Source organism: Mustelus asterias, chromosome 18, assembly GCF_964213995.1.
Source record: "Mustelus asterias chromosome 18, sMusAst1.hap1.1, whole genome shotgun sequence".
NCBI classification, from domain to species: domain Eukaryota; kingdom Metazoa; phylum Chordata; class Chondrichthyes; order Carcharhiniformes; family Triakidae; genus Mustelus; species Mustelus asterias.
In genome coordinates, this window is record NC_135818.1 from 65,185,762 (window position 1) to 65,416,618 (window position 230,857).

General features: G+C 42.7%; 2 protein-coding genes and 1 non-coding gene across 10 annotated transcripts; 2 read left to right on the forward strand and 1 right to left on the reverse strand.

Moving 5' to 3' along the window:
- Nucleotides 1-9,492: 9,492 nt before the first annotated feature.
- Nucleotides 9,493-29,236, forward strand: ttc8 (tetratricopeptide repeat domain 8). Of its 3 annotated transcripts, XM_078234197.1 has the most exons (14): nucleotides 9,493-9,609; nucleotides 13,475-13,538; nucleotides 15,245-15,404; nucleotides 15,512-15,601; nucleotides 18,026-18,070; nucleotides 20,941-21,026; nucleotides 21,291-21,378; nucleotides 22,574-22,684; nucleotides 22,814-22,953; nucleotides 24,446-24,620; nucleotides 25,951-26,073; nucleotides 26,175-26,258; nucleotides 27,780-27,926; nucleotides 28,027-29,230. In XM_078234197.1, the coding sequence occupies exons 1-13, from the start codon at nucleotides 9,525-9,527 to the stop codon at nucleotides 27,894-27,896; spliced, it is 1,368 nt and encodes a 455-aa protein (XP_078090323.1). In that variant the 5' UTR covers nucleotides 9,493-9,524; the 3' UTR covers nucleotides 27,897-27,926; nucleotides 28,027-29,230. The 3 variants fall into 3 exon arrangements, with proteins under 3 accessions (XP_078090323.1, XP_078090322.1, XP_078090324.1); XM_078234196.1 differs by having other exon boundaries at nucleotides 27,780-29,236; XM_078234198.1 differs by lacking the exon at nucleotides 18,026-18,070 and having other exon boundaries at nucleotides 27,780-29,236.
- On the forward strand, nucleotides 18,242-18,313 carry trnac-aca (transfer RNA cysteine (anticodon ACA)). The gene has a single exon. It is a non-coding gene; the product is annotated as a tRNA-Cys (tRNA).
- Nucleotides 29,237-49,779: 20,543 nt separating the features above from the next.
- Nucleotides 49,780-224,768, reverse strand: rtn1a (reticulon 1a). Of its 6 annotated transcripts, XM_078234199.1 has the most exons (10): nucleotides 223,979-224,757; nucleotides 168,704-168,742; nucleotides 143,967-144,644; nucleotides 139,336-140,139; nucleotides 67,127-67,334; nucleotides 64,898-65,036; nucleotides 60,343-60,412; nucleotides 56,517-56,563; nucleotides 56,336-56,394; nucleotides 49,780-50,421 (listed from the first exon to the last, which is right to left on the reverse strand). In XM_078234199.1, exons 1-10 carry the CDS (start codon nucleotides 224,196-224,198, stop codon nucleotides 50,379-50,381), a joined length of 2,307 nt encoding a protein of 768 aa, XP_078090325.1. In that variant the 5' UTR covers nucleotides 224,199-224,757; the 3' UTR covers nucleotides 49,780-50,378. The 6 variants fall into 6 exon arrangements, with proteins under 6 accessions (XP_078090325.1, XP_078090326.1, XP_078090329.1 ...); XM_078234200.1 differs by lacking the exon at nucleotides 168,704-168,742 and having other exon boundaries at nucleotides 223,979-224,768; XM_078234203.1 differs by lacking the exons at nucleotides 139,336-140,139; nucleotides 143,967-144,644; nucleotides 168,704-168,742; nucleotides 223,979-224,757 and adding exons at nucleotides 97,023-97,261; nucleotides 97,911-98,002; nucleotides 99,462-99,698.
- Nucleotides 224,769-230,857: the final 6,089 nt, after the last annotated feature.

Genomic DNA, 230,857 nt, shown 5'->3' on the forward strand with positions numbered 1-230,857 from the left:
GGCGCGCGGGAGGGCAGGGGGAGGAGGGGGGCGCGCGGGAGGGCAGGGGGAGGAGGGGGGGCGCGCGGGAGGGCAGGGGGAGGAGGGGGGCGCGCGCGGGAGGGCAGGGGGAGGAGGGGGGCACGCGGGAGGGCAGGGGGAGGAGGGGGGCGCGCGGGAGGGCAGGGGGAGGAGGGGGGAGGGCAGGGGGAGGAGGGGGGCGCGCGGGAGGGCAGGAGAGGAGAGGCGGCGCGCGGGAGGGCAGGGGGAGAAGGGGGGACGGGGGGGCGCACTGGAGGGAGGGGGGGCGTGCGCGGGGGCGGGGGGGGAAAGGAGGGGGGGCGCACGAGAGGGCGGGGGGGGGGAGGAGGAGGGGGCCACACGGGAGGGCGGGATGAGGAGGGGAGGCGCACGGGGGGGAGGAGGGGAGGCGCACGGGGGGGAGGAGGGGAGGCGCACGGGGGGCAGCAGGGGGAGGGAAGGAGGAGGAGGAGGGAAGGAGGAGGATGGGAGGGCAGAGGGAGGCACGGGAGGGCAGGGGGGGAGGAGGGCGCACGGGGAGGATGGGGAGGCACGGGAGGGCAGGGGGGAGGAGGGCGCACAGGGAGGAGGGGGGTGCACGGGAGGGCAGGGGGAGGAGGGGGGCGCACGCGAGGGCGGGGGCAGGAGGGGGGCGCACGCGAGGGCGGGGGGAGGAGGGGGGGCGCACGCGAGTGCGGGGGGAGGAGGGGGGGCGCACGCGAGTGCGGGGGGAGGAGGGGGGGCGCACGCGAGGGCGGGGGAGGAGGGGGGGTGCACGGAGGGCGAGGGACGAGGGGGGGCGCACGGGAGGGCGGGGGGAGGGAGGGGCGCACGGGAGGGCGGGGGGAGGAGGAGGCGGGGGCGCACGGGAGGGCGGGGGGAGGAGGGGGGGCGCACGGGAGGGCGGGAGGAGGGGGGGCGCACGGAAGGGCGGGGGAGGAGGGGGAGGGGGGGCGCACGGGTGGGCGGGGGGTGGAGGGGGGGGCGCACGGGAGGGCGGGGGGAGGAGGGGGGCGCACGGGAGGGTGGGGGGAGGAGTTGGAGGCGCACGGGAGGGCGGGGGGAGGAGTTGGAGGCGCACGGGAGGGCGGGAGGAGGAGGGGGGGCGCACGGGAGGGCGGGGGGAGGAGGGGGGGCGCACGGGAGGGCGGGGGGAGGAGGGGGGGTGCACGGGAGGGCGGGGGGAGGAGGGGGGGCGCACGGGAGGGCGGGGGAGGAGGGGGGGCGCACGGGAGGGCGGGGGGAGGAGGGGGGCGCACGGGAGGGCGGGGGGAGGAGGGGGGCGCACGGGAGGGCGGGGGAGGAGGGGGGGCGCACGGGAGGGCGGGGGAGGAGGGGGGGCGCACGGGAGGGCGGGGGGAGGATGGGGGGGGCGGGGGGAGGATGGGGGGCGCACGGGGAGAAGGGGGGCGCACGGGAGGGCGGGGGGAGGAGGGGAGCGCACGGGAAGGCGGGGGGAGGAGGGGGCGCGCACGGGAGGGTGCCCCAATCTGCATTTGAGATTAACTCCATCCCCCCCCAACAAGCATTAGGGTAACGCACCCCACCCCCATCAATCAAGTTTTTCTGTTGTAAACCTTGCCGATGTATGAATATTCAGTGAGGGGGGTGGGGGAGCATATGGTGGGGAAACTTTTAATCATGTTTAAATTTATTACAATTTATTGAAATGTATCACCAGCGTGGGAAATGGAAAATCAGAAAACAAGATCTTGCCAGCGCGAATCTCGTTTTCCTACTCTTGTGGAATTTTGGGCCTGCGTCGCCATTTATGCTGATGACTAACGTGGGCTCAAAATTGTCCCTTATATTTTTTTTCTATGGGGAGAAACATGCTCTGTCCCATTGTTTTGTTGGTTTTCCCCTCCATCAGTTGTCTCCCTCAACCTAGTGTTCACAATTTATAATAGGAACTGGAGGTTATGGCTCCCCTGGAGAACAGAAGCCACAGAATCAGGAAGTGTAACAAGATCTGGGATTCAGTCATAACCAGGAGCAATGGTTGTCGCAGACGTTAGGGGAGAATTAAAACAAATGGAGTGGCAGATAATGTTTGGCTTAATTTCTGCAGAGGAGAAATGCAATACATCTGAAAGATGATACCGGGCCTCCAGAAGAATTACATTCCTAAAATCATAAAAATTAAACTGATTATCAAATAGACTTGAAGTAGAGGAAAAGTTACCACCTAAAATCTTGTACAGAAGAAAGGATAATAATACACAGGAAGACATAAACATTTGATCAGAGAAGCAAAATAAAAACTCAAACGTTTATACAGATGTAGCTGAAAAAAATCTTTCAATACTGTAATAATGAAAACTGTCAGAGAAAAGATAGTATTAAAATGGGTTTGGGAGGTTAATTTAGTGCATTATGATAAATATCTTGAATACCTACTTCCTAAAAGTACTCATAAGAGAAAACATGAATGACATGTTGTCTTGGGGGACAGAAAGAGCACTGCGCCAACATTCTGTATTTCCATTTAAATGAGATGATGATGTGGATATATTAACAAGACTTGAAACAAATAAATCAGATTGGATGTGATTTATGAGATATTGGCAATCATTTTGAGGGAGTTACTGTAAGTAAGACAAAATTTATATTCCCTGTTACTGCAAATTATATTCTGAACTAAAATATGAATCCCAAAGCAGCAAAGGTAAAACAGTAATGGCACCCAAAGGGCATCTCATGAGCATCCTTTGGTAATACATGTTTGTCAGATAGCTAATTAAAGGGACAAGTTCCTCTGTCTTTTATTCACTGGCAAGGGTGTACACTTCTTACTGTGCTTACCCCAGTCCAATGCTGGCATCTCCACATCAGGGTGTGTACACACAGGCATTTGTTACCTTCATGATTTTTCACTCAACCATTGCTTTGAGTATTTATATAAATTGATATGTAATCCATACAGTCCAAAACCTTCACTTGGGACTTAAACTAATAGCAGAACAATCATGATTAACAAGTCATTCATGATGATATATTTCAGGCACTTGGGTTTAAGTATTGAATAATTGTTGAGCTTAAATAATTTGTTATTTTGCATATAAACTGCAGATCTAAAAGTCTTCCTTCAATTCTGTGCCACATAATGGAATCGATTATCTGTGTCACAACCTAATAAGGGAAAAATTAGGTCTCATTTTGATTTCCTTGAGGAAGTTTGACAAGCTGTCATTGTGGCAAAAGCAAGACATTGACCTGGATTTCGCAGTTGTAATGACAGGGAAACTGACAACAACATCTGACATCTGCACATGTGCGGTTACACACACAAATCCAGAAGTTCTTGTCCCAATTTCCTGCTCCTCCACAGCGTGCACTTTTGAAATCCTTGCAGATGGAAATCATCCCGGAATCACTAAATTGATTTGAGCTTCCACTTTATATGCTATTATTCTCATTCTAAAATCCCTTCAAAAAAGTTGCATCTTTTTGAGTGAGGTGTAGCTGGATTTAATAATTATGTAATATGGCTAAGTAACCTCCTGAAAAGCTATTTTATATTTGTGAAACAAATTTCTCCATTCCTTCATAATTCTGCAAACTTTTAATTTTTTCAAAGTGTATTTTCAATATTTCTGTCTTAATCCCATATGTATGTCCCAATCTTATTTGATTTCTGTAGTTAAAAAAAGAATGTTAAAACATGCTTGTTACTTCCCAGTTTGCTGATTGTGAGAATTATTCAGTCTGATTGGCTGCTTAATGTTGCTGAACAATAGCTGATGCCAAAATGAAGTTAACATCAGAAAAGATGAAAGCCTTATCTCACTAGATCTTTATGGGCAGCTTTCTTTGAGGTCAGCAGTGAGCATAGTCACTTCCCTGGTGATTGCAAATCTAGGCCATTGTGCATTAAATGTCCAAAAGGGATTTGATAAAGTTCCATGTGAAAGGCTACTAGCTTAAGTTCAAAGCTTTGGTGATTGGGGGTAAACCTCAGGGATGGGTTTTTAAAAAAAGTTAAGCATTGGCACATTAAATTTAATGCAAAGAAATGTAAAGTACTGTACATAGGGGGGAAAAAAGAGATGACGTACATACATCATGAATGGTGTTGATGCAGGTGTGGACCTGGGAATTCAAGAAGGTACTCTGCTTCATTTGTTCAACCTATGTGGAGAAGCTAACACAAAGCCAATAAAGTATTGAACTAGATAGTTAAGAGTAGAATACAAATCAGGGCAAGTTGTAATCTTGCCAGACTGCAACCTCAATTGCTGTTGCCTAGAAACAAGGGAAACTGCCTAAAAGAGCTGTAAGGCTGATCCCTGGTGAGAGGGATGTGAGCAATGAGAAATACTGGAAAGACTTGGGCTTTTCAGACTCTCAGAAGCATTTAGAAGATGTATAGGACAAAAGAGACTGGAATACTACTATATATTTAAATTGTGGAAGTAAGACCGGGAGTAAAGATTCAAGCAAATGAAAGGCAACCAGGACTAATATTAGGGAGCTTTTCTTCATGCAGTGAATGATGAACACTTGGAATGGACTTCAGGGCAGTATTGGAAGTGGAAACCCCCTATTTGTCTAAGAAATAATTAGGTGTAATTTTGGAAGACTGTGCTGCCCTTTTGAGTGGATTAACTAAAATATGTAAATCTATCACTTTCCAGTTATAATAATCATTATTTTGAATTAAAACAATTGACCACTATTGTAGAAATATTGCTTTAATTTGAGGACATTTTTATCATAGTGTAGGCGATGTTTTAATAAATCATAATATTAAATGTTGTTGAAAAGAAATGATTTTGAACAACAACAGTACTAGTGGCCACACAGGTGAGTTTGGATGCTAGAAAAATGTAAATACAAAAACAGTAAAGTATACAATATTTTAACATTATTTTGATGTATTGATCCAAACATTTCTGTATACTGATGATCCCAAATGCTATGAGAACTATGTCACTGCTTCTTTTGCAATATAATTAATATTTTCAAACTTTTTATTTTCCTGCAGATTTATTTTGGAAATTTTCTTGAAAGATCCTTCCTCTAAGTTCCTGTCAGCATTCACACAACACACCATTTAATGTTTCCCACTTTGATAAATATGTTCTTGCTTGCTCTTGTGAAGCTTAACTTCTCCAACATTCCAAAAGAAACAAACTAAGCTTCCAACTATTGTCTTTGAGAATTCTTGGCCAATACTCGAATGCGCCACAATTGTTGGCTTAAGAGATAAGATGTGGTTTCAGCTTTCCGCTTCAGTTAATTATACACATTTATAAATGAGGTACTTTATGAAGAGTGATTATATGATGTAGATGAGATTGATGTGAGGTGAGATTGTCTTGCTCAATAAATTATGGCATCCCAGATCATCGAAGATATATATTTTCATATTTTTCATTTTTGTTTTTTTTAAGTGATACATTTTTATCATTAGGACATGTAACAATAAAATACATTTGCTGCCTCAAGGTAACATCCTGTCCACATTCCAAACAATATAGTAGTCATGTCACTTTATAAGCAAATTGGAACAATGCTGACTACCTCTACAATCAATTCCTTTGCTCCTTTCTCTGTGATAGTTGTTATAATATATGAATATACAAGAATGATATATAGGAAACAATGAACTGGGCCTTCCAACCTGCCCCACAAGGTCATGATATCGTGAGCATTGGCACTCACAACACCCATACCCAGCTTAGATGGAAAAATCAGAAATATCCCTCTTCAAAGCAATTGATATACTCTTTTTACTACAGTTTACTATGTTCTGTTACAGTTAAAATGATTTCTGTTCATTTATTGGTATTTTCTTTTTCATGCTTCCCAAGGAAACTGAAACTAAAATCATTATAACGGAGGTAAAACACAAATCTAGGTTCTCCCACATTTCTTTTCACATGCTCCCTTTTGTACAATATTTAGAAAACAATCCTCATGAAACTAGTTATGCTGAACATAATTTCAGTAAAATATTTGGTAAACATTAGTGGATATCTGGGAGCATTGCTCATTGAGAAAGCTATTGAAAAAAAAAGTTCGTTGTTTACATGCTTTTTTATGTTGCACTAGCATATTTCCTCCCTTGTTTAGTGCCATTCTTTCAATTACTTTCCCCTTGCTTAAGTTTTTTTTCTGGCTTTATTTTTTGCTTTCTTATTTGAGTTTAATGCATTTTGTCTGTTTAATTTTGCTACTTTAATTGTGTTTTGTCTTTTCCTGTTGTCAGTTTTGTTTTAGAATTTTATCTTACATTTGGTGATACTGGTCTGTTATGTGACAAGGAAGCAGGAACCGGATCTTGATGGGAGGAAACTGCAGAGAGGAGAAAAAAAAATGGATCAGTCCATGCTGACCATGTAATTGATAATGCCCTGTAGTAAGCACAGGTCAATCAGATAATGCATTCTTAAGACATAAGTATTGTTATACAATATTCTTCTAAAAAGGAAAATTAGTAAATGCTGGGAATTGGAAACAAAAGCAGAAAATACTTGAAAAGCTGAACAAGTTGGTCTGCAAGTGGAGCTATGGTTGAGAGATTTAGGTGGGATGCGGTCCAGACTTGACCAACAATAGCACAGCCCTACTGGTAGCACCTAAAGGTACATTGGTGTTCACATCCGACATAAAATCACAGCAAGATTGCAATTAGGATAGCATGGTAGCACAGTGGTTAGCACTGCTGCTTCTCAGCGCCAGGGACCCAGGTTCGATTCTAATCTTGGGTGAGTGTGTGGAGTTTGCACGTTCTCCCCGTGTCTCCGTGGGTTTCCCCCGGGTGCACCAGTTTCCTCCCACATTCCAAAGATGTGCAGGTTAGATGGATTGGCCATATTAAATTGCCCCTCAGTGTCCCAGGATGTGCAGGTTAGGTGGATTAGCAATGGGAAATGTACAGGGATAGGGTGGGGAGTGTGGGCCTCGGTAAGATGCTATCTCAGAGTCAGTGCAGACTTGATGGGCTGAATGGCCTCCTTCTGCACTGCAGGGATTCTATGGTTCAATGGAGTCCTGATGTACTATATTGACCAGCTTGACTGTGTTCAGGCAGAGTCATGAGCTAGGTCAATCAGTATCTGTAGTGAGAAAAGACAAATTAATGTTGAGGGAACAACTCTTCTCAGAAAAATAAATACACAAGCCATTTCATAGAAGTGCAGAGACTGGGAAAGGCTAGTAGAGAAAAACAAAATGCATTGCCCATATTTTATCTTGCATTAATCCCTGACCACTCAATCATCTATCCTTAAGATGTTCGCTAGAGCATCTGTGGCCTCACTCCGCCTTACCTCTGCAATTTCTTGCATGCATCCACCTTTCCATTTTCAGCCTTTTGGATCTGGCCTCCAGTGGGTTCCCCTTCCCTTTACCTCCCAATTGGTGGACCGAGCTTTCAGCCACCTGGGAACTGTGCTCTAAGCTTCCCTAAACATTTTTGATTCTCGCAACTCCTTAGAATCGTTTCAAAGCCCCCATTTGTGCATTCAATTACAGTTTCTTTGCCTCTGTGTTCCTTCCCTCTGATAATTACTCTAATGTGCCTTTGGTAGTGGTTGTTGTTTCCTTTAAGCAGGTTTCGGGTCTTCCTTCCTGGAACTGAGTGTCTGTTATTTTTGTTGCCAGTTCTCTCTTTTTCTGATTCTACGAGAATGTTTGTTTTCAGTTCTGAGGAATTGTTTTAAATGAAACATTAATTTGTCTTTTATCTACACAGATACTGATTCACTGTTGTGTATTTCCAGCATTATCTGCTATACATGAAGTATAAAGCAAAATTAGTCATATGGTTTTAATTTCTATTAAAGGGAGCTGGGGTCCTGGATTTTAATATTTGTAATTACATTTATTTAATATGGCTGAGTGGTTTAATTTCAAAATGCATTTAAAAGTCCCAGGCTAGACCCTGTACTTAGCAATAATTGAAAATGTTGGGAATGTTCAGGTCTGGCAGTACCTGTGGACAGAGAAACAGCGGTAATGTTTCAGGTCAGTGACCCTTCATCAGAAATGAAAGTATTTGGAGATGTAACAGGTTTTAATTAAGGAAAGGAAGGAAGGGCAAAAAGAACAGAAGGGAATGTCTGTGCCAGGTTGTAAGGCAGGAGAGGACTAAAGGGATGTTAGTGAAAGATAAAAAGAGATGGTAATGGGACAAGTAAATAAAAAATGTGCCTAGAGGAGATGTACACGTGAAAAGCAGGATCCTCGGCAAAAGCTTCCATCCAAAAAAAAGGCTCTGAAGTTACGATCTGAAATTATTGAATGCAGTGTTGAGTCTTGAAGGCTGTAGATGCTTTTCGTCAAGCTTGCATTGAGTTTCTTTGGAACATTTGTAAGTGAACAAAAACAAGACGGTAGAGTAGAAGTGGAGAATTGAGATGTCGGTGACCAGAAGTTTGTGGACTGAACAGTGATGATCCAGAAAGAGATCAGCCAATCTCATTTGTTCTCTCCAATGTAGAGGAGATTGCATTGTGAACTGCAAATACAGTGCATAAAATTAAAAGAAGTACAAAGATAATCATTGTTTTACCTGGAAGGAGTATTGGGGCCTTGGTCAGGGAGAAGGGAGGAGGTAATAAAGTTGCATCTCCTCTATTGCATGGGCAGGTGCCCTGGGAGAGAAAGGGGTGTTGAGGATGCTTGAGGAGGTGTAGAGAAGTTGGACATCCATGGAAAGACAGGAAAGTGGAATAGAGGCCGCAGTCTGATCAGAAAATGATCTTATCGAATGACTAAGCAGGCCCAAGGGGCTGAATGGCCTACTCCTGGTTCTAATTTTCTTGTTCTTGTGCAACGGGTAACCCATCTTCTCCCTTCCTTTCCTGATTCACAGCAAGCTGACTCATGAACATGAGAACTCTGCTTTTCTGTAAATTATACAAAGCTCACCTGAAAAATAATTTATTGATGGCATGTGGATGTAACTCTTTCTAAACTTGCTACCAAGTAGAAAATAGCACAGAAAAGCGACATTACATGATACAGAGCAAAACCTGATTTTCCTAAATTGTGCCTTTTTTTATATTGGTGGTGTTTACAGGTAGAATGCAGTATTTAACAAATTATATATATGGTAGTACATATTCTTCAATAATACTTGCATTCATTATTGAAATAATGTCCAAAACAAGTGAGTAAAAAGTTTTACTCATCAAATGGTGAATTACTTTATATAAAAAGAACTAGGATGAGGCGATACATAAATAATTAAATTTAAGCTTCTTTTAATCTAAGGTTCTTTTAATCTAGAGTGCACTTAGATTGTCAATTTGAATTTCAAATAGGTGAAGAATCTCTTTCAATACTAAATATTGTATTTAATGCAGTGCACATCAGTGTGGCAAAGGGAGCCTCCTTTTATTACTGCTACCTAGTTTCCTTAAACCATGACTTGCCTACTTTTTTGTCTCCCACCTATGTGCTCCATTCCTCTAATTGTAATTGATGTAAATTTGTAATCTCAAAACTTTTGAAATGATTATTTACCTATTCTGTAGGCTGCATGGAGTTTGAAAACCCGAGCTTTGACAGAGATGGTGTATGTGGATGAAATTGATGTAGATCAAGAAGGAATAGCGGAAATGATGCTGGATGACAGTGCTATAGCCCAGATTGCTCGTAAGTACATTAGAAAATCCGTTTTATTAGTTTGTTGAATCAGGTCTGACTTTAATTCAGTCAAACCCTCATATCAAAATTTGCTGTTAACACAAAATAGGAGGTTTGCCAAGGACTGAGACAGACTAAAAGACTTTAGCAGGACGAAGACAGATTAGTGGAATGGAGAGACAAGTAGTAAATGTGGTTTAAAGTGAGGTGTGGGGGAGGGCACAGCGGCACGTGGTTAGCACTGCTGCCTCACAGCGCCAGGGACCCAGGTTCAATTCTGGCCTCGGGTCAATGTCTGTGTGGAGTTTGCACCTTTTCCCCGTGTCTGCGTGGGTTTCCTCCTGGTGCACTGGTTTCCTCCCACAGTCCAAAGATGTGTGGGTTAGGTGGATTGGTCATGATAAATTGGCCCTTAGTGTCAGGGGGATTAACAAGGTAAATACGTGGGGGTTACGGGGATAGGGCCTGGGTAGGATTCTTGTTAGTGCAGGCTCTAAAGAGCACTGTAAAGTTTCTATGATTCTGTGATTTCTATGATTCTGTGATTTCTATGATTCTATGATTTCTGTGATTCTATAATGTTTTTTGAGAAGAAATGAAAAGAATGGGAGAATACACACAAAGCATACATAATAAATGAAGGATATGGACCAACAGAGATGTCGAGATATATCTATACAGACTTTGACTTATATAGTTCCTTCAACATAATAAAACCTCATAAGGGATTTATAGGAACATTATAAAACAAAGAATGATGCTGAGTCACATAAAGATGTATTAGATCTGATGACCAAAAGCTTGGTCAAAGAGCTGTTTTAAGGATTGTCTGTAAATAATAAAGTGATTTCGGGAGGTAATTCCCGAGCTTCGGGCCTCAGCAAGAGAAGTCTCTGCCACTAATGGTGGAACAATTATAATTAGGAAGAATTAAAGGACGACATTCACAAGAATACAACACAAGGGAAATCAACTTGAACTGGACAACATTTGTTAAATATTCCTCTGTGTGCTAAGAGTTACGCTGCCAGTCAATTTTAGATTGTCAATCCAGCTTGCAGTGTGGCACATTTGCATGTACTGAAAGCTATATATATGAATACATAGGGCCCTGTTCTTTGCAGACAGAAACACATGTTGCACATGCTTCAGCTAAGCAAAATAAGTGACAGCCATTTGCTGATGCATTCCTCAGGGCAATGAGTCAAGCTGCCTGGTTTAAATTTCAAACTATGTTTGGCTGTTAACAGTCAATTGTCATCAACTGGTACATTCTCCATGGCAATCAGAGTCCACTTACCAACAATCAGCCCTCTCTTCTCATAACAGTGTAAATTTGCCGATTTCCCTTGCATTGTACTCTTTCAAATGATGAGTGCAAGATGAAAGGCTTTGTCAAAAAAACTCTCTATTTTTTCAGCAATACTCCATCATGATTCAAAGATAAATTCCATGGATTAAAAAAAAGTTTATCCCATTAATCCCATGTTTATGCACTATATTTTACTCCATAAAATATTTTTAAAATTAAGGATAACCAGTGGTTTTTATTTCTTTATTTGAGATCTGTGATTTGACTGCTTAGCCTGTTTGACAACATCACTGTTGCTGGCTGCATGAGCCCCCTTCTAGCTGAAACTGGAGTCAAAGTAACATTGAGAGAAGTGAAAGCCACATCACTGAAATTGCTCGAGTTTTGCAGGCAGTTTGCTTCAAGGTCAATAGTGAACACCATTGCTTTGCTATTAACCACAAAATCTGGGTCATTAAAACCATAAAGAGTTTAGCGCACAAACAGGATGATACCAGAGATGAGAAACTATTTTTATGAAGAAAAATGAGATACTGAGACTAATACTGCAGGAGCAGGAAAAGCGAAGACTGGTTGCAAATGAAAAATCTATTTTCTTCTGTTTAAGAGTCAGTGATGAGGAAGTCATTCATGTCACTGGAATTGAAAAGAAAGGTTAGGAAAAAGTATTGACATAAGTGTTGCTGGAACAAGGTATGTTTTTCCATAGGCAGTGATTGATGCAGGGACCACTGCATGTTTTTTTAAATAAATATTTGAAGTAGAGGAAGGTGCAAAGATATGAGCAAGGAATGTGATTGATGTTGGATTGCTTTAAGAAATCAGCTGGGACAGACATGGGCCAAATGGCCTAATTCTGTACTATAAAGATATATCTTCAGTGGTGACATCAAGTGAATAAGAACTAGTGCAATGTATCATTATTGTTTGAACGTCTCATCCAAAACTAGTGGCTGCATTGAGGTATCAGCCATGATTAGGTGGTCGGGTGACTGGAGGGACCTTGAACCCACGTCCGCCTAACTCCGAGTTAATGGTAGAATCAATTCCAGCCTCCCGGACTACCTGGATCCACTACAGTTTGCCTACCGCCACAACAGGTCCACAGCAGACGCCATCTCCCTGGCCCTGCACTCAACCCTGGAACACATAGATAACAAAGACACCTATGTCAGACTCCTATTTACTGACTACAGCTCAGCCTTCAACACCATTATTCCCACGAAACTCATCTCCAAACTCCATGGCCTGGGCCTCGGCTCCATCCTCCGCGACTGGATCCTGAACATCCTAACTCACAGACCACAATCAATAAGGATAGGCAACAACACCTCCTCCACAATCATCCTCAACACTGGTGCCCCACACAGCTGTGTTCTCAGCCCCCTACTATACTCCTTATACACCTATGACTGTGTGGCCAAATTCCCCTCCAATTCGATTTTCAAGTTTGCAGATGACACTACCATAGTGGGACAGATCTCAAACAATGACGGGACAGAGTACAGGACTGAGATAGAGAATCTGGTGAACTGGTGCGGCAACAATAATCTCTCCCTCAATGTCAACAAAAGGAAAGAGATTGTCATCGACTTCAGGAAGCGTAGAGGAGAACATGCCCCTGTCTACATCAACGGGGATGAAGTAAAAAGGGCCAAGAACTTCATGTTTTAGGTGTCCACATCAATTACCTGTCCTGGTCCCCCAATGCCGACACTATAGTTAAGAAAGCCCACCAATACCTCTACTTTCTCAGAAGACTAAGGAAATTTGGCATGTCAGCTACGACTCTCACCAACGTTTACACATGCATCATAGAAAGCATTTTTTCTGGTTGTATCATAGCTTGGTATGGCTCCTGCTCTGGCCATGACCACAAGAAACTACAAAAGGTCATGAATGTAGCCCAATCTATCATGCAAACCAGCCTCCCACCCATTGACTTTGACTACACTTCCCGCTGCCTCGGCAAAACAGCCAGCATAATTAAGGACCCCACGCACCCCGGACGTCCTCGCTTTCACCTTCTTCCATCGGGAAAAAGATACAAAAGTCTGAGGTCATGTACCAACTGATTCAAGAACAGCTTCTTCCCTGCTGCCGTTAGACTTTTGAATGGACTTACCTTGCGTTAAGTTGATCTTTCTTCTCTTTCCCCCCCCCTCTCAAGCTATGACTGTAACACTACATTCTGCACTCTCTCATTTCTTTCTATATGAACGGTATGCTTTGTCTGTATAGCGCGCAAGGAACAATACTTCTCACTGTATGCTAATACATGTGACAATAATAAATCAAATCAAACCAATCAAATCAAAACCACTGAATAATGAGTACTCAGCTTCCAAGGTTCATGTTTTACCACTGTTACCACATAAACAACTCCAATTTAGACCTGTGTAAAAGTGTTAATGATCACAAAATTTATTAGAATGTCTTCCAGATTTTTGATGATTTTCTTTCCATTTTGCTGAGTTAGCAAAATTTAAGTATTATTCATGCATGATCGGATGTTAAATTTAAACAATGGAACTATAGTTGGATTTTTGCTTTTGTCTGCAGGACCTGGAACCTCTTTAAAACTCTCAGGAATCAGTCAGGGAGGAGGTCCTAGCCCAGCTGTCAGGTATTAAGAGCTTTAACTATGATCCTCTTGATGGCTTAGTGAGCAAATGCACTGCATGTTGTGCCGCAGAATCATATGCACCAGGAAGGTCTCAATGAATTACTTCTCAAGTGTAGTCACTGTTGATGGGAAAGTATCGCTGAATATTAGGTGGGTCCGATGATGCAAGCTCATGCTTGTGGTTATATTTTGCTCAGTTTGGTGTCTGACACCTACAGGAACAGCTATTTAAGGCTCTCCAAACTAAGTTAATGAAAAAGCAAATACAAAGGTTCCTATTTCCCTTTAAAATTAAATGCACAAACTCTCCTTATGGGAACATGCTGCACTTACTAAGTCTATAGCAGTTTGTTATGGTTAGGTATTGCCAGAACTTAAGGATAATACTGGAGTTTAACCATCTAACAATATATCATATTAGAAAAGAACAGTTATCTTTCCTGCTTTGACAAAAGGGACATCTGGACTCATAACGTCAGCTCTTTTCTTTCCTTACAGATGCTGCCAGACCTGCTGAGATTTTCCAGCATTTTCTCTTTTGGCTTTTATCTTTCCTGCTGTTTGTCCAACCAATGATGCTTTAGATGATTAGCTTGGATGGTTAGCTGGAACTAAGTAGGAAGAATATTGGTCCCAAGACAAATCTAACCACAAATTGCAAAAGTAGCTGTTCAGTTTTCTATAGTAAGAAGTTTAACAACACCAGGTTAAAGTCCAACAGGTTTATTTGGTAGCAAAAGGCTTTTGCTACCAAATAAACCTGTTGGACTTTAACCTGGTGTTGTTAAACTTCTTACTGTGTTTACCCCAGTCCAACACCGGCATCTCCACATCAGTTTTCTATAGTCATGAGCAATTACCATAGTAATGCTTTCAGATGAAGATTGAGGAGGACTTAAGTATGATGAAAACCAGAGTTAAGAGATTGGAGAAAAGCTGATCTTGAGGGACTGAGAATAGAACTTTGAGACAATAAGATGAACAACAATATTGGCAAACACTGACGTGGAACAATAATGGGAAATATTTAAAACTGTGTTTGACAGAGTGCAAAAAATATATTCTGCTAAAAGGAAAGAACCAACTAAGCAATAGTGAGATGCAATGCATAAAAATATAAGGGAATAAAAATGAGTTAGGAAAAAGGCATGCATTAAGTACATAGAAAACGAGTGTATGATAAGAGAGAATATGAAGAGATTAGGAGAAGTCAAAAAATCAATTTGGAAGACAAAACAGAACTATTAAATTAAATTAGCGAGGAACATACTAATATTTTATAGGCACATCAATTTTAAATAAAGAAAGGCTGTGATGAGATTAAGACTATTGAGGGATAAACAGGATGCTACCAGAGGTAATGACGGAGTGACGGCAAATATATTAAATTATTTTGCTTCTGTATTTAGCAAGTGATGGATCAGGTAGACATGGCATTGAATGATGAGATGAGAAATGGGATAGATGCAGTAAACATTTTAAAAAGGAAATGTGTGGTATGACATCTATACATCTATCCCTGGATATTATTCTGTTTTAATTGTCAAGTCAGTCAGCTCAGCTTTAAGGAGTGAAGCTAAGCCTACTCTCACAAGTAGCAGTTTTAAAGTTTTATTTAAAAACAAATGTCAACCATACAAGTTGTGCATAAATCAAGAGTTATTTTTCATCATGTTTCTGTTCAAATTGTTTATCTCTTTTCATAGACCCATGTCTCAATCAGGAAGACCCATCACTGGGTTTGTTAGACCAGGCACCCAGTCTGGCAGACCTGGCACTATGGAGCAGGCTATCAGGACCCCAAGAACTGCCTACACTGCCCGACCAGTAACAAGTGCTTCTGGAAGATTTGTTAGGCTGGGGACGGTAAATTTTGTAGAAGCATAAATGTAAAATTTGAATTATTTTTCAGAATCATCAATTTTGTTAACAAATTCTGTTGGAATCGCAATTTAATATTTTTTCTCTCTTAGGCCTCCATGCTTACTAGTCCTGATGGACCATTTATTAACTTATCCAGATTAAATTTAACCAAATATGCTGGGAAACCAAACTTGGCTAAGGTTTGTGCAAAATTATATATACATAGGCCTGAGCTTTCTGCTACGCTTCGCTAATCTTTCCATTGCAATTCACCCTAAATCCACCAAACTAGCATAGAAGATTGGGGAATTTCAAATTGCGGAGGGTGAGGGGGGAGGGGGGGAGGGGGTGCCACTGCCAGAGGATTGGTGGCAGAGGGAGTGAAGGGGGTGATCAGGGCTGGCCAACCGGGTTTTTGGCGAGGGGGGGGGAGAGAAGGGTGGAGAATCAGGGCTTGGAGGGGGGGTGGGCAGGTGGGAATGTTGGAGCTTGCCCGGAGAGATCCAGGAGGCCTGCTAGCGAGGTGGGGGAGGGGATGGAGGGGCAGTGATGTGGGATCGCAGGACTGGCCGGCGATTGGGAGGCCGGCAGTGCAGGGCCACTGCGCATGCGCTAATCTATCAGAGCGGAGATTGGTACATGCGTAGTGGCCTGCTCAGCACGCTACTGCTCACCTCTCCAGGAGGAAGAGGCCCCATCACCTTATTTTCAGAGCGAATCACGCTAGGGCACTCTGCAGTGCTCAGAGTATTGGAGATTCTTTCTGAAAATCCCGCTAAAAAATATTGGCGGGGGTTACTCCAGTTTTCACGCAAATTCGGCACTTAGAATGTTTTTGGGAGAATCGCCCCCTGGGTTTATGAGATGGACCTATTTTCAGTTATATCGGTAAAACTGGACCAGGTTACTGCTCTTGAATGTATTAGGTTTCATTAAACTGGAGGAAAAAGTTCTAAAATGTTGCCCAATTGTGCTGTTAAGTTTGAGCAGAAGCTTGAAATTGTTGGACGCTTTAGACGTTAAACTCCCACTTTAAAGATTTTGGAAATTTGTTTTGTTTTTAAAGTTAACCATTTTAGTATTTTGTGCTTGGTAAATGTAATTATGTCACTTCTACTCCAGCAGTTCCTTTCACAGAGCCAAGAATTAGGGTCTCCCACCAGGCCGTAATTTACTTCTAGGGTTTTGAGGGGCATAAAAGGTGATTGCCACAGACAGACAAGGGTCTCAAATATTCAAAAGCAGGGAGTCTATGATGCAAATACAACCTTGCTGTAATTCTAACTCTCAGTTGTGCACATTTAAATTAGTGCCAAAGTCCAAGAGAAATTTGGCAGCCAACAGGATCGGGGCCATTAGAAGGCCAGAAAGATGAGTATAAAATATTTTTTAATGGCGTCCTTGTGGGCCAGAAGGAGCAAGCTTTCTTCAAGTCCCAGAAGGAAATTTCGGTCCTCACCTTCTTGCTTCACCCCCATTCCATGGTCACAGTTGTCTCCAAACCTTAGTGCTGTTCTCTTGTATCCACTGGCAGCTCCTGTCACCCAAAGTCCTGTTAGTTGTGACCCAGCATATCTCTGGAAGTCATTGAGGCAAACGGATTTGCAGGCTGGGTCTCTCTTCTCTTGAGAAAAGGAGGCAGAGGGGTTACCTAATAGAGACTTTTAAAATTATAGAAGGTTTTTATAGAATGCATACAGGGAGAATGATTCCACTTGTGAAAAGAGCCTTCCTAGAGGCCATCAATATAATGGCACTCCAATAGGAAAATCAGAAAACTTCTTTATGCCCCAAGAGTGGTGAGAATGAGCAGCTCGTTGCCACAGGGAATGGTTGAAGCAAATAGTAAAGGTGCATCTAAGGGGAAACTAAAGAAGCATATGATGGAAAAGGAAAAAGAGGCTTAGAATGGCAGGTTTTAGATGAGAAAAGATGGGAGGTGGCTCAAGTGGAGCATGAACGCAGCCATGGCTGGTTAGACTGAATGGCCTGTTTTAGTGCCATATTTCCTATATAATCTGATATCAATAAGGTATTTTGCTTTTTAAATATTTGTTCACTGCTGATAGCAAGGCCAGCATTTATTGCGCTTCAGAAGGTGGTGGTGAACAGTGCAGATAAATGAAATTGGACCCAACCAGTGAGGTCCTGATGAAGGAATTAGCCTGGGGCCCCGAATGAAATAAACAAAAAGAAAGCACCTTTTATGACCACAGGGCATCTCAAAGCGCTTTACAACCAGTTAAGTACTTTTTAAAGTTACTATTGTAATGCAGGAAAGATGCAATGAATAAGTCATTCTTAACTAAAGATTATTGACTGAACATGGAGCTTCCTTAAACGGTCAAACCACTAGTGTAAAAAGCATGCATAATGCAGTTCTTCTGTAAAAATACTGAAAATGGACTAGGTGTCTATAATATTCTGCCATTTGTTATGATACTTAAATAAAAGACTTGTGTGCGCTGAAATAATGAAATGGGGACCCAGCAAAAAAGGATGCCTGCCAGATTTCTCCATCCTCCTCCAAGCAAGAGAAGAGGTGTTCATTTTTTCTTATTCGAGTGTATAAATGTTGGATTTGAAAAATGCTAAACTATTGTGCGTTAATGTGTATTTTTCAGGCACTGTTTGAATATATTTTCCATCATGAAAATGATGTCAAAACCGTAAGTTATCTATAAATACCTATCATAGATTAAAACCATAGAATCTCTACAGTGCAGAAGGAGGCCATTCGGCCCATCGAGCCTGCATCAGCAACAATCTCGCCCAGGCCCCCTCCCTGTAACCACAAGTATTTACCCTGCTAATCTGCTTAGCACCCTGCTAAGGTGTTTGGGGGCATAGCTCAATGGTAGAGTATTTGATTACAAGTTAAGAGGTCCCTGGTTCAGATCCAGGTGCCCCCTATTTTTCACACAGAGGGTGGTGAGTGTCTGGAACAAGCTGCCAGGGGTAGTAGTAGAGGCGGGTACAATTTTGTCTTTTAAAAAGCATTTGGATAGTTACATGGGTATGATGGGTATAGAGGGATATGGGCCAAATGCGGGCAATTGGGATTAGCTTGGGGGTTTTAAAAAAGAAAGGGCAGCATGGACAAGTTGGGCCGAAGGGCCTGTTTCCATGCTGTAAACCTCTATGACTCTAATCCCCCTGACACTAACCTAACCCGCAATCATAGAATTGCAGTTTCTATCATGGGTTTATTTCAATAATGTATGGGCACATAACTGATAAAGTTGAACATAGGAGCGTGGCTGAGTGGTCTTTGTAGTGTGACTGTGTGGTCTATGGTGCTGGGTTCAAGTTCTATTTTTAAGGGGCAGCACAGTGGTTAGTACTGCTGCCTCACAGCGCCAGGGACCCGGGTTCAATTCCGGCCTTTAGTGTCCCAAGATGTGTAGGTTAGATGGATTAGCATGGTAAATGTGTGGCATTATGGTGATAGGACGGGGTAGAGGACCTGGGTAAGATAGTCAGAGAGTTGGTGCAGACTCAATGGGTTGAATGGCTTCCTTCTGCATTGTAGGGATTCTGTGATTCTATAAGTATGCTGAAGGACAGACAGACAATAATTCATTTTCTTCAATTATCACTCTCATTTAGTGGGAATGCATATTAGGAATTACAGCCGGGAGTAATTGCACCTCTACAATTTTCCACATGTAATGGTGCAAATTTACAAATGTTCCTTTGCAATTTCTGCTCCCCATTTACAACTAGTCACGTTTGAAGCAAGTTTTAAATTTCAAGCCAGATTATATTGTCTTGTGATATCACTAGGGTGAATGATGATTTTTACTTTGCTTAGAGACTACCCTAATGCTCTAAGATGTTACATAATTGTACATATTTAATGAAACGACTCTAATATTTTAGCTCTTTCTGGTACATAATACATAGGCACATTCAACTCCTCGAGCTTGTTCTGGTATTCAATTAGATCATAGCTGATGTACTTCCAGTTACTTACCTTTTTTTGTTCCACGTCCCTTACCCTTTCCCAACAAAAATCCATTGATCATTCTTCAAAATTTCAATTGATCCAGCATCAAAAGCCTTTTGGAGGTGTGTGCTCCAAGATTCCATCCCATATTGCATGAAATAAATTGATTTCTCATTTCATTTCTAAATGGCCTCGCTCTAATTTTGAGATCACACCCTCTTTTTCTGAATTTGCCCACCCGAGATAAATGGTTCACTTTTAAAAAAATCTTTTAAAATACTTTGATTCAATCGTCCCTCAAGATTCGAAACTCAACCTGATCTCATAATATACATTTTTAAATTCAGGTATCTTTCTCGAAAACCTGCGCTACCAAGGCCAATAGATCTTTCTTAAAGTTCAATGCCTAAAAGTAAACACAATACTCTAGGGTAGGCGCTGTACAACTGAAGCATCACGGTTTCACTTTTGATAAAGTCAACATTCCAGTAGTCTTTTTGATTACTTTTTGGACCTACTAGCTTTTCGTACATATAAATCCCTTTGCTCTTCCACAGCTCCGAGTCAGAGTATATTCTAATTTCTTGGATCCAAAACCTCTCACTTACCCACTTATAACTTTTGTCTGCTGGTTTTGCTGACAGTCTATGTCACTGCAAATTTCTACTCCATCTACACAATTTACTGTGCCTCCTAAGTCGCTGTTATTACAAATTTGCATTATGTAAAGCAAACAATTTATTTTATACACATCTTTTTATTAAAAATCAATATATCTGGTCATCATGAAGAGACATTACCTCTTTCTCTTTCTTCAGTTTAATGTGGTTGCTACTTAAACCAACACAATACGCTCCATAAACGGTCTTACTCATTCCGTATCCCACAACAACCAATACTGAGCCATTATAGATTCTAATTTTTCTGCTGGCTGTGATTTAAGAACAATTGAAAAGGTCACTTTGCTCTTTTAAAATCTGTCCTATTATGCTTTGATCACTGGAGAATATTATTCATCGCCCACGCTCCATAGAAGATGCTTGGGTTTAACAGAGAAAAGGAAAACATTCCTTCAGGTGATATAAGTAAAACCTCCCAATAAATTCCAGGAAGTACTCAAAATATTCCTCTCTTAATCATACCATCAGCATCACTTATAGTATTTTCAGATTCTATGCTTTGATTTTTTTTTGTAATTAGAATATTCATTCTTTAAAAATCTTACATTTATAATGGAAACTGCCAGTATAAACTTTTCAAGTTGTACTTGCACTTCCCACTACTAGTAATCTGTAGCACCTTCCATTTATCATGGAGAGGTTGACCAGAAGTGTGTACAGATGTAAGATTTTAATATAAAGTAGTTCAATAATGTTAAATCAAACATTAGATTAAAAATGATGAAATGTATGCTTTTAAAACGAATAACTACCTTATTACTTGGTGCAGTGTTTGAATTACCCCTACCCTGTTTCACCTGAAGATTACACCAATATAGGGCGATTAATCAATGCTTACTTGTTAAAATATTTTCAAATTATTAGCTTAATAAAGCTTTTCAATAAGAATTGGAACATTTTGTTTTGGCAGGCTTTAGATTTGGCAGCCCTAGCGACTGAACATTCCCAGTTTAAAGATTGGTGGTGGAAGGTACAAATTGGAAAATGTTACTACAGGTAAATTGACTTAGATTTACATCTGTGTCTAATTAAAGAAGACTAATACTTTGTATGTGATTGTTATGTTCACTGTTTTGTATATTATGTAATGGGGGAATCACTGATTCATAGCTACCATGCATCCATTATTATATAAACATTTCAATAAAACATCATTTTGAATACAGGAAAGAGGTAATACAAAGCATGACAAATGAATGGATACTTTTAACACATTCTACAATTTTAAAACTATATTGTCTGATTCTCTGTTCCTGAAAGATTGGGTTTGTATCGTGAAGCAGAGAAGCAGTTTAAATCTGCATTGAAACAACAGGAAATGGTTGATACAGTTCTTTACCTGGCAAAGGTAAGCAGCAATATGATCTATAGAGCACTTCTCAATGTCTGGGCCAGATAAAGTTAAAGTTTATTTATTAATCACAAGTAAGGCTTACATTAACACTGCAATGAAGTTACTGTGAAATTCCCCTAGTCGCCACACTCCAGTGCCTGTTTGGGTTCAGTGAGGGAGAATTAAGCATGGCCAATGTACCTAACCAGCATGTCTTTCAGACTGTGGGAGGAAACCCATGCAGACACGGGGAGAATGTGCAAACTCCACTCAGACAGTGACCCAAACCGGGAATCGAACCTGGGTCCCTGGCGCTGTGAGGTAGCACTGCTAACCACTGTGTCACCCCACGTTGTGGTAACAGGATACTTAAATCTTCTTCTGTTAGTTGGTTTTGTTACAGCACCCTTCAATTCAAAATAAATCTTCCCACCAATTTGCTGAATGAGCGAACTGGTAATGGCACAGTGAAGGAAACAAGACATCTCGGAGCTGAGCGAACAGAGTAACCAACGGACAATCTGTCTCCTTAACCTGTCGTATTTAATAATTGGGAAACACAAAGGAAGCAATGAGGAGGAGGAGGATGAGTTAAAGGAGGTGAATTTAAAGTAAAATTAGGTACAGAAAAGGGAAACAGACTGAAAGAAATATTGGATTAAGAGAGAGAGGGAATAGACTAAGAAAAATAAACTTTAAGATTAGCGCATTTAAAATCTCTGAAAAATTCAAAACCTGAAGGATTTAGACTCCACTGTTTCATTAGTTAATTTTCAGTGCTAGAAAGATTGATCAGCAAGCATTAACACATGCAGATCGTTAAAGGGTAATTGTGCGACTAATTACTAGCTCTAAATATCTGAGATTTTAGTTTGTATCTATGGTGCAAATACAGCAACATCACAACATTCAATGCCTGTTGGTGCTGAGACAGACATTGATATGCCATTTTGAAAAGCTAACAATTGAATGATGCAATTTGGGCAGCGACCTTCCAGTGTTCACTTCAATCTATATATCTGCCCTTTGCCTGAAGATTTTTTCAAACCATTTATGAATAAGTTACTACAAGTGCCATTTGTCTCACCAGGAGCAGCACATTTAGCCACATGTTATTAAAAGTAGTTATCGGACCAGTTCTGAAAAGATTAAAGGAAGTTGCATAAAAATTCTTGTATCTGCTTAAATAGTTCTCAATTCATTTGAACAGGTTTATATTCGTTTAGACCAGCCATTGACGGCATTAGGCCTTTTCAAGCAAGGACTAGATCGTTTCCCTGGAGAAGTTACGCTGCTCACTGGAATAGCTCGTATATATGATGTATGTGCTTCATATAATTTGTCTATTCTGTATTTGGAATTTAGAAATCTTTCCAAAACCTACTGCATTGACACTTTGTCTTACTTTTGACACTTTATAATAAATTGATGTTATTCTTGAATTCAACAGGAAATGAACAACATTGTATCAGCCACTGAATATTACAAAGACGTTTTAAAACAAGATAATACTAATGTAGAAGCCATTGCCTGCATAGGGAGTAATCATTTTTATACAGACCAGCCAGAAATTGCACTACGATTCTATAGGTAAGATCATTAGATGTATTAATGCATGTATTAACTTAGCTACAGATTTTGACTACCAAATCACTCAAATAAAACAGCTAGAGTTAGGATGGGGAGATTGATTAGGTTTCCAGAGATGTTTGCCTTTGTGATACCTGCTTCTCAGTGCATTGACCTGGATTACTGAGTGATGATGATTTCTGGATTCAGACTTGGCTTTGGTGGAACCTGTGGCCTAAAAGCTTATCGGAACCCACTATCTATGCAAAAGTAATCTTCAATTGGGGAAAAGAATACAAGAGTACCAAAATGAAGGCATTGCTGAGGTCAGAAACATGTCTTCACCTGAACAGTAACCTGACAAAACAGATCATTGAACCCTTGTAGAACCTGCCTCCTTCATTCCTTTGACCTTATATTGGACTTGATTTTAATGGGCGGTAGGGAGACCAAACACAGCAAAGTAAGCACCTTGGCCACCTGGAGGTTCAGCAGATTTTGATAGCCATGTCTGATTTAAGACGCTGTTTAAATCCTAACCTGTCTGACCCATGAAAAAACAGAATTGTTTTTATTAATCCTGTCTCACTAGGACTCTTGGCTTTGGTCCACAGCAAATTTGATTTGATTTATTATTGTCACATGTATTAGTATACAGTGAAAAGCATTCTTTCTTGCACGCTATACAGACAAAGCATACCGTACATAGAGTAGAGAAGGAAAGGAGAGGGTGCAGAATGTTACAGTCATAGAATAGCGTTTTAGCAGCATAGAACGAGCGTAAAAGATAGAATTAGAGGGTATGCTGGGCACAGCTCGCAAGAAGTCGCCTCGGTCTGGTATGAAAAACTAAGTAAGAAGTCTAACAACACCAGGTTAAAGTCCAACAGGTTTATTTGGTAACAAAAGCCACTAGCTTTCGGAACAGGCTGTTCCTTCGTCAGGTGATCTGAAAGCTAGTGGCTTTTGCTACCAAATAAACCTGTTGGACTTTAACCTGGTGTTGTTAGACTTCTTACTGTGTTTACCCCAGTCCAACACCGGCATCTCCGCACATCATGAAAAACTAAAACAGAAGTGGACAATGGCCGGTACTCCCGACGTGGCTGGGAATCTGCCACTACTCACCCACTCTAGCTTCAAGATAAAATGGCAGCTTCGGCCCCTGATGATGTCAAGAGATGTTTGCTCACAGGATAGTGGAAATAACTTCACCTTGAGCTCTTCAGCTCACTTCCTAGCAATGTGCCAGAGCACAGGCAAGTTCTCCCCAGGAAAACCTTGTGGAATTGCAAGAAAATAAATGCAGATTATTTGAATATGTGACATGTTGTCATAAATTCTTCCTTTGAATGAACAAAAATCACAAATGGGCAGAATAAGTACTGAAATGTAATGATTTACTATGAATATCAATATCGAAAATGTGAGGCTTGTTGCAGTTTTTGTTTGGTATGGGGAGAGTTCAAGAATTTCCTTTTAATTCCATTGAAAATGATTCTTTTCTCTTCAGGCGACTTCTCCAAATGGGTGTTTATAATTGTCAACTCTTCAACAACCTGGGTCTCTGCTGCTTTTATGCGCAACAGTATGACATGACTCTGAGTTCGTTCCAAAGAGCACTCTCACTGGCTGTAAATGATGAGGAAGTGGCTGATGTTTGGTACAATCTTGGCCATGTGGCAGTGGTATGGAATGACTTTATTGTAAACCATTCTCATTTCTTTCTTTCCAGTAACATAGAATATGCAGTAAGAAACTGACCATTTGGCCGAGCCAGAACATGCTGCTCTTTATGCTGCACTCTTCCCGAAGTGATAAACAAATGGGTTCGGAAAAATTAGATCAATGAAAAGTTATAAAAGAATTTTAATTGATAATAAAAAATGATGGTGATGTAGTCAACTATAATTTTTTAAAAAATAATTGGTAATTTGACAAACAAATAGTAATAGTCTTTTTCAGACTAACGCTATCCTTTTCTGTTTGTATCCTACACATAAATCATATTCAGATGACTGTTCATTAATGTATTTACAGCAGCACTTCAATATTTGTTACTGAAGATTGTTACTGAAAGTATAATATAGCCATGTCCTTGAAGATTTTCTGAATCATTTTGCATCTTAACCTTTTTTTAAAAACAGATTGGTTGCATACTGCTGAAATGCACTTATGATAATATTGACCTGCAGGTCAATTGATTTTGTCAAAGATAGCATTAAGTTGTCTATCAGCATGCATAATATGTTACAGTAATTTTTTACATCCACGATTTTAAATCTGAGTCAGCATTGGTTGGGGGAAGTGACATGGGGAAGAAATTTGCAGTCCCTTAACCTTGCTGGCACCGGGCCTGGATGATTCTAACTCCTGGGCATCATTCTGATATTTCTTCGAGTAACTGTCCTCCTGATCACTTCAGGAAATGGACAGTGGGCTAATTTTTGTGGTGAAATTTCCAGGGGATGGCTCAAGGCCTATTTAAAGCAACAATGCACCTCTTAAAGTGGTGTTGCATTCCTTGCTGTCACATGCTATACTGTTTTGGGGATTTCAGAGTTACAAGCTGCCATACAACATGGACGTCACTCACAAGGCCAACATTTATATCTCTTGAGATGGCGGTGGTGAGCTTGACTTTAACTGAGTGGCTTGCTAGGCTAGTTCAGAGGGCACTTTTGGGCCAACCACTAATTTCATGACCATTATTACTGATGCTAGAGTTTTATTTAGGATTTATTTAATTCATTGCATTGAAATGCTAGAGAGCATTAATAGCAGAGCAACAAGCTATATGGCCTAATATGTCGCTGTCACATTTACATGCACGCAATAATGAATTCCTATGCATTTTTTTAAACCATCTAATAAATTATTTAGTAAATTGCAGTTCCAGATTGGTTTATAGGATAAGTAAGGTATACATTTTTGATCATTTGTTGTCTTTCTGACTGATCTCGAGCCTTGCTTTGTGTGTTTTTATTTGTAACTGGATATCATATTGCATGTTTTTAGGGAATAGGAGATATGAATTTGGCCTATCAATGCTTTAAACTGGCTCTAGCCAACAACAATGATCATGCAGAAGCTTATAACAATTTAGCTGTCCTGGAGATGCGCAAAGGTCACCATGAACAGGTGAGCAGCCAGAGTTATAATGTCATGTATGTAGAAAAAAATAATTTAGAAATAGACCATTACTTTGTTCCATGTATCTAACTCTTGGTTCATGTTTTCAGGCCCGGGGATTTCTGCAGACAGCTGCAGCACTGGCTCCTCATATGTATGAACCACATTATAACTTTGCTGCCCTTTCGGATAAGGTAATCAATATTTTTTAAAAAGGAATTGATCTTGAGATTTAACTGCCAATTTTACAATATTTAGTTCCCGTCTGAGAGCTGCCATCAGGAGTGCACATTTGTGAAATGCTTATCTCATTGATCTCAACCAGGGCGCTGTAGGGGCACCGCCATTGCCCACAACACCCCTAAATTGTGAAGTTTTAAAGACCTTTACCTTTAAAAGAACATTGTGGTTTTTAAAGAAAGTTCTGAATGATTTTGATATCCATGGTTCAAAATTATACAGGGAGACTTGGCGACACGGTGGCACAGTGGTTCACACTGCTGCCTCACAGCACCAGAGACCCAGGTTCAATGCCTGGTTTGGGTCACTGTCTGTGTGGAGTCTGCACGTTCTCCCTGTGTCTGTGTGGGTTTCCTCCGGGTTCTCCAGTTTCCTCCCACAGTCCGAAAGATGTGCTGGTTAGGTGCATTGACCATGTTAAATTCTCCCTCAGTGTACCCGAACAGGCACTGCAATGTGGCGACTAGGGGATTTTCACAGTAACTTCATTGCAGTGTTAATATAAGCCTACTTGTGACGATAATATATAAAGTCTGGAGGAATCACATTGGCAAGAGATCCCTGTCCCTATGTGTAGATGTTAGAAGAGGTTTGGGTTCAGCTCGGTCATGATGTCAATTCATGTTTGCATTACACTGTGACACTCTGGGGTAAGTAATCAGCAGGCTGCCATAGCTATACCCAAGTATGAGTCAACACTTTAGAAGAAAAAATATAGTCTCTCCAAGGATGGTCAAATGGGCTTTTTGGAGCTTTATGTTCTTTTATTTTAAACCATATTGTCTAGTAGCAATTGTTGGATTCTGTCTTCTGTTATTTCACTTGCACCTATCTCCTTTTAGTCCAGTACTATTGTGCATTGTGAAAATTCTTGATGTAACTTAAAAATTATAGGTAATTCTGCTTTTCGAAGATTTACCAAAAACGAATTTAAAGAAATTCTCATGCATTTTTAAGGATCCCATCACCTTCCTACTGGGTGTCCTACCCAAAGGAGCTGGTTAATATGTGAGCCTGTGAGTAAGGCAGCCAGATCAATGAAGATAAGTGTTGCCCATATTTTGTTACTCCCCTTCCCAACCTCATGGCATGATTTCCACCAGACGGGGAAAGGTTTCACATTTGAGCTTTTGAGCACATTGTCAAACAATGGAAAATAGACCAGCACAAGTGCCAGAAATCAGATGAAAACACTCTAATCTCCCAGGTCAGAACCACTCAAATCTAAGGTGCTCAGCAAATCAGTCATCTAATCTGCAATTTGCTTGATTCAACAGAGGAGACTGCAAGACAAACACTAAATGCTGGTTACCTGATGATACTTTAAAAATGCAGAGATAACCCTTGACAAGCACTTTATTTAGAAAGTAAAATAAGACCAGAATATTTGCTGGTACCTGCTTTTGAACATTTAGCAGTGTGTGGTACCTTGATGGATGATTTATATTACGGCTACATCTGTTTGTCTCTTGCAGGTTGGAGACCTTCAGAGCAGTTATGTGGCTGCACAGAAATCAGCAGCTGCATTTCCAGAACATGTTGACACTCAGCAATTAATCAAACAACTGCAACAACACTTTGCCATGCTTTAACTGTCACCATTACGTCATGATCTTGGGATGGTATATTCTTTGTTGTGAAAGAAGAGATGTTGCATAATTTAAATATTGCATGTTGTGACAGTACAATTGTTAATTTAGTGATTTTACCTTTCTACCTCAGATATTCTGAGAAACAGGACCGAACTTTCACCCTGGAGTTGGGAAACAGGTGCCTGGACTGTTTACGTGTCCCAAATCCACCCTGAGGTGAAAACCACAACCCTTTGGGATTTGGACTTGGGCACGCCCTTCGTTGTTATGGAAACGGGGTTCCCGGTCCAATTATAATGGTGAGCAGGCTCTCAAAGCTGGAGGACCAATCAGAATCTTTTCAGCTTGAGAGAAGCATGAGGTAACTGAGAGGGCAGTTTCAACACAGCACAAATTAAATAAAACAACAAAAAACAGAAAAGGCAGCCAGGCTATCACTGTGGTGGCATGGCTGAATCTCTTGACCTGGTGGCCTTTGGCTGCACCTGCACCCATGCAAACAGAAAAGGCTTGTAGGTTTACCTGGACTGCTGGCAAACTGGCCAGCTGCTGGATATCCACTGCCAGGCAGTTAAATGGCCCCTGTTGCATCGGGAAACTGGAGACTGACTGGAAAAACCCAGGCCCCTGGACCCACCTCCCCTCAAAAATGCCAACACTGGGAACAGAGTTGAGAAATCAGCATTTGACCAGTGCCAGAATTTTCACGCTCAGTCTGCCACTGTTTCTGACCTCAGTGAACCCTGGAAATTCACTCCCCAGTGTTTCATACGTTATATTAGTGGAGCCACTCAAACTATCCTGTGTTCACTCGGTGTATATGTGAATTGGTGCAAGACCTCCTCCATGGAATTGTGTGTCACTGACATCTGCAATTTCAATGTGTTGTACTGTACAATAAAATTCAAATGTCTGATCCTTTGTGACAGATTCTACCCGGTACAGGGACAGAGCAGTAAACTTCTTAATACACCTGCCATAACCTGCTGACAGGATGGTAGTTGGGCCGTTAGTTAAGGGTGACCTGAAAGTAGATTTTAAAATTAAAAGTATTTTGAAAACCCGAGAACTCATGAAACAACAAAGATGAATAACAATGTTTATAGTTAGATACAATATCAGAACATTCCTTTTAAAGAAAACAACTATTTTGTTAATGTTTGTACGTGAAAATGACAAAGTATCTATTTATAGCCCAAAAAGTAAAAAATATTATTTGTGAAGGTCTTTCAACCTGATTTATAAAGGAAGTTGTACAGTAATCAGCAAGTTAAAAACAGCAAATAGGAGTTGTTTTTTACCCTGTCAGAGGCAATATTAAAAATGTTTACGGCAGATGGGTGTTGCTGCAATGTTTTCTTTTACACACACAATCATTTATAAAGCTCTTTTCATGTTCCCTTGCAGAACGACCCAAAATGCTTCACAGGCAGTGGATTACTCTTGAAATGTAGTTATTTATACAAAACCATATCTGAAAAGCAATAAATAAGATAAATGACTAGTTAATCTATTTAGTATTCATTGAGGAATAAATGTTGGCAGGGATGTTATTATTCAAATGGGATAATTTTTATTTATATATTATTTTAGGCACAATAGGCTAATTGTGTGAATTCATAGAAAAGAAATCATAGAAACCCTACAGTGCAGAAGGAGGCCATTCGGCCCATCGAGTCTGCACCGCCCACAATCCCACCCAGGCCCTACCCCCACATATTTTACCCGCTAATCCCTCTAACCTACGCATCCCAGGACTCTAAGGGGCAATTTTTTTTTAACCTGGCCAATCAACCTAATCCGCACATCTTTGGACTGGGAGGAAACCAGAGCACCCGGAGGAAACCCACGCAGACATGGGGTGAATGTGCAAACTCCACACAGACAGTGACCCGAGCCGGGAATCGAAACCGGGACCCTGGAGCTGTGAAGCAGCAGTGCTAAACACTGTGCTACCGTGCCGCCCTTACTACTTTCATTTCTACTTTCATTCTACTTTCTACTTTCATTTACCCTTGTGGATTAGGGTCATTTCTGACTCTTTCCCCCATTTTGGCTATTTATTCCAACATCATTTTTAATTTGCTCTTCGCCTAATCTTGACTCCAGAGTGACTGGCCTATTTTTACGACATTACCCATTTCTAATCATACTTTACTATTTCTGGCCCCCTGCTTTTATATCTATGTTGCTGTTCTTTTTCAGCAAGTATTACATTTTGTGTCTGTTACATTGCATAACATACAAATCTGAAACAAATTCTTAACTGCCCCATTTCAGTGGTCTTCCTTTTTGGATTATAACTGCACATTTAAGAAGCATATTATGTTCTGCATCCAGGTCATTTGTTTAAGAAATAACAAAGATCCATTTATTGACCCTTATGGTACCTTAGTCAATACCTTATCACTGTCTGACATTACTCTTGTGAGCATGAGCTGTGTCTCATTTGGTAGTACTGCTGCTTCGAAGTCACAATGTTCCAGGTTCATGTCCCACTCCAGGCATTAAGAAAAAAATAAAGGCTGACACTACATTGAACAAAGAAAAGAACAAAGAAAATTACAGCACAGGAATAGGCCCTTTGGCCCTCCAAGCCTCCACTGACCATGCCGCCAGACTGAACTAAAACCCCCTAACCCTTCCAGGGATCATATCCCTCCATTCCCATCCTATTCATGTATTTGTCAAGATGCTCCTTAAAAGTCTCTATCGTATCTGCTTCCACTACCTCCCCCGGCAGTGAGTTTCAGGCACCCACCACTCTCTGTTTAAAAAACTTGCCTCGTACATCTTTAAATCTTGCGTCCCACACCTTAAACCTGCGCCACCTAGTAATTGACTCTTCAACCCTGGGAAAAAGCTTCTGACTATCCACTCTGTCCATGCCCCTCATAATCTTGTAGACTTCTATCAGGTCGCCCCTCAACCTCTGTTGTTCCAATGAGAACAAAGCAAGTTTCTCCAACCTCTCCTCATAGCTAATACCCTTCATACCAGGCAACATCCTGGTAAATCGTTCCTGTACCCTCTCCAAAGATTCCACATCCTTCTGGTAGTGTGGCGACCAGAATTGAACACTATATTCCAAGTGTGGCCTAACTAAGGTTCTATAAATCTGCAACATGACTTGCCAATTTTTAAACTCAATGCCCCGGCCGATGAAGGCAAGCATACCGTGTGCCTTCTTGACTACCTTCTCCACCTGCATTGCCACTTTCAGTGACCTGTCCACCCAGATCCCTCTGCCTATCAATACTTTTAAGGGTTCTGCCATTTACTGTATATTTCCTATCTGTATTAGTCTTCCAAAATGCATTATCTCACATTTGTCCAGATTAAACTCCATCTGCCATCTCTCCGCCCAAGTCTCCAACCAATCTATATCCTGATGTATCCTCTGATGGTCCTCATCACTATCCAGAAATCCACCAACCTTTGTGTCATCCGCAAACTTACTAATCAAACCAGTTCCATTTTCTTCCGAATCATATATGTTACAAACAGCAAACGTCCCAGCACTGATCCCTGAGGAATGCCACTTGTCATAGCCCTCCATTCAGAAACGCACCCTTCCACTCCTACCCCTGACTTCTATGATCGAACAAGTTCTGTATCCATCTTGCCAACTCACCTCTGATCCCATGTGACCTCACCTTCTGCACCAATCTGCCATGAGGGACCTTGTCAAAGGCCTTACTGAAGTCCATGTAGACAACATCCACTGCCCTACCCTCATCAATCATCATTGTCACTTCCTCGAAAAACTCAATTAAGTTAGTTAGACACAACCTCCCCTTCTCAAAACCATGTTGCCTCTCGCTAATATGTCCACTTATTTCCAATTGGGAGTAAATCCTGTCTTGAAGAATCTTCTCCAATAATTTCCCTATCACTGATGTAAGGCTCACGGGGCTGTAATTACCTGGATTATTTTTGATACCCTTCTTAAACAAAGGAACAACATTGGCTATTCTCCAATCCTCTGGGACCTCCCCTGTAACCAGTGAGGATACAAAGATTTCCCTCAAGGCCCCAGCAATTTCCTCTCTTGCCTCTCTCAGTATTCTGGGGACTTATCTACCTTGACATTGCATTACTGAGGGAGTGCTGCACTGTCGAGGATGTCATTTTTTGGCTGAGATGTCAAACTGAGACCCCATTTGTCTTTTCGGGTGGATGTAAGAGATCCCATAATGCTATTTCAAAGAAAAAGGAAAATTTCCCTGCTGTCCAGGCCAATATCTATCTCTCGCTCGACATCCCAAAAACAGATTATCTGCCCATTGCTGTTTGTCACGGATTTTGTGTGTGAAATTGGCTGTCACGTTTCCTACATTACAACAGTAACTTTACTTCACGGCGAGTAAAGAACTTTGAGTCATCTAGTGGTTGTGAAAGGTGCCACATAAATGCAAATCTTCTGAGTATGGCAAAAGAGCTTGAATTTTTATAGCATCTTTCATGTCTTCAAGATTCCCCAGGGTGCAGAAAAGTGAAGTACTTTTGAACTGTATTCATTCTTATAAATAAACATGCCAAATAATTTGTGCAAAGTGAGATCCCACAAACAGTAATGTGACAAATTGGCAGATAATCTCTTGTGATGTTGGTTAAGGGATAAATGTTTGCTCATGGCACTGGGAGAAGCCCTTCTCATCTTTAAGTATTGCCATGGGACTTTTTTTACATTCACCTGAGGGGGCAGATGGCAGTTTCAGTTTAACATCTCATCTGAAAGGCAACATCCCTGACACTGCAGCACTCCTCCATATTGTACTGAAGTGCTAACCTAGAATATGTGCCCAAGTCTCCATAGTGGGGCGTGAGATGTGACCAGCAATCTGTGGCTGGCATGGAATTCTCTGCTCCCTGTCTTATGTGCAGATTCTTATCCCAGTCCTGTTTTCACAGATAGATAGATCTTCCCCCACGTTGTCAGCATTGTCCAGGCTAATATGGAGGGGAATAATAAAAGGACAAAGACCTTTCAAATGTGACATTTTTTATTCTGTATGAAATCAACTGTTTGCACAATAACCCATAGAGCATCCATTTTTATATATTTACACTGACCAAACTAAACATACTAAACCCCAGCAACACTGAGCACAGAATAGTAAGCATAGTTAATAATGCATTCACATGATGTTGTACTGTCCAATATTTAACAGAGGTACTAACCCATTTATTTCAAATCCATTCTCATCTCGGTTTAATAGCAAGTAAATGTCAGTTGTATTTCCTCTCTGTCCATTATCTCACTGGGTCTAACCTCTTTGTACCTGTCTGGAACACAACATTGCAAAGAGATGAAACTTAAGCGACTAATGGAAGCAGCAGCAAAATCTCACAGAATGACATCCGTGATGCAGTCTTTTAAATGTATTACAAGGATATGTTTCATATATCCCAAAGAAGAGTCATATTGGACTCATCATTAACAGCTTCTCTCCATAGATGTTGCCAGAGCTGCTGAGTTTTACCTGCACTTATCTGCAGTATTTTTACTCCTGTGTCTCGGTTGGAGTACTGCTTAATCACTAACATCAGCCAAAACCAGTAGAAATGTGCTCCGCAGCCTCCAAGATTGTAAGTTTGGCTCAGGAGTATTCCTCCAACTCCACATGCACACATACAGGTAAATCCCATTTTAACGTCGTACCATTTTACCGGAAATGCCGGTTTTACTGAATGAGAGGGATTGGGTTGTGAACTGACAGTTATGCTTCTGTGGCACTGGCTTCTCCCCTCAAGCACACAAAATCACTTGTATGTAAACCTCCCTGTTCAGTAATTAACTAATTGCAATGCCCTCCAATGTTATTAATATATTTGTGTATTTTACTGCAATTCAAAGGGCGAACAACACAATACCTGTTTTTAAGGAAAATCCTTTTCTACAGAATGAACTCAGCCCCACACCATTTTGTAAAAATTGGATTTGCCTCTATATTACATTATATAATTAGCCCATTTTTTCCAAAGCTTACAGAACTTTTGATCATAAGAAATATGAAAAGGAACGCAGTAAATTCATGGCTCATCAGGTTGGTGCCTTAACTCCACTTTCCTGTCTGTCCCCGTCTACATCAATGAGGACGAAGTAGAAAGGGTCGAGAGCTTCAAGTTTTTAGGTGTCCAGATCACCAACGAGCTGTCCTGGCATGTTAGCTATGACTTTCACTAATTTTTACAGATGCACCATAGAAAGCATTCTTTCTGGTTGTATCATGGCTTGGTATGGCTCCTGCTCAGTCCAAAACCGCAAGGAACTACAAAAGGTCATGAAATGTAGCCCAATCCATCACGCAAACCAACTTCCCATCCATTGACTGTCTAAACTTCCCGCTGCCTCGGAAGTACAGCCAGCATAATCAAGGACCCCACGCACCCCAGACATTCTCTCTTCCAACTTCTTCTGTCAGGAAAAAGATACAAAAGTCTGAGATCACGTACCAACTGACTCAAGAACAGCTTCTTCCCTGCTGCCATCAGACTTTTGAATGGACCTACCTCGTACTATGTTGATCTTTCTCTACACCCTAGCTATGACTGTACCACTACATTCTGCACTCTCTTGTTTCCTTCTCTATGAATGGTATGCTTTGTATAGCATGCAAGAAGCAATACTTTGCATTGTATACTAATACATGCGGCAATAATAAATCAAATCAAATCAAAACCATGACATCCTTGTCAATCAAAAATCAGTCTATTTCAGCCTTGTATATATTCAATGACCCAGCCTTCACTGCTCTCTGGGGAAGAGAATTCCAAAGACTAAAGACCCTTAGAATAGAAATTCCTTCTCATCTCCACCTTAGGTGGGGGACCCCTTATTTTTAAACTTGCCCGCTAGTTCTAGGTTCTCTTCATGAGAGGAAGCATTTGTCTTGTCATTACCCTCCCAGTATCTTATGTTGCAACACATTTCACAGAACTCAACTGAATGAAAATCGGGCATGATCTGTAAAAGGAGGGCCATCCGCCTGTTAGATTATTGCCCAGGTTGTGACAGTATATACCTACCCAGGCAGGTTTTGTTACCAATTTGGGACCGGGTGGCTAGATGGAAGACTTCATGATAGCAAAGGCTGCTGTCAAGGGAGTTAAAAAACAGAGGGCAAGTCAGAACCGGGGAAAAAAAGTCAACTCCCTGGAGGCAATGAACTAGTTGGTAATAGGTTTCTGCACACATTGAAGATCAGTAAAGGCAAAAGCGAAATAAAAATCCTCACAACAAAGTGTTCCCTGTTTTCAACAGAATTCATGATGAACTGAACTGAATATTTCACTCAAAACAATAAAGTGGAAATGTGAATATGAAAAGCGTTATGATCTTATTGATATTTCAACTGTGAAATAATGATGGGTCAAATGGATTTTCATTCAACCTGGAGAATTCTGTTCCTCAAAAAAAATTGGATGTAATTTGTAAAACTTTGATAAGATACTTCTAAGTAGCAATGTCAAAATTCACAAGTATACTCATCCTTTGCTGTTATGCAAAATCTCACTTATTTTAATCTTAAGGCTGCAACGCACTCTTTCAAAATAAATTTGCAAGTCTGTTTTGTATATTTAATCATTACCAGCTGGTGCACTCTCTCTGCTTGACTTCATTTTGTTTATCCGGACTGTAGTAATTGGATTGTGCAAGGGAAGAATTGAATGGTAGAATGACAAAAGACAGGCAGCTGTCGCAGCTGGTCGGAGAGCAGAGTGTGGTGGTGAGGTCTTCAGGGATCACTGGTCAGCCTGGATAATGGTCTGACTGATTATTAATGGACATTGAATAGGAATGGAAATAACTTATAAAGCAAAAATAATGAAAGAAAATATGCAAGAATATATTCAGATGACAAAGTACCTTTTTAGCAGCCCTGTAAAAATAGGATATTGCAATCTACAAATGCTTTATGTTTGTGATTAAAATTGTAAAATTAAAGTATATAAGGAAATATATTTGCTTAAATTAAAATCCTATTGGATTCAATCAAAAATTAATTATGGAATTTCTGACATTTCATGGAGGTTTTCCTTCAAATGTCTAATTATTTTCAGCTTGGTTCAAATGAAGTTCAGCTTTTCATTTGAACTGTTCAGTTCTGCAGTGTGACATATATTGTCATTTCACTTCCAAGTGTATGGAAGATTACAACAAACCTGCCTCCAGGCAATCAATGGAAAGTTTTACAAGGTCACAAGACATCGATGAGGAAGCTATTCAGCCCATTTTAAGTCATCCTTGACTGCACTCCTTCCCATGGCATACTCAGTCTTTAACCAATTCCAGATTTTATTTATTTATTAGTCATAAGTAGGCTTACGTTAACACTACAATTAAGTTACTGTAAGAATCCTCTAGTCGCCACACTCTGGTGCCTGTTCGGGTACGCTGAGAGACAATTTAGCATGGTCAATGCACCAAACCCACACGTCTTTCAGACTGTGGGGGAAACTGGAGGAAAACCCGCAGGAAAACCATGCAGACGTGGGGAGAATGTGCAGACTCCACACAGACAGTGACCCAAGCTGGGAATCGAACCCAGGTCCCTGGTGCTGTGAGGTAGCAGTGCTAACCACTGTGCCACCATGCTGCCCTCCACAAGCCCTTCCCAGGACAGATTTCAAGTGTTGAACACTCTGCATGAAGAGAAATGAACAGCCATGAATCCTAAAATTACCTTTTGCTGGTTTAGACCTGTTAACACTGAAAGATAGAGGATAGAAATGGTGAAATGTTCTTTGTCGAATTCTGCCTGGAGGGAACAGAAAATCCCATTTCCCGGAACTGCCAGATTGTCAGTAGACTGAAAAAGGGCTGGGAGTAATTGCAGGGGATCAGATAGACTGGGAACAGGGATGGGGGGGCGGGGAGTAGGGGGATGGTTTGCAATTGCTCAGAAGCTCCGATCATTGATTGAGAATCCAATGGCATGTAGCATGAAATGTTTATTGGGGGGATTGGTGGGGGGGTGGGTAGGGGGAGAACTCCAGCTCCTCCTGGCCTACAAGCGGTGCACTCAACCTCTTCCCGGCAACAGTCCCTACTTCCCTTTAGCTGCAGGGCTTCCCAAGGCTTGGGAAGTGTGGCCACGCAGCATTGCAACTGGAAAAGAGATAAATTCTGAGTCGTAAATTCTGTAGCCTTGTTAAAATATTTAAATCATAGAATCTCTACAGTGCAGAAGGAGGCCATTCGGCCCATTTAGTCTGCACCGACCACAATCCCACCCAGGCCCAATTCCTGTAACCCCACATATTTACTCTGCTAATCCCTGATACTAGGGTCAATTTAGCATAGCCAATCAACCTAACCCGCATACCTTTGGACTGTGGGAGGAAGCCAGAGCACCTGGAGGAAATCCACATGGACACGGGGAGAATGTGCAAACTCCACAAAGACCCGAGGCCGGTATTGAACCCGGGTCCCTGGCGCTGTGAGGCAGCAATGCTATGTGCTGCGAGACAGCAATGCTAGGGGCTGTGAGGCAGCAGTGCTAGCCACTGTGCCGCCCTGCTACCAGCCTCCTGGGGATGAAAGCAGTGAATGGAAGTTCTGACCTAGAGCCTCCAGTGTTTTTGATGACACACTGGAAACATCTCGGCTCTTCTCTGTAACACAGGGGAGAACAAACAGAATGAGAATAATTCATTTAATCCATTGAACCCATTGCTTCCAAGAGAGTGTGTATTTCATGCTGTTAAAATTTCTCTCTGATTTTCCAAATCGGCTGCGGAAGCCATTAACCAATAATAATCCTTCCATGAAGATAAAACTGTGGGGATAATTAGATCATTCGCTATGTAGGAAATTATATAAGACAAATCTTCCAAAGTTTAAGCTACAACACGTGACAGGATATGCCACCATTTGGCATACATTTGCTCTAGTTGGCAGCCTGATCTGGAGATTAACTATCTCATGTTATGCTTCCATTTCTAAAGTAATATACATAAGATTTTACAACATAAAATATGAGATAAAATTAAGCTATTATCCTGGCATAAAGATCACCGGGCATTGGATTTACGTTACACTTTGAAATTATTTTTATCTTTAAAATAGTTATTCCAGGTAAAAACACTTACATAGATGGCAAATTGTGATTTTTAAGTACTGTTCCACCCTAAAAAATAATTCTTATTCCTTTGAGCTTTGTGATTTATAGGGACTTTGCATCCCCCTTGTGGCTGGATATGAATACTACTTTATTTCACGAAATCACTGCAACATGACAATATTCCTGTTATTCACTATTCTAGCCAACTCAGAACTGAGCTAACCAACCGCTGGTTCGCGATGCGGAACAATGCCAACAGCACGCGTTCAATACCCGTACTTATTCCATGAATGTTCCGCCTTCTCAACCTTGCCCCTCGCCTGAGGTGTGGTGACCCTCAGGTTAAATCACCGCCAATCAGCTCTCTCAAAAAAAGGGGGAGAGCAGCCTACGGTCCATTGAGATTTTGGCAACTTTTTTATTCACTATTACATCAATGCTTTTGTAACATCAAATGGAAATAAATGTCCAAAACATCCTCAACAACTTATATTTAGCGAATTTAATGGCTAAAAGCCTAAAGTGCTTCACAGGAGCGTTATAAATCAAACAAGCCAAACAAGAAGTTATTAGAGCAGATGAACAAGGACCCTAACACCTGTTTCAAGTGTAGCCTGGGTTAAATTTAATATTGACCTGAATGTACTGCTCTTTGTATCGTGTGTCTCCTGTGCTAAAAAATGGGTGCATTGAAAACAAATAATGCAGAAGATTTTTTGGTATCTTTTGGTACTTTATTCCTAATCAGAAAAGCCAATTGCGTCCAATCAGATTCTCCACATGAGGGACAAATCAGATCCAGGCTGACAAGACAAGGAAATACATCCCATCTTGGGCTTGATCAAAACAAGATCCAAGTTGACAGGATGAGGCATTACATCCTCTCCCGGGCTTGATCTGACGCTTCCTCTTAGCCGAAAGGCCCAAGATGGCTTTGAAATAAATTGTATCAGGTAAAGCCTCGGTTTAACCTCATTGGCTATCCTGATTGCTTACTCTACCCAGGGTAAACCACAATGGCTGGCGTCAGCACACCACAAGTGCAATGGGCTAGCCTCGTCCCCTGCTTGATCATAATTTCACCCCTGAATAATGCAGAAGATGTGATCCCAGCAGCTTGGGCCACACCCACTGAAGCCTTTCAATTGAACACACGAGTTTTGGGGGTATGTGGGAGGGTACCTCATTTGCATAAGGCCGATAGGGTCAATGTCGCTATTGACACATTTCAGGTGCCATCTCATCTCCTGCTGCCAGAAACCTGGAGGCATTCACCAATCAGAGGTGGGGATGCCGTGTGCAGGGATGCCATTCTGCTTCCCTTTCAGGCCCTTGTATAAATTGTATACTTATTTAATTTGTATACTGAAATTGGTGAAAAAGTAATTTCATCATCTTTGAGAGCTGTTTCATTAGCCTGGCGTCTCCTGCGTTTGCCTGCTATTTGGATGTCTCGTTCCGTGATTACCAATATCGTAATTAAGGAAGTTTGTTTTTACGAGTTGGGTCACCTCCCACACCCTATTCCCCAGCTCTAACTCTCAAACAACATTTGCATCGTGGTATGTATTACATGCTTGTCTCAGTCAAACAAGCTTGTAATAATACATCATAGTACATCAACAAAATATAGTATGGGCATGATTTATATAGTGTTGTTGAGGGTATCCCAAAGCTTTACAAACATAGAAGTGCAGTCACTGCTGTCATACAGGGAATGGCAGCTAATTTCACACGGCCAGTTCCCATAAGCAAGCACTGTGATCATGACCAGGTAATCTGTTTAGGTAATACATAGAATAGAATGATACATAGAATCCCTACAGTGCAGAAGGAGGCCATTTGGCCCATCGAGCCTGCACTGACAACAATCCCACCCAGGCCCTATTCCCCTCACCCCTTGTATTTACCCTGCTAGTCCCCCTGATACTAAGTGATAATTTAGCATGGCTAATCAACCTAACCTGCACATTTTTGGACTGTGGGAAGAAACCGGTGCCCCCCAGGGGAAACCCACGCAGACATCGGGAGAACGTGCAAACTCCACACAGGCAGTGGCCCATGTTGGGAATCAAACCTGGGTCCCTGGCGCTGTGAGGCAGCAGTGCTAACCACTGTGCCACCATGATGTTGGTTGAGAGAAGAATATTAGTCAGAACACTGAGGATAACTCCCCTGCTCTTCTTCAAAGTAGTGCCATGGGAACATTTAATATTCTCAAGAAGGCAGGCTCAGGTTAATGTCTCACCTAAAATATGGCACTTCCAACAGTGCAAAAGAATCATAGAGTCATAGAGGCTTACAGCATGGAAACAGGCCCTTCAGCCCAACTTGTCCATGGCACCCTTTTGTTTTAACGACTAAGCTAGTCCCAATTGCCTGCATTTGGCCCATATCCCTCTATACCCATGTAACTGTCTAAACGCTTTTTAAAACACAAATTGTACCCGCCTCTACTACTACCTCTGGCAGCTTGTTCCAGACACTTTCCACCCTCTGTGTGAGAAAATTGCCCCTCTGGACCTTTTGTATCTCTCTCAAAAGGGTCTCCCTCAGTGCTGACCTGGAGTTTCAGCCTAGATTTCTGTGCTTAAGTTTCTGGAGTGGGATTATTTGGAGACAAGATTACAATCAACTGAGCCATGGCTGACACTCAAATCTGAATTAAATTGTCCTTCATTCACCCTTTCCAAGCCATGAATAATGCACCTCTTCAACGCCCCCTGCTTCATTTAGTTTGTTTACAGGGTGCTGCAGTGCTGAGATCATCCTCAAGTAATACAAAACAAAATTATTGTTTAGTTATTCATTGAATGCAAATTAAGCTCTAAATTTTAAAATATAGATAGAAAATTAAATTAACACCAGGGTTTAAAGACTGCTGAATTATTCAGAAAGTTACTCTGATTAAGGTAGAGCTTATCTGTTTGTAATAATAAATTCCACATTCATTAAAGTTGACTTTCTATGATAAATCATTCATCTTTGTTTTGAAGATTATGTCATAATTGTTAAGGTAGCATCGTTGTCTGTGTATAACTCACAGTGCTTAGCATCACTGACAAGATTTCTAACGTTTTGTTGTTGATGCTCATTTGGCGGCATGGTGGTTAGCACTGCTACCTCACAGCACCAGGGACCCGGGTTCAATTCCCAGCTTGGGTCACCGTCTGTGTGGAGTTTGCATGTTCTCCCCGTGTCTGCGTGGGTTTCCTCCGGGTGCTCCGGTTTCCTCCCACAGTCTGAAAGATGTGTTGGTTTGGTGTATTGACCTGAACAGGTGCTGGAGTGTGGCGAATAGAGGAATTTCACAGTAACTTCAATGCAGTGTCAAGGTAAGCCTTACTTGTGACTAATAAATAGACTTTACTTTACAACATTTCTCCTTCCACTAATTGTATAAAATAGTTAGAAATCAAGGCCCCAAAATTTCTCGGGCTGTGATTTCTGCAATAATGCTGGGATGTTCCCTACCATCCTGGATTTGACCACCTGGAGTTTAGAAGGTCAGTGAAAGTCCACCTCATCATCTTATCTTTGGGTCTGTATGAACAAGATGGGCCGAATGGCCCCTTCTATGCTGTATCATTTCTATGGTTCTATCTGCATATGAGTGAAAAGCACCCATGATACTATGAGCACCTTTTGCATTGCCTCCCTCCCACCATGATACAGCAAAATACAGTTCCAGTACACAGGTCACTGGGGGTGGGGGGTGGTGTGAATGTGGGAATGGGTGCTTTTGTATTTAACCGTACCAAATAAATTTCTCCTGAATTCCCTGTTGAATTTATTAGTGCCTATCTTTTATAACTGGCCCTGAATTTCAGTCTTGACCCCAGGTGGAAATGTCTTCCCTACATCTAACCTTTCAAAATTTTAAAGACCTATGTCAGGTCACCCCTCAGCCTTCTCTTACCTAGAGAAAAAAGCCCCAATCATGGTGACATGGGATCTTTCAATATTCCTGAGAGAGAGCAGGCAGGGCTTCAGCTTAACATAGAAACTAGAAGCTGGAGTAGGCCATTCGGCCCTTCGAGCCTGCTCCGCTGTTCACCTTGATCATTGCTGATCATAGAATTCAATATTCTGATCCCCCCCTTCCTCCTATATCCCTTGATCCCTTTAGCCCCAAGAGCTATATCTAATTTCTTCTTGAAATCAGACAACGTTTTGGCCTCAACTACAATAGAAACAGATGGCACTTCCAGCAGATTGACAGGATGGATGTGAAGGGGAGGTTTCCTCTTGTTGAAGAATCTAAAACTAGGGGTCACTGTTTAAAAACAGGGGGTCGCTCATTTAAGACAGAGATGAGGAGAAAGTTTTTCCTTTCAGGGGGCTGTGAATCTCTGGAATTCTCTTCCTCAAAAGGCCACGGAAGCAGAATCTTTGAATATTTTTTAAGGCAGAGCTGGATAGATTCTTGATTAATAAGGGGGTGAAAGGTTATCGGGTGTTAGGCAGGAATGTGCATTGAGGTCGCAATCAGATCAGCCATGATCTCATTGAATGGCAGAGCAGACCCAAGGGGCCGAATGGCCTACTCCTGCTCCTAGTCAATTGTGTTGTATGTTCGTTCTTCCCTGATAATTATAATCCCCAGTCCTGGCAAACCTTTTTGTACCTTCTCTAGTGCCTCTATATCTTATCCACAGACTGATGCGTCGAGTGGTTTACTTTGGATACCTGCCATTTATGGACGCTCCCATTGCAGCGAAGTCAGAGAATTTTGCGGCCAGCCAAATCTCCATTCACTGCAGCGGGATGGGAAAATCCCGCCAATGTGAATGGTAATAAGATTCCAGCATGGGTCTTTTTGCTGCAGCCTTCCCGTTTACCTCCCCCTTGGTTATTTATGACTAACTTCCTAAGTGTTTTATCCAGTATGTATCCCTCTGCTGTGAGATATGAATCAGAAAGGAGATCTAACAGGAGAAAGATTACTGTCAGTTTACAGTAAATGGAAGTGAAGACATGTCCCTGATTCACAGCCGTTGCCTTGGTGATCTAGCTGAGTACAATGCTTTTCTTTCTATAAAAAGGGGATGATAAAATCGTTCAACAATGTTCCTGTTACTGGCATATAAAATTGGATCATTATCGGTGGAGAAAAAATTTGAAGGGCTACGGGGAAAGGCTGGTGGGTGGCATTAGGTGCATTGTTCTTACAGAGAGCTAGCATGGGCATAATGGGCCAAATGGCCTCTTTCTGGTGGTGTAATTTTTTAAAAAGTTATTCTTTCATGGGATGTGGGCATCTCTGACAAGGCCAACGTTTGTTGCCCATCCCTAATTACCCTTGAACTTGCCAGAGCATTTCAGGGAGCAGTTAAGAGTCAACAACATTGCTGTGGGTCTGGAATCACGTGTAAGCCAGACCAGGTAAGGACAGCAGATTTCCTTCCCTAAAGCGCATCAGTGAACCAGGTAGGTTTTTACAACAATCAACAATGGTTTTGTGGTCACCATTATTGAGACTAGTTTAACAATTCCAGATGATTATTTAAATTGAAATAGTGGGATTTGAACCTTTGTCCCCCCAGAACATGAGCCTGGGCCTCTGGATTACAAGTCCAATGGTATTGCCACTACACCACCATCTCCCCATTCTGTGATTGTGAGATTCTCTTTGGAAATTCAGGACCTGGAGGATTTTAGTAGCAAGTCCACTCAGTAGAAGAAGGCATACTGACTGCTCAGTTTTTTGTGTAGTGCGTGGGTATCACTGGCAAGGCCCGAGTTTATTGTCAACCTCTAATTGTCCTCGAGAACATGACGGTGAGTTGAGTAGCTTGCTCGGATATTTCAGAGGGAAGTTAACTGTCAACTGCATTGCTGTGGGTTGGGAATCACATATAAGCCAGACCAAGTAATTAGAGCGAGTCAAACCTTCTCTGTAAGATATTTTTGAACAATCCAATAGTTACCTATCACCAATACTGTTACTGGCTCTTTTATCCATCTTAATTAACTGGATTTAAATTCCCTGACTACTGTGATGAGCTTTTAACTCAACCCCTCTGGGTAACTACTGCATTACTATAACTATTAGACTATCATAGCCATCTTAGTAGCCTCTGGAGATCACCTTGCTAAGACATATAACTTGCACCACAAAAATAAGGAATCACATGAAGATGGCAAATGGGAACATTTCTAAGATGCTTCAGTGGGACCAGCACGCCTGTCCATTTCCCATCAACCATCACTGCCTCCAACTGAAGGTATCTCTTTACCTAATAAAGGACATACTTGTCCTGGAGGGAATGTAATGAAGGTTCACTAGACTGGTTCCTGACACTGTTCCAGGGGAGCTGGTGGGCAAGAGGTGGTGCCAACATTCAGTGAGAAGAAAATGAGGGAGCAGCAAAAGGTGGAAAGAATCAAAGGAACAAAGAGGAGCAGTCTTGGAGAAAACGAAGGTAAAAGAGGAATGTGGTCAGTTCTCCAGTCTCCATTCACCAGCTCCAAAGACAGTATGTGCCACAGCAAGCACTTCCCGGATCAGCTCACAGTAATCAGCGCTTGGTTTGACTTTTACAGCTGTCATCTGAAAATATTTTTCCGGATATTCTCCTGAAGACGTGTGGCAACATTCTTGAATCCTTGTCAAATCCGGAGGATGTTATTCATGTCACATTTTCCTAACTATCACAGTCGTTCTCAGAATTTAAAATTAACTATAATATCTGCTGACTTATGGAGACCTATTGTCATTCCACACATTCAACTTTAGATTTCACACAACTGACATTCCAGTTTCAGGAAGTTAAATACTTACCATTCCATCAGTTCAATGCAAATTTAAGCCCAATTTCCAGATTGTTTTACTGAATGAAGTTCTCCTATATTCGTCTCAAATCATTTTGTGAGGTTTATTAATTATTTTCTTTGTATAAGCAGCAGGTTTACACCCTACAGGATCGTTGGAAACATTAAAACGACAAGAAAGGGTCCACTGTGCAGTTGTCATTTTGGAGGCCACACAGTTATTTTTTTTCTCCCCTCTTCTCCTGAAGGTACGAATGGTTGCTGCAGACTCTTTCTACAGGTGCAGCAGACTCCTGGTATATAGGAGATAACAGATGGGTCTTAGAGGATTTAATCTGCTTTCAGCGAAAAAAAACTGGAGGGCCACAGGGTCTTTCACTGAAGGAGTCAAAAGGAGCAGATGGAATTGTTCTGATGTGACATTTTGAGAGAGAGACCACATTCGGTGGCGAAACGATGTGAGGATTTTTACTCCTTGTGGAGAAACATATAATATACGTTATAGTTAAATAGTGAGAAAATGGTCACCATAGCAACGTCTCAAAAAATAAATCTGAAGGAGCCTTGGAGAAGCTCTGCGATTTTTTTTGATGATATTTAAAGCATGCATCTTGTAATGTCTGACTTGCAGGGAAAGCACATACAACAAGATGCATTTTATAAATCAACGTCCATTGAAAATTTTTAGGCCACAGATGAGAGCTCAGCCCAAAATACATAAATCTGGACAAAACGCTTACTGGACTGGAAAAGCTTTGGAATGAAAGCTGAAATTAATGGCTGCCTGAGACCTGGATGCTGCATCCATTTCGACACTGGATTTTCGCCTCTTGTAGTTAGGTTCAAATTCAGCCCACACTCAAGGAATGGCTGCTCCTACTTGAGTGTTTTAGGCAGTCTCAGTTCAGCCCCTAACGAGCTTTCGCCTGCAGCACAAAACAGCCTGTACTTTTGCAGCAATTGGTCATTAAACTCATAGAATGGTCAATTTGGGAAATGGAAAAATGATCAGACTGCATCGGCCAGAGCTCTACTGGATCCAGAACTGCTCAGTGTATTAGTTTGAGTTTAGTTTGAGTGCAGGAGCAGGGATGCCTTGCTGCAATTATACAGGGCCTTGGCAAGGCCACACCTGGAATATTGCATGCAGTTTTGGTATCCTTATCGGAAGAGTCATAGAATCCCCACAGTACAGAAGGAGGCCATTCGGCCCATCGAGTCTGTACCGACCACATCCCACCCAGGCCCTATTCCTGTAACCCTCATTTACCCTGCTAATCCCCCTGATAGTAAGGGGGAATTTAGCATGGCCAATCCACCTAACCAGCACATCTTTGGACTGCGGGAGGAAACTGGAGCACACGGAGGAAACCCAAGCAGACACGGGGAGAAAGTGCAAACTCCACACAGACAGTGACCCGAGGCCGGAATTGAACCCGGGTCCCTGGTGCTGTGGGGCAGCTGTGCTAGCCAGGAAGGATGTTCTTGCTTTAGAATTGCAGAGAAAGTTTACCAGACTGATTCCTGGGATGGCGGGACTGGCACATGAGGAGAGATTGAGTCGGTTTGGATTGTATTCGTGGGAGTTCAGAAGAATGAGGGAGGATCTCAGAGAAACCTATAAAATTCCAACAGGACTAGACAGGGTAGATGCAAGAAGGATGTTCCTGATGATGAGGGTGTCCAGAACCAGGGGTCACAGTCTGAGGATACAGGGTAGATCGTTTAGGACAGAGATGGGGAGAAATTTCTTCACCCAGAGAGTAGTCAGCCTATGGAATTTGCTACCACATAAAATAATTGAGGCCAAAACATTGAATGTTTTCAAGAAACAGTTACATATAGCACTTGAGGTGAAGTGGATCAAATGATATGGAGGTGGGGGTTAGTCAGGATCAGGCTATTGAGTTGGATGATCAGCCATGATCACAATGAATGGTGAAGCATGCTTGAAGGACTCAAGGCCTTCTCCTGTTTTTCTATGTTTCTATGAATGGACTAGTTAGTATAATGCCCATTTCTCAGAACTCACTATCTTGATAACGATGAGTCAAAGAACGAACATAAAATTGTCATTGCGAATCAGGCCTGTACCTGATTACACTTACAGTGTAGAAGAATGCTAAAATTAAAATATTACAGCCTGATTCTACATGGTAGCGATGTCGAAACAGGCAGTGTTCGACATCATTTCTCTGATAGCAACTTCAGGAGTCTGCATATGCTCAGGATAATTCGGGAATCCCAAAACTGCCATCAATGAATCGATGCTCCTCCAGAATGTGAGTTTTTGTCTCCATCCATCCATTCAATCCCTAAGTAATCTGTGAACTGATGAAAACTTCCACTTCTTAGTTAGTTTCACTGTAATGGTTGTATTTTATTGCACGAGGTGTAATTGTGTTTTAACAGTGTCCTAAGTTGCTAATTACAAATCCTCAATGGCCCTGAAAATTCATTTTTTAAATTGTGGAGTGCAAAATTTCTCAATTAAGGTAAAACTCCATGTCTTTAAAAAAAAGTTTGTTCATGATATTTTAGCTTCTCTCTTGATCCAATCATAGTCATTTATTTTGAGATCTAAAAATTTAAATAAAAACTGAAGGCCCACCACCAATGCCATTGACTTGCTGGTTTGCTTTCTATGAGAATACTGCAACATGATTGGCCACACATTCTGCTTTCTCACATCAGTATTGCTGAAGGCCTGGAGGGGCCATCAACTTGGCAACACATTTCGACCAGCACTGGGAATGGGGCAATCCAACCCACAGAGATCAGCAGATCTTTGTAGTCAGTTTTCCTGGGTGGCGGCAGGGGGGGGGGGGGGGGGGGGGGGGGGGGCGCGGGGGGGGGATCAGTGGTGAGTGCTGTTTCTTCCCCATTGACCACAAAATCCAGCGTACTATTTTTCATACAGGCTTTAAGAATTATTCTAGTCCTCCTATTCTTTACATCTGTAATTACCACAAGATTTGGCTCTGTGGCAGAAAAACATGGAGAAATGTAACTACAGGGACATTCCACCACGCCTTTGGGCACCAGGATCCTAATTTCTCCTGCGAAAATTGATATTGATAGAATGATGAATCATAGAATCCCTTTAAGTGCCAAAGGAGGCTATTCGACCCCTCAAGTTTGCACCGACTACAATCCCACCCAGGCTCTATCCCCATAACCCCATGCATTTACCCTGCTAATCCCATTGACACTAAGAGGCAATTTAGCATGGCCAATCAACCTAACCCGCACATCTTTGGAGTGTGGGAGGAAACTGGAGCACCCAGAGGAAACCCACGCAAACATGGGAGAATGTGCAGACTCCACACAGTGACCCAAGCCAAGAATCAAACCCAGGTCCCTGGCGCTGAGAGGCAGCAGTGCTAACCACTGTGCCATTTTAAATAGAAGTTAGTTACATCACCTTTGAACTCATTTTCTCTATTTCCTGGATGATAGTTAGCCAGACTGGATGGCTGCTTTGTTGGATGTCAGCAGGAAGGTGATGCAAGGTTTGGAGAGAAGGGCAAATGACTCCTGCTCCTCATGGCCCCCAAATAGCTCTACAAAAACACTTCCAAATTGGATTCTGTTGTTCACCTTTCCTTCAGCTATTGGATTTCTTGAGCACTGGTAAACTGGGGTTGGAGGCATTAAATCTATAAGGCCACATTTTAAGCACACAGCCTAAAATTTAAAGTGTATTTACCAGAGCCACAAGAAGATTTACATTAACACTGCAATGAAGTTACTGTGAAAATCCACACTAGTTGCCACACTCTGGCACCTGTTCGGGTACACTGAGGGAGAATTTAGCATGGCCAATGCACCTAACCGGCATATCTTTGGACTGTGCGTTGAAACCGGAGCACCCGGTGGAAACCCACGCAGACATGAGGAGAACGTGCAGACGCCACACAGACTGTAACCCTAAGCCAGGAATCAAACCTGGGTCCCTGTGCCGTTAGGCAGCGGTGCTAACCACTGTACCACCATACCACCCCTTATTAGCATCTTTAAATAACTGCCCAACCTCTTGAGTGCAGCCCCTAACCTCGTTAAAAACTGCAACTGAGCACATTCAAAAAGGGTTTTAGATTCTTGGAATTTTAATCTAGAACCTCCGCCCTCTGACCTTTTCCTGCCTATCATGGAAACTAAGAACTACCTCTTAGGATGCACTCATGATCCTCCTTCCAGGATTCTTCCTCCAAAGAACAGGATCTCAAACTAACCTGAATGGAGGAGAAATCAAATCTGCATTACACTCTCTCTGGTCCCTGCAAACTTTCTCAGTATAATGTTGCTGTAGTTAGTTAGAAAGCATAAATCCTCTGAGGAAAGTTTAACACTCCCAATCAGCCACACACGAACAGGGCAGCAGTTAAAAAAAGTGGTCCCATTTTCCATTGATCTGTGATTTGAACACTCCTGAATTTGACATCAGAGACCCCTGCTGGACACCGATGAAAGCTTAATTGATAAATGGGGGCACCATGAAGCATGTGTGATCCTGTTGACATTCCAACCCATTCGTGTCAGGAGGACTAGCTGGGGTAAATGTATGGGTTATGGGGAAAGGGCCTGGGTGGGATTGGTGTAGACTCGATGGGCCGAATGGCCTCTTTCTGCACTGTAGGATTCTATGATTCTATGCATTGGCTGCCTTCAGCAGACGCACAGCCAGGCATTTGTGTCGGGAAGTCAAAAAAGGCCCTCAAAAGGTAAGTTTCAAAAGCCACTCCTTCATGCGGCCAGGAGGTGAAGAAGTGCTCCCACTTATCTTGATGGATTCAACTTTCTTCAGATGTAGCCCGATCTTTGTCCGAGCTAGCTGCAGCTTTCTGCTAGAAATGGGTGAGAGGCTGACCGAGGGCGATCATCAGTAAAATCTACTGGACATTCAACTCAAATTCCTGGTCCGGATTCCCACTATACCCACCAGGAATTAAAACCTGCCCTTTAGCAACCACCTTTCATTGAAAATAAGTTGCAGCGAATTGGCTAGAAGGATTAAAAAAAAAGCCAGGAGTCTGTTTCCATACTTCTTTAATAGTATGACAATAGTTCGAAAAACATGAGCTTTGTATTTCTTTAGTTTACAAAACCAAATGCCACAATTACAGTACATAATCCTTAGAACGTTTGTGCTGGATAAACACCAAAACATCGATCCACTGTTCTATTGTTTTACTCAATAAAGCCAAACTGACTCAGTGACTTTGGAGCAATTAGACTATTGCAGAGGTGCACTAAAGCAGAAATGCCCTAGCCACAAATAACATTAAAAGTTGTAAGCACTGCCATAGCAGCAGGAAACACTAGAAAGTTAAATAGAATTAAGACTCTTAACATCATGCAATTGTTTAGAAGCAACACAAAAACACATCTAATACAATTATTATTACTTGCTCTTCTCTTACTATACTTAGTGATCGACACAAGTGATTGCAGGTATTCTAATCATTTGGAAACAGCATGGGAGAAGGACTGTCTCAGCGCTGCGTGTTTCTAAAACCATGATGCTGACAAATGGGATAACAACTCTCCAAGACAAGTCTGATTAATTTGAAGAATACAGAAAAGCTTCTGCTTCGGGTGCCCTTTCATGTGCCAACAGTCTCTCTTCATGTTGCTCTTACTCAGTCTTTCGTTTCGCACCTGGGATTTTGGCCTGGATCCTGAATAAAAGACACAAAAAATGTTGCGGGTGAGTGAATCATACAATTCAAAAGCAATCAAATTGAGATTTCAAAAAAGGAAACGAGTGTATTGGCACGAGTTGCGGCTTCCCAGCCGGCTGCATTACTTCTTGCTTTTAGTGGGTTTGTAAATTAACCCAAACCCCAACTCCCAGTTTATAACAAAATAAGCTGGAAACAATCTTCAGGTCAGTCCGAAGGATTTCTTTGGAGGGAGAAACAGAGTGAGCATTCCCGGTGGATGACCTTATTTCAGAACACCCTACTCCAGCTCCATTTCTCTCTTCCCATGATTAACAGCCACTTTCCATTTGGCTGCAATTTGTCAGCCAGAGGAACATAGAACATAGAACATAGAACATTACAGCGCAGAACAGGCCCTTCGGCCCACGATGTTGCACCGACCAGTTAAAAAAAAAAAAACTGTGACCCTCCAACCTAAACCAATTTCTTTTCGTCCATGAACCTATCTACGGATCTCTTAAACGCCCCCAAACTAGGCGCATTTACTACTGATGCTGGCAGGGCATTCCAATCCCTCACCACCCTCTGGGTAAAGAACCAGGTAAAGGTCAGTGACAGGTGAGAAGCCCGGCAGGGAAGCCTGCTTGGACCTCAGGCGGGAAGTGGGGGCTGCCTCCCTCACAGGCCCATTTTTTCCAATCTGAGGTCTCCCGGGCCTACCTTTCCTCTCGGCCTGTGCACCACAGCCTCCCCCAGCCCTGCCCTGCAACCACCTCCACCCCCGCCCCCCCCACCATGTTCAAAACTAGCAAAACTAGAAAATGTCAACATTTGCATAGTTTTTCTATATATATTATCTTAGAATCTTAGAATCCCTACAGCACAGAAAGAGGCCATTCGGCCCATCGAGTCTGCACCGACCACAATCCCACCCAGGCCCTATCCCCATATCCCTACATATTTTACCCACTAATCCCTCTAACCTACGCATCCCAGGACACTAAGGGCAATTTTTAGCTTGGCCAATCAACCTAACCCGCACATCTTTGGACTGTGGGAGGAAACCGGAGCACCCGGAGGAAACCCACGCAGACACGAGGAGAATGTGCAAACTCCACACAGACAGTGACCCGAGCCGGGAATCGAACCCGGGTCCCTGGAGCTGTGAAGCAGCAGTGCTAACCACTGTGCCACCCATTATATATATATATATATATATATATATATATATATATATATATATATATATCAGGACACTTTCTTATAACCTTCAATTTTTATCTGAAATGTGAGATTGTTTCAGTGTCATAGAAATATACAACACAGGAGGTGATAATTTGGTCCATTGTGTCCATGATGATCGATAAGTGCTTAACAGCCTAAACCCACTTTCCTGCTTTTGGTCAGTAACCTTTTAGGTTACAGCACTTCAACAGCATATCCAAGTATATTTTTAATGTAATGAGGAATTCTGCCTCTTCCACTTTTTCAGGCAGCGAGTTCCCAACCCCCTCCACCCTTTGGGTGAAAGAATTTCTCCTCAACACCTCTCTAATCCTTCCACTGATTACTTTAAATCTGTCTGCTCCTGGTTATTGATCAAGGTCCTTTCTATCCAATCTCTCTAGGCCCCTCATAACTTTATACACCCCAATTAAATTTCCCTCCAGCTGCTTTGTTAAAGGGAAGAACTCCAGCCTCTCCTTTCTTCATAATAAAATTCTCCATTCCTGCCAACATCCTCAAAGATATCGGTAGCCTGTCGAACACGATCGCATCCTTCCTGTAATGTGACCGGAACCATAGGGCGTTCTCCAGCTTTGGTCAAACCAGTGTTTTATACCGTCCCCGCATAACTTACTGGTAACTAATATTCTGTGCATCAGCTAGATGTTGTATGCCTTCTTAACACACTTACGTACCTGTTCTGCTATCTTTAGGGATCTGTGGACATACACTTAAAATCCCCTCAGTTTCTCCACACTTTACAGTATCCTACCATTTATTGTGTATTCCTTTGCCTTCCCAAGTGATTAGATTCAGAACTGATCTAGCAATTCTAACCTGGCAATCCATGAGACACTGTGGGTGTCAGCAGGAGCAGAATTGTATTCAATCGCAATCTGTAATCTCATGGACAGATATATTCCTAATTCTACAATTACTATGCAAGATCAACCCTGGTTCAATAAGGAGTGATGTAGAGCATGCCAGGAGCAGCACCTGGCACACCTAAAAATGAGTATCAACCTGGTGAAGCTACAACACAAGACCATTGACTCATCAAACAGCAGCAGCAAATTGGGATAGACAGAGCTAAGTGATTCCACAAGCAATAGATCAGATCAAAGCTATGTAGTCTTCCCACATCCGTCATCAGTGCTACCAACTGGACACAGCAATAACCTGCTCACCAATGCTCAGTTTGGGTTCTGCCAGGGTGACTGGGCTGCTGACCTCACTACAGACTTGATGCAAACATGAACAAAAAAGAGTGTTAACTCGAGAGTTGAGAATGACTGCCCTTGGCATCAAGGCAGCATTGAATGGAGTGTGGCATCAAGGAGCCCTAACAAAACTGAAGTCAATGTTACTGCAGGTTTGTCTCTGGATTCCTTGGTTTCTTACTGGAGATCTTGCTGGAGACAATGGTCTTTCGTTCAAAATACCTTTCTTTATACATTAACTATTTACAATGTCATAGAACATCAGGACATAGTTACCGTTCCTCTCTAAGGTGCTTCTTATTCCTCTTCTCTCCGTGAGTGACATCAATATGACATAGCTCTTTATGCTCATGCTCAGTTAGAGTTGCTGTAGAGGACTTGAGGGATGGGTTGGGGAACTCTCCATTAGTTGGAGTTATACCCATCATAATCTAAGTTGATTTCATTGTTTCAGACCAATCATGTCAGCCCAACATTGTTGCAGGAGTTGTTCATTGCAGTGTCCTAGACACCACCATTTTCAGTTGCTTCATTAAAGATTTTCCTTCAATCATAAAGTCAGAAGTGGGTATGTTCACTGATGCTCAATGTTCAGTATAATTTGCAACTCCTCAGATACTGAAACAGTCTGTTTCTTATGCAGGAAGACCTGGACACCATTCAGGCTTGGTCTGGTGAGTGACAAGTAACATTGTGCTGCACAACTACCAGAGAATGACCATCGCCAACAAGAGAACATCTAACCACCTCCCCTTGACATTCAATGGCATTGCCATCGCTGAACATTCCAGCAAAAACATCCCGGGGATTACCCTGGAACCAGAAACTTAATTGGACCAGCCATAGAAGTACTGTGGCTACAAGAGAAGGTCAGAGGCTGGGAATTTGAGGCGAGTAACTCACCTCCCGACTCTCGAATGCCTGTCCACCATCTACAAGGCACAAATCAGGAGTCTGATGGAATAATCTCCACTTGTCTGGATGAGTGGAGCCCCAATAATGCTCAAGGAGTTTTTACCATCCAGGAGAAAGCAGCTACATGAATGGCACCCAATCCATCACTAACACACAGTGGCAACAGTGTGTACAGTCTACAAGGTGCACTACAACAATTCACCAAGGCTTCCTCAACAGCACCTTCCAAACCCATGACTACCACTACCTAGAAGGTCAAGGGCAGCAGATGTATGGGAACACCACCACTTGCCAGTTCCCTCTCAAACCACACAACATCCTGACTTGAGACTAGATTGCTGTTCCTTCACAGGAACTGCATTGGACATCCATAGGAATTGACCAAAAATATAGATACTGCCAATGAGTAAGGCAAATAGTTTGTCACAGCATGGTAAACACTGCAACTTTCAGCATTTATCCTGTGTAGCATGACTTTTCTCTTGAAGTAAACTTTTTAAAAACAGTTACTGCTGTTGTTGTCCTCATTTAGGCTACTGAATCGCATCTCCTGTTGTCTCTGTAACTACTGGTTCTGCATCCCACTATCCTTGTTGTGATGCAAATCCCTTCTTTACCCAGTTACCCAGTCAGCTACATGGCTGAATTCACAACAGGTCTACCTCGTCACAGGTACAAATTTGAAAAAAATCTGCCCTCTTATAGTCTATTTAATATCCAACTTCTCTGATTGCACTGACTCCTTTGGGACAGTAAATAAAACAAACTTAATTTTTCATTCAGCATAGAGTTCATAGAATCTCCACAGTGCAGAAGGAGGTCATTCGGCCCATTGAGTCTGCTCCGACTCCTCGACAAAGCATCTCACCCAGGCCCTATCCACGTGACCCCATGTATTTACTCCGCTAATCCCCCCCAACTTGCACATCTTGGGACACTAAAGGGGCAATTTGGCAAGGCCAATCCACCTAACCTGCAAATCTTGGACTGTGGGAAGAAACTGGAGCACCCGGAGGAAACCCATGCCGACATGGGGAGAACGTGCAAACTCCACACAGACAGTGACCCGAGGCCAGAATTGAACCCGGGTCCCTGGCGCTGTGAGGCAGCAGTGCTAATCACTGTGGCACTATGCCGCCCCACAGTAAAATTGCGATGAACTCCCCATCAGTGAATTGAACCCTGGTCTCCCGGGTGACAGACGGGGATACTAACCATTATACTAACGAGGAACTTTGCCAGAACACTTCAGTCAGTTTGCTGAAAGCAACTTGGACATGACACACAAAAGGAAAATGAGAATGGACTGTGAAGAATACACTGCCAACAATCGGGCGAGAAGTCACTGCAAAAGCTATTTTCTAAGAGATTCGTATCCACATGAATGGAGCCAAGGTAATTACTGAAAGTATTCATTTCATTGACCATCTCTCCATGGAATGAGATCATTGAAAATTGTGTAACTACCTTGAATTTAGGTGAAGAGCATTTAGTTTTCTCCCAATCATATGGCTCAGAGAGGGTGTTGTGGGAAACTCCCAGTCTCCTGACAACACTGCCACAGTGGCAGAGGAAACCACCAACTACAAAGATGGGTGCCTTCTGAACATGCTTACTTCACCTATATGTCAACTGACAGGCTTACAGCAGATGAAAACATGTGAAAATCATATATTGGAATAGAATAATTTTGTGACCGTCAAAAGCTGCAAAGAAGTTGAGAAGGGTGACGTGCTGTGGCTGAGGGGGGTGGTGGGGGAAAGAGTGCACCACATTCACAGTCATGGAAAACGTCACTTAAGAATTTGATAAGGGCTCTTTCAACGTAGTGGTGGGACAGAAATCCGATTGGAAACATGGAGTTGTGTGAACAACAAACACAAATTTGGGAGGCGTCAACATGTTCAATGACCTTCAAGGAAAGGGAGGTTGGAGAAGTGATGGTATTGTAGGATCAAAGGGGTTAAAGCTGGATTTTGAGAGTTTGGGTATGGCGCCAATAGTTTTAAAAGGGAAGGAACAGTACGTGTGGAGAGGGGACCATTTACACCATCAGCTAGCATGGGGACTAATCATAGAGTCTCTACGGTGCAGAAGGAGGCCATTCAGCCCATCGAGTCTGCACCGACCTCAATCCCACCTAGGCCCTATCCCCATAACCCCATGCATTTACCCTAGCTAGTCCCCCCTGACACTAAGGGGCAATTTAGCATGGTCAATCCACCTAACCCGCACATCTTTGGAGTGTGGGAGGAAACCGGAGCACCCAGAGGAAACCCATCCAGACATGGGTAGAACGTGCAAACTCCACACAGACAGTGACCCAAGCCGGGAATCGGACCCGGGTTGTTAGCAGCAGTGCTAACCATTGTGCCACCATGCCGCCCCTACTAATGTAAAGCGCACCTGAGAATATTGTCATCTCCACTGCAGTTATAGTTTGGTCTCCATTCAACTTTCTGATAAACACAAGAAAAAAGGCTAATGTGGATATCATGTTTCCCTAGTTTCATAATGGATCACCTACTCCGCAAACTTTGTACATATAACACCAATGCCAAACTTACTTTGCCACCACAGAATTAACATGGGTCCTCACCAGTCCCAAATATTGGTCGATTTGTGCCTGCAAAGGTAAACCGTAAAACACGGGTTATTGAAATAAATTTACTCACTATTATACAACACTAACATTTGCATTTCTACAGTTATTTTCCCCAAGTACCTGAAAATAAATAAAAGAATTACCTGATATTTCTCATATACAACAGGCAAGGAAAACATAGAAACGACCGCTGCAAAGGAAAATCAAACATATTATTTGTTGCACTGACAGAATCTTACATAATTTCCCTTAGAGAATGTAGAACATCAAATGTTTAGCTAAAATTCAGAGTTAAGGAAAAAGATTGAGAGAGAAGATTTGACGTGATTCTTATCTTCAACATACTGAAAGGTGGGGAGAAGTCAGTGTAAGGAGGACACTTAAACAGCAATCACAAAACTGAATAATGAGAGGCAGATCTCAAGAGAGGCCATTGATTATATTGTTTCCTGCTCCCCCAACTAAAACTGGAAAAGATTCCCATCAGCAGTGGTTGATTATATCTTAGTTAATTCTTTTCAAAAGAAATTAGATAATAAATACAGCTGAAGAGCTGCCCAATAACAAAATGGATACATGCATCACATAATGTAGGTACTAAAGCACATGAGGGTGCTGTTTTTATCCCTATTCTGTATTCAATTTGTCAGTCTTAGAATCATAGAATCCCTACAGTGCAAAACCAGGCCATTCGGCCCATCGAGTCTGCACTGAACACAATCCCACCCAGATCCTATTCCCGTAATCCTTCATATTTATCCTGCTAATCCCCCTGACACTGAGAGACAATTTAGCATGGCCAATCAACCTAACACGCATATCTTTGGAATATGGGAGGAAACCCACGCAGACACAGGGAGACTGTGCAAACTCCACACACGACAGTGACCCGAGGCCGGAATTGGCGCTGTGAGGCAGCAGTGCTACCCATTGTGGCAGCATGCTGCCACAAAAAAAAGTTACAATTTAGGTGGGACAAGAGTGAGAATATCTCAATAGGAGGAGCGGGGAAAGCTCAAAAGTCACGTGTGGGTATTAAGTAAGGATGGCATCTGGTTTGATGTGATGTCTCTGCTTGATGGGACAGACACTCCAGGATGTTCATCGAGGTACTGCAAGGCTGTTCTTGACTATTGATGTGTAGCCCATGGAATATACTGGGGGGTCAGTTTGAGAATCCATGGGCTGAACCCACTCAGCCACCCCGAGGTGAAGGAGGAGATAGGACCAGAGGAAAATTGGGAATTAGAGTGCAGGGTCCGCTACCCAACATGTTCCCTTCTCCGAGCAATCAGTGGCTACTGACCTGGCAGAGGCGGGTAGCCAGTTAGCGCCATTAAAAGGTCATTCGGGCATGTTTACGGCCCCACCAGGAACTTCCTCATAGCAGACTGGTTACATAGTAAAGTTGGATCCCCACTGGTACATAGAGGTCACCTCCTGGTAGCAGGCTGGGGGAACCATTGACACTCCCAGCATGGAGACAGTGGGATAAGAAGGCAACAGCCATGGGCACAAGTCCTCCTGTGGAGGGTTCCTCCATCATATCGATGGCCTTACAGCTCTCATCCTGTTTAAATTGTACATTTTTAGAATGCTACAGAGATGTTTTCATTTTGAGCCCCTTCCCCAACCTGCATCTCCCAATGGGGCTGCCAGACATCGAGACCCTCAAATTGGGCCTCTCACTTTGGGAACCTGCCCGCTATCCTTAATTGGGCACCCCCATAAGATTACAACACTATACAGCAGCCAACACCAGCAGGGTCAGGACTCATATTTGTTCCCAATGGCATAAAAGTTCAAAGGCAATAAAATTCTGCCCCATGAGGCGTAGGTTCATTAGAACATAAGAAATAGGAGGGGTGGACCATATGGTCGCTCAGGCTTGCTCCACCATTTAATAAGACCATGACTGATCTCCTATCTCATTTCCACCTTCCTGCACCACCTCTATTACCCTTGATTTCCTTTGTATCCAAAACCCATCAATCTCCATCCTGAATGTATTCAATGACTAAGCATCCACTGTCCTCCACGGCAGAGAGTTCCAAAGATTCACAATACTTTGAGTGAAATGAAAAAAGAAAAAAAAGCACCTTTCATAACATCAGAGCCCAGAGCACTTTACAGCAATTCAGTATTTTTTAAATGAAGTGTACTCACTGTTTTGATGTACACAGGAACATAGGGATTAGGAGCGGGAGTAGGCAATTCAGTCCTCCTAGCCCGCTCTGCCATTTAACATGATTATGGCTGACCTTATCCTGGTCTCAATTCCACTTTCCTGCCTGCTCCCCATAGCCCTCTATCCCGCTTTTCATCAAAGCATATCTATTTCTTTCTTGAATCTTGATTGATTCTACGTCCACTGCACTCTGGGGCAATGAGTTCCACAGATTCATAGCCCTCAGAGAAGTAGTTTCTCCTCATCTCAGTTTTGAACCTACCTCCGCTCACTCTATATTTACGACCTCTTGTTCTAGACTGTCCCACAAAGGGGGAACATCTGTTCAATGTCCACCTTATCAATCCCCTCTAGCACTTTATCTACCTCAATCAGATTCCCTCCCCCTCATTCTTCTGAACTCCATCGAGTACAAGCCCAAACTATCCAACCACTCCTCGTACAACAACCCTTCCGTCCCTGGCATCAATCTGGTGAACCTTTTTTGAACTGCCTCTAGTACCACCACATCCTTCCTCAATTAAGGAGACCAAAACTGGACATAATACTCCAGGAAATGTAGGAAACGTGGCAGACAATTTGCACACAGCTAATCTCCACTCACAGAAATATGATAACGACCAAATCATCTGTTTTGATGATGTTGATCGTGGTATTGGTACTGGTCAAGACACAGGAACAGCTAACTTCCTTTCTCTTCTTCAAAACCCTTATGCTCGGGTCTAATTCCCTTTATATTGCTGGCTAACCTCCATCTGCTTTCCTGATTGCTAGCTATGCCTGCATGTTTTCTTCTGTGATTCGTGGTACAAGGACAACCAGATCCCTCTGACTGCACGTATTTCCCAGTCATCACCATTTGAAAATATTCTACTTTTCCGACCAAAGTGGGTCCTCCCATTCTTGCCCAAAAGTCTATTCTCCAGCTGTGAAGGGGGGAAAGGGAGAGGGCAGAAATGAAGCTGCTGTCTTTCATTAGGAGACTACATCCATCCCATTCAGTCATCTGTTCAAATGATAGTGGATGTGAATAAGACCAGGAAATCACTTTGACAATGGATATGGAACAACTTCCTGATAGCAATTTTTTAAAAGGCCCACTTAGTCCCAAACTGGTCCCACAAACCCCCAGCAGCCAGCTATCCTACACACAAAGTATCCATGGTCACCGCGGGGAATCAGTGCTTCCTGCTGTCTGCACATGAGACACACATGAGGCACATTCTTGGAGAGAGTATTAAATCTGATGCACTTTGATTTCAATTGTGCTGAGAATTTTTTTTTAAGCACAGTATAGAGTAAGGTACACACTGGGGTAGGGAACAATGGTGAAATTAGTGTTGAAGTTAATGTTGACAAAAAGTGGCATTTGGCTAAGACATTCAGCAAATGTGCTATTCGCATAGATGGGACACTTGGTTCAAAGCTCTTATCAGTGAGACCCTAATGCAAGGCTCTTCTTACCTGCAAAGGTGGTTCAATCTCTGTGATTTGCTTTGTTCTTGGTTCGAGGTGGGTAGATTGATCTCAACCCAATCTTCCAACCCCCTTTAGCATCCTGCTCCTGGAAAATGTACCTCTAATTTAAGGAGGTGCTAGTAAGCAGCGACAACAACCTAACCTTCCTGCGAGTATCAGTTTGAAACATCTAGGCCTACATGAGCTGGACAGGTTAGCTAAGTATAGATTGACACTTGAGTGCATTGCCACTTTGCTCACAAGCCTGGAAAATACACAGCAGTATCAATCAATGTTTGTGTTGTATGTTGGAACATAATTACCCATAATCATCAAGGTCAAGCCATTGAAGATAGCTCCAACATAGGTCAACAGCCACATCAGCACTGCAAACTGAAAAAAAGGCCAGTTAAACATAAACATTAACCAACAGTAGATTATTTCGCAAATCGAAGCCCAAAGATCTGATACGATTAAATAGTGAATCTCTCTGCTAATTTACCTTTGCTCCATTTTAAAACAGATAAACAATCTAAATTGCATTCAAACATATCAAATATCTGCAGTAACGAGGATAAAAATCTATATGTACTCAACAGTAAACTAATTTAATTCATTGATAGGTATTGAAAATTACAGATCTAAATTCTTTTTCTTTCTTTGTAGGGCTGTATATCTTAAGGGGCAGCACCTTCAGGAAGAGGTTTGCCAATATTTTATATTTGGTGAAGAATGCAATATTGCTGCTTTTGCACGACATTTCAATGAAAACAATGAACACTCTACTTCCTCTATAGATCGCAAATACAAATCAAACACTTTTCCTCAAAGAGACTGCCAAACTACCAATAATTTAGGATCTTCTGGGAGATGACAGATACTCCAACTTCTTCTCTCCTCTATCTACCATCTCCATAAATCCCTCTCCATGTCCCCAATCTTCACCTAACACCAAGTCCAAAAGTTTTGATAGCAAGATGGGAATATTAGCAGTTTAACTGACTTGGCACGTTATCCCCATTCCTCTTGTCCACCAATCAAATTTTCTCTTCAGGCTCCTGCCACCCTGACCTTGCACACTTACCTTCCTCTACTTTCCTGTCTCGTCCCTTGGTGTCTTCATTCTACTCGTCCAGAAGACTCGCTTCCTGTTCCTTTAGCCAGCTCATAGCCCAATCATCCTATTTAACCCGGAGAATAGCTTCCAATTCCACCTCCTCACTCTCACAAAGAATATTTAATTTCACCTCCATACCTTATCTGCCTCCATCTCAATTGCAACTCCACTGCCACTGAAACTCACATCCATGTATTGTCACCTTTAGACTCGACAACTCTATTGTTCTCCTTGCCAGCTACCCACCCCCCTCCATCCTCTGTAAACCTCAGCTCATCAGTATCTCTGCTGACTCTACACTATTTCGCATCATCCTGCTCACTCATCAACTGGTTCCCCAAAGTCCCAAAATTTAAAATTCTTGCCCCTGTTTTTAAATCCTTTTGTTGCCTCATCTCTCCTAAACACACTGTAACCACCTCCAACCCTCCACATCCCCATTTCTGGTTCTCCTTTCTTCTACCCGGCTCCAGCCTCTTGTGCATCCCCTCCATCTTGTCCTTCTTGTGCTTTCATCTATCTGGGCCTGACACAATTCTCTCCCTAATCCCCTCTGTCCCTCGCTTTCATCCTTTAAGCTCCCCGCTGAAACCCACTACTTGGACCCTGGCTTTTGGTCAACTCTCCTCATATGCTATTGCGTGCTTTTACTTTTTTTAATAAAGCAAAAAACAAACATGTAATAGGTGGGCATTCCTAATGGGAATAAAGTAAAAATGTATTCTCAGTGTAAACCATTTGATTGCTAAGCCATTAAGGATAAGTAGATTATGGTAATTATTTTTTTTGTTCGATCAAGGGGGCTTTTGTCCTGAACCATAGAGGCTCAAGTGGAATCAAGATGCTTTAAACCATCTGTCAAAAGGATGTGTGAAATGTCCCAAACAGATAGGATGTATCAAACAGAGCGAGTCTGTCATTTGTCCGGTCTTTGTGAATAAACATTGTGAAAACAGTTGACATTGTTCAAGTAGATGATCTCGGATTCAGACTACACTTCACCACAAGGCTTCTTTTTCCAAAGAATTTTACAAGTACAGTAGGTCTCTGATTTAAGTCGACCCGTAATAAATCATTCCGCTTTAAAGTTGGTTGGGTAATGGGACCCGTGTTTGCATTTCGTGTTGCGGGCTTCATTTTAAAATCGCTTTGTCATTTTCATGCCAGGAAGGGGCACGTCACCCGATCAACGTCATTTTGGAGCAGCGTCTGCCGTCTCCTGACCTTCCGTCTCATTGCTAACCCTTCAGTTTGAAGCCTCTACTGTCCCCTGACCCTCCCCCTTGCTGTCGACCGTCCGGTTCATGGTGGACCCTCCCCAAATATGCCAAACTTCCCAAATATGCTCCCACAGGAAATTGCACCAAGCTGGTTTGTCATTTAACTCAACTGTAACCTTTAATTATCGGTTCTGATGAAAGGTCACTGGTCTGGAACATTGGGCAGAATTTTCCTGCTTCTGCTGTGATGGTTTGGGAGGTGATGGCCCAAGAAACAGCAAGGTGCCACGTCGGGACAGTTCCCCGGCACAGTCCTGACACCGGGAAGTTACCAGGCAGTCAATTTAAATACTGAAGGACTCTACTACGGTCAATTCACCAGGCCCAGCACAATGAGGAGTCCGTGGCCAGGGAAGGCCAACCCACACCCCCAGTTGGCTATCCAAAAAGACCTGCCTGCATGGCCCCTCTGATGTTTATTTTATTTACTTACCTCTGCGCCCTCTCGATCCTTGACCTGTCTCAGCCCTCACCACTTCTCCTGGAGAGGCTGCCAAGGCTTTAGACCTGCTTTAACTGGATGGCAAACCTGGAGGAGACCAATTAGGGGTTGCCTCTGGGAAAATTACTGAGCAGGTCCTACTGCTGGCGTGTAGGCTTGAGACCTCCATTTCATCCTGACATCGGAACCCAAAGCCCATGGTAAAATCCTGCCCATAAATTCTCTCTCCACAGATGCTGTCAGAACTGCTGAGTATCTTCAGCCTTTTCTGTTATTATTTCAGATTTCGTGCATCTGCAGTATTTTGCTTTTGTAATTCAACTCAGCACTGCCTTTAGACTTCTATATTCTGTACCAAATATAATACTCACTGCCCCCCCAAAAAATAGCTAATGGTCCGCTATGTAAAATACCTGGTGTAACTGATATTATTTGCCTTTTGAAGTGACATAAAAGACATAATGGAATTCATATGTGCCATCCGGTAACATTGTTCCACCTGGATACAATGCCAAGTACGTTCCATCTGGACACAACGCCAGGTAACTTTAAGGGTAAGTCTCATTTCGGTACATAGGCTTGTTTATGGAAGTGGGGCCATGAGTAACAACACAGGCCAAACTGGAACCTACTGGCGTACAGTAAATGCTACTCCTGTTTGAGAAGGCAACAAAAATAGAGAACATGACAAATCGCAACATTTCAATTAAATGGAGGCAGTAGCGTAGTGGTATTGTCACTGGATTAGTAATCCAGAGACCTAGGGCAAGATCTAGGGACCCAGGTTCATAGAAATCATAGAAACCCTACAGTACAGAAAGAGGCCATTCGGCCCATCGAGTCTGCACCGATCACAATCCCACCCAGGCCCTACCCCCATATATTTTACCCACTAATCCCTCTAACCTACGCATCTCAGGACACTAGGGGCAATTTTAGCATGGCCAATCAACCTAACCCGCACATCTTTGGACTGTGGGAGGAAACCGGAGCACCCGGAGGAAACCCACGCAGACACGAGGAGAATGTGCAAACTCCACACAGACAGTGACCCAAGCTGGGAATCGAACCCAGGTCCCTGGAGCTGTGAAGCAGCAGTGCTAACCACTGTGCTACCGTGCCGCCCGTTCAAATCCCATCATGGCAGATGGTGAAATTTTAGTTCAATTGGATTCAGAAGAATACATAGGAAATAAGAGCAGGAGTAGGCCATTCAGCCCCTTGAGCCTGCTCTGCCATTTAACTGGATCACGGCCGAACGTCATAGAGGTTTACAGCATGGAAACAGGCTCTCCAGCCCAACTTGTCCATGCCATCTAGTAGCTAGTCCCAATTGCCCGCATTTGGCCCATATCCCTCTCTACTCATCTTACCCATGTAGTTGTCTAAATGCTTTTAAAAAGACAAAATTGTACCCGCCTCTACTACTACCTCTGGCAGCTCGTTCCAGACACTCACCACCTGTGTGTGCAAAAACTGCCCCTCTGGATCCTTTTGTTTCTCTCCCCTCTCAACTTAAACCAATGCCCTCTAATTTTAGACTCCCATACCTTTGGGAAAAGATGTTGAATATCTACACCCTTCATTATTTTATAGACCTTTATAATATCACCCCTAAGCCTCCCATGCTCCAGGGAAAAAAGTCCCAGTCTATCCAGGTTTGCGGGGCATTTTGTGGTAAGTAGAGATGAAATATACAAGATAATGAAATCTTATCACAGGCAATTAGAAGTGAAATCTGTGCAATGTTTTGTCCTAAACTTACGCACTTTAGTGGAGCTCTGCTAACATGGTACACTTGTGACTGGATTATGCAAGATGTACAGCCTTTGGTTCATTCCTGACCTTACAATTGAGAAGGTAACAGGTATGGGAGGACACGAGATGTTACATTGACAAGAGGTAACCGCAGATGATTCCTCAGGATGGCAAAGGAAGGCAGTTTTAAGCTTTTTAAACAGACTGAAAGCTACAGAAAAAGGTCAATTAATAGCCCTTCACATTTAAACCACAAAATGAAATGGCCTGGATGCTCTTACTTTCAGAGAATCCACAAGATCCTGCACCAGAAACAGTCGTCGCAGCTCTTTGACAGTACTGTTTACGTACACCAGCGCAGAATCCGCATACTTCTGAATCTGCTCTTCAGAGAGGGTCGCGTCCATATCCAAGTAAGCTCTGCCAATAAAGAGAATTATTAAACAGAGAAAGGACAACAAACTTTGGGGGTTGTGGTGTTTTGCCAGAAGACTCAATGGAATGCAAGATATGTTTATACAATCTGTCTTTGTAATTAATCCCTTTAAATCCCAGTATAATCTACTCCATTTTGTTATTCGTCAAAGCAGCAACATCCTGCATCATTAGGTGACCACTCACATTGTAACATATATTAAATCAATGTTTATATTCCATTCACAAATGATACAAAGATTAGGTAGCATAAAAAGTGTCAAATCAAGAATTTAATACATGTAGTTTTAAATTAAAGTAATAACAGTATATTATTTTTTCTATTACCAATACATGCCGTAACTATTTTACATCCAGCTGCATACTCCCCTAACCTCACCAGACTGGTCCCCAAACAAAGGGTTAAGGCAGCAATCTGATCTTCCAGGTTTCAATGCCACAAACTCTACTGCCTGGCCACTGACTCTGCCTCTCTCCCTATCAACTTTCTGAGGCTGATCCAGATTCTTCGCAACCTTGGTGTCATATTTGACACTGAGATGATCTTCCAACCTCATACCCAAGCAATGGATCCAATACTGCCTCACAGCTCCAGGGACCCAGGTTCAATTCCATCCTCGGGTGACTGTCCTTGTGAAGTTGGCACTTTCTCCCTGCGTCTGTGTGGGATTCCTCTGGGTGCTCCGATTTCCTCCCACAGTCCAAAAATGTGCGGGTTCGGTGGATTGGCCATGCTAAATTAATCCTTGTGTCGGGATAAGCCGGGTAAATGTGAAGGGTTATGGGAATAGGGCCTGGGTGGGACGTGGTCGAATGGCCTCCTTCTGTACTGTAGAGATTCTATTCTATGCTTCAATCACTAAGATCCCCTATTTTCATCTTCATGACACCTCCCAATTTGAGCCCTGCCTGGTCTTCTGCTGCTGACATCCTCACCAAGGTTGTAATCTTTAGACTTGACTAACAGTCGATAGGAAAGACCTATTTCCATTAGCAGAGGTGTCAACAACTAAGGAGCATAAATTTAAAACAATTGGTGGAAGGATAATAGGAGAGTTGAGGTGATGCCTAAAAATCTTGTCGCGTTAAGAAGAATTCTTGGACATGCACTTAGGGTGACGTAACCTACAGGCCTATATGGACCAAAGCTGGAAAGTGTGATTTGACTGGGTTGCTTTTTCAGCCTGAACAGATGGGATGGATTGATTAGCCTCCTTTTGTGTCATAAATCTTCCTTTGCCCGGGATACATTCCACTCCTGCCTGGCATGAATGGGAGAGGAAATTATCGTGAGAAGTGAAAGTCGCGTGAAAGCATGACGTGTTTGTCCCCTCCACCCCACGTTTCCTGATGTTCAATGTTGGGAACATCATTATAATAAACTTAGATCATTACAGGCCCATACACCGGTATCATTCCCCACGCCACCCAGTCAATCAAAAAATCCATCCACGGCAGCGTAATGGCAGAACGGTGAGAAGTCTGACTGGTCTCTGAAGGCATACACCTGGTGAGCAGACCTCCCAGGGGAGCTCAGGTGAATTCAGCGCTCAAGTGAGAAGAGGGTCGCACCCAGGTAAAACACATTATTCATTTGTGAGACATGGATGTTGTTGGCTGGCCAGCATTTATTGCCCATCTCTAATCGCCTTGAAACTGAGTGGCTTGTTAGTCCATTTCAGAGGGCATTTAAGAGTTAACCACATTGCTGTGGCTCTGGAGTCACATGTAGGCCAGACCGGGTAAGGACAGCAGATTTCCTTCCCTAAAGGGACATCAACTGGCCAGCATTCAAGTTGTGTGTAAGATATCACTCATGAAAAATTGCTGCTGTGTTTCACCAGATAGCGGGTTGCTGGTCTTCGGAAATTAATGACATCATGTGAAATTCTTTTATGTTAAAGACATTACAGATAGGCAACTATTGTTTTATTATGACTGTCCTTGTGTTAATATCCTGATAAGTTTCAGTGCTTAAATTTGTGAATGATGAGGGGAATGTTATCAATTGACAGAACAAAAAAATTACAGATTACAGCATTATTGAGGGAAGAAAGAAGGGGCTGTGCACTTACTTAAAAGGGTGTCCTTCATCGGTCTTCTGCACAGCCTGCAACACTGATTTATAAATTCTGAAGCAGATTGTAGCTGAGAGTGCAGCGAGTGCCAGGTAGGCTATGACACTCACAACGCTGAATTGGGTCAGTGAAAACAGCAGAAGAAGCACACTCCCAAAGACAATCCCTGTCTGCTTGATGTCATGCCAGTACAGAAGATCAATAACTGTGGAGGAAAGAAGAGAGAATAAGATAAATCCGCTTCAAGGTCAATTATTGTGAATGATAGTGAGTGTACCTGGAATATAAAACAAGATGGCGGTAAGTTTAGTCAAGTCTCTTGCAAGCCCTTTTGGCTGATTTGTTTATCTTATCTTCATAGCCAACATCTGAAGAAAATGTCACCAGAAAATACAACTTTTTACTCTCCACATTACAGATTAAACCTGTGAAAGAAACAAAGTGAAAGTGAAAGAAAAGTGAAAGAAAAAATTCTGGAAATGTGATTTTTCTTTGTTTTATACAACTGAGATGTTTAGAGATGAGAACCCTTTAGAGGCTCATTAAGAATGCAAATTATAGGGTGGGATTTGCTGCACAACCCACCACGGGAGGCTGCCCACCACTGGTGGGATCTTCTAGTCCCACTGTTGTCAATGTGGTTTCCCATTGAATGCACTTCTCGCCGCTGGGAAACCCACATCGAGGGTGCACTGTCCACAGGGCTGGAAGGTCCCACTGGTGTGAATTGCCAGAAAATTCTGGCCTTACTAAGTACTGTGTATTAAAGCATGCCTTCTGAAAGTATGTAAACTCCCTGTAAAATAATGGACCAATTAACATGAAATGATCCATACAAGACATTTTAATGGGTTTGCAAACAGAAATAACTTTAATGATGAAACTTGTCATTTTAGAATCCTACAGTACAGAAAGAGGCCATTTGGCCCATCGAGTCTGCACCAACCACAATCCCACCCAGGCCCTATCCCCATATCCCTACATATTTACCCACTAATCCCTCTAACCTATGCATCCCGGGACACTAAGGGGCAATTTAGAATGGCCAATCAACCTAGCTCGCACATCTTTGGACTGTGGGAGGAAACCCCCGCAGACACAGGGAGAATGTGCAAACTCCACACAGACAGTGACCCGAGCCGGGATTCAAACTCATTTTATTGCTCAGTGCGAGTAACTAACATTCAAATTCCAATACTGTATTGCGATTAGCTTTTAAAATAGGAAAGTAGCTGCCTTCTCTAAATGTTTTGTTAACAAAGACACGATTAATAAGTACTTAAGGGTGGGGCAGCATTACTGCTAAGGGCACTTGATAAAGTTCTGCATGTGGGGAAGACGATTGGTAATTGAACTAACAGAAATTAGCTATTCAGATTGAGGACTTCATGTAGACAACAGCCAATTGTGCAGTCCCAAAGGCAGCTGTTCTAAATCCATTGTTCAATACCCTGCTCTCGAGTATTATAAAATATTTCAATATACAAATGTAAAGAGTGTAAAGGAACCTTTAAAATATTACAGCATATTTCCTGAAGAATCTAATAGGGCAGAGAGAAATCAAAAGGGGGAATGAGAGAAGGGAAGGATCTTCAAAGGATACAGACTAGGTGATCACATACTGTAAGGAAAACTAGGTAACTTTTAAAAGGAGGAAAATATAAACACTGTATTATGTGTAATTAGCAAATTTATAAAAGGGATAATATTTGGGTGTTAGTATTAATTATGCACTGATAGTTCAACCAACACGACAATGTTATCAACAAGGCTAATGAGGTGGATCTCAAAGGCATCGAGTCAAACTAAATTATTTTAACGCAAAATGACTTGATTAAGACCACATTTGGAACACTGTGAAGTTTTAAACATCTTTACCTGTAAAAGAACATTGTGGTTTTTAAAGAAAGTTCTGAATGATTTTGATATCTATGGTTCTAAATTATACAAAGAGACTTGGCAGTACAGTGGTTAGCACTGCTGCCTCACAGTGCCAGGGACCGGGGTTCAATTCCCGGCTTGGGTCATTGTCTGTGCAGACTCTGCACAGACATTCTCCCCGTGTCTGCGTGGGTTTCCTCTGGGTGCTCCGGTTTCCTCCCACAGTCTGAAAGACGTGCTGGTTACGTGCATTGGCCATGTTAAATTCTCCCTCAGTGTAGCGGAACAGGCACTGGAGTGTGGCGACTATGGGATTTTCACTGTAGCTTCATTGCAGTACTAATGTAAACCTACTTGTGACTAATAAATAAACTTTAAACATTGACTTTCATGCAGAAATGTTTATTAAAATCCCACATGATTCAGATCTTTAAATTGTGAGGCATGAAAGATACTGATGCAAACAACTTATATTTATATACGGTTGCACCTTGAATGTAATGAAATGTCACAGGTCATTGGAACTGGTATGTTAGATCCGAAGCTGCTAGGTATGTCATGTGGTGGAAGGTAAATACTCAGTATGGAATAATGCAACATTAAATTGTCTTTCTGAAATTAGTTTGGAAGAGTGAAAGGAAGAAATATTACAGCATGAAGAATCTAAAAAGCCAGAGGGAAATCAAGAGAGGGATGAGAGAAGGGAGGGAAGTTGCAGAATCTTTTCTCAAGCGAAATGAGTCCATGATACTTGTGGTCTATCTTAGCTTGTGATCTCAGGCTTTCACACTGGAGCCTGACCCATCTTTTCATTAAAAATGCTTAGCACTAGGACTAGATTGCCCCCTATAATTGACTGTGAAGGTTCATGGAGGTCTATGATGGTTATAATTTGTAGGTACAATACGGAAAACAAAAAGAATTGCAAATAAAAATGCCAAGAAGTAGAATGCTTACAAGATTTTGTTTTGCTCTTGTCGGACAATTCCTTCAAAACACAAAAAATCATAGAATTGTTACAGAACAGAAGGAGGCCATTCAGCCCATCGAACCTGCACCGACAACAATCCCACCCAGGCCCTATCCCCGTAACAATACATATTCACCCTGCTAGTCGCCCGGGGAGGTAATGGTCTAGTAGTATCATCGTTAGACTATTATTCAGAAACTCAGCAAATGTTCTGGGGACCCGGGTTCAAATCCCACCACGGCAGATGGTGGAATTTGAATTCAATAAAAAATAACTGGAATTAAGAATCTACTGAGAACCATGAAACCATTGTCGGAAAAACCCATCTGGTTCACTAATGTTCTTTAGGGAAGGAAATCTGCTGTCCTTACCTGGTCTGGCCTACATGTGACTCCAGAGCCACAACAATGTGATTGACTCTCAACTGACCTCCAAGGGTAACTAGGGATGGGCAATAAATGCTGGGCAGCCAGCGACGCCCATGTAATAAGAACATAAGAACATAAGAAATAGGAGCAGGAGTAGGCCATCTAGCCCCTCGAGCCTGCCCCGCCATTCAATAAGATCATGGCTGATCTGACGTGGATCAGTACCACTTACCCGCCTGATCCCCATAACCCTTAATTCCCTTACCGATCAGGAATCCATCCATCCGCGCCTTAAACATATTCAGTGAGGTAGCCTCCACCACCTCAGTGGGCAGAGAATTCCAGAGATTCACCACCCTCTGGGAGAAGAAGTTCCTCCTCAACTCTGTCTTAAACCGACCCCCCTTTATTTTGAGGCTGTGTCCTCTAGTTTTAACTTCCTTACTAAGTGGAAAGAATCTCTCCGCCTCCACTCTATCCAGCCCCCGCATTATCTTATAAGTCTCCATAAGATCCCCCCTCATCCTTCTAAACTCCAACGAGTACAAACCCAATCTCCTCAGCCTCTCCTCATAATCCAAACCCCTCATCTCCGGTATCAACCTGGTGAACCTTCTCTGCACTCCCTCCAATGCCAATATATCCTTCCTCATATAAGGGGACCAATACTGCACACAGTATTCCAGCTGCGGCCTCACCAATGCCCTGTACAGGTGCATCAAGACATCCCTGCTTTTATATTCTATCCCCCTCGCAATATAGGCCAACATCCCATTTGCCTTCTTGATCACCTGTTGTACCTGCAGACTGGGCTTTTGTGTCTCATGCACAAGGACCCCCAGGTCCCTTTGCACGGTAGCATGTTTTAATTTGTTTCCATTGAGATAGTAATCCCATTTGTTATTATTTCCTCCAAAGTGTATAACCTCGCATTTCTCAACGTTATACTCCATTTGCCATATCCTCGCCCACTCACTCAGCCTGTCCAAATCTCTCTGCAGATCTTCTCCGTCCTCCACACGATTCACTTTTCCACTTATCTTTGTGTCGTCTGCAAACTTCGTTACCCTACACTCCGTCCCCTCCTCCAGATCATCTATATAAATGGTAAACAGTTGCGGCCCGAGTACCGATCCCTGCGGCACGCCACTAGTTACCTTCCTCCAACCGGAAAAACACCCATTTATTCCGACTCTTTGCTTCCTGTCGGATAGCCAGTCCCCAATCCACTTTAACACACTACCCCCAACTCCGTGTGCCCTAATCTTCTTCAGCAGCCTTTTATGGGGCACCTTATCAAACGCCTTTTGGAAATCCAAAAACACCGCATCCACCGGTTCTCCTCCATCAACCGCCCTAGTCACATCTTCATAAAAATCCAACATGTTCGTCAAGCACGACTTTCCCCTCATGAATCCATGCTGCGTCTGATTGATCGAACCATTTCTATCCAGATGCCCTGCTATCTCCTCTTTAATAATGGATTCCAGCATTTTCCCTACTACAGACGTTAAGCTGACCGGCCTATAGTTACCCGCCTTTTGTCTCCTTCCTTTTTTAAACAGCGGCGTAACATTAGCCGTTTTCCAATCAACCGGCACTACCCCAGAATGCAACGAGTTTTGATAAATAATCACTAACGCATCCACTATTACCTCTGACATTTCTTTCAATACCCTGGGATGCATTCCATCCGGACCCGGGGACTTGTCCACCTTCAGTCCCATTAGTCTACCCAGCACTGCCTCTCTGGTAACATTAATCGTATTAAGTATTTCTCCTGCTGCCAACCCTCTATCGTTAATATTTGGCAAACTATTTGTGTCCTCCACCGTGAAGACCGACACAAAAAACTTATTTAAAGACTCAGCCATATCCTCATTTCCCCTATTATCTCCCCCCTCTCGTCCTCCAAGGGTCCAACATTCACTCTAGCCACTCTATTCCTTTTTATATATTTATAAAAACTTTTACTATCATTTTTTATATTAATTGCTAGCCTAGCTTCATAGTCTATCCTTCCTTTCTTTATCGCTTTCTTAGTCTCTCTTTGTTGTTTCTTAAATTTTTCCCAATCACTTGTTTCTCCACTATTTTTGGCCACTCTGTACGCAGCTGTTTTTATTTTAATACTCTCCTTTATTTCCTTCGTTATCCACGGCTGGTTCTCCCTTTTCTTACAATCCTTGTTTTTTGCTGGAATATATTTTTGCTGAGAACTGAAAAGGATCTCCTTAAAAATCCTCCACTGTTCCTCAGCTATCCTACCTGCCAGCCTGCTCTCCCAGTCTACCTTAGCCAATTCATCCCTCATCCTATCATATTTCCCTCTGTTCAAACAGAGGACACTGGTTTGAGACCAAACTTTCTCCTCTTCCATCTGAATCAGAAATTCAACCATATTGTGGTCACTAGACCCAAGAGGGTCCTTCACAATAAGTTCCTTAATTCTACCTACCTCGTTACACAATACCAGATCCAAAATAGCTCGTTCCCTCGTCGGTTCCGTAACATGCTGTTCAAGGAAACTATCCCGACAGCATTCTAAGAACTCTTCCTCCATTCCACCCTTACCGACTTGAGTCTGCCAGTCAATGTGCATGTTGAAGTCCCCATGATTATTGCCGTTCCGTTTTTACACGCATCCCTTATCTGCTTGTTTACAGCCCTCCCTACCTCAACATTATTATTTGGGGGCCTATATACCACACCTACTAGTGTCTTTCTCCCTCTACTATTCCTCATCTCTACCCATAATGATTCCACGTTTTGTTCCTCAGAGCCTATGTCATCCCTCAGTACTACCCTGATATTATCTCTTATTAATAGCGCGACCCCACCACCTTTTCCTTCCTGTCTTTTCATGTCCCAGAAATGAATTTTAAAAAATAGCTCCCCCCGACACGAAAGGATTTAGCATGGCCAATTAACCTAACCTGCACGTTTTTGGAGTGTGGGAGGAAACCAAAGCATCCGGAGAGAAAATCCTCTAACATCCAATGCAGACATTTCAAACCATGAATTCCCTCCCTCCGAGTGGTAAATGTGCTCATCTTCCTCATCTCTGTCCTCACCTACTTTCTCTCTGTATTATTCCTACAATCTTACTAATATGGTCTTTAGTTCTGATGAAACGTTATACCCAATGCGGCATTAGCTATCTTTTCTACAAACATGTACTGACTGACCTGATGTGAACATTTAACATGATCCGCTTTTACTTAAATCGCAGCATAATTCAGAATTTATAAAATATTACAACAATACTTTCTAAACGCATTCTTTAATTCAGTCAGGCAAAAGACATTTTATATATGTGGCTATTGCTAGGATTAAAATATCAGCCGCAGCAGCTTGTTCTTTTTCTGCGAGTATTTGCAGTCTTTCTTTCTTGAGGTTGTTGGACACTAAATTTCCCTTATTTTTCTGGAGAGCAGGTGCATAGATTAAAAACTCGGCCATTACAACTGACGTACACATGACTTCATTGTTCAAGCTATAGGCATGCATTCCAAGAAAAGGGGAGAAAATGCAAGATCTTGTGCATTAATCGGGTTCTGACTCATCTGTATTCGCTATCGCAACTGATCATTGATAACGAGCTCACCCAGTGGCAAATCGTAGCAACTACATAAATTGCAAACCTTTTTAAGAGGTGAAGCTAGGAGAGATATTGGGAAAGATGTGGACAACAAAATAATTGATTAAATTAAACAGATCAAAATAAAATTATTCTAAGAACTTTGTTGTACCATGTTATTGGATAAAATTTGAGGACAAGGTGCCGCTATATTTTACACTGAGCAATTAACTGTTGGTAAAGCATAATGCAGTGAGAAAATTAGGTTAATCAGTGTACTCTTGAAATCAGAGGCTCATTAATTAAAATTAATGGGCGGCGGAAAGAACAAACACAATCGGAAAATGGGAATCAATTTGAATTCTGAGCCTTACAAACGGAATTAAATCAGTCTGCGTTATTGAAAATGTTACCAAGTCAAAATGTCTTTGCCTCATAAGCGCCAAATGTACATATTGCAATAATAATTTGATTAAAAACATTTGTCACATTCTATTAAAATGTTTCCCCCCCCCCCCCAAATAAACTTTGGGGCTTTCCCTCATAACCAAGAGCATATAAATTAGGTATTATTTTGGACACCCTCTTCTGCACCTTCTCCAGAGTATCAATACCTTTATTATGTGTGTGTGAGAGAGAGAGAAAAAGAGAAAAAAAAACTTCCATTTAGATAGTGCCTCATATGACTTTGGAACATTCCAAAGCAATTTAAGTACTTCTGAAATGTAATCATTATGATGATGTGGGAAACATGGTAGACAACCTGCACAAAGCAAGGTCCCAAAACAATGAGGTAGTGACCAGATCATTTGGCTTTGTGTTGGTGATTGACCAGGTTGCTGCACAAAATGCCCTGCTTTTCCTTTAGTGGTGCCATAGGATCTGTTCCACTGACCTGGACAGAGCAGATGGCGTCTCGCCTTAACCTCTCATCCAAAATGACAGTTTGGGGACCACAACTAGATGCTGCATTTCATGTGTGGATGTACTAAAGCAGTGGTGGGCAACCTGCAGCCCATGGGGCACATGCTGCCCATCTGGGTTCTGAGTGTGGCCCATGGGACATTTTGTTGACTGCAGCCCATAAGTAGGGTTGCCAAATTCTACTGATTTCTATTTCATAGTTTTTTCCTACTGGTAAGACTGAAGTGATATGCACATAAAGTAAGGGCATGTGAAGGGTGGTGCGTGCTGATTGCACACAACATTTACTATGAGAGCTGTGCGTTCCCTCTGCATCAAACACAAATATCTTTGTTTTTAACCATTTGAAGTTGATGAGAGTTCTATTAATATGAATGATTAAGCATTTTCTATAAATTATGTAATTAATGTTATTCATGGGGTCACAGTTAGTGAGCAAGCAGCTCACTGAGATCAAGGAGAGCTACTCAAGCTGCCTACTCAATAGCCTCAGGCTGCCTATACTGTACTAAAGCCTTACACACTGCGTTTTTGTTTTAACCTCTATTTGACAAGCTGTACCACTAAAAACTTTGGTTGTTTCCCCCTCAACCGCCTCACTTGCACCTAGTTATTAAGAAGCCCATAAGAAACAGGAGCAAAATTAGGCCATTCGGCCTATCGAGTCTGCTCCGCCATTCAATCATGGCTGAAAAGTTTCTCAAACCCATTCTTCCGCCTTTTCCCCTTAACCTTGGATCCCCTTACCACTCAATGAGTGTTTTTAAGACAGGTCAACATTTATTCTAAGATCTTTTTTTTGATACATTACCCTTAGTGGGTACTCTTCCATAGTCTAAACATATCTAACCCAAAACAATGACACTGTTCTCTGTATTATCTGCCACAAATGGGCCCACACCCTTAATTTGTTCAGACTGCCCTATGACCTGTTAACCCTTTTTAAATTATTGATCTCTGAATGTAATTGTGCCACCTGTGAATTTAAGAATGGTTCCATTTATTTCCTAATCTAAATAATTGATGAAAACATGAAGCAGCAACAGCCCAAACATGGAGCCTTATGAAACTCCACTCAACCATGCTGTATTCAGATTCACTTCCATTAATGACAATCCTTTACCTATGATATCCTAACCAATTACCTATTCAGCATATCTGCCCAATTATCCCATAAGGTCCAAATCCATCCAAATTGCCTCTTACAGGGAACTTTATCAGTTGTATTCTGGAAAGCACCGTAAACAGCATCTACAACACACACTGTTGCTCACATTCTCAATGACCTTAATCAGGTCACTGAGGTAGGAACTACATTTTCTAAACCCATATTGGGCAGCCCTAAAACTTTCTATTTGATCATAAATCACTTCCCACACTATGCTTTCCAATAGTTTCACGACAGGAGTCATCAACTTCACTGAATGCATGAGCCATTAGCTCAAACACAACATTCACCTCAACTCAATTTCTTTTAGCACTCTGGAGAAATTGAATCAGACCCACTGGCCTATCAGATTTAAACAGCTGAATTCTAACATTAAGTTCTATTAAAGCAATTTAGGTCTGAACTCCTGAGACCATAGCTGAGAAATGATAACTGATGCAAATCCATTTAGCTCATTCCACATCTTTATCCTCATATGTAAAATGTTCTGATAAATTTCTCAAAGGACCATAACATAACAAGAGAAAATCTGTTACTGTTATTACAATTATCCATTATCCTTCTTTCTCGTGTTTTCTTTTGTTTAAACATGCTATATATTGGCTGCTGTATTTTGTCAGCAATTTTTATCTACTTACCATTGCTTGGTTAACTATTCTCCTTTCAGCAAAATGTGCATCGTGATGATTAATAAGCAGACATAATGGGCAGACTTTCATGGAGGAGGAGATAAGGTCGAATCAGGCAGCTCCCTGACCCGGCAGACCTATCTCCTTTAAAAGAGCCCCCCACCCACTATATTTGCATTCCAAGGGGTTGGGCCCTCTGCCACTGGAGGTAGACCTGAGGCAGCAATGGAGGCAAACAAAAGGCTACCCTGACAGGCTAGACGTCTCACATCTGTTTACTGAGACATCGGCCCAGTTGTAGGAATGAATGCAAGGCCCTCAAACCCTCACCCATTCTCCATATGCCCCCTCATATCTCCCCCCATGAATTCTCTGTAGCCACTCACCATAAATCCACTATGGGCAGTCCTCACGAGGTCTTTGAAATGTTAATTAGCACAACGGGATGGGAGAATCGCCCCTGTTATGCCTCAGTTATGTAGGACATTGGTGAGACCACATCTCTAATACTGTGTGCGGTTTGGTCTCCTTATTTAAGGAAGGATGTAAGTGCGTTAGAGGCAGTTCAGGTGAGATTTACTGGATTGATACTTGGAATGAGCAGGTTGTCTTATGAGGCAAGGTTGGACAGACTGGGCTTGTTTCCACTGGAGTTTAGATGATTGAGTGGTGACTTGATTGAAGTATATAAGATCCTGAATAGTCTTGACAAAGTAGACATGGAAAAGATGTTTCCTCTTCTGGGTGAGTCCAGAACTAGGGGCCATGGTTTTGAAATTAAGGGCTGCCTTTTGAGGGCAGAAATGAGGAGAATTTTTTTCTCTCAGAGCGTTGTGTGACTTTTAACACACTGCTTCCGAAGGTGGTAGAGGCCAGGTGAAAGTTTTAAGTGGTTAGATTCTTGTTTGGTAATGGAATCAAATGTTATTGGGAGTAGATGGGAATATAGAATTTGAAAGACAAACAGAGCAAACATGATCTTGTTGAATGGCGGAGAGGCGGTGCAGACTCGATGGACCTAATGGCCTCTTTCTGCATTGTAGGGATTCTACGGTTCTAACACTGCATTATATTGTTGCCGCTCTCAATATTAATGACCCCGGCTGCAAATATGTTGGATGATATTTGTAATCAGATGCCAATGATGGATGTTAGCGTTTCAGTGATTGTTTGGTGAATTGATTGGTGAATCTTGAGAGGGAAAAATCATCAGGCATAATTGAGGGAGAAGGTTGAAGTAGGGGGGTGGAGGGAGTGGAGGGGGGTGGGGGGAGGAATAAGGGGCCCATGAAACAGGGGGAAGCACTGGGACTCATGACTGTGCTCCCTGGCCCTATCCTATATGTTCTAAACTAAAACAAAGTGATAATATTCCACTGGTGAAATGCATTTTAAGGAACACGGAGTACAGCTCCAGTTGCTATTAAAATATTTAGGTGGGGATTATACACTCCTGTTTTGCTTTGGGCAGCAACAGGAGCAGAATCTGCAAAGTCGTGTTTCACATTGGTGTGAAATCATGATGTGGTTGTCCCCTTCCCCCATCAGTTCAATGTCGGGAACTTCATTATAATAAACGAACATAATTAATTATCAGACCTATATCCTGGAATCACCCCCCACCCAACCCTTCAGAAAATCCATCCACAGCGGCGGGATGGCCTGAAGCCCGGCTGGTCTCCGAAGGCATGAGTTGGTGAGCAGATCTCCCGGGGAGCTTAGATGAGTGCAGTGCTCACGGGTGAGCGGATCATGCCCGGATAGTGCCAACTTGATGCCAGGGTAGTGCCAGGGGAGTGGACATGCACTAGTTTGCTCGCTGTGCACTGGTGTGACTCTGGATCATCGAGGGTCTAGGCTGATGGCGGGACAAGCGCTTCAGAGGCCATCCCACCAGCGTTACGAGGTGGGACCTGTAAATTCAAAGTACTGCACTACATGGCGGCGGTGAAAGCCGCCATTGCTGTCGGTGGCCTCTGATACGCTTTTCCCACCCAACATTGGTGTTTGCTGATATCGGGGAAAATCTTGGCCAGAGGTTATTTATTGCCTTGAACAAAGAAAGTCTTATGAATTACATAATGTATGTGTCTGAGTACAACAGGATTTTACTGTTCACTGTCAGATTATATAATGCACTCAAATATTTGACTCTTTTTACTGAAGCTGCTTGAACGCCAGACTGAACGCCACGCCCTTCATTCAGAGCGATATTTGGATATGGAATTGTCATTTTGACACCTGGCTAATGATTTTCGCTAACACACAGGTTTTAGCTTTTGTTTCTATTCTGCAATTATTCCCGATTTTCAGTTTTCACGGACAAATGCTTAAAAAAAAAACAATGGCCGAAATTTTCCGGCCACTCCTACTGCAGGGATCTTTTGGACCTGCCGACTGTGACACCCTGCCGCGGGTTCTCCAGCAGTGGAGGGCGTGAACAATGGGAAAATCTATTGACAGCAGCAGGACCAGAAGATATCCTTCTCTCACTCTTATCCTTGTTATTTTGCTGAACTGAGACACTTTCACAGAAACCTTAAGTTTCAGCTGAGAGTCAAATTGACACAATGCATGTTTATTTTACACACTCTCTTTTGTTTGCTTTCTTCCCCATGTAGGATTTCTCACCTAGCAAGGCAGCAATGACCTTATCAAATTCAAACAAAGGAGTTTTCCCTGTTGACTCTAATGATCTGACACTCCCTCATGTTACCAGTTTTTATTACACAAAAGGAAAGTCTCTTCTATTTCTATGAAAAGGGCACTGATTCTATGATTCTTGCCACCTTAAAAGGAAATTCACTTTGTTTAGAATCTCAGTTGCCAAACTAAATCCTGCTTCTCAGTGCTGCTGTGATATTCCTCACTGTAGTGCCTGCGTAATGTTCATTGCGTAGGTGCTATGGAAAGGAAAAAGGGACAGAGAACTGTCTCCACCACCCTGATGCTACATCTGCATTTCCACGTCTTTCACAAATAGGTGAAACCCGAGCACTGTGTCCGTGCCTGCGATAGACAAACATACCCAACACACACTTGGAAATGTGCAGATAATCGTGAATCTTCATAGAAAATCATAGAAACCCTACAGTGCAGAAGGAGGCCATTCGGCCCATCGAGTCTGCACTGACCACAATCCCACCCAGGCCCTACCCCCACATATTTTACCCGCTAATCCCTCTGACCTACGCATCCCAGGACTCTAAGGGGCAATTTTTTTTTAACCTGGCCAATCAACCTAACCCGCACATCTTTGGACTGTGGGAGGAAACCGGAGCACCCGGAGGAAACCCACGCAGACACGAGGAGAATGTGCAAACTCCACACAGACAGTGACCCGAGCCGGGAATCGAACCCGGGACCCTGGAGCTGTGAAGCAGCAGTGCTAACCACTGTGCTACCGTGCCGCCCTTCTATCACCTCTTCAGAATCTTCTGCCTCAATTTACTCTTAGCGCAGCCAAGGGGATTTTCACAGTAACTTCATTAGTGTTGATGTAAGCCTACTTATGACAAATAAATAAACTTTATTTTAACTTTACTTCATTTCTTTTAAGACTACAGCTCTGTTCGTTTCCCTATTTCTCAGTGCATCAGGGCTGCAGCCATGTCATTCTAATAACTTGGCCCACCAAGTTTAAGCATATGGCAGCCTTGACTGATGTGTGTACCTGAAAAATTCCATCTGTTCCATCTGGGGAAGAGAAGGGGAACGGGGAGAGAGAAGCAAGCACCGTGGCCATTATTGCTATACACATATAAACCTATGATGCTTGCTCATCAAGATTTCTGCTGCTTATTTGAAATAAAATTCAGTTTGAATGTTTCATGGTGGCGGAGGTGGCACACCACCGGCTGGCGGTGGGATCTTCTGGTCCTGCCACTGTCAACGGGGTTTCCTGTAGTTGCCACCCTCTGTTGAAACACACAGTGGCGGTTCTCTGTCGGCAGGACCAGAAGATTCCATCTGCGTGAATGGCCAGAGGATTCTGGCTACTATAACTAATATCTTTATCCAGTTTGTTCTTGATATTTAGATTCCAGTAAACATACAAAGAATTAACATACATCTTCAAAGCCACCCTCAACATCAATTCATTCTTAGACTTAAGGAAAGTTTTAAAGGGTTATGAGGAAAGCATAGGGACATGGCACTAGATTTGTGGTGGGCAACCTATGGCCTGGGGGGGGGTCCACATGTGGCCAATCTGGGTTCTGAGACGTGCCCACACGCAGGGTTGACACTTTCCACTGATTTCAGTCAATGTAGTTCTTTTCCCACCGATATGACTGAAGTGACATGCATGTAAAGCAAAGTGAAGTGAAGCAAGGTGTGTGCTCATTGTACATATTGTGAGAGCCGTGTGCTCCCTCTGTGTAAATATTTATTTGAACCATTTGAAGTTGATAGTTCTATTAATATATGAATGATTAAGCATAACTCGCTATGAAATATTCAGCATGTGTTAAATGTATTTAATCTTATTCATGGGGTGATAGTTAGTGAACAAGCCCAATTTCAATACTGTGGCCCACTAAGATGAAGGAGGGCCTCTCATGCAGCCCACTCACCAGCCTAGGTTGCCCATCACTGGATTAGAAAGATAGCTCTTTCAAAGAGCTGGCAGCAATATAATGGGATGAATGACCTCTTTCTGTGCTTTACAACTCTACAAATCCAGATTTCTTTGCCCAGGAACTGCCTTGTTTGAACTTAAGCATCAATAATTGGTTTCTGGCAATCTGTTCAGATATTTTAAACATTTTTAAACTTTCCTTAAGAGACAAGATACTTCAGCTGTGCCCCCTTGGAGGTCTGTGATCCATCTGAGAAAGAAACACCACCTGCTACACCACATTTAATATTTCATACAAACTGAACTGTTTAACTACCATTGCCACATAAATATTTAACTTAACCAAGGAATCATTAGGTTTAGAATTACCAGAGAGCATTTCCTGTATTACAAGCATCTCTTATATATTTACGATTATAAAATCTGCTGAGGGATAGTTGGATAATAGCTGAATGGTGGGGTATTGGATGGGTCAGTGATTAACACTTTCATACCGTCTTTCTTGAGGAAGGCTGGTATGAGTTTTGTTCCACAACACTAACAACATTTGTACAAATAAAGTATTACAGATTACAATGCTTATCAGCTTTCCCATTTCTATTTTGAAGAAGTTTTCTTTAATTTAAAGGTGGCAAAACATGCCACCTTAATTATTGCAGATCTCAGAAACATCTCATAACAATTTCAAGCACAATAATTTATTTTTAACTGCAGCATCTGCTTTAGAGACAAAAAATGGCAACTTTTTTTTTACTTAATCCGATCTCAAAAACAGCAGTTAATCTGCTTTAGTGATGCTGGTTTGCAGAACCAGTGTCAGCCAGGGCACCAGAAGAATCCCTGTGCTTCTTGGAATAATGTCATGGTAGCTTGAAGGTACCATGTAATAGCAGTAGCAGAACAGGCAAACAGGACTTGATTCAACAACTCATCCAGAGGAGGACATCTTTCACAGTTCAGCACTCTTTCAATACATATTCAGTTCTGCAGTAGGAACTGAACCCAATTCCATCAATTAAGGCAATGTAACCAAAATGAAGCCTGAAACATTCAACCTGCTGATTTCTCCTGCTTCCCTCGCCATCCTTTGCATCTCTCAGTGGTCAGTCCAGAAACTCAGCTAATGTTCTGGAGACCTGGGTTCAAATCCCGTCACGGCAGATGGTGGAATTTGAATTAAATAAAAAAAATCTGGAATTAAGAATCTACTGATAACCATGAAACCATTGTCGATTGTTGGAAAAACCCATCTGATTCACTAATGTCCTTAAGGAAGGAAACCTGCCGTCCTTACCTGGTTTGGCTTATATGTGACTCCAGAGCCACAGCAATGTGCTTGACTCTCAACTGCCCTCCAAGGCAACTAGGAATGGGCAATAAATGCTGGCCCAGCCAGCGACACCCATGTCCTACGAATGAATAAAAAAAGCACTGCCTGTGCTCCAAGTGAATGCTGCTTTTCTGCCCTCCACAGAAGGAAAACAATGCATGGCACTTGGAAAGGTAATTCATTCAGCTTAAAAATAATTCATTTAGAATGGAGGACAGTTAGGAAAAAGAAAGTAAAATATATGCACGCGGGAAAAAGAGTTCTACTTGATTCCTTTTAAAGTTATGATGATGGTAAAATATTACATTTCAGGCAAAGAATAAAATTACAACGATGCATGCCTAATCTGAGCAACATATTTCACTAAAGCTTGTTACAATAATGAGTGGATGGCTGGGACCATAGAATGCATACAGGGCAGAAAGAGGCATCAGGCCCATCAAGTATGCACTGACTCGCCAGAAGAGTATCCTATCCAGGCCCTCCTCTCCACCCTAACTCTATAACCCCACACATTTACCATAGCTAATTCACCTAAGCTGCACACCTTTGGACACTAAGGGGGCAATCTTACCAAAAAAAATTCTAAGTGCCGAACGAGCGTGGAAACGGAAAAGAATCGTGTCCTTTTTTTTGGAAGGAGAAAAAAAATCAGATGTTATCGCACTTGGGGAAAAAAAGAGGTGAAGTGTGGAATTTTGGGGGTGATTTTCCAGCCTCGCTGTGCCTGGCACAGATTGCGCCAATCCAGGAAAATGGCTCATGGGCCTAAAAACGGGTTTTGCGCTTGGCAACAAATGGTTTGCAATCATTCCGATCCCTGGCCACTGACAAACTGGATCTCACCCAGAAAGGACACAAGACTGATGACAGAAGATAGAGGGCGGTTATAGAGGGTTGTTTTTCCAAACTGGAGGCCTGTGACCAGCAGTGTGCCTCAGGGATCGGTGCTGGGTCCACTGTTATTTGTCACTTATATTAATGATTTGGATGAGAATATAGGAGCATGGTTAGTAAGTTTGCAGATGACACCAAGATTGGTGGCATAGTGGACAGTGAAGAAGGTTATCTATGATTGCAATGGGATCTTGATCAATTGGCCCAGTGGGCTGACGAATGGCAGATGGAGTTTAATTAGATAAATCCGAGGTGATGCACTTAGGCCGATCGAACCAGGGCAGGACTTACTCAGTTAATGGTAGGGCGTTGGGGAGAGTTACAGAACAGAGAGATCTAGGGGTACATGTTCATAGCTCCTTGAAAGTGGAGTCACAGGTGGACAGAGTGGTGAAGAAGGCATTCGACATGCTTGGTTTCATCGGTCAGAACATTAAATACAGGAGTTGGGACGTCTTATTGAAGTTGTAGAAGACATTGGTAAGGCCACACTTGGAATACTGTGTACAGTTCTGGTCACCCCTATTATAGAAAGGATATTATTAAACTAGAAAGAGTGCAGAAAAGATTCACTAGGATGCTACCAGGACTTGATAGTTTGAGTTATAAGGAGAGGCTGGATACACTGGATCTTTTTTCTCTGGAGGTTTAGGGGTGATCCCATAGAGGTCTATAAATTAATGAGGGGCATAGATCAGCTAGATAGTCAATATCTTTTCCCAAAGGTAGGGGAGTCTAAAGCTAGAGGGCGGTGGTTTAAGGTGAGAGGGGAGAGATACAAAAGGGTCCAGAGGGGCAATTCTTTCAGAGGGTGGTGAGTGTCTGGAACAGGCTGCCAGAGGTAGTAGTAGAGGCGGATACAATTCTGTCTTTTAAAAAGCGTTTAGACAGTTACATGGGTAAGATGGGCATAGAGGGATATAGGCCAAACACGGGCAATTGGGACTGGGGTTAAAAAAAGGGGTGGCATGGACAGGTTGGGCCGAAGGACCTGTTTCCATGCTGTGAACCTCTATGACTGATTAGCATATTTAAAGTAGCATTTAAATATGCTTAGCCCGCCGACGTAGGTTCTCCCAGCTCCTGGGATCTTCCAACCCATGGGCGCAGTGTGAGCCGGTTGAGAATCACGACTGGCATGATGGCCACATCGTGGGGGCTTGGAGTTCAGTGAAGCCCCTGGGTGTGTGGGGTCATGGTTGGGCAGTGCCTCTCCGGGAGTGTCAACCTGGCACACTGGCAGTGCGCACCTTGACAGTTGGGCACTGCCAGTGTGCTGGGGTCTGAGTGGAGGTCATGAAGTGGGGGGCCCCATTTGGAGGGCCCCAATGCTGATGATCTGTATCGGGGAGGGGTTGGGTAAACCATGCTGCCAATGAGGGAGGGTCCCGATTTCTGTGGGGGGGGGGGGGGGGGGGGGGGGAGAGAAGGGGGGGGGGGGGGGGGGGGGAGAGAAGGGGGTCTTCCAGTGCACTGAGACCAGGGTGCCCTTTCAAGACAGTGCCCCATCGCTTTGTAGCCAGGCTCACCAGTGTGTTTTGGCCCCGCCCCTCCCAGAACCAGCAAGCAACTCATCACTCTCCCAGAAGATGTTGAAGCATGGGACGATTGCAGCCGGGTCTGGTTTTCTCGCCATTATGACACTTACAACCTCATCCGTCCTTCGGTGAGGCGAGGCGGTAAGATTGTGTGAGGTGGAAAAAAAATTGGGTTCGCGCACATTTTCGCACTTCACACAATCTTATGTTTTGCCAGTGAAATGGGCGTGAAGCCGATTTAAATATTAATGACATGTTTTACATGTTCCAGGAGATTGGGACCTGCACAACAGCACCCCAAGCATTCTGCAGTCACCGGCGAGCTTAGGCTCAGCCCCTCTCTACCGGCGAGAATTACATCCGGGCTCTTTTTTTTTTGCACTGAGTGCAACTCCCGACTTGCTGAATAAGTTGGTGCCATTCTCTTCAACTTTAAGTTCGGACTCTTCTCCTTGGGAGAAGAAAAGCTGAGAGGTATGATACAGATGTTCAAAATCACGAGGAGGCTGGTCACAGTAGAGAGGGAGATACTGTTCCTGGTCATAAAGGAACAAGAACGAGAGGGCACAGACTTAAGCTGATTTGCAAAACAAAAAGTGATGTGAAAATGTATTTCCCCCCCCCCCCACACAGCAGAGTGGTTCAGGTCTGGAATGCTCTGCCTGGAATAGCGGTGGAGGCAGGTTCAATCGAGGCATTCAAGAGGGAATTAGATGATAAATTGAATAGAAGCGATGTGCAAGGGTACAGGAAAATGGCACTAAGTCATAATGTTTGTTTGGAGAGCCGGTACAGAAGAGATGGGCCAAAGGGCCTCCTTCAGTGCTGTAACAATTCTGTGATGTATTCTATCTGGTGTTTCACCTAGTTTTAAAGAATTTAAACAAATTCAAAATTAAGAACACGATGTGGTATTTTGTTTCAGCTTCACTGATATCCATATCTGAATAAAGGGACATATATTTAAACATTATTAATTGTATTGTTCGTCTGGATGCTGAAAACTCATCTAATAACAACCCAATTAAAATGTGTTCCACGACCTAATTATCCATTGTAAGTATGCATTCAACCATCTGTTGTTGGTGGAATCTATTAACCTGCAAGATTGTCAAATAATCGCGAGTTCTGTGCAAAACATGTAAAAGGGACTTTTTAATCACCTAAGGTACCTTCCTTACAACAGTCAGATCTCAGTACAGCAGGGTATTAAACATGGTACTCATACTAATCCTGTGCATCAGTGAGCAAAATTTGTTAAAATAAGCTCTTGCAAATAAAGGCTGCTTGTCACAAATGACAGAAAATTCAGAGGATTTAAACTAAGAGCTTCACAAATACCTGCCGGACCATAACGTTAATACCCTCCAATGTTCGAGAACCATTCAATAGGAACAATGGCACACAAAGAATTCTTTTTACAAAATGGCTGCTGAACTTGTTTACGAGATAGATGCCAGACAGAAAGTGAGAATGCTCTAAAATTTTGAGGACGAAATACACAGATAAGTAGCGTTCATAGTGCTTTACTCAATCAATGAGGTGTAATTTCTCAAGGATTTTTCATCACTTCCATAAAGGTACTACATCCAATCTAACGAATACTGTTATATAGAAGGCTACATTGCTGGTATCTACGTTTAGCACCTACCAGATCATTTTGAGAAGTTTTTTTTCAAACCTGCTAAATTGCAACTTTGCCCAATACAAATGATGATATTTATAGCAACGATACACAGGCTTTAGAGAGAGTGCAGAGAAGGTTTACCAGGATGTTGCCTGGTATGGAGGGTCTTAGCTATGAGGAGAGATTGGGTAAACTGGGCTTGTTCTCCCTGGAAAGACAGAGAATGAGGGGAGACCTAATAGAGGTGTACAAAATTATGAAGGTTATAGATAGGGTGAACAGTGGGAAGCTTTTTCCCAGGTCGGAGGTGACGATCACGAGGGTTCACGGGCTCAAGGTGAGAGGGCGAGGTATAACTCAGATATCAGAGGGACGTATTTTACACAGAGAGTGGTGGGGGCCTGGAATGCGCTGCCAAGTAGGGTGGTGGAGGCAGACACGCTGGCAAGTAGGGTGGTGGAGGCAGACACGCTGGCATCGTTTAGGGCTTACCTGGATAGTCACATGAGCAGTCTGGGAATGGAGGGATACAAACGAATGGTCTAGTTGGACCAATGAGCGGCACAGGCTTGGAGGGCCGAAGGGCCTGTTTCCTGCACTGTACTGTTCTTTGTTCTTTGATTATTTAAAACTTGTGTAGTTAATAGCCAAAGAAAAACATGAACAAAAGGTATAGAGGCCAAACGGTGGGGGGGTTTAAGAGCTTCGACCTGCTAAGGCCTTTAGCCCATTTGAAGCAGCACCTTGCCATTCCATCTTCTACTAGCAAGGGGGGGGGGTGACCTTACTGAATCTCTACAAGCATGTGTTCTCACGCCCAATATTACAAGCCCCATATGGTAATGACACACGTCCTGGCCTGAATGGAAACGATTGGGCCATTCTCCCGTCAATCACACAGAGCCTACAAATCTCTTAGTAACTAGGTTTGATTTGGTGGATGTAATTTGCATTAGCTATCCTTCACTTATTGCATTTTGCTGAAGAAATGATCCTGCTGCATTCAGGAAGCTTTTCTTCGCTGTTGTATGGCACAAGAGTTTGAAAACGCCCAAGTACTGCCGTGCCTTTGACTTGCTAACTGACACAGAAGAGTCAATACTCTGTTTGAATATTAAAATGATCCCATTCCTGTGTTCGGGATGTGGTCACCAGCCTGCGCAGACAGAGGTCTGCATGTCCCCTTCTCACTTTTGGTAGCAGAATGGTAACCCAACAATTTTGGGCCCATACTTATTACTCAAGGTTACAAGGGTCCAATGCTGCCACGTTCTCATCAGTGCAGCCAGCAAGGATTGAGGGGAGTGTGCAGACCCAAGCAGAAGTTGGGAGCATCTCAGGCTGCGACAGTGTAGTTCACACAGGCCGAATCTGGGTTGTCCTCAATGCAGCCGCTAAATTTCCGCAGTCTTGAATGAGTGATTGGGAACGTCTTGCCCTTATTGAGTTGAGTGAGAAGCCAGTGCATCAAGTGTTACAATATGGACATAGACGTATTGGTAAAGTGCTGGCCCAGTGCAGGTACTGAATACAGTGGAAAGCCAAACACCCAGCAACTATTACAGAGCCTGGTGTGTGCAACAAGAACGCATAATAATAAATAAAATAATGAATTACTCTGAGTGTAAAGTGGCTAATGGCATGTGTGAGAATCAATCCAAGTTGTTGGGTGTGGAGAAGGAAGGAAGATTGGGCTGTATGTTGTGTGCCGATATATCACGTTCAGTTTCTGTTATTGTTAAAAGTGGATTTCAGTTTAATAACATCAGAAAGCAAACTGAATAACTACTGAATGTTTCTTGGAGTGACTGCAGTAGAAGTTGTGTTTATTTTGCTGCTGCAAACCTGGCTACCTTCTTATCGACACCGGTGGGTTTGATGGTGGGAAGCCCAGACATCAGGTTTACACCGGCATGGATTTACAGTGGGATCTTCTGCTGGCGCCCGCCATGACAGGTCAGAAAACCCACCCGAGATTGGTGTGAACCTCACTTGCATCCCATTAGTGGGATGCAGATGAAGGCCTGACCCCCTCCCCTACAGCAGATTCTCCGTGATGCCAGCTGGGAAACATTCCGGTGTGAAACACCATCAGGACACCATGGCATACACAGTGTTGGGATGCATTGTCTGGGGCTGCCTCTGGAGTTCGGGAATGAATGCCACCCGCAACCCTGGACCCTGCAACCCCATCGCAGAGGGTGGGAGGAGCATCTGCAGATGAACCTTCCAGATGAGGTGTTGTGGAGGGGGTCCATCTTCCAGCTCAGAATGTTCTGGAGATCTATCTTCATTTTTCGGGAGGTCCATCGTCCAAAGTGGGTCAGTGATGTTGACGCCCAAATACCATGTTGGACTACGCGCCACCCAGGCCCGTTCTGCCACGGAATAGAGAGTAAAATACCCATGTGCATAATTATTGGGGACAGGGCAGGAAGATTTAGCGTGTTTTCCTGCTGGCCGCTGCAGAGGGAATGTTCCCATCCCTATCACTGCACTTAGTCTCCATATGGGGGGAAATCTGCCCAATAGTTTGATCATTTCAGTATAAAAGGCAGTGGAAATTCTCCCTCATATCCTTCTGACTAATCTGAAACTGGTAGATTCACAATGCATTTGTCCAAAGATGTGCGGGTGAGGTGCATTGGCTATGCTAAATTGCCCAGGATGTGTAGGTTTGAGGGATTAGCGGGGTAAATATGTGGGGTTATGGTGATAGGGCCTAGGTTGTTGGTGAAGACTCGATGGGCCAAATAGCCTCCTTCTGCATTGTAGGAATTCTATAATTCATTTGGGTATTTCAACAATAACAAATTGTATTTCTGTAGCACCTTTAGCATAACAAATATCACAAAGCACTTCACAGAAGCATTATAAAGCTAAATTTGACACTAAGCCACATTAAGGGCATGATCTGTAAAGCTTGGTCGAAGAGGACTGGTTTGAGGAACATCATGAAGACAAGGTCACCAGTGGGCAATGATAAGTCAGGGATGCACAAGAGGCCAGAATTAAATGAGCGCAGATATTGTGGAGAATTGTGGAACTAGAAGAGATTATCGAGATGGGGAGAAGCTAGGCCTTGGAAACAAGATGGGAATGTTAAAAGTGAAACATTGCTTGTTTGGAAGGCAAGGGTGATGACTGAACAGAACTTGCTGCCAGTAAGGACAAGGACTGCAGAGTTTCAGATGACCACAAGTTTACAGCGGGAGGCCAAAGGGAGTTGGAATAGAGTTAACAAAGGGATGAGGGTTTCAGCAGCAGATAAGCTAAGGCAAAGTTAGAGTTGGGTGATGTAACAGAGATGGAATTAGGCAGCCTTAATGAGGGCACACATGGGTGGTTGGAATCTCATCCTGGGGCCACCAAAGTTGTGAATGGTGTGGCTCAGCCTCAGAGTTGCCAGGTAGGGAGCTGGAATCGGTGGCGAGGGAATGGAGTCTGGGACAGGGACAATGGATTCCGTCTTCCCAATTTAATTAAAGGAAATTGCTGCTCATCCAGCATCAGATGGCAGATAAGCACAATGGAGGAATCCAGAGAGGCAGCGAAGTGGCTGAGCTGCTGAATGAGGTAATACTTCACAACTCAAAACCAGTGCCGATCCTATTGCCATGTGAAAGATTCTCAACTGAAAAGAAAATCAATAACTTCACATTTTTAAAGCTACTGAACCTCAGACTTACTGGAAGCATTACAAAAAAGGCTTGATTATTGGGTCACTGGTGGAGGATGATTTAAACATATCCTCCCAGCCTAGTGGGAAATTGATGAAAATCTGGTCAGCTGCCCATTTTTACATTCTACCCACGTTTATTGTCAGGGAAAGTCAAATCAGATGGGGTGTAAAATGGAAGCGGATTGGATCCACTCAGTTTCCTACAAAGTGGGTTAGGTTAAAACATTTAGGGGGAATTTCAACTCTGATTGATGAGAAAAAATAGGGAGACAATGGCCTAGTGGTATTATCGCTAGACTATTAATCCAGAAACTCAGCTAATGTTCTGGGGACCCAGGTTCGAATCCCGCCACGGCTCATGGTGGAATTTGAATTCAATAAAAAAAAATCTGGAATTAAGAATCGACTGATGAAACCATTATTGATCGTCAGAAAAACTCATGGTTCACTAATGTCCCTTAGGGCAGAAAAACTGCTGTCCTTACCTGGCCTGGCCTATATGTGACTCCAGAGCCACAGCAATGTGGTTGACTCTCAACTGCCCGCGGGCAAATAGGGATGGGTGATGAATGCTGGCCAGCCAGCGACGCCCATATCCCACGAATGAATAAAAAAGAGCACTTAAAACAGAGTGTATCTGCTTCCCACTCATTCCCCATTTAAACACATCGCTTCAAACAGCAGACCCTGGCAAATGCCTAATTAGTAAACGCAAATCAGAATCACATGATCTATATAGGCTGCTAACGTTATTCTGATCTGCCTCTGGTGTGCTACGTAGAAGTACATGGGCCCGAACCTGCTTCCAAGATAAAGTTTTCCAGAAAAAAAGCTTAGCTTAGTGAGATCAGGAGGATCTCTGTGTCCACCAAACACCGTAAGAAGTTTATCAACACCAGGTTAAAGTCCAACAGGTTTATTTGGTAGCAAAAGCCACACAAGCTTTCGGAACCCCAAGCCCCTTCTTCAGGTGAGCCCCTTCTTCAGCCCCTTCCTCACCTGAAGAAGGGGCTTGGGGCTCCGAAAGCTGGTGTGGCTTTTGCTACCAAATAAACCTGTTGGACTTTAACCTGGTGTTGTTAAACTTCTTACTGTGTTTACCCCAGTCCAACGCCGGCATCTCCACATCATGTCCACCAAAAACCCCCAGTGAAACAGTGATAATTTATCACTGTTCCCATTAAAGGGCATCGACCCGGAATGTTAGGCTGAGTCCCACTGCTGGGGCCGGAAGCGGGACACTGCTTCAGTCAGTATCAGGAGCCAGGGAAGTACATTCTTGGTGGTGGCCTGTTAAGAGCTGTCAGCCCAATCAGGGATCAGCAGTGCCAACACTAGCGATGTCCAGTGCTGAGGCTGCAGCTGGTAATATTCAGCAAGAAGAGGGTTAAGATTCCCTTGATGTGGGGTTGGGGGAGGGGGGCAATGCTGGCATCAGGCCTACAGGTCCTGTCCCCCCAATATGGCGTGCGTTGTGTGAGGGCAAGTGATGCTGTTGCTAAGGTCCCTCTTTGGGCCATGAAGCACACAAAAAGGGCTCCCCTACAACCACTAGGTTTTCATAATTAAGTTTATTTACTTGTCACAAGTAGGCTTACATTAACACTGCAATGAAGTTACTGTGAAAATGCCCTAGTCGCCACACTCCGCCATCTGTTCGGGTACACAGAGTGAATTTAGCATAGCCAATGCACCTTACCAGGACGTCTTTCGGACTGTGGGAGGAAACCAGAGCACCCGGAGGAAACCCACGCAGACACGGGGAGAACGTGCAGACTCCGCACAGACAGTGATCCAAGCTGGAAATCAAACCCGGATCCCTGGTGCTGTGAGGCAGCAGTGCCAACCACTGTCCACCGACCAGTGTGACATCAGGTGCAGAAAAGACTCATGCAAATGGTTCCAGGGATGAGGAACCTCAGTTATGAAGATCGATTGGAGAAGTTAGGACTGGTTTCCTCTGAGAAAAGGCGGCCAAGAGGAGATTTGGTATTCAACATCATGAGGGGTCTGGACAGAGTAGATAGGGAGAAACATTTCCCATTCGTTAAAGAATCAAAAACAAGAGGGCTCAGGTGAAGGTAATTAGTAAAAGAAACAACAGTGATATGAGGAAAAATGTTTTTTTATGTAGCAAGTGGTTAAAGTTTGTGAATGCACTGCCCGACAATGTGCAGGATTGCCAGGATAAGGCTGGGGAATGGCAAGAAGTGATCTGCTCAGAGAGCTGGTGCAGGTATGATGGGCCGAATGGTCTCTTTCCGCACCACAACAATTCCGTGATATAGAGCCAGGGGGAGCTGTTAGATTTCACTGGTGAGCCTGACCTGGGGCAAAATACTTGCAGAAGTGGAAAGTCGTCCTTAGTTGGCCACTTTAGTGGCTCAATTGGGCTCCCAATGGGCAGCATAACAGTCAGATTTCCCACCACTGGCAACATGTTACAATGGAAGAAAGATGCAAACACGCCCCCAAAGCCTTCCTGTGCCATTTTGCCAATCTTCCCACCTCTCAATTTGTCACTAATGGACTGGTAAAATTCCAATCCATTAACTCCGCTTCTCTCTCCACAGGTGCTGAATATTACCAGCATTTTCTGTTTATATTTCAGATTTCCAGCATCTGCAGTACTTTATTTTTGCTTCATAGAATCCCTACAGTGCAGAAGGAGGCCATTTGACCCATCGAGTCTGCACCGACAACAATTTCACCCAGGTCCTATCCCCGTAACCCAACATATTTACCCTCCTAATCCCCCTGACACTAAGGGGGATTTATCATGGCCAATCAACCTAACCCACACATCTTTGGACATCATATTGCCTGTTTGGCCAAAATGCAAAAATAAAAGCCACCGCAAAATAAACAATCCAACTAAATTTATCCATGAATTCATGCCATAAAAGGTATCTGATCACCCATGTGTATTTCCTTAGTGCCAGTCTTCAGCATGCCTGTGCCTGTCCCAGAGCTCCTACACAGTATTACTCCTCTGGCTGCAGCATGGCTGGTGGCCTTTCAGTGAAGATTTGAAGATGGTCTTGTAGAATGACCTCGAGCAATTCTCAGCATGGGTGGCAGCATTGCGCATTGGATGGCTGATAGCCAACAGCAAGGGCATAGGCAGAGTGGCATGGGTGGGGAGGACCAATGTTGGCTTACCTTGAGAGAGAAGAGCAAATTCATGCTCCATACAGCCGCTGCCACTCGTTAGGAGTGGCACCTCAACAACTCTCGTAACCTGTTGGAGCACAGACTGCAGGACCGCTGTGACATCCTGCAAGCTCCTTTGAGCACTGGAATCCACAGCCATGACTGTAGCAGTCTGAGCTTGCGTGATAGGAGTCTCACCTTGCAAGTCAACAGTCTGAGCGTCCACTGTAGCACAGACAATGGGTGACTAATGCTGCAGTGGAAGCTGGTGTACTTGCCGTCAGGGTAGGCATCATGATCAGGTCCCAAAGCATATGAACGCAGTGGCCACCACTTCCACAATGGGAAAGATTGGCTCCAGGTTTGGTGTACCAAGTTGGTGCCAAATTTCTCTATGCCCCTTGACATTGATGACAGGTTTTCTCCGGGTTTTTTTGTGTGCCGTACCTGTCGGTGCTCTTCTTAGGCTGCCCCATTGAAATGTCCATCCCAGCCCACTGCAGAATAACACATGTGCAATCTCACCTTCTGGCAAGTTGGCACCTGTGCTATCCTTGCCCCTGCCCTGGCTGCAGTCCACTCATGCCTGGTGTCTCACCACGTGCAGACTCCACCTCTACTCTATCCTCTAACTTTTGCGTAGTGTCAGTGTCGGAGTTGGTCGGCTGCAAGTGTGAAATTGACTGACGATGCAACATCATTATCACCGTCTTCTTCCTGTTCCTCTATTGCCAGGTCAGACTGCAGTTCTTCAGTATCTGAAAGTAGAAATTCAAAAGGGTAAGGTCGTAACGCAGAGAGGGGAGGGGCTAAAAGTAAGAGGTGCATGTTTATACCAACTGTAGCTTGTAGATCAGAAGTGATTGTGAGATGAGGGGAAAGTGGGATGTGAGGAGGAGGATTAGTTATGAGGATACCGTCATCTTCAATAGTTTCAGCTCTGCAGCTCACCACAGCCTTAGCATTGGCCATCCCAATGATGGCTGGATTGTCTCCTCCAGGAGATACAAGCCTACCTGTTACCTGTCCCCTTCTGCCGCCTCCAGTTGTGCATCACGTAGACATGAGAGGGAGTGTCAGTGAGTGTGGTCCAATGTGTTTGCCTGATTCTGGCCGTCATGGTTGAATAGCTAGCAGTGTGCAATCTGTGCGATGTGTATGGAAGGCTTGCAGCAATGCTACATGGATGAGGTGAAGGTATGAATGTTAAGCATGAGTCCTGATTGATAGAGATTGTTGTTAGGGTGAGTGATGGGGTGTAGTGCATTGAGCAGTGTTTGAGGCTACTGGTGCAATTGGTGAGATATGGCATTTGAAGATGCAGTCTCTGACCCTAACCACTCGAGTGAAGTCATTAAACCTCTTGCAGCACTGCATCCAGCTCCTTAGTGCACACCTCTTGACACTGACCTCCTCATTATCTTCTCCCATCATCTTGACAAGGTATCCTAACCTCTTATAGATACAGGACCTCTTTCCCTTCACCACCTCCACCAAGGCTTCTAGTGCACTATCTGTAAATCTTGCAGCCTTCCCCATCGTGGCAATTCTTGTTTTTTGGATTAGAGTCACTTGCTGCATGACTGTCAGCGTCTACTCCAAGTGCAAGCCAGCTTTATGTGATGCTAGCCACTTATGATATTGATCCCCTGCTAATGTCCAGCTACCAGCCTGGTTAATACTGGCTGGAAACTGAAATGATTGATGTGAACAGGCAGTATGAAGTTAGCGTGCTGCCTACATCACAATCATTAGGCCCTAGTTAAGGGTGCATCATGATGCCTGTGCCCCCATTTCTCGGTGCTATTGAATTTAGTTAGGTCAATTCATTCAATTTGTTTTTGGGACATGGGTGTTGGCAGATAGTTTGGCATTTATTGTTGATATGCTGCCCTTGAAAATGGGAATTTTTGCTGCAGTCGTGTTGTGAAAGTGATGTTAGGTAAGGAGATTCAAGAACAACTCCTTCCTGCTACCATACAAAAATAAATGATTCGTCAGTGGACATTTCAGCTTTAACTTCATAAAATTAATTGAGATGGGGGGGGGGGGGGAGGGGGGGGGCGGCGGAATGGGGGTTGTTGGGGATTGGGGAGGAACAGAGAGAAAGCAGATTGGAAGTCTTTTGAAAGTTATGACGGTAATATTCATGGCACAATGTCAACAGACAGTGCAACGAGAGCTTGCACCTACAATTTCTGATGGAGCAAGTTTGAGGATTTAGTTTGTGGGCAGTAGGAGGTACTGGGCAATCTTTTCACAGGGAGGGTAGAAAGGAAGTTTTACACATTTCACTCTAATGCAGCCACAACTGCTCATCTTAAAAGGTGCCAGCATCTGGCTGCCAATAACCTCCCCTGTACATTTTGTAGGATGCTGCGTTCAAAATACTAAAAAATAAGCCAAATGAAAGCAGGAGAAGCAATTTTGAAAGACTTTAGGTAGAAAAGTGAAACAATTAAAACCATGATAATCCTGTGATCCAACCTATGGGGGATAGATTCTGTCCGAAATCTGAATTATAACCCTTCTTTAGAGATCAGTATTCTAAACAGAATCTTGGAAGGAATCTTGGCCTATCCCACTGATCCACTTTCTAAAATTAGTAACGTGAACCAGTCACATTTGAAGATGTAATAGGCTTCTTACATGTTAACCCTGGTTCAGCTGTCTTCCCTGCATCAAGTTACAACGCAAGGGTTGTGTTTCTTTACCCAAGGTCAAGATATGAAACCCTTCACATTATTAAACCACCATTTTCCCCTCACTCAAAACCAGGTCTGAATCAAACTTTTTAAAAGCTCTCCCGCCCTGTCACAAAACAATTACAGCATGCACTTCATAGCTTGTTTTCTGGGACAGGTTCCAGTGATTCCAGCACCCAAGACAGCAACCATTTACTACAGTCACTTACTGCAACTAACCAAATGCATGCACATTCTCCACAGCACTTTAACATGTCAAATACAGAAACAAGGAAACAGATCATTTAATATTTAATTCTCTTTGCTAAACAAGTGAATCAAGCGTATACCAACCAAATGCTGCCATTGTGAAATCATACAGCTGAATGGAGCTCTAAACAAAGAGTTAGGCTTTCCACTTCCTGCTGGGTTGTGAATACAGACTTCGCTTGACTAATGAAGAGTGCTGGCTCTTGTTAAATTACACTTACTACCATATTACCATGATATTCAAAGCACCACTCCTACAATAGTATACCATGCATTGCCATGACATTAAGGCTTCTACTGAAATGTATTAGGCCAAAAATGTACTTCACTTACTATTCAGCTCCTTCCCAATAACAAAAATCACAATGTCACTTGCTTACTTAAAGGCTGTGAATCAGAATCAGAATTACACCCCCCCCCCCTTTCCTCCCATTAAGTTCAGCCAGTAGGAGGAAGTTGAATTTTAACCCTTCTCCGTCCAGGCCACTAAGGCTTGTTTTTCCAGTTGTGTTGCTGTTCTAACTTGAATGTACAAGTTTGGTGTTATCAGGTTTTAGTGATGAAAAATGAAACAGTAAAGAAGAAATACAATGTTACCTCCTTAAATACTTACTTTTATTCAGTATGTTCTCCATTCTGGACATGGGTGAAGCAGTGTCCTCGTTCACATACTGCTCCATGTCAACATTTCTGCCAGCAACTGGATGTAGATATCAAAGTTTATTTCCCACGGGTACCACACTCTACTAGAGGCCCTTTACTTCCTCTGTAAACTAGTGGTATTTAATTGTTGAGACACTTAGTTAAAAATGCTATAAAAGTCTTGGGCTTAACTTCAGATGGACGAAGGAGCTGCAGCCAGTAAAAAAAAGAACAATTTTCTGTCATTGGTTATTCAAAATATATCAACATCTCCACCTATTCATGCAACAAAATAGCAGCTACTTTTGAGTAGTCCGTAACACTACTCTGGGAGTTGATGATCTATGTGGTTCGATTAAACTTGCTTCTGTATCATTGAATATCATAGTGCCATACCGTACAGCAGGAGCCATTTTGCCCATAGTATCTGTGTTATTATGAAACAGCTTTCCAGATAGGTCCATTCACCTGCTTTTCTCCATTACTCTTTATTGCTTATTTGCGTCCCCTGGTTGCCAACTATGCTGCGGTGGAAAGTTTCACCCTATTCAAAGCCCTCCTAATTCTGAACACATTTACTAAATTTCCTCTTAACCTCTTTGCTTCAAGGAGATCAATCCTAGCTCCTCTTGTCTCTCCACATAACTGGTACCATTCTGCTTAATCCCCATCACACTCTCTCCAAGGCATTAGCATCCTTCCTATAAAGTGCATGCCCAGAATTCGACACATGCAGTAATATTCACACAAGCATCAGCCATGTTTACAAAATCTGGGTTATGACGTCATCAGCGCTTTCCAATTCTGTCAAAGCCGCACAATGCACCCTCACTCAACAAATATTCTTTCCACAGTATACCTGGCGGTAGAAATTGTGTGCACAATTTCAAAATAAACGTACATCTTCAATTATTTGTTGAACTGATGACCTGACAGCTTTTCCCACTTATTCTGCAATCACATCAAATAGATAGTAAAACCTGTGTTAAAATCTGAAGATTTATTTAGATTTAATTATTTTATGTTTGCACATAAAGACCCTTACATTTCCAGGATTGTTTATAAATAACATTTGATTGAGAACAAGCTGAGGCTCCTTTATTACACGTAAAGGAGCAAAGATTGTCGTGAAAATACTGTATTGTGTGTGTTAGAACAATACTAAAATCAAAATTTCAGGCAGGCAACTTTGAAAAATTATTTTCCAATCTGTTTATGAACATGCTTGTTTGAATAATTTGCTTTGGACAGTGTGATATATGGGGATAAATCAGTAAAATGTTGCAAAAAAAAAAACTTAAGGATTCATTAAAGGGAAGTATTTAACTATATTTTGCATTTCTGGACTTCATACATCAATGGGAGGGGTCATCTACAGATTTATTCTGTTTCGAAATGAAGTGTGCTCATGTCGGATGGTCCAGCGTGGAACATGCTCGAAGGCTTTGGAATATAAAAGAAACAAACCTTGTCAATAAATGTTATCCTAATAAGGCACGGTGATCGAACAGCATTATCCCAGTCATATTGCTAACAGAAACAAATCCTTTTTTAAAATATAAACACAGTTAGACATCTTTATTATTGACCTCAGCTTCTGAAATGTCTAGACAGAAATTTAGAATGGTGCTGAAAGGGGGGAAAAAAATGGCTGAAAAACCCCTCTGTGCGCTGTAGTGGAAGTGTATGGCCACACCCAGTGCTGATCTGGATTCTTTTCAAATATATGTACAAAAGGATGCTTCCACTCGTCTCTGTATATATTATTTTGCTGTGAGCAATGGCACAATATCTATTATAACTGGAGATTTACTCTACTTCAATTAGAATCCTGAAAATATATCTTGTTAGATATCTATATGAGGTAACAAAAACAGAGGATACAAGTTTGTTGTTTATTATGAGTGAAACTAAGGATGAGTGGATAATTTTGTCTCTTTACAGAAGATGTTCTGTATTGAGAAAAACGCTGTTTTCACCATGGGTGTGTCCAATTGTAAAATCATTCCCTATAGCTATACTGCTGAATTCTGCTCATAACTGACAATGAATAACACATAATATACATTCATTGTACTAGAATGTAATTCTGCTACAATATCAATACATAATAAGAACAGATGATAAAATGCCAAACACATATCCCTGAAAGGGTTGGGCACAGTCAGACACACACAGCAATAAAAGATGTTATTCATGCTTTCTTTCAGCAGTATTTTTTTTGTGGAAAACATAATCTGCGCCACACCTATCCACAGCAGCACATTGCACAACAGACCCACTGCTTTGCTGCAATAAGAAGCAAGCAAAAGGCCCACAGGTGAACAAAGCACATTAAGATGCATCTCAGTACAAGAAACAACCCTCCCTGATCCAGTCCTTTCAAAAAACATGCAAGACAATTAAGTACCGTGGTTCTTCCAGCAACTCCACAGGCATTCCATCTTCGCTGAATCTGCACTGGTCTGCATCTTGGGACATCAAAAATCTCACAGATATTTCTGCCACCAGATTTTTCAGTTAGGCATTCCAATGCATTTATGGGGTGAAGTGCGTACTGGCAGGAGACTGGTGTTGTAAGCAGAACAGGGACAGGGGAGGGCAATATGTATACGCTGCAGTCTCCACTGCAGCAAATCAGCACTGCGATATAATTGCCCTAGGGAAGGCTCTTCCTTTGAAACAGAATGCAAATCTCTTTTCAAATTAAAAGCAGCTGCCTCACCAAGACTTGGGATAAGCTATTCAAGTGATTAAGCAAACCCGGTGGCACAAGCGCATGAGTAATTAAAAATACAACAGATTTTATACTTTATTATTTAAGACTATTGGTTTCTGATTTAACACATTATAGACTATCACCCGGTTACTGAATTAACAGCGCAGTTTCCCAAACTGGTGTCTGCATTGTTGACATCAACCACCTGTACCACATACACTACATTTAAAAATATGAATTCGGTGACTTTTATCATGAAATTAACCTCTAAATCAGCAGCCCAGGCACATAGCTGCAAGAGAAAATCTGTGAATAATAGCTTCCTTGTAAACACAATAATATAATCACACTACACAAACCTGTGCAGCTTAAATGTATTCAACAAAGTACCACACTAATTTTTTTGGTATTCATTGATTGAGGTAGCCTTTTAGTTTTTAGATAAAAATCACAAAGTGAAGTGTTTAATTCAAACCAAATATAAAGTATGTTGTAATAAACATATCTCTAATAATATATCTGTATAATATGTGCAAGTCCAAGGTTGGTCCTGTATTCCATGCAGCTTATAAATAGCAGACATAATACATGCTAGAAAGTGGGTACAGCAATTTTCATGCCTTAGACTAGTATCCATGGAAACGGAAGCAACCAAAAGGCAGGGAAGGTACGTAGATTTACTTGACTAGAGCAGAATGAAAAGCAATATTCACATTGTACAGGATCGATAAACACCGTGATCTGCAAAAGAATATAGGCAGCCGATAACCCTGCGATGTTTTAATAAGCATCTATTCCCAATTGTCCCAATGGGAGTATAAAGTTGTGATTCCAATGGAACATTTCAGCCATTTGTCCAAGAGGGCGAGGTAAATTAGAAAAGAAATTAGCATGTCATCGTAAAATTGGGAACAATCATTTACACGAGAGGTGTGGTCTCCTCATACATCTAAACTTCCATATACTGGCGATGCCCAGCACAGGCCTTGGATATGAAAACATTTGCAACAAAAGACACTCTGCATTTCTCTTGTTGGACATGTGTCAAAAGTGGTGCCCACACACACACACACACATACACACCCCCCGCCCCCCCTCTAAATCAGTACTGATCTCATTTAGGTCTTAATATTTATACTGACGACTTGAACTTGGGCATCAGGAACACAATATTGAAATTTCCTGATGATGCCACATAAGGGAGCTTGGTAAATCTGTAAATGATGTTAGAAGGATACAGACTAATTAGGAAAGGAACAGACAAGCTAAAGATGTAATTTAATATGTAACAATGTCAGGTATTGCATTTAGGGGGTAAAACAATGATTGAAGTATATACTCAGTGGAAAGACGCTGGAGGGTATGGAGGAACAGAGACACCTAGGGGCTCAAATGCACAAATCCTTTATTTTGCTGCTGTGTAGATCCACTTTCTCCTTTCCCCCAGTCCATTTCTTTGCTGCATCTCAGTTCTAGGATCTGGCCTGCTGCTGCTTTCTCTGCTTTCTGCCTCTTTGAATCATAGAATCCCTAGTGAGACCATTCAACCTATCGAGTCTGCACCAACAACAATCCCACCCAGGCTCTATCCCTGTAACCAAACAAATTTACCCTAGCTAATCCCCCTGACACTAAGGAGCAATTTTAGCATAGCCAATCTACCTAACCTGCAAATCTTTGCACTGTGGGAGGAAACTGGAGCATCTGAAGGAAACCGACGGAGACACAGAGAGAACACGCAAACTCCACACAGTCACCCATGGCTGAAATTTAACCCGGGTCCCTGGTGCTGTGGGGCAGCAGTGCCAACCACTGTGCCCACCTGCTGCCCCCTGCTGGAAATGTTGTGGCTGAGCTTGTTTTGATCTGATTCTGCTGCTTCCCATCCTACTCAGAGCAGACTGACAGCAGAATCCAATTACACTCTAACTCAGACTTTGGTGCCTTTGCTCCTACTATGGCCCTTATTCTCTCCCACCAAGTTGTTCACCCTGGTATGGCTCCCTTGATTTCTTTCAGTCAAAGGGACACTGACATGGACATATATGACACATGACTGGTTCAGCCATTCATCATCCTAGATGTGGCAGGACCACAGCCTGCCACTGGGCCCTGCTCACAGCTTTGGGATCATGCTGGAATGCAAAGACCGGTTTCTTTTGGGCTTGAACAACCACCTCTTGAAACCCTCTCCCATTCTCATCCAGTCTCAAACTCCACAGATGCAAGGAGTTCAAGGACTCCTTTGTCAATAAGATTGAGATCAACTGTTCAGTTGCCTCCTGCTCTCTTGACCCTTTTCTCACTTAAACCTCTGACCCTGCCTGTCCCCTTTGTAACTGATATTGCAAATGGTTTCTTCCCCTCAGATACGAACAATGACAGACAGATAACGACCCTCTGATCCATTCAGTCTGCCCCAAACAATTGTGGCATTTTGGGGATGCCCCACATCTGGGTCAAGCTGCAGAGTTTGTGGAACAGCAAATCACTGGGAAAAGATGTACAGGACAATGAAAGAAGATGGGAAATGAATCAGAGACAGAACAACACGGCAACTGAGAAGGAAAAGAAGCTAAAACATCCACTTCCTGGAAGATGACAATGAGTTTGAGGACACAGGAGGTGGAGAAACCATAAAATGGTGGGATGCAACAGTTCTCATAGAAAACAAATTCACACAGCCGAGCCTGAAACAATAGGCAGAATTTTCCGCATTGCAAGCACCAAGCACTCCATTCCCACCAATTCTTCTTCAGATAACCCTGGTTCAGTTATCCTTCTTCAGATAACCCTGGTTCAATTCTGACCTCGGGTCAGTGTGTGTGTGGAGTTTGCACCTTCTCCCCGTGTCTGCATGGGTTTCCTCTGAGTACTCTGGTTTCCTCCCACAGTCCAAAGATGTGCAGGTTAGGTTGGTTGGCTATGCTAAGTTGACCCTAGTGTGAGGGGGATTAACAGGTTAAACATGTGGCGTTATGGGAATAGGGCCTGGGTGGGATTGTGGTCGATGCAGATTTGAAGGGCCGAATGGCCTCCTTCTGCACTGTGGGGATTCTATAAGGAAACATAGAAACTAGAAGCAGGAGTGGACCATTCAGCCCTTTGTGCCTGCTCTGCCATTCATTTTGACGAAGGCTGATCATCAATATCCTGATCCCTCCCCCTTCCCCTCTATCCCTTTAGCCCCAAGAGTGAGATCTAATTTCTTCTGGAAATCAGACAACTTTTTGGCCTCAACTACATTCTGTGGTAGTGAATTCCACACATTCACCACCCTCTGGGTGAAGAAATTTCTCCTCACCTCAGTTCTAAAAAGTTTACCCCTTATCCTCAAACTATGACACTTAGTTCTGGACTCCCCCACTATTGGGAACATTCTCTCTAACTCTTTTAGCATTTTATAAGTTCCTATGAGATCCCGTCTCATTCTTCTAAACTCCAGTGAATATAATCCTAAACAACTTCATCTCGCCTCATATGACAGACCTGCTATCCCAGGAATCAGCCTGGTAAACCTTCGCTGTACTCCCTCTATAGCAAGGACATCCTTCCTCAGATAAGGACACCAAAACAGCACACAATACTCCATGTATGGCCTCACCAACACCCTATACAATTGCAGAAAAACATCCTTTTCCAAATCCTCTCGCTATGAAGGCCAACATGCCATTTGCCTTCTTTACTGCCTGCTGTACCTACGCACTTACTTTCAGCGACTAATGCACGAGGACACTAAGGTCTCGCTGAGTATCCACCTCTCTCAATTTACACCCATTCATGTAATAATAATCTGTCTTCCTATTTTTGCTACCAAAGTGGATAACCTCACATTACTGCATCTGCCAATAGTGTAAACTTCTGCCCCATAATTCTGAAGGTGAAGCTTGGTACCTGGGCACAGAGTAATATGGACTGAATGAGAGGAGACCAAAACTGCACATAATATTCTAGACCCTGTATAATTGCAACAAGATACCCCTGCATCTGTACTTGAATCCTCTTACAATGAAGGCCAACATGCCATTTACCTTCTTTACCACCTGCTGCATCTGCATGCTCACTTTCAGCAACTGGTGGACAAGGACACCCAGGTCTCATTGCACATTCCCCTCTCTCTTCCCCTATAGATCTGAATCGATAGCCATTCAGATAATAATCCTGTCTTCACATTTTTCTACCAAAGTGGATAACTTCATATTTATCCACATTATACTGCATCTGCCATTTAGTTGCCCACTCGCTCAACTTGTCCAAATCACACTGAAGCATCTCTGCATCATCCTCACATCTCACCTGCCGATCAGCTTTGAGTTGTCTTCAAATTTGGAGGTATCACATTTAGTTCCCTCATATATATTGTGAATAGCTGGGATCATAGCACTGATCCATACAGTACCCCACTTCCTGCCACTTGGGGAAAAAAACATTTATGCCTTCTCTTTGTTTCTCGTCTGCTAATCAATTTTCTATTTATCTCAACACACTACCCTCAATCCTATGCGTTTTAATTTTACATGCTGATCTCTTATGTGGGATTTTGTCAAAAGCCTTCGGAAAGTCCAAATAAACCATACCCACTGCACCCCCCTCATCAACTCTACTTGTTAGATGCTCAAAGAATTCCAGTAGATTTTTCTAGCATGATTTCCCTTTTGTAAATCTATGCCGACTCTCAGGAGCTCACTGCCATTTCACGCTCAATTGAGCTCTGACTGACCGTGGGCAGAACTTCCATCTGCTCTTGGAAGGAAACCCCACTTTGGAGAGCTGTCAGCCGATTTGATTGGTCAGCAGTTCTCCAACCCAACCAGGCACAGTGCTGCAATGGCCAGAAGAGGTAGTGCAGCACTCTGCCTGGAACTAAGTCCTGGGGACTATACTTACCGTCCTGGGGGTGGGAGGGTAGGGAAGGGGGCGATCACAGCATTGGGGCATTGGCTGGGGTTAGGGAGGGCTGGGGCTCCCAGGATCTGGAGGGGAGGGTGCCCCAAATCAGGGGGGATTCCATGGAGGGGGGGGGGGGCAAAATTTTAAACAATTCCATGCTCCGTCACCCCCCTGCCTCAGAACCTGCCTGGTCGGGGGGAAGAGTGTAAAATTCTGCCCCATCATTCTGAAGGTGAAGATTGATACCTGGGCACAGAGTAATATGGTCTGAGTGGGACGATATCAGACCTTTCCTGAAAATTTGAAGAACAGTTACCTGAAGGCAGACACACCTAAACTGAGCGACGTCATGCTAGCCGCAAATGGGGGAAAACAGATTTGACAGCGAGGAACAATGCAAATCAGAGGGTTATAGAAATGAAGAGACTTTAACTACACGTTCCACCTCCCCAGAACAGATGGTAAGATGTAAAGATACAGAAAATAGTATAGAAATACAAAGGTGAGTCAGCATCTGTAAAGAAAATGAATATTTAATCAAATTAAGCTAAATTTAATTTTATTGAAAATTATTTCACATCTCTATTTTCTTTTGCACATTAAATGTTTTCTGATTCCCTTTCTCCAAAAATTAAATACAAGACATAATAAAATGACTGAATTGCCCCATTAGTCAGCAGTATTGATCACTCATAAAATTTGCTGCAGTGACCAATTCATTCCAGACAGTAAACAGCACTGGATGTTATTTCTCTGCCAAGCTCAGAACAGTACAGTACATCATCCATCAGTCAGAGCTGACCTGAACATTTCTCACCTTTCAACCAAGGAAATGTACTTAGAAATCAACAAAAAAGTCTCTTTCTATACAAAGTATAGATCAGTGTTATTGCTTCCACAATATTTAGCCAATTAACCTGATTGTCGGAGAACCATGGTGCTAACTAGGTGCTTCCTGCCTCTTATCTATTGTTATCTTTATGCCATTGTTTAGTTTGGTATGCTCCTGCTTGGTATGCTCCTTGTGGTATGCACAGCTTGGTATGGCTCCTGCTCTGCCCAAGACCGCAAAAAACTACTAAAGGTCGTGAATGTAGCCCAATCCATCACGCAAACCAGCCTCCCATACATTGACTGTCTACACTTCCCGCTGCCTCGGAAAAGCAACCAGCTTAATTAAGGACCCCACGCACCCCAGACATTCACTCTTCCACCTTCTTCCGTCGGAAAAATAATACAAAAGTCTGAGGTCATGTACCTACTGATTCAAGAACAGCTTCTTCCCTGCTGCTGTCAGACTTTTGAATGGAATTACCTCACATTAAGTTGATCTTTCTCTACACCCTAGCTATGGCTGTAACACTACATTCTGCACACTCTCCTTTCCTTCTCTACGAATGGTATGCTTTGTCTTTATTGCATGCAAGAAACAATCCTTTTCACTGTGTACTAATACATGTGACAATAATAAATCAAATCAAAACAAAAGTTGGCAGGTGAACCATTCATTACTATTACATATTCTAAGAGTCAAAGTAATATCTGGTGTACAATACACTGGTTAGGTGATTGGCCACACTAAATTGAACCTAGTTTGAGGGGGATCAGCAGGGTAAATATGTGAGATTACGGGAATAGGGCCTGGGTGGGATTGTGGCCAGTGCAGACTTGATGGGCCGAACGGCCTCCTTCTGCACTGTCGGGATTCTATGACGTATGGGCTAACAAATGAAAGTCAACATGGGGAGGTGATGGCCTAGTGGTATTATTGCTAGACTATTAATCCAGAAACTCAGCTAATGTTCTAGGGACCTGGGTTTGAATCCCACCACATCAGATAAAAATAATCTGGAATTAAGAATCTACCATTGTCAATTTTGTCAGAAAAACCCATCTGGTTCACTAATGTCCTTTAGGGAAGGAAATCTGCCATCCTTATCCAGTCTGGCCTACATGTCACTCCAGAGCCACAGCAATGTGGTTGACTCTCAACTGCCCTCGGGCAACTAGAGATGGGCAATAAATGCTGGGCAGTCAGCGATGCCCACGAATGAATTAAAAAGAAATTGATAAAAGCACATCACAATCGACTGAAAGCAGAAAATGCTGGAAAAGCTCAGCAGGTCTGGCAGCATCTGTGGAGAAAGAAGCAGATTTAATGTTCAGAGTCCGTATGACCTCTTCATATTTGATTCACTTGATCCAGTTCTTTGATGTAATAGTAATAGAAAGGACCAATGAAAGCTTTGTGGTAAATCTGTTTGACTAAGAAAGAAAGAGGAATAAAAACTTGCATTTAGATAGGAACTTTCACAACCTCAGAGCTTCCCAAAATGCTTGACAGAGAATCAAGTATTTTTGAAGTGTAATGTTGTAATGCAGAAAATGCAACAGTTAACTTGAGTTCGGCTAACCTCCACAAAAAGTAATCCCCCACACCAGATAGTCTGTGGTTGTGATGTGGTTTGAGGGATAGCTATTGGCCACAACGTCCTGATAACTCCCCAGCTTTTCTTCAAAATACAGTAGCGTCGCATCATCTTTTGTGCCTAACCCGAGAGAGCGGATGCTGCCTCACTCTAATGGTCCAGAGCTTCCTCCCACTCAGATTGTCGTGCTGTTCCTTTTCACTTTCCCAGGTGGGAACTGCACATTTCTCACCAGATCGTCCCATCCTGGGCCTGGTGAGATATGTGTAGCACAGCAGCTCCGGAGTCCTTTCAGTGGAGGGCTGCAGCGACCGGTGACCCGAAGGCAGGACCCCCCCTCCTTTTTATGACATTAGCTGCCGTAAAGCAATATGTTTAAAGGTCCCAGCTACTTTGAGGAGCTAGGGAGAAGGTAAGTGTATGAGGGAGGTGGGTGAGGGGGGTGTGTGCAGTGTTGTTGGGGTGGAGGGCATCAAGGAGGTTTTGAGAGTAGTTGGGGGGTTCAGCGAGTCATTAGGGGGTTGATCGGTCAGTTGGGGGGGGGTCAGGAAGATAGTCAGGGGTCTGGGAGGGTAGTCAGCAGGGGTTGGAAGGATACTCAAGGGGGTGGGAAGATGGTAAAGGGTTGGGGGAGCAGTTATGGTTATGTAGTCAGTACCATGGTTAGCCAGGTGCAAGAAGTAGTTTCCAGTTAAATCATTGGATGGTTCCAGGTGCAGGGTAGTTGCCTATTGGAAGTTCAAACTTCCCAGGCAATACCCAGCGTGGGAACCTCCGGCGGTTCCCCATTAGATCTTCAGGAGTATGATCATCCCATGGAATGGAAGTTCTGGGCCTATATACGGTTTCCTCTGAATGATGGCACCTCCAACTCAATTCCCTCTGGCTGCACTGGATGTCAGCAAAGATTGTTGTACTCAAGTCTCTGCAGTGGGACTTGAATCCAGAATCTTCTGACTCAGATGTGAGTCACAGCTGACATGGCTCAGTGCCACATAGTGCACTTGTTAGGAAAAGTAAATTCCATTGGAAGGGGCAGGGGTGGAAGGGGCAGTGACAATGCGGATACAAAATTGGCAAAGGGACAGAAAGCACAGTTGCGGCAAGCGGTTGTTCTTCAGAGTGAAGGGTAGGATGCAGTGATGTTTCCTGGGGATCAGTGTTAGGACTGGTGTTCTTTTTGATTTTGGGTACACTGGACATATCTTCAAAGGTTACAGATGACACAAAACCCTGAAATGTAGTAAACAACCAGGAGGATAGTAACAGAATTCAGGAAGACATCTGGAGAAATGGACAGATACGTGGCAGCTGAAATTTAACGCAGAGAATTGTGAAATAATAAATTTTGGAAGAATAAGGAGAGTCCCATAAACTCCATTTGAAAGCTGACGCAGGAACAGAGAGACCAGGGGAATGCATTGGCACAAATCTTTGATGGTGACAGGACAAGCTGAGAAGGCTGAACAACATCTTTCAAAAGGGAATTGGAGAAGTACTTGAAGCGTAAAGATTTACAGGTTATAGGGAAAAAGCATCAGAGTGAAAGTAATTGAGTTGCTGTATCAAACTGGATGGCTTGAATGGACTGCTTCTGTGCTGCACCATTTCACCATTCAACTTAAGCAGGTTTTCAGACAACGTTCAAAGAAAAGGCTTGCTACATATCTACCAGAATAAAGAAAAACGTAGCAGACAAAGTTAGCCAATCCTACTGACCTCAATAAAAGAATAGCATGCATAACAGCAAGAATATAAAAAAGGTTACAAAATTTTAGAAAACACATCACGCACCACAGTTCAGCAAAACCCTTCCCGTAAAGTCAAATCTACAAGACCCAAACATGTTGGCATTATGAAGGGCCTTCTACACTCTGAAAGATGTAAATCATCTTCCCATTTCAAAATCATAAAATTGGTTTGGAGTAAGAAGGTCCACGAACTCTTGTGGTCTCATCCTTTTAATGTGACAATTTCTGATGAAGAATAATCTTTAAAGGGCGTGGTGTAAACGGAATCCTGCATGTTAGTGGCCAGAGCAACAGATAGTTTTAGTTAAAGAACGTCACACTAAGCTCACGGATATCTCATTGTTCACGAGTGCAGAGATTTTCATTCCAGTATTTCCCCTGCTTGTTTGCAAAGATACAGCATCTTGCAACAGTTACCACATGAGTTGAAACATAAATATTTGTCCTTCAATGTGACATTGTGTCGCAATGCAATATTGGATATTAGGGTATATTATTTTTAAGTAATTTGAAACACATTACAACTTCTAAAGTCCAAGTAGAATCCATAGAATCCCTACAGTGCAGAATGAGGCCATTCAGCCCATTGAGCCTTCACCAACAACAGTCCCACCCAGGCCCTATCCCCGTAACCCCACCTATTTACACTGCTAATCTCCCTGACATTGAGAGGCAATTTAGCATGGCCAATCAACCTAACCTGCACATCTTTGGAGTGTGGGAGGAAACCGGAGCACCCGAAGGAAACCCACGCAGACCCGGGGAGAACGTGCAAACTCCCCACAGAAAGCCATCCAAGGCCGGAATTGAACTCGGGTCCCTGGCACTGTGAGGCAGCAGTGCGTGCCACTGTGCCGTCCAAGTAATTCAGGATTGGTCATGAATATCCTGTTTGTATTTTTACAATGAATGTTAATTAATTCCTGCATTTTCACTCTGGATGTTCTGATGATGGGCTAGATTTTCACAGTCGGGGAGATTCCGTCCCCGACTGTGAAAATGGCAACCGGGACCAGATTCCTGACCCCATTCCTGTGGTTTTTTGTTTTCTTCAATGCAGGTTAAGAGTGTGGTCTGCTGCAGGTTGCAAGCCCACACTTTGTGTTCCTGACCTGGCTCCATAGCGGGGATAGGCATGTCCTAGTCTTCCTCAGAGGTGTCACGGACTATTGTCTGGATGAGAGAACTTTTTGAAAGTGAGTTCAAAAAGTTTTACCTATGTCCCCTATGCCAAGCTATGTACCCCACCCTCCTACTCTCCATTCTGAGCTACGCCTCCACCCACTACCATGACCCCTCATGCCCACCATGCCAACCTATGGCGCTTCCATGCCCATTCACCCACTGTACACTCTGTGTAGAACCAACAAATCTAATAGTGGCAACAGAATGTATTAACATGGATGTATGGGTTCTCAGCCAATAATGCATAAAGTTTAATGATTGTACCAGATCAGACAATATAAGAATTAACCACAGCTTCCAATGACACATGGAACTAAGCATATTTGCCACTTATAACCAACATTTCTTGAACCTACACATGGATACAAGTCAGCCCATCCCAGAAAGCCATCAGGGACTTCAGAAAGCAGGTATCTGACTTCCTCCTTCCACTACACACCTAATTTCATTGCCAGGAAGGGAAACCAAGAAGGCACAAATTTAAAAAACTGTTTAGAATCACTGGTGAAAACAGAATGGCAAAATCAAAATGCTTTCTCTTGGCTTTGTGTCTTCAACCTGGCTTTGTGCGCCTCTTACGCAGGTGTACAATGATGACCATGTATAATTAAAGCAAGCCTATTAAATATGTGAGGGGGAGGTCGTGGCCTCATCTACCAACTTTAGGTCTATCGCAGCAGGTGGGCTAGAGCGGGACAAGCCTTCTGATCCACCAGCACTGCCAGGGCAGAAAATCAAGCCAGCATATTTCAAGCAGTTCAAGCAACTTCAGTCAATTTTCAACTCCCTGCACTGAGTGCTAACCTGTGTTGGCTCATATGGGCAGAACAGGAATAGCAGGAACAGGAGTAGGTCATTCACTCCTTTAAACTCACTCTCCCATTCATTTAGATCATGACTGATTTGCACCTCAACATCCATTTTGCACCTTTTGCTCTGTGTCCCTTGATGCCCTTACTTATGAAATGTCTAACAATCTCAACCTTGAAAGCTCCAAACGACTCAGAAACCTGAGCTTTCTGAGAGACAGCATTCTAAACTTCCATTATTCCCTTTGTGTGGAACCAATGCTTCCCAATTTTGCTCCTGAGTGACCTAATTTTCTTTTCCTCGATTACTCCACCAGCTGAAATAATTTCTCCATACATATTCGACTAAATCCTTTTAATATTTTAGCCACCTCAATTAGATCATGCCTCAATCACTTATACTCAGGGTTTACAAGTGGATTGTATGCAACGTATGTCGGTGTATACTTTGTAAAATGTTTAGTTCATGAATCTCTCACGTGATCATCTGGCTAGTGCCATCTATATTGGAATGCATGGCAAACACAGTATTCTCACTTTTTGAATTTTTCTGGAAAGGAAAAGTACGTCCACAAAATGAAAATTCGAGAGAAAAAGAATTGGCGGAGGGCAGGGAAACAAGAGAGAAAAAGTCAACTGTTCTCAGGAAAGAAACCAAGATAGATTTGAAAGCACCCACTGTTCTCTGCATTATGTGTCAACAAGATAGATCATTAATCCTTCCGACTACTGCAGAACTTTGTCCCAATTATTTTAGAAATTATCGGGCCCTCTAGCCTTCATCCCTCGCATACCCACACAATTCCACTCAATCCAATGGCCTCCTCATACCTTCCATGTCAACTAAATGCCAACTCATGACCTCACCAACCCCCCCAACCCATGGCCCCTCCTATCCTCCATGCCAACTCAGTGCCAACTCATACCCCCATCCAGGCCCCATATCCTCTAAGCCACCTCCATAGTCATCCACCTAATAAACACCATTGGGAAGACCTCAGCAGCCATCTAAAGATGAAAAAGAATTCTAACAATCTAATACAGCTCTCACTCCTGAAAACTTGTCAACAAAATAAGTTCCTATTCATAAAATCCATTCAAAGCTTTCAAATCTCAAGTGGTGTTGACTCAATCAATTGTGATTTCCATATTATGTGTTAAGGCCATTGCAACAATCCAAATCAGGTCAGTTTAATCAGGTATCGGGTTTAAATGACCCTCTTGAGCTTGAGTTTGAGTTTCCCTCTTGTGTGAATCATGCTCTGTCTCCTTCCCCCTACTGGCGAAAAATTGAATGTTGGAAATATAGGTGGGACTTTTGCACTCAGGTTCTCGAAAATCCAGCCCTGTGTTTTGGAATGATCTGCCTGAGGGGCCAAATAGGGATGAGAAATCAGTGGCGGCCAAGGAGAGATTCTTGAGGGGATATCAGGTATAACAGTGCTGGAGCAGGAAGAGAAGTCACTGCAGATGATTCTCTGTCTACGATTGGGTTGATGAAATGAAATCAGACGAGTGCAGTCTCACTGAGCGGGATGACAGTAGAAAGGTGTTGGAAGAGAAAGTTCTGGTTAACCACGCAAAAGGCTACAGACAGGTCAAGAAGATGAGGAGGGATAGTTTACCTTTATCACAGTCACAAAGGATATAATTTGTGACTTTGGCAAGTGCTATTTCAATACTGTGGCTGAGGCAGACATCTGAGTTTAGGGATTCAAACATGTCACAGGGAGTGTCACAAAAAGATGGCCAGAAGAGGTCAAGTGCTTTGGAGAAGAAAAGCAGGTGGGAGATACAGCTATAGTTAGTAAGGACGTTGGTATCAAAGGTTAATTTACGAAGAACATACTGATTATGAAAGATTTAAAGGAGAAAAAGATTGAACCTGAAGAGGGAGACAGTTAACCAATATCTGTCTGAGGACAAGGCACTGGGGGACAAGGAAGGGAAGTTGAGCAGCAGTTTAGTGGAACTAGGATCGAAAGAGTTGGAGGTGGGTCTCAAGGACAAGACATACAAGAGGGCACATGAGGGAAAGATGCAAATTCAGGGCCAGGTGGGGGGAGGGGTTGGAGGAAAACTGGCCCGGTGGGGTAGAGAAGCAGCAGAGGCAACGGTCTTAACGTTAGGTGACCAAGAAGTCCATGAGCTCCTTACACTTGCTGTTGGAGATGAGGATGGAGGAGACAAGGGACTTGTGGTTTAGGAAGATGGTTTGCATTAGAGAAAGGATGCTGGGGAATTATCTTTGAATGGAATAATGAGTAAAACCTGACAGTACTACCAAGTTACCACCAACATGTCTCCTGTTCCACCAGAGACCCAAACATCCTAGACCACTGCTACACAAATATCAAACATGCCTACCGCTCTATTGCCCGCTCACACATTGACAGATCAGACCACAGGGCTGTGCTCCTGCTCCCGGCTTACAAGCAAAAACTGAAGCGAGAGAATCCATCAAAGAAAGTCGTGCAATGTTGGTCTGAGGAATCGGATGATCTCCTATGGAGCTGCTTGGAGTCAGTAGACTGGTCAGTATTTAAAAACTCTGCAACCAGCCTGAATGAGTACGCCACTACGGTAACTGACTTCATTACTAAGTCTGTAGAAGACTGTGTGCCAAAGCAGAAAATCCGTGTGTTCCCCAACCGGAAATGGTTGCGGTTAGTTTAACTTCTGTAGTAGGGAAAATGCTCGAATCTATCATCAAGGAAGAAATAGCGAGACATCTGGATATAAATTGTCCCATTGGTAAGATGCAGCATGGGTTCATGATGGGAAGGTCATGTTTGACTAATTTGGTGGAATTCTTTGAGAACATTCCATGTGCGGTGGACAATGGGGAACCTGTGGATGTGGTGTATCTGGATTTCCAGAAGGCATTTGACAAGGTGCCGCACCAAAGACTGCTCCAGAAGATAAAGGTGCACGGTGTTATGGGTAATATATTAGCATGGATAGAGAATTGGTTAACTAACAGAAAGCAAAGAGTGGGGGTAAATGAGTGTTTTTCTGGTTGGCGATCAGTGACTAGTGGTGTGTTTCAGGGATCAGTGTTGGGACTGCAATTGTTTACGATTTACATAGATGATTTGGAGTTGGGGATCAAGTGTAGTGTGTCAAAATTCGCGGATGACACCAAGATGAGTGGCAGAGCAAAGTGTGCAGAGGACGCTGAAAGTCTGCGAAGGGATATAGATAGTCTAAGTGAGTGGGCAGATGGAGTACAATGTTGGTAAATGTGAGGTCATCCATTTTGGTAGGAATAACAGCAAAATGGCCTATTATTTAAATGGTAAAAAATTGTAGCATGCTGCTGTGCAGAGAGACCTGGGTAACCTTGTGCAAGAATCTTAAAGAGTTGGTTTGCAGGTGCAGCAGGTAATTAAGAAGGCAAATGGAATTTTGTCCTTTATTGCTAGAGGGATGGAATTTAAAAACAGCGAGGTTATGTTGCAGCTGTATAAGGTGCTGGTGGAGGCCACATCTGGAGTACTGTGTACAGTTTTGGTCTCCTTACTTGAGAAAGGATATACTGGCACTGGAGCGGGTGCAGAGGAGATTCACTAGGTTGATTCCGGAGTTGAGAGGGTTGGCTAATGAAGAGAGACTGAGTAGACTGGGGCTATACTCATTGGAATTCAGAAGAATGAGGGGAGATCTTACAGAAACATATAAGATTATGAAGGGGATAAGATAGAAGCAGGGAAGTTATTTCCACTGGCGGGTGAAACTAGAACTAGGGGGCATAGCCTCAAAATAAGGGGAAGCAGATTTAGGAGGAACTTCTTCACACAAAGGGTTGTGAATCTGTGGAATTCCCTGCCCTGTGAAGCAGTTGAGGCTATCTCATTTAATGTTTTTAAGGCAAGGGTAGATAAATTTTTGAACAGTAAAGGAATTAAGGGTTATGATGAGCGGGCAGGTAAGTGGAGCTGAGTCCACAAAAAGATCAGCCATGATCTTATTGAATGACGGAGCAGGCTTGAGGGGCCAGATGGTCTATTCCTGCTCCTAGTTCTTATGTTCTTAATAAACAATGGATGAACAGGGATATCCACTGCTTGCTGAACTCCAGGTCTGAGGCGTTCAAGTCAGGCGACCCTGAGCTGTACAAGAAAGCCAGGTAAGATCTAAGGAGATCCATCAAATTTGCCAAAAGGCAGTACTGGACCAAGTTAGAATCCTAGGCTAGCCACATTGACCCCCGCCGACTATGGCAAGTTCTGAAAGACATAACAGGATACAAGATGAAGGCATGTAAAATCGCTGGCTCCAACGCACTCCTCCCTGATGAGCTCAATGCATTCTACACCAGTTTTGAGCAAGAGGTCAGCGAGAGCATGCCCTCCATCCTGGAAGACCTGGATGAACCTGTATCTGGGGTCACCATTGCAGATGTCAGGGCAGCTTTCTCAAAGGTAAACCCACGGAAAGCGACTGGCCCGGATGGGATACCCGGATGAGCACTCAGATCCTGCACGGATCAGCTGATGGAGGTATTCACAGACATATTCAACCTCTCTTTACAACAATCTGAGGTCCCTATCTGCTTCAAGAAGATGACCATCATCCCGGTACCTAAGAAAAACCAAGCAGCGTGCCTTAATGATTATCGGCCGGTGGCTCTGACATCCAACATCCAACATTATGAAGTGCTTCGAAAGGTTAGTCATGGCACAAATCAATTCTAGCCTCCCGGACTACCTGTATCCACTACAGTTTGCCTACAGTTTCCACTACAGATGACCCAAAGCTCTTAAGAAGTTCCTGAAAGGAGGAAGGTGACTGGAGAGGTAGGGAAATGTAGAGAGGGAATTCCAAGGCTTGGGGCATAGGCAGCTGAAGGCATGGCCCACCAGTGCTGGAGCAATTATAATGGGAATGCACAAGAGGCCAGAATGAGAGGAGCGCTGGCATTTCAGAGGGTTGTGAGGCTGGTGGAGATTACAGGGAAAGGGAGCAGCAGGCCATGGAGGGATTTGAAAACAAGGATGAGAATGAAATGAGATGAACACGGTAAAATGATCAAATCGAGACAATGATTCCTGGGTGATTTCAGGAAGCACTTGCATACACAATAGGCAACAAAAATCAAGAACCACAACTTGTCACTGCTCGGTCGATTGAAATTTTGAAACTGAGCTTGAGAAAATCTTTGTTAGGTAAAGGCAAGAAGGGATATGAAATGAAAGCAGGTAAATGGAGTTAAGATAAAGAACAGCCACAATCTAACTGAATGACGCGGACAGACTTGAAGAAGTGAATGGCCTATTCAGTGGACCTATGTCCGCTATGTCAGACCTATGTCAGTGGTGTGCCTCAGGGATCGGTGTTGGGTCCACTGTTATTTGTCATTTACATTAATGATTTGGATGAGAATTTAGGAGGCATGGTTAGTAAGTTTGCAGATGACACCAAGATTGGTGGCATGGCGGACAGTGAAGGTTATCTCGGATTGCAATGGGATCTTGATCAATTGGACCAGTGGGCTAACGAATGGCAGATGGAGTTTAATTTAGATAAATGCGAGATGATGCATTTTGGTAGACCGAACCAGGGCAGGACTTACTCAGTTAATGGTAGGGCGTTGGGGAGAGTTATAGAACAAAGAGATCTAGGGGTACAGGTTCATAGCTCCTTGAAAGTGGAGTCACAGGTGGACAGAGTGGTAAAGAAGGCATTCAGCATGCTTGGTTTCATTGAACATTGAATACAGGAGTTGGGATGTCTTGTTGAAGTTGCACAAGACATTGGTAAGGCCACACTTGGAATACTGTGTACAGTTCTGGTCACCCCTATAATAGAAAGGATATTATTAAACTAGAAAGAGTGCAGAAAAGATTTATTAGGATGCTCCCGGGACTTGGTGGTTTGAGTTAGAAGGAGAGGCTGGGACTTTTTCCCCTGGAGCATGGAAGGCTTAGGGATGATCTTGTAGAGGCCAATAAGATAATGAGGGACATTGATCAGCTGGATAGTCAACATTTCTTCCTAAAACTAGAGGGCCTAGATTTAAGGTGAGAGGAGAGAGATACAAAAGGATCCAGAGGGGCATTTGTTTCCACACAGAGGGTGGTGAGTGTCTGGAACAAGCTGCCAGAGGTAGTAGTAGAGATGGGTACAATCTTGTCTTTTAAAAAGCACTCAGACAGTTACGTGGGTAAGATGGGTGTAGAGGGACATGGGCCAAATGCAGGCAATTGGGACTAGCTTAGTTGTTAAAAAAAGGGGTGGCATTGACAAATTGGGCCGAAGGGCCTGTTTCCATGCTGTAAACCTCTATGAATCTATGTTCCTAGCCATGCAAAAGTTTGGAAATGGTTTTGATGAGGCAGCATGACTGGGCACTGTGAGAGTTGAAGGGAGCAGAACGGAATCAGTTGATTTTGGGGAGACAAGACTTGGAGCAAGAATCCAACAATGAATGTCTCTAAAAACAGACAAAAACAAATTGCCCTCTGCAATATTTTCAGGCTCCTGCTCCTCTTCTGATTAATCCTTCTGCCTCCTTTGTCTGTCTTCTTTTTTGACGTCACCTCTTTGGGAGGCAAAATTCTGTTGCAGAAAACAAGCTTGGAGCAGCTAACCAGACAATATTAAAATGCATTCCCAGACAGATTCAGTCATCAGAAGTGCGTCCTCAACAGTACAATTTAGCTGGGAAAACACGCAGCTGTTGTCAGTCGTGCTTCAGGAAGACAGACTTGATCTCACAGATGTCTGTCCTTCTGGTTGAAAGAATGCAGAGACAGTAACTGGATGAGCAGGAAATACGAGACAACATCAAACAAAAAATAAATGCGAAAGGTGGGGATCAATCAGAACAGACAAAAGGAGGGGAAAAAAAAAACAGTGCAACAGGGGTAGAGTTTAGGAGATAATCCAAGGCCCACAAACTCCAAATCCTGTAGTCTCATCTCCCCCACTGCTTAAAACCACCTGCTCCACCTAATAGTGGATGTACCTTCATTCAAAGTAAAAATTCAAGCTAATTGCCTTGGCTGCAGCGAGAGAGAACCCATTCCTGATGTAGTTGTGAACAGAGAGGAGATGGCTCTCTGCACTTACCAGAGGTAGAAGCCCATTTGTTGATATTCAATTTCTTTATCACCACAGCAACTTCCTCCTTGAACAGAGGACACTAATAGGAAGACGTGAGCTGCGGAAATCAGTCACTGTTACTTTGTGGATGTTCCATCTCTACAACATATTTGTACAACGCTTTGAACCAAATGCTTCAGCATCTGTATTAGATCAAAACAGGCAATCATCCAAAATTCAATAATGTGTGGCACTAAAGTAGGTTTTCATACTACAGATATAGAATATACATTCTACAGCTCACATCTGGCCCTCAGCCTTAAGTATCTGACCACCAAATCTCAGGAAATTGGGTTTCTATTGCATTTATGTTTCTTTCTATTGTTAGGGTACCGATCAGAAACCCCAAAGTATAATATGAAGTCAGACTAGACACCAATCATTTTCTATTTTGGCATTACTGTGAGGATAAGATGTTTTACTCCAGGTGCAATTCTACTGACAAACTGGGAATCTTTTATCAAAACAAACTTTATTCAACAATACAGTTTAACTATAACAAATGAATTAGCTTAACATTTAACAATTGAATAATACTTAAACATGACAAGATACAATTCTTAACTGCTAAGCTGTCACTACGAGTTCCAATCAAGCAATATTTCTCTTATAGACTTAAACCACTCTTTAAAAATATGGTTAACAAAACACTGGCATACTTGCTTTGACTTAGGTTACTAGGCTTGGAGCTTTCAGAGACCCTTTGGAGAGAGAAAGAGAGAGACACTGCTTTCTTCTGGCAGCCCAACCTGTTCCCCTCCTGCAAGCTTAGCTCCTCCCATTATTAGCCACATGACTCTGTTCCTGTCAATAAACCTAATCAAAACTCACATGGCTCGATATACCTGGTCTGAAATTCCTGAAGAACCTAAATAAACAAAAGGTCCATTAATTCTAAAAGGTAACACATTCTTAGCTAAAATCAGTTATTACCCTGCATTCTTAGCATCTATTGTATGTCTCCCCAACAAATTGACTCTTGTAAAGAAACACTGCTTCTTAAAGCAGCCTCACCTTAAACACAAAATATAGCAAAATAGCACAGTATCATCGCACTATGCTGATTTCTTGTTTCAAATTCAGAGGCCAAGGGCTGAATTTGAAAGGCCCCAAAAAGGGGCTGGGCACAGAGGTGGGTAGATTAATAAATTCTTGCCATCAGCCAGCATACCAGCTCCATTCCTCCTCCAAACCAATTTACATACATGGTGGATAGCCAATTAAGATCTGTTGTCAGAGGCCAACTAGAATTTCCCAGTCAATCTCTGGATCCCAGAGGTACCCTGTGGAGGAGCAGATTGGCACTGATTATAATGTCTGAACCTCTGAGTTTGACTGCGCCAGGGTTTGCTGTCAGTTTTACAGAGCGATGATGTTGAGTGATTGGTGCCTAGTCTGACCTCGTATTATACTCTGGGGTTTCTGATCCGTACCCTAACAATAGAAGGAAACGTAAATGCAATGGAAACCCAATTTCTTTTTCTGCACTCTTTCTAGTTTAATAATATCCTTTCTATAATAGGGTGACCAGAACTGTACATAGTATTCCAAGTGTGGCCTTACCGATGACTTGTACAACTTCAACAAGACGTCCCAACTCCTGTATTCAATGTTCTGGCCAATGAAACCAAGCATGCCGAATTGCCACAATTACCAAATTCCCGGGCAATATGCATTTCCAATTGTGTAGATCAGTACTACACAGATCAGTGAGCTTGAGTCACTGTAACTCAATCACCAGGCTGTGATTTTGCACAACATTCCTACCAGCCGATCCAACCTGCTCAAAATTCATGAAATACACTTTTTAAAAAAAATATTTCAAAATCATAATGGGTCTGGGCAGTACATAGTGAAAAACTGCTCCCATTAGTGGAAGGATTGAAGACACCGATTTAAGGTGATAAGCTAAAGGAGCAAAGGCAACAGAAGGAAAATCCTTATTAAGCAGCGAGTGGTTACGAGCTGTAACGCACTGCCTGCCAGAGGTAGACCGAGTCAAGGCCTTCAAGAGAGAATTGGATAATTACCTGAAGAGAAAAATATTGCAAAGCTGTGGGGGAAAGGTGGGAGAGTGGGACCAAGTGATTTGTACTTGCAGTGAATTGGCATGGATATGACAGGCTGAATGGCCTCCTTCATTGCTGTAACTATTCTATGATCTTATGATAAGAACATAAGAACATAAGAAATAAGAGCAGGAGTAGGCCATCTAGCCCCTCGAGCCTGCCCCGCCATTCAATAAGATCATGGCTGATCTGAAGTGGATCAGTTCCACTTACCCGCCTGATCCCCATAACCCCTAATTCCCTTACCGATCAGGAATCCATCTATCCGTGATTTAAACATATTCAACAAGGTAGCCTCCACCACTTCAGTGGGCAGAGAATTCCAGAGATTCACCACCCTCTGAGAGAAGAAGTTCCTCCTCAACTCTGTCCTAAACTGACCCCCCTTTATTTTGAGGCTGTGCCCTCTAGTTCTAGCTTCCTTTCTAATTGGAAAGAATCTCTCCACCTCTACCCTATCCAGCCCCTTCATTATCTTATAGGTCTCTATAAGATCCCCCCTCAGCCTTCTAAATTCCAACGAGTACAAACCCAATCTGCTCAGCCTCTCCTCATAATCAACACCCTTCATCTCCGGTATCAACCTGGTGAACCTTCTCTGCACTCCCTCCAAGGCCAATATATCCTTCCGCAAATAAGGGGACCAATACTGCACACAGTATTCCAGCTGCGGCCTCACCAATGCCCTGTACAGATGCAGCAAGACATCTCTGCTTTTATATTCTATCCCCCTTGCGATATAGGCCAACATCCCATTTGCCTTCTTGATCACCTGTTGCACCTGCAGACTGGGTTTTTGCGTCTCATGCACAAGGACCCCCCAGGTCCCTTTGCACAGTAGCATGTTGTAATTTTTTTCCATTTAGATAATAATCCAATTTGCTATTATTTCCTCCAAAGTGAATAACCTCACATTTGTCAACGTTATACTCCATCTGCCAGATCCTCGCCCACTCACTCAGCCTGTCCAAATCTCTCTGCAGACTTCTACGCCCTCCACACGATTCACTTTTCCACTTATCTTTGTGTCGTCTGCAAACTTTGTTACCCTACACTCAGTCCCCTCCTCCAGATCGTCTATATAAATGGTAAATAGTTGAGGCCCCAGTACCGATCCCTGCGGACCATCCGCCAACCAGAAAAGCACCCATTTATTCCAACTCTCTGCTTCCTATCGGATAGCCCATCCCCAATCCACGCTAACACCCTACCCCCTAGTCCATGTGACCCAATCTTCTTCAGCAACCTTTTGTGAGGCACCTTATCAAATGCCTTTTGGAAATCCAAAAACACTGCATCCACCGGTTCCCCTCCGTCAACCGCACTAGTCACATCTTCATAAAAATCCAACAAGTTCATCAAGCACGACTTTCCCCTCATGAATCCATGCTGCGTCTGCTTAATCGAACCATTCTTATCCAGATGGCCTGCTATTTCTTCTTTAATGATGGATTCCAGCATTTTCCCAACTACAGACGTTAAGCTAACCGGCCTGTAGTTACCCGCCTGTTGTCTATTTCCTTTTTTAAACAGCGGCGTAACATTAGCCATTTTCCAATCCGCCGGCACTACCCCAGAATCCAACGAATTTTGATAAATAACCACTAACGTATCTGCTATTACCTCTGACATTTCTTTCAGTACCCTGGGATGCATTCCATCCGGGCCCGGGGACTTGTCCACCTTCAGTCCCGTTAGTCTACCAAGCACCGCCTCCCTGGTAACATTAATTGTATTGAGTACCTCTCCTCCTACCAACCCTCTATCGTTAATATTCGGTAAACTATTTGTGTCTTCCACCGTGAAGACCGACACAAAAAACTTATTTAAAGTTTCAGCCATTTCCTCATTTCCCACTATTAAATTCCCCCTCTCGTCCTCCAACGGTCCAACATTCACTCTTGCCACTCTATTCCTTTTTATATTTTGTAAAAGCTTTTACTATCATTTTTTATATTTAGAGCTAGCCTAGCTTCATAACCTATCTTTCCTTTCTTTATCGCTTTCTTAGTCGTTCTTTGTTGTTTCTTAAAGTTTTCCCAATCTTCCGATTCTCCACTATTTTTGGCCACTCTGTACGCATCGGTTTTTAATTTGATACTCTCCTTAATTTCCTTCGTTATCCACGGCTGGCTATCCCTTTTCTTACAGTCCTTCTTTATCACCGGAATATATTGTTGCTGAGTACTGAAAAGGATCTCCTTAAAAATCCTCCACTGTTCCTCAGCTGTCCTACCTACCAGTCTGCTCTCCCATTCCACCTTAGCCAATTCAGCCCTCATCCTATCGTACTTCCCTCTGTTCAAACAGAGGACACTGGTATGGGACCCTACTTTCTCCTCTTCCATTTGTATCAGAAATTCAACCATATTGTGATCACTTGACCCAAGAGAGTCCTTCACAAGAACATCCTTAATTCTACCTACCTCCTTACACATTACCAGATCTAAGATAACTCGTTCCCTCGTTGGTTCTGTAACATACTGTTCAAGGGAACTATCCCGACAGCATTCTAAGAACTCTTCCTCCATCCCACCCCTTCCAACTTGAGTCAGCCAATCAATATGCAGGTTGAAGTTCCCCATGATTATTGCCGTTCCGTTTTTGCACGCATCCATAATTTGCTTGTTTATAGCCCTCCCCACCTCAACATTATTATTTGGGGGCCTATAGACCACGCCTACTAGTGTCTTTCTCCCCCTACTATTCCTTATCTCTACCCATAACGATTCCACGTTTTGTTCCTTAGAGCCTATGTCATCCCTCACCACTACCCTGATATTATCTTTTATTAACAGAGCCACCCCACCACCTTTTCCTTCCGGTCTATTCTTCCTAAATGCCTGATACCCCTGGATATTCATCTCCCAGTCCTGGTCTCCCTGCAGCCACGTTTCTGTAATGGCCACTAGATCATACCCATTTGTGCTGATTTGCACCATCAACTCATGAACTTTGTTCCGAATGCTTCGTGCATTCAGGCAAAGTGTCTTTATTCCAGCTTTTGTCTGGACCCAATTTGATGAAACGCTATCAACCTCTCCCTCACCCTCTACTCCTTTAACTACTTGAATGCCCTCATTCACTTGCATTCGCTCCCTCTCCTCTACCATTGATTTTGTAATTCCTCTTACCTCTGCACCCTCCCCCCCATAAATTAGTTTAAAGCCCTTTCTACAGCCCTAGTGATACGATTCGCTAGGACTCTGGTCCCAGCACGGTTCAAACAGAGACCATCCCATCTATACAGGTCCCATCTGCCCAAATACTGGTGCCAATGCCCCATGAATTCGAACCCATTCCTCCCACACCAATCCTTGAGCCACGCATTCGTCTCCTTAATCCTATTAACCCTGCGTCAATTTGCGCGTGGCCCAGGTAGTAATCCAGAGATTACCACCTTGTTGGTTCTGCTTTTTAATTTGTTCCCTAGCTCTTCGTACTCCCTCTGCAGATCCTTAGTTCCTGTTTTGTCTATGTCATTGGCACCTACATGGACCACGACAACTGGATTTTCACCCTCCCACTCCAAATTCCTCTGCAGCCCAGATGATACATCCTGGACCCGAGCACCAGGCAGGCAACACAACCTACGGTATTGCTTATCCTGGTCACAGAGAACAGTGTCTATGCCCTTAACTACACTATCCCCAATTACTACTACATTTCTCTTTGATTTCTCCGTTGCAGCAGCACCCTGCACCCTGGTACTGCCGACAGTTTGCTCGTCCTTCTCGCGGTCATTTTTCCCATCCACACTGGTGGCAAGAACCTCAAATCTGTTGCACAGATTTAAGGGCTGAGGTTCTTGGGACTTTACCTCCCGCAAACTACTTCCTTTCTTCCCCCCACTGCCCGCCTTCTTCCCCCCACTGCCCGCCTTCTTCCCCCCACTGCCCGCCTTCTTCCCCCCACTGCCCGCCTCACCCGCAGCCACTCCCTGTTGTCCCTGACCCCCAGCTAAGTTAGTCAGTCTAAGGGGCGTGACTTTCTCTTTATACACATTATCCAGATAGCTCTCCCCTTCCCTGATAAGCTTCAGTGTCTGTAGCTCAGAGTCCAGTTCATCTACCTTGAGCTGGAGATCCTCCAGCAACCAGCACTTACTGCACACATGGTCCCTGGGGTCCACCTTGGGGTCCACTTGCTCCCACATCATGCAGAAACAGCACATTACATATCCCTCCATACCAATTTACCTTGTGTAAGTTGGTGTAATTTAAAAGTGAAACCCTACCCTGCCCCTGCCTGTCCCCGCCGAAGCCCTGTGAGCCAAATCCCTTACAGTTCACACTCTACTCCCACTCACTCTGCTGCCCGCTCACGGTGGGCAGCAGAGTGTGTCACGAATGTGTCACGGATTTGGCTCAACTTCATTTCCTTTATAACCAATTTCTAAAATAGATTAAAAATTGCCCAGGTAATGGATGTTGCTACAAATAATATTTCAAAGTAATTTCACAGTATCCAATTTCACAGGGAATTTCACAGTAACTTTATTGCAGTGTTAATGTAAGCCTTATTTGTGACTAATAAATAAACTTTAACCATTGAAGAACAGAAACCACCCAACCAAACCCTATCCTCTGTGGGACAAAAGGCCACCATCGATCATCAAAGCTGCTTGAAAGATTTATTTTGTTATATGACCTATATGCACTGGGATCTGCACTACGTGGCTCTAGCCATAGGCTCGATACAGCAGTGGATAGGTTTTGGGGGGAGATGGGTGGTGCAAGGTACCTGGACATCTGTCTGGGTGGCCCTTCTCCTTAGCAAGACAAGGATTTGCCAATGCGCACCCAGATGGAGGAACACATGCCAACTCACAGAGGTGGGGCGGGGGCGGGGGGGGGGGGGGGGGGGGGGTGGCGCAGGAGCTTCTTCTCAGGCCTCTCCTCATCCCCTCTGTCAATGACTCCATTATCCCCAGTCGGCACGGTCGAGATTTCCCCTGCATCTGTTCAGGGCACCCCCACGAGTCTGGAACCTTCAAGGCCTCAGCCCTCCAGATGAGGCACGCCAAAGACATTGGAGGTAATGTGGCATTGCACTCAGCAGCCCGCTTCCTCCTCAGCTGCTGGCAGAGTTACACCAAAACATAGCGGTAGGAAAATAAAGAATTTATGAGAGCAGAAAGGTGGCATGAGCGTTTATACAAAATTCACTGCACCACATGTAAATATTGCACAAAATATTGTACTCACTTTATTCATGTGTGCATCATCATCTTTTTTTAGGAGCTGCTTCATCAGACTCCTAATTATACTGGCATGCCTCATGTTTGCACTCATTGAAAGTTGCAGGGGAGTGTTAGTCTCCTACACAAAGTAGATGCCGATGGTGTAGTGTGTTACTAGTTAGTCTTTATTCATGATGTCTGCCAATCTGTGGGACCTAGAGGAATGCATGGGTTCTATAGACACTGCATTCTATGCCAAAGAGATTGTCTGAGATTATCTTCCACAGAGACAACTGAACTGTAAAGAATTTAAGTCAAGGGTCTGTAATGATGGGGCAGGTTCTGATATCTCGGCAATGCATCAGCTGTCCTGGGTAAATCTTCAGCAGCGAGCGTGTGTTTCAAAGGTTTACATGATTGTGATTTTTGGTGGTAGAGGGCACAATTTCAGAGGTAGCTCATGATAGAGGGAAGGTTGGCATCCTGAGCAAGCAAACCTGTCCTGGCAATTGGACAATGAGATGGCCTCTAGCATCTCTGGCACTGCCTCTCGAACATCTGGAACTAATATGTCTGCATCCTGAAGACACACAAACAAGTACGTGACATTTTTCTCCAAAGTCTTCCCTTAACGACTGCTTCTTTTAAAAAAAATTAATTTACAGGATCTGGGCATCACTGGCTAGGCCAGCATTTATTACCCATCCCTAGTTGCCCTTCAGAAGGTGATGGTGAGCTGCCTTCTTGAACCACTCATTCCCTGAGGTGTGGTACACCCACAGTGCTGTTACGGAGGGAATACCAGGATTTTGATCCAGCAATAGTGGAGGAATGGTGAGATATTTCCAAGTCAGGATGATTTGGAAGGGAACCTCCAGATACTGGTGTTCCCAAGTATCTGCTGTCCATGTATTTTCAGATGGTAGTGGTCATGAGTTTGGAACAAGTTGCCTAAGGACACTTGGTGAGTTCTTGCAGTGCATTTTATAAATGGTACACACTGCTGTTACTGTTAGTCGGTGGTGGAGGGTTTGAACATTTGTGGAAGGGATTCCAATCAAGCAGACTGCTTTGTCCTGGATGGTGTTGAGCTTCGAGTGTTATTGGAGCTACACTCCAGAGAACCATAGAACCATAGAAAATTACAGCTCAGAAACAGGCCTTTTGGCCCTTCTTGTCTGTGCCGAACCATTTTATGCCTAGTCCCACTGACCTGCACTTGGACCATATCCCTCCACACCCCTCTCATCCATGAACCCGTCCAAGTTTTTCTTAAATGTTAAAAGTGACCCCGCATTTACCACTTTATCCGGCAGCTCATTCCACACTCCCACCACTCTCTGCGTGAAGAAGCCCCCCCTAATATTCCCTTTAAAAACTTTTCTCCTTTCACCCTTAACCCATGCCCTCTGGTTTTTTTCTCCCCTAGCCTCAGCGGAAAAAGCCTGCTTGCATTCACTCTATCTATACCCATCAAAATCTTATACACCTCTATCAAATCTCCCCTCAATCTTCTACGCTCCAGGAAATAAAGTCCTAACCTATTCAATCTCTCTCTGTAACTCAGCTTCTCAAGTCCCGGCAACATCCTTGTGAACCTTCTCTGCACTCTTTCAATCTTATTTACATCCTTCCTGTAACTAGGTGACCAAAACTGTACACAATACTCCAAATTCGGCCTCACCAATGCCTTATATAACCTTACCATAACACTCCAACTTTTATACTCGATACTCCGATTTATAAAGGCCAATGTACCAAAGGCACTCTTTACGACCCTATCCACCTGTGACGTCACTTTTAGGGAATTCTGTACCTGTATTCCCAGATCCCTCTGTTCAACTGCACTCTTCAGAGTCCTACCATTTACCCTGTACGTTCTTCTTTGATTTGTCCTTCCAAAGTGCAATATCTCACACTTGTCTGCGTTAAATTCCATTTGCCATTTTTCAGCCCATTTTTCTAGTTGGTCCAAATCCCTCTGCAAGGGGCATTGAAAACCTTCCTCACTGTCCACTACACCTCCAATCTTTGTATCATCAGCAAACTTGCTGATCCAATTTACCACATTATCATCCAGATCATTGATATAGATGACAAACAACAATGGACCCAACACCGATCCCTGCGGCACACCACTAGTCACAGGCCTCCACTCAGAGAAGCAATCCTCCACAACCACTCTCTGGCTTCTTCCATTGAGCCAGTGTCTTATCCAATTTACTACCTCCCCATGTATACCCAGCGACTGAACCTTCCTAACTAACCTCCCATGAGGGACCTTGTCAAAGGCCTTGCTGAAATCCAGGTAGACAACATCCACCGCCTTCCCTTCATCCACTTTCCTGGTAACCTCCTCGAAAAACTCTAATAGATTGGTCAAACATGACCTACCACGCACAAAGCCATGTTGACTCTCCCTAATAAGTCCCTGTCTATCCAAATATTTGTAGATCCTATCCCTTATCACACCTTCCAATAACTTGCCCACCACCGACGTCAAACTTACTGGCTGATAATTTCCCGGATTTCTTTTGGAACCTTTTTTAAACAACGGAACAACATGAGCCACCCTCCAATCATCCAGCACCTTCCCCGTGAATACTGACATTTTAAATATGTCTGCCAGGGCCCCTGCAAGTTCAACACTAGCTTCCCTCAAGGTCTGTGGGAATACCCTGTCCGGTCCTGGGGATTTATCCACTCTGATTTGCCTCAAGACAGCGAGCACCTCCTCCCCTTTAATCTGTAAAGGTTCCATGGCCTCCCTACCAGTTTGCCCTATTTCCGTAGACTCCATGCCCGTTTCCTCAGTAAATACGGATGCAAAAAAACCATTTAGTATCTCCCCCATCTCATCCAGGCAAGAGGAGAGTATTCCATCACACTCATGACTCGTGCCTTGTAGATGGTGGATAGGCTTTGGGAAGTCAGGAGGTGAATTACTCGCTGCAGGTTTTCAACCCTAGACCTGCTCTGGTAACCACAGTATTTATATGGCTGGTCCAGGTCAGTTTCTGGTCACTGGTAACCTCCAGGATGTTGATGGTGGTGGATTCAGTGATGGTAATGCCATTGAATGTCAAGGAGTGATGGTTAGATCTTCTCTTGTTGGAGATGGTCATTGCCTGGCACTTGTGTGGTGCAAATGTTACTTGCCACTTGTCAGGCCAAGCCTGGAAACTGTCCAGATCTTGCTGCCTTTGGACATGAACTGTTTTAGAATCTGAGTCAGCACAACTGGTGCTGAACATTGTGCAGTCATTAACAAACATCCCCACTGCTGACCTTATGATGAATGGAAAGTCATTGATGCATCTCAGGCCTAGAACACTACCCTGAGGCACTTCTGCAGTGATGTCCTGGAACTGAGATGTTTGACTTCCAACAACCACTACCACCTTATTTTACGCCAGGAATGACTCCAACCGGTCAAGGGGTTTTCCCCCCCCCCGATTCCCGTTCACTCCACTTTTGCTCGGGCTCCTTGATGTCACACTCAGTCAAATGCTGCCTTGATGTCAAGGGCAGTCACTCTCACCTCCTGACCACCCTCCTGCTCTGGTGCAGCCTCAGCTGCTGACTAGTGAGAGCCCTCCTTTGTCACATCCTCTCCCCCTGCTCCCGATATTGTACGAATATTGGGTGTAGGAAACCTACAGATATTGAACTGAGTAAAAGGCAGGCAATGATGTGGGAACCTGTGTCCACAGGTTTCATCCGTACAGCTGCTGATGCAACAAGTCTTTCTACTCTTTGCATTTGCACACCCAAAACAGAGGGCTGCAGAGGCTGGGTCATTAAGTATGTTCAAGACTGAGATGGACTGATATTTAATCAGAAAGGGAATGAAGGTTAGGAGGATAAAGTGAGAAAGTGGAGTTGAGGATTATCGCATCAGATCTCAATGAGTGGAGCAGACTTGATGGGCCAAATGGACTATTTCTGCTCCCATGTCTTATTGAGACACTTGCCTCATCCCCTCCTGGCATCTACAAGCTAGCTTTTGGACGTGGCGAGAAAGAGTGTGCAAATGATCCTCGTATTGACTCTCCTCCTCTCCCCCCTCATCATCTCCGACTTTGTCCCCTTCACCCTTGACTCTCACAACATTATAGTGAGCATTCCCTCTGTAGTCCATTGTGGAAGTGGACATGCCATCTTTCTACCCTCCTTCTCATCGAGATTCTTCCTCGAATTCTAGACCCTCCTCACATCGTCCTTAGTGATTCCATTGGAGCCCGTGACCTGCATCACGTGACCATTGAATGTTCCTACCTCAAACTAGAACTGTCCCCACTGCCAAATCAAACTCTGCCCTGTGATTGAACATTCCCTCAGCCAGCCAGCACCGTGCATTTGATCCACAAAACCCAACTTTGGACAATAAGACATGGGAGCAGAAATAGTCCATTTGGCTCATCAAGTCTGCTTCACTCATTCAATGAGATCATGACTGATCTGATGCAATAATCCTCAACTCCACTTTCCTGTTTTATCTTCCTAACCCTTCATTCCCTTACTGATTAAAAATCAGTCCATCTCAGTCTTGAACATACTTAATGACCCAGCCTCCTACAGCCCTCTGCAGGGAAGAACTACACAGAGTCACTACCCTCTGAGAGGAGAAATTCCTCCTCATCTCTGTCTTCAATGGGTGATCCCTTACTCTGAGATTATATCCTCTGGTTCTAGACGCTCCCACAAGGGGAAATACTGACCCCACCCTTTTGGTTCCCCGCTTCATTTATCTTCACTAACTTCCCCCACCATGCCGACCACATACAAGGCCCTTCCAACTGCACCTCCATGCCCTGACTCCACCCACTGTCCTCCGTAAGTGCCCTCTTCCAGTCCTCCATGCCCCAATTCCTCAAACAAGCCCCTCACCCCTGATCTGCTCTTGCCAGTCTTGATGCTCCATCCAAGCTGCCATTCTCCTGTTCCCTTTCCCTACGCCACAAAGCCAACCACTCACCTCAGTCACAACTGCACCAAACCGACTGCTGCACACCACCTTTAAATGAACGTGAACCAGGTGCCACGAGGTCCCCTTGCAGCGCTGACCTCATCTTGCAAAGTAGGAATTAATTTCACAACGTTTTAAGATAATGAGTATTCGTGGCATGCAAACGTAAAACAAAGTACAAACCTGCCATGATAGAGTGAAATACCTGACACTGCCACTGACAACATTTCAGTCTAAAACTGCCATCAGAATTTTGACTCTCACATCATGAACTCCCCCCGCTCACCACACTTCCTACTCTCAGGGTCATCATTCAATTCAGCCCATTTTCTCTTGTTGTACATTACAAAAGTGCCAGTTCCGGGGAATATCAATTGACTTCGCTAGAATTCTGGTATCATAGAATAGAATCATAGAATCCCTACAGGACAAAAGAAGGCCATTCGGCCCATCGAGTCTGTACCGACCACAATCCCACCCAGGTCTTATTCCTGTAACCCCACATATTTACCCTGCTAATCAACCTAACTCGTACATCTTTGGACTGTGGGAGGAAACCGGAGAATCCAGAGGAAACCCACGCAGACACGTGCAAACTCCACACAGACAGTGACTCGAGGCTGGATTTGAACCCAGGTCCCTGGCGTTGTGAGACAGCAGTGTTAATCACTGTGCCACCGTGCTGCCCCAATGTATGCTTAAACTTCAATATCATCAGGTGGATGTCTATTCATCTCCCCAAATAGAATAAATTGAACCAATGGCTGATGGTGGCGGCAATAGAGTGGGCACTAATGTATCATAAGGAAATGCCCTGAACATTTAGTTCTTGCATTCAGTCGATCTTACTGGATGTTTGAAGGAATCCAATCTAGATTTACAAATGATAAAACTCAGTTGAACAACTCTTTGAATGTTATTTCTAGCAAGCTTTTAAGCAAAGTTTTGGTTGGAGGCCCTATATGAGTAAGATGGCTATAGAGGGATATGAGCCAAATGCGGGCAATTGGGATTAGCTTAGGGGTTTTAAAAAAAAGGGCAGCATGGACAAGTTGGGCCGAAGGGCCTGTTTCCATGCTGTAAACCTCTATGATTCTATGTCAAAATATGTTCCGAATTAAAGGAAACCTCTGCAAGTCCACTAGGTGGCACCAACATATTGCAACATAGAAGCAGGAAAATAGCTTTCACCTCAAGTCTAATTTCTCAAATTGAATTAACTTGACCCAAAACATGTAGCTAAATCCAGAATTACCAGCTTCACTGTAAAGTTTATTTCCCTCGACTCCAACACTGTAGCAAAGCCTCAAAGGAATGAATGCTAAGATTTTAAAAAATATTTTCCATCCCAGACAGTGTCCCAAAATGTGTGCAAACCTGTGCCAAACTACAACTAGTTTGAGATGTTAAACAACAACAGTGGATGGTAGCACTGCTGCCTCACATCTCCAGGGACCCGGGTTCAATTCCCGGCTTGGGTCACTGTCCGTGTGGAGTTTGCACATTCTCCCCGTGTCTGCGTGGGTTTCCTCCGGGTGTTCCGGTTTCCTCCCACAGTCCAAAGACATGCTGGTTAGGTGCACTGGCCATGCTAAATTGCTCCTTAGTGTCCCGGGATGCGTAGGTTAGAGGGATTAGTGGGGTAAATATGTGGGATTATGGGGATAGGGCCTGGGTGGGATTGTTATTGGGGTAGACTCGATGGGTTGAATGGCCTCCTTCTGCACTGTAGGGTTTCTATTTTTCTATGTTAACTGAGTAAAAACTGTGGAATGAGATAACTTCAACTGATAGTAAAAAGAAACTTATTCAGCCACTTTAACACCAGAGATAGAAGGGTAGTGTGCTCTCAGAGATTTCACAGCTCTATTACTGGAAAAAGAAAAACATTTCCTAATTTTAATTCTGATCTTTTATATTATCCACACAATGCTGTAACCTTACTTTAGCTTGCTTTTGGTTAATTTGTTCACCACAAACTTGATAATGTTTCATGCAAAAATGATAATATTACATGGTAGAATAGCAACAGAAATGTTTCTTTTACAATTAGTATTCCTGTGAATTCTGTCCTGATGAGTGCAAGATGAAAAACTTTGACAACTGTTTCTTTTTCCAGCAATACGTACTAGTAACATTCTTAACAAACAAATCAAAGCACTTCAATCAACTCTGACAGGCCCACCACCATTTTACGCTCAATAAGTTTTGATTGGCAGCAGGCGGATTTTTCCATCCTCACTTGGTTGGAAGCCCCACCTTGGAGAGCTGTCAGCCAATCAGGAGTGAAGGCTCAGGGTTTGGTCAGGAAGTGACGCTCAGGCCCGAGGTTTGGTGGGTGAGTGAAGGCAGGCTCAAGGCTCATATGGGCATCCGAGCTATTTTCTGTTCCGCCTACACTGGTTCCCACTGCAGGCTGGACCAGAAAAGCCCAGTCTTTTATTGAATTATGTATTAAAACCCCACTGCCACTGGCTGGTGTGTAGCCATTCCCTGCTCGATCCAACAAACAGGATGATGGTTGTGGGAGGCAGGGGGTGGAATGGTGCAGGTAAGTAGGCACGCTGGCAAAAATAATGTATTTGCCCATCTCAGTTCCCGCCCCAGCCTCCCATATCGGGGCCAAAACCCTGACCCCGAGGCATAAGGTTTTAATTTGGGCAGAGTTCTTACAATGTGTGGATGGGGCACACACTTCACCTTAAACTAGCAACTTACTTGAAAAAAATGAAATGAGGGAACAAGAGAAATGATTTACAGTTCTAGCAACAACACTCAGTAAAGTCAAACAAATCAGACACTGGGATGTGTTAGAACCCAAATATTCAGCCAAAATAGTGAAGTGATTCTGTCACCTTATAAATCACTGATGTGGCAGCATTTAGATACTGTGTCACTTCTGGCCACGACAGTACAAAATATTACAAGCATTGGAAGAATACAGTAATGATCGACCAGAATGATTGAGAGGTTTGACGGTTTGGATTATGAGCAGCTATTGGACATGTTTATCAATGGAAAAGAGCAGCTCGAGAGGTGATATGTTTTTTTTGTAAGGATTCAAAATGGGACTACATAATGTCAGCCACAAACAGTAGAAATAGACGATACAACCCACGCTCAAAAGGGATTGTGGGGGAGGAGGTGCGAATTCAAAATGAAGCTGCAGAAATGTTATTTCAGTGATCGAGTAGTAGACCCATAGGCAGACAGTGGAACCAGTTAGTATTGATTCATTCAAGTACAAGTCAGACAGATTTTTTTCACAAAATAACATTTTATAATACAGTATATGATTAATATGTAAATATAAAGTACTTGGGAGGAATAGGTGACTTTGGACCTAGATTTTTATCAGTGGATGTTTTCTCGCTTCATATCTGTGCCTGTTGCAGACTAATTGATAAAGATTGATTTCTTTAAGTCAACAATTCCATTATCATGTGACTACCAGCATGACGATGAAGGCAAACTAGACGGACCGAGGTTTTTATTTGGCAAGCGATTCTCATGTTCTGACTTCTAAATATTCCCTCCTTTAGACCTCTCGGAGAGCAGACAGAGAAAAAAAACTTTGCTTTGCAAGTGCTATCCTTCTCCCTGCCTCTCAAGCCCAATGGCTTCCTTGAAACGTGCACATGTAGCAAGTCTGTGACAAAGTAGTAAACACAGTAAGAAGTCTCACAACACCAGGTTAAAGTCCAACAGGTTTATTTGGTATCACGTGCTTTTGGAGCACTGCTCCTTCATCAGGTGCCTCACCTGATGATGGGGCAGCACTCCGAAAGCTCGTGACACCAAATAAACCTGTTGGACTTTAACCTGGTGTTGTGAGACTTCTTACTGTACCCACCCCAGTCCAACGCCGGCATTTCCACATCATAATAGTAAATAGAAAAAGTGAAAACAGCGATGTGTGTTTATTACTAGCACTCCGGTAAAGCGCAATATGGAAAGACTACAAATGAGCTGTCAGCATTCTAAAAGAGAGGAGTGATTTTCTGATTATTGATGAGCAAGCATTGCCCCACTCCAGAGTGTTTTTTAAATTCCATTCTACATACCAGACATCCTTATAATTGGTAGTATGGGAAAACCTTCATTATTGATTGTAGTTAATTAAAGCGCTGCAGTACATTTACATGTCATATTGAAGATTATCTTTTCCAGAAGCTATGTAATGGAATGGATAGATCAATACATGCTCACATGTATAACCGAAAGGTACATTAAAACAAATTATACTTTCTCCATGTTAGTCACATTAATTTTTCACATTCAAACTTCACAGCCATATAACCCAAGGATGAATTAAAAAAAAGGAATCTGTATACAAAAATACATAGTTTACAAACACGTCTACATAAAAAGCAATGAAGTTGGTGTTAAAATGTAGATTGCAACTAAAAAGAAATAATCTGAATGGGATAAAAATGTAATTTAACAATCTCTTATAAGATAGGTTAGAAAACTTTAAAATCTTTCACTAATATTTATCTTCTTTTTAGTTATTAATGTTTTGGAACATTTCTATTGACATATATGTATTTAACATGAATTAGCTAAACACTTTTCAATACGTACAAGTAGTTTTTCACACTCTGTTTGTCTAAATAACAAAGGCCAACAGATATAGCTAACTTTTTTCTATATTCCTGAACATCTGTGGAAAACTTTCTATTGGCAATTAACCAGAAACTGAACTGGATTAGCCATATAAATACTCTGGCTACAAGAGCAGTTCAGAGGCTGGGAATTCTGCGGTGAGTAACTCACTTCCTGACTCCACCAGCTACAAAGCACAAGTCAGCAGTCTGGTGGAATACTCTCCACTTGCCTGGATGGGTGCAACTCCAACAACACTCAAGAAGCTCAACACCATCCAGGAGAAAGCAGCCCAGTTGATTGTTACCCCATCCACAAACATTCACTCCCTCCACCACTGACACAGCTGTGTCGACCATCTATAAGATGCACTGCAGAAACTCACCAAAACTCCTTCGACACCATCTTCCAAACCCATAACTTTGAAGGACAAGAGCAGCTGATGCATGGGAACACCACGACCCATAAGTTCCCCTCAAAGCCACACACCTTCCTGCCTTAGAAATATATCACCTTTCTTTCACTGTCGCTGACTAAAATCTTGAAACTCCCGCCTGTGGTGATTGGGCCTTACTTTATTGTGTTGCTCTAAAACAGACCATCACCACACTGTCCCAGCAACATTGTCGGTGCATCTATAGCGCATTGATTACAGTGGTTCAAGAAGGTGGCTCACCACCACTTTCTCAAGGGCAGTTAGGGAAGGGCAATAAATATTGGCCTAGCCAGCAATGTTCACATCCTGTGAAAGAATAAATAAAAAAATAAGTAGTGCTAACCACTGAGCGGCATGGTGGCATAGTGGTTAGCACTGCTGCCTCACAGCACCAGAGACCTGGGTTCAATTCCGGCCTCAGGTCACGGTCTGTGTAGAGTTTGCACATTCTCCCCGTGTCTGCGTGGGTTTCCTCCGGATGCTCCAATTTCCTCCCACAGTCCCAAGATGTGCGGGTTAGGTTGACTGGCCATGCTAAATTGCCCCTTAGTGTCAGGGGGATTAGCAGGTTAAATGTGTTAGGTTACAGGAATAGGGCCTGGATGGGATTCTGGTCAGTGCAGACTCGATGGGCCTAATGGCCTCCTTCTGCACTGTAGAGATTCTAAGATTCTAAGAAGAAAGGTCACATATAGAGCGCATTATGATTGCCCTGTAAATGCCAGCAGAAATTTGCACTATGTAAAATTACTAAGGATCCTGTCTACTAAAACTATAAATTGTTAAACAGCAACTATGATTTCACTTTTGTTTAAAATTGAACGAGACAATAGTCTAAAAATGATACCTTACAGCATCACTATCCAACTGCTTTGTCCACCACATTTTGAGGCCATAACTACTTAACTTGGATACGTTAATAGTTTCATTAAAATAATACTTAGATTGGAGAATGGCTAGGAATGGTGTAACCCAATGGTTTGTGCTGGGTCCATTTTATCCTCGATAACTACTTGTACTTAGGTGTCAAGAACATGATATTGAAACTGCCTGCTGAAACAAAAGCTCACTAGCATCAAAACAGATTGCGAAAGATCTTTTTACTGTGAAGAAATATGAAGTAATGCATTTTGTAAGTAAAGAACCAACAGGAGTAGACCCCCAATGGAAAAAAGCTGTTATGAACAGAGGTTCCCAGCAATTCAAATACATAATTTAAAAGTATATAAATAGAGTCGTATGGTTATAACACAGTATAATTTCTAAACTGTCTCATTGCATTATTGCTGCAGCTAGATTTATTCAGTCAGATTTCAATTACTAATATCTGGTGATTCCACAAAGTTAAATCATGGGTATAAAGGAGCAATAGTTTTGCTTCACATTAAGAGGAATCACTGTACACCATATCTAGATGCTCCTTTTCTGGATGCTTGTTCCTGAGGACTTCCCATTCCATTGTATGATCCTCAGAATTAGTTGTTTCAGCTAGATCTCTACGCCATCCTAGAATTTCTGAAGCTTTGCAAAGGGTGGAGCATAATGTGCAACTTCTAAAGGTGAAGACCCAATTTACAGGAGAAATGTGACACATCATCGCTCCTCACCTCACTTCTCTGTCCCTTTGGCCCTTGGGCAATTCAAGAAGTAGGTGTGAGGTTTACATATGAAAACTCCCACCCTCCTCAGCTGCCTCAGATTAGACGATGACAAAGAGGATCCTAAAGGTAAAGCACACACACCAGATTTTTCATTCCAAAACAAGGGATGAAGCCACGTCGGATCTTTGCCAAGGATATAAGATCGAGGCCAGGAAATCTCTGCCTGTATAGGTCCGGACAGACACAGTGTACTTCAACCTGGAAATTATGGACTTGCTAATCTAACATCCATTGCAGCAAGTTATTGGAATCTATAATTAAGGACAGAATGAATCATAGAATCCTACAGTGCAGAAAGAGGCCATTCGGCCCATTGAGTCTGCACCAACCACAATCCCACCCAGCCAGCCCTATCCACATATCCCTACATATTTACCCACTAACCCCTCTAGCCTATGCATCCCGGGACACTAAGGGGCAATTTAGAATGGCCAATCAACCTAGCCCACACATCTTTGGACTGTGGGAGGAAACTGGAGCACCTGGAGGAAACCCACGCAGACACAGGGAGAATGTGCAAACTCCACACAGACAGCGACCCGAGCCGGGATTCGAACCCAGGTCCCTGGAGCTGTGAAGCAGCAGTGCTAACCACTGTGCTACCGTGCCGCCCATTATGAAGCTTTGAGAAATTTCAGCTGTTTGGAGAAAATCAACATGGATTGGGAAAGAGTAGGTCATGTCTAATGAACCTAATTGATTTTTTTTAAGGAAGTAACTACAATAGTAGATAGGAGAATATCGATGAATATAGTTTATATGACCTCCACAAGGCATTTGCTAAGGAACCACATAAAAGGCTGCTCAATAAAATCAAAGCTCATGGAATGGAAAGCAAATGATTAACGTGGTTAAACTGGTTATTAGAAAACAGAGCATAGGTAGGCATAATGGGCATATACTTCAATCAGAAGGAAGTGCTCCATAAAGATTTGTGGTGAAGCCTCAGCTTTTCATCATATTTATTAATGACTTAGCAACACAATAGAGAACCATATATTCAAGGTTACCAATGACACACACAGATTAATGATATAGTAAGTAGCGCGGATGAGAGCATAAACCACAGAGACCTTGATTAGGTTAAGTGAGTGGGTGACTGGGGTAGATGGATAAAAACAGAGCAGATTAGAGTGAAGGTCCGAAGCGATGTAGGGATCTGTGTACATAGACCACTAAACTGTAGTAGTTAGGAACAAAGAATAATCAAAAAGGCTAATAGAATGTTAGTCATTATAACTAGAAGACTGGGACATAAAGGGGGGGAAGATTTGCGAAGAAGTCCACCTGGAATACTGTGCACAGAGTAACACATCTCATTTTGACCTTGGAAGGAGTGCAATGCAAACTCATCAGAATGTGATCATGTCTCCAAGGATTAGATTATGAGGCGAGATTCCATAAACCATCCTTATGTTCCTTGGAGTATAGTAAGTTCAGGGTGATTTGAGGTTCTTAATATCGTGAAATTGATAGTGTAAATAGAAAAAATTTCCACTGATGTGGGGGTCATGAGCAAATGGGCTTAACCTTAAAATCAGTCAGGTTTTTTCAGGAAAGAGGTTACGAAACATTTCTTCATGCAAAGGATGGTAAAAGTGTGGAATTCTCTCCCATAAAAATTAATAATATTAAAACAGAAATTGATAGATTTTTGCTAGACAAGGGAATAAAATGAAATGGAGCGGAGGTGAGCTCTTAGAGTTAAGGGACAAATTAGCCATGATCTCACTGAACGGTGGTGGAACAGGCTTGAGGACCTGAATGGTCTGCTCCTGTTCAAGCTAGGGCAGAAGAGGCCAGGAAGAGAGGTCTTTTTTATTTATTTGATAATGGTTAAAAATCACACATTCTCAAAATAATCAATTAATTAAATAATCACATTCTCAAAAATTGGAAAACCCGGTTTAAATGTATGATCCAAATCGATTCCTGCCCCACTTGTATCCAATTAGTCTGACAGTCATTTTACTAATTAGAGTAGATGGGCAGGAATGGATGGTTTACTCTTGCCACTTTCAAGTCTTTGACTACAGGGATATACAGCGGCAAAGAGGGATAACAGAACACATTAATGTAATGTGTTCCCCAGAGCTGCACCTTTCAAAACATTTTCACAAGCCGGAACAGCCATTTGTCAAAAAACAAGTGCACTGCCTCATAAATAATTCAGGTGTTCACATTTCACTGAACTTGCTTCACCTGTCTGGCTGCTGGTTATTATGCAACACATTTCAATTCTCCGGGTACTAGATTTGGGGCGGGGGATGGTGCAGGGGAGAAAAATCAGTCGGCTGAAACTTAGCTAAAGATAAACATAAAATAACATTAAGTAACTGAACATGCAATTTTTTAAAACACTTCTACATAAAAAGGAAAGTTGAGAACAAATGGATTAGAAAATTTTCAATTAGTGAAATATGAAGGCGGTTTAAAATAAATTACTAAGGTCAGAGTAATGGCTAAAATTACCTGTTTTCTTATTTAGTACCAGCAGAAACCGCTCAGAAGAAATGGGCTGGCTGCTCTCCAAGTCTTTTCCAGTCTTGGCTCCGTCTGAAGGTTTGCTATCACTTATTTTTCCAGCTGTTTCTTCAGACACTTCTTCAGAAGATGGTTCTTCAACCACCACCTCGGGGGTAATGAAAGCTTCGGAATGATCCAGAGGGGCGGGAGGCTCAGCTGTGGCTGCATCTGTTCCACTTGTACCTTTGACAATATAGGAGGAAGTTGATCGACTTGACTGAAGGTCCAGTTCTTGCTGTCTGTCCATTATTAAGGCTTTTTCGTCAGGTTCTCTCCCCCTGCTGTTAGATTTCAGTGGGGAGTCTTGCTCTCTTTGGAGACTCTCTTCAGATGCTGACGAAGCGTCATAGGGATCAATGATGAGCTCACTGTCGAGTTCGGCTTCGCGTTCCTCTCTCAGGATACTGTACTGGACCGAAGAAACAGAGGAAGGCGGAGTTCCACCAACCTGCCTGAATGTCATATAGCTGCAACCTTCAGCTTCTTCCACGGACAGTGACTCATCTGGCACTACCTCTATTTCAGAATCTCCAGATTCAGCACTGCTGGCCTCAAGGTCCAATATTGTCGCTGGTAGCTTTGGCAAGTTCTGCTCAGACTCATCTATTTTTGTTAAGGCAGCACTTAGGGACCTCTCCTCCTCTGTGGCATTTAAAGGAAAACATTGAGTTTTGTCTGAAGTCTTGTCAGCAGCGGGGCGCTCCTCCTCCAGGAAGTGGTAAGCAGCTTCAATCTGTGAATCAGATTCTTCTGCAATCATAAATGCAGACAGAAAATATGCTCAGTGAGCACTCAAAGTTATTTCCTTTTTGCTGCTGCAATAGTACATTAAGTAATACCTCATTTATGATCAACATCACATCTACTAAGGTTTGTCACTTTTAAAACTCAGTCATATTATTGAAGAGCTAGACTTGAGATACATCCAGGTTAAAACAGAATCTCCTTTCAAAACTGCCTTGCAACTTTCAGCCATCAAGATGATGGGCAAGCATCCTTGCAACCACACCTTACTAAAACTCTCTTTGGCTGGTCTCTATAGAGGCATGCAAGAACAAGCCAGCAATGGCATTTCTATCCAATGTTTCTGTCCTCATTTCATGGAGGTGTTATCGTAGAATCATAGAATCCCTACAGTGCAGAAGGAGGCCATTTGGCCCATCGAGTCTGCACCGGCCACAATCCCTGTCCTCATAACCCCACGTATTTATCCCAGCTAGTTCCCCCTGACATTAAAGGACAATTTAGCATGGCCAATCCACCTAACCTGCACATCTTTGGACTGTGGGAGGAAACCGGAGCACCCGGAGGAAACCGATGCAGAGACAGGGAGAACATGCAAACTCCACACAGACAGTGACCCGAGGCCGGAATTGAACCCGGGTCCCTGGCACTGTGAGGCAGCAGTGCTAACCACTGTGCCACCGTGCCGCCCCAACCCTTCCTGCTTGGAAACACAGAGTGCAGCAGGGAATTCAACCACTGGTTTTGTCACATGTGGCATTCCCTTATGAGCCTACTGTTCGTTTCTAGTGCTTGACAGTACAATACCCAATGGCTAATTTAGTATACCTGTCCTGGATGTTTTTTCCAGTACAGTCGCACCAAATGTTACATTTGTGCCCAGTGGCGTAGAAGGGCATTTAAAAGGAGCAGCTCTTCATTAATTTTAACAATAGAAGCAGGGTTTTAAAGCTGGAAATAATAGATTGTTTTCTAACTGCAAGGTAAAATGTTCCACAGTCCCAAAGAGTGGTCACCACATTATAATTTTAGAACTTTCTTTTATATTCCCCTGATTTGAACTTTAAAAAGAGCCATTAAAAAAACTGTAAGCTGTATTTAACTTGAAGATTCCTGCATGTTTTAGGAAGCAAAAACAAAATGGAAGCAGAATTTGGAGCTCCAAGCATTCTAATTATTGTAGGGCCATGGGATGTGGAAGACAAGCTAATGTCATTCAATTGAACATTTCTATTCTGTTGTGGACATGACATCGGGTAGTGCATTAGCATTAAAAAAAAACTTGAAAAATATCATGGCCGGAACTCTATCAACTCGCCTGCCATGGAATCAACACGGGCAAGGGTCCGACAAGGGAAATCTCCATTTACCTCGGGCGGGAATTTCCGGTCTCACCAGAGCAAGGCCGTAAACTCCTGCCCCATATCTTTTCAGCTACTTTGCAAACAAAAAATTGGAAGAGCCAGGCACGTTGCATGGTGCATTGCGCCCCCTCCCCATTTCAAACACCAGGAAATGAGAAATTCACGGTAACAAACTTTTAAAGAGAGTGAAGGATACCAATGCCAATCTATTTAGAAAAACATCAGGAATATTGGTAGTTTACAAGCTAAAATCAATTACTATAAAGCTTGAATATCATGAAGGTATCAAGAAAAATGATTCACACTTCCTATTACATTTACTGAAATTACTTCAGACAATTCTGGGAACAAACATGCATCATCAATGCGATCTTTCAAAAAGACTGGATTAATTGTAGCACTAGAGTGATGGCTTTTTACCCATCAAAGCAAGATGCAATGCCCATCCAGTTTTTTGGCCAAAATAATAGATTACATATCATGGACACTTATGAAAGTTTAGGATTATTACAAATATGTGGAGATTGGACAAAGAAGGGTGACACAATGGCCCTGCTGTGGTGCTGTCCATGGTTGAAACTTAAGCCAACAACCACTATCAATGCTCACACATACATAGTACAAAAAAGGAACCAGCATAGTAGAACTGCACCCCAGGAGAGAATCAGTATCTTGCAGAGACAAAGGGAAGGGAAGATGGAAGAAGGAAAGCTGGGTAGAAAAGTAAAAGCTTGTAGACGTCATGAACATTGAGGAAGGGATAAAAAAGTAAATGGAGTTTCCAGAAAAAAGGTTACAGAGTTTCTCATGGGCATCTAAATAAAAGATGAAGCAAAGCTATTTGTCCTCTGAGACACTCTCCCTTGTAAATTTAAGTGAAAATATAAGCTCAGAGAATTTCCAGAGAATGCGAACCAAACATGTTGGAAAGATGGTTTTGGTTCTTACTAACACAAAATGAGTTTTATTTAGTTGGTTGAGGTTGTGAAAGTCCAACCACAGTTTTGTTGCGCACTCTTTATTGGCACTTGAAAATAAAGAAACACCCAGAGCAATTGAGAAAGCACTTTACCAAAAAAAAAATAGAACGATAAGAGTGTGCAACACAAATCCATGCAAGGAGAAGCTGGAAAATCTGGACATGATTCAACCTGTCCAAGATGAAATCCCTCTTAGATTTGTGTGTCTATCATCACTGGCCCTCATTTTAATGCTTTGACTCAAGATGTTTATCTGCTCAGACATTTTAACAGGCACTGTCCCTGCTGGGTCTTGTCCAGAAATTAATTGTATTGCTGATAGCTGGTGATCCAAGAATGAAATCGGTCGGTAACTAGCTGGAATGCGGCAGCAACGGACAGAGTTAAACATTAATTCAGCTGTAATTAACGAACAAGCCACTAGATTAAACTAAATCTGCCCAAAAGTCTGCATAGAAATTATGGTCAAGGTGGTTTGGGGATAGCACAGTGGCACAATGGTTAGCACTGCTGCCTCACAGCGCCAGGGACTTGGGTTCAATTCCCGGCTTGGGTTACTGTCTGTGTGGAGTCTGCACGTTCTCCCTGTGTCTGTGTGAGTTTCCTCCGGGTGCTCCGGTTTCCTCCCACAGTCCAAAAGACGTGCTGGTTAGGTGCATTGACCATGCTAAATTCTCCCTCAGTGTACTTGAACAGGCGCTGGAGTGTGGTGATTAGGAGATTTTTACAGTAACTTCATTGCAGTGTTAATGTAAGCCTCCTTGCAACACTAATAAATAAGCTTTAAAAAACATTAAGTAACCTGTGTGGTTTTAACTAGCCATCTAGTAGGTTAACATCACCTCCTCTAATTTCTAATGAATCAAAGAGAAAAGAGAATAAGACAAGCAGAGAGAGATAACAATAGAGAAAGGAAGACCGGCAGTTTTTTTCATTATTCAATTTTATTTTTTTTTTAAAAGAGAAAGTGTGAGGGTAACAGGAAAAAAGACTAAAGAAAGGGAGGGAAGGAGGGTAACTGGTTGAGATAAATAACATGTATTTTAAAAATCTATTTGCATTGACTAAGTATGTATCAATCACTGTAAGCTCATGTTAGCAAGCACAGAGTTGCACAGTTTCTCCTTTACATTTCACATTTTATTTGTGTCCTTTCATACTTGGGCTGTCAGTGGCCATTTTGTGACATTTCGTTCTCTCTCCTGATGGTGAAACTGACCAGCCGTCTCAACAGGATAGACACACAAGGAACAAAAATACCATTGTAAGTTGTATGAAAGAAGTCACAGACTGACAAACATTCAAGACTTTTTCGATCAACAAGCCAGGAAAAAAAAGCGAAAAAGAATCAAATGTTCAAGTTAAATAAAATGTCAACATATATACGCACACAAAACAATTACTGTAGTTCAATGAATAAAAGACAGTTTTGAAATGATGTGTACACATACAATCAACCTATTAGAGTAACTCACATAACAATTGTTACCTGAGCTTGTGGGAGTAGGCGTTTGGGAGATTGGGCTGTCATCGTCAGGTTCTGATACAGTCACAGTTGGCACTACATCGGATCCTTGTTTCAGTTTAGTCTCTTGTTCGTGATGAGACTTGCACCTGCTATTGGGATCTACTATGGTTTCTATCTCAGTGAGTAAAACGTGGGTTGGCGATGCATGTGTATCCATTTTGTGAATGTTGTGCTGGGGGTCCTCCATTTCCCATTTCTCTGAAATGTCTTCATCTGAAGGCTCTTCCACATACGGTGCTGTTGTCGGTTCCTCAGGACTCAGACAGGGGCTCATTTCTTCTATTAGCTTAATCTCCTCAACTGACTTTTTCAGACTTTCTGGGGAAGCTACTGTGTCAGCTGATGTATTATCTACAAAATACATCATTTTCTCCTCCCAGTATGTTTTGGATAACTCCTCGGCTTTCAATTCTTCAGAACGGCACATGTCAATATAGTTTTGGTCTTCTGCCTTCTCGGACCCTATGGGGTCCACCAAAGTTTTGGCCAATTCAATAGAATCTCCTGGTGCCATCTCTATTCCTGAATCTGAGCTGATCATACAGTGAGACTCAAAGCTTGGAACTTGTCTTGCTGTGCCAACCATTGGGCTATACTCTTCAAAACCTGTTGAGCTAACAAGTGATCCTTCTGTAACTTCTAAAAAGAAAACGAAAAACATGGAACAATGACTATTGTGATTATAACTCTTAATTCTTCATTTAATCCAACATTGAAATTTTGTCCAAATGGCTCCTTATGCGAGATTAAAAAGTAGACACGTGTACTGAGGGTTTATTGAAGGGACTCTCCCTTAAAACAAGATTCACCCAAGTAAATTGAAGAAGTAGCATTTATAGTGAGGTATCAGGGCCGTATGAAATTGTTGATGCAGCAAAGTTTCTTTAAGATGAAGGGTGATTTTTGTCCTTAACTGCTTTTAAAGCAGAGATAGAAAACCCTCTTCATATTAAATAAAATGCTGTTAGAATACTATCCTGCCATAAAAAAACCCCAGGAATAATATGCACACACATGAAATAAATAGCACAGCGACAAAGATGATTGTGATACAGAAGACCAACCAATGGTTAAGACAGTAAAAGGGCAGTGTGGTGCAGAATATATTTAACTGTTAGAATACAGAGCTAATTGTGATGTGTATTAAAGACAAGAGTTTTTCATTGTATAGCTTGCTTTGTCAAACAAAAAGACCTTTCTGATACCTCAAATGTTTCACCAGCTAGCTACTGATATTCCTATATCTGAAATCTCATCATTTACCTTCTTAAATGATTAGCTGTAATGCTAAGGCACGAATGTTATTCCAATTTTATTTCAGATATTCCCCGTCTCTATTTATGTTTCCTTTTGTTCCAACTTTGATTTTTTTTCTGATGTCTCATCTTTATTTCATCATTTAATACTCTTTATCTTTACAACCGCTTCCAGCCTTCTCTTCATTCTCTCTTGAATCATAGAATCCCTACAGTACAGAAGGAGGCCGTTTGGCCCATGGAGCCTGCACTGACAACAAGCCCACCCAGGCCCTATCCCCGCAACCCCACGCATACACCCCTCTAATCCCCCTGACACTAAAGGGCAATTTATCATGGCCAATCCACTTAACCTGCACATCTTTGGACTGTGGGAGGAAACCGGAGCACCCGGAGGAAACCCATGTAGATATGGGGAGAACATGCAGACTCTGCACAGACAGTGACCGAAGCTGGGAATTGAACCTGAGTCCCTGGTGCTGTGAGGCAGCAGTGCTAACCACTGTGCCACCGTGCTGCCCACTACATTTATTTTTTGCTCAATGCCATCAATTCATAAGGAAGTAAAAAAGAATTAAGATTTGTTTCTCCAGTTGTATTTGTTCTTGTCAACCACCGTTCCCTTGCTCTCCATTCTTCATACACAGTGGAATGGTGTTTCTCATCAAAAGCACTGCTTTTCATCATTAGGATTATTAAGAGATGGTTCATTATTATATACTTCCAATTCTATATTTAATTCGTAAAACAGGGATTTACAAAAGGACACAGAGATGGTAAGTGTGGCTGATGGGAGATTGAGAATATGACTGGCGTCATTATGGCAGAAAAAGTCCACCACCTTGGATACTCACCTGAAACAGCTCATTTTTGGTTACACTTGCCATATAGAATGAGTTATAACAAAATACCAGCTTTGAAATACATCTGCAGCATAGAACCATAGAAAATTACAGCTCAGAAACAGGCCTTTTGGCCCTTCTTGTCTGTGCCGAACCATTTTATGCCTAGTCCCACTGACCTGCACTTGGACCATATCCCTCCACACCCCTCTCATCCATGAACCCGTCCAAGTTTTTCTTAAATGTTAAAAGTGACCCCGCATTTACCATTTACCAAGAGTTGCTATTGAAAAACAGGATTTTAAAAAAAAGAGTTGTAGGAAAGTCTTAGTGTGCTAAAACTAAAAGTTATAATTTAAGTACGTTAACCTTTATTTGGAAAAATACCATTTAATATTAACAAAGAATTACAAAGGGTGAGGGAAGAGTTGCAGCCTGCCAAACAAGATAGTTTCCAAAATAATTGTTTTCCGGATTACAAGCACAGAATAACTGAGCTGATGGAAAAGTTAACCATTAATCTCTGGTATCCTGGATGAAATGAACGAGATTAGGTAATCTTCGTGGAGAGTTCTGCACAGTATGAGCAATATGTTTGTTTACAAGCCACTGGAACCAGCTGAATGGGGAGATAACTTACTTGTTTTTTTGGTAAAGGTTAACATTTAGGAATGGCGCAAGAAAAATTTAGCAAGGAAATCCACATGGAAGCTGTTTCTGCCACTTGTGAGCCTTTCAAAATGCTTCCCACAAGTCTCCACTGGACTCATCTTGTCTGTGGGAAAACCAATGATACATCCAGCCTCAAGCTTCCAGGGTTTGCATTGCTTTTAGACTTAACTTATTAAATTGATGCTCATAGAGTCATAGAGGCTTACAGCATAGAAACAGGCCCCTCAGCCCAACTTGTCCATGCCGCCCTGTTTTTACCATTAAGCTAGTCCTAATTGCCCACATTTGGCCCATATCCCTCTATACCATAAGACCACAAGACATAGGAGCAGAATTATGCCACTGGGCCCATCGAGTCTATTCTGCCATTTAATCATAGCTGATATTTTTCTTACCTCATTCTCCTGCCTTTTCCCATAACCCCTGATCCCCTTATTAATCAAGAACCTATCTATCTCTGTCTTAAAGACACTCAATGACCTGGCCTCATAGCCTTCTACGGCAAAGAGTTCCACAGATTCACCACTCTCTGGCTGAAGAAATTCCTCCTTATCTCTGTTTTAAAGGATCATCCCTTTAGTTTGAGGTTGTGTCAATTTTACCCATGTAACTTTCTAAATGCTTTTTATCAGATGCCTGAAATAAAGGTAAAGAGCTGGATTTTATGCTCCCCCATTGGTGGGTTTGAAGGCAGGAAAGCATGGAAAATCCAATGGGTAGCCTTCTTTCTATCCTTGGTGGAATCTACTGCTTGAAATCTGTGCTTCCAGCCTTCAATCCTCTCAATCTTTCTCCGCCTGCTACTTACACCCATTGTACGCAGCTAAAGTACACTCGTAACACCACAGGCAGGCCACCGACTGGTGTGTTATTTTTAAAAATAGGGACGATGCGCTTTGAGGAAATTCTAGGCCAATGTAACACTGTGTGGGCAGCGTTCCAACTCCATACACCATCAACTGCCGTGTGTTTTGCTAGCTCTTATGCAAGGTTGCTGCTGAACAATTGCGACAGGACAGGATCCATTGAGAATTATGACTTAGAATCAAATGGAGCATGCTCACAGTAGTATACTTGTATTTAGTACTGGTCTATAGTGCCCAGACAGTGTTCAAACAGTGGTTCTAAAAGACCCTCTACATTTTAAGTGCCAGATGTAGTGCAAAGTTTTAATGAGTTTTGAACAATTTTTGCTAGTCTGGTATTAGGAAGGTGTTAGGAGGTGTTCAGCACATAGAAACAAAGCAACTAACAAAATGATCAGATGAGGATAGGGAAAAATGGCTTGTTGGAAAATAACCTTATAGGGAGCATTAGAAGCAAATCATTAGAAATACTGATGTCATTACCATCCAACACATGACTCTAAGCAGAAGATGAGCAAGGAAAGGGGCTGCAAGGAACAGAATATCATGCATAAATTTCCTTACGAGGTTGGTGGAAAAATGTCACTGCTGACAACAAATAGTATAGGTACTGAAATGTTAACAATTCATCAAAGGTGGACTTGACATGAGCAATGCAAACACAGAACGTGAAGGAGCAATGAAAAAGAGCGAAAGAGTAGGAATTGCCAACTGTTATCCACTTGCTTGCACTAAAATTAGTGAAGTGGAAAATGTGTGCCTTTGTATTCAACAGCTCATCAAAAATAATTAATGAACTGTACTAAATAATTAGCGACATTGAAAAAATTAATATCTTCTAAAATCATTGTTTAGTATTCGTAGTGAAATGATAAACAGTAATATTAAAAAATAAATTTATGGCTTCATTACAATTGGTGAGCAAAACAAATTCGCTGCCATGGTGGGAAATGGAAATCAATAAAAGGTATCATTTGGCTGGCAACCAAGGGTGGAAAAGATGTGATGGAGTTTCCTTATTGATCAAAATATTGAAAATTGCATTCTTACATTTTTTCTTGAGGTAGAATGATTTACAACATGCAATAAATATGAAATTGGACTTGGGACTATGCAATTCAACTCAATTCCATTAAAAGCTGTTTGAGGAATTCAGCTGAAGTACAATGCTATATAAAATAAACATAATGCTTAATGTATCCCATTTCAGTGAATCCAATGAAGTAAATCCTCATGAAGGTGATACGATAGTGACTTTTAAGGGGTGTCTTGACAAATGCATGAATAGGATGGGAATAGTGGGATTTGGTCCCCGGAAGGGTAGCGTGTTTTAGTTCAGTCAAGCAGCATGGTCGGTGCAGGCTTAGAGGGCTATAGGACCTGTTCCTGTGCTGTAATTTTCTTTGTTCTTTGCACATTGTAAGATGGTTTAAGATTACTGTATATACCCATGTGAGGGTCGTTCTCACATAAAAGTTGATCCCGTGACTTTTGGTCGTGGAAAAACAGGATTTTTCACTACCTCGTGTAAAAGTTGACCCAAATGTTTTCTGGGGTCAAAACATACTGTGAATATTAATTACCTACCAGTTCATTACTATGGTTTGTTAATTTGAAGGTACTTGTAGTCTTCTTTAGATTTACCCTCCACCAATCCTAGTGACAATCTCCTAGCCAATCGACAAGATTAATGTGTAACTCATGATTTATCATGATGCTTTCAAGAAAGAATAACAAGTGCTTGACTCAATTTACAATTTGCCAAGATGACTAATAACTGTGCAGCACCAAGGGACTTAAAGCTTCTGAGAAAATAATTATAGACTGGAGAGAGGTACTCAATAAACTAGAAAAGAATAAATGTGCCAACGCAGGAAGGCCTAGCAAGACCCTTCACCTGGAGAAAAATGTGCACAATGGGTTAACAGACATTGGCAAAACAGTCATGTTATTACCTGAAATACTTCAGGGATGTCCTCAAAGGATCCCTGAAGAGTTTAAACATTCCTGTTGACTCTGAAATCCCTGGCTTTTGACTGACTAAAATAGAGGGGGTTTACTTGGGATGGCACCAAATACAATGGGAGACTTCACTGGGGGCAGGCAGAAGAAAACTCCGAGTGAACACACTAATCTCCAAACACCTCATCAGCCTGACCCTTCATGCACCACCTGCCCTACACGTGGTAGAGTCTGCAGATCGTGCACTGAACTTCTCGGCCATCTCAGGCCCCATCGCACAGAGTGGACGCTCGTCATCCTTGAGGGACTGCCTAAGGAGCAAAATATAAATAAACGTCTCCTGGACATTATCCAAAAGATGAGAAACAATTGGATTTTGGAAGGCAAAGGAACATTCGGTAACTCTCACTAGCAACATTGTGTCAATGGGCCCAGTGACACGAAACACTTTCCTAATATTGTGAAAAAATAATTTCTATAACATGGAATATCGAATACACAGGATAGTGCTGAGGAAAATTACTTGATGGAATGATAATGATGAAGAAGATCCATAAAATGATGTTATACAACCAGGCTAATTGAGACAAACTGTTGAATCAAATGGCGTTCAGAGTGATGTGAAAGGATTTCAATGTGGAAGTGTTGTAGTTAATTCTTTATGGTACAGATTTATATTGTGTTGGATGAAATGTATATGGTTTGTACTGTTATATAATAAATAAATATTAGAGAATTAACATGAATTCTTTGGTGTTATTAGTTTTTACTTCATTCCATTGTGACAGTCTCTTTGGGCCCAAGTCAAGCATGCATGTCAATCCCTTAAAACCATTACCTGTTTAACAGTCGTTCTGCTGACTTGCGTCCGAAAAAAAATTAGTCTCAAAAATCAGACTCTTACAGACATATATTTGCATAAATTTGAAAAAAATGAGGCGCGGGTTCTCCATGAAATTTATTATGCTATCTTTTATTCCAGCATAAAAATCACTGGAGCTAATATTAGGGGAAAACTTGCAGACCATAAGAATTTTTTGTAGACACGGACAATACCTGTAACGAGCTCAAGGTGCTGAATAGCATATTCCTGCTCCTAATCTATGGGCAGAATTTTAAGAAGCTGGCTCTCGGAAGCCCATTGCCATTTGACGCTCATTTGAGTTTGATTGACAGCGGGCAGGACTTGTGTCCACCCACGGAAGGAAATCTCGCCTGTGAGAGCTGTCGGCTAATCAGATTGGCCGACAGCTGTCTAATCTGGCCAGGCACACCACTGCAGTGGCCAGAAGTGGTACTGCAGTGCGTTGCCAAGAAGTAACTCCCTGGGGTGGGAGGATAAGGGACGCTCTAGGGCATTGGGAAGAGGTTGATTTCAATGTTGGGGTTGGCCAGTGGGGAAGACTGACCCTGAACTCCAAGGACCCAGAGGGAAGGGCACCCCAAATTTGAAGGAGGTTTAAGTTTGAGGCACGCCCCCGCCCCACCACCCGAGATGGAGAAAAGTTTTTCTTTCCCTCAGTTTCCCACCCTACTTGCACCCACTTCCAACAGCCAAAATAATTGAGGTTGGGCAGGAAATGGCCATTAAGTGGCCTCGCAAGGGTCTTAACAGGTGAAAAGGGAAGTTTACCAGCCAAGGCCCTGCTCGCCCAATGGTGAAATGGCATCAGGGTTTGGGCAGGTGGGTCTATGGGGGGAATCCTGTCCATTCAATTTTACGCCCACCACCTCAAAACCCATCTTGAAGGGGGTGTAAAATACAGAATGGTTATAGTACCGTAAAGACCATGAAATCATTTGTGGCATGCAGTTGGCCAGGGTTGAAAAATATAAATTTGTATTCTGGTGTATCATGTTTCCTCATAAAAAATGTAATATTTTTAGTGTTAAATTCCCCACGGCCCAATGGACTACACTACATAGATACCAATCTGAGAGCACCACTGCAACCAAAAATGATTCTCGTTTACTTTTTCAACCACTCCTTTAGTTGGAATATGCAGATTACTTTATATTACATCGATATTTATATTGATATCAGTACATTTCATTTAAGTGTTAACTTTTAATATCAGAGGGATAAATCACATATGGAAGTTAATTTTCTGAGGGAAAAACCTTCAAAGCAACTGCTGAGTGAATCTTAAAACATGGTTTGCAAAAGATTGAAGTTATATTGCAGCTGGTGTGAACACAAATTGATGTCAACACAAACACTCACAATCAAGGAATCTTGTATTGGATATTACATCAGGATCTCTCTCTCAAGTTAGACTGTAACTTTCAACTTGATGCACTCCCAAAATTGACCCGAAAATGGCAGTACCCCGCAGCCTTAAATGTCATTATATCACCACAGTAACAGTATAGACTCCCAGGCTCTTGAATAAAATATGTTAATCTACTGAACTCATGAAATATAAATGAGAAAAGGTACGAGTCATGTTTCTACTAAGTACACTCAGCTGCTATCTTGATAGCTTCAAGAAGAAGAAGAAAATGGCATCTCCGACCCAATCTTAGAAGTGTACTCGAAACAAATCAATTCATAATTTAGTAGAAAGCATGGAACATCGTAAATGGTATCATTCTTACTTCTGCAGCACTTCTTTAAAAAGTGTAGCCATACTCATCCTATTCTATAGTCAGTTACATATATTTAATACATTTGGAAGAGCCTTTCCAAATAAATATTTTTCTCCGCATCCATTGAGTCAGGAAGCAGAGGTAGTTTTAAATGATCAATGTTTGTATTGTTGGATGTTAGAAATATGGTATAGATTTAAGTGAATTTAATTTAGTGCTTCTGTATAAGAAAAAGAAAAACTCTAGTTAAATTCATGTTAAACAAAGGTATTTGCATTTATGGGGGTTTTTGGTTTAATTTTAAAATGTCTCTCTATTGCACTTGAGAGTTTACAGCGTGAAAGGCAAACAAGAACTTGGAGAAAGAATGAACTGTTGCTTAGCAACCAGGGGCCACCTATAGGAAAAAGACTTGGGGCAGAATTTCCCAAAAAATGACTAAATTTTGGGCAAGAAACACGTCCGATTCGTACAGGACAAGGATCGTGACTTCCTGCATTTGCTAATTTTTTGGGTAATTTTTTGCACCAGTTTGGAAAGGAGTGGGGCCTAAACATGTCGACAAGCCCGGCTTCAAAGAGATCGGGTGCCATTTTTAATGGGCACCCTGATCTCAAAGAGAAACTGAAGACCTTCCTTCCTCCATCCACCCCCCCCCCCCCCCACAGACATCAGGACCCCCACCCTCATTGATGGAATGTTCCCCCCTCCCTCCCCAACATAGTTCGCCAGCCTGATCTCTCCCCCTGCCTTGAACATAGATCACCGGCATTGGGACCTTTCCAATGGGTCCCCCTTCATGCCCCACCCCCCAGGCCCTGCCCTCTCAGGCCCTGCTTCCTTTGCAGGTAGGCACTGCTGGAATATTTTAATCAAAGCATCATTTGTGATTCAGAAGAATATTTCAAAGTACGGAATTTGCTCCTTGTAAAATCTTGGTTACTCCATCCCTACCAAAATAGTTCAGAATGAAAATATTTTTTGCGTAATATGCATAACAACTATTTTCAATGTATTCCACACGTCATGTATCTTTCTCTTTTAAGAGTAATATTCATGTCTTACTTATGTGCTCCTTTTGTGCAACTTTTAGTGAACTTGTTGTAATTCTCTGAGTCAAGATGATGTTGCCTTGTTCATCACTTTCTAACATGTCAATTGCTTCTTTTGCATTACTGAGAGCAATCCACTTCCCACTAAAAATCTGCTTACCTCAGCGTCTGAAAAGCTTATACCTATAAAAATAGGCTTTGTGCTTTTAACATTAATCTATCTCTCAATAAATGTGCATATTCCGTAACCATATGAGTAAACTAGACCATTTATGCTACTTAAATCACTTGTTAGCTTTTAAGAAATGCTACAGAATTGTTACTGCAGGCATTTTCTAAATGGCGGTTGAGGTTTTTTTCCTAAAGAAAACATGCCTGCTAATAAAATTATATTCTCAGGAGTCAAACATCTCGAGAAACAACAATGTTAGCTTGTGCAACAGAAAATAGGCATTTCTCCAGTTGACAAAAATCTGAGCCAAGTTCCTCACAAATAATGCTGAATGAACAATTTACAAGTGGTGAAGTCACAAGTTGGTCAGTCAACCTAGTGGGTGAAAATAAAAATCTTAATTTGTGGGCGTGAAGTGCATGTTCTGTTTATTATACTCATCGCATTTTTGTTTTGAAAGGATTTTTTTAAAAGTGGGATTTGCAAAGAATAAGGATAAAAAACAGGCAGATAATCTGCAAACCATTCAACTGTGAAAATTATTTTCAGGCTGCTCACCCCACAGGACTGGAAGATATCAATGCTCTATTTGAATGTTCAGTTTCAACATAATATCCTAAACATCACGAGCTTCCACAGCTTTCAATGACTCAATCCGCTCACAGGAGATTTGCCTTGGCTTTAACCAAGTTGTAATGGTCCCATTGGCTTTTTTTGTTCCTCGCAAATGAAGTGCCACAGTGTATAAAATGTTCCATCTCGCGAATTGGGTCACAGGGTAAGATCCAAACTTTATTTCTCATGTTGGAGACCTCAAAGACTTGCCACCTGGGCCACATCATGCATTTTATTCCAAAGATCTTAATGCAAACTGACGTTTCTCACATCCTTGCATTTATGAATAGCCACATCAATCTTACAATAATACTTTCTGGCTTTAAGATTAGGAAAGCAATGCATTGAATTATAAGTATTGAACTAACTTAGAAACATAGGGCAGAATTCTTCCTGGCCCCCACCGGTGGGTTCAATGGCAGGCAATGGGAAAAGAATAACTAAGATGGGAGGCCCAGAAATCAGTTTCACACTATCGTGAATTTACAACAGGATCTTCTGCTGGTGCCCAACAAGAGCAGTTGGAAAACCCACCAGAGGCTGGGTTTGCATCCTGTTAATGGGACACATCTCCACAATGCTGGTGGGTAAAAAAACACTGCTGTGAAACACGTTTGGAACAATGTGGTGTGCAGATCTCAGCACAATGCCTGGGGCTTCCTCCGGAGTCTGGAACGGAGGTTGTCCGCAGCACTGAAACCCAGGGTATCACAGCAGTAGGTCAGGGGTGTATCTGCAGGTGGACTTTCTAGTTTAGGTGTTGTGGAGGGGGTCCATGTTCCAGCCTCAGAATGTTCCAGGAGATCCACCTTCGTTCTCAGAAGGTTCATCTTCCTGTCTCCGTGTGCTCCCAGAGATTTATCTTCATTTGCAGGCGGTGGTCCATCTTCTTTCTTCAACTGTAGGTCAGTATTGTTGATACCTTTTCAATATGGTACCCAGACACAATGATGAACTACGTGCCATCCAGGGCTGCCCCACCAAGGAATATGGTGTGAAACACCCATGCAAATAATTAATGAGGTTGGGCCCAGAAGGTTTGGCCTTTTTCCCCGCCAGCCTCTGCAGTGGGAAACATTCCACGTTCTCGTCCGCACCATGGCATTTTGTCTCAAAATGGGAGAATTCCGCCCATAGGAACAGAAGCCAAACAATGGAGCCCTAAGCTTGTTCCATCTTTCAATTAGATCACATCTGACCTGTACCTCACCTCCACTGACCTGTCTTTGATCCATGTCCATCAATACCCTTAGCTGATAAAAAAAACCTGTCAATCCCAGTTTAAAAAATTTCAATTGCTCCAGAATATATAACTTCTGGGGAGATAGAATTTCCATTATTGTGTGTGAAAAAGTGCTTCCTTATTTCATTCATAAATGGATAAGTGCTAATTTAAAGATTGTGCAGGGAATTTTCCTGTCCCGCCTGCCACGGGAATCATAGCAGGTGAGGTGGGGGGTGGGTGGGGGTGGGGGTGGGGGAGAGTGGATCACGCAAAGGTCCTTGGACCTCGGGTGAGATTTTCTAGTTTTGGGGTGAACACGGCTGGAAGATCTCGGCCTGTGCCTCATAATGTTGGAGCAATTGTTACTGAGGAATATCAATCTCAGCTGAAAAATTGAAGCAACAGTACCTTCACAAATTGCAAAATATGACTTCTCATAAGTTACTAATTTGAAGAGCAAACTTGATACATATTTCAGAGTAGAACTGTTTTAATCTTACAGTAAAACCGCAACTAAAGATAGTGCAAATTTGCAAATGACTAATAGTCACTGTCTGACGTTGACCTGTCTAAACTCTGTTGTATTTTTCATTTGCAGGTTGGGGATGGTGCTGGCAAGGTTTCTAACATTTACAAACACAAAATTTTCCATTCTAAAATTCAAATATTCTTGAAAACAAATGCTGGAAGCCCAACCTGTTTGGAATCCTATTCGTTTCCTCACTCCAAGACCAAGACAGAAGCTGCATAGATAGCTAATTCTACTCTATACTAATTACCCCAATAATGTGTACAGTTATGGTAATCATAAAACCAAAAGTTTGTGAAAAATTAAAACTGATGGTCCCCAGACTCTTAAAAACATTCTTGCAGACAAGGCGCTATTGTATTTAATTGCTGATGTTGTATGGCTGGTACCTTTGGAACACCGAGCAGATTTTTCTTCTGTTGTTTCCAAACCTCATATTTAATTACAGAACATCACTTACAGACAATCTGGTTTCTATTTTGTACATATATCTGATGCTGTTGGAGTATAAAAGCTCTAAAACTGTTGCAATAGAATTTGATTTGTGTATTCATTTTTTTAATCTATAAAAACTCTCCAAAAGCCCAGTCCATTTACAGAGGGAAACACATCTACACTTGACAGTGAGAGTGATTTACATTCTTTATTTCAATCTTCAACTCATTATTTCATTTGACTATGCCACACAAAAGAAACATTCTGCTGCAGCATAATGGAAGTGTTCTCTCATGCTGGAGAGAGCTATTTTAAGAAAGGATCTAACCAACATTAAGCTCCATCTGTTAACCCTTTAGACACAAAAGTTTTAAACAATGGGACTTCACTGATTCTCTTTTAAACAACATATATTAATATATCCCACCAGGTTTTAGAAACACCGCAACAACATTTTGCTGGAAGAATTTATCATGTGGAAAATGTCAAAGGGATGGTAGAAAAACTGGTGCAGCAGTCAGTGCTCCAGAAGTCGCCTGGATTAATTAACAAGAGGATACATTACGCAGGAAAAATACAGTGCTGCATTACGCATTCAGTGAGATTTAATCATTTACCTGCAACAGCTTGCTCATTTTGGTAGCTTTCTCACCACATGAGCTCCAGAACAAGCACATTACTCAGGGTGACTCTTTAGTGCAGGACTGAGGAGGTGCTGCATTATCAGACATGTCGTCCTTTAACTGAAGTATTGAACCAAAGCCCAGAATGCCATTTTAAGTAGGCATTAGAATCGATAGATTATGGAATATTGTTTGTACAGCTGGAAGTCATGTTTGAACTTCAAACCACATTGCTGCATATTAAACCCCATGACTTCAGTCACCTAGAATCCATTTGTAAAGTGGCAGGGCTGGGAGCAGGAATGCTGTCATTCTGAGAGAGGAGAGCTGGTATGTGTTCTGGGCAGCCATTATCACTCTCCCAGGGCTGCACCTCAGCAATTACGTTGACCTGTTGGAGGACAGATTAATATATTGCTGTGATGTCCTGGCAGCTCCTTTGAACAGAGCTATTCACAGCCATGATGGTATAATTCTGAGCTTGAAAGACAGAAGTCCGATCTTCCTCTGCAGCACTCAGAGCTTTGACGGAAGCCGTTTGTGCTGCAATAAAAGCTGTTTGAGCTGTAATAGGATCAGATGCTGCAGCATGGTGGGTTCCATACCTGTGCTGATGAAGGTGACCATCTGTTCTATGTTGGAATGGGGTTGAGCTATAAGCTCTGCACAAATCCTTGTGCCAACTTGGTACTGGACCCCCTCCATGCTGCTTGGAATTGAGTGTAGGTTTTCTGGCAGACTTTCCAGTCCATCAGGCATTTTATTGTATACACCCAGTAGCTTTCTTCTGCGGCCTGGCTCATTAAAAGTCCACATCTGACTTCTATTCAAAACAATTACTGTGCAACCTCACCCTCTGGCAATCTGCACTATCCTTTCCCCTGTCTGGCCTCTGTGCCACTGTGTCCAGTGTCTCACCACATGACAATCCTTCCTATATTCTAACTTCTAAAATACGGGATGCAATGCAAATGTCAGTGTAAGAATGTAAGTATTGCTTCGTCTTCACTATCTTCTGCTCCTTCCTCCTCTGACTGAAAAGGTTCAAAGTTCTTGTGTATCTGAAATGAAGAAGGGGCAAGGGTCAGGGTGTGGTACGGGGAGTGAAGAAAGCAAGGAGCGCTTACAGTATTTGCAACTTGTGAGCCAGAAGAAATTGTGGGACGAGGGGGAGACGGGGGAGACTGAAGGTGGAATAGGTACTGAAATTTCCTATCACCATCAGTGACTACAGTCTGAATGATGCCCCTTCCCATGATGGCCAGCACTGTCTCCTCCGTGGGGATTAGAGCATGCCGAGGCATGCTGGTCTTTCATATCTTTGCTGCTGTCTCATCCTATGTGCCACCTTCTCCAGCAAGAAAGAGAATGTCAGCGAGAGGCCGAAAATATGTCTGGGTGATTTGGCTGTCATATTTAAACAGGTGCTGTGAGTGCAAGGTATGTAATCATGCTAAGTTTGTGAAGGTGACGTCTAGCATATGAATTGCAGGGTTGTGTATTGATTGATAGTTAGGTAATGGGGACGTAGTCAATTTAACAGTGGATGAAGCTCAGGGTTCAGCTTATAGAATGCGCCATTTGAAGAGCGAGCTCACCCACTTTGACAACACAAATGGGAGTTAAGTCTCCTCCTGCACTGCATCCATGTTCTTGGAGCTACATTCCAGGTATTAAGCTCTGCTGCTATTCTTCCCAGTAAGAAGTCTCGCAACACCAGGTTAAAGTCCAACAGATTTATTTAGTAGCACAAGCTTTCGGAGCGCTGCCCCTTCATCAGGTGAGTGTCAGATGAAGGAGCAGCGCTCCGAAAGCTCGTGCTACTAAATAAACATGTTGGAATTTAACCTGGTGTTGTGAGATTTCTTACTGTGCCTATCCCAATCTAACGCCGGCATCTCCACATCATGGTTATTCTTCCCACTCCTTCCTGAGCTTATATCTGGAGGGTCTTCTGCGACAGCAGGATATAAGATATCATTACTTCTGAACATGACTTGCACCTCCAGTCCATTGTCAGCAACGCTTGGTGCTTGCTCCCTCACATTTTCACACATTCTTCACAGTATCACAGCATGGATTCACTTGTCAAAAACTCCCCTTCTTGTTGAACCTCTCCTTTAAGAGGCCTAGGCTGCTTTTAAGTAACAATAATTACTTGCAATATATGGGCCTTGTTGATGCATACAGCCAATGAATTTAAAACAACAGGTCTTAAAGAGTAGGGCCATTAAAAGACCAACAAGGTAACCTATTTGTGGAAGCAAAGAATGTGGGTATGGTTTTTAATGAATACTTTGCGTCTATCAGCATAAAAGAAGGGGACAATGCAGACATTGTAGTTAAGGAGGAGGATTGTTAAGTATTGGATGTGATAAACATAGGGAGAGAGGAAGTAATAAGGGGATTAGCAGCCTTGAAAGTGGATAAATCAAAGGGCTGGATGAAATGTACCTCAGACTGTTAATTTTCCAATCCTCACTGGATACAGGTGTGGTCACAGTAAGAAATTTAACAACACCAGGTTAAAGTCCAACAGGTTTATTTGGTAGCAAAAGCCACACAAGCTTTCGGAGCTCCAAGCCCCTTCTTCAGGCGAGTGGGAATTCTGTTCACAAACAGGGCATATAAAGACACAAACTCAATTTACATGAATAATGGTTGGAATGTGAATACTTACAGCTAATCAAGTCTTTAAGATACAAACAACGTGAGTGGAGAGAGCATCAAGACAGGCTAAAAAGATGTGTATTGTCTCCAGACAAGACAAGACAACTCTGCAGGTCCAGGCAAGCTGTGGGGGTTACAAATAGTGTGACATGAACCCAATATCCCGGTTGAGGCCGTCCTCGTGTGTGCGGAAGCATTCCAACCATTATTCATGTAAATTGAGTCTGTGTCTTTATATGCCCTGTTTGTGAACAGAATTCCCACTCACCTGAAGAAGGGGCTTGGAGCGCCGAAAGCTTGTGTGGCTTTTGCTATCAAATAAACCTGTTGGACTATAATCTGGTGTTGTTAAACTTCTTACTGTGTTTACCCCAGTCCAACGCCGGCATCTCCACATCATGACTACAGGTGTGGTATCAGAGGATTGGAGGTCTGCTAACTTTGTACCTTTGTTTAAAAAGGGAGCGAGGGATAGTCTGAGTAATAACAAGCCAGTCAGTTTGATCTCAGTAGTGGGAACATTTTTAGAATCTGAAATCTGAAGAACAGGATAAACTGTCACTTTGAATTGCAGGAATTAATCAAATGCAATCAGCAGGAATTTATTAAGGGAAGGATGTGTCTGACTAAATTTTTTGAGGAAGTAGCAAGGAGGATTGATAAGGTTAGTACAATTGATGTGGTCTAAGTGGATGTTAGCAATGTTTTTGACAAGGTCCCACATGGCAAGCAAGTTCAAAAAATAAAAGCCTGTGATATCTAGGTGAAAGTAGCACACTTGGTATAAAATTAACTCAGAGGCAGGAAACAAATTGCTGATGGATGCTTTATGACTGAAAGGCTGTTTCCAATGGCGTTCAACAGGTCCCCTGCCTTGTATGGTATACACACACACATATATATCTTCAATATAAATGATTTGGATGTAAACGTAGGGGGAATGATCAAGAAGTTTTCAGATGACACAAAAATTGGCCACTTGGTAGACAGTGTGGAGGATAGCTGTAGACTGCAGGGATATATCAATGGACTGGTCAGGTAGGCATAAAATGGCAAATGGAAATCAACCCAGAAAAGTGTGAGCTGTTGCATTTGGAAGGTCAGACAAGGCAAAGAGTTACGCAATAAATGAGATGATTCTGAGAGAAGTGAAGGAAGTGAGAGAATGTCCACAGCTCCATGAATGTAGCAGGACAAGTTAATAAGGTGTTAAGAAGGCATATGGAATCTTATTTATTAGCCAAGGCTTAGCCTATAAGAACAGGGAGGTTATGCTGGGACCATATGAAACATTAGTTAGGTCACAGCTTGAGTTCTTTGTGCAGTTCTGGTCACCTCACTAAAGTGAACAGGTTATTACTAAGCAAGTATGACTTGATAGTACCGGTGATGACCTCTTCCACCACTTTGCTAATGATTAAGAGTAGACGGGTGGGGCAGTAATTGGCCGAGTTGGATTTGTCCTGCTTTTTTGAGTACAGAACATACTTGGGTAAATGCCAGTGTTGTAGCTGTACAGGAATAGCTTGGCTAGGGGCACGGCAAGTTCTGCAGCACAAGTCTCCAGTGCTATTGCCAGAATATTGTCAGAGCCAATAGCTTTTGCAGTATCCAATGCCTTCAGCTATGGAGTGAATCGAATTGGCTGAAGACTGCCATCCATGATGCTGGGACCTCCAGGGCAGAGATGGATCATTCACTTGACACTTCTGGATGAAGATCATTGCGAATGCTTCAGCCTTGTCTTTTGCACTGATGTGCTGGACTCGCCCATCATTAAGGGTGTGGATTTTTATGAAGCCTCTCTGCCTCCAGTGAGTTATTTAGTTGTCCACCACCATTCCCAACTGGATGTGGCAGGACCGCAACTCTTTGTATGGAAGCTTATCAAATGCCTTTTGGAAATCCAGTAGACCACATCCACTGATTTTCCTTTATCTAACCTAGTTATATCCTCAAAAATGCTAATAAATGTGTCAAACATGGTTTCTCTTTTATGAAGCCATGTCTAATCATACTATCATTTTCTAAGTGCATCATTAAGGCTGCTTTAATAATAGTTTCCAGCATTTTCTTGATAATTGATGACAGGCTAACTGACTTGTAATTTCCTGTTTTCTCTCTCTCCCTTTCTCGAAAGTTGACTTACATGTCAACTTTCAATCCATTCTAGAATCGAGGGAATGTTGGAAAATCATCGTTCATATATCCACTATCGCTGCAGCCAACTCTTAGAACCCAAGGATGCAGGCCATCAAGTCCCAGAGATTTCCCTTGTATTTCTCCAGTACTTTTTTCTGTTGACATCAATTACTTTAAGTCCCTCGTTGTTATTAGTTCCTTAGTTAGCTTCTATTTCTGGTATGTAACTTACTGTGAAGACAAATACAAAATATTTATTCACCGTCTCTGTTGTTTCCTGATTCCCCATGATAATTTTTCCTATCTCTACCATAGTTTCCTTTAGCTACTCCCCTTTTTACATGCTTGTAAAACACTTACAATCTGTCCAGCTAATTTCCATTTTTAATCAACTTTTCGTGGCCTTTTGCTAGCTTCTAAAACACTCCCAATGCTCAGATTTACTACTATTCTTTCCAAAACTATTCTTTTAAACTAATAATATCCTTAACTTTCCCCCTTAGCCACATAGATGGATTCCCAATCCCATTTTAGGAGGTTATCCAATTTAATTCCCACCAGTTTTTAAATATACACAATGCGACAGGCTTCATACAAGTGGCACTGTTAAATTGAACCTTAAATTAGAATTAGTTTCACGTCAGGGTCTCCTATTTATCAGGATGTAGGTCAATAGAAATGAAACATTGATTCAACTTTTACTGTTAACCAAGAATGAGAGAACTTTAAAAAAAAATCCTTGGCTGAAATTTAACACATTCTCAACAGGTTTAAAAATCACAGGACTAAATAGTTCCAGAGATTAACATATATCAGGTATCTAAAATGTTAAAAGTTGTTTGTACTTTTTATAACCTTTACAACATATTGGGGTTCAACTCTCAAGGAATGGAACATAATAGCAGGAAGGTAATGATAAATTATATAGAACTTTTCATAGAATCCCTGCAGTACAGAAGGAGGCCATTCGGCCCATTGAGTTTGTACTGACTTTCCGAAAGAGTATCTTACCCAGGTCCACCCTCTATCCCCGTAACCCCACACATTTACCATGGCTAATCCATCCAACCCACACATCCCTGGACACTAAGAGGCAATTTAGCATGGCCAATCCACCTAACTTACCCATCTGTGGACTGTGGGAGGAAACTGGAGCACCCGGAGGAAACCCACACAGACACAAGGAGAACATGCAAACTCCACACAGAAAGTCAGGCAAGGCTGGAATTGAACCCGGGTCCATGGCGCTGTGAGGCAGCAGTGCTAACCATTGTGCCACTGTGCTGCACCACAAGCTTGGTTTAGGCCAGACTTGGAGTATTTTATGCAGTTCTCATCTCTGGAATACAAAACTGATGTTCACAGTAGAAATCCCATTAAAGGTCACCAGAGCTGAGAGGATGCAGAGAACTGAGTAAATTTTAGTTTAGTAAAACTTTTCTTGAAAAACAAAGAAAATGACCAGAGGCAGGTTCTTAAGATTATGACAAAAGTAAAATAGTGCAGTTTCTGGAAATTAGGAAAAAAAGAAAATACTGTAAATACTGAACAGGTCAGTTTGCATCTGTGGAGAAAAAAACAGAGTTAACATTTCAGATCTGTGGCCCTACCTCAGAGCTGTTGGGGTTGTAGATGCTCCATCATTGAATACATTTAAGAAGAGGCAGACAGATTTTTGGTCTCTCAAGAAATTAAGGGATATAGGGAGCAGGCGAGAAAATGGAGTTGAAGCCCAAGTTCAGCCATGATCACATTGAATGGCGGATCAGTCTCAATGGGCCAAGTGGTCCATCCCTGCTCCCATTTCTTGTGTACTCTCCACTGACGTGGCCTGACCTCCAGAGTATTTCCAGCAATTACTGTTTTTATTCCTTAAAATCATGAAGCAGTTTGAGAAGGAGAAACTCTTTCAATCTGTGGGAGAGGCCAGAATAATAGAGTCATAGAGGTTTACTGCATGGAAACAGGCCCTTCAGCCCAACTTGTCCATGCCATCCTTTTTTTTTAAAGCCACTAAGCCAGTTTCAATTGCCCACATTTGGCTCATATCCCTCAATACCCATCTTACCCATGTAACTATCTAAATGCTTTTTAAAAGACAAAATTGTACCCGTCTTTTACTACTCTGGCAGCTTGTTCCAGACACTCACCATCTTGTGTGTGAAATATTGCCTCTCTGGACCCTTTTGTATCTCTCCCCTCTCACCTTAAACCTGTACCCTCTAGTTTTAGACTCCCCTACCTTTTGGAAAAGCTGTTGACTATCTAGCTGATCTATGCCCCTCATTATTTTATAGACCTCTATAAGATCACCCCAAAGCCTCCTATGCTCCAGACAAAAAAGTCCCAGTCTATCCAACCGCTACTTATAACTCAAACCATCAAGTCCCGGTAGCATCCTCGTAACTCTTTTCTGCACTCTTTCCAGTTTATTAACATCCTTTCTATAACAAGGTGATCAGGACTGTACACAGTATTCCAAGTGTGGCCTTACTAATGTCTTGTACAACTTCAACAAGATGTCCCAATTCCTGTATTCAACGTTCAGACCAATGAAACCAAGCATGCTGAATGCCTTCTTCACCACTCTGTCCGCCTGTCACTCAGCTTTTAAGGAGCTATGAACCAGTACCCCTAGACCTCTTTGTTCTATAACTTACCCCAACACCCTACCATCAATTGAATAGATCCTACCCTGAATCGATCCACTAAAATGCATCACCTCGCATTTATCTAAATTAAATTCCACCTACCATTCATCAGCCCACTGGCCCAATTGATCAAGATCCTGTTGCAATCCTAGGTAACCTTCTTTACTGTCCATTACGTGACCAATCTTGGTGTCATCTGCAAACTTGCTAACCATGCCTCCTAAATTCTCATCCAAATCATCAATATAAATGACAAATAACAGTGGACCCAATCCTGATCCTTGAGGCACATCGCTGGTCACAGGCCCCCAGATTGAGAAACAACCCTCTACAATCACCCTCTGTCTTCTGTCATCAAGCCAATTTTATATCCAATTGGCCACCTCACCCTGGATCCCGTGACATTTAACCTGATGTAACAACCTACCATGCGGTACCTTGTCAAAGGCCTTGCTAAAGTCCATGTAGACAACATCAACTGCACTGCCCTCATCGACCTTCTTGGTTACCCCTTCAAAAAGCTCAATCAAATTCGTGAGACATGACTTTCCATTCACAAAGCCATGCTGACTGTCCCTAATCAGTCCTTGCCTCTCTAAATGCCTGTAGATCCTGTCTCTCAGAATACTTTCTAACAACTTACCCACTATAAATATTAGGCTCACCGGCCTGCAGTTCCCAGGCTTTTCCCTGCAGCCCTTCTTAAACAAGGGCACAACATTTGTCACCCTCCCATCTTTAGGCACCTCACCTGTGGCTGTCGATGATTCAAATACCTCTGCTAGGGGACCCGCAATTTCCTCCCTAGCATCCCACAAAGTCCTGGAATACATTTCATTAGGTCCTGGGGATTTATCTACCTTGATGCGCTTTAAGATTTCCAGCACCTCCTCTTTAATATGTACAGTCCTCAAGACATCACTATTTATTTTCCCATCCATGCCTTTCTCAACAGTAAATACTGATGAGAAATATTCACTTAGGATCTCACCGATCTCTTGTGGATCCGCACATAGATGACCTTGTTGATCCCTCAGAGGCCCTACTTTCTCCCTAGTTGCTCTTTTGCCTTTTATGTATTTGTAGAAGCTTTTTGGGTTCTCCTTTGTGAATACGAGGGCGTAAATACAAGTTAACAGTGAACTGATCAATCTCTTATTTCATAATAGCTTGCGTAAAATTTATTTGTTTTAAATTGTATTCAGCTTCAATTGGACCAATTTTAAATGGGAAGTGGGATTGCTGGGCGAAGCAATCATAGTAAACAGCGGTTCAGGTGCTGGTGCAATGAAGGGTATGGAGAGATTTTAGTTCACAGGCCTCATTTCAATATGGAAGGACTGACTCCTGTGCATACCTAGAAGAAATCTATCTAGTAAGCTGGAATGGGATTTTGAATGGTAGATGGTCACTACCGGGAATCCAGGAGGAATGATAGGTTGTAAGGGAAGATATCAGAAGATGATCACAGTGTGGAGGAGAAGCTCTGGACAAGGGTGGTCTAAAGGTTTCTTTGTGTGACCTGGAAAAGCACACCTCATCCTCCTGTTAAGATCCAACTCTCCACCTCTATAAAGGCTATCGATCCCTCCACGACATCTGCATTGTCAGACTGCTTATCAAATATCCAGTGATGGACAAAGAGATCTAGGGGTACATGTTCATAGCTCCTTGGAAGTGGAGTCACAGGTGGACAGGGTGGTGAAGAAAGCATTCGGCATGCTTGGTTTCATTGGTCAGAACACTGAATACAGGAGTTGGGACATCTTGTTGAACTTGTACAAGACATTGGTAAGGCCACACTTGGAATACTGTGTACAGTCCTGGTCACCCTATTATAGAAAGGATATTAATAAACTAGAAAGAGTTCAGAAAAGAGTTACGAGGGTGCTACCAGGACTTGATGGTTTGAGTGATAAGGGGAGGCTGGATAGACTGGGACTTTTTTCCCTGAAGCGTGGGAGGCTTAGGGGTGAACTTATAACGGTCTATAAAATAATGAGAGGCATAGATCAACTAGATAACATCTTTTCTCAAAGGTAAGGGAGTCTAAAACTAGAGGGCATAGATTTAAGGTGAGGGGGAGAGATACAAAAGTGTCCAGAGGGGCAATTTTTTCACACAGAGGGTGGTGAGTGTCTGAAACAAGCTGCCAGAGATGGTAGTAGTAGAGACAGGTACAATTTTGTCTTTTAAAAAGCATTTAGACAGTTACATGGGTAAGGTGGGTATAGAGGGATATGGGCCAAATGGGGACAATTGGAACTAGCTTAAATGGTAAAGACTGGGCAGCATGGACAAGTTGGGCCAAAGGGCCTATTTCCATGCTGCAAACGTCTATGACTCTATGATGGATGTGTCACAATTTCCACAAGTGAAATAATAGGCCATATCTTCCTCAGAGTGGCAATCAGCCTCGGATTGCAATTCTGTACCCACTTCCCTGCACTAACTTTCATCTGTGTCTGTCTCACCTGACCTACCTGACTCAAGCCAGACAAGATCAAGGCAGCGCAGCACGTCCCCAGGTCCAGTGTTGAAGTCTAAAGTAATCAGAGCACTAGTTGCTATAAAGCAGGTGAGAATAAAGGTCCTACTGAAAATAACAGACCAGGGAGAAGGTAAGTGCCTATGGTGAATGGCTGGGATTTGGGGGTGGGAAAGGTTGGACATGGGGGAGGAGTGTGTTGGGTAAAGGTGGGGAATCCCATGTGAGTCAGGGGAGGAGCAGTCAGGGGTGGTGTATACCGTGGGGGGAGGGGGGGTGCTTATGTGGGGTTGGGAGTATAGGGGGAATCCTGTGCAAGGATCGACCTGGGTGTTTAAAATAGTTACGCTGAAGTTAGAAGTTGTTTTATTTCTAACTTTTTCAGAGTAACTATTAGTGCAAGTAATACAGGCAGAACCATTCGAAGTTTGCTTTCTCAGGTGTCTTCCAGCGCAGTGCAATTGTCCAGGGGAAGTTAGCGCTCTGGATAATTGCGGTGCAAATGCTTACCTGGAAACTTCCAAGAGGGATTCCCCAACGCGTCTTTGGGATACCAGCCTCCCAAATCAATCAAACACTGTGTAGCCAGAAATTACAGGCCAGTGTCTTCAGCATCCAGCACAAAGTTTTTGATCATCCCGATTAATACCATCATATCTGGATTGGCTTCCATTTTTTAAAAGTGGGCTTTGGTGAAGCACAGTGGAACATATTTCTACGTTATCCTTGCTGTAATACATGTGACTAGGCTCAGAAGACTTTACATTGAGAACAACCCCTTAAGAATGGTAACTCTGAAAGAGAACCTTAAAATGATTTCTTCCTTCTTTGCAAAAGTGAGGGAAAGAGAAAGGGTAGAAAAAAGAAACCAAACTAAAGCTAAAATAGTTTAAAATATTTATTTTTCCTCAAAAAGTGAAAAGAGCTGGAAGCAAAGAAGGTGTAGAAAATAAACACATGGGCTGGAATTCCATGGTTGTTCACACCCCGCCGCCACTGTAAGCGAAGATGGAAAATTTGGCGCTCAGCCAAATCTTCATTCACTGCAGCGGGACTGGAGAATCCCACTGACGCAAACGTCTGGAAAATTCCTGCCAATGCATTCACATAGTCCTTGTGCAACTTCAAACTTTCGTAACTTTGAACGTGCATGTGACAGAAGCAGGCTGTAAGTGGCATAGGAAAGCACACTTCACGAAGCTTTTTCCTCAGTGTTAATAATCTTGTTAAGGTTTCTCTGATTAAGAGTGGTGCGAGTTGAGAAACGTGAACTGTGTGTTATGGCCTGCGGCTCATTATGCCTGGGAGAGGAAAACTCAGTGGGCATTATACCAAAAACGCACCATACTGGAATTCAATTAAATATTAGATGAAAAAAGTTACTATGTGTACATCAAGTTCAAAATTGCACAGAATTTATAAAGTCCCTATATAGAGCATCTGATGATTCACGAAGGTACAAACATTCTTTTTTAAAATTCAAAGTATAAACAAAGCTCAAGTAATTTACCCAATCATAGTTTAACGAGATGAACTATATTGCCAGATACTGGTATAAACTGACTCTCAAGCACCGTTTCATTTTATGCTGTTATCATCAGTTTGGCTTGCAATCTAATTGTCTGATCAGATGAGAATACGAGGGCAGGCACTGAACCACTGCACAATGTAGGTCGTTGTTCATTACAATGGTAGGTGTAAATGGTTTGTGGTTTACGCAAATCTAATTTATATTGCTCAAAATAAATTTACAGGCAAATAGTTGGGGTTTAACCTTGTAAAGAGAAATTACTATCTATAAAATATGTTGCTGTTCTTTGTAGCTCTTTTAAATTAAAAAATAAAAATTAATTAAACTCAATAATATTTAGGAAACTGCAATCATATTGTAGCATCAGTGGGAGGTTACCTTTTGTACTTAGGTTCTGATTCAGGGGAGGATATCCAACTGGAAAAAAGATAGAGATATACAGTCAGTAAAACAATTAATGTATTATCTGTGATAAATCATCAATTTTGTCCATGGCTTCCTCTTGTTACATTTAGTTTTCAATAGATTTAGCACCACACTCAAAATTGAGCTTATAACATCATAAAATGTCAGGATGTTTGCTTCAATACCAAGGGTGGGATTGTCCCAAAGAATTCCAAATATCGAATTTGTGTAAAAACTGGAGTAAATCCCACTGTTTGTTTCAGTGGGAATTTCAAAATGAATCTCCCACACTCTGTGCACTGCAGAGTGCCCTAGCGTGAACCACACTAAAAATCAGTGGACCACTGGAGAGGCCGGCAGCATAACACTGAGTGCGCCACTGTGCATGTGCCAATCTGTTAGCGCAAAGATTGGTGCATGCGCAGTAGCCCCACACGGCCTCCTGATCGCTGGCCAGCACATGACCCTGCCCTTCCGATCTCCTCATGGCCCCATTGCTGGCCCCCCAGATGTGTCCGGGCCAGCCTCCACCCACCCCTCCCCCACCCCCACCCCTTGCCCATTGCGATCTCCGGCAGGTGGGGGGGGTGGAAATCCGGTGCCAGAACAGCGCAGCAGGCCAGGGGAATCGCCCCCCCCAAATGTCTGGCTTATGATGTTGTACCTTTTTGAATAGGATAGCATATGATGAAGGGTCATCCTGACTCAAAACATTGGCTCTATTCTCTCTCCTCAGATGCTGTCAGACCTGCTGAGATTTTCCAGCATTTTCTGTTTTTGTTTGACAACATATTTTATCATTCGTATCTTGCTTGAAAAATTGTTCATAGTTATAGTCCACAAGAACATTCCCTATAATCCCATCAGATTATTACTTACTTCCAATTGGGAAAAAAAAAATTTAAAGTGCTCTGAACCAGGTGAAAATGCAATGTGGCTAATGTCTATTGAGTTGAAATTGCAACAAATTGCCCAATGTCGATTATCCTCCTGTGAATATATGCTTCTGTGCTGACAAGTCATACAGTGAACAAAGAACAAAGAACTGTACAGCACAGAAACAGGCCCTTTGGCCCTCCAAGCCTGCATCGATCATAATGTCTGCCTAAACTAAAAACGTATGCACTTATAGAGTCCGCATCCTTCCATTTCCATCCTATTCATGTATTCGTGTAGATGCCCCTTATTTGCTGCTATCGTACCTGCTTCCACCTCCTCCCCGGGCAGCCGTTCCAGATATTCACCACCCTCTGTGTAAAAAAACGTGTCTCGCCCATCTCCTCTCAACTTTTCCCCACGCACCTACGTCCCCTCGTACTTGACTTTTCTATCCTAGGAAAGAGCATCTGACTATCCATTCTGTCCATGCCACATTCACCTTTCGTGAGGAAATGGGGAGGGGGGGTTGTGAAATTCAATGACCTCAAAAACTGAACGTGCAGATTGCAACGCAGGATTAAGCCACATAATAATTAAAAGCCGAAATAGGACATTCGCCAAGTTGAGCCCCCATGCAGCACTCCCCACCTTGTAGGGGTGGGCAGTTGAAACAACATCCATCCCCTCCAACCATTTTGATAGAGTTGGGCCCCTTTTGCAAGTTGATGTGTTTCATGGCCTCAGAGGGGCCTCAAACTATCAACTGAAACAGTCCTATTGAAATGCCGCCTTGCCTTCTCAGAAAGCTGTCAATCAGAGCCATTCATAGTTTCAATGTCAGAAGTTTTCTTCCACTTCACACCCCACCATAAACCCATACAGGCATAGAAAAGCTCTTTAAAGAAACAGAAAATTATTACAAGTTAATAAATTGGTCATTCTAACAAAGCTTTCTCTCCCCTCTGCAGCTGTATAAACATTGCTTGTTGAGATTTAAGTGGATTAACCATTCTAAGAGCTCAGTTCATGATGATGAGGCCATCTGACAACTATATCAGCAAAGCTGGCTGAACAGATGGCATCATTACGAATGTCTGCTTGATTGAGTTCCAAGAATGGTTAATCCACTTAGGTCTCAGCACGCAAACTTTACGTAACTGCAGAGGGAAAGGAAAACTTTGATTGATGTCTCTCTTACCAGTAGGCCAAGTGGCCTTTCGAGCCTGACCCATCACTTAATAAGAAGGTGGATGGGCATGCAGAGATGCTGGGGGCATTGGCTTGCTTGCCAGATCGCAATGAGTTGCTGTCAAGGAAGATCAATGAGTCAAGTTCCAAGCTGGCAGAGGGCATAGCACATAGTTTGCCCCCTCTGCAGGCTGCTTCATTTCCTTTTTGTGTTACAGAACCAGAGGCACTGACACTGCATCCCCCCATACCTGGTTGCAGCCTTTGTGTGGACAGGTCACCAAATCCTCTACTCTCCAAGTGAGGATGCAAGTACGCTTCCTGAAAAATGCAGAAACTCAGCCCATCACCTGCACAAACACTCCAGAGTTCTTTCAAATATTTCATAATAGCAGGCGTCTTCAAAATTACCCGACCAGAAGTTGAGTTCTTGGCTCTTTAAATAATACAAGTCCTGGGCCCTCTTGCAGCTGGATGTTAATATTTGGCAAGTGATGCGTGAATATATTGATTGAACTTGCATTGTCTGGATATGGAAAATGGGCATCACATCAGCTGGTAGAGCTGTGCGACATCGCAGTAACACCAGCTCGGTGAGCCTCTCTCAAGATGCTGTCGCATGTGTCGTGACGAAAACAACTGGTGGCGAAGCACACAACCCCAGAAGGGTCAATGTAAAATCACCACCTCCAGTGTTGCTACGGGTCAGAAGTTGTCTTCCCTTGCATCCTCCTCAGAGCTTACTTTCCCAGCCGGCTGTGTATCAAACTTGGATACATTGCACTCGGTCTTTTCATCTAATTCATTAACACAGATTGTAAACAGCTGAAGCACCAGCACTGATCCTTGTGGCACCCCACTAGTAACAGCCTGCCAAATGGAAAATGACCCCTTTATTCCTACTCTCTGATCTTGTCCTTTAATCAATTCTCTCGTCATGTTAATATATAACCGCCTAACCCCCTTATCCTGTGTAAGAAGTAACTTTGCAAATGTCCTTTGAAAATTGAGATGTACTATATTCACTAATTTCCTTTTATCTACTTTGCTAATTATATTCTAAAAAATCTAATTGGTTTGTCAACCATGCTGCTTGCTAATTAACATGATTGCAGTGTGCAGTGAGCACTAACCATGCTTTTGAGTAGCTATATGCCTCAGTAGGGTGCCCTAAATTGAGAGACACTTTCAACCTAGCCACATTACTTAAAGCCAACCTGCTCCTATTATGGCTGGAGCAGATTATAGAACTCGTTTTGACATGGAAAAGGACATTATCATGGCACCACATGGGATACAGTGAGTTCCATGATTTTCTGACACAACACGGGAGGCCTTCATTGGAGAAGAGCAGAGAGGAGGGCGGCACGGTGGCACAGCGGTTAGCATTGCTGCCTGACAGCCCCAGAGACCCGGGTTCGATTCCCGGCTTGGGTCACTATCTGTGTGGAGTTCGCACATTCTTCCCGTGTCTGCGCGGGTTTCCTCCGGGTGCTCCGGTTTCCTCCCACAGTCCAAAGATGCGCAGGTTAGGTGGATTGGCCATGCTAATTTCCCCTTAGTGTCAGGGGGACTAACTAGGGTAAATTCATGGGGTTATGGGGATGGGCCTGGGTGGGATTGTGGTCGGGGCAGACTCGATGGGCCGGATGGCCTCCTTCTGAATTGTAGGGATTCTATGATTCTATATGCTCCGTCCATGTGCACATCCATCCAGAGTAATGCTCCTGTTTCAAATCCCACCATTGGCAGATCTGAATTCAGTAAAAACTTGGAATTAAAATGACCATGAAACCATTGTCAATTGTTGTAAAAACTCACCTGCTTCACTAATATCCTTTAGGGAAGGAACTCTGTTAACTTCACCTAATATGGTATATACGTGACTCCAAACCCACAGCCATGTGGTTGACTCGTAAATGGACCCTCTGAAATGGCCTAGCAAACCAATCCGTTCAAGGGCAATTAGGGTCAGGCAACAAATGCTAGCCTTGTTAGCGATGTCCACATCTCATGAAAGAATGAAAAAAACAAGAGGTTCTATATAGTCTAACTCCCAGAGTCATACTCACAACATAGACTCAAGGAAAGAGCACTCCCTTAGTTGATGAATCAGGACTCCTCCGTATTGAATACTAATTGGAAGAAGCACTGAGGGTGGCAAGGGTACAGAAAGACAATAGCACAATGCTCAGCACAATTTGCAACTCCTCAGATACTGAAGCGGTCTGTGCATATGCTGCGAGACCTGGACAACATTCAGGTTTGGGCTGTGAAGAGACAAGTAACAAGCACAAGTGACAGACAAGGACCATCTAAACAAGGGAGAATCTAACTGTTGTCCCTCAACTTTCAATGACATTACCATCGCTAGCTTGATGGCGAGCAGGAGTGGAAAATCTAACGGGAACACACCAGTGTAAAATTATGTCGCAATTTTCCCAATGGCGGTTAATGGCAGGTCTTCTTCTCATTGGCTGGTGGTGTGAATGCCATTTCCATCTCATGAATGTTCACTAAAACAGCTCCTGAACCAAAATCCTGTCAGGGCTTCCAATCTTGTTTCGCGCCAGAGGGGAATTATGTTGGTCTAAAACCCAATTGATAAAAGGGTGACGTCCACAAGTGTCCTCAGTTCGCAAGAGACCTCAAGGGAGTGTGCAACAAAGCCTTTCTGCCATAGTGATGCGCAGTACACCACTCTGCCAGGACAGACCAGCTCCTGTGCTCCATCTCTATACCGAGCTGGTCTTCATGGACAGCACCATCCTGGAGCCATGGACCCTCCTGTGTCACTAAGTCAGATCAGTACAGCGCTTTGGGCTGGGGAGTACAGGGGTCTCCTCCCACTGGTGCCACAAACCAGTGTCTATCTGGTCAGATAGGCACTGGGCTGCGGGACTCTTGCAGTCACCACAACAAAAGGTCCGAAGTTCAACTGGGATTGGAGTGTGAGATGAAGTTGAGGGGTTGCCTGACAGACACAAGGGGAGAAATGTAGGAGGAGTGATGTGCAAGGGGTGGGATGGGGGTCGAGGAGGGCAAGGGCTCACGACGGCAGAGGGTCAAAGAGGTGGATGAGGACAATGAACAATGGAAGGCAGAGGGAAGGGAAGCTGGACCCTGACAAGGCTGCGTGAAAAGCCAAAGAACAAGGGGGTCAAAGGGCTACCACATCATTTACTAGAAGTGGATATACAAAGGGACCAGGTGTGACGGGTAGAGGTCCAAGTGAGGTTTGGGCGTCTTGCAGGTGATGGGCTTGAGGGAGTGTGGTTGGATGGAGGAACAGACTTCTTGAGGCTGCTGCCTTTTCCTTCTGGGTTGCTGACATCCTGCACAGTCTGGTGAAGACACGTGAGTTGGAGAGAGTGATGTGAGTGTACCTGACCAGTATTTAAATATGGCGCAGGGACCTTCGAACCCACCAGGCAACAGGTGGATGAATGAGCTGCCGACCTGCCAAGAGATTGGGAGGGAAACTTGCCTGTGCATAATTAATGAGGTTCCAAGCACAGAATCTGATACTGAATCCCATCAATCTGGCCAACAGGAGAGGTGCCATCAGAGCCACCGCCCGCCACCGCAGTTTCTTTGCTTCGTATTATCAGCAAACTTAGATATATGTCGCTTCATCAAAACATCAATTGTAAATAGCTAAGGCCCCAACACTGAGTCTTGTGGCACACCATGGGGGTGACTCTCCCAAAAATATTTGCATAAAGACTGGAGTAAGTCCCGCTGGTTTTTTCAGAAGGTGTTTCAAAATGAATCTCCAGAGTGCCTCAGCGTGAATCACGCTGAAATTCAGCGGGCGGGGCCTATTCCCGCTGGAGAGGCCGGCAACACAGCGCTGAGCGAGGCCACTGCACATGTGGCAATCTGTCAGCGCCGAGATGGGCACATGCGCAGTGGCCTCGCACTGCCGGCCTCCTGATCACCAGCCAGCCCCACATTGCCAGCCGTGTGACCCTTGGTGGAAAGAGGTGCTAGCAGGCCTGGAGATTTCAGTCTTGGGCCCGCTAATAGAATTTAAATTGTATGCAAATTAGAATTTGTATGAATTATTCAGCTCCGCGCTGATTTTTGGCGCGGAACTGATGGCGCCGGAAATCCAGATGCCGGAGAATCGTGGAGGCCGTGGCGCCCAGCGGGGAGTCCGCGAAACGGCCTCCGCTCAAGTCTCCAAGCCCGCTGAGCTACAAAAGCAGCGCAGCAGGATGGGGGAGTCACCCCCCCCCCCATGAGTCACAACCTGCAAACTTGTAAATGCCCCATTTATGCCCACTTTGTTTATTGTCTGGTAACCAATCCTGTATTCATGCTAACCTTTTACACCCACCTCCATGAGCATTCATCTTGCCTATTAACCTTTTCATGTGGCACCTAATCGAATGCCTTTTGGAAATCCAGGTATACTATATCTACTGGTTCCTCTTTATCTATCCTACTAGTTACTCCCTGAAAAAATCTCTGATATATTTGTCAAACAGGATTTCCCTTTTGTAAAAGTGCTTACTTGTTATAATCATACTATTCTGTTCTAAGTGCATTGTTAAAACTGCTTTAATAATGGATTCCAGCATTTTCCCCAATGTTTGATGTTAGTCTAACTGCCTGTAATTTCCTGTTTTCTCTCTTTTCCTCGTTTCTGGAAAAGTGGTGTTACATTTGCCAATTTCCAATCTGATGGGACTGTTAATCAATCCAATCCAACCTTCATTCTTCTTTGCCCCTGGGTTATTCTCTATTTCTATGCAACTTGTGTATTCTATTATGAAGACAGACACAACAGCCGGGATTCTCCCAAAAAGTCCCCAATTTGCGGGAAAATAGGAGTAACTCTCACTGTTTTTTTTCAGCGTGATTTCCGGAATGGATCTCCCGCACACTGAGCACTGCAGAGTGCCCTCGCGGGATTCCCTCTGAAAATCTGGGAGCGGGGCCTATTCCCACCTGAGAGGTCGGCAGCATAGCTTTGAGAGGGCCACTGCGCATGCGCTAGCCTGTCAGAGCACAGATTGGTGCATGCGCACTGGCTCCCATTGCCGACCACCCAATCGCTGGCCTCTCCCCCCCCACCCCCCATAGCTGGCCTTGCAGAGCCCCCCCTCTCCCCCCCCATCCCCGACTGCTAGCCTCCCAGACCTCCCCGGCAAGCCTCGATGTCTCCCCTCCTCTGGCCAGCCCTGATCTCCCCGGGCCCCCACCTGATCAGCACTAATCACCCGATCTCGCCCCCCACCCCCCCAACACTCCCGACCCCCCCGACATCCCCCACCTGGTTGGCCAGCTCCGATTGCTGTCCTCCCTCCCTCTGCCTGCGATCCCTGTGCAGAGTGGCAGCAGGTCCCCCCACCCTCAACGATCCCCCCCAAATAAGCCCTGTCCCCTCTGGCCCTGCCCGCCGATGCCCTGTGGCCAGTGCCAAGGTGACCCTTGGACAGTGCCAGTTTTCCCTTTGGCAATGCCAGGGTGCCAGGCTGGCACTAACCAAGGGACACCACCCTCCCCCCCCCTCTCCTTATCCCTGACCTCCCAGGGGGGCCTCCATGTCCTCTGTTCCCTCCAGCGACGGCGATTGCCAGTTCCCCATTAGTGGGGAGCAGTTGTAAACCCCACTGGAGTGAACCACTCCCGGCGGGGGGAGACGCTAGTGGGCCCGAAGACTTCATATTTTACAGCTGATTACTCTGTAAATCTTAGCCAAGGAGATTCGCGGAGCCTTGTAGCTCAGGGGGAAGCCCACAAAATGGCCTATGCTGATGTCTCCTTGAGCAGCGCAGTGGGCTGGGATAATCCCCCAATATATTGTTCAATGCTTCTGCTGTTCCCACAGCTCATTTACCACCATATCATTCAGTCTATTTAACCATCATTCTTAGTCAGTTCTCCTCTCATACCTATGTAATTGGCTTTGGTTAAGTTTAAGATTCTTGTTTATTAGAGTATGTCACCTTCAAATTTAACATGGAATTCAATGGTATTATGATCACTATTTCCCAATGGATTTTCTAAAATTACATTACTAATTAACCTTACATCATTACACGGAACTAGGTCTAAGATAGCTTTATCACTAGGTGGTTCCACAATCTATTGCTCCAAGAACCATCACAAAATTATTCTACAAATTCATCTTCTAGACCCCTCTTGCCAATTTGATTATCCCAGTCTATATGAACATTAAGTTTTCCCACAAATATGATAATCTTTATTAGAAACTCCAATAATTTCTTGTTTAATGATCTGTCCAACAGTATAACCATCATGAGACAACTTATAAACTACTCCCAGCAGCTTTTTCTGACATTAGCCGTCCCTAGTTTCCATCCATTATGATTCTACATCATGATCTTCTGAAGCCAGATAATTTCTCACTAAAGTCCTTTTGTCACCCTTTACTACTAAGGCTACCCCTCTTCCTTTGGCATTGCCTGTCTTTCCAAAATATTGTGTACCCTGGAATATTTATTTCCCAACCTTGATCATCTTGCAACCACATGTCTCTGTAATGGGAATTACATTCAACCATTGACCTCTCTTTGTGCCACTAGTTCATCTATGTTGTTACAGATGCTTCATGCATTCAGATAAAGAACATTTAATTTCCTTTTTTTTACTTCTATTTCCTGCAATGACTTTATTCACTGATGCACAATTTAAGTTAAACTCTGTCCCTTTCTGTCCTACTCTGCTCACTTGAGCCAAGTTGTTCTGTTGTCTTGAACGTTCTTCTGGATTTCTATATCTCCCTTCAACCAAACATCCCCCCGTTAATTTAAAGCTTTGTCCACAGTCCTAATTAAATGATTGGCCAGGACATTGGTCACAATCCAGTTTAAGTAGAGCCCATCCCAATGGAATAGCATATTATCAGGGTGGCACGGTGGCTAGCACTGCTGCCAGGGATCTGGGTTCAATTCTGGCCTCAGGTCACTGTCTGTGTGGAGTTTGCACGTTCTACCCGTGTCTGCGTGGGTTTCCTCCAGGTGCTCCAGTTTCCTCTTGCAGTCCAAAGATGTGTGGGTTAGGTTGAATGGCCATGCTAAATTAATCCTCGTGTCAGGGGGATTAGCAGGGTAAATATGAGGGGTTACGGGAATAGGGCCTGGGTGGGATTGTGGTCAGTGCAGACTCAATGGGCCGAATGGCCTTCTTCTGCACTGTAGGGGTTCGGATTCTATGAATTCATAGAAATCATAGAAACCCTACAGTACAGAAAGAGGCCATTCGGCCCATCGAGTCTGCACCGACCACAATCCCACCCAGGCCCTACCCCCATATCCCTACATATTTTACCCGCTAATCCCTCTAATCTACATACCCCAGGACACTAAGGGGCAATTTTTAGCATGGCCAATCAACCTAACCCGCACATCTTTGGACTGTGGGAGGAAACCGGAGCACCCGGAGGAAACCCACGCAGACACGAGGAGAACGTGCAAACTCCACACAGTGACCCAAGCCGGGAATCGAACCCAGGTCCCTGGAGCTGTGAAGCAGCAGTGCTAACCACTGTGCTACCGTGCCGCCCAATTGAAACCCATTCTTCCCACACTATCCTCTGAGCCATATATTTAATTCTCTAATCTGTATCATCCTATGCCAATTGCCATGTAGCTCATGAAACAATCCAGAGATGATTACCTTCGATGTTCTGAATTTTAATTTGCAACCTAACCATTAAAACTCTCTTAGTTAGAAATGGGAATGATGTTCTGCTATGTCGGTGGATCCCATGGAGATCTCAAGTTCCTCTCGGGTCCAAGGAAATGTTTTTAACTCCAGCACCAGGCAGGGAACACAACCTTCAGAGCTCCTGGTCACAGCTGTAGAGAACAGTATCTATTCCCCCCACTCCATGTTCTTTTTTTGCACCTCCAACTTGAATGGCATCCTTCACCATGGTTCCATTGGCAGTCTGCTCATCCATCCTGCAGTTCTTCTCATCCACATGGGTTAGCAAGCACCTTGTACCCTTTGGGCAAAGTCAGGGGCTGAAACTTCCCCATCACTACATGTTAATTCCCCATACATGCTTGACTCACAGTCGCACCCGACTGTCCCTGATCATTGATCAATTCCAAAGTTTTGACTAACCAGATGGGGTGTGACTGCCTCCTTGCAACAAAATATACAGATGACTCTCCTTCTCATTGACAGCCTGTAATGTCCACAACTCAGACTCCGGTTCAGTAACTCTGAGTGGAAGTTGTGCAAACTGCAGACATGTACTGCAGATACGGTTATCCAGGATTGCTGTGCACTCCACAGATCCCCACATGCTGCAGTCACAGCACACCACCATCCCCTGTACCATGTCAGAGAACAGTAGGCTTTTTGTTATTCTTGGTATTTTCTAAATTTATTGCAAGCAAGTTACAAGAAAGCAGCGAAGACAGATGCAACCATTGAAATGCATTCAGGTTTTTAGCTTAGAAACAAGTTTTAAGTTTATTTATTAGTGTTACAAGTAGGCTTGCATTAACACTGCAATGAAGTTACTGTGAAAATCCCCGAGTCGCCACACTCCGGTGTCTGTTCGGGTACACCGAGGGAGAATTTAGCACGGCCATTGCACCTAACCAACACGTCTTTCGGATTGTGGGAAGAAACTGGAGCACCCGCAGGAAACCCACGCAGACACGGGGGAGAACGTGCAGACTCTGCACAGACAGTGACCCAAGCCAGGAATCGAAGGACAGCAGCTAAACATTTACACAAAAACAAATTACAGTAGATACTGCAAAGAAAGCAAAAAAAAAATGCTGGAAATACTCAGCAGGTCAGGTAGAATATGTGGGAGAGAAGACAAAGTTAAAAGTTCAACTCTGTCATCTTTCATCAGAACCTAGACTTTACAGAATTTTTAGCTTTTATTGGAGCTAGACCTTTGTTGTGCATTCTGTATGGGTAAACCATTCACATACCTAAAACAAAATAGGTGCTAATAACAAAATTGCTATAATATGTTGAGTGTTCTAATGAAAAACAACTGGAGCAGATGGCACGGCATGTTGTCCTGTAAGTCTTATGATATAATAAGACAGGTTCATGAATTTGAACCCAGCCTCAAGAAATAGGTTGCTAACAGAGAGGATGAATTAAAAGGAAAACAAAACAACATCATCACCTATGACACCAAGTAGAATGCATAAAAACGCATTCAATTACTGTACTGTCAGGCACAGCATAATTATTTGCTAAAATTAGGCCAACCCCAAACACAATTATGTTCTGCACTTGACATCAAAACAACAGTCCAACATTTAGAAATAATCACGGTAGGATCGACCCGTAGCAAGGAGGTAACAAAAGGTAGTTCCGGGGGGAGTACTGCATTTGTAACACTAGAAACATTGCACCCTTCAATTTTGGCTTCTTTTGATGAGGTGACCTTAATTTAATGGCTTAGTGAAAATAGACAAGCATGCATCCCAAGTTGGCTTTGTGCCTCAAAATCAACCAACACACTAAGATATCTTTACTTCATCTACCAATATTTTTCAGTTGTCATTTCTGTGCCTCATTAGTGCGTTTAAAGTTTATTTAATAGTGTCATAAGTAGGCTTACATCAACACTGCAATGAAGTTACTGTGAAAATCTCCTAGTCGCCACACTCTGGCGCCTGTTCGGATACACTGAGGGAGAATTTAGCATGGCCAATGCACCTAACCAGCACACCTTTGGAGTGTGGGAGGAAACTGGAGCACCCGGAGGAAACCCACACAGGCACAGGGAGAATGTGCAAACTCCACACAGACAGCAACCAAACCAGGAATCGAACCTGGGTCCCTGGCGCTGTGAGGCAGCAGTGCTGATCACTGTGCCACCGTGCTGCCTGCTCAAGACATGCATACTTCAGAGTTTAAGTCACAACTCAAAGGGCGGAATTTTGCTGTCCTGCCCGTCATGGGAATTGTAGCAGGCGGGAGCTGGACCATGCAAAGGTCTGTTGACCTCGGGCGGGATTTTCTGGTCTTGGGGCGAGAGTGGCTGGAAAATCCCATCCAAAGTCTGTAGACCTCTAGATGGCAGAAAAATAATTTTCCATGCTATTTATGAAGGTGATCCTGTATCAATACAATGCATCACATACAGGAGATTTTACAACTAAATAATAGGCTCTAAGTTAATTTTATCTTAAATATATGCCATTATGGAATACTTAAAACATAGGCTTAATGAGGAACCTTGAATGTTTTAGCATTGCAAATGCTAGCTGTGACAGTTGCTGCATGTAGTATTAATTGGGAAGTTTACATTCAGTTCAATGTTGTTCTTGTATCCGTTCAATTTTTTAATGATTGGTTCCATAATTAGTACCTCCAAATGTGCCGATGTAGCCAACGGCAACATTTTCAAATTAATTTCTCCCTTTAAATACAGCAGTGATTAGTGCACAGATCTAACAGATTCCTTTTTCCTGGCAAAGTGATTTCTCGCTGACAAAATAAATACATTTTAGGAAGTCTAGCTAGCCCATCCGGTTATCCCCTTCTTTTCTGTGACATTTTTGAGAAATATTAATGACCTGCAATTGGGTACACAGGTCATAGTTTCAAACTTTTTAAAGTTTGTTTGTTAGTGTCACAAGTAGGCTTACATGAAGTTACCGTGAAAATCCCCTAGTCACCACACTCTGGCGCCTGTTCGGGTACACTGAGGGAGAATTTAGCATGGCCAATGTCAGTGATACGAAATGGAGGAGAGGAACTGGAGGGCATAGGCTCTTGATACGGGCACACATGTGGCAGATGAAAATGAATGATTTTGGTAGGAAAATGGGGCCAGGCAAAATAAATGTGAAAACGTGGCACAAATTTAAAGGGAATGGAGGAACACAGAAGTGGTGTGGGGAGGGTGCGGGTGGTGGTGATATACACACACAAGTCTTCAAAGGTGGCAGGACAAGGTTGAGAAGGCTGTTAAAAAGATAGGCAGGGTTCTTTACTTTTTCATTCTATGCCTCTGTTTGCAAGCCATGAAGTTAAACACAAAATCTCTCTAAAACACTGAATAGACCTCAACTAGGGTGTTGTGGCCAAATCTAGGCACCGGACCTTCGGAAGAACATAGGGGCGGCATGCTGGCGCAGTGGTTAGTATTGCTACCTCACAGCGCCAGAGACCTGGGTTCGATTCCCGGCTTGGGTCACTGTCTGTGCGGAGACTGCACATTCTCCCCGTATCTGCATGGGTCTCCTCCGGGTGCTCAGGTTTTCTCCCACACTCCGAAAGATGTGCTGGTTATTAGGTGCATTGGCCTAAATTCTCCCTCAGTGTCCCCAAACAGGTGCTAGAGTGCAGCGACTAGGGGATTTTCACAGTAACTTCACTGCAGTGTTAATATAAGCCTACTTGTGACACTAATAAATAAACGTTACTTTTTTTAAACTTTTACATCAAGTTGGAGGGTCCAGGGGAGAATTACTAGAATGGTTCCAGGAACAAAATACTTCACCGATGTGGAGAGACTAGAGAAACTGGGATTGCTCTTCTTAAAGCAGAGCAAGTTAAGGGGGGATTTGACAAAGGTGTTCAAAATAATGATGGGTCTTGATAGAGTAAGTTAAGAGAATCACTGTAGCATCAACCCATTACAAGAAGGTAACAAAAGGTAGTTGTGGGTGAAATGTTGCATTTGTAACATCAAAGACATTGTACTCTTTAATTTTGGATTCTTTTGATGAGATAGCTTTAGAAAACAAAAGTAAGAAATGATAAATTGTCATTTAGAATTAGATTGTTCTCGGAGAGACTATTACCATGTGATTGTGTGTATCGTGCTGTGGACTGTGCCATTCTCCAGTTCCATGTTAATCCCCGCACTGCCGAGCATCGTTACATTATAAATACATGCAGGCATGTATCACCACAGTCTACATGGATTTTATGAGGTCTTGTCATGCAGTGGGCAGCATCTCTGCCTCTGGGCCAGAAGCTCTGAATTTGAGGTTCATCCCAGGACTTGATGGTCAAGAAAGGGGCACCATGCAGCTTCAGTATCAACCTACAAATTCTTTCAAAATAAGCCAATGGCAGTTGGTAAGAGCAGGAGAGATTCCTGGTCAGCCATGTGATCGAAAGACAGTTGGTTCCTCTGCCATCACTGTCCATCGTTCCAAACTACAACATGCATGCATAAAGTGCCAAGTTGCCACAGCAACTCAGACTCCCCAAGTGAACTGTAATACTGTATTTTACTAAGGCTTTTGGCAAGATCTTGCATGGTAGACTGACCAAAAACATTTAAAAGTCATGGGATCCAAGAGGAAAGTGCCAAGTTGGATCAAAAATTGGCTCAGTGGCATGTAGTAAATGATTATAATCATTTTTTTGTGGCTGGAAGACTGTTTGCAGTGAGGTTCTGCAAGGCTCAGTACAGGGCCCCTTGCTTTTTATGTTACTAATGATTTACACTGAAGTTCAGGGGCATGATTAAGACGTTTGCAGTTGTTAAGGAAATTGGCTGTATGATTGATAGCAAGGAAGAAAGCTGCAGAAAGATACCAATGACTGATCAGGTGGACAGAAAAGTGACAAATCGTATATAATCTGGAGAAGTGTGAGGGCATTTCAAGAGGCAAACAAGGCAAGGGTGTATACAATAAATGGCAGGATTGTGGCAGAGGAACAGCGAGACCTTGGAATGCAAGCCCTGAAGGTGGAAGGGCAGGCAAATGAGATGATCAAAAAGGCAAACAGGATACTTTCCTTCATTGACCAAGACTAAAGTATAAGAGGTTATGTGAGAACCGTATAAAACACTAGTTAGGCCACATCTGGACCTCTGCATACAGTTCTAGTCTCCACATTTCAGGAAGGATATGATTATACTTAAGAGGATACAGAGGAGATTTATGAAAATGTTGCCAGGATTGAAGAATCTTAACTATAAAAAAAATTGGTTGTTTTCTTTCGAAAAGAGGCAGCTGGGGAGAAATTTAATTGAGGTGAATGAAATGACGAAGGCCGTCAATTATCAGAGACGTCAGTAGCCAGGGAGCATTAACTTTTCTAACAATTACTTTAAATTAGAGAAGAGCTTTTTTTCGCTCAAGGTGTGATCAAGGTCTGGGACATGCTGCATGAAAGGGTGGTAGAGCCAGAAGCTCTCATGACATTAAAAAAAACAATTGGATATGCATTTAATGTATTGTGACCTACACAGCTATGGACCAAAACAGGAAGGAGGCATTAAACTGGATCGCATAGTTATGGCCAGTGTGGATACAAAGAACTAAATGGCCTCCTTCTGTGCAGTGAATCTGTGTATGTTCGTAAGCTGTGGACACCAAAAAAACAGCAATCTGCTGCAGCTCACAGGTTGTGGGAGTGGAGACTTCTATCGGCAGGGTGGCGGGGACATGGAGGATAGTCAACATTGGACAGGGGTTGGAGGGCCGAAGGGCCTGTTCCTGTGCCGTAATTTTCTTTGTTCTTTCTAGGGCGACTACGAACTGTCAGCAGGCTGCAGCATTTATTTGGAGACAAAGTGCCACAAATGTAAAAGAACAGAGTTATGAACTGCTGGTTAGGACATTCAGTACCTGGTACACAGCATACACAGGCCCTGAAAATTGCATCAAACTGGTCTTCAAAGTTCAAACAGTGTCTGAGGTGTGCCCTCCATCCCATTTTCAGCTCACTGATCTTCCAGGAGAGGGTCGAGGGAGCGTGATGGCAGTTGAAAATTACCCCAATATCTTCATCATTTATACAAATTAAAATAATCTTGAATTTCAAGATTACTTGAGCACTTGTACTTGTATTCAGATGTGTAGCACCTACTGGTACTTAACCAAGTAAAAACTACCTTTAACTGACTGAAAATAAACAACTACGTGCAATGATATTTTAGAAGAACTTTGTCACCTTGCTTATTTTTAGTTAGGTCAAGTTATTATTCACTCAATTTTGTAACAGGTAATCTAACTTTAAAGAAAAATGACCCAAATATGAGAGCCCCAAGGTTGCACCATTCTCTAAGGAGAGTTGCAATGATATTTAAGTTCTATACATGAGGAAAGTAGAACACTTTACACATAGGTTCGGAAGATTATTTTGTATGGGAAATAGCTCTCTGGATTTTCAGCAGGATTTTCAGCACATGTACATCACACAAGTATGCTGACAAAAACTTTCTAAATATCATATGTAGCACTTGAAATTCAAAGAATATGTAAGGTTGTTTGGTGTCTCACTAAGTGGTCTGGAGGCTTGTTGGTTGAACATAAACTGTTTGCTAACACACAACTATGTACATATACATTAGGGCTTTAAACTAATTTATGGGAGGGAGGGTGCAGAGGTAAGAGGAATTACGAAATCAATGGTAGAGGAGAGGGAGCAAGTGCAAGTGAATGAGGGCATTCAAGTACAAAGAACAAAGAACAGTACAGCACAGGAAACAGGCCCTTCGGCCCTCCAAGCCTGTGCCGCTCCTTGGTCCAACTAGACCAATCGTTTGTATCCCTCCATTCCCAGGCTGCTCATGTGACTATCCAGGTAAGTCTTAAACGATGTCAGCGTGCCTGCCTCCACCACCCTACTTGGCAGCGCATTCCAGGCCCCCACCACCCTCTGTGTAAAAAATGTCCCTCTGATGTCTGAGTTATACTTCGCCCCTCTCAGCTTGAGCCTGTGACCCCTCGTGATCGTCACCTCCGACCTGGGAAAAAGCTTCCCACTGTTCACCCTATCTATACCCTTCATAATCTTGTATACCTCTATTAGATCTCCCCTCATTCTCCGTCTTTCCAAGGAGAACAACCCCAGTCTACCCAATCTCTCCTCATAGCTAAGACCCTCCATACCAGGCAACATCCTGGTAAACCTTCTCTGCACTCTCTCGAATGCCTCCACGTCCTTCTGGTAGTGCGGCGACCAGAACTGGACGCAGTACTCCAAATGTGGCCTAACCAGCGTTCTATACAGCTGCATCATCAGACTCCAGCTTTTATACTCTATACCCCGTCCTATAAAGGCAAGCATACCATATGCCTTCTTCACCACCTTCTCCACCTGTGTTGCCACCTTCAAGGATTTGTGGACTTGCACACCTAGGTCCCTCTGTGTTTCTATACTCCTGATGACTCTGCCATTTATTGTATAACTCCTCCCTACATTATTTCTTCCAAAATGCATCACTTCGCATTTATCCGGATTAAACTCCATCTGCCACCTCTCCGTCCAATTTTCCAGCCTATCTATATCCTGCTGTATTGCCCGACAATGCTCTTCGCTATCCGCAATTCCAGCCATCTTTGTGTCATCCGCAAACTTGTTGATTACACCAGTTACACCTTCTTCCAAATCATTTATATATATCACAAATAGCAGAGGTCCCAGTACAGAGCCCTGCGGAACACCACTGGTCACAGACCTCCAGCCAGAAAAAGACCCTTCGACCACTACCCTCTGTCTCCTATGGCCAAGCCAATTCTCCACCCATCTAGCCACTTCTCCTTGTATCCCATGAGCCTTAACCTTCTTAACCAACCTGCCATGTGGGACTTTGTCAAATGCCTTACTGAAATCCATATAGACGACATCCACGGCCCTTCCTTCATCAACCGTTTTTGTCACTTCCTCAAAAAACTCCACCAAATTTGTAAGGCACGACCTCCCTCTTACAAAACCATGCTATCTGTCACTAATGAGATTGTTCCGTTCTAAATGCACATACATCCTGTCTCTAAGAATCCTCTCCAACAACTTCCCTACCACGGACGTCAAGCTCACCGACCTATAATTTCCTGGGTTATCCCTGCTACCCTTCTTAAACAACGGGACCACATTCGCTATCCTCCAATCCTCAGGGACCTCACCTGTGTCCAAAGAAGCGACAAAGATTTCCGTCAGAGGCCCAGCAATTTCATCTCCAGTTAAAGGAGTAGAGGGCGAGGGAGAGGTTGATAGCGTTTCATCAAATCGGATCCAGATAAAAGCTGGAATAAAGGCACTTTGCCTGAATGCACGAAGCATTCGGAACAAAGTTAATGAGTTGATGGTGCAAATCAGCACAAATGGGTATGATCTAGTGGCCATTACAGAAGCGTGGCTGCAGGGAAACCAGGACTGGGAGATGAATATCCAGGGGTATCAGGCATTTAGGAAGAATAGACAGGAAGGAAAAGGTGGTGGGGTGGCTCTGTTAATACAAGATAATATCAGGGTAGTGGTGAGGGATGACATAGGTTCTAAGGAACAAAACGTGGAATCGTTATGGGTAGAAATAAGGAATAGTAGGGGGAGAAAGACACTAGTAGGCGTGGTCTATAGGCCCCCAAATAATAATGTTGAGGTGGGGAGGGCTATAAACAAGCAAATAATGGATGCGTGCAAAAACGGAACGGCAATTATCATGGGGGACTTCAACCTGCATATTGATTGGCTGACTCAAGTTGGAAGGGATGGGATGGAGGAAGAGTTCTTAGAATGCTGTCAGGATAGTTACCTTGAACAGTATGTTACAGAACCGAAGAGGGAACGAGTTATCTTAGATCTGGTAATGTGTAACGAGGTAGGTAGAATTAAGGATGTTCTTGTGAAGGACCCTCTTGGGTCAAGTGATCACAATATGGTTGAATTTCTGGTACAAATGGAAGAGGAGAAAGTAGGGTCCCATACCAGTGTCCTCTGTTTGAACAGAGGGAAGTACGATAGGATGAGGGCTGAATTGGCTAAGGTAGACTGGGAGAGCAGACTGCTAGGTAGGACAGCTGAGGAACAGTGGAGCATTTTTAAGGAGATCCTTTTCAGTCCTCAGCAACAATATATTCCGATGATAAAGAAGGACTGTAAGAAAAGGGATAGCCAGCCGTGGATAACGAAGGAAATTAAGGAGAGTATCAAATTAAAAACCGATGCGTACAGAGTGGCCAAAAATAGTGGAGAATCGGAAGATTGGGAAAACTTTAAGAAACAACAAAGAACGACTAAGAAAGCGATAAAGAAAGGAAAGATAGGTTATGAAGCTAGGCTAGCTCTAAATATAAAAAATGATAGTAAAAGCTTTTACAAATATATAAAAAGGAATAGAGTGGCAAGAGTGAATGTTGGACCCTTGGAGGACGAGAGGGGGGATTTAATAGTGGGAAATGAGGAAGTGGCTGAAACTTTAAATAAGTTTTTTGTGTCGGTCTTCACGGTGGAAGACACAAATAGTTTACCGAATATTAACGATAGAGGGTTGGTAGGAGGAGAGGTACTCAATACAATTAATGTTACCAGGGAGGCAGTGCTTGGTAGACTAATGGGACTGAAGGTGGACAAGTCCCCGGGCCCAGATGGAATGCATCCCAGGGTACTGAAAGAAATGTCAGAGGTAATAGCGGATGCGTTAGTGGTTATTTATTAAAATTCGTTGGATTCTGGGGTAGTGCCGGCGGATTGGAAAACGGCTAATGTTTAAACGGCTGTTTAAAAAAGGAAATAGACAACAGGCGGGTAACTACAGGCCGGTTAGCTTAACATCTGTAGTTGGGAAAATGCTGGAATCCATCATTAAAGAAGAAATAGCAGACCATCTGGATAAGAATGGTTCGATTAAGCAGACGCAGTATGGATTCATGAGGGGAAAGTCGTGCTTGACGAACTTGTTGGATTTTTATGAAGATGTGACTAGGGCGGTTGACGGAGGGGAACTGGTGGATGCGGTGTTTTTGGATTTCCAAAAGGCGTTTGATAAGGTGCCTCACAAAAGGTTGCTGATGAAGATTGGGTCACACGGAGTTGGGGGTAGGGTGTTAGCGTGGATTGGGGATTGGCTATCCGACAGGAAGCAGAGAGTCGGAATAAATGGGTGCTTTTCTGGTTGGCAGATGGTAACTAGTAGCGTGCCGCAGGGATCGGTACTGGGGCCTCAACTATTTACCATTTATATAGACAATCTGGAGGAGGGGACTGAGTGTAGGGTAACAAAGTTTGCAGACGACACAAAGATAAGTGGAAAAGTGAATCGTGTAGAGGGCGTAGAAGGTCTGCAGAGAGATTTGGACAGGCTGAGTGAGTGGCGAGGATCTGGCAGATGGAGTATAACGTTGACAAATGCGAGGTTATTCACTTGGGAGGAAATAATAGCAAATTGGATTATTATCTAAATGGAAAAAACTTACAACATACTACTGTGCAAAGGGATCTGGGGGTCCTTGAGCATGAGACGCAAAAACCCAGTCTGCAGGTGCAACAGGTGATCAAGAAGGCAAATGGGATGTTGGCCTACAACGCAAGGGGGATAGAATATAAAAGCAGAGATGTCTTGCTGCATCTGTACAAGGCATTGGTGAGGCCGCAGCTGGAATACTGTGTGCAGTATTGGTCCCCTTATTTGCGGAAGGATATATTGGCCTTGGAGGGAGTGCAGAGAAGGTTCACCAGGTTGATACCAGAGATGAGGGGTGCTGATTATGAGGAGAGACTGAGCAGATTGGGTTTGTAGTCGTTGGAATTTAGAAGGCTGAGGGGGGATCTTATAGAGACCTATAAGATAATGAAGGGGCTGGCTAGGGTAGAGGTGGAGAGATTCTTTCCACTTAGAAAGGAAGCTAGAACTAGAGGGCACAGCCTCAAAATAAAGGGGGGTCAGTTTAGGACAGAGTTGAGGAGGAACTTCTTCTCTCAGAGGGTGGTGAATCTCTGGAATTCTCTGCCCACTGAAGTGGTGGAGGCTACCTCGTTGAATATGTTTAAATCACGGATAGATGGATTCCTGATAGCACAGTGGTTAGCACTGCTGCTTCACAGCTCCAGGGTCCTGGGTTCGATTCCCGGCTCGGGTCACTGTCTGTGTGGAGTTTGCACATTCTCCTCGTGTCTGCGTGGGTTTCCTCCGGGTGCTCCGGTTTCCTCCCACAGTCCAAAGATGTGCGGGATAGGTTGATTGGCCAGGTTAAAAATTGCCCCTTAGAGTCCTGGGATGCGTAGGTTAGAGGGATTAGTGGGTAAATTAGCGGGTAAAAAAAAAAAAGGGATTAGCGGGTAGGGCCTGGGTGGGATTGTGGTCGGTGCAGACTCGATGGGCCGAATGGCCTCCTTCTGCACTGTAGGGTTTCTATGATTCTGATCGATAAGGGAATTAGGGGTTATAGGGATCAGGCGGGTAAGTGGAACTGATCCACTTCAGATCAGCCATGATCTTATTGAATGGCGGGGCAGGCTCGAGGGGCTAGATGGCCTACTCCTGCTCCTATTTCTTATGTTCTTATGTTCTTATATCTCCAAGGTATAAGCCCCATTTAGTTGCTATCTTCGTGTTGACTTCTCTCTACACACAGTTTACCATCATGTGACTCTGCATCATGACGTCAGTGGTACTGTTTCCCCAGTCCCATATTAACCCTTAATAACCCAAACATCCTTATACTACACCTCCCCCAAATTGTTACCCAAACATATTTACAACGTTACATTTCCATGTCTACCCATTTTCCACCCAAATCATTGACTTTACAAATTCAGACGGCCTTAAAAAGTCTGATTTCCAGATCTGATTCTCTTCCCATTTGAGGGAGTGGTAGTCTCAATTGTTTCAGGTGGACTTTGTTGGTTTGGAGTTGAAATTGTAGTGCTTCATGTTTGAAACATTCAGGTTTCAACATCTGTTTTGCTTCCTGCGCTCTTTAGTGTTATGCTTTTCTTTGTTGATCATTGGCCAACTTTGATTGGATAACACAAGCTTATCCTGTTCCATCAGGAGGGAATGTTTGCTCCATTTATTCATAGAGTGGATTCATGTTTTCTTTTTGTGTGGGTTCCCCATGTTCTTTCTGGAAACTAACGTTTTAAAAAAAATGGAACCTTCATTTCCACTTGTTTCACAATTTTCACCAAATATTTGTTCACCCTCTTATTTTCTAGTCCTTTCCCAAGTTGATTAATCTTTTCATTCAGCTCAGCCATTACTCTGAAACAAAGACAACTGAACTCCCCAAAGTTATTTGTGGAACCCTGATACAAGCTTAACAACTTCACCTGAACATTCAGTTCCTTTTGGAGCTTTTCTTCCATGGTCATTGACTGTTCCTTAGACTCTTTCAATTCACTTGTTTGATCCTCAAATCTGGATTTGCAGTTCCATGCTGAGCATTGCATCATTCATGGTCTTCAGCTTACATCGATGTTCAAGAATTTCAAGATGTTTCAACATTTCTTCAGTTTTGATTGTTAATTTTATGTTCAACCAACAGCAACCTTTTCCTTGTTCCAGGCATTTTTTTGCAATACTTAGTCTAAACTTATGATACATGAAGTTCATCAACTTCTAACTTTTCATTATCTTCCGTACTTGAAAGCTGGTTCTCTGCACTGAGCAGCTTTTCCTTGGCAGAAACTAATTCCTATGTGCTAACCTTCAGGCTCATATTGTGTAAATTTACATCTGCTAGTTATTTCAGAGACACTTCTCTGTGACAACTTCTACCTTCTGTTGCAACTATTCAATTTTTTCTTGACATAGTTGAAATGAAAGTCAAGAACCTATGTCATTTTTTGACAACTTAATGGCTCTTAGTAAATCTGAGGCATCCAGTGCTTTTTCTTCTATTTCATTGATCTTCAACATTGGATTTGCATTTCCTGATCTTATTTCTGTCTTTTTTCTTTCTCCATCAGCAGCAGTGTTTTGTCCTTGTCCTTAATTTTTGTTCCTCTGTTGGGCACGTTTGTCTTTGGTCAAGTTTTAACTGGTTTCAATTCTGTAATCACGGCTTCATTATCTGCTTGCGGCTTGGAAAGTTCTAAAGTTTATTTATTAGTGTCACAAGTATGCCTACATTAACACTGCAATGAAGTTACTGTGAAAATCTCCAATCACCACATTCCGGCGCCTGTTCGGGTACATTGAGCAGAATTTAGCATGTCCAATGCACCTAACCAGCACGTCATTCAGACTGTGGGAGGAAACCCGGAGCACCCAAAGGAAACCCATGTAGACCACAGGGAGAACGTGCTGACTCCGCACAATCAGTGACCTGAGCCGGGAATCGAACCCGGGTCCCTGGTGCTGTGCGGCAGCAGTGCTAACCACTGTGCCACCGTCTATGACTTTTCTTTTCAATACCTCCTCTATTCCATTTGACTGGTTCTTCAGGTCTAACAATTCTCTTTCAATTGGGTATGCTGCAAAAGTGGTAAAGAGCTATTTTCCTGACTGTTGAAGCTGCAAGTTTTCTACTTTTTGTTGCTCCTGTTGTCTTTCACTTTGCTAATGGACCTCTGCATACTTCCTTACCACTTTACCAAGCACTCATCCTCTTCATGTATAGCATCAACAAACTTGCTTTTTTTCATTTCTTCATGTATGTTTTTGAAAACATAATGACTTTCCAAGTGTTCTTCCAAATGTCCAAACATTTTCTTCAGCTCTGCAGTCTCTTTGTACCTCCTAAAATATTGAACATTGCTGAGTCTTCTTAGCCAACAGATTCTTCAGTTTGTTCAGAGGGACATTAAATTCATTTTGCTTCTCTTCATACTTTCCAAGAAACAAACCTTGATCTGAGGGATCCTTGTAGGGTGCGAGGGTCCTTCAACAGGTTTCTCTTTTCCTTTTGAAGCTCAGTTGCATCGTCTTGAATCATCTAGTAACTCAGCTGTGTTCTCAACTTTTTTCTGCAGTTCCAGCATTCTGCTGCTCAAGATAGTCTCACTTCTTCATGACATTGGAGCGTTATGTACTCATTTTGCATTTGATCTTGAAGGATGATTAGCTGTTCTAAGTATTTATTATGTCACATTTAATTTATAATTTCTGGACATATCAAAAGGTAACTACCATTCATATATTCAATAAATTGATATATTCTGATATAAACTGCCAGTTGAAGAATATATAGGCAATGAACTGTGTACTTTTGAACTCTGGGCTCAGCCATACGGACCCAGGTGGTCTTACTGGTGCTTTACACTACTATGTTCATAATGTAGAACCCTGTGATAAAATAACCTAGCAACAATTGTGGTCAAGGTTCACACGTAAAGAACGTCCACAGACCAGCTGTTAAGGACTATTCAATCTGTTGTTTTTACATCATCTTGCTTTTTTTGGTAAACTTCCAGTCAGCTTTTCATTGACCGAGTAGAAACTTCCGACTGTGTCGGTTATTTACAGCTTTATGCATTTTACTTTCTGTAAGATTAATGTGACTTTTGCTTTCCCCACGAATATTTGAAGACTCTGCACTAACAGTTTCTAGGACACATATGTAAGGCTATAGAAACAAAAAAAAACTTATCCAACCTCGACAGACATTGCGTGGTGTTTCCCCACAGATAGAAAACTTCAAAATAAAGAAAATGTTGCCATCCCACACCCTGGTTTGATAAAGGAAAAAATTGTGACCCCGAATTCCAGTGACAAAAATTACTGTTTTCAACAGTGATTGAATTTGGTTAATTAGAAATAGAATTAAAAGCAAAATACATACAAATTAGATCTATGGACAACATTAAAAATATGCATCTGATTTCACATTCAACATACCCATCCATATTCATAAATTATGTATGGCAGATGTGGGAATTTCCTAAGCCACATTTCCATCCTGTAGCATTTTTCAGCCATGCTCATAATCTATCCTGCTTTACCTGTCGTGAGTAAACATACTTACTAATTTTCCTTACCTTGGATTGAAGCATCTGCAAGGCGGATGATGCTCCAGTGAAGTTTCTCAGAGGTGGTTCTGTTGAACAATTGTATTGAACAAGTGCAGCCAGAATTGAAGCTCTCAAATTCTGGCAATCACCTGTTGCATCTTGCTCCTTTCTTTTTTATTCATTCATGGGTGTGGATGTCTCAATCATTTTATTGCCCAAGTGAACTGAGTGGATTGCTAGGTCATTTCAGACGGCATTGCTGTGAATCTGGAGTCACAAGAAAAGATTTCCTTCTCTAAAGGACATTTGTGAATCAGATTTTTTTTAAAACGACAATCGATAATGGTTTCATGGTCATCACTGGACTTTTAATTCCAAATTTCCTGTTCAAATTTTAGCAGGATTTGAATCCGGGTCCATAGAACATTACCGTGTGTCCCCAGATTATTAGTCCAGTGACAATACCACTATACCATTGCTTCTCCTATGCTGCAGTCACCTTCGCAGATGCCATTCCCTTCCTGTGATGACTTGATGTTGGCTCCCAACACCCCGCCCTGCTGTGGCCAAGGTCCCCTGTACCCCAGATTCAGACCCTGAACTTTGGCTCCCAAAAGCCAGACTTTGCCAGGCTCATTCCAAAACCTGACTCCACCTTGAGATCATCACCCCCAACCCTTACGAATGAGGTTTGAGGCATTTTTGAAAGGGAGTTCCCAGCCAGCCATGAGCACCCTTGAGTTGAAAATGAGCAGTTCAGTTTATTGGAAACTTCATGCAGAGCTCAGATCATTGTTGGAGGCGCAGCACAAAGTTTATTTATTAGTCACAAGAAGGCTTACATTCATACTGTAATGAAGTTACTGTGAAAATCCCCTAGTCACCACATTCCAGAGCCTGTTCGGGTACACGGATGGAGAATTTAGCATGGCCAATCCACCTAACCTGCACATCTTTAGACTGTGGGAGGAAACTGGAGCACCCGGAGGAAACCCATGCAGACACGAGGAGAATGTGCAAACTCCACACAGACAGTGACCCAAGCCGGGAATCGAGTGCTAACCACTGTGCCACCATGCCACCCCATAGCTGTGAAGGTGATAATCAAGCAGAGAATATACTACATGTAGAGTCAGTCTGCAGACAAAGAGAGGGGAGGTGGTGGCCTAGTGGTATTGTGACTGGACTAGTAGTCCGGGGACCCAGAGTAATGCTCTGACCCAGATTCAAATCCCGCCTCTGTAGATGGTGAAATTTTAATTCAATAAAAATCTGGAATTAAAAGTGACCGTGAAACCATTGTCACCATGGTTCACTGATGTCGTTTAGGGAAGGAAGGAAATCTGCCATCCTTACCTGGTGTGGCCTACTTTTGACTGCAGATCCACAGCAGTGTGGTTGACTCTTAACTACGCCCTCAAAGGCAATTAGAGATGGGCAGTAAATCCTGGCCCACATCCCATGAATGAACAAAAAATAACTGCAAAAACCACAGACGATATGCAGGTTAACATACAGAGGGATCTGGGTGTGCAGGTCCACAGTTCCCTAAAAGTAGCAACACAGGTGGCCAAGGTGATTAAGAAAGCATATGGCATGCTTGCCTTCATCAGCCAGGACACTGAGTACAAGAGTTGGAAAATCATGTTGCAGCTATACAAAACCTTGGGTTAGGCCGCATTTGGAATATTGCGTGCAGTTCTAGTCACCACACTACCAAAAGGACATGGAAGCTTTGGAGAGAGTGCAAAGAAGGTTCACCAGGATGTTGCCTGGTCTCGAGGGTGTTGGCTATGAGGAGAGGTTGAATAAACAAGGATTGTTTTCACTGGAGAGACGGAGGCTGAGGGGAGACATGATAGAGGTCTTCGAAATTATGAGAGGCATAGATAGGGTGGATATTCAGAAGCTTTTTCACAGGGTGGAAGTGTCAATTACAAGGGGGCACAGGATCAAGGTCGGGGGGAGGGGGGGGAAATTTTTTACACAGAGAGTGGTGGGTGCCTGGAATGCGCTGCCAGAAGAGGTGGTGGAAGCAAGCACATTAGCAACATTTATGAGGCATCTGGATGGGTACATGAATAGGGAGGGATTAGAGGGATATGGACTAAGTAAGGGCAGAAGGTTTTTTTTAGTTTAATGAGGGCATCATGATTGGCACAGGTTTGCAGGGCCGAAGGGCCTGTTCCGGTGCTGTACTTTTCTTTGGCCATGCTAAATTGCCCCTTAGTGTCAGGGGGATTAGTAGGATTAATACGTAGGGTTACAGGGATAGGGCCTGGGTGGGATTATTGTCGGTGTAGGCTCAATGGGCCAAATGGCTTCCTTCTGTACTGTAGGGATTCTATGCTTCTTAAATTGAATGAGAAACTGCAAAATTCAGTACTGTATGATAGATTTTGAATGTGACAAGTTCATTTGACTACCACTACCAAGTTATTTCCACAGAACAAACCAGACTGCCCAAAAAGGATAATTATTGTTTAATATCAGAAATGATCTTAAAATGTGCTTCCTTTTCATTGGCAATGATAGGGAGATGCAGGCAGAAATAATAACCTCAAAAATATATTCGCGATGATCTGACCCAGAAATTTGTACTGGTTTTGAGCATCACAGCTGAGACAACAATTTAGCCATGAAGCTGCATCATGTCATTCTGTTGAGTACCAGCACTTTAAAATATCATGGAATGCTCATCCAGATTAGGAATTAAATGAGGGACCATTAGGCTAATTATATTTTGATTGGTTAAATGTCACTTCTTCTTTAAAAAGCTTGGAGACATGCAGAATCTATTACAGAACACAAATACTCATACGGTGCTTTGTACGTGTTGGGACCATTATTCACAAACTACTGATGCTTTTGGTACCATTGTAAAATTCCACTAGCAGGAACATATATATTGCCTTCAGTACAAGAAGTTCAATCTATCTCCAAAACAAAGAACTAACGAATGTTTCCAGGATTGCACATCACCAGTGCTATACAAATATTTAAAGAAAATATTAAGGCATACAGGGCCTTTCACTCTGGATCGATGTTTGAAGTGCTCACACTAATAAGGTAAATTGTTTCTCTGCCAACTGTTGAGGTTTGCGAAATTAATTATTTACAACAAAACGCTGCCACAATTTAGCACAAATTATCAATCTCATTCAGAGTGCAGGAAACAAAATAGCTTTACAACATGGAAGAGAGAGGCAGTGCAAATGAGGAGCTGTGAAATATGGTGTGGGTGGGTAGACCTTATAATTTAAGAGTGACATTCATGAGCTTTGGTCAGTGTCAGAAGTGAGGTACAAAACGTATTTCAAGGCTCATCATATACACTGCTTTTAGCACCTGTAAAATATCACAAATGGAAATCTGAAATAAAAACAGAAAATTGCTGGAAATATTCAGCAGGTCAGACAGCAGCTGTGGAAACAAAGGGCAGAATTTAATCAGTGGGAGCTCCACATCACCTACTCTGGGGAAGACCCACTGAATTAAGTGTCGAACAGGCACCAGCAGGCCTTCCCTATTTTCCACTATTTTTCACAATGTTCCAAAACTAAATTGAATGAAATATAGTGCATGCTCCCCCAAGTCTTGATGTACATAATAAATCAATTAACAATAGCCTAGTCACATATGTGTAGAAGTACACAAAAGGACAGAGGAATCCCATACTATATCAAAGCCGGTTCTCATCCACTGTCCACACCTGTGTTAAACTATTGTACTGCTAAATGACACCAGAAGGATGGTTATTAAAAAATACAACAGCATTACTAGATTTGGAAGGTGTAGATATTTACTAGGCCCTCCACATCCAAGTGTTTTAAATTTTTTAATTACCAGCTCCCCTGCAAAACACTCCAGGAATTCTAGTGTGACATTTTTCATCAGGGCCCCTACATAGTTTTCCTCATTGAAGTCAGTTACTTTACAAGGAACAGTTCCACGGGAATGCTTGTTCCTCACTCAAGCAACTGATCTTACTAGATTGGACAAGTGTTAACAGGCCATTCTAGACTGAACAATATTAAATCTAAGCTCGATGTTGTTTGAACATGATGTCCACATTATTTTCCCCCCAGGTAGAAGTTGTTATGTCCAGGAGGTGCTGTGGGCAGAACAGGACATATTAGCATTACCATTAACAAATATATGTGAAAGAGATGATCCTCTTTACAGAAGGAGATCAGGGGTCATGTGTGTCAAAGGAACTCTCGACTCACATCGGACTGTAAATCACAAATGCTTCTTTAAAAAAAAAGGCAAATTATAATTTTGGAACTTGCTCTCTTTCCTGGTGCAGCAATTTATCACAGCAAGCTATTTATATGTTACAGGAAAAGACGGATGCAGACAGTTTAAATTCTGTGTCTGGGCACAGCTCTGAGCTAGTTATATGTTTCTTGTCTGTATGTGAATATATTACTTAGAAATTCAGATAATTTGCTGTAATGGTGAAGTGGTAGACACTGTTTTAGAGCAGCCAAATTAAAACCCAGGTTTTTCAAGTCAAAATTGATTTTCCTAACTAGATGTGGATTTTAGATGGATCTCACCATGGCAGCAAACCTAAAATAAAATCTGTCTAAATGGGATATATGCATGCGATTTTCATTGGCCAGGGTTTTATTTGTACAATTGTGGCATTACTATTCATTCATGCGTTTGCCCCAAATCAGAAATGCATTCTGATAGCGTTTCACCCAACGTCCTATTAATCAGGACAGCACGCCAGAATACAGTCGAACATTTCTCATTATCAGGATATTTTTAGCAGATGTACACTGACATTTTTGGCTATGCATTTCCTGTTTGAGGAAACAAAAACAACTGGAAGGAACAAATGCTGCAAAATGCAAATGTCAGTTTAGCCTGCGGTAAAATTACATTTTGGAAGAGTACAGCTCTTTGACTGTTTGTAAAACAATTCTCAAATGCATTATATTACTTTTAAACACACCTAACAAGAACACAAGGTTGGGAAAACTGGTGGGCAGAGTAATCGACTACTAAATAGACATCAGATATCTATTTTCCACTACAATGTTATCATACAATGTCTGTGTTTTATTGTTTTCCTTTTCAGAATGTTATAGTTACTTCAAACAAACCAAGTAGCATTGACCAACCCTTCCTTGATGATAAGACATGGGGAGACTGGAAAACTTCCGTCAAGTTAACCGTCTTAAATATTGCAAATTTAACTCAATGGTCATATTGAAATTATGAATGTAGGCTCTCCAAGACCGAAAATAAGTCTTTTGTTTTACCAATCTTTGTTATTAAGCTGAGCGTTTAAAGTTTATTTATTAGTGTCACAAGTAGGTTCATATTAACACTGCAATGAAATTACTGTGAAAATTCTCCAGTCGCCACATTCCGGCACCTGTTCAGGTACACTGAGGGAGGATTGAGCATAGCCGATGCACCTAACCAGCATGTCTTTCGGACTGTGGGAGGAAACCGCAACACCCGGAGGAAACCTATGCAGAGTGGGGCAAAGACATGAGATTATGCTTTGCCTATGAATGGAATATGCAGTTTCTGCTCCTTCAAAAACTTTGGACAGTAAAACATGTTTAACATAGAAACTAGAAGCCGGAGCACGCCATCTGACCCTTCGAGCCTGCTCCAGCATTCATTTTGATCATGGTTGATCATCAAATTCAATATCCTGATCCCCGTTTCCCCTATATCCCTTGATCCCTCTAGCCCCAAAAATAATATCTAATTTCTTCTTGAAACCAGACAATGTTTTGGTCTCAACTACATTCTGTGGTAGTGAATTACACACATTCATCATCCTCTGGGTGAAGAAATCTCTCCTCACTTCAGTTCTAAAAGGTTTACCCCTTATCCTGAAACTATGACCCCTAGTTCTGGACTCCCCGACCATTAGGAACATTCTTTCTGAGTCTACTCCGTCTAACCCTGTTAGAATTTTATAAGTTTCCACGAGATCATAGAAATCATAGAAAGAAATAGAAGATCCCCTCTCCCTCTTCCAAATAGACATCCCCTCTCCCTCTTCCAAACTCCAGTGAATATAATCCTAACCCACTTAATCTCTCCTCATATGACAGTCCTGCCATCCCACGAATCAGCCTGCTAAACCTTCGCTGTACTCCTTTTATAGTAAGGACATCCTTCCTCAGATAAGGATACCAAAACTACACAGAGTATTCCAGAGGTGGCTTCACAAACACCCTACACAATTGCAGCAAAACATCCCTATTCCTATACTCAAATCCTCTCACTATGAAGGCCAACAGCCTTGTTTACTGCCTGCTATACTGCGTGCTTACTTTCAGCGACGGATGCACAAGGACTCCAAGGTCTCGTTGAGTATCCACCTCTCTCAATTTACTCCCATTCAAGTAATAATCTCTATTACTGCTACCAAAGTGGATAACCAAGCATTTATCCACATTATACTGCATCTGCCATGCAGATGCTCACAAACTCAGCCTGTCCAAATCATGCTGAAGCATCACTGCATCCTCCTCACAGCTCACCCTCCCACCCGACTTTGTATCATCTGCAAATTTGGAGATAATACATTCAGTTCCTTCTTCCAAACCATTAATATATAATGTGAACAGTTGGGGTCCTAGCACAGATCCCTGCGGAACCCCATTAGTAACTGACTGTTAATCAGAAAAAGACCATTTATGCCAACACTTTGCTTCCTATCTGCTAACCAGCTTTCTATCCATCTCAAGACACTACCTGCAATCCCCATGCGCTTTAACCTGTGGTCACCAGGGATATCACTGGTATACATTAAGTTGAAACATAAAGCACAAAATAAGTGGATTATTTAACTTAATCAAGCCTGCCTCTTTTACTGACCACATCATTTAAGCTATAAAAGACTCAATTCCAACAAATTAATCTCCCAAGAAAAAATTTCCTGATCAAAGACAAGCAGGTGAACTCCAAAACATCCATCCATCGACATATTCTGATGCTCTATTTTCTTTGTATCCAGATATGTAATAATTTCATCCTTAATTAATGGCTGATTTTCTTTCCCTTACACAAGTGCGAGGTTAACTGCCTAGTGATTACCTGGATTAGTTCGGTCACTCTTTAGAAACGGATACATTGGTCACTCTCCACCCTTTTGGCACACATCCACATTCTACAAAGCCCCTGAAATGTAATCTCTGGTGTTGGCAATTTTCTCCATCTCCCTCAGGAGTCTAGGACGTATCCCGGCAGGCCCTGCTTTTGACTTTCTTTAGCCTAATATATTCAACATGTTCATAACCATCTCAGGATTCATTGCTAAAACCCTTCTTTACCATTTCCCGTCTCAAAACAGTGGCCTATTAATCTATAAGGAAGATGCAACTCTCCAGGAAAAGCTCTAAAAATAGTTTATCACTTAGTATCTTTAAAAAAAATACATTTCCTCACAATAACAAACCAATCAACTTTTTAAATTTTGCAAACTTAGTATCCACGTTGAACAATTATTTATCTAATTGAAGCTAATGTTATTCTAACTGAAGCTACCATTATTATTTGAGAGAGGTTGGGACATGGAGACATAATTTGTTTTCAGAATAAAAGTTTATTTATTAATCGCAAGTAAGGCTTACATTAACACTGCAATGAAGTTACTCTGAAATTCCCCTGGTCGCCACAATCCAGCACCTGTTCTGGTCAATGCACCTAGCCAGCACATCGTTCAGACTGTGGGAGGAAACCGGAGCACCTGGAGGAAACCCATGCAGACAGAGGGAGAATGTGCAAACTCCACACAGACAATGACCCAAGACGGGAATCGAACCCGGTTCCCTGGCGCTGTGAGGCAGCAGCGCTAACCACTGTGCCGCCCCATGTGGAGAAAGCCTAATTTTCTGTAATCAACAAAAAACAAAGTCTGTTTTCTTATGCCAATTTGAAAACCCTTTACTTTTGATTTTTAAATTCATTACTGCACTCAAAAAAGAAAATTAATTGGATTAAATTGAACTCCAAAAAATCTGGGTAAATTTGGAAGCAGGTACAAACAGCTTTTAATTTGATAACAGATAAAACTCCACAAATACAAACAAGGGACATAAAAAAGGTTCTGCCAAGCCACAGTTCTTTGGCATTACCTTTATGGTTTTCATCTTCAGAGAGTCTGATGACTCTCTATTAACTCCTATCTAGGTTCATTAAATTAAAACATATTCATTCATGAATATATTCATTCCATTCATGGGAGTGTTGCTGACAAAGCTAGCATTTGTTGCCCAACCCTAATTGCCCTTGAAAAAGGCGATTGTGAGCTTCTTTCTTGAACTGGTACAGTATATCTATTGCAGGGATGCACATAGTTCTGTTTGGAAGGTTGTTCCAATATTTTTGACCCAGCTACAGTGAAAGAACAATGATATAATGCTAAGTCAGGATAGGGTGTGGCTTGGAAGGGAACTTGCAAGTGGCAATGTTCCCATGCGCCTGCTGCCCTTATTCTCCCAGCTGGTAGGGACTGAGGGTTTAGAAGGTGCTTTGGAAGAAATCTTGGTGAGTTGCTGCAGTGCATCTTTCAGATGGCACAAACTACTGTCAATGTGTGGTGGTGGAGGAAATGAATGCTTACGGTGGTGGATGGAGTGCCAAATGAGCAAGCTGCTTTGTCCCGGATGGCATAGTTGCACTCAACAAGCAACCGAGGAGTATTGCATCGCATTCCTGACTTGAGTCTTGTAGATTGTGGACAGGCTTTGAGGAGTCAGGAAGTGAGTTACTCCCCACAGAATTCCAAGCCTCTGACTTGCTCTTGATGCCACAGAATTAATATGGTTGGTCCAGTTCAATCCTTCATCAACAGCAATCCTGAGAGTGTTGATGGTGGGGGATTCAGTATTGGGAATGCTATTGAACTTTAAGGGGAGATGGTTAGATTCTTTTTGTTGGACGTGCTCATTGCTTGGCATTTGTGAGAACTGAACGTTACTTGCCACTTATCAGTCCATACCTTCCCACGTCTTATTTAATCCAGGCATGACTGCTTCAGAATCTGAGGAGTTGAAAATGACAATGAACACAGTGTATTCACCAGCAAACATCCACAACTTCTGGCCCTGCAATGGAGGGAAATTCATTGCAAAGGCAGCGGAAGATGGTTGGGCCTCGAACACTACCCTGCAACGATGCTCTGTGGCTGTGATCATTGGTCTCTAATAGCCATCATCATTTTTCTTTGTGCTACGAATGACTCCAAAAAGTGGAGGGTTTTCCATTCATTTCCATCGACTTCAATTTTGATCAGCTCCTTGATGCCGCATTCAGTCAAATGTTGCCTTGATATTAACGGCAGTTACTTTCACCTTATGCCTCTTATCCATGTTTCAACTAAGGCTGTAATGAAGTATGGATTAGAGTGGTCTTGGTGGAACCCAAACTGAGCTGTTTATTGCTGAGTAAGTGAAGTTTGACAGCACCATCAATGGCACCTTCCATCACTTTGCAGATGACGGTGTAGGCTAATGGGACAGTAATTGGCTGCATTGGAATTGTCCTTTTTTTTGTGGGTATGACATACCTGGGCAATTTTCCACATTATCAGGTATAGTGCCCTAGCTGTATTGGAACAGATTGACTAGGGGTGTGACTAGTTCTGGAGCACAAGCTTTGAACAAGACAGCCAGGAGGTTGTCAGGGCCTTTGCTGTATTCAATACCTCGAACTGTTTCCAGATATCATGTGACATTAATCAAATTGGCTAAAGACTGGCATCTGATGCTGGGAACCTCAGGATGAGATTCATCCAATTATTGCTCACAATACTCCATTATGAGCTAACTAGGGCTTCGCATAGATGAAGCATGGCATCTCCCCTTGTTTTCTAATCCACAGGTATAAAAGCCAGCATTCCTTAGCCTTCTTATTTAAAATGTCCTGAATAAGTAAATGATCTATATACCTGGAACCCCAAGTCTCTTTGGTCCTCAAGTGATTCCAGCTTTTGACCCTTTAGGAAATACTCTCTTCTATCCTTTTAGGTCCAAAGTGGATGACCTCACATTTGCCTACATTGAAATCCATTTGCCACAGTTTTTTTTTCACTGAGCTCTCACTCTCACTTTGTAATTTAATGTCGCCAGCTACATTGTTTCCAATGCTTTGTGTCATCAGCAAATCTGGATATACGGCCTTCTGTCCCATCTAAGTAATTAATAACTGCAGCTAATACTTGAGGCCCCAATACATTCTTGCTGGACACCATTAGTCACACACTGTCAATTAAAGAGCTGATCATTATCTCTGTCTCCTGCAACTCAGCCAAATTTCCTAACCAGTTCAATACTTCTCGTTTTAAAATCTTGGGATTGAAATAATTTGATCCTGGGGTCAGTCACTCTTTAGTGCAATTCTTTTCTTCATTAAAGTTATTTTGCTTATTGTTATGACCTTAGTCGAGACCAGTAACTTTAAAAAATAAATAAATGCAAAATCCCAGTATTTTACTGAAAGAATTAAGTTTTAAGTTTAAAATTTATTTATTATTGTCACCAGTAGGCTTACATTAACACTGCAACGAAGTTACTGTGAAAATCCCCTAGTCGCCACACTCCGGCGCCTGTTCGGGTACACTGAGGGAGAATTTAGCATGGCCAACGCATATCTTTCAAACTGTGGGAGGAAATCGGAGCACCCGGAGGAAACCCACGCAGACACGGGGAGAACGTGCAGCCTCCGCACAGACAGTGACACAAGCCGGGAATCAAACCCGGCTCCCTGGCGCTGTGAGGCAGCAGTGCTAACCAGTGCAAGATAAATGGTTTAAAGCACATTTTTTTGTTAATGTAGAAGAGCCAAACAAAGCAGCACTAAATATGCTCTTGGGTAACCACCCATACACTAAAACCCAGAATATATGAATGAGTAGCAGGAGTAGGCCACTTGGCCCCGCAAGCCTGCTCCACCATTCAATAAGAACTTGATGGTAACCTAAGTTAAGCATGAAACACATGCAAATTGTGGTTGATTATAAACCATATATTACACAGTAATTGATGGATACATCTAAGTTAACTCTGAAGAGTTGGCTTGGCAATCCATTCAGCATTTATGTCATCAATCTCACTCAGAAAGTTCTACTAAATGCTGTCTTCGTCAAAGAATTTCAATGCCTTTTCTTCGAGGATGTAGCTTGATCCCCAACAGACAGCAGTGAGCAACCAACCCAAGTTCCATGGCCATGGTCATCACAAAAATGGCACAGGTCTGCAGAACCTCCTCAACCCTGCATGCAACAGTCTGGATGGTGTAGATCTACCAATGGCATTTTCAGGCACAGAAATAGCAACAAAACTGTATAATTACCAATTCGCTGCTTCTGGATCTACCCTCCATCCCTGCCTGCAATGTCCCACTGGGAACATCATCTGAGCTCTGTGTTCCTTTTACATGGTTTCGATTGGTTCCTGACTTCGCAGAAGATTTGGTTTCCAATCTCAATATCAGTCTTAGTTTCCTCAGAAATTGGAACTGAGTTTCTTTCCTCAATTTCCCTTTCAATTAGGGTCTGCCTCAAAAAGTTTTGAAACCAAGGATACCATCATGCTCCCTCACATGGCAAAAATAAAATTTTACTGTAGTAAAGCTTTCTTTACGACAGTTTCAAAATATAGCAAGGTCTTATAATCCTAAACATTTTAACAAATAGCTTATTACATACGGTGCTGCTCAGTTTTCATATTCCTGTTGCCCTAACTTTTGCTTCATGTCCAGCAGACTTATTATAGCCATAACCAGAGGTTTGTCATCAGCCTGGGACTCAACAGTGGCCTAGTCCCCAGCAGTTCTCCAAATGTCAAGGGGCTTGGCAGTCACATCCTCCATCAGCTGCTGGGACTGGTGTGCAATGTGCTCACCAGGTTGTGCTCCTGATTATAAATGCACCTCCATGTGCACGTGGGTGCGAGTGCACTGATGGGCCTGTGAAACAAGCAGGTGACGGCACTTCCTTTAGGTCAGCAGTGTCATCGTCCCCAAAGGTGAAGCCTTTAGGTTCCTGCAATGGCTGGGGCCTGGGCTGGGCACAGCAAGGGCCTGTACAACAAAAATAACCACATTAAAGGTCAGCACAGTGTATGGATGCATCACATTTCCTCATGTGCCTCCTGTAGGCCTAAATGCCAACACCAGGTTGGATGCATTTTCATGCCCATGCCTGACCATTCCAGCCTCGCCATCTGCGATTGCTCGGCCTTTCTGCTCTCCTGAAATCTCCACTGCCTCTTCCTCTGCAGGGGCGAGCAGCCTCATTTCTGGCACTCCACCGCTGGTCCTTGACCACTTCCTCAAATTATGGTCTGCTTATCCGACACGACAACGTGCAGACTGACATGTCATGTTACATTTAACCCCAACCACGTGTCCCCCCTCTCCTCCCCCCCCCCCCCCCGCCCCCCAACCCCCGCCCCCCCCCCCCCCCCACAATTTGCACACATTCTCATTACACATTTGTGCTCACAGAGGCCAAATAATCATATGCTTTGGCCTCAACAGCCACTGAAGCTACTCACACATTCACCCACCTAGCTGCCCACCCACAAAAGTACCTGTGGTAACATGTGACCATGTTACTTCCCATGGTGGATCAGGCCAGGTCATTCATCCCATTTCTGTAGTGGATCCAGGTTCTTTGATAGACCTCATGGTTGCTCCACCTCCTCCATAACTTCCGCCCGGGCTGCTTTACTCAGGCGGGAGTGTCTTTTGTTGCCATTGTTATAATTCAAGGTCAGAAACTCTACAGTGTTTTATGAAGCCCATAAATTTTGCACTTTGAATTTGGCGAGGATAAGCATGAAATGTTTCACCTCAAGTGATGATTCAAATGACCCACTAGGGAGCTTTTATCAAAAAAAAAGTTTATTTAAGAATATAGTTAACATGTATGGAAATAAAATTAGCAATAACTTTTATCAATTACAAACAAAAACAAAACAACCATGATAATATATAACCCATAACAAATATATCTAAGATGTTCCAATTAAACAAAAACTTCCCATAGACAAAAATCTTTTCCACAGGTTTAACACAGCAAAGACTAATGCTCACATGATACTGGAACTGAGTCCTGTGGTTGGACAATTGAAACTCAGACTTCTTAGCCTTGTAACTTCTAGCAGCCCTCTGGATACACTTAGAACAGTTTGAAGTCAGAACAGCTTCCCAGAACACAAGGATGCTCTAGGCAAGCTAGCAATAGCAGATGTTCTACTCCAGGAAGGCAAGAAGCCTTGCTTTCAGCTAATCAGCAGAATTTCCAAAACCAGGGAGAGAGAGAGAGACATTTCTTTTCAGCTTGATGTCTCTTCTAAAACTAAACTGCTGCCAGCCAAAACAGAAAATGGAACCTTGAATTCACTATGAAGAAAATAAAACTGTCCAAAACGCATGACCTGCAATGCAGGGTCATAGAAAATACCAAATAAAAAATAAACAAACTCCATTTAAGCCACTTAAGCGGCAATAAAAGGACTTCTCCAGCCAACTTAGCAACAATGACAACAGCTGAGGCTGGGAGAGCTGCAGAGAACTTGATTTTTAAAAACATTCTTAAAGGTACACTAACATCACACCATCTAGGGGAAAAAGCACTTCCCACCATGCCCCACTGGCCTGGAGGAGAATTTGAAGGGAGCCATCCCTCAACCATGGGCTGGTTTCTATTTAATCGCAAACATGTACAATTGAAAAGTCTTCAATTTTGGGAGGTGGCGGGATGCAGGATATAAAAGAATAATAAGTGAGGGAGAAGTTTGATGGGGAGATAAAAGTGGTGAAGCATTGCAGCAAGAAATAGGACAAAGTTTTGATGGGGGAGGAGGCAGGAATATTGTGTCCAATCTTCAGAGTCCCTCGGTTTTCCCAGGAGATCTTTAGAGCTTGCCTGTACTTGCTGCATTGTCAGCTAAAGGCAGAACCCATCAGTGAATACCCGCTCTGACCTATGATCGCACAAACCCAACACTTTCAGTTTTCATTTGAATTGCGTGGGAGCCAGCTCCTGACATGAAGGCAGAAGTGACGCCCACTTCTGGTTCCGCTGTCGGGAATGGCACCAATGATTAAGTATTGCTCAGTGTTAATTTGTCCTTCACCGAAGAAAATGAATACTGGAGGACTGAATTTTATTTCCAGAAATAGTTAATTAAAATTACACAGATCTTAAATTATCTTGATTTCCCTTTGGAATAGGGCAACACTTTTTCATAGTTGAAATTCTTTGGATATAATGAGACATACATATTTAATTTTCTTTAGCGGAGGAGTACTTGGGTGTTTTAGCTGCTATCAGGAGAATAAATGTAAGCATTGCTTTTAGATATAGTTAGACAGCAAACTTTTTCTAGGTCATTCACACTGCAATATTGAATCATTTTACTCTGCAGCATTGGAGTCTCTGGCATATTTCAAGGAGGACCCAGATCAATCAAGGCAATGGGAACTATAGCAAGACTGTTCTTTGTGGCCCCATGGCTATTACATCACCTGTGCTGTTCAGGCCTGATAGGATTGCGGAGGGGTGTCATTAACCAAGTACGTAAAGGACAGCCTTTATCCTCTAACAGCAACCCAGTGTCACACCTGAAAGGTTGGAATAGTGGTGAGATGAGTTTGCATCACAGGATGAAAGCATCAGGCACAGATCAGCATGAACATTCCATCGGTGTCCCAACAGCTATGTGATTATCATCAAATGATGGACCTTCCTATTGAGGAAATCTCCTTCCTTGAAGTCACAAAACACAGCCTCTTAGTGCCAGGTTCTTGGTACCATAAGTGCAGCTGTGCCTTCAAAACAGTGTCTGTGGTGTGCACACACACTTTTGGTGCGAGTTACATCAGATGCCATTTTCATGATGGTGCTTGTGTGTGTACAGCGATTGCCTGAATTATGCAGATTGGGATGTCAATCAATGTGTAATGCAGATTTGATAACATTGCTGGCACATTGTAGCTCAAAGCTCTTTGCCTTGCACAGCTGAAGATGTGCACAGCAGTAGAAAGTGCCCCAAACCAGTGCTATTTAACAACTACTTTCAGATAAATTGCTGGTGGATTCCTATTGGCTGTTGTTGCAATTGTAGAAGTGTTTGGTGATTCCAGAGTTCTTCAAGTTGCTAAAGTTTACAGAAAGTGGTGAGGCCTTTATCCTGACTTCACAATTTCTGCACATGTCACTTGCTCCCAAACAAGGGTGCAGTGATATGTCTTCCCCTTTGGTTTACAGCATGGCACGAGAATGAGCAGAGGTGACTTGGAGCAGGGCAAAACTGTAGCAAGAGGGGAGAGAAGAGGGAGAAGGCTCTCAGCCGGTGACTGTACCTGTTCAGTATCTTCGGCAAGCAATTCTCCCATCTAAACCTCAGCAGGGAACAGTGCATCAGATGCTTTGCTGAAGATGGCCTCAGTCTATAGCCTGTTGCAGCCACAATTGCAGGTTGAGGACAGCATTGCCAGTGGCTGTGAAGGTTTACCATCAACTGCTGCATAAGAAAGGTCACTATGGTTCTGCACTTCAAGAGCTGAATATGTTTCATATTCAATTGTACTCCCTCAAGTGTGCCATGCACCAGTATGACAAGTAAATGCAACTCCGATTCTTCATACAGCAACAATCCTACAGCTCATCTTCCCTCTGCCACGGACTATTGCACTGTGTGCTTGACCACAGTGCTAAAATAGAAACAAAATAAACATTCAAAACCAAATTTATAAATCAAATTATGTCATATTGCATATAAACATCAACTAATTACCCTTGTGCGTTCCTCAAGAGCCTGTCTTCCAGATGCCTTCGCCTGCTTATTGCTCCTATGCAGTGCTATCTCAGTAGCTGCAGTACAACTAGCAGAAGACTGCTGACCTTCAGGATGATCAAAGCAGCTTTGGGCCTGGAAGGCCAACTTTAGAATGATCATCTCAGCATGGATGCCAGAAGTCTAAGCTCGCTGATTGACAAGCAAAACAAGAGCACTGATGGCATAACAGTGATGGGAAAATAATGCTGTCTTCCAGAGAGAGTATAGCAGGTTCATGGTTTATGGAGCTTCTGCCACTCCCAGAGTATGGTGCAGTTGAAACGCTGTGATACCTTGCAAGCCCTTTTGAGTACTGATATCTATAGTCATGATGGAAACAGTCTGATCTTGTGTGGCAGAAAGATGGCTTATACGAGAGCAGTGTGAACTTCCACTGCAGCATTCAGAAGCTGAGTGGCTTTATGAAAGTTGAGACATAGGCTATCGGACGCTGCATTATGGTTGGGTACAGAAATGTGCAAATGGAGTTGACCACCACTTCCACATTGGAAAGGATGGACTCCAAGGACAAAGCCCTGCATTAAATTGATGCTGGACTCAATCATGTGCCTTGACATTGATCGCAGGCTTTCCAGCACATCTTTCATTGTACCAACCGTTTCATTGCGGGGCGGCACGGTAGCACAGTGGTTAGCACTGCTGCTTCACAGCTCCAGAGTCCCGGGTTCGATTCCCGGCTTGGGTCACTGTCTGTGTGGAGTTTGCACATTCTCCTCGTGTCTGCGTGGGTTTCCTCCGGGTGCTCCGGTTTCCTCCCACAGTCCAAAGATGTGCGGGTTAGGTTGATTGGCCAGGTTAAAAATTGCCCCTTAGAGTCCTGAGATGCGTAGGTTAGAGGGATTAGTGGGTAAATATGTGGGGGTAGGGCCTGGGTGGGATTGTGGTCGGTGCAGACTCGATGGGCCGAATGGCCTCCTTCTGCACTGTAGGGTTTCTATGATTTCTATGATTGTACCTACATTGTGCTTCATTAGCCTTGCTCATTAGACAATCAAAGAAAAGTACTCATCCGAGTCTTCTGCAGCAGAAACGTGACCTCATCCTGTGGTACGCTTGCATCTGAACCACGCTTGTCTTCTGCCAAAGGCCACATATGCTCAGTGTTTCACTCCATGCATATTCTACCTCTGAGCTGTCCTCTAAAATACACAGCGTCAGTATTTGAGATGGTGACTGTGAGTATGAGAGTGAGTGACAGTGTTTTTTCTTCCTCTCTGTCCTCCATTTCTTTTACTACCACTTTGTCAGGTTGCAGTTCTTGGGTATCTGAAAGGAGAAAGGTACAAGGGTTGGGTCATGAAAAGGGAGGGGCAGGGGGGCGGGTGGGAGGAACAAGGGGTGCAGGCTTACACCATTTGCAGCTTCTAATTCAGAAGAGGTTGTGGGATGAGGGGCAAGTGATAAGTGGGATATATGAAGGAGAATTGAGCATGAAAATACTATCATTCTCTATAATTCCAACCAGCTGCTGACCACAGTCTCAGGCATGGCCGTTCCAGTGAAGGCAATCGCAGCTTCCTTCAGTGGGTAACAACGTTCAGCCTTGCTTCCTCCGATTATGAACCACCTTGTCCTGCAAGGGAGGGGGAAATGGGTCAGTGGGCATGGTACAATGTGTTTGGGCAATATAGTTGTCATGGTTGAAGAGCCGGCCGTGTGTCCATGATGTGAGATATGGGTGTAAAGCCTGCAGTGGTGTCAGTCTGGGAGAGTGAACCAAAGTTATGACAAAGAATGGAATCCTGCCAGACAAAGCCATGCAACTGATATTGGACTTGGACTCATTGGGACCCACTTGATTGGAGTATTTGCTCCTGCACCGGACAGGCTCAATCTGTCCTGCACTGGCCTGTACTGCAGTCATGACATGGGTTGACTTTTCCATTTCATTGCTCATTGTCCAGTTCCATGTTTGCTTTGCCTCAAGACACACAAATCACAATATTGACCATCTTTCCGGTCATTCTGAGAACAGGTAGGTTGGATCGCAAATCAGCAATTACGGGAGTGTTTTTACATGTTAAAAAGGACTAAAGCAGTTAAGCAATGATCAATTTGTGTATTTTTGTGGCTTACCCCTTTGCATTCTGTGGAGTGAGTGTGCAGAGTCAGGAGGGAAGTGACATCATTAATGAGGGAACTGATGCCATTGGGGGTAGAGTTTTACGTCAATGTGGGGCAGGGTGTAACGTCATGGGGGAGGCCCCAGAAATGAAGGCGAGCACAGGGTCCCCAGAAGTGCAGGTCTGCAACTGACTATGCCTCTTACGTTTTGTCCGGATCCTGGCACTTAGTTCCAGACAGCTACCTGCAGCACCTCTTCCAGCTACCGCTGTGATGTTCCTGAAATGACTTAAGAGCTGCCGGCCAATCAGGTTGACTAACAGCTCTCCAAGACGGGGCTTCATCAAGGTGATGGGCAGAACTCCTGCATGCCCGTCATCCTGAAAATATGGGCCTTAGATATCTTTTATTAAAGAAACCATGTTGGTAATTAATACACACTTAAGGGGCATATAAATTTGTCAGTTGTGTATATTTACCTAGAACCAACCTTGGTCCCAAATATATCTTGTGCTATTGACCAATATTTGATAAGGGTCCAAAATCTCTTTAATTGAGGTTAACACTTGTCCAGAAAATAGCACCTCATGATGAAGATCGGAAATGTTGGAAAGCAGCAATGATTGGAATCTGTTCACTATGCTGCTGCATGTTTTGGAAAGATCACACACCCACCTCGCCACCAGATGCGTTCCCCAGCTAGCAAACAGGAACTACCATTAGTATTGATTAACATAGCTCAGCAGAATATGGCCCTGATGTTTAACTTAAAGCTTTGCAATTACAGAGGTTGTTAACTGGCACAAAAAGGGGATCTATGGGACATACAATGGATGCATTTGTCTTTCGGATGGGAAAAGATAACAGGAAGAAAATTGATGCCTGTTTTTAAGCCTGAGTGCCACAAATCACTGCTTCAGTCATTCCGCATTTTATGGTCGCTTCAACATTTGGAACTTGAAGATTTTATAATAAGTACTGAAATTATGGTTTGGTGTAAATGGTACATGTTAGTTTGAAATTCCTTTCTACCTGCTACTTTGGAGAAGACTTTAACAATTATTTTAAACAGCTTACGGTTTCCATTAAAATAGCAGACAATGGAATTTCAGATGAATCTCTATTATCCCATGACATAACTTCAAAGCCATTCAATGCTCAATGTGCGTTATTTAATTAATAAGGACAATGGTACCGGTTAAAATCCAAAGGTTATGAAGCAGTTAGAACAAACTCTAAAAGCAGCACTTACTGTTGTTCAATATCAATCTGCAATAAAATATTCATGAAGATCTCCTAGCTCTGGTTTCCTAAAGCCGCAGAAGCAGAAATGGAATTTGTAACATTCACATTGCATTCAACTTTAACGTTATAAATAAACCTAATATACTACAAGTTGTGTGTTGGGGGGAGGTGGGAGCAGCTGTGGTTTTGATGGGGGGGGAGAGAGATTCAATACTAAAACGTGCGAGTACTACAATCGGACATGATACAAATGCAATGATTCGTTAAACATAATGTTCTTCATTTTAATTAAGCGTTTAGCCTACTCAAGTTGTAACTAATGTGTGGTAGTGGAGCATAAAATAATCAAGTCTACAAAGATGTTCCACGACAAAAGAATATATAGGAGACAAATCAGATGCTCCATCAATATTCAGTTGTGGCAAAATACATCAACTTCAGAGGCAAGTCACCTTCCCAGTAAAAGCTAATCAAAGAAAACACTTGCCCAATTACAATAGTTCCAACTTCAAACTGCAATATGATACTTTACAAATAAAGCATTGAAAAGACAAATGGAAACTGAAACTATAGACAAGGGATAAGTACTTTAAAGTAACAGGAAACTTAGTGCAGTTATTAAATCAATATTTTTTATACTTATTCTTGCCTGTAAATTGAATTGTTAAAAAAGAAATGCATGAAGGTGTTTTTTTTCAATCACTCCTTCCCTTCATCTGTCTTATAGTTCATTCAAAACATTCACTGATAGCAGCTGAATATCAGTGTCACTGGCTTTAAGGGTGAAGGTTCTCTAATGTTTCCTTGTGTGGGTCAATGGATAGTCCGTTAACAAGTGGTTCAGGAATTGCTACAATGACTGCTTAGGCCAGAATATATATCTAGGCCACAATTCTCCCATCCCGATGCACTAATCTTTTAGTGCAGCAGGCCGGGAGAATCCTGTGGCAGCCGATTCGCAGGGTTTGCGCGAGCGTTTGCGCCCTGCTTGTCCCACCCAGCGCCGGATTTCTGGCAGCGTCTGCTCCACGCCGGTAATCGGTGGGGAGACGCACAGACCATTTAAATGGTCATTTCAATTTTGTTTGCATGTGGTTAGTGGGCCCGGGACTGAAGTCTCCGGGCCCGCTAGCGTCTCCCACCTCACCAGAGTATTTCACTAGCTCCCCACTAACAGGAAACTAGCGGGCCAACCCCGCTGGAGCGAAGGCGGAGTTGGTGGCTGTCCAGCGGTCAAACAGGCCAGCAATCAGAAGGCCAGCAGTGCGAGGCCACTGTGCATATGCCGATCTCGACACTGACGGATCAGCGCATGCACAGTGGCCACTCAGTGTGCTGATTTCTGCCTCTTCAGTGGGAATAGGCCCTGCCCCCTGAAATTTAATGATATTCACGCTGGTGGTCTCTGCAGTGCACAGAGTGTGGGAGATTCTTAACTCCCACTGAAAAAAACAGCATGAATTACTCCAGTTTTCACGTGAATTCGGCACTTAGAATTTTTGGGGGAGAATTCCACCCCTATAGTCATCTGAGTCTGGGAATTTGAAGAAAGAGATGTGGTATGTAGTTACACCTGTGAATTTATGAAAAAGATGGATACTCTACTTTTAAAATACAGAAATGAAAATGAACAATTTACCTCGACACACAGTGGAGTTAAGGGGTCTCAGGTGACCTTCCCCCTTTCTCTGCAAATATACATTAAACTGCCTAAGGGTGAAAGTAGCCTTTTTATATGGTTAGGACATTAAAATGCAAATAACCTTTGGACATTCCTTTGTACATTTAAAATGCAACAACTCTCTCCTGCAGATTTAACTACAATTATCTAAATGCCTATCAAAGTACAATGGCCAGACTCGCTCAGTGGCTGCAGACTGGAATTCCACAAAATGGGTGAGAGGAAAACCATTTTATCACAAGAAGGTGCAAACAGCCAAGATTCAAATCATATCAATGCTGATGTACTTGGGAACCATTTGTGTGGAGAATGGGAAGGAACAGTGATACTGTAGTCACATGACAGAAACCAGATTACAGTAAGAAATAACCTTGGGAAGCAGCCTAGGTCAGTTAGTCCTCAAGAAAAAGACCACAGAGGTAAACGATCCCACCCAAAAGAAAGAACCCTGCTTCGCATTCCCTAACTAGCAGAGAAAGTGGGGCTATCTTTTTTCCCCACTGACATGTAGAACCAAGCCAGAAACCTACTGTTGCCAGGAATAAGCCACTGTGAATTCTTCACCAGACGCATGCAACCCAAAAGAGAATCATCAAGTCTGCAACATTTTCAGCTACCATCTCAAATACTAAGAGTAAAAGTGACTTTCTTTAGGAAATCTAAGTGCATGCTGTCTCAGTTGTAAACACTTGTTTTTTCTGAGTTTGTGTGCCCTGTGTGAATGAGTCAGAGAGTGCTGTTATGATTACAGTCCCGGTGTTGAGAGATAAACATTTATTCTTCCTATTTTTAAAAACTTCCCAGAAAGCCTGTCCTGTGTCACTTCTTGAGGGTTGCAGCACTCATAAGGTTAAAACACTTCTTGTTGCATTTAGTCAAGAGGTGGAAAAAGGGAAAACCAGTGATTCCCCGTCCATGGTATACAGGAGAGGCACCACAGAATTTAAAATTGTTGTTCCTGTTATTTGTCACATTTAATGAGCCACAGTTTTGACATATTGTGATGACAACATTACATAGTGCAGGAATACTTCAGAACAATTAGAAAGATGATCAGCTGACAAAGTACAGTGCATTCTCCCCTTATGGAGGTGTTAAAGTACTATTCAAGTTCAATGTAAGGTAACATGTCAGTCACCTATCTTGACATGCTTGCAAATATCTTTCTCACCTGCTCTCAGTTTGAGGGCATAGCTGAGGGAGCACCCATCCATGATGCTCTAGTGTTGATCTTTACAGTAAAGAAGTCTCCAAATGAAGCACCTTCCTCTGTAAAAGATACTTGATGCTGTATCGCAAAGTGGCACAGTTCTCAGTCCCTGTCTATCGTCAGCCAAATTCTTCCTTCAAATGCAATGCAGGCCTATACAGAAGCCTTTTAAAAACTGTTGGCACCCAGTCATACACCACTGACCACATGATGCTCTCAGTACATCATGTACTAAGCACCCAGTATTTATTTAAATGAACTGACCCAGCATTATGATGTGAGTTTAACATCTTGCCTGATTTGCCTTTCCGGGAAATGGAAAAATTGATTGTGGCATTGGCTATTTCCTGGTTTTAAAAAGTCCAGGATCACAATAAGATATGTTTTTAAAGAAATGTTTAACCACTTGAGTTCTGTGACTCTGCTGTAAATCTTTATTAATTCAAGAAATTCACACCATTGATCTAAGGCGCATGAATTTGTGTATGTCTAGACCATATCATCTTAGTTATTTTATTCAGATCATGTTGCTAAAATAATTCACAGATGTTAGTAACTAAACAACACCAACAAATCATGGTGCAATAGCTTTGACAAATTTTGACTGATAGCTTTGTCTCTTATGCATAAGGATGTCTTTGACATGACTCCAGATAGTTTGCTGCTTATATTTTGTTTATCTCTACACCAAATCCTTTGATCTTGAGACATATTTCAGTTTTGCAGTTAAAGTTTACAAATCCTCCTTACCATATCTGATCCCAGCAAAACATTTTTTGCATTTATTTATCTACATCTCAATTGGATTTTAATTGAATCATGTAGGGAGGATTGGAGTTGCAAAAGCTAAAAACATGTGGTTACCCCTCAAGTTGTTCTTGGCCTTCAGGTAGTTAAATTTACAGATCATTTTGTCCTCCCCAGTAATTTTCAATCTCCTTATCTAATTAAGAAAGTCCCAATGCTAATTAATACATTTTGCCATATGAGCACCACCATCAAGAGGAAGCATTCAACTCCCAAACAGGTTACATGCCTAATTGTACTAATTTAACCCCACTTAAAACAGCTAATTTATTTCCTTCCTTCGACAGGAGGACTTGACTTTCTTGATAAGATAAGGTAAGGTAGCAGTTTTTCAATTTGGTTGGGTTTCAGGCTGTAGAAATAAAGTCTTGCTCTGAAAAGTGGTGCAGGATCCAGACAAAAAGCAACCCCGGGGTCTCAAATAGAAGACAAAATAGGATGCACAATATTTGCACAGTTCGCAACTTCCAGCGGGATGTTACTTAATGTGATTAAAGGTTGAAATATGACACCCCATCCATTAACCAGAGTTTTCTTGACATTCAAGGATATGGGAGAACAAGTTACAGACACAGGAGAGACAATCCAGGAGTCTTTGCAGCTGAGATTCTGGATGAGTGACAATTGCAGCAACATCAGCATAGGGGAGATCTCTGATCAAGATGTGCTGTATTTTGGTATTTGTTTTTTGTCTGTACGACAAAACTTGTTGTCTGACCCAGTATCCTTCCTGGCAGTAAGGGAAGAAGGTCAGCAGCATGGAGAAAACAATACCAAAAGTGGAGGTTGGAATACAGCCCTGTTTCACACCATTCTTTGGCCTGAAACTGTCAGAAATGGTGCAGTCAAACGGTTTGGTATTGTGCATGTTGTCACAAAAGGAGCGAATGAGACCGAGGAGCTTTATCGACTGCTAATCTTCTCCAAAATCTTGCAGAGTCTGCCTTAGCTGGTGACAATCTATATGTAACGCATGATGGGATCAAGGGGACGCTTGATCGGAACATCACAAAAGTTGCTCCACTGAAATAGATAGATGGTGAAGTACTCACCATCAGAAACACGTCCCGCTGGATTGAACACTATCATGAACCGCACTCTCGTGAGAAAGACATCTCCCACTCTGCATTTGGCACTTTCCTGTCATAGTTGAGTTAAGCGAAGAACTTTCATTACTAGAGCTCGAAAAGACCATTGATTGCTTAGCAACCAGAATGGTATCTGACAAGGATGGAATTCCAGCCAAATCACTCAAGCACAGAAAGTCCCATCTATTGTCACACCTTCATGACCTCCTCCTTCCCTGTTGGAAGATAAGGTCCACTTCACAGGACATTAATGATGCAAAAACCATTACATTAGACAAAAACAAAAGCGACAGAGGAGATTGCAACAATTACAGGACCATCACACTCCTTTGCCTCAATAGAAAAGCCTTGGCGAGTGTCATGCTTAAAAGACTCTATCTATTTGCAGATCAAGTGTATCCAGAAGTACAATGCAGTTTCTGTGCCAGAAGATCTACAGTGAACATAATCTTCTCCAAATTCTAGCCACAAGAGAAGTGTATGAGAACAGGAGATATTTTAGTTTCATAGATCTCACTAAAGTATTCAATATCTTCATCAGGCGAGATTCTACAAGATTTCAGAGAAACTGTTTAAACAGTTCTTCATTAAAAATCAAATACTTTTGAGAGATTATGCTATCTTATACTCAACCAGTGGCAGGACTTCAAAATACAGAACAAATGAATTTCAATGAAAATATATAGATTTGCCCGAAATATTTATACTTTGCTATGAACTCCATAAAATCTAATGCAAGCCCTACTAGCAATGGCATTTTATTCTGTAATACTGATCAAGAAAAGAGTGATGTTACTTGATCAGATCTGCAATTGGTGACTGAGATTAGTCTCCTATGACGTTTACATGTAAAGTCCTGTCCCCCCCCCCCCCGTCCCCCCCCATTGCATTAATAAATGGGGTGGCACGGTGGTTAGTACTGCTGCCTCACAGTGCCAGGGACCCGAGTTCGATTCCTGGCTTGGGTCACTGTCTGCACATTCTCCTCGTGTCCATGTGGGTTTCCTCCCGGGTGATCCAGTTTCCTCCCACAGTCCAAAGATGTGCGGGTTAGATTGATTGGCGATGGTAAATTGCTCTTTAGTGTCAGGAGGACTAGCAGGGTAAATATGTGGGGCTACGGGGATAAGGGCTGGGTGGGATTGTAGTCAGTGCAGACTCGATGGGTTGAATGGCCTCCTTCTGCACTGCAGGGATTCTATGGGATAAAAAGCAATAGATAAACCTAACATTTGCTTACAGTACAAGTTTTAAAACAATATGTCACCTTGCAAGAAAGCTATTTAAAATCAACACCTTCTTCTTTCAGTTCTACAATGATATCTACACGTGCCTTTGTAATTTCACATCATATAAATTCAAGTTGCAAGTACAGTGTTTACAAATTGAGCAAGTTAATCATTTGGTTTACTCACATTCTGGCAACTTTTAATGCATGATTAATTTTGCTCCTTCGTATGCTTCATTGTACATCTACATTGTAGGTTTATAAATGATTACAATTATGTGAACAAAATTTTAAATCTTATTAGTATGACATTACATACTGTGCCCCTTAAAAGTGCTTGCCATATTAAATTTTACATTTTGCAACTGTAATTCAATAGATTAATCAAGTAGTTTTTATAAACTAAAAAGAGACCATTCCACCCCAATAAATAACTAAGTACAAATGACTACAGCCATTTGAACATTATTTTTTAAACTAATACAAGCTCAGTTTAAACTCTAAATTCAGCTCAAAATTTCTTTTCCTCATTGATTCATGTCAATAATTCCTAGATTCTACTATAATAATCTTATCAATGTCTCTGCCTGGAAATCTGCTCTCCAATACTGAATTCCCTTAATTTGATGAACATTAAAATTTGCAATCTATCCTGCGGAAGAAAGTGCTTACATTAAGTGTGATGTACATCAAGCTTCCCCCATAACTTTCTTGAAGAGTCGCTGTTGGATAATCTTGTTTTACTATATTTGCAAAATTGACAGGTTGGAGTCTATCTTTTGCTCTACACTTGCATTTGGCTACTTTCACTCCGAAATATAGGTATCTTTTTGTCCAACTGTATTATTTGGATTCCTAAAGAAACTCTTTCTACAATAGAACATCCTCCCTCCCATTATTACACTTCTTGAATCCCTGGAGGTCTATCCATCTTATCGACATGCTGTCACTTGGCAGAATCATCCAAATACATGGGTCAGCTTCCATGTGCACCTTTTCTACGTCTCTACTACTGGTTTCAACCTGCCATTACATTTGCATTGAGTGCGCCAGTTTTGGATAATATTCTCCAGTTAAACATTCTACAAACTAAAGCTATTGTCTTCGGCACCCATTACAAACTCCAGGAGTGTAGTCTTACATTGAGCCAGACCATTCATAACTTCACCATCCCAAATGATGCCTCACTCAGATTGATTCTACATTCTTCCCATGACAAAGACTGCACTCTTGCACCTCCTTAATGCCACCTACTGTAGCTCTTACTTCAGCCCATTGTGTCTTATTCACCTTCAGTTCCAATGTTGAACTTCCCATCCTTCACCCTCTGTCAGCTCAACATCCCCAAAATGACAACTATTAACCTGTCCTGCACCAAGTCCAACACACTTATCATCTTGTCCTCACCGACCAACCACTGATTTGTGGCTGCTGGTTCCCCAATATGCCAAGTATTAAATTTTCATTTGTCATTTTGTTTAAATGACATCCTTACCACACCCTAGCTCTATAATGTTCTACAATCCTACAAGCCCTTTCCAGGAACTCTGTCTCCCTTCCACTCTACCCTCAGCTGTCTACAACGTATGGCCTGAAATTCACAAGCCAAATTTTTCTATTTCTCCAACACTCTCTTTAAGATCTTCCTTAAGCCCACCTTTCACTAAGCTTTTGGTCAACCCTCTAAATAGCTCCTTCTTTGGTTGGTATACGTCTGCTAATGGTTCTTTGAAATGCTTTAGGGCACTCTTCTATATTAAAGGCACTAAATAAATTTATCATTGTTATTGTTGTTCCCCACGAAACTAAAATTATTATTCCTGCAGAAATTGTGGAGGACCACAAGTGTTGGGAAAATTCACTGCGTCTCTTCTATGTTACACAGCTTCCAGTGAGACTGAGGGCAGAATTAAGAAGGCCTGATCACTGTGGGTGCAAACCCTGTTAAGGCTGCTAAATCTTGTGAGAGGGCCAAAATGGGATTTGTGCCAGTGAGATCTCAGTTTGAGATCTTCCCCGCCCCCCTGCCGGTGACATCTCAGTCACACTCAGTCACACTTTCCAGTGTGAACCTGAAAAGGGCGTGAACTTGTTTTCGTTTTACGTCATAGCGTCTGCCCATGACAGATCCTCCCCACCTGGTGGCATGACATCACGCCAGTGCGAATCACTACTGGTTTTCAAAGACAAAGACAAGTTGTGACCACCACGCCAGGCATGCAGAGGTGGCAGGAGGTTGTTGGCCAAGGCTGGGTATTGCCCTGGCATTCCAGGGGGTGACCCTCCTCCATTGCAGGGTTGGGGGGGGGGTCCCCTAATGTGTGTTGGGGGAGAAAAGGGGGGAGCCCCAATGACAGCGCAGGGTTGGGGGAACTTATTTTAAATGCAGATCTGGGCGTCCTTCAAAGAAAATGTCCCAATCTCTGTGGAGCCAGCCTTGCCGGCTCTATCAGGCCCCGCCAGAGTGATGGCGCAAAGCACAACCCCAGATTTTCTGTGCACTCGGTGCCAGAAAATCCAGTCTGAAAACTTGGCTGAATTTCTGGAGAGAAACACGGTTTTCAGTCAGACCTTGACACTTTTGCCATTTTTGGGGAAAATTCCTACCCAGATTTTGATTTGCTGTGGAAGATAGGAATGATTGAAGCAAAATCAAACTTGGTCAAAATGTGTCACATTTATAAATGAACAGACTTCCAAGGGTACTGGTATAATTTTAGGAATGCTTAGTTGAGTTCAAAGTAGTTCAAATTAATTCCTTTCTCACTGATTCTTACAGCAGGGAAAAAAAAACTGTATTCCTAAACTCACTTAGTAGGAAGCATGTTACCTAACTTTAATCACCATAGCATAGAAATGCTTATTACTAGATTTTATCTGCACTAAGAACCAATGTAAATACTTTGATCTGCTTTTAGCACTGCAGCTTCTCAGAGGCAACACAGCAATAATCCGCCACACAAAATCACCAGGAAACTCACTACAATGACAGAATGTCAAACAAATCCAAATGTAAATCTTTGTATGTTGTTTCACAAGACCCTATGTAACAATTACCCTGTGTAACAAATATTTCAACACATTTTTAAAAAATAAGTCTAGTCAGTGATGGGAAATCTGAACAGCCTTAGGCGTTGTGCAGGATAATCAACACAAAAAGGCAGCAATGTTAACATCCACTGTACTTTATGCCCTCTGCCCAAATAATTACATACAATAGTATCCAAAAACAAAATCAGTGCATTCGTGAAAGAGCTTGAAGGTCTCATTATAAAATTGTTTGGATACACTGCTGTAGTTCTCACAATGGCTCAGCATATATTAACAAATTCCATGGTATCTACCATAGAAACATGCAACATTCCCTCATTCAAATAAGGATGTTTTTGTTTCCAACTTGAAAGGATAGATCATGAACCAGAGGGCAAAGAACAAACAAGATGAATTAAACAATGTCAGCTACTTAACGATTAAGGCAAAAACCCAATTACTTTTTTTTGACTTTCTCTACATCTAACAATACATAGAGCTCCAAGCAAAATTGGTATTTTAAGAGTATACAGAATCTTCAAGCTACCCAGGTTGCATGAATGTATCTATGTAAATAAGATCATTTTCCCCATCTTAAACCATCCATCTTGAAGACTCTACAGTTCCCACATCACAGCGCTCAACATTTACTCAAATGATTGTGCATTTTTACCTCCGTTGTTTTACCAAAAAGTGTTTAATATAATCATTCTCTATGAAAAACTTCTTAATTTGAGCTTAAGTTTGACTTTTACTAGTTCAAGAGATGTATTTTCCTGGTTTAGTTTGAAGTAGGGTACATATCTACCTTTACTGTACAATTACTACATTTAGATATCTCTACAATATCTCCGTTTAGGACTGAATAACCCAAGGGGGTTATACAAAATACTGCTGAGGTTGGAAATCTGAAATAAAAACAGAGTGTTTGAAATACTAAGCAAATCTAGCAGCATCTGTTGGGAGAGACAAAGAATCAACATTTCAAATCAAATACGACTCCTCTTTAAAACTAAAGGAGTTATATTCAACTCACAAAGTTAACTCTGTTTCTCTCCCCACAGATGCTGCCAGACATGTTGTCTATTTCACTTTCTGTTTTTAGTACAGTTCTTGCACATGTTTGTATTAAACTACATCTGCCATTACTCTCCAACCATTTGCATATTTGAATACTTTCCTGAACTGCCTCCTTTTGTATTAGCTACCTAGATTGATACAATTTGCAAATATGGCTAATCTGCATTGAGCTTCTGAATCCAAATGTTAATATACATTACAAATAATAGGATTAAAACTATTCCTGAGGCACTTCACTAGCACTTACTTCTAATGTATAATCATTGATTTCTACCCTTCAGCTACTGTTTTAAAAATATGCAGTTTGTGTCCTAAATTGTGTTTAAATAGTAGCTTTTGTGTGTAATTTTGCCACATTGGTACATCACATCAGAGGGTTGCCAATCTGCATTCAGAAAATTAACCTGGAATGTCATTTTCCCAAAATAAAACTAATCTGACAGCATCTCCTCCATTTGAAACTATACTGGCTGCAGCTTACTAAATTATAAAATGCACTTAACTCAAAATGCTGAAGTGCACACATTTTGGTGCCAACTTCAGTATGTTTTCCCACTGAGTCACAACAATCAAAAACCAGGAAATGGCATTTTGGAAACAATGATTCTTTAAAAGTCTGTATTCAGGATTGCTCTGTGGGATTCATCTGACACTTCAAATATTCATCATATTTTTCCAGCTAACTTGATACAACAAAGGACTCCCCCACTAATTAATGGGCTTCTTTAACTTTATAAATAGCCTATATTGTATTTTACTCTCTAATCTTACAAAGCCAAAATGCCATGTTCAAAGCAGCAATAAATTCCAATAATCAACTTTATATTAATGGTAACAAAATACCCAATATTTAACTAATTCAAATGCTGCCTATAATACCGTAAAGATTCGTCAGATGCTGCGACTTATAAAACTTGTTCCAAATAGGAGTTAAGTCTACTTCGGTCTGTACTGCAAATCTGACTGAAGGAATAATGCCAACATTTTTTAACAAAGAATCCAGTGAATCGTGCCAATTTTTACACAGACGGGGACAAAAAAAATGAGTCTGCAATATCGAAAAAACTAAATATTCAACGTATCCACGATTTCAAGAAGTCAACAGAAACTTAGCATTAATTAAAGTGTTATTTAGCTGCATTTAAAAGGGAGATGAACGACGCCTCGTGTGAAACCTTCGGCGAGATTGGCTAAAGGAGCGCATCTTGTCCTGAACACCATTCCCAATGCATCTCTGCAGTCGGTGTGCCTTCCCAACACCTCCCCATCCCCCCTCTCAACCCGCCCCACCTTACCTGCGGATGCAGTTGCCTTGGTAACAGGCTGTCCCCTGGAGTCTGGTACAAGGGGTTGCTTCACTTCGGCTCGCCAGCTCTCCGCCGCTGCAGCTGCATCCCCCCCAGCAGCAACAACAGCCGCCCCCGCCTGCGGACCCGCACCGACAGCCTGCTCCGGCTCCTCTCCTTCGCTCCACTCTCCCGTCGCAAAGGGCTGGACGAAAGGGTTGCCCGCCATGGCAGATGGATGGATGGATGGATGGGTTGCGAGAAAGATGCGTGTTTTTTTCTCTCAAGAACTTGGGTCTCTTTGTGCAAACTGTTTCCACTCCTCCTCCCCCGCCTCTCACTCTGTACGCATGTGAAAATGGCTTGTTTGGTTCAGTGTTTCTACCCTGACGTCAGCTGTGGGAGGATGAACTAAAAGATTGAAGTGGCTGATGGGAGTATAAACTGAACATGTTTATACACTAGAAATAAATCAATAACACTAGCCACTTTTCTAACTTTTAAAATACATTTTGCAACATTTAGAAACATGATTGTAGCATATCATACTCTGCCTGCAGTCACTCGAAGTTGTCCCAAATTAATTATTTAGATGCTACATCTGATCTGTATTCTCTTGCCTAACCCATGTCCGAGCGATCATGTTTTATTTAACGTCCCACCTCGGGGATGAAGAATAGCCCTCGAGTTTTAAACCATCCAGATGTACATGTACGCCGCACCCATCCCAGACTGGTGGAATTTTAAGCAGGGATCGCCTTTCCAGCTCCCTTTGTCCACGCTGGACTGTTTTCTCACCACGTATCTTGGCAGAAAGAATAAAAACGTGATCTATCGTTTGCCTTCTGCTCAGGGCGTTTCTTTTTTATACATAATGTATGATTATAAACAGTAAAACGAACTTGAAGCAGTTTATTTGGAAAACACGCCCAGCTCCAGCAAACTGACATCAGATTCCTGATATAAAGAGGATGAAGCCTGCTGAGATTTGTTGGTAAAATATGTTAATGTCTTTGTTTTACTTTCGTGGACCTGTTTGAATAAACAGGTTTGCTGATACATACATAATAAAACCAGATAAATCAGAGCCAGATAAATCAAACCAGTCACACAAATTGCCTCGATTCTTGAAATAGGTTGATTAACATCTCTCCTCCTCAAAGCTTTCTGCTTCAGATACTATAATACTTCAGAACAGAAAAGTACCTTGTCGGTAAGCACACATGGTGCTCTATTGAGATGATATATAGAGTAGTATTTGATATTAATGGCCACCTTAAATCAAAAAGAATGAAAGGTAGTAGCATCAAATCAATGAAAAATCTTTATAATGGGAACAAGTGGTGTTCTATAATTGTTGATAAGAACAGGCACAAAGTAGACAAGCAGACATTTTTGCTGATACTGGCAAACAGCAAATTTTTAAAATATTATAAACTTTATTCATCCAAACCTGATAGAGAAATTATCAAAGGAAAAAAAATAAATCAAATACAGGCAATTAAGTGAACCAGCTTAATGCCAGTACATTCATGTCTGCCACCTACTACACAATGACCTATATACCAAAATACTGAATATAATGTTATAATACTCTACAAAAAAAATTTGTTAATTGGCATTAGAGTTTAATATTTGGTGGAGGTGTACAGGAGCATTGCTGTATTTTTTTAATACCTCAAATTGTTTTCCTTCCGGAGAGGAGGCAGTAAAGATGTATATACTCTATCTGTGGTCTTGTCTATAAACATCTGATTTTATAGTTTATTGGTATGGATAATTTTGAATATTACTAAATCTCATGACTACAACCATGAGAATTGCAGCATAGAATTACAGTTAGAACTATGCTATCAACTGCAATACTTAGGAAAACACTGAAGAAAAATATTGCTTTTATTGTGCAACCTATCATGTCCTTGGGAAGTCCAAAACAGTTTCACAACCAATAAATTAATTTCCAAGTACTATAAAGTATACAGCAGACAATTTTTCACACGTCAAGGAACTGTTGCAAGAAGACTTCTGCTTTAGATCTTCACCAAAGTATAATAGCCCATTTCTTCAAGTAGCCTTAGCATCTTAACAAGTCGGTGTGCACCTGTAATATAGAGGTGGAACATTAATCCCCTTTGTGATCTTAATTTGATATCTTTGTCCTTTGCACATACCTCTGCCTGCATCTCCATTTTTTTCAAAGCTGGACTGAAAAAAACAACACTGGTAACAGAGTGTGGAGCAGTGATCGGGGAACTTGAGTGCTTTGTAGACAAGTGACAAATTTGGGATTTGATGAAGCAAGATCTATCTCACAAATATTTCTCGAGCTGAAATTTTCACTCAATGTTTAGAGTTTGACTTAGAACTTTAAAACTAAAGCAAACAGCAATAATAAATAAAAACAGAAAATGCTGAATGAACTCAGATCTGGAAACACCTCTGGAGAGAGAAACACAGCTAACATTTTGAGTGCATATAACCTTCCACTGAACTGAAGAGGGATAAAAACAGCAAGCTAGTTAAGATAACTAGTTAACTGAACTACCTATCGGTGGCAATTAACTGACACTGAGGGAAAGTGGTTACCTGAATAGGTGCTAACTGCTGTAGCAGAAAGCCTACTAAATTATACAACTGCAGCACAATTGTACAACTGTAACTAAATTGAGTCATAAGCTCTCTATATAAGTAGACAGGATTTGCTACTGCGCAGACTGTGGAGCGCAGAGTGATCTTTTTGCAGAGAAGGAAGAAAGTGTTCATTTTTGTTCTTTTGGTTTTACCTAAACTAAAGTGGCCGGTGAGTGTTTTTCCTTTGCCTTAAACTAGAAAACTGTAACTTGCTATTTCTTTATTAAATTAGTAACTAATTAACTCATCAAATAAATAAATAAGAATAGACAGACATGGCAGCGCAGGGCATATGCCATAACTAACTGCAAGGTGGTATTCATGGAGAGCATTGCAATCCCAGACAATCATGTTTGTGTCAGGGTTTGCAGCGTGAGAAAATATAGCTCAGAACTGTTGAGCTGCAGCCCAACCTGTAAATAATGCAGGACATCTGGAAGGGAGAAGACTGCAGTCACATGCCTTAGGTTTGATAGTACTTTCGGATTGGTCAACGCAGGCAGGCATTGGGATCCAGGATGTAGTGGTGAAGGATCTTGGCCCTTGACTTTGACCAACAGGTACAAGATACTTTTTGCCTGTGTGGATCAGAAGAACAAGGACTAAAGGGTGGGTGGGCGAACTGATCATGATGCCATGGTGCCAGATGTCATTAAAGTGGGTGGAGTAAAAGGGAATAACGTAATGATAGCGGACAGTATAGTTAGGGGGCTAGATTTGTTATCTGCAGCTGCAACTGGGAGTTCTGAAGGTCGTGTTGCCTGTTCAGTGCTTGGGCTAAAGACATCTTCTCACTGACAGAACCAAATTTGGAGTAATGGGAGAGATCTGATTGGTGTGGTCCATTTAGGCACTAATAATAAAGGTAGAACTAGGAATGACGTTCTGCTGAGAATTTTTATGGAGTCGTGTCCAAATTAAAACACATGAGCCTCAAAAGTAATAATCGCTGGACCCAAACCATACACCAAATGACATAAAATCAAGGAGATTGCAGAATTAAACATGTGGCTGAAAGAGTGGTATGTTATAAGAAGGGGTTTTGGGATACTGGCATCAGAACTGGAGAAATAGGGAAATGTTCCATTGGGATGGCCTCCACTTAAAGGCTGTGATCAGCATCCTGATGAATCATATAACTTGGACTCTGAATAGGGATTTTAATTAAAAAGTTTAGTTCCATTGGCTGGACAGCTGGTTAGTGATGCAGAGAGACGCCAACAGCATGGGTTCAATTCCCATGCCAGCTGAGGCTTTCATGAAGCCCGCCTTTTCAATCTTGCCCCAAGAGTTGTGATCCTCAGGTTAAATTACCATCCATCAGGGGGAGAGCAGTCAATGGTCATCTGGGAGTATGGTGACTTTACGTTAATATTAAAGGGGGGGGGTGGTGGGGGTTGGGGAGTGGTGTAGCTGAGGGTTCAGATGAAGGGAGAGTTAGAAAGATGTGCGGGTTAGGTTGATTAGCCATGCTAAATTGCCCCTTGGTGTCCCGGGATACGTAGGTTAGAGAGATTAGCGGAGAAAATATGTGGAGTCACGGGAATAGGGCCTGGGTGGGATTGTTGTTGATGCAGACTCGATGGGCTGAATGGCCTCCTTCTGTACTGTAGGGTTTCTATGATTTCTATAAAATCTAAAAACAAAGCTCAAGGCAATTGAGCCATTTAGAGATTTGGACAAAAAAAAGTAGATTTGGACAGGAAGAGACAAAATTTATTGATAATTGTGTATCAATGAAATTTAAAATTAAAGTTTCATTAGCAGACAGCATGATGAATTCATAATAGATGAACTAAATAGAGCATACATAGAGGGTTTGATATCATCTTCATTCCAGATACAAGTTAGCAAGGTGACCAGGGTTGGGAAATACATTTTCAAGGGCAATTAATATTTTGAACAGATAAACAGAATGGAAAAGGAGTAGTTCCGATAATATAGAATATTTCTACAGACAGTCATAGGAAAGAATCCTGGTTCAGAAATTAATAAGTAGAATCAGCGTGGGCAGAGATTAGGAATAACAAGTGTCAGAAACATTGGCTGGAGTTGTTTATAGGCCTTCTTCAAAATAATTTTGTTCGTGCAAATCAGCTTTTTTAAATCTCATGCCTGTTTTGTTACTTGGCCAAAGTTACTGGCTGCATTTCCAACACGTGTGCTGAGCTCTTCAATGGTAGACAGATTGTGTGTCACTGAAGATCCAAGGTAGCAGAATCTTCTGACTGCTTCCAATGATGTACTGTTGAGTATGTTCACAGGCAGAGATACAACACCCTGTCCCATAACTAGTTTCCTTAACCTGGATGTTGAGAGAGACAACACAACACAGGCATGGGACGGACGATCCGTGAGCCTTTAGAGTTGGTCTTTTATCTAGTGGAACAGCATCAGCACTCAGATGTTCTCTGATCAGACATGCACCATTTCGGTCCTGGCTTTCAATCTTGATAGGTTGCAGAGTTTGTCATCTGATTGTGGTGTATTCCTTCCATGTCGGCAGGAAATACATGTGTCAGCAACACAGAGTATGGGGCTCCGATGTAGTCTTATTTCACCCCATTTTTGATCTCAAAATTGTTAAGAGGTGGAGTCATCAAGTGGACTGCATTTTATGCCATCAAGTGCCATGCATTTTATCATACAAGGACCGGATAAAAGCTTGGGAGGACAGCCGATTTTCTCTACCATCTGGTAGAGGCCCATCTTGCTCACGGTGTCAAATACTTTTGTGAGATCCACAAAGAAAAGAAGAATTGAGTTTACGGCTCTTTGCATTTCTCTTGGAGTTGATGTAGGGAGATCATGTTTATTGTGGATCTGCCTACTCTGAAGCCACATATATGCCGCTGGCTGGTCGATGAAACCTCATTAGAATGACTGTGACAAAGGCCTTTCCAGTGATGCTGAGGAATGGATGCCCCAGTAGTTGTTGCAATTCCCTTAAACATGATGTGATGATGTTTGCATCACACATATCCTGTGGGACAGAGCATGCTCTCTGAAAGAGGGGGAGGAGATTGTGAAGATTTGGCAGCAACTGGGGCCCTCCAAATTTTGATTTAATGTTTTAAATTTCCTTTCTGCTTTGTCATTTGTTTCGGCCAGTTCCCTTCATGCTTTGACCCTGAGTTTGTTTAATTTAGTTCATTTGATTTACCAAAAAGGAAGGTGAGGCCCTCTGTACCATAGTAGCTGGTATTCTGCCCTTTCCAGATGCTTTCCGTGCTGATAAGGAGTCAATGTCTTTTTAAGCTCAAGTAGTAAGGGTGCTGCATCAAGCCTGTATATGACAGGTCACTGCAGAAGATCATCAAGCACAGGCAGAGAGATATTTGTCTCATGTGATGTATATAATTCATGCTACATCCAGTGGACCATTTGCTGGTTTGAATACTTCCTCATTTGCAGATTTCCAAGAAGCAGCTTTGGTGATGGTGGCACCAAGTGCTCTTTTGATATTATTACAAAGATTGCCATTGCCACTAGTAGTTTTATTTCTTCATATATGGATCCAATATTTGTTGACATGTATCTTGCAGACTTCTGTATAGCTGCCTTGGCTATACAATTGTAGCAAGACTTCTTCATTCCTGTAGTCCTATCATCCTTGCAAAAATGGCCAACATGCAGTTTGCCTTTGTAATTACTTGCTGTACCTGCCTGGTAACTTTGTGTTCCTTGTATGAGAACACTTATGTCTCTTTGAACATCAACACTTACACGTTTCATACCTTTTTAAAAATACTTCTGTATTCTTATGTCCAAAGCGAATAATTTCGCACTTCCGACATTATACTCCATCTGTCTTCTTATTGCCTGCTCACTTAATGTTTCTATATCTCTTTGCAGCCTCTCTCTCTCCTCCCCTCAGCTCACCTTTCCACCCAGCTTGGTATCGTCAATGATATGACAGAGGAATCCTACTTGGATTCTAATCCACAGCCACCAGTACCCAGAAGTTGCCAGCAATCAGCAATGTTGTTCTTGACAAAGTTAACCAGACAAGTTGTAAAACCTTTGAACCCCTCATGAATGCTAATCCTAATTCAAAGTTCAATACAGATTTAAAAAAGAACATGAAGAATGCAAAACCAAGGTACTGGTCTCTACAGATTGCAACCCTGGTGTTCCTAAACAAGTTGAAAACCAAGAACAAAAAGCTGTTTTTATGGGGTTTAATGCAGCAGCCATTTACAATAAAAATGGTGCATTTTGCAGGCCAAAACAAGGATTAGGCGCTTTCTTGAGAGT

Bases quoted from the DNA above. Each gene is read 5' to 3' on its own strand.
- ttc8 (XM_078234196.1), top strand. From the start codon at position 9,525: ATGGTGTATGTGGATGAAATTGATGTAGATCAAGAAGGAATAGCGGAA. The intron at 24,621-25,950 runs GTATGGAATGAC...GCATGTTTTTAG, and splicing joins ATCTTGGCCATGTGGCAGTG to GGAATAGGAGATATGAATTT. The intron at 26,259-27,779 runs GTAATCAATATT...TGTCTCTTGCAG, and splicing joins TTGCTGCCCTTTCGGATAAG to GTTGGAGACCTTCAGAGCAG.
- rtn1a (XM_078234199.1), bottom strand. From the start codon at position 224,198: ATGGCGGGCAACCCTTTCGTCCAGCCCTTTGCGACGGGAGAGTGGAGC. The intron at 144,645-168,703 runs GTAACCTCCCAC...TTTTCTTTTTAG, and splicing joins TCAGAACCTAAGTACAAAAG to AAGTTACAGAAGGATCACTT. The intron at 67,335-139,335 runs GTAATTTTAGCC...TTTCCTCCACAG, and splicing joins GGTACTAAATAAGAAAACAG to TTATTGATCTTCTGTACTGG.